We start from the raw sequence: 212,081 nt of genomic DNA, 5'->3' as shown, positions 1-212,081 counted from the left end.
TGAGCACCAAGAGATGTAGCCCCCAGTCCAGCATCGGGGGGATGAACTCTTTTTGGTTCTGTCGTTTAGACCTTGGTGATATGCGCGAGCTCAGTTGATCACCTCGTCTCCAAGGCCACCTACTAAAGGGGCAGGCAAACTGCAAGTAACACACCGATGGGAGTCATTTCCAGAGAACAATTACAAAATACTTTCATTCACAAGTAACGCGAAAGCAAGCAGGCTCTTGCACTTTCAATTCAACAGCCCAGTACTAATTGACTCCACTTTAGGTGATCTACATCCTGGATGATCAGGCCATCAAGACCTTACGACTATACTGGGAGCATCCCTCTATCACGCCGCTGAGGGGACCAGCTCGGGTTTTTTGTGCTTGATGGGTATCCGGTATTGCGCCTCAAAATATGGTGTTAAGGATCATGCACTTGACATCTTCTTATTCACTCATCCTGTCTGTCTTATATCGCCTATTCCCAGTTCGGTCTAACAGCTTGCTACATCGAGGCCTGCCTTGGAGAATGTGCATCTCTTCTCTCGACTAACAAGGTGATAGTCGGTCAGATTATCAGGCTGTGGGACACATGGGTCAACAACTCCTCACAGACGCATGACCTGTCCAGGAGAGTTGACGAAGGCGTGGCTCTGCCTAGGCTGTCACTACCAAGGAAAATAGATACTAGCCTGAGGACCGCAAGATATCGCGTTTCGTATGGCTGGCCGGCCAAATGAGCCGCATGGTCATAAGTATAAGAAGCTCGACTACCCCCCCTTTTCATCTTTGTCCTTCGTCTGTCGTCGCTGGAATGGATTCCTTGACAGCTGCTACAATAACACCTGAATGAACAGTCGCCCCCTCCGCCCACATAAATATATGAATACTTTCATTGGCACGATTCGACTTGAATACATCTTGGCTGTCTCGCTTCCCACGATTTGATCGCTCCAGTCGGAGGACAGACGAGTAATCCCGGCGAATGAGAGACACGGATAGGAGGCTGCATAGTTGACACCGACGCTATCCATACAACGACTATGCTGTGTAAGTTTCATAGAGTGTAGTACACTCGGCTGATAGGTCAGAGTCTTTCTACATCATTCTTCTATCATTTCTCATTTGACAATAGTAGTCCTAATCCGCTGCTGTACAACCTTCTGTTCATAGGTTCGTTTCTATCATCTTTACTTTCACCTATCGCCAACCCAACCTTGAGTATGGACTAACTCAAAAGTAGATTCCCGACGGATGATTACTAGGACCTAGCTTCACCGACTTGATTCCAAATTGCTCTTCAACTTACACTCGTTCTTCTACCAAACGACTTCGAGCAATGGCAAATATCTAAGGAAATCACGTGACACACATTATCTCAATGAACTGAGCCTGGAGCCTGCATATCGACAAGACCTCCGCATGCTTACCTACGCAATTATGCATGCCGATTCTCCCCTTTACTCACCCACCTCGCTCCAGTGCACAATCCGACGCCTTTTCTCATCCCTCTCAACGGGACTGCTGCCTACCGGCGGTTCGCCCCTCACCTCACATCGGAAATGGCCGACGTCCGACAGAGAGTTCTCCCTTGATTGCCCTAACTACCGGTTCTCACTCTCCTCTTGGCAGCATACGCACCACGCATGCGCACCTGTGAGAGTGAAGGCTGCATCCGATGCCTGGGTCGATGAGTTACAGCTACAACTGGAATGAGTGTATGACTCTATCTCAACATCGAGGCCAAATCGAAACCGGATTGAGTCGAGCGAGCCTAGGGGTCCATCTTGGGCGTACGTATGCGGCTCTGCTCCCTCTGGAAAATCAGCCTTCTTAAGTTTCAGGTAGGGGAGGTGGTTGCCTGATTATCGGTGAGGTATCAGGGCAACGTTTCCCCTTGCCCTTTGTGGAACACACATGCTCAGGGCAGTCCTTGAGTCTATTCCAGCCAACTAAGCCGTGCCTCCAAAGGTACCGACAAAAGCCGCAGAGCCGCAAAGCAGAGCCTCCTCCGAGAGCCGCAAGCTCGCTTCATTTTGGGGAGTTGGATGGCTTCCCACGTCGTATGCTGGCCCATGGCGTCCTTTTGCCGCCCTTCTGCGTACTTTCGGTGCAAGACACAAGGAGTCATATTCTCCTCTTCCCCTCACCACTGGTGGATATTTCCTTGAATAATGTCTGGGCTAATTTGTTCCAGATCACCCACCGGAGGTGTTCCTATCTGCCTGGACATACCGTAACATCGCATCGAACTGCCGCTCCAGATATCGAAACGCCTGTAGGGGACCTATTAGGGCAGACGTTACATACCAATGGCCGGCCTAGAGGCGTCTTCATAGGCAAGCGCAGTTGTGGTATTAGACGTCGCGTTATGGAGTGTGAACTCGTCACTGCGCCGACTTGCGCCGAGGCAAGCAGGATGCCTTCTGGAACAGCCACGATGGGCACCAGCTCGACGACAGGAGTCTCCACCGAGACGACTCATTCACGTTGGCCCTGTCTCCGTTGAAGGCTTCCCGTGAACAAATGTCTAGTGACTTTGGTACGGTGGCTTGAAACCTCGTTGGTCAACAATTCTGTCGCCTCGGCCAGGCTTTCTCGACACAGCCGTCGATTGTAATGTCAGTGAGACTCTGCGGACGATGCGCATCAAGGGATGTGGGATTTGGTATTGAGGTTTTGGAAGTATAAAGAGATGGATTCCTGAGAAATAAGTGTTTTCTGAATTCATATCATCACCGCCTTCAGCTTCCTTTCGAGCATCTACTAGATATACTCATCAGAGAATCTACTACTCTTCTGTCTGATCTATTCAAGACTCTACCATATCTACCCCTGATTTCCTCGCACGAATACTTTTAATCCATCACAATGCCCAAGCCATCAGCAAAGACTTACGTCTCGACCTGGACATGCGTAAGTCAATATCAAGCCGCTAACTTTGACTTCAACGCAATTATTAACATTTAACAGTGCCAGTGCGGTGACTCGGGAATGACCACGAGAATCGACGGCTGCCCTACATGCGGATACAGACGTTGCAGCCACTGCCCAGTTCAAACCACCAGAGTGCGATGAGCGTCTCCAACGATGCTTCATCGTTCTTCCACACAACGATGGCAGTTCCAAAAGTACCTATGGGCACAGGCAACGATTCCACGGTACTTTGACCCCCTGGTCAAGCACACTGCACGATGCGGGAAGCAGCAGGGATATTTCCCGGGGATGGTAAACCGTTCCGCCTACGCGGAGTTGTGTTTTAGGGTGGATGAAGTTTGGTTTGAAGTTTTCGATTCTATCCCACTGACTTAGATTTCCTTTGTCTTTCATTGGCTGGATCTACTGCTGTGTCCTTTTTAGTCTCTCTCTCACCTGACTCACAATGCAGGCATGGGACCTGCTAGGGGGCCTAGGCGGGATCGACCGTGTGATTGGGCTTTATTTCTTTTGTTTAGGATTCCGACTGGTTACGACGTACGGCTTCCTCACTCACTACTCTCTTTTCATTGGATGTTTCTCTATGTATTAGAGGGGGTCTAGGACGCAAGTCATTTGCTAGATAGACTAGAAGTCTCACGACATATCCTCCTCAATGGACTCATCTCTGTTTTCGTTTTTGCAACGTTACGCAGCCTCTTTGAAAGTCTAGAATCTTTCTTGGACCATGCAATACTGCGAATGAATGGAATTGAATGCCAAAAGGGCAGTGAACAACACCGATTGGAGTGTAAGTCGATCAAGTGTGGCGAAGCCCGGCTCCACAGAAACTTCATTACAGTCACAGGCCGCAGACAAGAACAACTCCCCTAAGCTTCATGGAATGAAAAAAAGCAGGATAACTTTAGCGCCTTTTTTCTTTTGGAAATTCGTAATTCGAGCACTGGATATGCTACATCTGTAGATAAGGCTAGACTATGACCCGATGTAAGCCAACGCGGTACCATTCTGAATTCCAGGTAACGTTTCTATTCAGCCACAGTCGGTCTCTTCCGAGTTTCACATGAGAATCTCACATGTCACTTAACTTGCCTACTATTAGCGAGCCGTATGGCTGTTGAAATTGTTAAACTATACGTTGGCGGAGTTGGCGGAATTCTCTCGGGACAATGACGAATAGCCTCATGTCATTTGTCCGAGAACATGAAAAGTCATTCACTCGAGGCATCCTCGAGAGGGAGCCAGAATGCCGCCTACCTATTCGTCGTGCCAATAGAACTCCAATGCCAAAAAAGACTTCCACCTCCCTTTGGATATTGTGATGTAAGTATGCATACCTCACCTCCTCCTAGTAGAACACCAATCCGAGCATGGTCCGGCCGATGAGCCACCACAACCCCCTCAAGGCCTCCCTCGAGGCAGTCTCGTAAAGCAGCCAATGTCCGGCAAGCTCTCGACTCCAACGACATGATTCGTGCCTCAGTTGGGGGAGCATGTGATGGGGCCTCGTCGAGGCCTGTCGTCACATCAACCTCACAGCAGGATTCGCGGAACCTTGGAAATCACATGAAAAGGCCTGCATGCGGCCCAGAATGCGGTTCAGGGAGACCCATGAAAGCCCTGTCATCATCATTGGCTACCACGGCTCCGGGGCTGTGAGTTTTACGAGCAAGCAATGGGCGTTGGATGAAAGGCGGGATGGGGATGTGTGTGTGTGTGTGAGAGAGAGAGAGAGAGAGAGAGCTGCGGCCGTGTCTCGGTAGTTGCTGCCTCGCTTTGTGCGCGGACGACTTAAGAGGGAAAGGGGTTGATGAGATCGAGTTAGGCTCTCTCATCAAAAATGCAAAAAAGTCCCTGGGTAGGGGTAAGATACCACGTTGGGGTATGGCGCCAGGGTGCCTCGTGGCGAACGTTGTGCCTCGCGCATACCTTGGGTCTCCTACCCCGCGGCCTCGGGAGGGGTCGTGGATGTGGTCCGCCATGCGGGCCATGATGCACAACATACACAGTGGACCAACCGCCCGTGGGATGAGAAATGCCTTTTCAACCGAAAACTCGGGAGAGGCTCCGTCGGAGGGGGCAGGGACGCCACATGGGAGGCCAAGAATAACCGTACACCCCCGTCACCGAGTGTAAAGAAGAAGAAGAAAAGAAGAAGGGCGGCAACACCTCCATTTACCGAACGGTTCTTTCTTTTTATGAGATCTTGAGGCCAAATGTGTCTTTGCGAGGAGTCGGTGCCCATTGTAATACGTCGATTAAAACACCGGAGGAAATGTGAGGAAAATACGTGAGGAAAAAAGAGGCGCGCGAGGCCCACCTTGGTAATGATTGGTATTGAGGAAGAGGAGAAGATGGAATTGTCACCGGAGAGGTGGCGCAAGAAGCCAAGCCTCAGAGGAAAAGGGTTGAGGAAGAGGAAAATCGAGGATTGCAACTTGCCCACCTGCGACTTATGACTCTTGATTCAAGGAAATGCAGACGAAGCTAGCTGCGCAACTGCGCACCTTTTGGCATTGAGGATGTGAGGATGTGAGGATGTAAGAATTTCCAAACGTTTGCCGAGGAAGAGGACGGAATCCAAGGACATAAAGAAGCTTGCTTCCACTCACTCGAGAGAAAGCTTGAAGTTATTCCCTCGATATCAACATCAGCTTTCAGAAACTTCATCAGGGACTGCCAATAGCACCGCTCCATCACTCTCAGACCTTCAATCACCCGCTTCTTTCAACCACACCAAACATCAACATCGACAATGGGCCACCACAAGAGTTCGGGCTCCAAGGGCCAAGGCGGCTCCCATCGAAAGTCCCACGGCAGCAGTTCTGGCGGCAAGAAGCAGTACATCGAGCGCGAGGTCTGGTACTGTGTAAGTAACATCATTATTCAAGCTCAATATTGAGTCATCCATGACATGCTTCGACTAACGAGCCTTTGCTTCTAGAGCTCCTGTGAATATGGTCCACACAACCCCAACATTGACGCATACTGTGCCAATGTCGGCTGTGGACACCAGCGCTGCCACTATTGCCCGACCAGGATAATCCACCAGCGTGTCGATCACTGAGTGGGTGTTATATGTCTTGGATAAGAGGATCTGCGTGGATGTCTTCTAGCTGTGGGAGACACCGGGCGTAAGGCATGGGGGAGACTGGGTATTGGCATACGGAATATTACTGGTACGACAGGGGCAACGCAATATCATGTACATAGACGCCTGAGAACTGAAGCGATCATATGCCATGATCAGCCTAGCAATGGGACTGCAACTGCAAATTGGACTTTGGAAATCGAAACTCTTCGTGCTTGTCGTAGTGTGACTTGTAATGGTACGCCAGAGTGGCCGCCTCCTCGTGTAGTAATTTGACGTCATCCTGAAAGAAACTCTTTGCGCAGCACTCTGCGGTCAACCGGGCGTTGCTGCCAGTATGATATGTCAAGATCCGCCTGATAGCATGCCCTCTGTAGCCAGTTAGTGACCGCTCGATGACACCTTGACTCGAGGCGCCTTCATCCGGTGAGATTGACTCGGTGGCAGGTACCGTACAACGTTGCAAGACCGACTTCGATAACAGCCGAGGTACGTTTCATGAGGTAAGAGAGTCCTCGGTCTGTAAGACAGGGCTGTTCCGGTCTGCATAGCATTGGCAAACAAGTGAACTTCGGTCAAGTTTTCCATACCGACGAGACCAAGGGGTGTGGCGGAGCACACTGTAATGTAATGTCTTGTAAGATGATTGAGAAACGGAAAACAGCCACTTTAACGCAATAAGGCAACTTGGAAGAGTCAAAAAAAAGAGAGACGGGCGTTCTTCGGGATGAGGCCAAGGCCAATTTGGAAAACGATTGGAGTGGGAAACGGGTTCATGAAAGTGTAGGTATACCGAGTTGACGGGGAGGGAGGCGAAGCCAAAAGACGCCCCAGCCCCAGAGAGCTCCATTGAAAGCTTTCTACACGAAAAAAAAAAAAAGCGTACAGACCACAAAGATGCTTGATACTCACCGAGGTTTGCGAACTAGCAATAGAAAATGCGCACTCGCGCAGATACCAGCCATGGGCAGTTCCAATTACACTTGCAAGTGTTGCCTCAACAGAATAGGTTATAAGCTCATCGAAGTCCCTTCATCTCGAAGACGAAAGAGAAGAAGTATCATCAACTCAGACGCAAACGCATACATCAGAACCAACCCCTTATACAAGCACCGCAACAGACAAAGGTCGAGGCAGCTTATACACTTGCTAAGCTTTTCCAACAACACTCATCATGCCTAAGCCCGCGCCCACCGTCAAGATCACCGTGTGGTATTGCGTGAGTTCAAAGACACCAAGCTCGTCATCACTTGATTCCGTCCTTCTTGCTAACCAACTTCTCTCTCCCCCAGCACAACTGCTCCTCTGGTCCGCTCAACTGCAAGATCGACGCTTATTGTCCCTACTGCCACCATCAGAGGTGCTCTGGGTGTGCGACACAGACAATCAGAACACCGGCCGGCCGATAAAGTGAGTCTGAGTCTCTCAATATGGCACTGGCCTTGGAGATGTTAAGCAGAGACTAACAAGTGATCTCGTAGACGAGAACTCTTTCTCGATGGCACTCGCCATGCCACGGACTGCCTGATATGGCAGGTCCCCACCCATGACTGGCGCCTTGGACAACACGTCCTTCAACTTCACCGCCACCAGTCGCAATAGCGACTACGATAGACAAGAACCTTCAAACAGCAGAAGGGAGAAAGGTGCCGCCACAAGGACCACAAGGACGGAGACCACAAGGGCGAAAACACACAAGACGGAGAAGGACAGGAAAGGAAAGAAAGGCAACCCGCTGGTCGGGCACAGCCACTCCATCGTTAACAACCACCCAATACGCAGCATCTTACACAAGAAACGACCCCTCCACAGCATCGAGACGATATAGAATTAGAAAGACTTAGCCTCAGGGCAGGCACAGCGAATGAATCAAGTTTTTTTTGGCTTTTTGTAACAAGTTGGAAATGTAAAGCAAACCACCGGTGAGAGTGAAAAAGAAAAAGTGGATGTCTATGGTGGCTAGTGCCTTTAGCGCTGGTTGCCTCATGCTTTCGTGTAGACAAGTCTCAACTTTGTGGTATGTCGTAGGAATTGTGAAGGTGAAGCTCAGGGATGATGATGTCCCCGGCCCCACTTGATTCGCTAGGCTCCCGGGGGAGGGGCTGGAAAGTACTGATTGCGCAGCGGCGCACATTCGTAAGTACGCAGGCGCGGATTTGAGCATCTGGACGTTAGTTTCGTGGTCGTCAAGCGCCGCCGCCTGTGGTTGCGAAAGGGAAAAGTCTGCCTATCCCGAAAGTAGGTAGTTGAGAAACACACGACAAGTGGAAAGGATGGTCATGGAGGGGTACCAAGGTAGTCAAGGAATGCGGCTCAAAAAATTGCAGAATGGTGGTGGGCTGAGCTTGGATGCTCAAAGTTCATTGGTATCCGTAATCCGTCCAACCGTTATTCTGATTGGGTCAGGAAGGCGCATGACACCAGAGAGTTGAGGCTCTTACTCTTCCTTTGCGGCCATCGATTCGCCATTTAGGAACAGAAATAACGGTAGAAATTGAAAGCCTTGGGTTTTATTGGTTTGTCCAAAAGAAAGGGAAGAATTACACCGGCCGGGTAAAGTCAGTGTTCGGCGAGCTCAAAGCGTGACGCGCTCTCACCGGCAATCAGGTATCCTCAATGCGGTCCCACTTTTACATGACAGACGGTATGATGCTCCACTTTTGCCCGTAATACCTAAACAGGTACCTAGCCACAAACCACCTTAGCCACACCACAAGTCTTTCGCTTCAGCTGTCGTCGCCGGTCGGAGCAAGAGCCGGTGGTTGCATCTTGCCGCCACACACCTGCTCCTGCCTGCGATGAGCACGCCCGTCTGCCAAGAGTGCAACCTTTTTGCAGGTCAAGTTTCTCGAGAACAAAGAAACACAGAACAAACAGCCATGCTTGGGAAACCGTGGCGGGCCGCCCGATTACCGCCCGACGAGGCAGAAAGGAATAAGAAACAAGACTTCACCTAAGACCAAGACGCCGAGGCTGTTTCCCCAGATGAATAGTCGCGAGTGAAGTGACTGGCGTTGTCGAGAAAAAAAGGAACATTTACGTAGGCAAGAAAAGTACAGAAGCCGCAACCGCGAAACCGGAGCACCACGACCACCAACTTCACCCCAACGTCTTTTTTTCTTTTCTTTCCAACACTATTCATTCGCTATTTGCTGTTAACGGCTACGCCGCATTCGCAAAGGTTGCATTTTCCCATCCAGTCACACCAATCTAGGCAGGCTTCTGGAATTGTTCGTGGCACAGGCCACAGGCCCGCCTATGACCTTGTCAAAGTCTCAGAGCCCAGAGGCGGTAGGCGGAAGGTGGGAAGAATTGGGTCCCGCCGCCCGGGAGTAAGTAAAAGGTCCATGCAGCATTAGCAACCCGGTACGTACTTTCCTCATTCCACCTCGGTGTGCCTACCTCATTGGCCATAAACACATTCTCACCGGCACCCAATCACCGCCTCACCTTCCCTTCACCTCCGTACCCGGATGAAATGCTCGCTCACTCTCTCACCACCCTCTGACCTCACCCAGCCAGCGCGTGCCGCCTAACATGCTAAGTAGGCTCGGTGAACGAATTCAACCTCACGCTAGTCACGAGAGATTCGAGAATAAACCATTGGTTGTCGTCAAAAGTCACACCTCGCGTCGTCATTAAACTTAGCGTCTTTTTAGGCACTCCAAACTCGAGACAAGACGGAAGAAAGTTATAACATGCCAGTTAAAAATAAAATATGCCTAGAACTGCTGCTGCTGACCACCGTCCGAGGGGGAGAAAAAGTAAAAAAGAAGATGATTAGACCCTCCCTGCAACTGGCAATGAAGTCCCCCAGTTCCGATAAAACGTATGCAGCCAGATTTCGCAGGGGAGAAGCGAGAATGCCCAACTCTCAGACAGAGACCAAAAGTCCGTCCCAAAAGCTTTGACGTCCTTGTCTCTCATCGCCTCTCCCCCTTTCGTCACTTCTTCGCTCGTCTCTCCCCTGTACCATGTCGTCCTTCCCTCGATTCCCATAATGTACAATGCCTTGCCTCCGTTTCGCCTGTTGAATGACCGAAAACACCTTGCCAACGCCAAACTCATCCGTGCCGCCCTCGTTTGTCGACGTCAAGATTCAATATGATGGATAGGCATCGTGAATGCCTCATGCAATGTGGCCCAGACTTCGCCACTGGCTCGCCTAATCTTGCCGGGCTGTGATCGTGGCCCCCGGGCTCACAAGCTCAGGGCTTACGAGACGGATCGTGGAACCGCGTGAGAGCTCTTCCAGTGCGTTGCGAGATGCCTTGCTAAGACTTCTGTGAAGCTTTTGGCCCTTGCTCTTCTCCGGGGTAAGTTCCTCCTCATTTTCTGCTCCCGCGGCCACAATCGTCATGCTCGGCGCACGGCTGCTGAGCTTCTTGGGCGAAACCTTTCCGTACGTCTTGAGCATTTTCCCGGAGCCCGATTTACGGACTGCGGTAGCTTTGCGCGCGGGGTTGGGAGCCGTATACTTCTTCGGTGTGGACTTCTTTGGAGTCGCCTTCTTCGCCATTGTCTTTGCCGGAGTCGCCTTTGTGCCCTTGGCCGTCTTCACCGGGGTGCTCGTCTTGCTAGTACCGCCAAGAATCGCCATGGCCGACACACGTCTCTTAACCGTGGCCGCACCCTTGGACGCAGCCTTGGTGAGCAGGCCGGTCGAAGACAATGATCGTCTCACTCCCTTGGCGGCCTTGATCTTGCGCTTCTTTGCGGAACCGCCATCTTCTTCGTCGCCAATCATCGTTTCGATCTTTCTCTTGCTCGCCTTGACAGCGCTCTTGACCACAGCCTTGATAGTCGACTTGGGAGGCTTGGGCTGTTTGACTTCCTGAGGCTTGGGCCCTAAGATCCCTCGACAGTTCGGTGCGCCGCAGAGACACTTTTGAACATTCTCGTCGCTGAACGGACTGAAGTTGTAGTCGTAGGTGAGTTCCTCGCCCGTCATAATAGGCTTATCCCCCGCGAACAACGCCATTCTAGGCTGGCCAGAGACGATCCACTTGATCATGCGGCAGTTGGGAGCACACGAGTGGTTGACGAAACGAGCGATGCTACCGGTCGTGGCGTCAATAATCATGTTCTGGTCGAAGCTCATAAGATAGTAGCACTGGTGTTGCGGTTAGCTTTGCTGTGCGTCAAAGTTGGCGAGGTCTTTACCTACCTTGTTATCCTTGTACTTGGTTTCCATGCGATTGTTGCATTCCTCGTCGGTGATGATCTCGCCGGTGTACTCCATGACAATCTGGTTCGGCTCGAAGCATCTGTTCGCGCGAATCCCGTAGCCACGGTCAGATGTCTTAATGACCTCGACACCAACGCGGTACTTGCCACCACCTGCCTTTCTCTCTTGAAGATCAGCAAAGGCGCGGTTCGTACAGTTCTCCCGGCCCACGTTGCAGTTCTTGTCGTCGCACTCATACAGCATGATTCGGTTCTGGCAGTCCTCGCTACATCCATCCTCGGGTTTGCAGACGCACTTGGACTGGTCGATGAAGTGCGGCGTCTTCTTCCAAAGGCTCAGAGAATCGCCAACGAAACGGTCTGTATCAAGGTCAGCGAGGGAAGTCAACTAACGGAGAGTGGAAATCTAACTCTTTGTCATCTTACGGAAATCGTCAGGCTTCGGCTGACCAGGCGGCAAAGGGTTGCAGATGTCAAAGGGGAGCTTGAAATCGCGACCGCTAAGCAGCAGGCGCAGTCCATTAAACATTGGCAACGGAAGGGCCTTGTTGGGGCGACCATAGTCCTTGAGCTCCGGTGTTTGCGCAAGCTTTCTCTGCTCAGGTATCGACAGACCCTTGGTCAAATCAGAAGGAGCCGATTGACCAGCATACAGTCCACGATCGAGGTATTTCTTGTGGCGCTTCGTCTTCTTGGAAGGGGCATCGGCAGCCTTCTCAGCCTTCTCCTCTACGTCCTCTTTCTTAGTCTCGAGCGGCTCAGATTTGGCCTTCTTGGCCGGTGGCGCGGGGATGTTGCCATTTTCGTCCAAGATCACGAGCTTTCCATTAGACCAGACCGTTCTGATGACAGGCTTCTCGTCAATGCCGGTGAACTCCTTGGTGTCTTGCAGACGGCGCAATTCGCGGGGAATCTTGGACATGTTCTTCTCAAAGGTTTTGCGACTCCGCTTGCCGAGATTGGAGACTTTGGTCGCAAGAGTCTCGACAGGGGTCCCGATAAGACGCGCCGTGTGACGAGTAATCCGCGACGTTGCTGCTTTTTCCGTGGTGATCTTCTTCGCACGCGGTGTTTTGAGAGCCCCAACAGACCATTGGAGGTCCAACGCGTCAATACCGTCACGGACAAGATTGCTAGCGACACGCGCCACCTCGTCCGTATTGGCTCCACCATCGACAAGCGTTTCGCCAGAAATGGTCCGGCGCCGGTCAGCAGCGACAATGTCACCCTTGGAGCGGCGGTGGCCGCGGTTCGCCGTGCCGCTGAGTTTTGAGAGGTTGTATACACCCTTTCCGGAGCAAGACCGACGTGGGCGCGCTGCGGGCTGGGGTTCCGAGGGCGTTTCGGGTGCAGGGTCGGGAGTCGGAATGGCATCCGCAGGGATTTCGATTTGAGCCTCGATTTCGGTCTCGATAATGGTTTCGGTTTCGAGAATGATGGGAATGTCGTCTAGTTTGGGGCCCTCTGAGGCCTGGCTAGCAACATCGGATATACTGGTGGGAGGCGTGGAGCTGGAAGACGCGATGTTGGACGAGGAATCAGTAGCAAGAGCGGACAGCAAGCCGCTATCGCTGTGTAGGAGAGACATATTGGGCGAAAATACCCAGTCTCGACGCGATTTTGAACTTTTGCGTCGTTTATGTCGTGTTTGGAGGTCGGTAGAGGGGAGATGCGACGCGTTCCAAAATAGAGTGTGCGTGTGTTGCGAGGTGGGAAGAAAGTTGGGGGGTGGGAGGTCCAGAGAAGTTCCAGACACGAAAAAGGCCAAGGAGAGGGATTAGACCGGGGTGTGTGCGGAAACTGTCTCCCCAGGCACGCAGAATTGGCTCGTTCGCTGCCTCTTAGCTCTCACCTTACCGGCCGGGCATTGAGTGGCAATAAGGTAAAGGTAGTTTCCGAGGGTATTTGGCAGACGAGGTACTCTTTGCCGTAGCAAACCAAAGCGCACTTCAGCCGAGTACCTTAGCAAGCGGAGGGAGTGTGAAAAGGGGGAAAGATGAGGGAATATGGGAACCCAAATAAAAATTGGTAAAGTCAAAAAGTTGTTCCCGAGTTCCGAAGTCTGTACTGACAATTGGTCGATTGTGGTTTGTTGGAAATTCCGTGATGGATTTTCGATATTGCTGTGAATAAGCGCGGTTCAATTCGTGGTAAGAGCGCGCGTGAGGAGTTGTAGCGCTGAAGGGTGAGTCGTGATAAGCCGGAGAGCGAGGAATGAGGTGGAGTGTTAGGTAGTGTGGCAAGGTAGGGTGAGATGGAGGGATGAGACAAAGACACGGAGTCTAAGGTAAGGTAGGGTACTTGCGGTAAGGAAGTAGGTGAAAGGAATTGGTGCGGATGGCGGGATGTGAAGGGTTGGCAAAGAAGGATGGCTTTGAGGGAGCTTCCGTCCCGTCAGGTTACCTATCCAGTGTCGTGTTGAGGACAGAGCGCGGGGAGTGGGGACGCGACTGAATTTGATTGATTTGATGGATGGATCAAGGTGGTTGACCGGTGGTTGTTGATTGATGGATTTGCTTGCTCTACCGGTCTGGCTGCCGCTGGCTGTTTTGCTGGACTTTGCGGCCTGCCTTGGCCACCAAACTCTGAGTGCTTAACGGATATGTCCGTTAGGTTTGGGCTCTGGCGATTCTTCTCTTCACCGTTTGCGGAGACAGAGAGCGATAGGATTGACTGAATTGCACGAAGTCAACCCAGGAAGGGTGTAAGAGAAATCGAACTCAGTAGTTCAGGCTTAGATGTTATGAGACGTCGGCTGAGAGCCAACGCACGCAAATGCTGGAAAAGGGAGGGCAAAAAAGATAGACGCGAGGAAGACAGGAGCAGGAGGCGAGAGAGGTGCTTCTGGATAAACGAGGGATGCTGAGGTGAGGAACGGGGCCTTGCTGACCTTTGTACCCCTTGTGAAAGAACCAGGGCGGGAAGGCTTGACTTGGTGTGTTGGCCCAGAATACGCCGCGCTTCTTCACTTCTGCTTTAGTTTGTGCGTCTCTTGTCTGACTTTGGTCGGTCTAGTCTTGCGTAGATTTGGCGACTTTCAATATCAGAGAGCGTGTGTGTGAGACATGCACGCAATGTACCGAGAATATGAGAAGTAAGAGCGATTTAGACGGAGAGGGGAAAATGACAGCGAGAGAGTAAGAACATGGAGATTCGGTCGTCTCTGGATGCGGATGGATGGACGTGACCTGGCCTCTCTTCGGGCCTCGTTCGTTTTGGGCTGGGGAACCTCTAAAGGTAAACAGAACCCTGCTCGGTCCGTGTCGTGTTGCGTGTGCGTACACGGGACTCTCTCTCTGTGTGTCCTCTCCTCTCCATCTATCCAGTCCTATTATCACTCTCATCTTCGCCTCTCCTCCACTTGTACATACACCCTGAACATTGGATCCTTCATCCTGCTGACTTACGCTCTAGTTAACTACACGGCCGGATAAGCCGAAACAACCAAAGTCTGCTCCATCATAATCTTCCAACCTCTAGCAACCAGTCCATCGAACTATGGCTTTGTAAAATTGAGGTTCCCAATGATCCTCGTGTCGTTGAAAATGCAAGGTTCAAGTGTCATCTGGTTGTGTTGCTTGTATCTTCTCGGACCACCTCCTGTGTTTTGCCTCAATCGCTGGCGCCACCGCCGTACTGCTGCGCTGAGCCTCGCCCCGATACAGGCATGATGGGCAACACCACACCTTACCTGCATCCTCCTCGTCTCGACCACTCGCCATATTGGGACTTCCAGGTGGATTCGACTGATTGGGGTCCGCAAGCAAACACTCCTAACATGGGCTTTGGCTCAGTCCATAGAGTGTTATCCGACTAACAAACAACAACAATGACTTGCCAAATCTACTGATGATTACCACTTATGATAACTTTCAAGAATGATGCTGCCAGTTTGCCTGATATACGATTAAGTTCGTCATCGTGAACTCCGAATCGCATGCTCAAATCGTGAGATAGGCAAGGTGGGATTCCCGGATCACGTCACAGTTGGGGACCACTCGGGAGTAGTCTGTTTCGGATCTACAACAAAACGACACCATTATGACAGTGTAGACAACCTTGGTGAGTTATTCTCAAGTGACTGTACGATTCTCAGCCACTGTTTCATGAGAGAATCTCTCAGGAAGGTTGGCTCTGTTGTTCATTCTCACGTCGAGGCTTTAAACATCCGCTGGATTTAATGCCCTCACGGAGCAGGTCATGAAAATCGGTATCACGCGTAGATAGCGAGAAAGCTAAACGAATAAAAACATGGTGAACTGAGCATTAAGAAAGTGTTTTGCTTGATTCGCGCTGGATTGGGAATTGGCCTGCCAGTGGTGTTGTTGTGTTCATCAACATCATGTTGGAAAACACACAATTTAGACAATCATCCCCGCGACGATGACCACACTCGCTGACGAAAGAAATCAATGAGATTGTTCGTTAGCTCCGTTGGACTGGGCTCCGTTAAACGACTGTTGTCAGGACGTTGTAGAATTCGTGAGATGGACTAAGATACTGTTTGTCACTTCAAAGACTATGCCCGAATTCAAATGTTCACCTTTGAGTACTCCGCACCTTTCGGGATGAAGTAGAAACAGTCGACTATTCATCTAGAAATACCCATCAAAAGTGCTTCCCGACGTGGGACGAGACCACATATCCGTGGTGTTCTGCGATTGAGTATCGCGGAAATACGTGAGTGGTTAACCTGCTTGCCACCTTGCTTGACAGCCGCTGCTTATCCCCCCGGGATGCGGGTCGAACAAGGCAGGTAGGTGGGCGCGCAAACCACCCGGCGGTACAATCACCACACTCTTCGAGGAGAGGTATCCATGCACTCGGCCGACAGGCTGCCAAACCTGCAAGGCCAAGAAGCAGAAGGGGCACGGGAATGCTGCGCGGTTTCACTCCGGATGGAGCTTTCCTTTCTTTGAGTCGGTCGGTCTTTGCACATTTCTCACATCCTCAAGATTCCGGCTGGTTTGAACCGTCGAATTTGATTTTATTCTTCTTCCTAACCTAGGTATTAAAGAGGAGACAGTCCCATCCTTTCCTGCTCGTCTCTCTGTTCTGATCCTTCTTTCCTTCCTGTCTTCGATCGAAAAAATTGAATTCGAATTGACAACGCCACAAACACACACTAGAAGGGTATTATGGCATGAACGCAAGGAGAAAACGCAATGGGCAAACCCAGGATTCTGCTCTGTCTCTATTGGGGACGGAGCGAAGAAACCCTGAATGCCAAGAGCCCGATGGATCTCTTGCGACAACATCATACTCATGTTCTCGCGAAAACCAACCGAGGTCCAGCCCACAGATTCAAGGCATTTACAAAAGGAAAAAAGCAACGAATAGAGAATCAAACCATGCAAGCCGTCAAGTTATCTTTTAGGCAGCAACAGTCTTGGCCTCCTCCTTGGCCTCGGTCTTGTCATTGATGCTCAAGTCGGCGACGGTGGGAACCTCAGTCTTCTCAGCCTCGGCGGCCGCAGGAGCAGCCTTGACGGGCTCAGAAGCGACGCCGGGCTCGCTGACAGCGACCGCGGGAGCGGGTGTCTCAGTGGCGACAGCCGCGGGAGCCTCGGCGGTAGGCTGGGTCTCAGTCGCAGCAGGCGCGGCAACGACGGGAACAGGAGTAGCATCAGCCGCGGGCTTCTCGACAGGGGCCTCAGCCTCTGCGAACTTGACGGTCTGGCCGGTGGTCTTGATGCCCTCAGCGTTTCCACCGTAGTCCTTGGGCAACGAGTCCTTGTAGGCCGGGAGCTCTCCGCCCAACTCGGAACCATAGCCGAGAGGGTGGAACTTGGCGATGGTCTTGGGAGCGAGGAAGACCTTCATCGCCTTGAAGACCCAGCCCATGAGCGCGGGGATGTTGACGAAGTACTTGTGGACGAGAAGCTCAGGGTAGGCCATGGCAAAGACTCTAATCGTCTCAGAGGAGGCGGCCTTGACGGCGGGGTCCATGCGGAGGAAGCTGACGTTGAGGTAGTCGTGAACCTGGATCATCTGGTAGGGGTCCTCGCCGCCATCAGGGATGGCGGTCTGGACCTTATCGAGGTTAAGCTTGCGGACGCTGAGCTCCATAAGGGCAGCGCGCCACTTGATGAACCTATTTAAATGTGTGTGTAAGTCGAATGCTATTTCATGTGATACAGTGAATCTTATTTTCTTGGGTTGTTACTCACTCATCGACGTTGCCAAAAGTGGCCTTCTTGTCCTTGACGGCTCCGTAGATGTTCCAGGTGATGATCATCTCCTTGCCCTGGGCGTCCTTGTGAGTGGTGACATAGCCGAGATCACCAAACTTCTTTGCATCGAAGGAGACCTCGTCAAGAAGCTTGCCGGGGTTAGTGTCACGACGCCAAATCAAAGCCTTCTGGAGCTGGTCAGCAGCCTTGGAGACATCGTCGTCGTTGGCGCGAAGGAACTTCTGGAGGACGACGGTGGTGGGAACGTGAGTGTCGTCGGAGAGCTGCACACCCCACATCTCGTTGTGCTTGGCCTCAGCCAAGATGGCGGGAAGCTTCTCAAAGAGCGAAGACAGGGGAGTCTGGGCCTTCTCAACGGGCTTCTCGGCAGCAGGAGCGGCGGCCTTCTCATCAGCCTTGTCCTCCGTCTTCTCAGCAGCAGCTGCAGCGGGCTGCTCAGTCTTCTGCTCCTGCTTGACCTCAGGGGTGGCAGCAGCAACGGCGGCGGGCGCGGGAGCGTCGACCGAAGTCGACTCTGTGGCAGGTGCAGCGGCGGCCGGCTGGGCCTCAGCAGCAACAGCAGGGGCAGGCGCCGCGACGGGCGTGTCGGTGGTCTGGGCAGACATGATGGGGATCAGAAAAATCCGTGAGTGAGATGAGTCTGAGAGTGAGAGTGAAAGTGAGAGGGTGTCAAGGAATGAGTGTGGGAAGTGAAGGGTGAAATTTCCGAGAGTGACAGCTCCTGGCTGGCGTCTTTTCGTTCGGAAAAATAAGATGATAAGAAAAAAAAGTTCAGGCCGGTTTTTTTTGCCCCAGCCCCTCTTGCTGCAAAGTCGCGTCAAGTTGCCTCAGGTGTGTGCGAGAGTGTGTGTAAGGTAAGGTAGCGTGCGTGTGTGCGCGTGTGTGGTATCTGTCCCGGTCTGTTGGGGTGACTATTATTTTTTGCCCTTTGGAAGTGAGCGTATTATTGAGTGAATAGGTAGGCAGGCAAGCCAGGCGGTAGGTATGATAGGCAGGTACGATGAAAGAGAGAGAGAGAGAGAGTATGGGAATCTGAAAGGGAGGGTTCGCAGGAATTGCAAATGGAAGGTACGAGGTACGCTCGGGTACTAAAAGTAATTGAGTCTGATAGGAGACGGAAAGTGGCAGCAGCAAACAGACCACACACACCACACGAAGCGGCAACGACAAGCTGTGGCAGCAACGGCAACGGGAAAGAGCAATGGAACCCAAAATGAACCTACGTACCTAAGGTAAGGAAGGTAGGTACCTTGGTCAGTCACCCAGTCCACCTCATGTTCCAAGGACCAAGGGTCACTCTCATCCTTACTCCCATGATCATCTAAGGTAGGTAGTACCTTCTCTTGGGTTATTTAGAAGTTCAGCCCATGTACCTACCTTACCTCATTCTAGGTAAAAGTAAGGTACGGATACCTGTCATGCTTCACGTCAGGCCGTTGCTATTCACCCACCTCGAGCGCTCCGTGCGTTGCTTCCGGGGAAACTCGAGGTATCAACCCATCCAGCCAGTGATGTTTTTTCTTGATGAGGATGATGCCGCCGCCACTGCCACTCACTAAGCTAAGTATTCATACACTCGCATCTCCAAAAACAATCTCAGCTGGGCTGGGCTTCAGTCCTGGCCTGTGCAGACGGGAGAGTGGAGTGGAGATGGACCCCCTTTTTCACAGGTGATTTGCGCCCTCTGTTTCGACGGAGCTTGGATGGGGTCACAGTCCTGACATGTAAACTCCTTGTCCAGAACTTCCTTGTCCCTAGTTGTTTCTTCCTTTTTTCAGTCTTGTCCCGTCCAACGAAAGCTTCGTGAACCCAGGAAGGCACTTGTTGTTGTTGGATTTAATGTTTAATACCGATTTTCCTCGTTGGAACTTGCAAATTGAGCAAGGACCACTGCCTTGACAAGCCATCCCTACTGTGCACCACGCCGCAAGTTTACACTACTCGAGTCACTCAACCTCATCAATGATCGATGGACCGATGTAACCTCAAAGTCTGTGGTGCTTCAATATGCTGTACTCCGTATGTATTGAGCAGGATGAGAATGATGCCTGGGCCACAAGACGGCGAGTTCAAGGCAGCACGATCGATGCGAAGGCTCTCCATCAACACGGATATCTCATTAAACCCTTTACTCCAAGGGCCCCCAATTACCTCCGATCTTCCAACCTCCGGTGCCAATGTGCCCCGCCATAATCAGCCGCCGCCGAATGCCGCTAAGCCAGTCGTCCGTCCGCGCCGTCGAAATGTTTCAGGGGCTTTTTTTTTTGTCCTTCTTGTCCCTGCCGCCGACCATTGAGTCGGGTTTTCCAAGTTAGTGCAAGCGTCGGGCCCCAAAACAATACTACAAATACCTACCTCCTCCGAGCCCGGTGATCTCCCAAACGACCCTCCGGTACCATCCAAACAACGAACCTTGAGGAGGGAAGGACGAAGGGGAAAATGGGAAAGGGCCCCGCTCCGTTGGCCCGTGCCTGAGGTAGGTAGGGGCTTTCCCGCCAACAAACCTGCCAGATGCGCACTGAGCGGTCCCGTCGCCCTATCGAACTCCCCTGGGTCAGGTTGCGCCTGCCGCGTGCAAGACTGATGGACCAGCTGCCGCACGATGCCGGGCGATGCCGCTCCAGGTCTAAGCGGTACCTGCAGCTCTTAGTGCACTCTTTCTCCACTCCCCCCTCGCGGCATTCTGAGTGGCCCATTAGTCCAAGAGTCACCGTGTCTGGGAAAGGCTTACTAAGGTAAGGCACTCCACTCGCCAACTTCAACCTCAACTGCACGAACGGTTCGTTTAGGTTTCCGTCACCCAGTCAGCCCTTTAACGCCATCACGCCGTCTACGCGCCACGCGAAACTCTACGCCAGCCTACCTGACGTTGTGCCCACAACGACGGTTTGACGGGAATGTTTCAATCCGTCAAGAACAAAGACAAACAAAAAAGGGGTGGCAACGGCCGGATACTAGAAGGTTGTAGAGAACTGCTCTAGAGGTCTTATTGATCGGGTATAGAGAATTTCAACCACTCGAACCCCTATCTCACTAAGGTAATCTCAGAAGCCCATCCTCCACCTGTGAAAGAAACCTAGAAACATCCATAGTTTCCAGATGTCAGCGTGCGACAAACCAAAGGACTCCATCCTGATTTTCCGAGCCCTCCATCCTGTCCTTGACTCGCCCAAACTCCCAAGGAAAGAATGCCAGAAAAACAAAAGGCATGATGCAAAACCATGAGGGGCAAAGGCTCATCCCTTCAAGCCAAATGCCGAGAATGTGAAAGTGCAGATAAGCAGAGCGAAAAGGGGAAATTCCGAAGCAGTGTGCCAACTTCCATTAGTCGAAGTCATCGCAGCACCCCATTCTTGTCTCGCCTTGTTTCCCAGGTCTGTTGTGACTCGACATTAGTGACCGATAGAAGGAGTTAGGGCGCGGCGGATGATCGCCTCGAGCGTCTGGTACTCGTGCATGGCAAGAGTTGCAAGAGTCATGTGGTCGAATTCAGGTCCAACACGAAGGTTCAGCTCGCGCCAGAAGAAGCCAAAGTAGCCATCAGTGGCCTCACCGATGGCGCACGTCTGGCACTTTTCCTGGAACGACTGCATCTCCAAGTAGCGAGTAGTCTCCCCGCGAATGACGGCAATATACCACTGCGGAAGATTACTGATTAGCCCCAAGCTCTTTTATTTTCACACCATCATTCCAATGGAAAGACAAGCGGAATAGGGATATGACTTACCTCGATGACATCCAAGGGGACGCCATTCTTGGGGACCAGGACGTAGAGGTGGCGCCAGCTCTCGGCAAAACGCGGCTGGCCAAAGGAACGCTGCTCCATCTCACTCATGTTGACAATGAAGGCAATATCGTCCTTCTGGGTAATCGAGAAGCCCTCGCAGCGCATCGCCGCGGCGACGACTCGCTTGCATAGACGATGAGTAAGGTTGACCTCGTCGCGCTTGTCGCGAATGTTGCCCACGAGGATGCGGAGGAGATCGCAGGTGGCCTTGTACATGGCATGACGCTGCTGAACAGTGACATGGCCCTTCATCTGCCAAGGGAACTTGGTCAGGGTGCTGATGAGACACTCGAACGGACGCTGCGGGCACTCCTTCGAGAAGGGAGACTGCAGAATAGTTAGCCACAGGCTCATGAGCACATTACGCTCTGGAGACCTACGCGGTGGGGAACCTCGACGTGCTTGACCAGCATGGTCATCTCTTCGTTGGACACGAAGCCCTTGAAGTTGTCCCAAGGCTCTTGGTCGTTGTCAGGGAGGACGTGGGGGTGAAGACCGGCCCAGAACACACCCCTGGCGTTGGGGAACAGGTCCTTCATGAGAGCAGCCTGGCTAGAAAGCTCAATCTCGACCGGACGCTGACCGATGCGAGTGACTCGACCACGGTCAAGGTTCTGATGATGCTTCTCAACGGCCTTGGAAGCATCCTCCAGGGTGTGGAACTCGACGTAAGCGTCAGTGGTCTTGCCAGTGACACGCTCCATGATGATGTGAACAGGTTCATCAGTGTCGTTGAGCATACGGGAGTTGCGGCCCAGGATTGCAATGATCTCGGAGCGGTTGGTAACGAAAGGAATCTGGCCAGGTGTTAGTGCCTATGACAACGATGAGTAGAATATTAGGTGAACAAACGTTGCCAATCTTGATGACGCCGCGAACCATGAAATGGGAAGCACGCGGAGGAGGCTCAACGAACGGAAAGTTCACTTGATGCATAGCCTCATTCGCGGTAGGTCGACCCGTGGGACCGCCCGTGAGGCGGTTCAGCTGCGTCGATCGTTGAGCGCGGATGTAGTCAGGAACAGCGTCGCCATAAGTCGCGACAGCTTCCTGGAGCTGATAGCCACCCTGGAAAGTATCCTGATAGGGGGCCTGGTGAGGAGCCTGATAGGGAACGATTGCCGCACTGTTGCCAGCAAGAGGCAGAGCCTGAGGAGGCTGCGGCAGGGACAATCCCACTGGCCGGGCAGGCACGTTCTGGACGTTGGCAGCATGTCCTCCGTTGGCCGAGTTGGGCTGATGAACTTGACTGGTGGTATCGTTCTCGATGGACGGCTCAGCGTCATCGCGAGGAAGATTGTCGAAGTACAAGGTATCGCCTGTTGCGGCAGGGAAAGGGATCTGACCAGTCGCGAGCAAGTGGGTAGTGTCGATTTGCGAGCCAAACATAGGCACAGACGACTGAGTAGTGCCAACTTGCAAAGCGGAAGACACGAAAGGATCCTGAGTATCCGAAGCAAGGGTATTGGCGCCGTTGTTTACCTCGATCAAGTTGAACTTGGGAGGCGCTCCAAGGTGATTCATGGTACGTGGAGCAAAGTTGCGCGGCTCCGTCATGAGACCACTGGTACAGACACCCTTAGCCTTGGGGGTATCGCTGCCGGAACTGACATCATCACCAGTCAGATCAATGACTTCCTTGCCGCCCTGGTTGTAGAGCAAGCTACCAATGTCCTGGCGGACAGGGGTCTGGATGCCCAAATTGCCCATGGAGGAGCTGCCGGTGAGCTGGCCGTGGTTCGCCTGGCTGGCCATCTTCGGGAGCGCAACGCGATAGTTGTTCTCGACTGGTCCGCCCAAGTAGGAAACTGCACCGTTCGAGCTAGATCCAAAGTTCTGAGCGGGAATCGATGAACGGCCCTGAATCTTGCCGTTGGCGCCAAGATACTGAGGAGTACCGTCAAGCTCAGCAATCTCGGGCTGATCAATCTGGGCGCGAGTGTTAGATCGAAATATGGCTGATAAGAGAGTTTTGAAATGTTGGATAGATATACCTTGCTAGTGGTCTGTTGGACCTGAGAGGAGTTGGGAACCCAAGGCGAGGAAGAAGGGTTGAGGCTAGAGCTGGCTAAGATGTAATGCTGGCCCTGCTGGTTGCGACCGAAAGGGTCATTGTCGAGGCGGGCACCACCAGGCTCACTGTCGTAGTCGCCATTCTCCATGGCAGTCTCTGTCTCAACAACAGTCTCCGGCACGGCGCGAGGCCTGAACGCAAACTGGAGCACGCTGTTACGCACTCGCCGCTGCTGCTGTCCCAACTTGCCCTTCATACCAGGTACCTGAGAGTAGACCATAATGTGCAAACACTTAGGCGTAGTCGTAGTCCTTGTTGAGAATAGGAAGAACAAGAAGGATGTTAATGAGGGATACTGGTGGCAGTAGATGCGATGAATGTGTGTGATGACAGTAAGTGCTCTAGAAGTACGCGATTAGTGATTGAGCAGCCGAGGTGTGAAACGTTGAGAAAAGAGGCGAGTGTGACCCGGGGATGAGAGACAAGGCGAGGGCGGTTGACTTGAGAGGCAGGAGCAGAGAACACCGAAAAAGGCGGGAGCACACAAGGTGAAGAAAGTGAGGTGGTGAATGAGAAGTAGTGAATGTAGAACGAGGTCTAGTAAATTTGATAAGCCGAGAGGAAATGGCGGCGGTAAAGCGAGTGAGTCTCTCTCATCAATTTCCAAACAGCGCAAGCGTTTTCGTCGAAGGAAGCCTTCGTCGCTTCTCTGGGATGAATCGATAACTCAGGAACAGACAAAAAAGAGCGGAAGAAATATCATCGCCAAAGAAGAAGTGCAATAAAGATTTGACAGATGACGGAATGTGCTGGATATACAGAGAAGGAAACAACTCACTCTTACTGCTGGAAGGCAGACTGGCCCAAAGAAGCAGTTGGAAACCACCGTACAGTGACTGATGGGAATCTGTTGATCGAAAGTCGTCAGAAAGAAAGATGTAGAAGAGTGAAAGGGATGAGGGTTAGGTGGTGAAGAAAAACAAACATAACCTCACTCTCGAGCAAAGCCTGAAGGGACGGAAGGAGGTAGGATGAAGGGGAGGTCGGACGATAAACAGCCAAACCAACGTGAAAAAAACACAATGTTGCCAGGTCGTTGCTTCCGAAATGAGAGCCGTGGCAAGAATCAAGCTGAGAGGGGGGGGGAAAAAACCAGAGCCTTACCAGAGGCCAAACGAGTATCGTGAGAGGCAGGTAGCCTAAGCAAGGCAGAGCTGAGAACTGAGGATTTCTTCAGCTGTATCGACAATGCGCGTAGGTCGATAAAATCGGCAGACCCTGTAGGCTGTGTAGAGTCTTGAGCACGAGATTGTACTTGAGACCCAGATTATTTGTTGTGATGGGGCGGAAGGGAATTGTTGATTGAGTGTGTGAGGTGGGTAGGAGGAGTGGAAAGAAAGGTGGATTGAGGGGGAGAGACTTGGGAGGAGAGAAGAAGGTGTGAAGGAAGAAGAGGCTTTTGAAATAGGGCATAGAGGACGCCGAGGCGGTAGCAGGATGAATAGGTGGTTGTGTATTCCATTGTAGCCTGGTGGGGTGGAGGTGAGTATTAGGTCGATGTTTGCATGATAAATCAGGACGACGACGATGGCGAGACTGGGTTGCCTGAGTGCGAATAACCCTTATTTTATAAGAATGGTATAAAGCGCTATACGGTTCTCCAGGGAAGAGGACGACTGATTCCGCCTTCCCTCAGCGACCAGCATAATCTCAATTACGCGACAGCAACAGCGATGAGCAGGGTGACGTCGTCGTTTTTGTGATGGCAAAAAATCACTCAGCAGTAACGGCCGAGATCGATTGCCGGCTGTTTCTCGCTCCAGAATGGGTTCGACTTCATTGTATCCGACAACGTGACACTACATCTCGCAATGCTTACATGGACGTTCCGACTTTCTTCGGCACTCTCATAGGGTAAGCAGAGCAAAAGAGTTACATTAGAACACGCGGCACTGACATGCTACACTTGATTGGGAGAGAGTTGTGTTCATAACGGTAATTGTTTATCAAAAGGGAGGCTCCATGTCGTCGTTCCCACTCGGCCCCGGATTTGCGGACCAGTATCAAGGTTGGAACCATAGTGGATCCCGGTATTCCGGGAGCGCTCGAGCCAACATCCAACTCCAACTCATGAATCAGGTCCATGGCTTCAACGTGGCGCGAAATTCTCGTTCCAGCTACACGAATCTGGCCGTGCAGACTTGAAGCTGCACTCCTGGCTTGTGAGAAGCTTGCTGTAGGGTATTTTAATCGAACTAAGGGAGGCATCAGTTGTGTCCGGTTGGCGCTGCAATGGCGAGTTTGACTTACGGGAGTCAGGAAAGATTCGGCGACGAATCTGGCTCTCGCATTCAACTGTATGCTGTTAGAAACTGTCACAGCAGAAGGATCAAGAGTGGGGAGACATACGAAGAGCTTCATTTCCGAGATCTCCTTATCAACCTCCTCCATGAATTGGATAATAAAGTCGACCAGCTTGTGCTTCAGCATCTCCTCGGTGTGGAAGTTCGTAATCAAGAATGAAATGTCGTATCCCTAATGCAATAGTAGGTCAGCGTCGTCCTTTGCATGACCAGTTGCAAGCCTCGTGGCATTGCAACCCCTGGTAGCTCCACCAAACACTTTCGTGATGCGTGTCCCGTACCTTGATTGGTTTCCTTCTCAATATGAAAAACGATTCGGCTCTCTGCGTCAGGAAACGAGTGAACTTGTGGACGAGGATGTGCTCGATCTCGTCGGCCTGCTTGATCTTGATAGATATCCGCACGGAATTGATACTCGGTTCGATCAAAACTCGCTCGTTCTCGTTTCGGGCAATCGTTAGGGGCGTCAGAAGGACTTCGGGCGATGTTTGAGCCTCGATCTCGGGGACATTGTGACGTTCGGCAGTTTGGGAAGCGAAGTTGGAGAGCGTCAGGGCGGACGTCAGACTGCTCCGAACGGCCTGGAGATAGGGTCGCAGTGATTGGGACTATGTGTGCAATTGTTAGCAAAGATACAGCTCTTCCAACCACAGAGTCCACTAACCATGATGGCGAAACGTAGCCGCGTCCAACCTTTGGTGATGTTGAGAGGTTGGAGTTGGATGTTGACCGCGGGGCTCGTGAGGTTGGCTCAGCCGGAAGCCTGACGTTTCGTAGTGGGGCTGGTAGCACCGCCGTACCTAGCTCCACATCATGCGTAGCTGTCACCGCACTTCGCTGATTCAGCCGGAAGCTGCCTCACGTGATCACAGAGCTCTTTCCTTAGTGGCGATCCCCCGCTTGTGCCCTTTACATGCATATTACGGTATATATACACTTCAGCATTCAGGAGACTGAATTATAACGGACTCGGGACTAGGCATACTTCATTTATGCTCATAGATAAGGTAGTATATGGAGATGGGTATCTATTCAGTCATTTAGTATTGAGGTGCAAATTGTTTTTTGCCATAGACTTATAGGTTTTCTTCCAGAATCCCCTCCCCCGAAGATGCTGGAAGACCGTCGAATGCATGCGGAAGTGATAGGGACAAGGGCATATTGCCATAAGCGAATCGGTAGCTGAAACGGACCCTGCAGGTACACCGCTTCCCCGCTATCTTGCCGTGTGGTCCTTTGTACTACCTTGCCTCCCTTACTGCCCGCCCACCTCAAGGTTCCATGCTTGGTAGGTACTGACGCAACCCACCTGGTGCCTCCAACAAACTTGTCCTTCAACAGCCCGTTTCGCAACGAGGTTTTACTCCCAACACACTGCAATAGCCAGCAACTCCAAAACTTTGCAGCAAGGCCGACCTGAATCACAAAAACAACGATGGCGTCAATACCCGGTAAGCAGCATCACTCAATCAATGCGTTGCTTGCTGTTGTCTGACTTGTCAAACAGTCACCGTTAGCCACCAAGGCACAAAGTACCAAGTCGAGATCGATACCTCGTCCAATGGCGAAACCTTCAAGTATCAACTCTACAGTCTTACTGGCGTTGAACCCGAGCGACAGAAGATTCTTGTCAAGGGCAAGCAAGTCAAGGACGACGATGACATGGCCAAGTTCGGCCTCAAGGCCGGTGCCACGCTGATGATGATGGGCAAGCCTTCCGGCGAAAACGCAGATCTCGCTCGACCCAAGGAAGCAGTCAAGTTTGTCGAGGACATGACCGAAGCCGAAGCAGCCCAGCAGGAAGGAGCCACTCCCGCAGGCCTCACCAATCTGGGCAACACCTGCTACCTTAACTCGACCCTCCAGACCCTCCGATCGATCCCCGAACTCCAGACGGCCTTGACCACGCACAAGTCGGGTAACGGTGGTGCCGGCAGCAGCTTTGGTCTCACCTCGACCGACATCGCTACTCAACTTACCGATCTCTACAAGAACATGTCGGAAACACAGGGTGCCATTCCCCCGCTGACTTTCCTGAGTACACTTCGCATGGTCTACCCCCAGTTCGCTGAGAAGTCCAAGACCGGAGCCGGATATGCTCAGCAGGATGCCGAGGAGGCCTGGTCTCAGATCATTTCCCAGTTGAAGCAGAAGCTCTCTGAGTCTGAGGGTTCTTCGTTTATCGACAGGTACATGGCGGGAGAGCTCCAGTCAACTCTCGAGGCCGATGAGCAGGCAGCTAGGGAAGGTGGAGAGGAGCCTGTCAAGTCAAGCGAATCTTTCCTCAAGCTCAACTGTCACATTGATGCCTCAATCAACCACCTTCGCGACGGTATCATGGCTGCTTTGACCGAGAAGTTGGAGAAGAAGTCTTCCGTTCTGGATAGAGACACGACTTACACGAAAAAGTCGCAAATTTCACGGCTTCCTAAGTATCTTACGGTCCACTTTGTGCGATTCTTCTGGAAGCGAGAGGTGCAGAAGAAGGCCAAGATCATGCGCAAGGTTACTTTCCCCCACGAACTTGACGTTGTTGAGTTCTGCACCGATGAGCTGAAGAAGGCTCTTATTCCTGTGCGCGACAAGGTTCGCGAGATTCGCAAGGACGAAGAGGATATTGAGCGGGCACGCAAGAGACGCAAGATCAACCCTGTCGATCGAGGCGATGTTGCCGGCGCGTCTGGAGGTCCCGAGGGCAAGACAGCTTTGGAGAAGGCCAACGACAAGAAGGCCGAGAGAGCTGGAAAGCCCGTGGCCAGTACTTCTGATGGCGACACAGAAATGACCGAGACCTTCAAGACCGACGCCGAGGTCGAAGCCGAGAAAGATGCGGCTCTCACTGCTGCCAAGAAGGAGCTCTACGCTCTGGTCAACCAGGACCTTGCCAAGGACGAAGGCGCCAACCAGTCCGGGATCTACGAGCTACGTGGCGTCGTCACTCACCAAGGAGCAAGTGCCGATAGCGGTCACTACACTGCCTATGTCAAGAAGACCGCCCCTGTCGACCCCCAGACCGGTAAGAAGGGCGAGGAGGACGGTAACTGGTGGTGGTTCAATGACGACAAGGTATCCGAGGTGACCCCAGACAAGATCGATGCCTTGGCGGGTGGTGGCGAGTCGCACTCTGCCCTCATCTGTCTCTACCGGGCCATCCCTCTTCCGACGATTGATAATGAAGGCAAGAGCGAGTAGGAAAATCCAGCTGCTCAAAGCTCTTGAAGGGCATCGACTTGGCGTTTTCGAGCGATAACGAGGTTATAGGAGGCATGCAAAACCAGCCGGTGACAAAGGGACAAATTACTTTAGGGCATAGATAGACGGATTGATGAATGTAATGGATACTGTTCATTACGCAAAGTGATGTTCGCTACAATTATTCCTTATTTTTGTGTACAACTTGCGAATGGCCTTTGATCGACCTGATTATACAAAATTACCCATGGAGCCCATCAAGGCCTTACGCGTGGGCTGGTCGCTTTTGCGCCGCCGCCGATCGTGGTCTTCTGCCTCGAACTACGCGGATCCATCTGAAGCAGCAGTCCTTATCCTGCTTGGATATGCCTACTGCTTGAGGCCGAACTCTTGTTGGCCATGGCAGAACATCGCCATATCAGGCTTTTTACGCCGTCCGTGGTCAGCTTTCTGGCTTCTTGGCCTCTCCCTCTTTTATCCTCTCATCTAGAAACTCGAGCTTTCTTTCCCACTTCCGGCGCTCTGTGACTAAGCGGCCACGCTGGCCCTGTAGGAGAGAAATTTGCTCATCGTACGGAGACTCCCAGAAGCTTTGTCGTTCCTGACGAGGAGAAAACTCGTCAGTTTTCATGATGCGGTTTTGCAAATCAGAAATGCTTCCTTACCTCTTTCCATTCCTTCTGTGTCTTCAAGCCTGCGCCATAGGTGGCGCCTGTGAAGATGATGGCAGCGCAGCCGGCGGCCGTAAGGCCAGCGCGAAATTTTGTGAAGCCGCTCATATTTCGCAAGTTTGTGCTTTTGATGCTTCCCACTCCTCTTTTACGTCGAGATTTTAGTTCCTTGTTGCTAGGTTTGCAAAGGCGCTTGCTTCACCAGTACTCCCTCCAGACTTCTCTCGATTTTTTACTCCTCTTATCATCCACGCCGTTGGACCGTCGGTTCAAGGTGGTCAATTCGTCGGTCGCGGAAGAGAACGGGTTCCAACGGGAGCGCGAAGATACTGATGAGAAGGATGAAGAGGAGGAATCGTTCGAAGAAGTTGTGGTCGTCGAATCGAGAGAATTAGCTCGCCTGTGGCCTTGGGGTCTCTCGAGCGGCGTTGATGGAGAATGCCGCCGTCGGGTCGTTGTCCCAAAGGGATCGTACTCGCAATCGCAACAAGGAGAACAGCAATCGGTTGTTGTCGTCGTTGTCGATGTCGGCGTTGACGGGTCGGTAGCGGGGGCGGCGGGCGCAGCAGAGTACGGCCAAGCAATGAGCTCCAACGCGTTCGCGTCGGTGGTATCGGTGTCGTTGTCGGTAGTCTCGGTGGCGGCAGTCCAGCCAGAAGTGGAAACGCCGTGGCGGAGGAGGCCCCGCTGCAGACGTTGGCGCCGAGGAAGAAGAGGAGACGAAGGGAGCCCCAGCGCTCTTAGTAATCGTCCTGTCAGAGCCGGGGTTGGCGTGACGTCGTCGCTTCGGGTCATTACTGATGTTGAGCGGATAATTCAATCAGGTTAAAGGAAAAAAAGACTCATAAGAGGCGAGTTCCTGCAATCCCTGAGATAGAGAGAGGAGTTGCCAAATAACCAAAAAAAGGCAATCAAACGAGGAAAGGGTGTGTGGGAGACATTGACCTTTTTGTCAGTTGCGCCATTACAAACCCCGAAGCGAGCAAGAAGAATTAAAGATAAGAGACTTTGAGTAAGAACCACCCAGGGCCCCCAACTGCCTTTTTTCTGCTGCCCAGGGCATCCTCAAACGGGCTTATTCATTCCCACTTCTACTGGTGCGTTGAAACAAACTTCGTGAGAGCATCTCTCTTTCTCCCTCCTCTTCTCCTCCCCCTTCACCATTCATCCCTACACCAGAGCAGCGTCTATCCTCCTTTCCTCGGGTCTTCTGACCTCACATTCGCCACGACCCTTATCAACTCCCCTGCCTCTTTCTCGCCTATTCTCTCCCCGTCAAGCAACGGAAAGTCGCCGCAACATTCACTTTCGAGCAAATGATCACGACTAGGTAGTTCTTGCCCGTGTGGGGTTCTGGTGCGACCCCCTGCTCGTTACAGCCCTTGCTGAAACCTTTCTCATGGCGCACTACTACTGAGGATCTCCCTCTCTGCTACAAGCCCAAATGCCTTCTCACATTTCCCCCATCCCCCATTCTGACCTATCCTGGACCGCATAAAACCAGACAGATGTCACAAAGCCGGATGACGACGGGGGAGATGGGACGCAACCTGCGGCAAGTGCACGCGAGAAGCGACAAAGTGCTACCGTTGCGATGGCCGATGCTGGGGCTAGGAGAAGATGCGATACAGGGGCCAGTAAGAGGGGGCAAAAGGCTTGTCTTCTCGCTTGTCATCGTTGGGGAGATCAGAAGAAACATCGGATACACGATACGGCAAAGATTTTGAAAAAAAAAAAAAAGAGACTCAGCACTGCCGCCCCCGCCTGGCCTTGGCTCGAGTTGGCAGATGTCGTTGGATCTTGGCCTCGACCGTGGATGGATTCATCGGCCAAAGTTGGCACTCACAGGAAACAAACCAACGATGAACTGTGTTATAAGTTATGGCAAGCGCCGTTACGGTTTACAGAGATCTCAAAAGGCTATGTGCAGAACTGAGATGGTACGCAAAGACGGGAAGAGCGGGACGGCTGGAAAGCCAAATTCGGCAAAAGCAGTAACGTCACGTCAAGCCCATCCGTCTCATCTTCCTCTCCTTTACCACCCACCATTCTTCATCAGGTTCCGGGCTCTCTTCATGCATTAAACGTCACAAGCACTCGTACAAACGTCAAGATCTCGCTGCTGTATGTGACAGGACCAAAAACTGACTCGGGGGCGTCCCTGCGCCGCCCTCCATTAGACCCCGAAGGACACTTAGACACCACCGGTGGAGATCGCATAACATTTCCCACCCACACCCAATTCGAGGTTACATCCGCTGTCAAATCGGCTTCCGCGAGACGGTCTTGTTGCACCCGCCGCCATGACGACTCCCCGTGCCTTTATCATCCGCCACGGCGAGACGGAGTGGTCTCTGAACGGCCGGCACACCGGCAGCACCGATATCCCGCTCACCGCCAACGGCGAGAAGCGTGTGCGCGCCACCGGCCGCGCTCTGGTTGGGAGTGACCGCCTCATTGTGCCCAAACGAATCTCTCACATGTGAGTTGCGTGTAATTGTTAAGCCATCTGAGGAGGATAATGAGGTCTTCCGCTGCAGGGGCCCAGACTTGCTCTCAAGCTCAAATTTGACGATCCAGGTCCATCAAGTGATGTCACCGGGCACTGATCATTAGTCTCAATCTTAATTCCCTTGGCCATGAGCTCCTGCTAAAGGCAAATCAGCTACGTCTCCCCTCGCAAACGTGCCCAGCGGACTTTTGAACTGCTGAACCTCGGCATCAAGGACAATCTCCCCTGGAAGGAACACGGAGAGATCGAGGGCAACGGCCCGCACTGCAACGCCTGCGTCGAGGTCACCGAAGACATTCGCGAATGGGACTACGGCGACTACGAGGGCATCACATCGCCGGAAATCCGCCGCATCCGCAAGGAGCAGGGTCTTTCTGAGAACTGGGACATTTGGCGCGATGGCTGCCCTGACGGCGAGTAAGTCTATTTCCCACTTCCCCGTGCTTTTCTCTCCTTCCGTGTCTGTCAAGGTCGCGCGTGCTGGTTTCCTAGGGCAGTGTCGTCGGCGATCTGGCCATCGATGCGGTCAGAACCGTTGATAAGGTGCTTGCTTCAAGGGAGAACGGGAATAGTCCATCGATCGACGTCATGTGAAGTCTCATAAATAACCAACGGGAATTTCCAACGCTGAGGAAAATCTTGCTAATACCCACACAGGAGCCCTCAAGACGTGACGGAACGTCTGGACCGCCTCATCAAAGACATCCGCGACAGGTGGCACAGCCCCGTCATCGGCGAAAAGGACGCGCCCAACGGAGATGTCCTCGTCGTTGCCCACGGCCACATTCTCCGCGCCTTTGCCATGCGCTGGGCCGGCAAGACGCTGCAGGACGGACCGGCGTTTCTTCTCGAGGCTGGGGGTGTCGGCACGTTGAGGTGAGTTTTTTCAATAAAAAAGAGTGTATCTATCCCCTATGTCGAGCGAGACAAGACTGACGTTGGGATACTACCGTAGTTACGAGCACCACAGCATCGAGGAACCTGCTATTCTGCTTGGAGGTGCTTTTGCTGTTGATATCATTGATAAGGAATAAGTAGGTACGGGCGTTTCGGTAGACTGGAGGCACGGTCTTTTCAAGTGTGTTCCGCTCGTCATCAACCAAAGAGGTCCAAGCCTGAGTTCAAAATTAAAATAAAAAAAATATTTGACATCTTGAGCTCATCGATATATCTAAGCCTTGGTCCCCCGCGCCAAGAACACCCGCCTCTTCATCCCCTGCTCCGAGCCATGGCCATGGTCATGTCCCTTTTCCTCTCCATGATCATGCCCCTCATGCCCCTCATGCCCGTGTCCATGATCGTGTCCATGGTCGTGTCCTCCATGCCCATGCCCATGCCCCCCAAAAACAACACCACTCCCGAGCTCCTCCATCCTGAAATCCCCACCAGCACCAGCCTGCTCAAAGATGGCTCTCATCCTCTCCTCCGAAAACCCGTGGTGCATAACGGTATGCGCAGCAGGCAACGCGTGATCCATCTTCTCGTGCGGCAGGAAATCGAGAATAATAAACACGCCGCCCGGTCTCAGCCTCTCCACCAGCCGGCGGGCCGAGAGCTCCGGGTCCTCAAAGTGGTGGAACCCGAGACCGACGCCGGCAACGTCAAAGTCGCGGAAGCGGCCGTCGTCGGAATTGAAAGCCGCGGGGGACGGATCGGACGGGTCCGTGAGGTTGCCTTGGTAGGCGTGCATTTCGTCGGTGGTGAGGCCCTAGAATTGGGGGGGAAGTGGTTGTCATGTCAGTCCATCGGGTCACAGCTGAACGTTTTTTTATCTTTCCCTTTCCTTGCCGCGTCTTTCCGCTCCTCTTTTTTGCCCTTTTTCGTCTTTTCTCTTCCAGTGTCGTCGTCTCCCATGTCTCATGTCTCATGTATTTTTGCGGCAACTTTGCGCAGGGGCTTCTGGTCACGCAATATCTTCCCCGTGCGCCGAGCCGCCCGCACAAACCCGAGCCCGCACAGGCTTGTTCGGTCTACGGCCGAGCACTCGGAGGAAGAAGAGAGGGGAAGGGGGATTTGGGGGAGGGTGGTAGAAGTGCGGGTGTGCTGGCTCGCCCGAGACGGCAACTCTGTCATCAAAAGATGGGATGAGATGAGATTCTTGTGAGATTCAGGGAGGGGTGGGTAGGGTGAGAGAGAGAGAGATCTAAGGCTGTCCAGAGGAGAGAGGAGGAAGAGGAGGGGGGTGGGGTCGGATCGAAAACCGCAGAAAGAGAGTGCGAGAGTTTTCCTGGCAAATGTCCACGTCATGTCATGGCGGGGATCGAAAAGGTCTGAAGGTCAGCAGGGCTGAGATGAGACCAACATGAGGTGTGTGTGTGAGGGTGAGAGAGTAGAGAGAAAGAGAGAAGAAAGTGACTCGAGGAGAGGACGGACCCGTCCGTCATTCATCATGGACGTGACGACGGAAACGCTCAGACGAGGGTTCTGACTTTCTTTCCCCTCCCTTACACACAGCCACGACAAGCCTTCTTCCTTTCCACTTCCCCAGAAGATTGTCTGTGCTCTCTTCTTTGCCGAAACGAGTCCGTGAGCAGGTATCCGTGTGAGGCGAACGATCCGGTCTTTTTTGCCTTGTCTTGCTTGCTTGCTTCTTGTCTGGAGTCGAGCCGAGTCTGGGAGCGGCTGGCCCCATGGTCTCGTCTTTTTTTTTTGCGTCTGGTGTCTGGTGTCTGATGTGCGTGTACACACACCTTTTCTTCGAAACTCTCCCTCCACCCTCACACCTCTCCCTCTTGTCACTTTCCACTTGGATGCCCGGTCTGTACGTCGCGTGTGGGCAGAACTATCTAGCCAAAAGGGAGGTGAAGAAAAAAGAGAAGAAGGTGTGTATGTAGAGAGCGACAACTGGGAGTCTGAATGGGGAAACCGAGCTACTTTGGACTCATCTCTCTCTCTCTCTCGCCTTGTTTTGACTGCCTCGAACACTCGAACTTGAACCAAACAAAATCAGCATCACCTTTCCAACGTACCTGGTTCTCGGCCCGGGCGTTGTAGGCCGCCACCATGTTTTCCGAAATGTCTATGCCGACGCAATGCGTCGTGAACTGCGCGAGAGCCTGTTGTTATTTTTGGTGTCAGTCGAATTTGTCCCAATTATAAGTTCTACAGCCCGAGTCTTCCGTTTCTACACTGTTGGAGTGGTGCTAGACCCATCACAGATGACAGGAGAAATAACGAGGAGGAATTGTTCGCGTACATGACGAGAATAAAACATGTTACACGAGCATGGTATACACGACGTCTGAAACAAGAGCAAACAAACTTGCGTGACGGACGGGAAAAGATCTCGTCCACTTCTCTCGAGTACAGTACCTGCTCGAGGGAGGTGATATGCTACTCGCAAACATGACAAATGTAACATACAATTCGTACATAATCATGTCTCCTTGAAAAAGATTTCAGGAAAGAAAAAAACGCAAAGGGGAAAAAGTAAACTCACCCTCGAAATCAAGCCCGTTCCACAAGCGTAATCAAGAAGTCTCACAGACCGACCCTTCGCCGCCGTCGGCTGTGCTGCGCTCTCGTTCTCACTGTCGTCGTCATCATCATCGTCGTCGTCAATGACCCAATCTGCGCCGATAAAGTCCTTGCGCTTGCGAATCTCCTTTTCGAGCTGCAGAATAGTCTTTTCGTACTTTGCGTCGTACTCGGCTGCCAGCTTACTACTCACGAGTCAGTTCGTGTAAGTCAATTCCATGGGCCTAGGCATGTTTTTATATTCGCTCAAAATGCGGAATGCAGTTCAAAAAGGGAGGATGGTACTTAGAATAGGGGGAAGAGGTCGAGGCCAGTACACCTGAAAGTGGTGATGAGACTCCATAGGTTGTGTTTGTCGTGTGACACATCTGCAGGAACCCGAGAACGCCTGAACGCGGATAAAATTGGATGTCACTCGACATCATCCTGTCATGGCGTTCCTCCTTCCTCATGAAGATAACATAGCAAAACGGTGTGGAAATATAAAATGTATGCATACTTGAAGTAAGCCTTGTTGGCGCTGGCAGTATCGTTCTCGGCCATGGTTTGTCGACGGGGATATATTCGGTGAATGGAACGTCGGCGGCAATTTGCCCGGAGGCAGATCTCGAGCTGGCGTCTCGGTGTGTAAGGTAAGCGTACCTGGTATATGTCCAGGGTTTTCGATATCCTTGGGGTTCCGGAAATTTCGTCTTCTTTTCGTTTGTCAACACCCCTCCTTTGAAGTTCTTCGTCTTTTGATTGGAGGAGAAAAGAGCAGAAAAGAAAAAAAATATGTCGTCTGCAAGTGCCTTACTCAGCTTTCACAAAAAGGAGTTGCAATAAATAGAGAGAAAGACCACTATGGCAAAGTTTCTTGATCTTTCAATATGTACCTTCGTTCACTGGATGATGCAACCACTCGACGTTGCTTTTATTCCTTTTCGCACGGAGAGTTTTCGGTCACTTCGTAGCTGTACTGGTAGGTCCAGGTCCGCGGAAATGATCCGGCCGGGAAGGGGTCCAGTGCTACTAGGTGGTACCTTAGGTTAAGAAACTCGGCGATGGGAGGAAAAAAAAAAAGTCTCCAGTCCACATAAAGGCGCCGGGAGGTTAGTCCCCGAATGGAATGATGAAGGGACCACACATGAAAAGAAGTACCGGAGGAGCGGGGAATGGGATAATTGTGGAGGCACCGCTGCGAGAGAATCTATTCGTACGCTGCTGTAATTACTGCGTACCTTACCTTACCTCAGGGCAGAGTAAAGGTATTCGTACCCGGCACGGGCGGGCAGCGAGGAAAGGTGAGGTGACGGCCTGAAATTCATGGCCTTAGGTAAGGCAACTCCCCTGTTTTCAACAGCTTAACAGCAGCCTCTGTATCACGTGACTAGATGCGTGTGAGACTGGGATGGCACGGGGTCGTGGAGAATTTCGGGGTAGGTTCAGCGTTGTGGATTCCTATCCCCCGTGCAGTTCTGGCAGGAATTCAGTCAATGGAAGTGCCTGAATCCAAGGCGGAGGGGGAAGGGGGGTCAGCGTGGTCAGGAAGAACGGCGAACTAATAGAGATCTGTCCCTGTTCCCCTTCCTCTTCCTTCCCACCCCCGACCCGGCCTTGCCTTGCCTTGCCTTGCCTTCCTAGCGAACTTGAACGGTACCTTACCTCGCACCGCGTCTGACAAAGAAGGTCGCGGCCGCCGCGCCCCAGGTCTCTCGGGGAACCGGAGGAGGGAGGGGGGGGTTGGTGGAACCTTGACAGTTGAAGTCCCCTACTCCGTACCTTTACGAATTCCTTACCTTGTGGAGGAGCAAGAAGGAGACCGTCATCCTGCACGTCTGCGGCTGCCTCGTTATTCCCCCCTTCCAAGGCTCCGTGGCTCCCAGGAGGGAGTCAGGAGCCAGCGCTCGCAGCCATGGCACGCCGCACATCCATTGGCATCCACCATGGATCATGGCCGAAACCCTGGGGCCGCCGCTTTTTGCGGCGCGCCTTTCGTAGCCCACCGAAGCGACCTCGGGCGGGATGCGAAGACGCACCCGGGGCCCAAAACAGGTTACAGCCGCGGGCCCGGCAAGGAAAAGAGAGGGGGGGATGGAATGAGATGCCCGTCCGAAATACCCACTGCAAGCGTGGCAGGTTGGACGGCAGGACCTGACTTGACTAGCATTTTCCTCTTCCGTCCTCCGTGAGTTCGTGGTGCGTGGGCACACACATGCACACTCACACCCCAACACCCATCGCTTCGCAACCCGAGCAGCGTAACCTGCCGCCGTCGAGTCATACAAAGAGGTACATGACCAGCACCGCAAGCAAGACAGAGAGAGACCAGAGTTGCCTTGACAAACCAGAACCGGCCGTAAGCATGCCTGACGAGGTATGTGTTCCCTTGCACCGACGAGTCGTCCATACCACAGTAGGCGCAGACGAACATGATACGGCAGCGCAGAATAAAAAATTTAAATAAAAATTGCATCCAGCCACCGAACAAGGGTTGAAAAAGCAAAGACAAACTCTGAATGAAGCTCGAGAGACAGATGCCGGGGGAGGACAACACGGGGCGTGACCGTGACGGGGTCGACTTGACGGTGTGTGTGTGTATGTGTGTGACCGACCGGGGCTGACGGGGGCCACCGCCGGGTGTTGGGAAACAGATAGGTGCCGTGGACAGGTTTTTCTGGTGGTAAAAAAACAAGCGGATCGACGCCGATCCTGCTGCAGGCCGCATCGGTCCGCAGCTTGTGACTGCAGCACCATGCGGGCGGTGACGGGCCCAAGCGGCCATGCAGCAGCACCAAAGGTCTCAAGGTCGCACGAATATCTTCGGAGGCCGTCTTAGTGGTTCGAGCCCACCCCCTTGGGTGCTACCTGTCATGCAGCTGGCCCGAAAGAGCGCGATTAGGAGCCTGGGAGCCCGTCATGAGTGTCCCAGTCGAAGAAGGGGTGGGCGACGTGGTCCATGGTATGTATGCCCGGCTGCCTGGGGGCTGGGCGCCGATGGGTGGTGACCAGAGCCTAGGTAGATGAGCCAAAAAGAACCAAAGTACTGTACATGATGCATCGCCAATGGACAGCTACCGCAGATGGGATGGTGCGAACTTTTCTTGTTGGTCTGCAACTCTGCTGCAAGGTATCGGCGGCCACGGACGCGAGCCGGGGGAAGAAATGTCGATTTCTTTTGGCGATGGGTGGTGAGCAAGCGGGGAGACGGCGGCGGACGAGGTAAGATGGTGGGTGAGGAGCTGGTCGCCCGTATGACTACCGGTAACCTACCTAGGCGGGGAGAAAATGGTAAATAAAAAACCAAACTGAAAAGGAAAGAAAGAAACAAAGAAGAAGCAACCCCTCACGGCTACTCCTACCATACACTACTGTCAGAAAGTCAGACCAGAGAAAGAAACCCTCGCGACCCCTCGTCAAGCGCTTGCTTTTTGCCGTTTCGGCTGCCTTGTTGAGATGGAATGCACACCTTGAAGAGTCAGAGTCAGGGTGGGTCCCCTACAGTAGAAAGAAGTCGCCCACGATGTGTGCATCCCGGAATCGTGCTCGGTATCCGTATGGGTTGTTGGTTGATACGTGCTCCCATCTGCTTCCCATAGTATCCGAGTTCATTTGTACTACCGGCCACCGCCGCTGCCGCCGCGTGGCTTGCGGCCACACAGCTGTCAGATCTGACAGGTCATCTCCGCCTCGTTTGTCGGCCAACAACAGTCACGGTATCGCATGACAGAATCGTCGCCTGGGCCCATGAGCTGCATCCCGTAACCGGGTGAGATCCCATCGAAAGTGAGGGTCAGTGAGAAGACCGAGTGAGAAATGAAGAATTCACTCTTCCTTCTCCGATCCGAAACTCGGCTGAACATCAACACATTGACGTGATGGCGAATGACAACGGTCGGGTCGAGTACGGGATGAACGGACCCGAGCCGCCCAGGACGGAGCATACTGCGTAGGTCAGTGCCAAAACCACAACAAGCAGGTCAGATATTCTGCTCACCGCTGCTTTGCCGCTCTTGTGCAGTGTGCCTTTCCAGCCCCGACCATCCATATGCCTGCTCCTCTGAGCCAGCCCATCCTCGTTGCCTTCCTCCGTGCTCAAAGGCCCCATACAGCTCTCCCCACCATCTCAAGTAGCTGGTGTGCCGCTCACTCAGCACGCTCATAGGCAGTGTAGTCCTCGGTGGGCAACGTGAACCTTGTGCAGTAGCGTGCTTGAGACGCTGCCACGTTCCTCGAATCAGTGCCCATCCATCAGCACGCAGTATGTTCAGTCCGCCGTTGGAGGGATTCAACTGCTCTCCGACATGGCTTCTTGCCGGCCAGTTTTTTCAACGAGACAGTATGATACAGAACCAGGAATAGGTCATGCTTCAGGAAAAGCTAGGGAAGTATTCATTCGTATCGTTGGTGGGCCGAAGCTGATTACAGCCCATTCGATACACTACACGTCCCGCGGACGGGCTGGTTAGCTTGCACGACCTTAGTGCGGCGCGTCCTGTACCTCAGCCATGGTGTGCCGCAGCGTACAATCGCCGCCGTTGGACGTGGAGCTGGCCCAGTCTGCTTTACTTACCTACCGAACGACGGTACAAGGGCTAGGGACGGACTACATGCGCGACGGGAAGTCTGTTGAGCAACCGTCAATCGTCCATCCGGCATGGATCCTAGCCTATGGTCTCGTCTTTGGGCTGCCTCGTCTCCTGGTCCTTGCTGCGGGTGTCTTACTCTCCACTGTCCGCCCGTCCAGCCTGCATGTGGCCGAGGTCCCGTGGGAGACAGTCGATGTGGCTGGACATCCAGAAGCAGCAGCTATGCATCTATCTGCATGGTGATGTTCATGGACGATGTAGCTCCTGGCATCCTGCCCGCCCACGTAGCCTGGCTCTGTGCCATCCATCAGTGGTAGCGTTGGCACGCCTGACGTGCTGCTATTCGAGTTACCAGCTCGGCTAACTGGGCGAGTAACCCTGGCGGCGCACTTAGGGGGAGCGCGTCCAGCGAGGGTTTTGGCCGTACGAAGCTTCCCATGATGGTGGGTTGGCGGCCGGTATCTTGCTGGCAACAGCCCTGTTCTAGCCCATTCCTTGACAACGCGTTTTAATCATGAAGCTTTCACCGCATTCTGCCGTCCAGCCCTCGTCCATGGTTTTACTCTCTTTCTTCGTCTGATATCCGCCGATCGGAGCTTCAGTCTATTGCTGTTTGCAATTTCCACCCCATGGGCTTGCCGCTTGACTCGACCGGGTCAAATCTCCCTGCTAATTCGATCTGGTCTGCTTTGCCAGGTTTGCCCGGCTGGCGGGCTGCGGCAGTGTCGCAGCATGTGCAGGACTATCTATACGCACTGTATAGACAAGTCACTTCTTCTCCCATTCTGGTCTCCTGGGCAAGAGCGAGAACTGTGCAGAGTCTTGGTGCTATTATTCCTTGTCGCCCATCCCCACTGGAAGTGATTAAGAACGGGCGGCTTGTCTCGGTAGAAGAGCTGATCGGATTGTTCCCCACGCGCCATCAAGATTCAGTCGGATGCTGAGGTAGGAGCAAATGACACGTCGTCGTCGCCGCGTCCACCGTAGGCGCTAGGCTGAGTGCCTGCTGGTGCAATATCATTTCGCCGCATAATGGGAATGTCTTTGATTAATCTCGGGGCGTACAGAGCATAGGGACAGAAATCCCTTGCTTGCAATACCACCCTTGGTCTCCCAAGTCGGTAGCTTGCCTTGCCACCGACCCCTCCGGTGAGGGCCCAAGACTCGGCATCCGCTGGAAGGAACGGAGAGAGGGAGGGGGTAAAAGGTGGTCAAAATGGCCCCCATCCATTATTGCACGGCTAGTCACCATTAATGTGTCCAAAAGTCAAGCCGAACAAGCTCGGGCAAGGACCGGGTACTCAAAAAAGCTGTCAAGGTCCAGGAGGTCAGTTGGACTAGGATGGAAAGTTTCCATGTGTTGTATCGAAGGAGGTCCGTGATGCTAGATCAAGAGGCGAGGCTCGATCGGCCAAGCGAGTGTGCCCAAGGTTTTCTTTTCGGACGGAATGAAGGGGTAGGCAAGGTCGTAGGTAAGGTGAAGAGAAAGGGGGGGGGTTGTGTAAGGTACGACGAGTTTTGAAATGCTCGAGGGTGCGCCGTAGGGGTTAGAGGTTCCACATGCAATGGGGTGGGAGGTGAAGTGAGTTGAGGTTTGCGTGGTTTAGTCCGGTCAAGGTCTTTGAAAAGGAGTGCGTGAATGGGAGGGTGGTTGTCGTGGCGGGCCGTGGAGAGCCTGAGCAAGGGAATCGAAGGTAAAAAATGGGGAACATCGCGGGAACGACGGCTGCATGCATACGCTTCCCATCACGTGATGTCCCTAAACTCAATGTCCCCCGATCTGTCCAATGGCCTTTGACAATCAGAGAACACCCCCAGCGCCACCAAAACATGATTGATTGCCTGTTGATAGCGGCCCAGTCGCCTGGATGCTACTCCTCGCCAGTCAAGTACCGGTACCAGAAGCCAGGTAGGTGCCTAGATAGACAGGGTAAGAGGGAAGAGAAAAAAAAAGAAAAGAAAAAAAAAGGGCGAACCCTGGGCTCAGAAACTCGCAAGGTCAGCCCATCGATTGATTGGTTGATTGCCTGGCTGGTCTGGTTGGTCTATCCGTTGGTCTGTTAACAAAGATTTGCCGTGCTGTTTTTGAGGCATCTTGGGTATCGTCAGGCTGCGACAATCACCCACCGGCCTTCGCCGGAGATGGCTTTGAACGTATGTAAATACAGTCCTTGCTCCGATATATATACCATCTCCTTTTGCCTAATATCTCCAGGTGATCCCGGCCTGGAAAAGGTATGGACCACCAACAACATCATGTCTTGTCAGCCCAACCAACCGCAAAGTCAAAACACCAGACCCGGGGAAAAGAGGTAGACTCATTCGGTAAGCGCGGACCAGCTGGCGGCAAGCGTGCATTTCGCTGACATGCAGGGCGTATTGGTTGTCTAATAGTGAACCAGGCCGTCGAGATGACCGGACCAGCAAGCTAGTAGCACGCCTCCCTTACCTGGTCTGGCACGAGCGTCGACGAAGTTGGGCTGATGGCTAACATGGGACCATCTCCTGCCACACTGTCGCTTTCATGCGAATCTCAGGGCGTGCGGTGCGGAGTGCGGAAGCTATCCTCGAGCGCTGCCATCATCTTCTCCGACACTGTGAGTTGGTCAATACGGCTCCACGAGGCCCGGCCCGCCTTTCAAAATGGTGCTTCTCGTCCCACTTGGGATGCCTCACCACGGCACAGACTGCTCTTACCACAACGAGCTATTCAAGAACTTTTCGGTTGAGATTTTTGATCAGTCTATCTTCAAAAGCGGCGAACTGCTTGTACTTTTTGCTTGCTGCCTGAGCCTAACCCCGCCAAGTGAGACCGAGCAAAGTCGCGGAAAGAGCGACAATAAGACCGTTCCTGGTAATGATCATAGATCCATGTACTTGTCGGGAGATGGACAAGCACAATCGAGCTTGGCGCTTGGATCAGCTCAAGGAGTCCGTGAAAGAATATGACGTTCAGATACGGTGTGGGAGAACTGCAAATACAAGTAAGCAAGATAGAACTGAAAACTTTTTCTTTTTTTAAAAAAAGCCTAGCGTTGGCCATATCTTATATGTTGAGGCTTGAATATAGATTGCGGGCTTGAGATAGATGAGCGGGATCGTACACTTCACGTGTGGATAAAGCTGTGTCCATGCCCTTTAACGTGGCTGGCGAAACCCGGTGCCGCGCCCTCGTCGCCGTGTAGCCTTGGGTTTCGCCGTCAAAGTCGACCACACTGGGGCCGCTGAACTAAGGACGGAATCAAACGTCATTCCCCGTCTTGTATGGAATATCTAAGCTCGCAGTATCAGGCGGATTGATTTGAGAGCATCGTGTTTAGCCGAAATCGAGGGACTCGGGCGCACCGGTGTGCAATGTACGCGCGGTTGATCGGTCTCTTGTTGAGCTCCAGATACTACGAATCTGCTCAATAGTGTTGATATTGGTTGCGTAATATGTGCGATGCCACAGTGCTGTGGTGCGATCCGTATGGTGAGCTGATGCGTTTCCTTGCGGATTCGCACTCTTGCGGCAAAATTGTGCAATAAAGCCACACTTCGAGCTTCCCTGCCCATTGCCGTGCCCGCTTCGACAAAAAGGTATGGCAATCAAACGAACTTGTCATGAAACGTCTGAAGTACAGCGAATATTTGCTACTGGCGAGGAAAGTCGGCAAAGTATTTGCTGTTAAAATCCCGCTTTCAATTGCTCCTCCGTCACGTTTTCGACTGTTTTGTGGCAACTTTAAGGTTCAAAGGCGTGAAAGGGGCTGATGAAGGTTGATGCGATACTGTACATAGAGTACAAGCAAGATACTGGTCAATTCGGAATCTGTGGATGCATCTGGACCAGCAATTTCATTCGTGACAGGAGAAGGTGTGGGAAGGTTGTCCCCAATGATGTTCGAGGAAGCTATACGTCTTGCCTAAGCAATGAGCGACGAGGAAATAAGCAACGGGAATTTCTAAGCCTTCTCGGAATATTTTGAGGCAGTGTCTAATGCAATGTCAATGTTGATTAAGCAACGGACTCATCGTCGTAGGCTGGCGATCGAACCGCCTGTGTTGGGATTCATACTACATGCGACGGCGTGGAGCCCCTGCTATCTCATTCAACGGTTAGTGTCGTAGGAGTCATCGGTCTATGCAGGCCGAAATCGCCGTGATGATGTTCCATGCTGGGAGCGTAAGTCAAGCGAAGGAGGCAAAAATCTCTTGGGATATTGGCTGTAAGCGGATTTCCAGACCGAACAGGCAAGCTGAGGATTGTACCATGCGTGTTGGTGAGATACCTGGTCCCGCGCCACACAGGAATGACATGACGCTGCAGCTGATATCGAACTGGGTTAGGAGCAGATGCAAGTGCATCCCAGCAGAGGACGTATTACTGCATCAAGCAGACCTCCCTTTGTGGTTCTGCAACCTGCCCAGAAGTGGTGCACAGACATGAAGGCGTTGGTCTCGCGGTGAGATAGATTGCCGTAGGGCCATCCGTATGGGCGAAGGTGATGGATATGCGGGATATGTACGACGAAACGGCAGAAACGGGAGTATCCTTTAGGGAGCGGGCGGCGCGGCGTTACATGGTCGGCAGCCCCCGGTCCTTGCGCAAGCCCCCGGTTCCCTTTGCCTTAGCGTGACTAGGGGTAGGGCCAAGTGAACCCCAATCTCGTCCGCTCGTTCGCTCGGTCACCAGTTCTCAGGATCCCCTCGCGGTACAGCATCGGAACCGTCCCTCAAGCCAGTGCAGCTTGTCATGAAGCGATTCGAAACCGGAGTGCTGGAGGCAGCGGATAGAAAGATCTGACGGGCGCGATTCATCAACGCTACTTGAACTAGAGTGCGTCGAGAGCTGCGCAAGACAAAGGGGGCGGGGCTGTCTCTGCCCGACCCATGAAGTCGGTACGAAGTATCTGTTTGTACCCGGTACGTGAGAAGTGTGGGTACCGGCAAGCCCCCAAGAGGAATCCATGAGCCCGGTGGAACTGGGGGGGTAGCCCCTCCCGCCAGAATGGACCGCTAAGAACGGAAAAAGAAAGTCTGACAGGCGATTGGGTCTGCCTTAGTCGTCCATGGCCCGACGACGGCGCTGTCAGCACAAGCCTCTGGGACTGGACCAAATCCATCCTGCTGCTGTTGTCGCCGGTGGGGGTGTGGGCGGGCGTCGCGTTATCGCTTTGTGTCTCTGGGGGCAGCCGACAGGGCGCACATCGGACAAGTTGATCAGTCAAGTGATCACCCGTAGGTGTGGGTGGGTAGCGGGAGAACAAAGGCAGGTTCTTCACCAATATTTGTCGAATTGACGCGGTGCGTCGCTTCCCTGAATCGGGTTTGGAAACCCAGTCGCACCATTTTCACGCCGCGTACTGATAAGAGGACGGTTTGCAGCAATGTTTGCACCGCTAGTAGTGCAGGTTGCGCGGCTGCTTCGAGTTCGCCATTATCGACCGTAATCAAACAATGCCCAGGGATTCAGACTCACTTGGTGAGAGGGAGAAGGGCGGCACGGGCGGGTGTTCTGTTTCGCACGCGCGCGCTGCAGGGTATGGTAAAACCCACCGAGGAGCAGTACTTGTCCACGTCTGATGATCGTAGATCTGTTGCTATCGGTACCTTGGTTGGTTAAGGACGTCCGGCCTAGTGCCCTGCTGGTCTCTGGCAGAGCCTTTGGTCGCGTGCAGATGGGATGAATAGGTAGGTAATTTAGCCGTCGGCGTGCGAGGAGAGTGGGCTGCAGGTTTGGTGCGCTGAATTGCATCGTGTCTGTCGCCCGTCATGCCAGAGTGAAGGCTTCCCAACATCAGACCGTATTTAGCGGGTCTACTAGCCGGTAGTTGGCGGACGGATAGTCGGCGTTCCATCAGCTCGGTTCGCGTCAAGAGAATGACGCCGGAGGCGATAGTTTGAACATTTGCGCCACAATCATAGCGGCGGAACGGGTGCAAGACATGACATTGGCCTGGCATGGCAGGGTAGGTAGGCGGGTGTGTTGAACGATTGGCGAATGGCGCGCAGGCCCTGTTTGGGTGTTGCCGCCGGTATGGAGCAGGAAGCCATTTCTGATGCGGCTGGTCTGCGGGCAGGCTGAGTGATGGGTCAGGACTCAGGACACAGGACTCGAGACTGGATGGTGAAAGAGGATTGGAAGAACGTGCGCCGATTTGCTCCCGCAGACCAGCGGAACTGAGTGCAGCTCGTGAGTCCACCCTGTCGCAGCGTGTTGGACCAAGGATGTCGACTTCGCATTCAAATAACTCGTCGATGGGTCACAGCCGAGCTCCAGATGGGGTAAATTGACAAGACCCAATCATCGGTGGTACCGGGGCTGCTTCGGTCGACCCAGAATTGGGGCATCGCGGCCGCGTGGTAGTTTTGCGTTTGTCGGAGGGGCAGAGGGGCGGAGTGAGGGAGAAATTGAGGGGCACGAAGAAGCGTCGTCCGGAGTATGGCCTTGAGGTTGATCGGAGTGAATGTGGAGGGGGATCGAAGGAATGGCGCAGCTGAGTGCCAAAGCGATGGTGCTAGTGTAGAGGGGAGAAGAATACCGATGCCCAACGATCCAGATGCCATGACGCAGGGCAGGACCTTGAGGTGGGAAAGGCAAGATTAAGGAAGGATTCCCTGGAAGGCTGGAACAACCGTTGAGACAGGGACTGGACATAACGGGCGGCGATGAGGATGGCCCGATGAGAGCCCTGGAGGGTGATGGAGAAGAAGCTGAGAAAGTTAAAGCGACGTGATCTAATGTGGAGGAGGGGAAGGGAAAGAAGGAGGAGCTGAAGAGGGGGGAGGATCTCACTCACCAAAAAGCGTGGATGGGGAAAAGAAGGAAGGAGGGAAGGGGACCCAGGAAACAGGGATCCCGAGGCAACGTTCACCACTACCCAATCGCCTATTCGCTGAGAAGACGGGACCAGCTCCGAAGAAGACGGGCAAAGAACCCCGATCGACGCGACGCTCCCGCCCTCACCCAGTCCTGTGGGAAGGTACCCTACCTGTCGCGCCTGCGCCTGGTATCTGGGCAGGTACCAACGGCCTTGCCTTGTTCTCCTACCTTCCATTTCCTTGGGTATTGTGCACCTCAATCGATGAACGGAAGGAGCTCACGATGCGGGAAAAGAGTCTCATGTCCGTGGTGATTGAAGCAATCGCTATTCAAATCGCTTGGAAGGCGAGGATGGCAGCAATGTCTCCGTACCCACGGGATGCATACTTCCATTACCTCTCACCTTGCCTTCCATTCACCGTCCCGGCCACGGAATACTCCGACTGGCTATGCGCCCGCGCCTGCTTGATTTGATGGTGATCCCCTTCAAGTTCCCAGGATGATCCAAACTTGAAGCCTGCGAGATTCCAAACGATAGTATCCGTAGGGACCTATCTCTTTCCCCTTTCTTGGATAAGGTAGGCGGGTAGGCAGGCACGTTGTGTACGGAGTATGCACCGACTCATCCGCTGTCGTCCTCCCATTCCCGAGATCTGGCAGTCAAGAGGAGGCCGCATTCATTCCCATTACAAGCAGGCGGACCATGCAAGGCACCTACCCAAGGACGAAGGTAAGCAGGAAGGCAACTCCTAGGTTCCTTCCAGTCGGTCGATCCCAGAGGAAGGCAAGCACCTAAGGTACCCAGGTCTTTCTTGTTCGACCTACCTTACCTTGGTTTGCCAAGGTACCTGCCCTACCTTACTTCTCTTCCGACTCAGTTTTTGCATACCTACCTTGCGAATGTGTTAAAGTAGGGAGAACTCATATCTCACATACATTTCCAATGCCAGCGCCTTTTCTTCCACTACGACGACGACGACGACGACGACGACGACGACGACAGCGATATGTGACCCCAGAAACTCATCTTACCCCATTACTGGATAGCTGTTACTTGCGCACTTGATTGGCAATGAGCAAATGTCTTGGACTTGGACAATTTCGCTCGCACACTGGGACAATGCCCCGCCCCGCCCTCTATTGTGGCTATAACATCGTCAAAACCTCACAAGTCAGCAGGGCCCGACAGACCAGGCTGATCCTTGCATTCCAAAGCCAAGTGCCAAAACCGTTGACGCGCTCTCGGCCGACATGGTGCATGGCTGACCACAAGCACATGGCATCGCTGTGGGAGTTCCCGCCCGTCCCATCTGCTTCACGTATCACCCCTTCAAGGCTTCAACCCCGCTGTGTATTATGCACCAGGTCACACCGTCACACACTTTACACACTTTAGCGTCGCATCGATTTCATCTGTTTAGACACATGGACAAACAGACAGGGTATCCCGACCGCCTTTGACTTCAACCTCACCAACCACACCAACTGTGACGGAACAGCAGGGGATCACCTGTGGGTTGGCTCGGATGTGATGGGACGGGACACTGGTGGACTCACTCGCTAGCCCCCAAACATCCAATGCCACTGTGCGCAACCACGAGGCACGGCGATATGCCCTTTGGGAACATCGAGCCCCAACTGTCTCGACTCTCAGTCTTCTTTATGGTCGTCCGCAATTGACATATTCACCTCTTCAATTCGTCTCGCGACTTGCCGCCGCCGAGCTTTACAGAACGGTCGAGCAGGACGAGAAGAAGGGCGGTGAGCGGACGTTTGTAGCAGCAACTCGGCTTGCAGGTACGCCAAACATGCCGTCCCCGTCCTGTCCAGACTCTGGACCTGCCCGTCAAAATAGCAGAGGTTTCAATCACTAGGACATTGCTTCGAGGTGAGGAGTGATACACAGGCCAGACTGCCATTTCTTGACGCTTTACAAAACCATGTGGTGAGCCGCGGCGGGATGATGCAAGTCGGCGCAAGCCAGGGCTATATGTGAAGGGGACGCCAGCGCTAATGCTTCATTTAGCCTGCTTGCTTCCTGGTAACGCACTTCATTGGCCCATATTCGACGTATTTCAAAGCCAACTGGAAATCTCGGGCGAGCAAGACAGTGAGCCCAGTTGGGGAGCTCAAAGCCGTTCCCGTGCCAGTGGCGCAAGTGTTTCCAGGAGCCCGTTATCCTGGGAGCCTTCGGGCCATTCCACGTCGGCCGCGCGGTTCCACCCACTCTACTCCTGCTCCACCAGGCCTTGGGGTAGGAGCAGCTTTCTATGTATGTCGCTGTCAGATTACCGCCGGTTCCCGTCCCAGTTCTGGGTCACCGACCAGCCACGAAGAGCGACTACAAGTGCGGGCAAAGCAGCCAGGGCAGACATAGCAGGGGGGCTGGCAGGCATCATGGGGGGACATGGCTCCATCCGCACGCGGCTTGGAAGCAACATGGGCCCAGACAAGAGGTCAAGACTCAGGAGAGGGTACCCGGGCGGCATCTTAGTGGTGCAGGAATGGGTGCCCTGGCCCATTACCCCCTGGGCTTACTGAGGAGCGAGCCTGCTGACCGGCCCATCATCGTCCATTGCCATGATATTCGCCGGAAGCTTGCAGACCAGTGGGCCATACGGGCATGATCAAACCAAAGAAACAGAGCCAGCCGAGAGCTGAAGACAAGGGCAACGACAAACGCACATCATTATGACAGCGTCAGCCAACGAGGACAGTCAACGAAGAGAGTTCAGCCAAGGACATGGTCTTGCTGCGAACATGATCTGCCGATTAAGCTGTCGAGTTGTACTGTTGAAGTTCGGCCAACAGCTCGCTGATTGTCGCCAACGGTGTGGAGGCATGGGATTTGTCTCTGCAGCAGTCGTCAGCAGTGACCAAGTTCTGACAGCCGACGACTGATACTGAGCTAAGAGAAAGAAATTCTCCCTTCTTGGGGAAACACAGTACGAAATTGAATACGACCTGCAATTACTCAGGTTGGCAAGTACGTCTACGCCGTTATACAGTGATCCTTGGACGAAGTGATCAATGGTGCACGCAAATTGGGGCCCACACCCCTTCGAGGATCTCACAGCAGTCGCAAATTGGCTATCTCGGACCAGGGCAAAAGACATGAAAGATTTGCAACATCGCTCGGTCGCTTGACTCTGGAAAATGACCAGATAGTATTCAATGGCGCAATATCTGTCTGAACCTTCCTCCGGGCATCATCGAAATCCAGCTATTCTTCTTTCAGCCTTGGCGTTTCTGGCCAGGAATTGCTTCTTCCACCTCAGTTCGGGCACCTCGCACTATTGAATCAGACACCACGCCGAGGCCTACCGAAGCTTGCCTTTTCCCCCAAGGTATTCATGAGCCAGGCAAAAGAGTATGATTACCAGCAACGCCCCTGACGAAGGGAACGGATCGAGTGCAACGGTTTCTGTTTGGCTCCTACAGCCGAACGCGGGCCATCGCGCGACCTGCCGAAAGATAAGGTAACCTTCAGCAATTAGCGGTCGATGTGACGATGCAGTCTGGCAGAGCGAGTCCAGTCCCCTCCTGTGTAAACTCGACTTTGCCACAACCCAACAACTTTTTGCTATAGGAATTTTGGGCGTCGAAGGACTATCCTAGCCAGCCTTATTGCACTTTATTAGAGCGCTCCTGGTTGGCTCAATTTCCAGTCATTCGTTGATAAAGGACTCGACGAAATACGCCGTCTGGTGTTTCTGAAACCCGATTACCGCAGATTTCCCGCCCAGGATACTGTGGAGTTGATGGTGCTGACCAGGGCATGATGGCTTGAGTGATTTTGGGGTTTTGGGGGCCTGGCATTTCATTCTGTTCACAGTTCACTTGTCACAGAGCACCAGCTACCATTCGTTTGGCAGAAGAAGCCCAGGATGCACACCACCTTACACATGGATTCCTCAGCGTCTCAGCCCACATGAGTGGACGGGGGTTCGTTCCGATCGAGACCCGTTGGTTGATCTACCTATTCCGTTGCTGCCCACAAACAAGCATGGAGCGGCGAGGCGCAGGGAGAAGATATCACAGGACCACGGAGCGCTGTGACGCAGGCTCACGCAGCTAGCAGCCAGACAGGGATTTGCTACTGGTGCTGCTGCTGCTATGTACGGATACTAAGGCTACTCAGTACGGATGCCTTACTCAACATTGCAGTCTCCTCTGTATACGTACCGATCACGATCAGCCACGGATGTGCAAGAACATTGTCGTTGTGGGCATCGCGTCTGCATATTCACGTCTCAATCGGTCCCTGACTCTCTACACAGTATCATCACCCCCAATACATTGTCGCGACCCGCGTCCTCCACGCCCATCCCACTGGAACCGGTCTTCCATCCTCAGCTGGGCCGTGCCTTTAGACGCGACTCAACGCGTTCGTGTGATCGTACCCGAAGTCGGGATTCCTAGTCGACTTCGCATCAAACTAGGTTCTCATCTTATTGCACAAAATGAGAGCTCCCCTAGGTTCCTCCCAGGTCTGCCGTGTGCCTTTGCCTCCGCACCGCCGCTATCATTCGTGCACTCTACTGCAACGGAGTTCACGGGCTTCGAGGCAACGAGACCCCGGCTACGGCACCCAGAAGCTCGCCTCCTGTCGGCGTTCAACGGCAAGATCCGCAACACGGAGAAACGCGGGAATCCCAAGGTTTGCCCGTCCGCGCGTGTGCTGCGGTTCTCCCGCGAATCCCGTGAGAGTTGGGCAGCTGTTCTGCTTTGTGACCGGACTGACTTAGCCTGCCATTTCCACTCGACCTAGTTACCTCAGCCTCTAAGTACGGCTACGTGATTCCTTAAGCTCGGCCCGGTCAAGCTTGCCGTCAGTCTAGCAGAGTGCGTTGCCACTACGGCTCAGTATTGAGCCCACGCTACGTATACAGACTCCTTTAACGCCCACTGCAAGAGCTGCTGCTGGCGACAAACAGCCTTGAGCCAGGTCGAGACTGTTGCGTCAGAGGTTTCTACTGCATGGGCGTACAGAGATCGAGCCTCACAAAGACTTAGACGTGGCGAAAGGGGCGTCCCGCTCTGAGACACCTCTTAGGAACATAAGACACCAGTATCTAATTTGCGTGGTAGGAACAGAGACCCTACAAAGGCAACAGATCGGATGCGTGGACTGGCATTCCAGCCCTCATGTCGTCTCCGCAGAACAACAATTTAGATTCAATGTCGCGCAGAAGATTTCGTCGCACCTTGTCATTTCGACTAAGACAGCCAACACAGCTCCGCACTGCATGTACTTCGCAGTAGGACAGTTTCTCGCCTTTGATGACATGAAACAGAGCATTTGCATTTCATCTGAAGCCAAGATGATTGTACGAATGAGGCACTCTCGGATGATGCTGACTCCCAGTTCCAAGCAGGGTAGGGGTGGCGGAGACACCGCAGGTGTCAGACAATGGCGCACACAGCAGCAGCCAGCAGCTTTACCAACTCGTGGCAGCTTCTTCGGCCAGGATCGGTATCTGAGGTGCTGCTGTATCCGTCCCTCGAGTAATAGTGGCTGGTCTTCAAGCAGCAAGCCAACATATCCGCGCGCGCACACACACACACACACATACACAGACACACACACTGCTCGCCTTGCCTGCGGCCAGATCTGCGACCGCCGCCCGGGCTGGTGGGTTCAGACACGGGATTAGACGCGGCCAGTCAAGCCAAGGCACACGTTTTCCCTGTTTGGTGCGGCACTCCACATCTTCCACCACTTTCTTCCACGTCGCCCGCCCACAGACAACACCGGCGAGGGCCGTACCTAAGATACCCTGTCCTGCCAGCCGCCAATAGGGCGGACCCAGAACTGGGGGCGCGAGCTACCGAGGGAGGGCTGTACGAGTCAACCTGGACCACAGTTGAGCCAAAGGAAGTAAGGGGCATACGAATGAACAAATGGAGTCACGATATTCGGAAATAGTCACCCAGGTGCTGTTCTTGAGGCAAAGAAATTCGAGACTATCACGGCCACTGCACTGTTTGTTCTGTCTACCTATTAGAGCCATCAAGGGCCACGGTCCCATGTTCGATATATGACGAAAGGCGATTCCATCCCTCAGCGTGCACCAACAGGGCTGCCCAGGCGAGGCACAGCCTGCTGTACTACTAGTAGCGACCTGGACAGGCAAAGGCGTTCAGCAACATAGATACAGCGGAACCCGCATTCGTGACATCCAGCGCCGGTTTGCCTTTGCATACGCCACGCCCGAATTCAACAGTACATGCTTGTACGCTCGAGTTTTCGAAATGGCTATTGCAAAATGTCTCCCCGTTTTGACCATCCTCTGATCATCTGCCCACCCATGACAGAAAGAACATACGGTCTAATTCGGACAACACCCGAAGTTTTAGGCCCCTTCGCTTTTTCGACGTCTAGGCGACGGATCATTATTTTAGAGTGAAGTGACAACAGACTCACGGCAGCGAGTTTTGATCATTAGAGCGGCCAATTCGACGAACCCTTCCCATCTTGTGCTAATTAATTTCCAGGCCAAGAAGACCTGGGCCTGCTGCTAGTACGAGCCGCCGCCCGCAGGTACGCAGCCGATTCTTTGTTCTATCCCTCTTCATACGTTTTTGCCGGAACCCCAGACTGCGGCCCTTCTTTGTCACGAGGTTATCCGAACCCAACGATCCGGCGCGAGCCGGAGCCATGCTAGGTATGACGAAGGAGGAAGAAGGGGGGCGGGGGGCGGAGCGCCATCCGTTGTTCTCTCGGGTGTCCAAGCCAAGTGACAGCATCGACAGAGGCGAGGGCCCGCAGTAACCGCCATGGCTCAGAGGTATTTCCCACCACCGGTGGGCAAACAAAGTGGCCATTAGTTTGGAGAGGCGAGGGACATGCATCCTGTGAGAGCTGCAAAGAGATTTCGTCTGAATCACACTCATCAGCAGTGGACGGGCTGAGAGTTTTGGCCTTCGCCGACTCGAACTGACAAGTTTTGCCATTGTGGCATTTCGATGGACGACACGCAATCACGGACTTGCAGCACCCCAGCCTTGTTTGTTTTTGCTTTATTTTCTCTTTGCATTTTCTCTCTGTCTCACCGTACCTTTCCGTTCAATCATGTCGTGCGCTCCTTTATCTCTCCCACCTTGCAACCATGATGGGTGGTTTTGGCTAGTCTCTGTTTTGGCTAGTCGGCTGGATGTTTCTTGAGATGTTATGACGGGCAGGGCAAAGTCGAAGAGGGCTATTTTGCTAATTTGGGGGCATGGCAGCACACATACCACAAAGGAGACAGGTGAAGACAGAAAAGTTCTCCATATCAGGAGCCGCCGAGAATCGATTACGCACTTGTCCCAGGACTCGCCTCGGTGTTTGCCATTGCACGGCTTTGGAGGGGTTTTTTTTTGTTGGCTTTGCACGGGCATTGGCGATCTGGGGTGACATGGGACATAACGCGCTGAAGTATGTGTTTAGGGCAGAGCACCCATCCCTTGGGACACTGCAGCCAGGTTCAGAAGGAACCAAGAAATTTCTTCTCGGGCCGTTTTGTTTGCCTCCCGCGTCGTAACGTGCCGTTCGTACGTCTGAGTGATAATTTCGCCCTCGGACGGGATAGATACTGAAACAGATACAGGTGAAGCGAGCAAAGAGCCTAGAGTAGAACAGAAGCCGAGTCTCGAAATCTTGGTCTGGTTGGCCAACGCCGAGGGGGGCACAGCTGGACTGGTCCAAGTCTAGATACCTAGCTGCACACTAGTGTCGAGTCAAGCCGGTGTTGTGTAGCTGACGTTACCTCGATGGGTTGGCTTGTTGTCGGCAGGCGAGAAGGGAGAGGGAAAAGGGCCTAATGCCCGGCCGTTTTCTTTCCACCCCGCCGGCGGTACCTGTCGTCTTGTCTTGTCTTGCACTTGGTATCTTGACTTTTTGACTTTGGGAGGAGGGGTGGTGGTGATGGTGGTAAGTAGCTGGCAGATCAGCTTCTGCCCTCCAGTTTTCGGGTCCTTGCGTTTTTCTTTTTCTTTTTTCCCCTTTCCTTCTCCTCCTCTCTCTTTTTGTCTACTAGCATTTCAATTTCTGCGAATAGATGGCATGGTGTGGGCTTTCCAAGGCGGTGGACGATGGCAGGGTATCATATCCGTACCTACACACTACGGCGTAGGTGGTGCTTCCAAGTTGATCATTCTACCGACAATACTACGGGCTGTCAGTACGTACCTGGCAACGGGGAGCTAAAGGCAGGCAGCTCCCCAGCTGGAGGAGGCGCCGGTGTTGGAACAAGACCGCGGCCCCTAGGTAGACGAAGGGGACCTAAGGGGAAGGGAGGGGATACTCCCGCCCACGATAAAGTCACCCATTGGGCGGTGCGACATGATCCGTCCGCTGTGCCATTCCCGCTCGGCTCCACTTTGCGCCATCCACACTCTGAATGTGTGGTGGGAGCAGGGGGTGCATGTACGGAAACTAGAAAGAACCTGGAGCTCACACACAGTACATACAGAGATCAAGAGACGGGTGAAAGGAGGGGGGGGCAGAGGGAGGGAGGGCGGAAGCAGAGCGATGATGAGAGAGAGAAAGAGAGACAGAGAGCGAGAGCCATGGGGGAGGGGCGTGTGTGTCTGTTTTGGTACCTACCTACACAGTAGGTGTTTGGTAGGAGGGGGTGACAGCAGATTCCTATCCCATTCCCATCTGGTGCAGCCTGCAGGTGTAGGTAGGAGGTACCTTACTGTGTAGAATGGTTCAGGTGCTGTAGGGTTGGCAAGGTAGGACCAGCAGCAAAAAAGGTAAGAAGTGAAAGGGCATCAGGAGAGGGAGGAGCAAGAGTAGAAGCAAGACGAGAACGTCGTCTTGGTCGTGGGGTTGGCCTTAATCGTTTCGTCGATTGCATATTCCTTCGTACCAATAGACAAGGTATAGTGACCATTTGTCGCGCGCTGTCGGTTTTGTTGCAGACGCTCACAATCTTTGATATGCCTTTTTTGCTGGCCAAGACAATTCTCTTCGCAGCCGTCTTCACCCTACCATGTTCAGGACTGCTACACCCGGTTACGGATACTGTCGTCATCGCCACCATCATCGGAAGTTCTCCAGACTTCATCTACCTTACCTCACTGCACCCCAAGTCGCGTTACCAACCCTTCCATCAACAGTAGATCCCATCATCCAACCACCTATCCGCACCCGCACCCGCACCGCACCCTGCCGTCTTCCAAGGTACCCGAGGTACTACACCCTGCGTGTTCTGAGCCCTGCCCGGGCAGCGTGCCTGTTGTCTGAGGGTGGTTGCTTCAGGATGATTCCTCTCTCTCCAGCTCTCGCCGTCACTCAGCCGTACCATTCCCCACCAATATCCCGTCCCATCTTCTACGGATACAGTGCGCCGCCTAATTCCAGACTTCCAGTAGAGGTCAACTCCCCAGGTTGAGTGGCCAGGGTTGCATCCAGGAGTATTGTCAAGGAACGGCTGCCCTTTTACCTCCATCTCGCATACAACCGCCCGTATTTATGGCACACCGCACTCTGGACCAAGACTTGAGAACAGGACAAAACAGGAGCACTGCAACTCAATCTCGAATAGACAATAAGCGACCGGCAACAAGGCTGCAACTTTGATGTGGCTCCTCGCGGCCAGTACCTCAAGGTGTTCGTGTCTCTTGGCCCGAGTACCTTACACAACTGGCCATCCAAGGTACCCAAGAGACCCGTTCGGGCCAGCAACATCAGTCAAGAAAGAAACCGAGTCGAGTGCCTGCAGCCGTCCTTTGACTATCGCCAGCCTCACTACCAAGCAACACCTTGGGGGGCAAGAGACTAAAGGCACTCAAGAAAATTATAACAAGAAAGAAGAAGAAAAAAAACACGCCGCCCCCCTTCCCAAGGGATTGGCCATCTGAGCGATGTTATCCAGGTTCGAAGCGCATGCCGTCCGGTTCCTTGCGCAGCGGCAACGGGGACTATCGAGGACGTTACGGTGCGGCACGCTTCCTTGCCTTACACTGCCTCTGCCTCTGCCTCACCACACTTCAGCATCCGCCAGGGCCGTCTAGCGCATCTGGCGTGTAGGCATTTGAAGTGCATAGGTGCGAGGTCTTTTCGTGCCTCGCTATGCTGCCTTCCATACTGAGCACTACCTTGATAGTAAGTGGTTGTGAGATGTGAGATGTGTGTGTGTGAGTAAGTAAGTATGTGAGAGGAAGCGCAAAAGCAAGTAAGAGTAAAGGTAGAGACGGAATGTGTGAGTGAGTAAGTGAGTGAGTGCGTGAGGTGAGCGAGAGAAAAAGAGACAGTGTGAGTTTGCTTGTTGCGTGAGTGACCGCATATCCGCCCTGCCGCTGTCTCTCACTCTGCTTCCGTTGCTACTGTTGTGGCCCTGCTGTTGGATGCCCTTCCGCCATCCTGTTCCCATGCTCTCTTCATCCATCCATCAGGTATTGTTCCTCCACCACACACACACACACCCCCTGGGCCAGGGAGGGTGGGAGAAGGGGAAGGGGAAGGAGGAAGGTGAGCCACACCCATCTCACTCGCGAAGGTGGAAAGATACGTATCTGGACAGAGAGGATACTCGAGGTTGGCACCCCATGTACAGAATACGCACAGTACGTACCGGCCCTACCTCTTGGTTCCCAACCCAGGGCCGTGTCTAGTGTCCACACTTCAGCGCACGCCTTTTTTGTTTTTCCCTGGCTTGACTCTCGAGACCTTGGGACATTGGGACCTTGTGTGGGATCCATGAGATCCTTGGGACATGGACATGGGTACCTGTACCGCGTCTTCCCTGGCACTTTCGTCCCAGAAAGTGGATGAGAGGGTACCATGCTGCGGTACCTCCCCTTCCCTTTCCCTTTTCCCCTCCCTTCCCTTCCCTTCCCTTCCCCTTCCCTTCCCTACCCTTACCCCCCGTACCGACCGCACCGCACCGCTCCATGCCCATCCATCCAAGTCCCAAGGTCCCAAGTTCCCAGAGTACGGATGCTGGTCCCATGGTCCATGGTCCAAGGTCCAAGGTAGCCTACACTACGCAGCAAGGTAGCTAGGTACGGAGTAAGCAGTACGGTAGGGACGGTACGGGGTACTCGTCAAAGGTACGGATACTTCTACCTCACGCAGTAGCGCCTCTTTCTTCTCTTGGTTTCTTACATCTTTGGCACAATCCCTCTCCTGCCACTCCACCGCCAACCTGGGCCTTACCTACCCTTTTTACATTACTTTACCCGCCTTGCGCCTGCTCTGCCTCGCCTGCCTTACCTCACCTTTCTCTCTTACCTCTCTTTCCCTTCACAAACCTTCCAACCTCGAGCTGTCTGCGCCCGTCGCTCCTTGTCCTTCTGACTTGGCTCTCTGCCCTTTACAACTTGCCGACCGACCGCGCACACAATCTTCATCCATCCTTCTTTCTCATCGGAACAGCATCGCAAAACCCCTCTCGCTTTTGGGTTCTTTGCCGTCGCAAGGAAGGAGAAACTGAACAGGGACAGGAAGAAAGAAGCCAGTTTAAAAAAAAAAAAAAAAAAAAAAAAGAGAAGGGAGAAAACAGGGACGGACCGCAACATCATTCTCGTCACCATCAACACCTTCATCCTAAGAAGCTCCCGTCTGCACACCCAACTGCTTGCTGCTATTGCTGTCCCTCACCGGCACAACACAAGTCGCCGACTCACCGGGATTATCTCCTACCAAGTAGTACCTGACTTACTCGGTTTGATGATTCCGACCTGACCTCACTTTCATTCCTCGACAACAGCGACACAACTCAAAGACGCATTCACCCACGTTTGCTCGGCTGTCATCATTGTGGAAGTCGGATCATTGCCAAATCCGCCACTTTTAAGATTAATCATTCCAGCCACGCGGTCCTCACATCCGTACCGCCCCGTTGTCGAATCTCACACTACTTGCCTTTTGCGCGCCGAGCTGCCGCTGCTACCTCTTGCGCCCGCGCTCTCCGACGGCTTATACGACACCCGCTATCTGTACTCAACTCCAAAATCCCCCCACCACCGCCACCATTCTGAGTGCGCTTGCGCTTCTCGAGTCAACCAACTTGGCTGGCCACGCCCTCTTCTGTCCGCCACAGCCCGCTTGGTCATGATTCTTGCCCTTCCCGTGCCTGGCCGGAATTTTTTGATAGCAGGGTTCGACGGATAGGCCAACCTTACGCGCAGGCCATTATCGCATTTCGCCCCAAGGGCCCCTTTCAACAACACCACCAACTCCAAACACCACTTCACGACAACCAACTGCTCGCCAACACGATAGCATCGCGCGGCGACGAGAGTGCAGGTTCAGTCGCGGCATCCGGGTGGACTCGCCGCAACCAGAGCATGGCAGAGGAGCAAGGACGAGGGCCGCCTTCTACACACCGAGAAGACGAAGGTCGTCACCAACTTCCCCCCGTGGGAGCACCCGAAGACCCAAGATACCACGACGACAGACACCACAGACCCAACATGGCTGCACCAGTAACACTTCCCTCCATTCAGGATCCCCACGGCGCCTACGGCCAACCAGCCTACCCGAGGTCCTACCCTGGTGATCCACGAGGTGACCCGCGCGCCGATCCGCGCGCCAGCAACTACAGCGCCTCCCCGAATTCCGTTAACGGCTACCCGCCACCGCAACCGGGTGGTCATCCGCCGCAACTGCCGCCGTTGCAACCCCCGGGAGACCCTAGATCTCCCACTTATCCTCCTCCGCCAGATGGAAGGGACGACTACTACAGAAATCGCCAGCCTCCACAGCAGTATGGTGACCCATACTACCAGGAGTATCACAATCGCCAAGGCCCGCCTCCTCCAGGTCGTTACGCCGACTACCCTCCTCCCGGCCCTGGTGGTCCACGATACGACTACCCACCAGGCGCACCGAGATATGACTACGGTCAAGGAGGCCCTCCCATGCAGCAAGCCGCCCCAAGACAACGGACCTCCATAGCTTGCAGATACTGCAGAAAAAGAAAGGTACATTCCCCCAAGAGTGATGCGACAAAGGAGCTCTTTGAGACTAACTAAGAATACTTCAGATTCGGTGCAGCGGCTACCAGAGTGCGCCTGGCGGCAAATGCGTAAACTGCAGCAGGATGAACCAGGAATGCATATTCCAGCCCGTGTCTTCGTCTAGCTCGACTGCATTTGTGCCCGTTTCGGCCATCCAGGGAGGTGTTCCACCGGGAACACCACTCTATGGTGCTTACGGGCAGCCTCTGCCCCCGGGTTCGCTGCCTCCGCCACCAGGCTCCCAGGGCTACCCCCCTCAACCTGGCAACGGCGGTTACTACCAACAACCACTCCCGTCCCCGACGGGCGGCTACTCGCCATACGATGCGCAGCGTGGAAGGCGGCGGCCGAGGGACGATGACGTTGACGAGCTCCGACCTCCGCCACCTGACCCAAACTCTGCTGACGATCCTCGACGTCGCTCACCAGCCTCGAGCTCGAATCACAGCAGCCCGGGAGGCTACATAGGCTATTCGCAGGGCGGTCACCCCGGATATGACCCCAGAGCGCCCCCGGCTAGACATAGTCCTGGACAGCCGGCGGCGGTACCTCATCCACAGACGGGAGACGAGCGAGCCGCGGCAGCGACCCAGCGACAAAGCAATTCCTCTACCCCAGCAGCATCCTCGAGCTCGGTCATGAGCCTGAATAACTTGGTGGACACGACTCCAAATGACATTGACAGGAACATGTTGGGAAGGCTGAACCGTCCACCGGCTAGGAAGTGAAGATGTGGGGCGCATGGAGGGGAGGAGAGCGTGATCTTTTGTGTTCTGGGGGAACCTAATTATTCCGCGGATATCGACCGCCTCAGTCCGACGCAAATAGGAATGGATCTGCTGGCCAGGTACTCTCTTCGCTTTGGAAATTTTCTCGACACGACAACCTCGGAGACTACGCTTTCACCTCGATCATTGCGAGCGATGCCGGCGAAAGCGGCAACGACGGCAAGGGATTTATGCGATTTAACTCGGGCTGCATACATTACAAAGTTCATGGAAAACGCATATCGGTCTTCGACAGGCATGGGCAGGCATGAGCTTCTGTAGCAAGCGAGTTTTCATGAAGGAAGGGGGAGTTGGCGGGAACGGCTTCCAGGATCAGCCAAGAAAAATTTCACGGTCAGCATCGTCTTGATTTTCGCTTTTCTGGTGTTTGCTGGGGGCTGGCTGAGGTTGGGAAATGGTGGGAGGTTTTTTGCTTGAGCATACCACGCACGCGAGTTTCCCGAGATCCGGGAAACTGGTCCTTGCATTCTTATTTGCTTTGTTCTACACCTTTTCTTTTCGTACACAGTCATTTCCCAAAGGAACGGAAAGGGTTAAGATTGGTCTGCCTCACGGCACACGTCTGTTTTTGATTATCTGTCCTGCCTTTTACTCATTTTTAGTACCCATTATTCGACACGCCACACATGCTGGAGTGTCGCATTCTTATGTCAAAACCGCTGCCTGCTTTATTTTATTATCTTATCTTTACTAGTACCCCAAACGTTGAGAGAGTATTACGAAGGCGAAATCGCGCAAGCGATGCAAAGGAACTGGGTGGCAAAGATATCACTCAATAACCTCATCATTTTTATCTACATGCCACTTGAATTGGGCGCTTCTTATTGTCTTCCCTCCCACCCCCTCGTCACGTTGTGTTTTCTTTTTCTTTTCTGCAGAAGTCAGAAGTCGGCAGCACTGCGAGGGCTACAAAAAAAATACCGAGGTTATTTTCTTCTACTTCATTCCAACGATTCTATCTACTCATGATTGTCATGTTCTCCATTCTCTCACATTAGCAAACCCCCCCGGTCAAGGTGTGGTGTGCGGTTTGGGAAGAAGGTAATGAAACAAAACACATTCTTAAAAAGCCAAGCGTAGCATTGTCACTATTGTTAATGGTGTTTCTTCTTCCCTTTCTTGCTTGTAAATGGTCTTATGAGTAAAAGAACAAAGCAAGGAGGAAAAAAAACAAGGTCTTGTGCCAAAGCTTCAACATTGTTCGGTGAATATCTTTGCCTGTTTGCTGTCGTTACTCGCTGTCTCCAAGTCCGTAATCCCGAGAACAACAAAAAAATGCGTCCCACCTCATCTGTATGTGACACGTCATATTGATCCGACGGTTAAAAGGGCGAAAAAGGATAAGGCAAGGGAAAGAAGCAACTACGGCAACTAACGTTTTGGGGGGCACGGACAGATCTTCCGCTTTAGCAGCGAAAGAGAGGGAGATTAGGAGTTCGAGACCAGTGGTTTTCCCGTCTTTAATATCAGAATAAAGCTTCTTCTGATATCGATAAACGTGCGTTCGCCCGCCGGATGGATGGGAGGGGAGAGGGGGATGGGGGAACCTTTTTTTCAGCACTGATGTTTTTTTTCTTTTTTCTCATTAGTGACGGGAACCCTCCTACCTAAAGCAGGGAGGGGAGAAGAAGGGTAAGGGGAAATGGAACGGGGAAAAGGGAAAGGTGACCGACCGCTTTGTTGCCGCCGCCGCCGCCGGTGCCGCCGCCCGAGTTTACCTCACCCAAGGTAAGGTACGCAGTACGTGCCTACTTTCTTCCCCTCCTTTCACTTCCAATGACCCCTCACTCGGACTCATCAGTACACGTGAGAAAGAAAAAAGAAGAAGAAGAAGAAGAATAGGAAAAGAAGTAAGGAAAACACATTGTTTGCTGTACGCATACCAAAAGAAAAAAGAGTTTTTGGGGGCCGGACCGCCGATGCTGTCCAACCCGGAACCTAAGCCTGCGTCCTTTCCTACAACCAAAGCCTCATTCTCTACCCTCTTGCCCCCTCCTCCTCCTCCCCAGAACCCAGGCACACGGAGAATAGCGGCATCAGCATGGGGAAGGGGGGAAATGGGAAGGCAAGGCAAGACAAACCACCCGGCAGCCGTTTCGGCCGCCGGTCCGCGGCCGCGCCTTTTTAGGCTCCTTTTTAATTACGGGAAGGGAGGTGAGGAAACCGAAAGGCAAGTTAAGTATTTAACAGTTTAAGGTAGGTTTCCACTTCATGGCACGCGGCGGCCGGCCGGCGGCGGCGGCAATGGCACGGCACGTAACGAACCGGGTTTTTGCGCGGTGGTGGTGGTTTTGGTTCAAAAAAGTGTAAAATTGGCGGCGGCGCTATTAGGGACTTTTTTTTTTCGGGTTCCGGGAAGGGTATTTGCCAGATGAGGCCCAGAGTAAGTGGTAGAACTGCCGGTGTGACTTGTGTGTGTGAGAGTATGAAATTGTTCTTCTTAGTCCGAGTTCTGATTACGGTAGGCGAGGTACCTTTGTCAATGGTTTGCCAGTCTTCCTTTCTTTTCTTTTCTTTTTTCTTTTTTCCCTGATCATCAAAGTACCTATTCTTTACGAGTAAAAAACTGTTTCCAAAAATCTTCAAGTTTGGTCTTGGCTCGTTCGTATGACAGCTTGGTATCATCCCTTCAAACTCAAGCGCCGGCAGAAATAGAGAAAAGAGTCAAACGTAACAAGCGGACAAGTGTCCAAAAAAAAAAAAAAAAAATGCGTTAGTTGACATGGTCCCAGTCCAGAAATAACAAGCAAACTAGAGACGCTTCGCTTCTTGTTTTCCATGGTTTCTGTTCTCTTTGTTCCTACTTTGCGCCTGCGGCTGGCGTCTTCGGTACTTGGAAAACGAACCAACACAAAGGAGGAAACCAACCGAACCAACCTGAACTGCCCCCTCGCCCCCCATCTGCGCCACTCCTTCCCCTCATGAACAAAGAAAGAAGAACAAAGGGGACTCTCGAGGGGTGAATCACGAGGGAAGAAAACATTTTTTTTCCAACAAGTACGGAATTCGAGGGGAGGAAACGAGAGCTTCAATACAACACCACAATAGAAACAAAGGAACTTGTTCCCAGATCTGCAATATTCAAATTTTACAACGGGGTCCACTAAACCTGAAAGGCGCGATTGCTCGATTCTCACATAGCTCTCTATCGATATGTCTCCCGTGTCTGGTCACTGGTGTATGGCTGGTTTTGTATGGCGTGTGCGGTGTGCTGCGGTGCGGGAGGAGGCGAAGAGGGGAGGAGGGGAGAGGGGCAGCCAGCCCAGGGGAGAGAAGGAAAACAGGCGCCGTTCGAGGCGAACCGGGTTCAAGCTAGGTACATTTTGGGGTCGAGGACGGGTGGACGAGAGGGAAACTTCGAGTTCCCTTTGACAGGCCCTCCTTGCCGCCAACTCGTTTGTCGAGAGGAAGACTTTCGGTGACCCTTGGCGCTAGCTCTCTCGTGCTGTCTCTCTCCGTATACCTCAGTTCTCTCCTCTTACTCGACGAGTGACCTGCACCTTTTTTTCGCGCGGCGGCGGGCCAAAAACGAACGAGAGAAAGAGAGAAGGGGAAGGGATGAGCCCATGAGTGGTGTCCGGGCTTCGGTTGGCCCCTCTCCGCAATCAACGCTCATGGGGACCTGGGATTGGGTTGATCCCGGTTACGCAAACCTGCGCGCGAGCGAGAGCCAAAGGGGGTGTGTATACACGCCTGTCCTTTTGGATAGGGCCAGGGGGGGGGGGGCAAAGGAGAAAGCCGTTCGCCAATATCTAGCACTGTGGTCCGAGGAACCGACCAGGTACACCCGAGTCACACACAATACCATACACACGCCATCCTTGACATAGCCATCAAACCACGACACCAAAAGAGGCCAGAATTGGGAGATGACTCGACGAGGTTGAAGGAATATGAAAAATCGCTCGTGACGACGAGACAAACAAAGCGCAAGCCGCGAGCGTGCATAACACACGTACACTCACGCGTCTACCTCGTTGCGCCGTCGCCGAGAAGGAACGGCACATAGGGCAGGATTCGATCCGGCCAAGAGAGCAGACGGCCGCTTACAGCGGTACCCATGGACTAGGCGTTGTCTGGGGTTTGTCTGGCAGCTAATTACTCACATGAAGTCTGTGCTTGATAGATGCAGGTCAGGCGAGGTCGGAGCGCAGCAATGAGATGTCAGACTCTGCGTCTTTGCGTCCGTTGGTAAGCGTGTAAGTGTGTCCGAGCCTTTGCAGCTTTTGCAGCCTCTTCCCAACGGCGAGCCCCAAGAGTACATGATGCCGGTTCTTTGCAGCAACGCTAGGGATTTTGGGCCGTCGGGCTTGCGCGACATTGGGCGGAGGAGGAGGAGGCGGAGAGTGTGCGCGGCGACCCAATGTACTAACGCAAGACAGGGAACATACTACCATTGCTGAGGTCCCTGATTGCCTCGTAGCCCGGCTAGGTGCCTTGGCTCAAGATCCAAGTTCCTTGCCGGGAGGCCAGTAGGCCGGTTGGCGGAGAAAGGAGTTGCCTGCCTGCCTTTCTAACAGTAGGCACCGGCCGTTGATGGGGCCGAGGGGTAGACGGGGCACGGTGAACAAGCCAGCTGAAGGGAGATAAGTCGCCAGCAACAGAGATGAGGTGGGCTCGTCGGTGTCATGTCCCTCCTTGTTGCGTGGAATTCATACACTTTCTGGCCAGCGACCCCTGCGGGACTAATTGTACCTCGCACTCTGACGTGCTGTGAAAAGAGAACATATTTAGCCTGGAGGATACGGAGTCTGCAGACACATAGTTGTATCGACATAAAGACACCCCTCGTAGCGAAGTATGTGATCTTCGTTTGCGCGTAGAAGAGGGGATGAATGGAGGGCTGGGGGCTGAGAAGTACAAGTGGACTATCGGCACGGCGTTGCAAAAGTATACCTTGGTTTAGAGGGATGAGGACTCGATTCTCAGAGGTCTAGGCTCTGTATAAGCGTTCATGGCGTTGGACCTGTGATGTGATGAATGCTAATTTTCAGCAGCCCACACACGTTGTCCTAGGCAGATTTCAACGGAAGAGAAGGGAGTGGCTTGCCGAGCGCTGTCAAGACAAAGGGGAAAAAACAAGCTAGAGAAGGCTTCGTAGTAGAGCGCCCGTCGGCCGACCACCAGGCTCCTGGGACACTCGGGAGGGGTGGCGGCGGTGACGATGGGCCAAGCGGGTTGCTAGCGAGGTTCAAAATGAGAAAGAGGCTAGAGTTGAGTTCGATCGAGACACACTATCCGACGGTACAGAGTGAGCTGGAGGAGATGGCCTGATTTGGCGACAGTCCAACACTAGTATTCATAGATCATGGTGTTCAGTGGCTCTGCTTGATCCGGAGAAAAGGGGGCTGATCTTGGCGATGTTGGGAGTGAAATAGACGGTGTGCAATGTCCAAGACGACAGGGACAGCAGAAAGAGAGGAGCGGAGAAGGTATGGAAGTAGTAGGATGCAGAGGCATTGGGAGTGGGATATTGCGGTGCGCACACCGACATGGAGGAGGGGCAGGGAGGGGGAACCGAAGGAAAAGCGGTGGATCTGATCGTTTTTCATTGACAAGTACCTATACATCACTCGAGGCAGAAGATACCAAACGACAAACAGCGGCAACGGTCCGGGACCACCGAAGAAGAGAAAGAGGGGGAAATGTCCCTATTCACAAACAGAGACGATAGGCGGGTCAGGGGGCGTGGACGCTGCGAGTTCGTCTGGCCTTGAGATGCTCGGATAGACCTTTGGGTTACATCCTGACGTGCAGCAATCTTGCAGGGCGACTGTCCATCCGGAAGCATCAAGGTACGTCCGTTCAAGCCCTGCCTCGATCGCCGAGTTGGAAAAGGTCGAGCTGCAGTATGCCCTGGCCGTAAACATAATGGTGTGTGATATAAACGGTAGTCAAAGTCCATCATTCCCATTTCTCTGGTTTGGTTTGAGGGCTTGTGTGAGGCGGTTCGGAAAATGTCACATGGTCTCAGAGTCATGCGGCCGTCAGCGCCTCCAGACATGGATGGGTTTTGCATATGCCGTTGACCGTATCCAGACTGATATCCCGGGACAAGCCGGCGATCTGACATGCGTCGCGCTGATCCAGGGACTGTGCGGCTTCGTACAGTCAAATCGGGCTTCTGACCTGGAACACGGTGAGGGTGTCGACTGTGGGAAAACCTGGGGAGCCCGAGACAGACGAGAGTAAGAATGGGAGGAAGAGGAGATACGAATGTGAAGGTGAGACGGTCTACCAAAAAAGATGACGGCAGGACAGGAACGTGGCAAGGGGGCGTGAGGGGAGGGTGCTCAGAACACGGCGTGCTGACCGAAAACGGCGACGCTTTTGCGTACCTGACTTTGACTGGTTTTCCAGCCCGTCCTTCCCGTGCTGCGCAAAGGTGAGATGTACATTAAGGCTTTCCTGAACCGGCTGAATGGCGTGTCGTTGTGGAAAGTACGAACGTTTGGGGCGCGCCGGGTCGAGGAAGCAGATGAACGGCCGTAGAGGAAGGCGGGAGAGCAAGGACTACCGAGGAATGGGAAAGCTGGTAATAGTCCAAGAGCTCTAAGGCAAGCGCAGGTTAATGTGCTGGCTGGGAACGGAAAGTCAAATGCGCTGAGCTCTCAGCACTGCTTCTTTCTATCATTTTATGCGACGAGAAACAAACCTTGGTGCTCGACTCGTGACGAGCAGTGTTCTCAAGCTTTAGTCCAGTGTGCAGACAATCCATCGTACGCTCTCGATTTCACCTAACCTATTCTGGTAGCAGAAAATTCATTATTCAATTACTACCTCTGTTGTTTTCGTCCTCTGGTATCGTCTGGAGTGGAGTGTGGTGTTGTTTTCAACTCGACCTATCCCTGACATCAACATGACGTTGGTATTCAAACGCGTCAAGGCCCCCTTTCAGGATGAGCTTCTGTCCTACACGAATCTTCGTCAGCGGAATTCGAGCAGAGGCCTTCGAATGTTGGTGGGCACCGACATACTTCAATGGTCAGTCGAACATTCCTTGAGTATGGTACAGCAAAGGCCCGACAAGAAGGTCCTACTTCTTCCCTTGATACCATCCCATCAGCCTAGCACTTCCATCAGATTACGAGTCTCCAAACAAGTTCCAAATAAACAACAGGTTTATAGAAAGACAACTGACGGCGCTGACAGTTGAGACATGTCTGATTTCGCTACACGCGTGTCTCTGCATCTATCCGTATCGACCGGGAAGCATACCCGCACGTATATACGAACTGAATCAAATCGACGCCTATTCAGCGCCGATGGGACGTTTGTGCAGCTGCAAACAGACAGAAAGAAGAGACAAGCAGCCACAATGTCTCGCCCTCTCCATCGATCTACCCCATCACCGTTAGCCCTGACCTGACCTTCTCCCTTGAATGCCTCTCGTCAGGTTGCCAGGGAACGTTTGCCGATCCCAATTGATCTCCAGTCGTTGTTTGTCATTCCTACCAAAACGTCGAACTTTTATTCACTGTCCGACAAAACCTCATTCTATCGTCGGACAAAAGCGAATCGAGAATATGACGAACAGTAGACGCATACCTCCACCGAACTTCTGCGCCTACAGCATCCCCGAGACCAAACATGGTGGTGGGTAGCTCTAGGAAGCCATCAGGGAACAATAACTTCAGCGCAAACATTCCAAAGAGAGACCTGCTAATTACCGCCAGGCTTTCAACCGTCTCAAGCCAGCTGAGGGAGCCGTAATACCCTGCTGACTAGGTCAGCCATCCGAGTCTTGCGAAACCTTCCTGCCGTTCCGCGACCCAACCTGCCGGGCCCTAACAATCCGAGGAATGACGCTTGTCCAACACATGTAGAACCCTTGGGGGACTATCGAGTTGTCATGGCCGCATACATTCCACGCTATCTGCGCCGTGTGTGGAGGAGCAAGAAGATTTGGGACGGCCCAGATCCGCGCTCAGCCAGCCCAGAACCATTTTTCCTGGCTTGCTAATCCAGTTACGGTCTTGGTCTTCAATCTTGATCTAAAAGGTGCCGGAACTTCAGAGAACAAGAAGGCACATCTGCGACCATAGAGGTAATCGGACTGAGGCTTTACCGTGGAAGAGCCTCGAGACTTCATTGTTCACCCCTCTACATCCGCTTTTTTCGTCGTACGTCTTAGGGTTAGGGTTGCTTGTACTGACGGCGAAAACAGAGTTCTCGGCCAGCAAAGCCTTCCACGAAATCGCACGGTGGAGAATATGCAGGCATGTTGTCCGCGGGGCCATTCAGGCTTGATTACACTCCAAAGGGCTAAGCTAGGGCGGCGCGGCTGGAACATGTCTTACAGGTCATCTTGGTGTGCCCCTGGCGGAAGCTAGTCAACCCCTCGACCAGATTCCCGGGAATCATGTCTCGTTCCTCTACGCAGACGGCCCAGTGGCAGATCACTCTATCGTTCAGGTGCAATCGCCTCACCCAGCTGCTCACCTTGAAGTGGCTGCTTTTGTGGAATTATCGGGTGGAAGGAGTCCTCGCACTCTTGTTAGCCAGCGGCCGGCTGGCTAATCAGAGGCCAGGGATTCTTCCCTATATAGGTAGGAGGAATATTACTACCTTTTACTTTAATACTAAACGGCCTCCTTTTCTATAATAATAAGTATAATTAATATAAGTAGAAGATATTGGCTTAGTACCCTAGCTGAAAAGCCCTTCGATTCGAATCACCTAGTGATATTATTCCAACAAAATGATGCCTGAGGGGAGCCTAAAGTGAGCTGGGCGACCAAGTGAATGAGTCAATATATTGATGTTATGGTAACCCAAGGTCTTGATGCACAAGAAACTCGTGTGAAAAACGGTTGTATTGTTGGAAGAAGAAAGAGGTCTACTGCGCGTTGACTGACTGAGGAGTATATTTGGGTCAAATCCCCGGCACCTCGGGGATCAAATTCCTCCGTAATCCCAGCGCTCCTCTATGCCTGGTCCAGCGGTCCTTGTGGCTAGTCCCTCCGTTTTCCCAGTCTCTGAGTGACCCGTCCATTGTGAACCCCTCTGATCGTCCCTAATATCCTTCGTTTGCTGCTTCGCCCTCTGTCTCCATAGCGGCCCCACTATCTCTGGGTGTCCTGGAACCCAGAATCGTAGCCGCCCTTGTCTCAGCTTCTGTGCCGGGCTTGGGTGGGTGTCCCCGTTCCGACTCCTGGTCGGGCGAGGGTTGGAGTTTCGTTTCTCGGGGGCCGACGTCTGGCTAGGCACTGGTAGCTCCAACGCCCCAGGAAAGACACAAGAACGAGGTTGTTGCGTTGATCTTCGAAAGCAGTTGTCGAGCCGGATGCGGACGAAAGCTGTTAAGTTGCATACATTAGCAGCGAGACAGATGCGGATGGGGGCGAGCTGGTGGACTGCTTAGCTTGTTGAACACGTGGCCAAGACTGATTGTATCTTGGCCACCAAGCCCCCTGCCCACTGATTGAGTTTAACCACATGGTACCCCGAAGGGTGTGTACGACCAGTGGCGACGCCCGTTGAGGCAAAAAGTTCCAAAAATTTCCGTCGGGTGCACAGGCCTGAGCTCACACCCAGGACCCTAGGACCATTACAGTCCCCAGATCTAAGGTGCTAAGTAGATGAACTCGATGACAGTGCGGACAGTATCCACAATGAAGTCGGTCAACCACCTCGCGACGAATACGACGACGACAATGGTTTCGGGGTGCCGAAGCTCCTCTACGCCAAAGGCTTGTCGGAGCAAGCGCTCGATCGCCATCCTTAGCGCGGGCACAAGCCCCCAAAGGAGAATGCAGTGGAAGAGTGGGGGGATGGCGGGGATGGTAAACATGCTGTTGGTACGATGGGGTGAGATGCTCTCGGTGAAGAAGAAAGGAAAAGAAGACGAAGTTCGATACTGACACTCGCGGTTTTATACAGGTCGAGGACTCGATGACGTCCCAAAGAAAGAGCATTTCGTAAGTAATAGCAGTTGACTAGTTCAGGTGTGGGAAGGACGGCCCTTCCCAAGCACAACATAACAGAGTTGAGGTGGAAGGAAAGCATGGTTTATTTATTGTAGTAGCCTGCGATCTTGAGAGCCCTGCTACTTCCTGCACACATCCGAGTTCGTTAGAGGAAGTTGGGGTGGGACACGTAGAGTCGAATCCAAGTCAGGAACCCACAAACCGCCCCTTCGTTAACGGGAAAGGCGCCAAAGTAGGTGAAGGGGGGCATTGATATGCAGTCGCCTATCAAGGAAGGTAGGTAGGCGACTTGGGCATGACTGCAAGGCCAGCTTGAAGAGCTCTTGCTAAAGCGAGTCGTGGCCTGTGACGCTTGTGGCAGCTCCCAACTGAAGGAGAAAGTCAGTTTCGGCAGCAAAGAGCTCAGCTGAGCCCGTGGGCCCTGGATCAGTTCTCACCTAATGTAATGACGAAGTGGCTACAGTGGATTTAGAGGCGCCATGGGCCACAGCTGAGAGTCGGCAGACTTGCGAGGTGACGCAAAAAGGCATCACTCGGTATATCAGGCGTCTTGGAGATCCCCATAAAGACCTTTACCAGGTGTCAGCGACCTTAAAGAGGTCTATCGTGTCGCCAAGAAGCCGGTGCGATATGGCGATTCTATAAGGAAAGTGTTAGTAATAAGGTAATTCAATAATAGACTTATTCAGAACTCACCACACACATCAGGATCCAGGTAAAAACGAATATTATTGGAGGTAAAAGTATAGCTTTTCGTAAAAAAGCATAAGGTGCCCCTGCCCCTGAAAGACTCGCAACACCGAGAAGTAAATATAACATAAGAGAAAAGCTGGCCACTTTAACGAAAAAGCAGCCTTCCACCCCTTGTAAGCGACAAGGCCCAGGTGAAAAGAAGCCAAGTTGAGGTGGGATATAGAAATATGTCGTTTGAATTGTGTAGCATCGCTCACCGATAGTACGAAAAAAAGGCTTATCATAGTCTTGAATAGGATTACTATCCAGGGCCCATCGATAGATATCGTACCCGGCGTCTGCTAGGATTGCGAAGGTCGCGCTGTTCATTTCTTCTTTTTCGAAAAAGGGTAGTAAGAAGACGGGCTGAGTGTGAGTGATGTGGATGTATTGGGGAAGTGTGTACGTTTGTCGGATTGAGCGCGCCTGAACGCACTTACTGCGGTTGCAGGCCAAAGTAAAATCCCCTGTCAAGTATCTGTGGCGCATTTAGTCAATTATCTAAGCAGAGATACTTCGACCTCAACACGCTGGGCTTCAGCCATTCAAGTTGCACGAATCCTTGGGCAAGTGGACCGTTGCCCGCAAATACACGGCCAGGGATTAAACTTACCCATACAACCACAGTACTGAGCACGCACGGATAAGTCGCACTCCGCTGGAGAAATATACCCTCCGAAGCACATCGCGTGACTATGGTGGCGCGCCCGTAAGGCTGAGGCGCCTCGCCTGTGGCAAGTGCCAAGCTCGCGACACTAGTAGTATCTACAGTGTAAGCCCTGTGAGTCAGTGTTCTGGAGATTATTAGTAGGCTGGCAATGGGCTGTGTGACCCCACATCCTGGGAAGACGGCCCAAATCCTAGGAACAGTAACCTGCCAGTGCCTGCTTCCCACCCTGAATCCTGGGACTAGTAAACTGCCAGTCAGCTGTGTGGCCCCACATCCTGGGAACTGTGAGCTCCCTAACGCCCTGGATCCTAGGATCAGTAAACTAGGCTCCGTTACTCCGTAGTCTTCCCTTTATCCTAGGATTAATAAGGTTATTGTTCCTGAATCCTAGGATTGGGGGCTATCAGTTCACCCTGCTCACCCTGCTCACCCTACATCGTTTAACCTAAGGGCAGCGGGTGATCTGGTCGCACCTGAACGACGGAGTGGCGTGCGCACTTTTCACTCTAAAAACCCCTCTAGATGTAAGACACGGAGACGATTTCAGCCAGCCCAGGAAACTTCCGGCCTTGGCTGATCTTGCAAAGGCACGCGGTGTCTCGCCGTACATGATTTCGGAAAGCGATAGCCATGTTTGACCATCAATCTGTCACGGGACCTGGTAGCTTCACACGGTGTGGATCCATGGCCTTGCAAGTCACAAGGCTTTCGAACGATCCCTATCCGATGACAATGCTTTCGGTACAGAACCTCGATCGAAGGATAACAGGCTCCCTAGAGAGAGGGAAGATATCGGAATTCAAGCAAGCGAGTGCTTGTTCTTGCGCAAGGAACTCTTCCGCGTTTCTGAGGTAACATCAGTGGAAGCGATAAAAGCATCCACTTTGGGGATATTTGGTGGCTTCTCTGCTAAATATCGTCAAACCACAATATTCCTCTCAGCCTTGGCCGGACAAATTTGCAGACATGCAACCGATATACCTGAAGGAGACTTGTTGGCATCCTATGCCTGGACTATCGAGCGTGATATTTTCGTTCATGATCAATTCGTCAACCTCTCGACTTCCAAACGCAAGTATGTCTTGCAGATGTTTGCCATCATGTTTCTACACGTTTCCACACTCATTTACGACTGCAAGTAGCATCCTCCAACCGGGGCCAAGATAAATACCCTCATACTAGTCGCAATTCTTTCCCCTCTCTACAAGAATCACGGCGCGCAAATCGGCTGCTCGATCTCAGCCTCTCAGGAGCCATGATGCAAAAGAACGAGCTAAAGCGCCGATAGTACCTGAGTAGCACTGTTCAGGAGAAAACTGTTACACGATTCGGGATTATATCTAGTATTATATCTAGTATTATATCCGTGGAACATGGCTTCGGACCCTTCGAGACATAAGTGTGTTTACATTTTCCTGGTTTCGGACTTCTGGTACAAAAGCTGGAGAACTGCGTGACTTTAGATCAGCCCCAAGGTGACTGACTATACATGAACTACTTCGATCGAACAGATGTACTACGGTTACAAGAACGTCCGCACAAGCTCGCCTAACCCTCGTTAAGATAGCTACATGCCTGCTAGCAAATTGTGTTTTACCCGCAATGCATTTGGCTTCATTACCACCTGAGCAGCCACCACAGGGTCCAAGAGCGAGAGTGAAATGTATAAGACATGTCTTTGAAACCCAGAGAATCTACTGCGAAATTAAAATATAATCATTTGTTTTTTCTGCCCACCTCTCCTCTTGTGCACCTCCACCCTCTCGGTGTGAGCAAGGTGTGAAGCAAGGTGAGGTCGTGATCTTATGTGTCTCACCGAGGTGAAGAAAGAGGGGGTGTCTGTGCTTCGGTGAGAGATAGAGTTCACCTGACAGGCTCAGTCGGTGTGATCTTACTGCGGAAATTGCGGGGAAAACGGAGCGGAACGGGGGAGGGCCGGGGTGGGGAGGACCTTCCCGACCCTCCCGCAAACCACCCCTGGCGCACCCGAAAGGAGCGTGTAATCTCGGGTTTGCCCGTGCTCGTATTTGGCCAAGAAACCGGGGTGGGGATGAGTGAACGAGCGTGATTGGAGATGTTTTTTCGACTCCTGGGTTCTGTCCCCAAAGTGTCAGATTCTGCATCATGAGAATGATGTGATTTCCATGTGCGTCTGGGTCTCTCATTTCCCAGGGTATCTTGAACCATTTCTGTACCGCTTTGGGGACCCTTCTTCAAGCGTCCAGACGGCTTGTCCGCTGTTCCAACGAGTACCCTCCCTTCAGACGAATCAAGATGGAAAACATCCGTCCAGACCGACAGGCGATGATGATGCCTCTCAGCATTTTCTCACCGAAGCCGGCCCTAATTTACCAATACCACTAGTGCAAATACTCCATGCTCCCATTCATAATCGCAAACAAAAACGTCCGTCAAGCCCTAACGGACGGATATCTCCTGTTCAACGACTCACCTCCGCCCCTCTCCGCTCTCGGCCAACGCGGGTTCACCCAGCTGCCCTGTGCTTCATCAGGGCCAAGTCGCGAACGATACCCGATTGGAGATGGATTACTATTCCTGGGCGGGGGAGAGGGGATGGAGGAGATGATGGGGGAAGGGGTCCTGACACGTCACGGGTGATGAACTCTATTGCCCGCTTGTGGTTCGGCTGAGCGGTGCGTTCTGCGTCTGCGTTCTGGATACCCGATCCAGGGCTTCAAGTAAGGTACGCACGCACGCCCGCTCCCCATTTTGGAGCCATGGCGATTACAGAAAACCCCTCCTGCAAGAGCTGCAGGAACGTGCATGCACTCGTGATGCGATGAGTGGGCTAATGGTGCATGGTCATGAACATCGTTGGTATCATTAAGATTAGAGTGCTGACGCCGCCAGTCTCCTCCATCTATATGCTAGTGCCTCCAGTAGTTTTTCTGCCTTCCTGCTGTAGTCTTTTTGTCCCTCCTGGTATCTCATGCGAACTTCTTTCTCTGTATGTCTTTTGCTCTCGTTCCTCGCAACACAAACGTGGTCCGTACCTTTCTCGGCCTTATTAGTCGTAATCGGTATCCATGTTCGGTGTCGGAGGATCGGGCGTTGGTGTTGCTGAGCGGCCTTCGATGCTCATTTCTTCTCGGTATGCCATTTGCCCGTTATCGGCTCTCTCTAGCACAAAACACCGCTCGGCGTACACGCCGTTTTCATTCTGACGACGCCAGGCGGCGCTGAAGCGACGGACCATGACCTTGCGCCACCCGCCTACATTAATCGTGATTTGCTTCCAGGGCACGTCGGGCGTCGCGAGCTGCTTCTCTCGTAGCAGAAACTGAAAAGTGCGTAAGGCCGCGTCGTAGTCGCGGTCCATTCCCGGGTGAACAACCTCGAGCGCGTGGAGAACGGTCTGGACGTGTAGTGTGATAGTCTGGAGACTGCGGAAGCTGCATAGAGCGCGGAGGAACTCGGTCGGGTCGCACATGGCCACATCCATATCCAACTCCAGCGTGTGCACGTGTGGCAGACCTTGCGCCAGAATAGCGATATCCTCGCCCCATAGTGTCGGGCACCGTCGGTCCTCCTCTCCAAAGCCCATGTGATCACGGAACTTGAGCACCTGGAGAGATTCGCCATGTCTCAAAATGCCGTCCAGCGGGAACAGACGGGTGTGGCATGTCACATTGAGGGTCTGCAAAGCCCGAATGTGATTAGCCACTAGTAAGTATAAGCCACCTGTTGCTTCTTCTCGTTTATCAACTAGGTGGGCGCTGAAGTCCTCGCAGTGTAGCTGTCGCAAACCCGCCAAGTCGGGGAAATCCACAGTCGACAGGAAGTTGAAGACGGGCACGTATTTCAGGTCGAGCGACTCGAGCTGAGAAAAGTCCCAATGGGCACGGGTATCCTCCTTCGAATGGTTCCAGTCGTAAGACTTGAGGGCCAAGTCTTTCAGCGGGGGCATGCGCTCTCCTTGGGCGAACTTGAAATTCGTCCCCTGCCCACGGTCTTCGTAATGAAATGTCTCCAGGCGGCGGGAGAGCAGGAGCAGCTGTTTTAGGGAATTCAATCGTGTCGTGAGCGGCGGGGCGGGGCTCGCAAGCTTGAGCGAGACAAGAAGGTCTGTGGGAATCGCTCGGACGTAGGTGTCTCGTAGTTGTCCCTCGAATTCTCGCAGGGGCAAGTCCTCGACGAACAGTTTTGTGCCGTTAAATCGTGTCTGCTGGGGGTTGAGCACGTCTGACGGAAGCCAGAGTCGTCCTGATCGGAACTCAGCATCGACATAGTGCCACCTGTGAGTAATGTTAGCAAACTACTTTCAAAAGCTGTAAAGACCACTATCAGCATACCGCACAGTCTTTAGCCTTTGGACCCTGTCCAGCACCCGCCGAATGCCGTCAGGGTCGAGATCGCTCCGTGTGACGACGTGATTGGTGTAGGACGACACATTGCGCAAGAGATTGGGATACCGCGATTCGGCGTCTGGTGCAACAATGCGCTCGTTGAGGCAAATCGTACGGTAGGTGACGGGGGTTGCGATAGCCTCAAAGCGCCTCGACAAGCACCGCGCAGCAGCGAGGGCGCGCTCGTCTATTTCTCGGAGCTGCAAAATCTTCGTAAGCAATTGCGGTTTCAGAGGATTGGCGTGGCCAGGCCAAGGAAGCTTTGGCAACCGCTCAAAAAAACCTACCTGCTCGAAAATGAGAGCCAGCAGCTCGGAGCTGAGGTCATTCAGAGACCATTTCTGTGGCGCTGCACGGAGGGAAGATGCGGTAGCCATTCGCCGACATGTGGCGCTTCCACATGTAGGAGCAGGAGAGAGTCAGGGAAGGGGAGAGGTGTCGAGGAAAGGTAATAGGTGAAGAGACCTCGCGGCTGGCACAGAGGGGGGAAGTAAGGGTCTTATCAACGGTTCCATCAAATTCGAAGGTGTTGTGCTGTTGAAGAGAGCTAGGATGGTCCGAAGTCATGATCCGCCAGTTGACAGACGGGGCTAATCTGTTTGCGGACAATGTCACGAGCGGGTACAGTTAGATGACCCAAGTAAGCCAGCAGCAGCTAGCTAGCCGTGTGGCGACTGCGGGACGGAAGCGACTAGAGGGACGCCGACAACGAGGAGCAGATGGCGTAGTGAAGATGAGGAGGTACCGGTGGAGGAGAATGGTCGGATCGAGGGCCGGGATGGGCTGTATGGGGATTCGATGGGGTCAACGGGGGCCCATCTACATTAACTCGCAGAAGCCGTCTGCAAGAAGAAGACAAGGTGAGGTGCAGAAGGATGCTTGCTTGGTACGTATGTACGCATGTGTATATGTATGTGTATGGGTATTCGTATGTGCGTGTATGGGGCTGATGTGTCGAGGTGTACGTACGGTACAATGGTACCTTGGATCGAAATAGTATGGGGGAAAGAAACCCACGAGAATGGAGTCGCAATATTGGCCCGACACGGACCGGTCAACTCAGATATGATGATGACAGCAGGGCAGGGCAAGGCAAGGGCAAAGTGAGACAAGACTAGTAGCCCCCGGACTAAAAAACAGATGGGGAATGGACAGGAAAGAACAAAAATAAGAACAAGAGACGCCCAGGCGATATGATTAAACAGGATAAGGCCAAGGGCACGGGAAGAAGAGCGGATGAAGGATGGGGAACTTGGAAGGACAGACCCTCTGTAGAAGGAAGGGTGGAGGGAAGAGACTTTTCAAGGCTAACATTCGACGCGCCAAAACTGGACAGGTCAGGTTTGGAAAGGAAAGCTGAGACAGGCCAGCCATTGTATCAACTACCATCCGTTACAGCTCCAGCTGACTGAGGAAAGCAGAGAGACAAGCTGGAAAGAGAATACTCGCGCGAGTACCTGGCACACACCTCACACCCACACTCACAGAGCTACCTCTTGGAGACACTTGAGTGTGTCAAGCCGCGAAGGCGAGGGTCAATTACTAGCAGGAGGGCAGCGAGGAGAAAGCAGGTAAGGATTGGATAGCCAGCCAGCCAGCCAGCCAGCCAGTCAGCCAGTCAGTCAGTCAGTCAGTCCTGAGGCACCGGGCAGAAAGAAGACTGAGTGGATAATACATAGTAGAACATGTTTCAATTCAGTTGATCCGCCCAGAGACGAGGGCCCCTTGTACCTTGGGTACAGACAAGTTGCAGGGTAGAGATATGAACAACATGACAATGGAGAAAGGGGCAGGTAACTTGTAAGGAAGGACTCGGAGGTGGCCGTGAAGGTCAGAGAAGGAGGAGACCGAGATGGGTCATGGGACCCGGGGGAGGAGGAGGGGCTTGAATGGTGGAATGGAGCTAGCAGAAACTCGAGAAGGTACGAGTTGCATGTCTTGTCTGAGGAAAAAGCTGTCACGGCCTTCGTTTGGTTTGTGAGAGAAAAGTTGAAGACAGGACAGGTGTAAGGAGCGAGGTACGAGGTGAGGTGAGAAGTGTGAGGAAAGGGACTTGGATGGGATGAGGAGAAAGAGGAGGTCAAGGGACGTTTCGCAAGAATGTCCGAAAAGGGAAACGCAGATTCAAGCAACATGGGAGGATCCCAGCAGGGTCTAGAAGAGGGCCCCCTGGTCAATGCGGGGGTTGAAGTAAACCGAAGATCGCTGCCGTCTAGATGCATGTGTCTTTATGTATGTGTGCATGTATGAAGTAAGTGCATATGCGGCGAGAAACGTGCCTGCCTCTTTACCTTGACCTCCTTCCTCACCTCGAATTCTGCAGTCATCCCACACCTTAGGTACATTGCGCCCTTTTTCGCCCGCCGTCGTGGTAGAAGATAAAGATACACAATGAGGTACTCGACATAGGTAATTGTGAACAAGAGCATACCTTACCTTACCGATAACCGTACGAGATAATATCCGTACTCAGCACCACCGGCGGGACCACACACGGGTCTTCCCACTCCACTCGCTCCTCTAACCCGAAAGGCACCGCTTCCCTGTCGCTGGGATTGTCGTCTCCTCCCGTCTCTCGTCAAGACAAGAAATCTTCCGCTTTTTCCCTCCGGATGGAACCACGATCCCAGATGCAGGAAAGTACCGCTCCCCCACCACTCTGGTTCCCAGCATAATGGAACCCGGTTTGCCGTTTGATCAACGCGGATCGAGCCAGACAGTACGGATACACTATGGACTATACTACAAGCACACAGTTAGACACCTTGAGCCTGGTTGACTCTCGCCCTCGTGCGGAAAATGAATCCCAACTTTTTTCTTCAGACAATGTTACGCTGCCGCGCCCAACCATCCCATCGTCATTTCCCACGGTCCCGGTGGATTGGCAAGCAATTTATCGTTCGGAGCACATGGATGATGAAGAAACACATCACGGCGAGCTGACCAGAACCTTCTCCAACTACTGGAACAAAATTTTCTCTCCTCCTTCACCCCCAACTATTTGGCTGTCACGGCTTCGGATGACGCGAGATGAGATCAGCTTGACAGTTGCCGAGAGACGCTACTACGTTACGGTTCCAGAGATGACGACCTGTCCCTGTCTTATTTTTAGGCAGGCCAGGAGACTTCCAACCGCGCATGCGACTCTCCTCCGGGGCCTGAGAGAAGTTCACATTTTGTCGAGATAAGCGGCCGTTGTCGGCGCTTCGCAGCCTTTCGCCGTTTTACTCGGATCCCACCGGCAAGGTTAGACTCGTTCTCGGCTCCTTGTACGGAAACCTCAACAACTGACTGGTATCGGCTCTCTGGGCATGAAAAGTCGATGGCATGTCATGCTAGCGAGCAGAGCTCGTTACTTACTCGAGTCGACCTCATCCAGACACTTGCTGCACCTGTCAACCAGCTCATAATCCAATCGCGAACCGCACCGGAACGGACGTGCAGCTGGGCGCGGGAGACAGACTTGGCGGCGAAGCAAACACTGCAGGGGCTCACCACAAGCTTCAATCTCAGGATCCAATCGGTAGCGAAAGACGACAATAAACAAAGCTGACTTTTAGGCTTAGAATGCCCATGTCAAGCCAACGGTCTCAACCCTCTTCAGACTTTCACATCAACAACTGGATGTGAACCCTTTGAACCGTGACGCTCAGATTCCCGCCGTCAAGCTAGGAGCCCCTGTTCGACAACCTCCGTGCACCCTGCGACTCTCGGCCCGCAAAGTCGTTTGGGATTGGGATGAGACTGGCTTGGATTGGATTGGAGACTGGTTGGAGAGTAGGGAACTTGGAGAACTTGGACTGAACGTCTCCCATGGCTCCACACAACTCTGACGAACCAACCGGGAGACCCATAAACCAGAGGGGACTCTGTAATCGGCAATATTCCATTATCCGGGCTGCTGGTCAGCAGATGGATGCGATTTGCTCGTCTGGTTTTCCATCCAGCTCCCTGTCCGCGTCCGTTGTCGAACAGGGGCCCCCGGATCTGCTGTGGTGCACTGAATCCGGCACGCTCAGATATTGTGCTTGCAATTTTCTTTTTCTTGTTCGATTTGGTTCCGGTTTGTTTCTCGCCTACTTGAGGGTCACCGCTTTGATTCTGCACCGTTGCTGCGCATTTGATGCGTCGATGCGGCGCGACTCCCTAGACAAAATACGCAACAAGAATGTCACCAGAAACCGGTATGGGTACGGATGGATATTTCGTAATCCACATCAGCCTCGAACATGGTCCGTTACGCGCGTACAGCGTGATGCAAATTGAGAGGCGAACAGGACGGGGCGTTTGAGTGTACGCAGTATGCGCCGTTCAACAGCAAACCATCGATATCCACGTCACAACAGGGCAGGTGTCAGAATATGCCGCGTCAAATACCTTATGCTAAGAAGGCATAGATAAAGGCGCCGTCTGGCTGCACTGCAGAGCATCGCTACGTGCCGCACTACTTATGTGCGAATAAATGTACATATGCATGCATACGTTGACGAGCGAACCGCATTGGGCTCGAGTCGCGACGTCGGTACCAAGAAAACGTTGACCGGCCGCATTCGACGTGCATGGCGGCAGCGGCTCCCATGTCGTTTAGGTGACTTAGTGCCGCCACCAGCCCAACCACACACCAACCCAGACCTGCCAAAAGGTGAGCAATTGCTTCCTGCATACCACTAGTGCAATTCCATGGTAACTTGGGAAGGAATACATGATCAGTCACTTACGCTTGCCATCTAGCCAACGAGCCGGTGAATCAATCACATTCGAAACTGGAATCTGTCGTCGCCTGCGCCTGTCATTGCATTCAAACAGTGAGACCATCGACTGCCTGCGACTGCCCTACCTGCACTGATCAGCAATGCCGTTCCGGCCCGCGGCTGGTCATATCATATTGTCTCGTAACATTGGTTTTCCATCCATCCATCCTTCGCGACCCGCCTCCAACAAGGAACCACAGACAGCCCGACCTTCATGTCTGTCGGTACCGGATGACATTGACAGTCAACATATCCACGTCCATCATTCCAGGAATACAAAAATTCAAACCCCCTTCTCTCGGCGGCAAATCATGGCTGGTGGCCTTAATTCCCGAACATAGTTGCGAACTCTAATTCCGGCCCGCCTACAACGATATCAAGTGGGCTTGTCAATGTCACCCACTTTCAGACTCCCCAGTCCGAGAGACTCGGTGCGATTCAACGTGTCGTTCTTCCAGAACAAACAGGACGCCATCCCTGGTCGACGCACATAGGCTAGAGCCCGTGGACGGTGGGCGACTACACTAGCTTAAGCTGGAGGAGCGGTCGATCTCTGTTCCATCAGCCGCATCGTCTGATCTCCGCCCAAAGATTCCAGAGATGCGAGTGGTCCGTCGAACCCTTGTACGGTTCCCTGCACAGCCCGCACTAGGTTTTTCCCACGTTGCATCCTGGCCTACCAGCCCTTGACGACTTTCTTCACCAATCCCCTCATTCACCAACCGCCTCTATGGAGACTTTGCTAGGTCTTTCCTCCTTGCTTTCACCACGTCTTTTGAATAAGCTAATACAGACGCGTCTAGTTATCAATATTTAGTTTCCTCAGGCAAACGTCTGTCCATCGAAACATCGAACCCGCTTTCCCGCAGACGCACATACCAGGCATGGTCATGATTGCCATGATGGACTTGATTCAGGACGACCACCCGCGGCGTCGTGATCGAATATGTAGGCTCCTCCTCTGAGTCCTGCGTGCCGCATCCTGTGTCTGGCTCCTGGCAGCCGCTGGTCCGAGCGGGGTGGAAAGGCGTTGAACTCCATCGGGCCAGCTCGTCGTCTGCCATGCCTTCTGGTGAACGTCGTCGCTGCTTCTCTTTGATAGGGCGTCGTTGAAACAAGGCTGGCGCGGAGGGTTCCGAGCACTTCCCCTCAGATGGTAGCACTACCAATGTTCAGACCAGGTCGACCTGGGATGGCCTAACGCTCTAAGGGAACGCGGTCGCCTTGAGGCGATGAAGCTATGGGACGTTAGGTAAGGAAAGGGGGCCTGCACTGACCTTACAAGAGCTTCATATGCCGAGACGGGTCATGTTTGCAGCACGTCCCATCGTCTCCAGGCGTTTCCCGCCTAACCTTGCCCTAAAACGCCGCCATTGGTTCTCAGGAAGGGAGCCGATTGCCGATACTTGGTCAGATCAGACAGTGCTTGCGGCTTGCAGGTGAGGGGGACGTGGCTTCAAGCGCTTCAAGCGTTGCGATTGGATTGGGAGGCACTCTTCCCAGCACTTGTGCCTGTCTGCAGTTCTGCTAGTGCGTTGCGGCTCGAGGGAAACGCCTTTCTGGGCGCACGCTAGCCAACGAGCACATTTGCAGGTGGCCTTGGTATTGGGGATGTGAGGGCACGAACGGCCGTAATCCCCATATTCGCCATCCACTTCATGCTTCGTTCTGAGAACAGGCTGCGTCGCCCAATCTTGGATGTGCCAGGCATTCCTCATGCAGCAGACCGACCTCGAACTGCTCGAGCCCGAGACAGCGAAGTAAGACGCTCAGCTCAGTGTGTTGCTGTGGCACAGTCAGGGCTTTCAAATCACTCAGTTTTTTTATTTTCAAATTGCGAGACTGTCATCTGATACGGCCTCTTCTTCGACTGACCGGGCGCCGCAGGAAGAGGGGATTTTGACAGTTCGCTCGTCAACGTTGCAGTCTGATAGACCATTCCGTCCAAAGGTTGTACCTTTGAAGGGTTGGCGAGAAAGTTATTCTGTCGTGTTCCATACCCGAGACAAGGGTACCAGTCACTCGTCGGTTGTTGCCGTCCAACCCGGGGCCAGCAGAGAGCTCCTAGGAATCAGAGCAGATTCTTTGTGTAGTTCCTCCCCTGCCCCTCCCTCTCCCCTCCTTGTCTCCTTGAAGGGAGACAAGCAGAATCCCAAATGTTACGCTGGCTTGCCCATCTCGCCCATGTGGTTGGCTGTGGCAGTAACTGTCAACAGAGATGCAAGATCTCGCGATATTTGGCATATAGACTATCCGATTCGCTCGATGCCTTTACTCCGGGCAACGCGCCGAGACAGCCGGATGCCACCGCCGACCAACCGCCGCTTGGGTTCCGAAGAAGGTGGTGTGTGTGTGTGTGTGTGTGTGTGTGTGTGTGCGTGCGTGCGTGGTGGTTGCAAGCCCTTCTTCCCCCGGCTTCTGAGGGCTGGCTGGCGATACGATTTGTCAAGCGGAAAGGCCAATATCCTCTACACGTGTCCCGTATCTTTAGGGACGCTACCTGCTCTGGTTGTCTGGTTGGCACGACCGCCCACCCCCGGGGGCGCGAGGGGCGAGAGCCGATAAATCCGGTCGAGTGTGTGTGTATGTGTGCCGGCCGGCCGTTAGCCAACGGAAGACAGGGCTTGGGGGTTTCCCTCCGAGACGGTTTGCTTCCTCCGTTTGGCAGGGTTGTATGGGGATTGCGAAAGCCAGTGCCTGCTGTTGATATCCTTAGTTTTTCGCTGGTCTTTTGGGATTTGGGAACGGCTAAAAGGGTCGTTATATTGCTTGGAGCTGCTTCTGCTAATCTAACTACTTAATCCTCTTGCTTGCCACATCTAGCACATACGACCATACCCATTGGAAAACTCGGGATCCCGTCCGCTCTCCCATAGATAAGCTAATGAGGGCCGGATTAGTAGTTGGGTCGGTGACGACCAGCGAATACCTGGTGTTGTATGTTTTGTTGACTTTTTGTGAAGCTGATTGGATTGACTATGGGCATCATCCATGCTCGTTACTCCCTCCTCTTCTTTCAAACGTGGCCGCGGCTGGGGCTTCTCACCTTTTTACGTCGTCTGGCTGCAAGTCTCAGGTTGACTTAAGACTAGATGAAAGCGTATTCCTGCATGGGCAGGTCCATTATCTGCCACGTCCCCTTCACCTTGTTCACCACTCTGTACAGTGTTGGGGCGGCGGACTCTGTGTTTGAGGCTATTCCCAGATTAACCGGTGCCAGATATAGAAGCTAGCCGCTCAGGTTCCTTCCCTTTGTTGCATGCCATGGGTTGCTCTTCATCGACAGCGGCGCTCTGCTCCCCAGAGCTCTCCGATATTGTCTTCTCCACCGGTTCAACCACCCAGCACATACTCCTACTTCTGATATCAGGACGAGACAGTACTTGCCAGTCCGAGTTGAAGACGGTAGCAACGAGGCATGGTCCATCCACGTCGAATATCGATACGAGATGCTGAGTTCGAGCTTGCTCTGCCTCTGCCGTGAAGAGTTCTCGTTTGAGAGCTTCCCCGAACCAAGCCAAACTAGACGGGACGATCCTGGTTTCGTGATCCTCAAGGGTATCGAAATTTCCTTCGAGGCCAGAACTGTAGAGTGTCGCCAGAATTTGTCGCTGTATTTGCCGTTGGATAATCTTGTCTGGAACATTGCCATCATTCTGCCGACTTGGTCCTTCCCCTGAACCGCGGCTCGGCCTGGGGTTCACTCCTGCTAGCGGGGCATTGAGAGCGCGGTTGTACCTGCCGACGGAGAGGACACCCTCCTGCATGACCCTGTCTACAATCCAGGCTTGGCAGTAGCCGCCGCCTCGATCCTTATCCAGCTGAAGCGTTTTGAAAGGGTCCTCCAGAACGTCTTCATGTGAAAAAAGCTGCTCACCCACCAAGTCTGGCATATCTGGTATGCGTCCATAGACGGCATCCGTGCGAATCGATTGCCAGATGCTGTTCGCGGCGCCTAGAGACTGAGTGGTACAGAGGCCGTGCAGGTATCGCAAGATGGCGAAGAAGATCTCCGCCACGATCTTCTGCATCTCGGGCTCCGCTTCTACACGGTAGGCGTCAAGGTATACTTTGACCTGAATCCCCCTCGCATCCAGGCCTTCCCAAACGCTCGAGTGGGCAGCAATGACACCATGGTGGAAGATTTCTAATTTTGCTTGGTCCCTGACGTAGTTCCTTGAGAAATGTTGGGTAATTTACCCGCCTAGCGAATTCATCCACGGATTCCTCCTTTTGGCGGTCCACGACGATGCACAAGCACTTCATCCTATGCCAGATCTCGGCGTATTGATATTTCAGAGGGCTGAGATCGAGAGTATCGTCAACTGTCCAGAGATATGCACATAGATGCAGTCCTTCGCTCTTACTCCCAAAACTATGTTTGTATACGGCCGGGTTGACGAGCTTGCCGTCTTGTACTGCGTAGCTACTGATCCCTTTGGAGTCCGTGTCAAATGGTGAGAGAAGGCTCCCTACGCGGCGGTCCATAGAAGGGTCTGGCTCTCCGTCTTCGTCGCCAGGGAAGTCATAGACCTCAGGCACCAGGAGGGACGTGTCTCCGTTCAGCAGCGTGATGGCCAAAATACCAAGTCGGAGCGAATCGCATTCCTTTGCTACTCTGTCAGGGTCTAAGCGAACCTCATAACTGCACATGTTTGCCAGGATAGTCAGACGGTCTTGAGCATCGCGACAGTGGCGACTCTTCAGCAGCGTCAGGGCCGTGGCAGCGTTCACCTTTTGACGGCCGCCGTAGACTTTGCCTCCGTACACGTGGATACCAACCACATGCTGGCGCACTGTGATCTTTGGATGAAGATACTCAGCGACGGAGAGAATCGGGATGGCATTCCTGCCGGTGCTCGTTCGAATCAGAACCTGCCCCATAACCTGGAAACGTTGTTCCAGCAGAGACTTGTAGGTTTCGACAAGGACCCTAAAGAGGTCTACAGGAATGCAGATGATCTTCGACTGCAGAGCTCGCCTCTCCGAGTCCAGAGGATGTCGCGGAATCGAATATTTCTTCTGATCGGCGCGGAGCTTGGATGTGTAGACAACATCGGGACCCCGTCTGAACACAAGAACCAAGCCGTCGCCGGCACGGACTGCTTCTTGAATAACCCACGCTCGCGTGTACCATTTGTCCGATTGGACCATGTGCAAAAAATCCAAAGCACATTGGAACAACTGTGGACGGAGGCTCAAATAACGCAGCTCTTCGGTTTCGTGATCTATCAAGAACTGAACCGCGCTCATCTCAGTCTTGCTGATCGTCGATTCGTGGAGGCCAGCTGTAACGATAGCCCTATTGTAGACAATGTCTAGAGCCTGTACCCCGAGCCGCTGATATGCCTTGTCTTCCTCTGAGCCATCTTCTTTCGGTTGCGGGAGGCATTCCTGGTCGATCCAAATCATGCGAAGGCCGACGGAATTAGCAAAGTCGACAGCACGGTCGAGAACATCGTCGAGTGCGCGAGCAGGGCGTGGCTTGCCGTTGAGATCTCGGACCTTTGACTCGGTGATAGGAGGAACTGTGTTTCCATCCTCGTCTTTGATTTCCTCAGGCCAGCAGTACGATACTACGACATAGTAGACACATACGTCGACGCTGCTTGGCCGTTCTGTGACGACATGCGGAAAATCGTCCGCTGGTTTGAAAAGGCGGAAGTTCCGCGTCTTTCTGTCGTGGGGGAACGTGGGTAGCTTCGAGCATATTCTGCATTCGAAGACGTCTTCATCGTCGTCTGCCTTGGCGACAGAGGGCCCGGATTCTGCTGCAATCGGTGCGTTGTCAGACTCGTCGTCACTCATCAATGACAGACGGATGGCCTCTTGAAGCTCTGGATCATCCATGTTGTCGTCTTCGGGGGCCTCTTTGCATGCTGCAGATAGTCCAGCAATCGTGTCCAGAGGCTTCGCCGCAATTATTTCGTCGCTGGATTCATCGTCACTCATCAAGGACAGGCGAATGGCTTCTTGAAGATCTAGATCGTCCATGTTGTCGTCTTCTGGAGGATGCTCAGATGCCACAGCTGCTGGCCCGGCTTCCGAGTCCGGTTGCTTCAGAGACGCGATGATTGCTTGCTTGAACATGGCATCCTCGTCGTCATCTGCAAGGGTTTGTGGTACGACGGATGAAGCATGATAGGAACTCGTCGGCGTGAGCTCAGGAGACCTCTCGAGAATCGCGGTGTTCTTATTGCTCTGGCCCGTCTTCGAGTCGCCCTCCTCCGCGTTGACGGTGTCATCATACAGCAGAAACTTGATATCCCGATAAGCCCACGTCTGTGCCTTGACGCGATGTACTTGGAACTTCCAAAGCCCTTGGACCTTTTCGAGGTCCTCGGGCCTGATAGCCGACATATTATGGCCCGTATCGTCTTGCATGTTGTCCGTTTGGAGATGTATTCGGGGGTAACCGTGCCTTCTGAATCTGCATTCGAATAGTGGCAGGTAGGCTCGGCTGATTGAGTAGAAAAATAGGGGGCTGAGAGCGGAATGCGCACCCGAGTAGACAAAAACACAATGCCTCTTGGATCAGTGGTAGAGGATAGCCTGTCATCACGACAGAGATTGGATACCTCTTGTAAGCTTGGCTGCCTCCCCAGAACGCCTCGCAGCCTGCTTCACAAAACTTCCCTGACGTATTTCTGCGGGCTGATATAGGATGCAGACTTGAAAATTGTCATCGATGATTGGAGTATACCTCGGAGTTTTGCGGCACGTCTAGTTGCCTCACGACTGCTTCGCCACGAAAGAAAGCTTCAGCGCCCAGTGAAAGTTGAGGGCAGTCCTTCGTTAAGTAAGGCAACGCCGCTCGACTGCAGTATAGCAGTCAGCGTTACATCAAGGCAGGTAGGCCATATATAGTGTAGGGAAATGTAGGTGGTGTGCCAATGCTGTCTGAATTGTGAGCAAAAAAGAGATGTGACATTCTGGAAGAGAGGAAACGAGAGAAAACGGGCGAGGTGTCGACCCCATGTATGGGACGACGTTGAAGACTACCTACTACTTAGTACGTAGCGAAACGTTTCTTTCTGATCCCACTTCCCCCTCTCTACAGCAGTAGAAGCAGTTCCTTCTGTACCCTTGCCTCGTCACTTCCTTCAGTTGATAGCGACGGCAAACGAGCATTGTCACTTCCCTGAGGATAAAAAGGTCTGATTTCATAGAGGTAAACTCGTAAGCCAGACGCCGTGCTTTGCTAATGCCTATAATCGACAACTTTCTTTCGCTCATCAAGAGCGCAAATTTCATCTGCCTTGCGTGAGATGAGAACCACCACAAGATACCCAATTTCTCCCTTTCGAGACTGTAAAGCAATATGCGCAGGGAAATCGTCCCTTTTGCTGATCAACAAAACAGGCCAGAATACATCATCCCCTTACAGAATCGTGCTTTCGCGCCAGCCGATTTAGTACCTGTATACCGGCTCCTTCTTCTTGGAACTCTTCGGGGTTGACTCGTAAAGATCATCGTCCGAATCCTCATGCAGTGTCTCTTGCCGGTTCCTGAGGTCTACAGTCTGAATCGGGTTGCCGCTGAGGGGCCCGGGCGTAGTGGCTTCGTCGGCTCCATGCATCGTGATTTTGCCAAGAGCGCTGTCTTGTCTTCCAAGGTAGCTTGGAGTGGGGTTGAAGCCTGGGTGGAATGGCTCATGAGCCAGGCGAGGCTCCTCACCCGGCAGTTCCACCGCACCACCGGATCCTCCGGGTCTGCTCGATGAAGAGTAGTGGTTCTCCGGTTGGGGGTCCCTGAATGGGTCCTCGGCCCCGTATTGCGGTTGGGCTTTCGGGGGCGGTCCCGGGGGTGGTGCGAAGGATTCTGATGCTTTCCCCTTTCCGCTTCCCTCGGATGGCCGTGTCGGCAGAGGAGGAGTCGAGCTCGAAGATGACGACTGGGCCTGCGCCTGCGCCCATTCTTGGGTCCGGCTTGCTTGCTGAGACTCGGCCGTCTGTGGGCTCACGGGGCTGGCATTATCTGACCTCGGGTCAATTCCGAGCTGCTTCCGAGCGCCCAGAACGGCTCTCTGATGCTGATTGAGCGCTGATTGAAGTTGCTCGTTCGTATCGATCAGGTGCTCCATAGTCTCATTGTCGGGAGACGGGTTTTCAGCAGTCATGTACAGTTGTATACTTCTCGAAGCACTTTGGCATCTGTCCGCGAACTCCTTGATCAGGTCATTGTTGATGACCTCCTGGGGAGGAGTGTTGACGACAACTTGGGAAAGTAACTTGGCAGATGTTCTCGCCTCTTCTAACCTGCTCGCAAGCTCAGCCGGGGTAGGCAAGCTTCGATTGGTGTGATTCCTCGCAAAGTAATTCTGCGAGTGGGGGTTGAATGGCGGCGCATTCATGGTTCGAGGATCGGGACCTGCCATGGACTGTCTGGGATTCTATCGAGATACGTTAGTTTGGTAAAGACGGAATCGACTGCTTTCGTAGGAGCCCTTACGCCATATTGCTTGTAGCTTCGTTCCTTTTCCTTCTTCCACATGGAGATCAACTCGCCCAAACCCTGGTCGTCAAACTTGGTAGCCTCAAAGGTGTCCAATGTCTCAGATAGCATCTGTCTGACACTGGGATCGTGCGTAGTACGGTATAACTCCTTGACGGTATCGGCGAACTTCTTGTCCATATTCCGCGTGAACGTGGGGCCAGGATTGTCGGTAAGGATGCGAATCAGCATGATAGCATTGTACTGCCACGAGGCTTTGGCGTGGTTGTCTTTGGCTAGGTATTTCCGAATGATGCGCGCGCATTCGGCGGCGGCGGCCGGAGAAGACTCAGCGGCATCGACAATGGGAGGGAGGTAGAGGACTTCATCGCCCTGGACATCGTATTAGCAGGAAGCTCTACGCGAGCACAAATTGTCGCGGCTAAGTATATACCTGAGCATTGGGGCCTCCAGATTCGCAGAATTGTTTCTGAACACTACGTCAGCTGTGATCGTTGGCGTAGGGAAGGCCGGATCTTGCATACCACGCTACGAGCAGCGGTAGCTTCGGGCGTCTCGTTCTGCGGGTCTGCTGGCGATGCCGACACTTGGCTGGATCCACTGAAGTCTTGCGGGGAGAGATATCAATCAGCACTTCCTTCGGGATCACTCTGAAGATGGTTAAGAGTATTGGGTTGTATGGCGGTTCCTACTCACTGTTCGTCGTTCGCTTCTTGAGCGTACTCATCATCCGATTCACACTAAGCCCCTTCATGGCCTTCATCTTTACGGTCGCGGAACTGGCGGGCGGAGGAGCAACTGAGTCGCGAGGAGATGGGAGACTTGCGTCGGAAGCACGGATCTAGGGGTCCTGCAACGGACACAGGGGAAAAACGTCCGAGTCGACGCGGAGTGGTCGGATGTTCAGGAGAGATGTTGATATAAACGTCGCAAGATATCGCAAAGTGGCCGTGAACGACTGAAGTCAATGGACGATGGGCGGATTGTCTGTGGGAAAGGGTTAAGGTTCGGTGAATGGAATGACAGCAATGCGGAGAGCTGTGCGCGTATATCTCGGGGGGCGTGGGTTGCAGGCAAGCGGCGGGAGTTTGGAAGAAATAGGTACGGATGCGCAGGGCCTAGTTGAGCTGCAGCCTGGAAGTGACGCTCGGAGGGGGAGGGTAAGGCAAGGTCGGACGGGCCAGACGAACTGGGGGTTATTTTAAATTTAAACCTCAGCCCGGCGTCCCGCTGGTCCACCGTCCACGGGGTCCTTTTAAGCGTGTGCTGTAATGGTGCGTAGTGCGGTATCTGGTCTGTTGGACCGTTGGAAAAGTTTTGGCGGGGTGATTGGAACGCCGCAAGTGTACAGCGTCTCGGCGTGTGAAAGGAGGGAGACGGCGGCGCCTGGCAAGGGTTCGGGTCGAGTGGGCTTGTCTGCGCCTCTCCGAGTGCGTGGTGCCAGGAGAGTGACTGACCGCGGTACGGAGTCGAGGTCACGTAGCGGCGGCGGTAGTCTTTGGCCTTGCGAATGCCGGACGTTGCCGGTGGCTTTGAATAACCTTGATACTCTGTTGGTAGCGCTTCTAGGAGGTCTATCTCGTGGAGGATGGCGCAAATGAGTGTGGCTGTTCGTCGGTTTGTCTTCGGGCCTGAGCAGATGCTTCGTTTGGTAAGAGGGGGAAAAGATCAAGGGGTCCTGTCGTTTCTTGGTGTTCGGTGTCAATGAGAAACGATGATGGGCGCGCAGGAAGACATCAGTGTTTCTAGCAAGTTGTTAGAGACCCTTGCAATCTCGTCGTTGTTGGTTGGAGCGAACCATGTCAGATCAGAATAAAGGTATGAACGCGAACGACGAGAGGAAACGAATGGCGGCGGAGAGGGTTTTCGGTTTGCGTTGGGCCGATGAAGGTATGCTCGTCGCACCTTTTGCTGCGGCGAGTTGTTCAGACCAGTTCAGACCAGGTACGGTGTCGCGGGCGTCGAGTCTGGAGCAGGCATGACGACGACTTGGATGGCAAAAAGTGATGCGCAAGAGGCCCAGAGGCCCCAGAGAAGACGGCAGTGCCTGGGGAGACCTTGCACCGATCCTTGGTACGTATCTCACAGCTCGGAGGTGGGGACCTCCAAACCACCAAACTTTGGTTTTGGGTCTTTCCTCCTCTGTATCCGTCCAGACGGGAGTAATCCTTCTCGTTGAATCCTATCCATCCGAGTCTTTCTCAAGTTGTTCGGACCTGACTTTACCCGAGACGACTTTTCAAGACTTGAAGCATTCTTAACGTAGCTGCCACATGTGCCCCAAATCCACACAACCCATCACGCTTTATTGGAATGTTTATTCAACCTCGTTCTTTTCGGTTTGGGTTCTACTTTATTTGGAGAGGACCACGTCAAAAATTGGGGGTTGCATTAACTAGAGACATCCCCCCATTTTGACGTATGCGGGCGGGTACAACGGTCCAGTCTACATTCATGCCATAATTCAGGGTCTTCCTCCCGCAGATGATCGGACGGCAAATCTGCTCCTTCAATAACACAGCAACTCGTATCAACATAAACACCAAGCTAGACAAACTATCTGTCTTGATCTTGTTATTGTTTATTGTGATTGCGAGAAAAACGACCGACCATAGTCGGCCTCTTCTTCGCCTTGCAGCCGATGGTAGCTACACAAACTTTCATCTGCCAAACCCCACGGCCCGGCAAGCCAAGTGTTGGTGTGCACAGTCGTCCCTGCACAGCCTCACTCATCCACGCAAGCAGCGACATCCTCAACACGTACGTGTATGGCCAAACAGCGCCACGGGACCTGCCACCTACATCGCGCGCGGTGCACACTACACACTTTTCCCTTCGGCCTCCCGTCGTCTTGTGGAGAACTCCCAAGACGCCAGACATAAGCGGCCGCGCAAATCAACCCCTCTTTGGCGTACACTTACAGATACCTGGCGGTGATATTGTACATCATCAGGTTGCCTCCCGCGCCAAATGTCGTTACCCTCTTTTTGAACTTCACGGCCTCGTGGACGGCTCCCGCGGCTAGCTTTCGGCGATAAGAAGCTATTGTATCCTGCAGCTTGCTGACAACGTTCTTCAATAAAGTACTCGCAACAATGCCTGGAATAGTTGTTATTGGCTGCCCGGTCACTGCGCGTACAAGATGGCGCGGTTTTCTACTAATGCTTGTCCTGCCTTGTGCCATCCTACACTTGCTTGATTAGATGCTCTGGGTCGTACCTGCTCCATCTACGACGAGTATTCTTCGCCGTCGTCTGACTCGCCGTCGGCCGACACTTCCTCCACGATCAGGTTTCCTGACCGCCCAATCTTCTGTCCCATCGTTTCCTCTTTGCTGGGCTCGTACACCACCCGCGGCATGACAGACGCAATACGGAACTGATACTCGTGCTCGTAGCCCTCTGGCTTGACAGCGGTCTTCTCTGACACTTCTTCCGATGCCGTCAACACATCGTAACACTCTACGAAAGCGTATAGCATTTCCATCGTGGTGTCGTTGCGGAATCGGCGCACAATCCTTCCAGCGCCAGACGACTCGGGCATCTTTAGCGCAATCCGTACAACATCCTTGTTGCTCGCTGGTGGCTCGTCTTCCATAGTTGTCGCCCGCCAGCGCTTCCACTTGTCGCCCAGCTCCTCGCGCCTTGCCGCAGCCTCGGCCTCCTCCTCGGCTTTGCGCGCAGCTTCTGCCGCGGCCTTCTCCGCCTCGCGCCGCTGTCGCGCTCTCTCCCTGTCCTTGGCCAACGATCGTTCGTAGGCAGTATCTTGCTCGGTCCGCAGGCTGCGAGCCACCTCTTGTGCTGTTCTCTCTGCTCGAACACCTGCTAGATCCGGTGCGTATTTGTTGATGGCGGTCTGGGCCTCTGAAAGGTACGCAGTAGCCGGCATCGGGCCAGCAAGTCGCTTGATGATGCTCATTCTAGTGCTTCCTTCCTTGGGCGTGAGGCAGACGATCGCTGAAAATGGGTACTTTGTGCAGTTGTATTCCTGGGCAACTTGGTACGCTTCCGAGTCCAGGATGTTACCGCCCCACAGAATGACATTGTTCGCCGGGTCGTTGATGAAGCTGACCACATCCGGGTTCAACAGAGTTTCCCTTGTGAATGATTCGGTATCGTCGTGTTCGGGTGACATGAGAACGACAAGTAAGAACTTGAGTTCCTTCTTGGCCAAGTCTTGTGCCTGGGCGATCCCGCCCTCGAACCAGGGTAGTTCAGTGCTTCCATACTCTTCCTCGAATTCGCGCTTGAAACGCGCAGCTGTGTCTCGGGGCATGAGCATCCGGCGCCCGTTGGTACTCCGCAGTCCATTTCCTGGCCCGCTTGTGATGGCCCGTGGCCGGATCTGTCGGGGAAGGAAACTGAGCAGGTAGAAGACGGTCCGGAAAACCTTGGATGCGATGCTGTAACCGATACTGAAGGGCGCCAGGAGTAATCCGATGAGGAATGGCGGACGGTGGACTGTATTCGGTTGCGGAACGATTCGCGGCGCGGGGTCGGGTCGATCTCTCCGCGGAGCCGGCGGACGAGCTGCAGAGGCAAGCAGACTCTCTTGAAGGTTCTCGTGCCGCGCTTCTGTCCGGGGGACGTCCTGTGCCATTGCCTCCGCAACAGGATCAGGGCCTTCGCCGTCGAAGAACTTGGCGATGGCAATCTGTACCCCGATCAGTCAGCAGAGTTCACAAGCTGGCCAGTACCGCGTTGCAAAAGTTTACCTGGACGTTCCATTGCGATCGCTGCAACAGCGGTATCGCATCCTTGAGCTCCTGATTTGTGACGCTTGTGTATTGCTGGAGGGACTCTTGCTGACTTGCAGACAGCTGTCCCAAATCTACGTCTCCGCTTTCCGCCATGCTGTCGTTTGGTGCTGTACACAAAGTCAAGATTGGCGTGTATGTCGAAGCGACGATGGATAAAGTCCAAAGGCAGCTTCAGTTGTCCATGGAATAGGTGATTGCGCAGGTTGACGTTGTGAAAGGAGTCAGGCCAAAGGCGGAATTGGGCTGGTGATAGCGAAGAGCAACGTGGCTAAGCAAGGTAGCGGAGAGGGACCCCTTCCGCGGTAGTTGCAGCAGCCTATCCACGTCGCGATACAATGCCAGAGGTCGAATGTCTTGCCCGTGAATTAAGGAAAACACTACACTTGGTTCCGTGGGGGAGATGCAGAGACAAGTTCAAGAATCAAAGGAGCGGCTTTGGGCTTTGATGCAGCTCGTTGACGAGAGGCTGGATGCGTTGGTAGCAAGTGACCGGGTGTCTGAGATGCTCCGCTAGTCGCAGTTAATTGTCGAGAGTGTCTTGCCTGGTGACGACACTTGTCCGTGGGCGGAGGTCGGGTGTTCTCGAGGGCTTGGCAAGGTACATGAGGTAAGGTACAGGAGGTACGGAGTACTGCTGGCGTCTGCGCGACGAATCGCGTTGGCGACGCCACAGAGAGTATGCTCTATCGCCTATCTGGACACATGGCAATTACATCCGCCCGATGAGGGGCGACGTGTCGGATAGGTGCATAGCTCCGCTGCGATGTTCTAGATGCCTGCAAATGGTGTTCGGACACCTACAGGATCTTCCCTAAGCTACAAATACTGTGAGGACGGGAAGTGCAGTAATCTTCAACATCATCAGCATATTCAATAGACACAAGTATTCCCCATAGATGTAAAATGGTAGATGGGACGTGAGTGAAAATACGGCTATTATTCCCACATTAAATATCGACATATATCCGGAAGTATTTCAGCATTCCTACAATGCATATGAGCTCATGAGCTAGTGACATCCACCTCGTTATGTACCAAGTGAAGGCCAGTCCAACCTTGATATTATTATCGCTCGGATATTGTGGAAATGACATACTTTCACGGCCAAATCCAACGCGATTATCCACCACGACTGTCGATTAGTATTGCTACTGTGTAGAGCATTGACTTTTAGCGATTTTCATGTCGCGTGTGTCATCGTCTCTCCCTCCCAGTGCTGCTGGACCCAACCTACGCAATAAGTTGGTTCGACTTGGTTGGTTTCATTACCGCCGACCGATCCTCCGCTCGCACCGCCAACTCCCGCTCCTGTGTAGGTTTGGGTATTTCCTGGCCGCGCGGTAGCAAATCTGACCTCTCTGCCTTCTTTACCCACATAAACCGCCTACCTTACCTCACTGGACTGTTCCGCCGCCCGTCGCACCGTTGTCGCTGGTCCCTGTTTTTCCCTCTGTCCTTCCTGGTCCCTCCCACCTTTCCTGCGCTGGGCTGCATATCCGTACGCATCCTTCCAAGTAAAGATACGGTGCGCGCATCGGTGCTTTACTTTCTACCTCGCCTTACCTAAGGTGCTATCTCAACTCGACCTTATTCCGACTTCATTCCGTCGCCTTGCATCATCCGCCAAATTGATCTGCTGTCAACCTCGACCCTCGCCTGGTGCACGGCATCGTGTCCATGATCGAGACACCTACCCCACCAAACGTGTTCGAGCCATGGCAAATGTCTGCAAGGATCAAGTGCGTCTGCCCAAAAATGTCCTCTCTCCCCCCCCAGTCCGGCTTCGCGCCAGGCCCCACGCGAGCTCCAGTCCTTCTTCTTTGCCCGCCTTTGTCTTCTCTCCACCCCGCTCAGACAGCCCAAGTCCTGAATCCCCCGTCCACACCCAGCGCGCGCGCGTCCAAACCATGAAAACGACCTCGACGACAACTCGATCATGGGCTTTGGATTTGGCTGACTCTGTGCAGACGTCGTAACGTCGACCAAGGGGGCGAAACTTTCTTCCACCGAAACTACTGATCATGGCCACCTCGCGATACCCCCAGTCCGACCTCCGTCGACAAGTTGGGTCGCCGAAACCCAAAATCCGAGGCGAGTCAACGCGCATGACGCCCTTCCGACCACGTTACCGTCACAGGATTGCTGACGCCTTGTCAATTGGCTTAGAAAACAAAGAAACCTTATGCCGAAACGTGATGATATACGGACACTGCCGATACGAGAACACCGGTTGCGCCTTCAACCACGACCAGAATCGATCCAACTCGGTCCAGAATAGTCCCGGAGGACAGAGTAACCAGTCTGATTTGTAGGTCACAGTCCACATCCGTTTCGCTATCGTGACCGACTTCCATGGCCCAACGACCCGTCCAAAATGCTCGAGAACTGCCAATATTCGACATCGAGACTTGACGCTCTTCTGCTGGGGGGAAAGGAGACGCCTCGGTTGTAGAGGCCTTGGCATGGGATCAGCGGCGCTGCTAAACTCCGGCGATACGTGTGTCAGGCGAGCCTTGTGGCGGACTAAATATCTCGTCAATGAGACATACGTCGCATAGAAAGAGGGGTTGGACCGTTAAATCGCAGTCCTAAATGAAGTCCCCCCGATCGGCTCGGGCCTACATCGCGATATGCAGCAAGATCTTGGTGGAACTCGGACTAGTCACCTTATGGTCGATGTGGACCAAGGCCGTGGTCGCAGAAATGTGAATGAGATTTGGACAGCGCCATGGAGGAGAAGGTGTAGACCACTAACGTGCAGAGCAAGCATTGACGATGATGGCAAACAATCAAACTTCACGACAAGCAACAATAGCAGAAAGCTAACAGTTGGGGTTTTATAGTGCGAGAAAGGCCCTCAATGTCGACTCGCCTTCATTCACACCCGCCGGTCTGCCCTCGGTGGCATCACCGAGTGCAAATACGATAGGGGGCTCAAAGAAATCGACATTTTCCTCTCAGGCTGCGAGTGCAGCCGTTTTTACTCCTAGAGGAGCAGGCTGTATGTTCTGAGCCACATTGTATCTCGGACTACCTCATCTAATTTCTTCACAGCTGCAACGCCAGCCGCCGCTCCAGATGGAGAAGCTGCGTCAACAGTATTTAACCCTGCTACATTTCGAGAATTCACCCCTTCAAACTTTGAGTTGAGTACTGGTGTATGTATGACTATGCATCACAAATTATTTGAGACTAACATCGAAGCAGATTACTGCCAATGGCTCAGCTTCCGAGACAGGGCTCTCATTTGACCCCTTTGCTATGCCCAATGTTGCCCAGACATTACCGGCCACACCCTTCAACCCTTATGCCGATGATCCTACCGGACTCGCTGGTTCAGGGGCCTACTTCCAACATCAAAATGCTTACACAGCCCCGCTTCAACCGGTGAGAGGACGCGAACCAGTTGTTTTCCATGCCAAAACTGATGTCTGGTAGCTTCAATACCATTTGTACGCGCCCGTTGGGCCGTATAGAGATGATTTAATGCCATTCCAAAGGCAAATTCACGACTTCTTCCTACCTGAGAAGTTGCGCGAGGAGATGCAACGCAAGTCCGAGGCCTTGCAGCAGGTCATGCCGAGTAAGCTACACAATGAACATCAGGTGCCACAGATGTCTAATGCTGCTACAGACTCGACACTACCTCCATTAGACAACTACTACTCCCTCGTTCCCCTTGACACCAGCCATCGGAAGAGTTCCAGCGTCTTTGGTTACACTACATGGGTGTACAAGGCTACATCCTCGAAGAACGGCAAAACATACTGCCTCAGACGGCTTGAGGGTATGCTCTACAGCAATGCCCTTCCTCAACATTACTAACGCAAAACAGGTTACCGACTAACCAACGAGCAAGCTATTCGCTCTGTCAAGGAGTGGCGAAGGCTCAACAACGGTAACGTTGTGGGCATCCACGATGCCTTCACCACTCGAGCATTTGGCGACAGTTCCCTATTCTTCGTACAAGACTACCATCCCCTCTCCAAAACACTCGCCGAACTTCACTTTTCTCAACCGGCTTCCACCCATGGAACTCGCTTCAGCGCAAAGAACCCCATAGCCGAAAGCGTCCTGTGGGGCTATATTTCCCAGATAGCCAATGCCTTGAAGGCTATCCACACATTGAATCTGGCTGCGAGATGCCTTGATATGAGCAAGGTCATTGTGACGGACAAGAATCGCATTCGGCTTAGTGCCTGCTCCATCTTGGATGTTGTTCAGTTCGACAATCGTCGCCCAATTCAGGAGCTGCAGCAAGAGGACTTGATTCAATTTGGGAAACTCATTCTATCACTGGCTACTAACACACCGCCGAACCAGCTCACGAACCTTAAAGGGTCAATGGAACAGATGAGCAGGGTTTACTCGAAAGAAATCACGGATACCGTCTTGTGGCTTCTGACTCCCTCTCAGGTTGGTGCCACGCCCAAAGGTATAGAAGAATTTGTCCAGGGCATCGCGGTCCATATGGTTGCCACGCTGGATGCCAGCTTGCAGGAAGCGGATGCTCTGAAGTCGGACCTGTTCCGCGAACTAGAAAACGGCCGCATAGTGCGCCTCATGGCCAAGCTTGGTGCCGTCAACGAACGGCAGGAATTCGACGGCGATAGGAACTGGTCAGAAAACGGCGAGCGATACATGCTCAAACTATTCCGGGACTACGTATTTCATCAGGTCGACGCGAACGGAAACCCTGTGGTGGACATGGGTCACATTATCCGATGCTTGAACAGGCTGGACGCCGGTAGCGACGACCGAATCTGTCTTACGAGTCGAGACGAGCAGACGAGCTTTGTCGTCAGCTATAAGGAGCTGAAGAAGCAGCTCGGGAATGCTTTCGGGGAGCTCCTCAAGGCAGGAAAACAGACGTCGAACCGAGGGTTCCAAGGCACCTCTCACTAGAACGGGGAGGGCTGGGATTGCCACGGTTACGACACGGATCGAGATCACGGTCATGAAAGGACGGGGAACGAGGCTTCGACGTATTTGGATTGCAATGCACAGGGCTGCGTTTCGAACGATGCGAGAAACCACTACGGAGTGTGATGACTGACCTCACGTTGGTTTTGAGACGTTGGACTACGGATGAACGAACGGCTGAAACGGCGCATAAGACGATGGGCGGACGCAATGTGTTCATCGCTTGCTTGCCTGGTTCGAACGTATAAGAGGAGCGTATAGGAGCCTTCGGGGCGGGTGGAATAGCGGGAGGAAGAGAGAAGGAATAGAAAAAGGGAGAGTGAGCGGTTTCGCTGACTGTGGAGGATTCAGTTGGATGGGAGAGTACGAACGCGGGCAAAGAACAGTAACGAAATAAATCTCTTTTTCATTCATGTCTTTTTCGTGCACCATAAGGTGTGGCAGGGGATCCGCAAAGCCCTCACTCATGCTGCTCTTCCCGCCGTCATGATACTTGCGCCATACCTCTTTTCCCAACGCCCCCCTTTCTTGGTTTTTCTATTCGGGGGATTTTTGATATGCCATCATCATATTCATGTCCTCCTGCTGATGTACGCATACAACACGCAAGAAACGTCAATGTCTCGCGTTCGCCATACATCCAGCAAAGTCGCGCATTGCCGTCCCTGCCCCTATCCTCATCTCGTAGAGCACATATCCTTACCCTGTTGATGAGTTCTCGGTCCTCTTACACACAGTACCTCAGGATATCAAGTCGAATTCACCCCCCCAGTGACTCCCGTGACTTCTTCCCCCCTCTTGGATTCATTCGTTCATTCCTCCTCGGGCTGCGCAAACGGGTTCGCTATGGGCTCGCTTCCGTCGACGGGGCTGACGAGGACGAGGAGAGTTCCGCGGGCGACGATGAGGCCTAGGGACCTGGTCGTTTCGTTTCCTTCTTCGTCTATTTTGTTCCACATTCTGGTTAGCCGCGATGCACATTGAGAGCTCCCTCCCTCCCTCCCTCCCCCTCTGGTTTGCACTTGGTTTATAAAAAAAACCCCCGAGGCTAAGCAAAGAGCAGACACACGTACCTCTCATGACTTCCTGGACCTCATCCAGCACCAGGTTCATCAGCGCATCGTATCCCTTCAACGTTCCGGTGACTGTAGTGATCCCCCTAATGTTAGCAATCGATAGAGGCATGATTCCCACACACAGCCCCTCCCTCCCCTTTCCGCAAGAATCATGGGAGAGAGGGGGTTGGCAGGGGGGGAAAGGAACAAAAAGAGGAACAAAACACACCTTCGCGCCCGCCGTTGAACTTGACAGTAATCTGCTTGTCCATATACTTTGACAAGTCGAGGATATTCTCCTTCTTGGGCCTCTCGCGGTCGCCGCCCGAACCCTGGCCACCGCCTCGATCACCACCACCACCGCCGCCGCCGCGACCTCCTCCCCTTCCACCGCGGTAGTTTCCTCCGCCTCCGCCTCGGCCGCCGCCTCTGTGTGAGCCTCTATCCGCCATTGCGCCGCCGAGTTGTATCGTGGTCGTGATCGTGGTCGTGGTCTTGGCGTTTGTAGGGGCGGTCGCTGTGGTCTTGCTTTGGAAGGGGGTCGCTATCAGGACCTGAGTTTCCAATTCGAAAATGTCCTCTCGATATTTCAGTTGGAAGTTCCGCTTTGTTCGACGAGGTTTCTGTCGCGGGGGGTGTGACGTCGTCGAGAGATTGTTGGTCGTCTTTTTTTCCTGGGCGGCTGGGATGTTTGGCCGAAAAGGCTAGGGTGAGGTTCCGGTGGGAAAATGAGCTTGAGCTTGGTCCGGGCTTCTTCCATGGTGGGGCGGTCCTTTCCCCTCCTCCCCGCCGTTCAGAGGCCCGGGCTCCGTGATTGGCGGGGCGCGGGCTTTTTTATTCGAACCTGGAGGACCGGACGGGAATATTTACGATCTCTCACCGAGTTTACCATACCAAGAGGGAACTCCAAGAACTTGCGAATAGCGACTGTATATCACGGAGAATGAAGTTTATGACCTCTTTACAGCTTTAGTGTTTCTACATGCAAGTATACAGTTCCGATAATTCAGAATGGTGCTCGCATGACAAAACGAGGCAGCCTTGCATGGCAGTCTGCGTGATGCGATTGCTTCAACATTGCGCATAGTCATTTTTATCTCGGATCATGGATAAATTTATCCAATTGTTCGGCGACTCGGGGCCTCTCGCCTTTGATCACGCGACGCAACTTTTTTTTACCATTCACCAACAGTTTTCCGGCGCCCAGCAAGTCCCCAAAGAAGGCAGCTTGTGCGGGTAGCTCATCTTGCTATGGCGCCGTCGCAAGACAATAGCAAGGATAATGCTGAATGTCAGTCATTTCAGCATCCGGATGAAAGAGACCTATCGAGTCCGAGTAATGACAAAGAATAAACATCGATCAGTCGATCAAGGCCGCATTGCCGCGTTACCGAGAGAATAAAGTTTCGGTAACGGGGAGGAAATACTGCTGCCTGTTCGCGTACTTGCACCGCAAAGAAAAAAAAAAAGTTCCAATAACCATAACCATAAACCAGTGAAGAAACAAGAAATCTAATTTCGGATTTTTGTTTCCTTCTGGGATCGGCGTAAAGAACGATGACTTTGCAGCAACGACGCGCAACGGTCGAGTCGAAACGTCTTGGCGATGATGAAGCCAGGGCGCGTCGTCGTTGAAATACGACTACGGGCTAGCTCGCCCCGTGTAAGTGACGACACACCATGATGTATAAACCGCGGTACTCTGTATACCAAGGCTCGAAGAACCGGTGAACTAGGCTATTGACTGAATTGGACGAAGCCGAGGGAGGAGATGGCATTATTGAACCAGGGTTGGGAGGTTGGGAAACGTACTATGTAGATGAGCGATATACTTCATACGGGCTCGACCGAGTGGTCTAAGTTCCTGTAAGAGAAGTAATCCTGGCGCGTGTTCCGTTGGTGATTTCCAAAATGTCTTGGCACTGCCCTCTGCGCCACCCCCGATGATATTGATGGGCACCGAGAGCACCCCCAAAAGAGCGGGAAACAAGTTACAACGCATCATTTACGCCGCTACATTAGATCTTTAGGTCAGGACCATAAAGTGGGAATCGGGGATCCCAGAGTTGGTTGGCGAATTCCCGAGGTTGTTGAAATTGCGCCCCTACTATTCCATTCGTCCTCCATCTCCGGACATTTGGCCGGCCTTCTCTTGCAGATTGGGGGGCCACGTACTGTGGTTACGAAGCCTTGTCCGCCCTTCTGACCACTCTGCGTCCCTGCAAAGTCCCTGTGATGTAGATGCAAGTTAAGCAATGCCAAAGTGAGAATATCTCGGAGTTAACGGGCTGCGAGGAATGTTTCCATATTGAGTCAACCGACTTGAGAGGAGTGTTGTATACTCACTCAGTGAAGTGTGTGTGACATTCAAGGTGTGCCCCCCCTCCCAATCTCCAAGGGCCAAAGGAAACCAAACCGATCTGCGAAAGCGAGCCAGCGAAGAGGGCCGCTGGCCAGTGGCAACTGCTGCTCGATTTTATTCCAAAACACTGACAGGCCCAAAAATAAGGTAGTTGTTTTGCCCATCAGTGTCGGAGCGAGTTACATCCCAGCTGGTCGTCCGTCCCTGGAATTTCTGCACGTGCGTCGCGTGGTAAGGAGGGGGCAGCGCGGTAAGTGGTTCATGCCACATGGGAGGGATGGGGGCTGCTAAGTCGGGAAACGTTTGGCTTGGTTTGGTTTTATAACGACTTGAAGTGATGTTTGAGGGTGAGGGAGGAGATCAACCATGCCATGTGCGATTAGACATAATTAGAAGCGTTGTGGGCAGATGAGACTGCGGTTGACGATGATCTCACTCATTGGCCTTTTAGAGTTGGTTTGCGCGGGCCCCCGAGTGCCGGCCGGCGAGAGATGCATATTCGCACCTAGTCCAGGACTCCAGAGGCATGCAAGGTAGGTAGGTCCTCTAGTACTCCGTACTTGAGCGGGGTGCGAAAGTCATGTTTCTGTGCTGCTGAGGGTCCGCTTGAGTCGCCCCCGAAACAAGACGGGGTTGGCTTGTTGGACAGGCATCCCGGGTGAGGATGAAGGGAGTTTATAGATTGGCGATACCTTGGGTCCCCGACCTCAAGTCTTGGTCAACGTCGGTACCTTTTTCCGTGGTGTACAGAGCGGCAAAGGCGTAAGTTTCTCGAGTTGGTAGTGTAGTGCGTTCCTCGCGTTCCGCTCCGTCCGAAAGGGATCAAAGCTTCCCAATCGTCGGGTCTCCGTGTTTCCTCTCTATCCCACCCACCGTCGTCCCTTGTCTGGATTTCTATTTAGCATTAGCATTTTCTTTCTAGAAAGGTTCCATCTAAGGATGGACTGTCTACACTACCCGTGCAGGTACTGCATACCGCGTACGGGTAGAGGGGGGACACCTGCGGTGCCATGGCCCCGGGCGCGCAAATTGGCCAGCGGGCGCGCGGGTTCCCTCTGTCTAGTTCGTCTTTGGTAACGTCGTACCTTGCTAAGGACTAAGAGGGCCTTGCTCCGCCTCTCCACCCCGTCCGCCGTCGAACTATGGCAGGCTTGTTACCTTAGGCGAGGTAGCGAGCGACTCGCTTGCCGTTTGTCTGTCAAGTGCTGTGCGTACGCCGTGGCCGTCACGTCGTGTGTATAAGTCGGGACACACCAGGGTAAGACGGCAATTCAGAAAGATGGGATGTTTTAACGAGACGTGCCGGTTCGCCGGGGGCGGGAAGTATTCTGTACTAGGCACGAGGTCAGGATCAGATCACAGATGCGATGCAACGGAAAAGAAAGGGGCGGTGGTCGTTGTTGTCGTCAGTGGTGCGGCGTACCTTTTCTTGTCTCGTTTCTATGTCTTGTTTCTTGTCGTTCTCGTTTCTGTTCCTTTTCTGTATTTGTAGGGTGTCTCTGTAAGGATTCACTGGTAGTCTTAGAGAAGTGAGAGGTACCTTCCTCTCGGTGACCCGGCAAGGTAGTTGGGCAGGTGAGGATCTACGGTGCGCTCCTCCCTCCGAGATTCCCACCGGGCAGCCCATTTTTTCCGACCGAGTCTCATGTTCAGCGCGGGCGGTGTCTCAAGCTTGTTAGTCGCCTGTCCATCCATCCATCCATCCATTCTTCCAAAATCCTTGGACAACTCACTGGGTCATTGAGCAATCACTCTAAGTCTCGAGTCTCTCACAGTAGCAGACTCGCAGTCTCATACAGATGGCCCCCCTTCTTCCCGCCCGCTACTCCTCTCCTCTCGAAACACACAAAGCTGACTGGCCGGTTGGCTCCTCCATTTCCCCAGTTTCCAGGCTGTGCACTGCATCAGGCTGGAGCCGGCTCTTCTGGACCCAAGAGCCATGGGCCTTGATTGAGAAAAGTGAAAAGCAGGCAGCTTGTTCCCCGCTCGTATTAATTGTATTCGGCGTTCAATATCCTGCATCGACCATCTCCCGGCATCAAGAAGCTCTTCTAACTCTATGTCGCGGGCCGAAGATAGGCACCTCGGTCTTAAAAGCCAGGTCCCCTTTTTTGCTTAAATTTTGCGAATCAAACCTTGCCGCTTTGCCGACCCCTTGGACGCATTATTGGCTTCTTAGCTTGATCGTTATTCTCCCCGAACCCGACACTCTCGGCTCCCAGAGCCGGACTGTTCAGCTTCCAAGCCTTCATAGGGCTGCCAGTCTTACATAAGAAAACCGACGACAAACGGGAAACGGCCTGCTTTTTTGTTCAATCTTACCTCATATTAGTCGCTCAATTGCTTTATACGACATCTCTGTGCCGGGTCCCAGCGCCACCCCCGTACACAGTTCGCCGTCATCCGTTTTGAAATTTCCCACTTTGCTCGTATAGGACAAGCTGCGTTTATCGACGGGTCAAGTACCAAGGAAGTCGAGAGGCAATTAGAGAACGGCGGGGAGGAGGAAAGAAGAAAAAATCGAAAAAAAGGCTCACCAAGAAAAAAACCCATCGCTGGGGACTCCCTATTACGCCGTCTTACATGGGCTAAAGTTCTGAGCCGCTGGGACTGTACAAGCACAGGCATACCGGATAGCTTCTGCTGCTTCTTCTCCTTCTTCTTCTTCTTCTTCAACGGACAGAGACGGACAGAGACAGACGGCCTGTCTCTGCGCACAGCCACGGGTCCAGTCCAGTCCAAACCAGCCCGGTGGTGTGGCCCCCACCAGAATTGCTTGGTTGTCGATTTTGTTGCTCTTTTGGGGCTTTTAGGTGGTGCTTTCGCGTGTTTGGGGGGCCGGGGCGGGCTGCGTTTCTGAGAGCTGGCATCGGCGCAACCCCAGTCCACACACGCATCATCACCACATTCCGCTGCCTTGGCTTGGCGTTTTTTTTTCCCACGTAACCTCAACTCACTCTATCTCACCTGCCTCAAGGTAACCACAGCCCTTATTACGGATGCATAGTTCGGATATCAGTCGGGTATCTCTCGATTGATGTATCGCCTGCCTACCTCATCTTGTCTTGCACCTTCATGCCACGCTAGGAGCTGCTGTAGCTTCCTGCCTACCTTGCCTTACCTTACTTCCCGGCAGCCGTTGGCTCTGCGCTGCTCTTCCCGCTCAAGTTCCACCAATCCTCCTCATCTCAATCTCACTTACACACGCCTCATGCCTCACGCCTCACGCCTCACACCTCACACCTCACACTTTACGCCCAAGAGGGGGACCCTGCCCTGCCCTGGCCCTTCCCTTCCTTGCAGCTCTCACTCATCCATCCACTCACTCACTTACTCTCTCTATCTTTACACAGTACTGAGTCCAATCCTTTTTAGACTCTCCGTACTTGGGGAAAACTGAGGTGTCCTCGGGTTCCGTCAGTCCAAGCTTTTTAGGCTCCCTCCCTTCCCGACGAACGAAAAAAAGAAGGACGCCGGGTCCCTCTCCCACCCCCGGCCCCATCCGTTTAGTGGAACTCCCTCCGCCCTTGCTGCACCGCACCGCACCTTTGCCTTCCATTGCGGTCTTGCACTGCATTTTCCCAGCCGTCTACCGTCTCACACACACCTTCCTTCCACACTTCCACACACCTCGCCTCGCGCTGGGCTACCGCTCACTTCCTTCACACTAGCATCCCATCCCGCCTCTCGCCCTCTCTCTCACTCTCACTCTCACTCTCACTCACTCACTCATTTACCTGGGTACTCACTCTCATACACACACATACTAGCCCGCCCGACTCATACGGGTGCCGCCCCCTCCCCTCCCCCGTCGCGAAAAAAGGGAACCCACTCTTCAAGACTCCCGTTCCGTCGTGTCTCTCCTAGGTCCTAAAGGCTCAACCCGGGTCTCACATCCAGAGGTACGGTACTCTTTTTCACTTTCTCTCTATTTCACTCACCTCACTTTCATACCGACACACGACATAACCAATTTGGGACTTTGCGGCTTTGCGGTGGGAACTCGGCACCTGCTTGCCCCTGTCATTGGGCAATTGGCCCGTAAACTCGCCTCTGCAGCTGCACCCGCCGTCCGCTCTTCTTTCCCTCTTCTCTCCTCTTCTCCCCGTCCCATCCTCCAAGCAGTCCGTCCCATCTCCATCACTCTCACCTACCTACCTACCTGCCTACCTTACCTACCAACCAACCAATCTTGCCTTGCTCTTCATGTCTCCTTATTCTCTCTCACACCCACGGCGCGAGCCCATACTTGCTTGAGTGGTCTCTCTCTCTCTCTCTTTCTCATCCCATCCACCTGTCCATTCGCCCTCTACCTGCTTGTGCTTGTAAGTACCTTCCCTACCTTACGTTACGTTAAGGTACCCAAGTTCCCTTGTCTCGCCTTACCTTACTTTGCCTCTCCCCTACCTCAAGGTACTTTACCTTACGCCTATTTTCTACAAGTACCTTACCTTAAGGTACTCCTCCTCCCGAGTTCCGCCCCAGTTCCCAGCCAGCCCCCCGTCCTGTGGCCCCTGACCACGTCCCCCTGTTTCCCCCGTACAAATCCTGAACGAAACCCCGATTCCAACCCTCCTCCTCTCCCCCCGTCTTTTCTTGGCTCTCCGGCCTCGTTCACTCCTCCCCCCCCTTCAATCAACAAAATCTCTCGTCTCTCTTTCGTTCGAAAGCTTGCTTGCTCCATCTCAAGCCCCTCCAACTCTCATCTGTTCTGTTACCTGAGGCATTCCTCCCTCACTTCACTGGGGCCTTGTCTACTGGGTTGCCACCGCCTCAAAAGGTGTTGCTTCGCCATGAACTAACCAACTCCTAGATTTCAGGATCCCTCTTATTACGCCCGGGGCCCTTTGGCCTCTTCACACACGCACACATACTTCACACCACTCCACATAAATCGCAACTCGTCTCACACACGCACCCGGCTTCTTGTTTTTACAATTAATCTTGCTCTAGAGGGAAAGAAACAAAGGGCCACAACGAGGAAGGGTGAAAACAGAGAAGAAGAAAAGACACCTTGCTCTCACGGGATCCTCCCGTCTGTTGCCTGCGGTGACAATCTCACCATGGCGCATGCCCAGGATTCCCAAGAGCCCCATAAACGGAAACGGGACGCAGACGACGGCGGCGCTCAGCCAGCTCACTCTGATCGCATTCCCCAGCCTCCTCCGCCTCAGTCAGGTATGTGTGGTGCGCCAGTGTGTGTGTGATCCAAGAGTCGAAGTCTCCAGCAAGAAAATCAAATCCAAAAAAAAGAGAGCAAGAGAGCAAGAGAGCAAGCATGTCGCGATGCGCTGAAGGAACATGAGCCGTCGATCTCATCCTTCAGCTGCATCTCGTCGTTGTCGCCGTCGCGCCCGGAGGCAATCGAGGTTAGACTCGCCATTGATCCCTCGCCCCGGCCTGCCTGCCAGCGCCGCCCGCACCTTGTTTTCTACCTCTTCATTGTTTCCCCAACTTCATCCATCCTGTCTCCATCTTCGTCTCTTCTCCAGCTCAGGCTTCCTCTCCATCTACATCGCGCTTGTTCCAAGCCCCTTGGCAATGCTTAATTGCCCTATGCCATGGAATCTTGCCCCATCGACCATACCCGCTTGCGCTGCATCTCATCTCGTCCCATGAACTAGTACTAATTGTCAACTCAAAAAGGCAATGCATCCATCATCAACTACCTATCCAAAGCCAGTACTGGCAGACTCCAGCTCATTCAGGGAGAGCCTGACACATTCTCAGATGTGCTTGGTCTATTAAATCAGTACGAAGGTACGCTTTTCCCCTTTGAACTTCTCTGTGTATATCATAAAATGTCATGCTCAACGGTCAACAATAGGAGTCCTCAATAGGCATGAGAGTCTCGCGGCAAACTTGGGCGCCAAGCTCACTGGCCCCCGTCTTCTGAAAGCTATGGAGGGAGCTTTTGAAGGTCCCATCATTACCAACCCACCGCCTCCATATGGCGCGGCACCCGTGAGCTGGCTGGATATTGTCACCTTTGCCAAGACAAATCCTGAGAAATTCGTTCTCACCACCGGACACGACGGCGAGCGCACCTGTCAGTTCTACCTGAACGGCATCCAGACCCAGATTCTTGAAGACGACTGGCGGCTCATTATCAACGGTGCTTTGGACAGGTTTTCTGTCGTGTCCACGGCTCCCCTGGAAGAGGATGAGACGGCCGAGGTCGCGACACTGGAAATTGTGGAGCAGCGACTACAGGTTCTCATCAAGAAGGCCGATGAGATCGCCAAAAGGGCACGACAGCTCAACTACCACTTGAGCGGCCGCAGAGCCGGAATCAACTCGCGCCATGGCGGGCAGCAAGGGAGCAGCTCGGCCTTCCAGTCCGTTAACCACTCCAGAGGCCACGTTGCCCACGGAGCTGGATACGACCTGCATGCCGACCTGCTCCAGCAGTTTCTGTCATCTTCCCAAGCCTACCCCCCTCGGGTGCCCTCCAGCGCCGGTCTCGAGCAGGCCCATTCGACGGGCCAACATACACCGCCCGCGACAAATCCTCATCCGCACTCACTACCCCTGCAGGGGCGTCCAGTTGTCGTGCATGCACCGCCGGTCATGCCACAGAGAGATCCGTCGTATGACCCGTCGTCGCCGCACCGGGCCATCATCACGGCAAGGATAGAAAAGTTGAACAAGGGAGACCAGATCTGGCCGCCGTGCGACCGCTGCCGTAGGCTCAAGTCGCCGTGCATCAAGCACTTGACGGCCTGCCAGGGGTGCACGAAGAAGCACGCCAAGTGCGGGTGGAAAACGATTACCGAAGAAGAGATTGTCTGGCTCAACCGCGAGGCCAGCAGCAGCGCCGACGAAGCGCCGCATGTGGAAGCGAGCCCGGCTCAACCGGCGCCGGTGAGAACTCTACGATATGACCCAACACAGGACGACGGCCGATCTCACGAGCCGCCGCCGCAGCCGCAGCCGCCTACGTCGTCTTCCGCCAATCTTATGCCGGGAGGCGGAGACGTATCTCGGCCGGATAGCAGAGGCCAGCCGGACCATCGCCAGCGGTCGCCGTTAGACCCTGGATCCCGAAGCAGGACGAGCAGCTTCATGGACGTGGAGCATGAACCACCCCCGCCGATGAACCACAAGCCCTGGATGCCGGAGCCACACCCGCACCGCGGGGAGCAGCAGCATCAAAATCAACTGCCTAGTCTAAAGAACGACCATATGCTGCTCAGCCACATGGCGTCGGCTGCGACCGCGGCAGCTGATGCGCGGGATGCTACCTCGACCCCCGCGAGCAGCATGGTAGGACGATGAGCTGGCTAGCAAACAACACCATTTGCGGCAGATGACTTAGTTTATCCATGGAACGGGCCACCCTAGCAACAACACCATACTCTTACTCAGAGGGATAGGAGGGGCAACAGGATTCGAAAAGAGCGTACCAAGTGTGTGTTTGTGTGTGCAATGTGTGTAGTGCGTATAGTGCGTATGTGCGAGTGCATTGCGAGGTGCGAACCAGGAAACAAAAGCAAAAAATCAGATAAATTCATAATGATATACAGTAGGCTCACTGCAGTGATGTGTCAAATTACTCGGTGATGACGTCTAGCTGGCTTGCACTTAGATTGGTTCGTAGTGGTACATGGATATATCTACACATTAGGTAAGCATTGTACCTCAAGCCTTTAGGTAAGTAAATAAGGTCCTAAGGTGAGGTAGCAGGGGACAGCTACTTTGACGAATGACAGCGACTGGAAAGCCACACGAAGCACGGGCCACACATGGAGGGTGGTGACAGCCGGCACGCCGGGTAAAGTGGATCGCACAGATTGAAATCTGAGCGTGGCGCGTCGTTTCTATCCGTATCTCAGCACGCTAAAGCAAATGGTGGACGGGGATAAGAAAAAAAAGTTGCCCAGCTCCTATCCTACCTTAGATTCCCGTCCCGTCATCCAAGACGAGCCGCTCCCTCACCTCCAACATTACCTCCCGCGACATGATTTCGACGTAACGGTCCCCCCTCGATATCAACAACCGCCACCACTCTCTTTCAACATCCCACTATCCGAAGTTCGCCACATGGAACATTGAATCCCTCTTACATCTTGTAATCGACTTTCGTCTTCTAGCCGAAGCTATCCTGCCAAAGCAGCTGGAATCACCTTATCCCCCCGAATCGCCACACGCTTTCTTCCTCCTCTCTACCGCCTGAATGGCTCACGCTCCCGCATCCGCCGAATTCATGTCTGCAACAGGCGACCGGCCGGCTGCGCGCCGCGCCCCGGATACAACTTCGTACCCGACGTCCCGCGAGACGGGTGATATCATCCCCGACACAAAACAGAACCCGGCCGTAGGGGGCGAGAAGGAATCACCATTTGCAAAGTCTTGGGTGCATTTCGTTGCTGGAGGGTACGTCTGAAACATACGCCTTCTTCTTTTCCCTCGTCTTTATGCTCCATCCATTCCCCTTTCGTTGGAAAAAAAAAAGGTTGAAAGGGGGAGCCTTGGACCAGGAAAGAAATTTTGCGAAAGGGGGGGCGCACAAGAGAAAGCTAACAAGACTTCTTCAACCCTTACAGAGTCGGAGGCATGACAGCCGCAACACTCACAGCGCCTCTCGACGTCCTCAAAACTCGCCTTCAATCCGACTTTTACCAAGCCCAGCTCCGCGCCTCCCACGCCGCCCGTGCCCAGGCTGTCGGCACCCTCTCCCCTTACCGCGCCGCCCTCTTCCACCTCCGCGAGACCTTCCAGATCCTGGGGTCCGTCTACAAGATTGAGGGCCCCCGCGCGCTCTTCAAGGGCCTCGGCCCAAACCTCATCGGCGTCATCCCTGCGAGGAGCATAAACTTTTATACCTACGGCAACGGCAAGCGCCTAATCGCAGAATACGTCAACGGCGGCGAGGAAGGGGCGGGCGTCCACCTCGCGGCGGGCGTACTAGCCGGCGTGACGACGAGCACGGCGACGAACCCCATCTGGCTCGTAAAGACCCGCCTGCAGCTCGACAAGAATGTGGCAGAGAAGAGCGGCGGCGTGCAGCAGAGGCAGTACCGCAACAGCTGGGACTGTATCAAGCAGGTGCTGCGGTCCGAGGGCGTCCGGGGCATGTACAAGGGCATGAGCGCGAGTTACCTGGGCGTGGCGGAGAGCACGCTGCAGTGGGTGCTGTACGAGAACCTCAAGAACAGGCTGGCGGCGCGCGAGGAGCGCATCGTCGCAAGCGGAAGGGAAAAAACGTTTTGGGACCGGACGGTGGATTGGATGGGGAATGCTGGTGCTGCTGGCGGCGCCAAGTTGGTTGCTGCCATTCTTGCTTACCCTCATGAGGTATGATTTACACACGCCCTATGATACTCTCTCTGATGTGCTCACTGACACTACCTACTAGGTCGCACGAACGAGACTACGACAGGCGCCCTTGGCCAACGGACAGCTCAAGTACACTGGCCTCTGGCAGTGCTTCCGCGTAGTCTGGATCGAGGAGGGCTTCATGGGCCTGTACGGCGGTCTCACGCCGCACCTTATGCGCACCGTTCCCAGCGCGGCCATCATGTTTGGCATGTACGAGGGTATACTGCGCCTCTTTGGCGCCTCCAGCAAGGCTAGCGGGAGCTTGTAAGAAGCCTCGCCATGTTCTACCGATGGGGTGTTTCCAACCAGCGACCACCACCCACTACCAAACGAGTTCTCGCTGAATGCCGGCGACGATTGAACTCCTCTTTGGATGTAGCAATCTATTGTACTATAATACACATAAACACACCAACCCTCACGACCAAAACGATCGACGCAAAAACCATCGCAGCTCTGGGAAACAAACGGAACGGATCAGGGGAAGGGCTTCTTGGCGATTCTCTTCTCAACTCCCCCTTCCTCTTTTGACAGCCGCTTGCAAAAAAGCTCCGGGGAGGCCCTTCATGTACGATATGAGGCGAAGCGACACGAAACTCAAGACTTTCTTGGCTCGAAAGGACGACCCCTTTTGACCCATAGGGGCGGAGGCAGCCCTTTCACGAGAAGCGTGATTTGAGCCACGCAGGATTAACCTCACTGTTTAACACTACACTTTTTGGGGGGCGGAGAACAAGGGGTAGCAGGGGCATAAAATGGCGTTTTTTAAGGGAATGAGGGAGAAAACTCTCCTGATTGTATAAAAAAGAGTAAAGACAAAAAACCCTTACACCTGCAACTAGAAAAGTAGGTCACCCCCCTCTTCCCTCTTGTTAGAAGAGGCATAATGGGGGTTTTATCTCCACTAGATGGCAGATGGTAGACATCTGTGTATCATAATGTAAAAACAAAAGAGCAATTTTCAACCTATGAAACATTCTAGTTACGATACGTGCTGTGCAGTGAGTTGGTTTTGTAGTATATGCAGTCGAGACATCGTCATAGACCATTGACTTGACTAGAAAGTTTCTATAGCGAGGAGGGGAGGGGGGATTCCACCTACCCTTTTCTTCCTTCGTAGCTCTTTGATCTAGGACTCCGAATTCGAACACCTTACCTAAATCTTGAAGCTCGGTAATTCGATGCTAGAGGGTTCACATTCCCCCCTTCCCCTTCCTAACTGAAGATGTCACCGCTAGGTAAGTACCCGAGAGCTCAACCGCTTTCCATCTTCTTCCCATCTTGGCAAATGTAATATCGGATTCCTCCCGCTCTCAGGTAACACTAGAAAAAAGGAAAACAGAGATATTCCCTTACGGAAAAAAAAAACCATGAAAACTTTTGGTCAAATTACGGATGCCCTTTTTTTCTGCGCAGAGAGAGATGGGATCCATCAGGAAACAGACTCCTGTACTACACCCCGGTCACGCATTGTATAACCAGTTACTAAGTATGGATTACTATATTCAACAGTCCATGATTCTCAAAAAGTTTTTCTTCATTTTTTTTGCTTGATAAACAAACGCCCCGCCAACCTCCCCCTCCTCCTTCTCCTCCTCCTCCTCTTCCCATATCGAGGAGATAAGCAACGCTAATGCTGTCCGCCTCAGCGGGATTTCGTGCTCGGCACAAAGAAAAAAAAGTAAAAAAGGGGGTGAAGAATTTCAAACTTGCAAAAGCGGAAAAGTTGAACGTCAACAGGCAGTAAACACTACGATGAGGAAGAAACTAGAAAAGAATAAAAAAGAAAGAAGAAAACCCGCACACCCAATGGCCGTAGACATTGAACCAACCCCCAATTTGCTTTTTATGCCACCCTTCAATTTTGTCCAAACCACACGCATCCCAGGATCCAGACACATCCTAAGTTCCAAACAGCCCCAGGCGTGAAAGGGATTCATTCATAAGAGATGGAGCTCTTTGCCGTCAGCCCTTCTTCGAGCTGCGTGTCGATGCGATGGTGCTTGGGCGGCCTCTTGCGCAGTTTATTCGGTGATCGCGAAATGGACGAGGAGAAGCTGACGCGGAGCTTCAGTCACCACGCGTTGCGGTCCCAGTTAGGGTCTATCCCAGAATCACGTCAGTTCATGCTTTCTATGCCTCGATATCGTTACAGTCCCCCCCTCCATAACAGCCAAGCACAACCATAGCACCAAGGATGGGGCATAAGAACGGAGACGGTAAAATAAAATAAAAATCACCCCCTCACCTTGAACAAAAGCGGCCAAGACCTTGCTGCCTGTCTGCAGAAGCGGGTGTCCGACGACGATGCGCAAGAACTTTTCGAGGCCCGCGCGGCGGCCCTCAATGACGTCGTCGCTGAAGCGGTTCGTGAATACCTTGCCGGGCAAGGGCGGGATGGTGACACGGGCGCTCTCGCGCTCGAGGATGTCGCGGAAGTACTCAAAGTCGGAGTAGCGGCGGCGCACGCTCGAGGCGCGGAGCTTGAACGCGGGGATGTTGGTGCGGCAGACAATCTCGTAGTCGGTGTACATGCTGCGGCCCATGCCGTGGGTTCTGGGGTTGCGGACCTGAGGGGGGGCGGAGGTTTGTCAGATTGTGAACTTGGTCCCTTGCTTGTGGGCGCATGCGACAATGGCCGGGTAGGCGGGCTGTTGAGAGGGGGAAAAGAGGGCATTGGAGAGGGATTATCGTGAAAGGCTAGAGAGAGGACGGAGGGCTGCCCTGCAGCTATAGAAAGCTTGCTGGACATTTCTCACCTCGATCTCGAGAAAGTTCTCCGGCGGGCCGTAGATTTCGTCAAAAGACTGTTGTCGGTTATCCGGCATTGCCTGCATGATGGGCCGGTGGAAGCGCGGCGAGGCCTGGCTGCCCGCCTGTGATCCGGTCGGGGAGGTGGGAGAAGTGGGCTCAGCGCTGGGAGCGCGAGCAGCGTTCTGGCTTCCGGAATCCGTTTTGGCGACTGGTCCTCGGCGGGAAGAGGGTAGTTGCGGTCGGCGAGGCGGGTGTATGTATCTCACGTTCTTTCGCGCGAGGGATGGGCGGGCGAGAAGGCGTGGAGTCTGTCGTCGAGGTAAGGTATGCGCAAGCGCGATATCGGGTTCGGTGGGAACGACTGTTCTCTTCTGTGCTGACTACTTTTCGAGACGCCCTGCTCCTTCTCTTTTGCTGTGGCGATTGTCTGCTACGAGCCGGCGAGACTTGTTTTGTGACTGGGGCCTTGGTTCCGAGGCGAGGCGATGTGAGGTGAAGTTTGGTTGTTCGTTGTGGGAAAAAATGTCGAGGTGAGAGGGAGGTGGGGGAATCAGATCGGGTGCGAAGTGCGGCCGATTACGACAAAAAAAGGGTGGCAGCAAGCAAGCAGTGCAGCGCGGTTTACCTTGGTCCTTGGGTGCCTGTCACCTTTCTGTAAGCTGGTGGAATTGCGGGGGAGCAACATGACGAACGCCAGTCCCGGCCGCTGCCGCAACAGACCGGCTTTGCTTGATTATTGGGAGGAGGAGGCTGAGCCGATGCGCCGTCTGAGGGTACGAGGTGGGGGGCACTTCCTCGTAACTGTGAGCGGTACGGAGTAGCGCTGCCCAATTGAGCAGGTGGGGTGCCTTGTGGATAACAAGTATCGGTCACTATTAAGGTAGTTATACACCACTTTCACTTAACAGGTCTTTGGTTTGTAGCAAGCAAGGGACGTAGAACTGGATTGTGGGTTCATTGGTCTTCTGCTTCTCTTTCGTCGCATTTTAAAAAGTACACAGGACTGCGTCAGTTCCAACCGAATCTCGAGCTGCTGTTGGAATCAAGGTTGAATTTGTGTTGCTAAGATAGAAATCTTTACCCCATTCAGCAGAACCCCAACTTTTTGGAACTACCTTTCTTTCTGCAGATCGCCCTAATTGTATCTTGGCCTCACGTGCCATATGCGTCCACTCCTTGATGCTAGCATACAAATACATTCATTGACCACCAGCAGATGCAGTGTTCATGTTGAGCCACTTCTGAGGCACGCTACTCACGTCTCGCGGCCAGTGGGCCTCGACCACTCTAGTCTCCCGGCGTCTGGATCACACTGCTCGGGGCAGCAGACGCCAGATACCGGTGGTAAATGGGTTGGATAATGCTGGGGCGCCATGAGTCCTCTGAAAACAAGCAACCAGTAAACGCCGAGTTCTCACCTCCAAGCCGATCCTCTATTCGTGTTTGTACACTGACTCCGCCACGTTCCCAAAGCCCGATTTTGACAGCTTCAGGTTCAGTTACCTCCTCCAGCCGAAGGAAGTGCACGCCGTCATTTCATGTCTGAAGTGCTTACGACCTCAGACGTAGGCGTCTGAGACAAGCATCTTGCCCGATCAATCCGGCCATCTTTGGCCCATACCCGCTTACTTCTTGTCCGCAAATCTTTGGTGAATAGCACGAATCTGCTCCTCGACATTCAGGTTGTGCAGATGGTTGATATGAGCCTGGCTCTTGCCCTCGGGGTTGCCATCGAAACTGTGAATCGTGGCCTTTTTGCGCCGAGCCGCCTCTTCTTCCGACAGGGGTTGGCCGGTGACGCCGTCAAAGACGTCGCTTCTCTGACTGGCAAGACGCTTCAGGTTGTTTGCGACATCCGCCGTGGACAAGTTGGTCGTCGAGTACCTAGCCTCTGCCTTTGCCTTTTGGTCTTTCCATTGAGGGTCCAGCAGTTCAACTACGGAAAATTGTTAGCGATATTCAACTTCCATTCTGGAAGGCAGGTGTCAAGCTTACTCCTCATATGATCCTGCAGCTCATCCATGGGGATTTGCTGCTTGCAATTCGGGCACAGAGCCATCTGGACACTCTGTTTGTTGGCCGCTCGTTGGAGTGCGCGGGGCACATAGTTCTCTTTGATCTTCATCGGAGCAGTTCCACCACGTGCTTCAGCGCGTGCTTGTTGTTCCCGTGCACGTGCCTCTGTCCTCTCCTGGATCCTCCGCTCTTCCTCCTCCTCTTCTGCCGATCGTCGCGGTGTGCCGTCTGAATATCCTTGGAAGCCTGCTGGTGCTTGCGCCTGGAATTGCTGCTGCTGCGGCGCATAGCCAGTGTGGACTGGTAATGTCTGGGAGGTCTGGGGGTAGGCATTGTACGAAGTTTCCTCATCGGGCATGGCCTCCTCAATGCGAAGATTGGTTAATGATGCCTTGTTTCTCTCTTCAAGGGAAGCGTATTGCAATTCGGAAAGGTTCGTCGGAGGCGGCAGGTTCGCGGACTCGTCGGCATCGGTGAAGACAATAGTCTCGACAACCACAAAGTCGTTCCAGTCGATCCGGGCAAATTCAAGCTTCTTCTTCTCGTCTTCCTCCTCTTTCTTCACCTTCTCAACTTCCTGGAACTTTGAGTACTCGGCACGTTGCTTCGCGCGGCTCAGAACATGGTACTTGTCGTCGATGTTTTGCTGAATATGGCTGATCCTCTCTTGCTCAATCTTGCCGCCTTCGCCACCCAAGCCGCTGGCTCTCAATAACGCTGTGTACTGGTCGACCTGATGTTGGAAAAAGTTATGGAACGTGTGGTTCGGAATGAGGAACTGAAACTGGGGGTTTCCTGCCTCGCGTTGGGCAAGCTGGGTCATGAACTGGCGACCGTTCTTGGCGACAAATAGGGCGGTCAATCGGATAACTTCGAGATCCTTCTGGTTGATGCGCGGCATACGGGCTGAGAACTGGAAATCGGGAGGCTTGGGCGGGCCTTGAGGCTTCTGCTCGACGGGTGCTGCTGCTTCGTTGGCGCGTCCTGCGGCGATGGCGGTACCGCGGCCGGCCTTGATCTCATCAAGGCGCCACTGATAGAATGCATGGTATGCGTCTGTGTTGTTGAGGAAACTGAATTTAGGATTGGAGCGCTCCTTTTCGCGAATTCTGTCCTCAAAGATGAGACCGTTTCGCGCGACGTAACCTGCCGTCTTTTCGAGAACATTGCGAATCTCGCGAGGCGGCAGAACAACACCGGTAGGAGGCTTGAGTTCGTCTAACACGGCGGCGGCGTCGCCGTTGGTCGCAGTCGAGGCCATATTGTGTGGGGAGAGGGCGCGCGCAGTTCGGAGTGATGTCGTCAGGATGCGGCGCGTACAGCTGGGTGGAAGTCGAAAGGAAGGCAAAGCTCACCAGCCGCGTTCGTTAACTTTTTTCGGAGGTTCCCAGGCAACCTTGACCCCGAACTGGCTGGCACATATCTTAGTCAGCAGATTTTTTTTGAAGGTAACAGACAGCGCACGGGCCATATCGGTTTCTACATGTATGTTCATCGCACTTGGCCATGTTGGGTCCTGTGAATAACCTCAGATGGAAGGTGGTTCTCCTTGACACCTACCTTACCTACATAGCGTACAATTCTATTCGATACTATCACCAAGGCCCATGGCGTGGCGTGGAATGTCCTCTTTTGAATTGCCCCGCTCCCATGGGCCACGAGTTCGAGTGTCGTGGAAAATCGCTAGTATCGTTACAAGTTACAACTGAGGAATAGTACGTAACAATCATCTAGTGATTTTCGTAGGTCCCCCGTGAGGGGGACTGAGCTTTTGCATCTTTCTTTCAATGATGGGTGATAGATGTCTTTTGGTCCGGACTCTTCTTATTGATGTGTAAGTCTGTTATTGGTCTTTGGAGCGACGACGAGCTTCTCTCACTTACACCACAATAGTGCAGTCGTCACCGGTTCCGAATTGCCGACTTTCAAGAGTTGAATGGTATTTTTTGCACGGACCAAACTCGATGGTCTTGAGTAGGTTCTGGGCCAACCACGGCTGCTGGTTCTAGGAATTGTCTCAAAGCGGGCGGAAAGTAAGGGATTGCGATCAGAGGCGGATGTCTAAGAACGAAGGGAGGCCGTTGAAGCTGCATTCCGATATCGCAAATTCCACCTGCCCACATACCTTGGCGAGGCATTGAACAGCCACTCAACGCGTGCCACTCGCTGCCCAGCCCTTGAAGTCTCGAGCAAGGTGGCTTTGGGACGCTACGAGGCTGACCAGGTGCTCACCAGAGGCAGAAGGGCAAGTTGACGGGCATGGTAATGTTCCCATTGTGTTCTCAAATGGGGGCCAAATTCGACGTAGGAACCTCCATATGCGATGCGTAGCACCACTACGATGGAAATAGACTGTGGAGCCATTTGGTGCAGTTGTGAAGGATAGGCCTAGGTGAAGTTGTGTGAGGTAGAGTTGCCTTACGTACGCCGTCTCTTTTTCAGCCGCATTGTGGTGTATCGGTGCACAGGCCAGCGTCCATCAATAGTGGGCATGTAGAGCATGGATGGGGTCCAACGCGCCAGTGCGCCTGCGCCTGGGCGGATGAGAAGCTGAACTCTGTCGATTGCCCTAGGGGATCCAGGCGTGTCGGGGTACTGAGGCCGGGCGCAGAGAGAACAATGGGCAGCCACAGCACGTCTCCCGCCATCTACATTTGGCGCTAGAGGAGCACGGGTACGCGGCCGGAGCTAAGATAACGCAGCTCCAAGGCAGGTACTCCAAGACATTGGACGGGCTAAAATTTATTTTATCTGTAAGGTACGTGTAGCTCACTTTTGAGGACACTTGTCCAACCACGACCATGTCTTCTTGTACATTGGATCGAGGACAAGATCAATAAAGTACCTATTGCGCTCTGACGGTTGTGCGGGAGGAACATCTCAATAATACCTTACTTTTGTAGGTATAAGTAGTTGGGGTCCGGGGCTATGCTACCACCTCACATGCTGGTTGACAATCACTCGGTACCACCGTGAAGCGCGTAAAGTGCTTCTTGCCTCAGACTGGCAAACAACCAAAGGGTAACCCCCGGCGCATCGGTGGGGTGTGAGGTGGTCCAAATATACGCGTCCACGAGCCCCCCCCCCCCCTTGCCCAAGCTTTTTAGGGATCATGTTCACTGTGGACTGGAGCAGCACCTCGGAGTATCTCGCGGACTACCTCGACCACGGATATGATTGTATATTTTCTGAAAGTGAGATAGTAGTGTAATGGAGGTAGTGAACGCCCGATCGAGAAGCGTCTGCACTGTATGTCTGCACGTCTACTCCGTACTGAGTGCCCGTACTCTCTACTGTCTAGGGGGGACGACCCGGCCATGGGGAATCGTGGGAAGGGGGGCGTGGATGGACTCAAGGGGAGGGGATCACTGGATGGAGCCAGGAAGGTCCCAGGCAGGCCCTAGCTTCAACCAATTGCTGGCTGTCAAACCACATGGGATGAGGCCACTTAAGCTACAACTCCGACCCTGACCCCCTTATCCTCCCTTCCAGCCTGGCCTCCTCCCCAGCTGTCATCAGCTTCCGCGGTCTAAACTTTCCGCCAGGCAGTGAACCCAGATTCTACCTTAACAGTTACTTCGTACGGATACCTGCCCCTGCTCCCTTTTTCTCCCATCTACCTTACTCCAACCGAGAAGAAAAAGCATCCTCCTTTTTTTTCTTCTTGTTCCATTGAGGGCATTCTTCTACTGAGCCCATCATTCACCTTTGCTAAATGACGGCCTTTTAATCCACCTCTTCCCTTCTCGACTTTCGTTGATCCCTTTTCCCACTTCTCTGCCGCTCGACCGACGCGAGAAAACCTCGCCCACCATTCTCACCTTCCTAGGTGCTGACGACCGCTCTCCGCCTTCATCGTCCACGTCGCCTGCTACCAAGTCGTAGCTGCCGTCGACGTTGAGTGGACGACATTTGCGCCCGCCCCGAATATCCCGACTGTCCCCCCGAATCGATTCTCCTTCTCTGCGAACATGGCTGCCACCAAGCCAGTCCGCTCTCCGAGCCCCAAGCTCGAGAAGCACGCCAACGGTGTCAACGGCATCAATGGCAACGGCAATGGCTATAGCAAACTCCCCGTCAAGCGCGAGTTGAGCTATAAGTCCGACGGTGTTGAGGACAACGATGTCTTCCTCCTGCCTGTTTCCGACTACCAGATCATGTTTGGCTTGACCATCCTCGCCGCCATTGTTCGCCTGTTCCGAATCTACCAACCCACCAGTGTCGTCTTTGACGAGGTCCAGTAAGCACACACATGACCCCTTGCCTCCCTTTCCACGCGCAGTGTCACTGACGCCCTCCCCCTACAGTTTTGGTGGCTTCGCTTCGAAATACATCAAGGGCAAATTCTTCATGGATGTCCACCCTCCTCTGGCCAAAATGCTCATCGCTCTCACCGGTTGGTTGGCTGGTTTCAACGGCGACTTCGACTTCAAGGACATTGGCAAGGATTACCTCGAGCCCGGCGTTCCCTACGTCGCCATGCGCATGTTCCCGGCCATCTGCGGTATCCTGCTCGCTCCCCTCATGTTTCTGACTCTCAAGACCACCGGGTGCCGCACCACTACGGCTCTGATGGGATCCAGTCTGATCATCTTCGGTAAGTGCAAAGTGTCTCACGCAGCTACGAATCAATAACCAACACCCCACACAGAAAACGGCCTTCTTACCCAAGCTCGTCTCATTCTCCTCGACTCCCCTCTCATGGTCGCAACCGCCTTCACCGCCCTCTCTTTCCAGTCCTTCACGAATCAGCATGAACAGGGACCCGAGAAAGCTTTCCAGTTGAGCTGGTGGTTCTGGCTCTTGATGACTGGCCTGGGTTTGGGTACCACTGTCAGCATCAAATGGGTCGGTCTGTTCACCATTGCCTGGGTTGGAAGCTTGACCCTCGTCCAGCTCTGGGTTCTCCTTGGAGACACCAAGAACGTTACGCCGCGCATCTGGGCCAAGCACTTCATGGCTCGCGCCTTCGCCCTCGTCATTATTCCTGTCGGCTTCTACATGGCCATGTTTGCCATCCACTTCCTCTGCCTGGTCAACCCTGGTGACGGCGACGGCTTCATGAGCTCCGAGTTCCAGTCTACCCTCAACTCCAAGGGTATGCAAGATGTGGCCGCCGACGTCGCTTTTGGTAGCCGTGTCAGCATCAGACACGCCAACACACAGGGCGGCTACCTGCACTCTCACCCCCTCATGTACCCCACCGGTAGCAAACAGCAGCAGATCACTCTCTATCCCCATAAGGACGAGAACAACCTTTGGCTCCTTGAGAACCAGACCCAGCCTCTTGGAATCAACGGCGAGCAGATCAACGGAACTCAGGCCTGGGACAACCTTCCCGAGCCTGTCTTTATCAAGGATGGTGATGTCGTTCGCCTTTACCACACTCCCACATTCCGTCGCCTTCATTCCCACGACGTCAGACCCCCTGTGACGGAGGCTGATTGGCAGAACGAGGTGTCCGCTTACGGCTACGAGGGCTTCGAGGGCGACGCCAACGACTTGTTCAAGATTGAGATTATCAAGAAGCAGTCCCTCAGCTCCGCCTCCAAGGAGCGTCTCCGCACTATCGAGACCAAGTTCAGATTGGTTCACATCATGACTGGCTGTGTACTCTTCTCGCACAAGGTGAAGCTCCCTGAGTGGGCCTCTGAGCAACAGGAGGTCACTTGCGCGAAGGGAGGTACCCTTCCCAACAGCTTGTGGTATGTCGAGTACAACGAGCACCCGCAACTCACCGGCGACAATGTCGAGAAGGTGAACTACCGTCACCCTGGCTTCTTTGGCAAGTTCTGGGAGCTTCAAAAGGTTATGTGGAAGACCAACGCCGGCTTGGTCGAGTCTCATGCCTGGGATTCTCGTCCCGACTCGTGGCCCTTCCTCAAGCGCGGTATCAACTTCTGGGGCAAGGATCACCGCCAAATCTACCTGATGGGCAACCCCATCGTGTGGTGGAGCTCTACTCTCGCTGTCGTTATCTACGTTCTCTTCAAGGGCATTGCGACTCTCCGCTGGCAGCGCAGCTGCAACGATTACTCCAACACCACGTTCAAGCGATTCGACTACGAGATCGGCACCGCGGTTCTGGGCTGGGCTTTCCACTACTTCCCATTCTACCTCATGGATCGTCAGCTGTTCCTGCACCACTACTTCCCCGCTCTCTACTTCGCAGTCATGGCATTCTGCTCCATCTTCGACTTCGCCACCGCTCGAGTCTCGCTCGCTGGTATCCGCAAGAACCCTGCCATCAACCGCGTCAGCGCCGTTGCCTTCTTGGCGCTCACGATCGTCGCTTTCGTGCTCTTCTCTCCTTTGGCTTATGGTAACGCCTGGACCAAGTCAGAGTGCAGCCGGCTCAAGATCGTTGGCACATGGGATTTCGACTGCAACAACTTCTTTGATGACGTAAGTAACACTACTGCTTTCATTCCGAGTCGAGGGGTGCCAGATAGAGGATTGTAAAAAGCCTGGGATGAGACAAATCTTGGCTCAGGCGGGATCGATGTTGAGAAACGGTTGATAGCCAAATGAAACGAGATTTGTCAAATCATCTTCGGTAGGGCGTGTGAATTAATGGAACGAGGCTAACATTACTTTCTGGCAATGCAGTACTCTCAATACACTGAGCTCCTCACTCGCACTTCCGCCGCTGTTGGAGCCACGCCGACACCTATCAAGTCTGAGGCTCCCGCCGCCCCTGTAGGCGGTCAAGTCGGCCAGATCCCCATTGGCGAGGCTCAGAAGGAGCAGGCTGAGCCGGCTGTCTCGGGAGCCCCCGGACAGAAGGTTCTGTCCCGCGAAGAGAAGGTTGAGTACCGGGACCAGGACGGCAACCTCCTCGATGAGGAGCAGGTCAAGGCGTTGGAGGGCAAGGTTGAGTTCAAGACGAAATACGAGACGCGGACACGCGTCGTCGACGCGAGTGGAAACGAGGTCCAGATGCCCGAGGGCGGCTGGCCCCAGGAGCAGAACGTCGCCCCTCCTCACCCTGACGTTCAGGGGGTCGATCAAGAGACCAAGTCCAAGGCCGATGACTCAGCCGCCGCCCCCAAGGTCGCCGAGAGCGTCCAGGGCCAGAGGGAGGCCGAGCAGAAGAAGGCCAAGCCCGCGAGTGATGGCGGCAAGGAGGCTACTGCTCAGGAAGAGCTCTGAACTTGAGAAAATGGGGAATAAAAAAAATCTGGGGCTGGATTGTAATGAACTGATGAAGGGGAGAGTTGATCAAGTCATCTTTGATTTCACAGATTTTCTCTTCCTGCGTCGAATTCGCCCGTTGTATACCAGCCGTGAATGGAGCGGACAAGGCGGGATGGTGGAACTGGGGGTGGCCACAAAGCGCCGAAGCTTTTTTTCATTTGTTAATGTAAGATTTCAAAAAAAGGAATGACATGTCTAATAAATGCCTGCTCCTAAGTGATTTGTGAACGAGACTCACAGGAACCACAACTCATCATCTCAATGTAGCCCAGTCAAAGTACCGTAGCCCATGCCTTTCGTGGAATGGGACCATGATGCGTCTTATTCAACGGCAGTTGTTGTAATTTCTATCACAGGAATGTATTCACAGTTTAAGTTGCAATGGAAATAGACAGGTATTGAAGGTTCATCCAATGCTCGAGGCATCATCATCTTTGGCATTAATCAGAAGGCATTACGATGCAGTAACCTTTTGTCTGTGATCCCCCATCCATTCTCCTTGTTCCTGTTGTTTGTCTAGCAACTTTGCCTGCTTGATCCAGCCTTCTTCTCCTGCTCCCATGACGGCAACTGTTTGCTTGTCCCCCCTTTTTTGGAATGGAACACAGTTTTTGCTCTCCAAAACGCCAATGCCCCTTCCTAAATGGATGCCCAAAACAACGATAAAAACAAAAAAAGAAATGGGTGACTGTTGCCACCTCTGTCCATCCTATGGTCACGTTTCCGTGAATCTGCTCTGCCCCTTCCTTGACTTCCCCCCATGTTGTTCTCCCATTTGGTCTTCATTATGAGCCCCGGCATTTCTGCTACGGTGGCGTAGGGTGTAATTAATACAGTATCGAAGATTAAATGTATGTGGTGCGTATCAGAAATCGGGAATCGAACGCCACGATCAGTCGCTCGTGATTATGCTGTGGCTTCGGCCTTTTCCTCGGTTGCCGCAACGATAATCTGCTGCTCCTCTTTGATGGGAATATTGATAGACAGTCGTTTCTCACCGTCCTTCTCTGCAACAGAGCCCTTCTCTGGCGAAGACGACAGTGTTGAGTTTCGATTACTCGGGCAAGGCGTCTCTGGTCTTGCTAATGACTCCTCGGCGTCCAGCTGACTGGCCGTCTCCTCGAGGGGAGTGGCAAAAGGAGTAGCATCATCATTGATGTTCTCCGAAGGTGTCACTGCCACCTCCGGTTCTGTGTCTCTAGACTCGCTCTCATGGCTAGTCCGAGGGCTCTTCTCCAGAGGTAGTGCATGATGATGACTGGCCGGGACGACGCCACCGCCGATTCGGGACCAGAACATTTGTTCCCGCAGACGGACACTTTCCTCCCAGGCAGCCTTCTCTGCATCTTCGTCCTCCGCTCGCCAGTGCCCGTCTTTTACGATACGCAAAAAGTTGAGGAAATCGCAGGTGGATCTCACACGACCTAGGCAATATTTGCAAAGAGGGTATCTCTGAGCTGATTCAGACTCGCTGGTTCGGAAGCGGTATGTTCGCAGGTGTTCTTCATCCTTCCGTGCGTCGCCACACAGGGAACAGGGGTAGAATTGCGGCTTGACGATTGACGCAAATGGCGCATTGGCAGGAATTGGCTCCACCACGATTGAGCCATCGCTCATGGCATTCAAAACGCTGCGACGCGCAAGCCAGGACAGGCCCGGGGCAATATCCAGTCGGAGTGTCGGCTCAACATCCTCTGCCAGGACACGCTTGAAAAACTTGGTTTCCTTGAGAGCCGGCGGGGGGTGGGCCCACGTTGGCTGAGGCCGTGCTCGAGACAGAAGCTGGGGTATTCGGAGTCTGCGGCGATGACGTCGCTGGAGTCCCAGTCGTGGATAGGGAAGCAGTTGATGCGTTGGAAGGGTGAGCGCTCGAGGTGCTGCCGCCCATGCCGAGACCCAACCCACTTAGACCATTATATGAGCCAGACGAAACACGGCTACCAGCGCGATTCCTGGACAGCTTTGTAAGGCTAAGAAAGTCCTCGTAAGCTCCCAGATCGGTCCTAAGCACGGGCTGGATGAGATGCGTCAAGCTGGTAGGGTACGTCGGAGAAGACGGATCTAAGAGAGGCGAAGCGACGAGGCCTTCTGAGCGATCATCGTCCTTCGTGGTATCGGGTTTACTAAAGCCTGGAGACGAAGGAGCTGTGCCAGTTGTAGCGTCATCTCGTTCGAGCATCATCTGCTCCATAACGTGCTTCAGATCTGCTAGTTGCTGTTGTTGAGAGGTCAGCAAGGCCTCCATATCGCCAAGCTGAGATCTCAGATTGTCGTTCTTTCGTTGAATGGCCTCTTGCTCGACCCTCGCCTCCTCTTTCGCAGTAATGACCATGTTGTTGGCCTCCTCGAATAGAGCGGTGGAAAGACTCTCCAACTCTTGTTCAATCCTCTTTTGTTCCTTCTCAGCATCCTCTCGGAGTTTCTTCTCTTGGTTCACACGGAGCATAATGGTCTTCTTTTCTTCTTCTGCGGTCTTGCGACGAATCCAAATATCGCCCGCAAGCATCTCTCTTTGAGATTCGTTCTGTTCTTCTAAATGCTTGATTTTCTCGCGTGCTCTTTCCAACTCTTGTCTTGTGGCGGATAATGTGTCGTCGAGGGTTGTCTGGTGGTTGATGGCGTTTATTAATTTGGCGCTCAGGGTTGCGACTTCGTCATTCAGCTCGGGGTGTTGAGCAGCATCGGTTTCGCTTGCGGGACTCATAGCCCTACTGCGTGGGTCAGGTAGTGTGCTCAGCTCGCCTTCATCGTCTGGAGGTGTCACTGTTGTCGTGGGTCGTATCGTTGGCGAAGATGCTACTGAGGAAGACATGATGGGCATGTCGACAACGGAAGGTGCTTGACTCGTGGTTTTCGTGGCTCGGGGACTTGGTGACGGAGATCGAGCTATTGAAGAGAGAGATCGAAAATGGCCAAAAGGTCTTCCACCAGGTTGAGGGCTGGTATGCTGTGCCCAGCCAGCGACGGCGATAAAGCTGTGCCACACAAGGTTAGTTACAGCCATTTGACGGCACTGGATGCAAAGTGCAAGCTGGTGCTGATTGTGACTCTGTCGAGCTGACGGAGCAGAGACAAGAGAAAGAACATGAGAGGCATGGCCTGGTTATTGAAGGATGAGAGACATACGAATCCATTCCCTCTGAATCTGTCAGCCCGCTTAGGACGAGAGACAGAAGCTACCAAGTATGTACTTGGGTAATTGGGGTTGTTGGATGGTGAGACAATGCGTTGGCAAGAGCTGGCACCACCTTAGATGAGATGGGTCTAACAGCAGGCGCGAGGCGTGAGGTATGACAAACAGCAAGCGACTGGCAGGCGGAATGCACGGTAGCAAATGCCGGTTGATTGATGCTAGCAATCAAACTGGGGCCGAAGTGTAAGGGCCGGAATGGGGCGTTGGGGCCTTTATATATCGCAAGAGACCATGGCGGTGCGAGCTACTGAAGTTGAAATGCGAATTCTCTTCCTGGGATATGTGCAAAGTTGGTGTGAGCGTGAGTATGTGTATGAGGATCGGTCGGGATTAGGCGTGGTCGTGAGGCAGTTCGTGATCGTGAGAGACTGGCGGATTAGGCGGATTAGGCGGGTCACTGTAGGTTGTAGTAGTAGGTAGGAAAGGTGAGGGGGTTGTTGGGATAGTCAGGAATAGGAAGGAAGAGGAGAAGAAGAGACGAGGTGGCAGGTCGAAGCCGAGCAGCGGAGCAGCCTTGGGCTTTGAGTGTTTTCGACGTGGTTGGCAGGAGCCGAATAAGCAGGCGGGAAGTAAGGTGGTAAGGTAGCAGTGGTGGCAGAGCAAAAGAGCCCAGGCGGCGGCGGCAAAGTGAAAAGAGCAGCAGCCAGCGAGAGAATAGGATGAGGGAAAGACTGGGGACCCGAGAGGCCATGACCAGTGACAGGGACCAGGACTGGAACTGAACTAGGCGGATGACATGGGTGGTATTGGACGGGTCGAGCGTAAGGTGCACGGCGTGGACGGTGGTGAGCGCGCGACAGGGACCAGATGTCGAACTTGCGCTTGCCAACTTCCATTGTGGGTGGCAGGTGCGGAGCGCAGACTTCACCCGGACGGGCAGGCAGGCAATGACCAGCGTCAGTCAGTCAGTCAGTCAGTCAGTCGGTCGGTCGGTCGGCCCTGCCACAAGACGGGAGACGGGCACAGCGGGCAAGAGAGAAAGAACCTCCAGCGCCTTCCCAGTGCCTCCTTGGGACTGGACCGGGCGGGGCGGGACCGGACTGGACAGGCGTGGGATCGTGGTCGTGGATGCATCGAATAGCAAGGAGGGTGTGGGTCTGCGCAAGAGCAGGGGTGGGGGCGGTGCAATCGCTGGGACTGGGACGGGCCCGAAAGGGTTCCAGGTTAAAGTACCTGCAGTCTTGATGCTCACTCACCTCATTCTCAGTCCCTCACCTCAGCTTTCATCACAGCGGCTATTCTCAGATGCGGTCATGTTGTTTTCTCATGTTGTTTTGACAAGTACATTATGCTCAAGGTTTGCAGTGTTTGCCTTGTCGTGCAGCCCAAACTGCATCTTGTCTCAAGCTCCGTCATTTAGGTGCCTTGATAGTATTGATCTTACTCAGCTCCGGATGTTCCCCTCACCAGCCATACACCACACTAATACTCGGTAGACATAAGCAAGTTGTGCACGAGCAGGGGTTAGGAGGTCGGCCATGAGGTAGCGGCCTGGTGGCAGGTGAGCTAGGTAGCCGAGTGTGACGACGTGACGACAACGAGACAGAAGCGATTGACATGATGGGCACGATTGAAAACCACTTCCACACTTCGTACAGCTGCACATGTCTCCCGTCCCATCCCATTCCATCTCATCGCGTGTTCATCACCGGGGCCGTCGGTCGGTCGGTCGGTCTTTCGGTACAGAAGACGCTAAGGCAAGACAGAAAGCTGCAAATGATCTTGCGGTGGGGAACTGGGGCCATCGGTTTGGTCGGGAGCACCTGGTCACAATGTTCAAGACAAGTTCACCCTTCAACTGTCATTGTGGACCTTGCTTTTTTTGGCCGTTGGTTAGTCTTGGACATCACACTCACGATTCTCGCATCTTTTTTGCACGTCTTGGACCAGGGGCCGGTCAGTTGCCAAAGTGGGCAGACAGACCTTGGCCGCTGGAGATGACGACCACCTTTTCAAAGTACTTCGTAGTAATTCGCTTTTGCCCCCTTTGCGCGCTTTCTCCCACGGGCCAAGCTCTCTCAGTCCCGTCACAGCCACAACTCAATTAAAAGAAACCACCCAGCTCCGTCATTACACCTCTAGTCCCTGATTTCCATCGGCGCTGCTGCCGACAGGCCCGCACGTCCACCACCCAAGGTACCGATGCGATGCGAGCTGAGCTGGATCACACACTCGTCACTGACTATTGGATTTACTGCACGGCATGCGACGATCAAAAAGCGATTTACGGCGCGGCCGCGCGCATGAATCGAAAGAAGAAGATTTCAAATGGCGTTGTGTGCGAGTGCGAGACTGGGCTTTTTTTTCTCTCTAAACCAAATAACCAGGGGAAAACAATTCCTTATTTGAGAAAACAGAATGGTGGTCTACCAATCAGCGAGTCGGTGGTAGTGAGTTATGGCAATGAGATGAAAACGTCTCAAGTTCCTCCCGCAAGTAATCCAATTTAATTCACCTCGGGATTACTTCAATTCGGCCAAATTCCTCAGCGCATTCCCCTTCGCTCCCTCTCTCGCTGCCTGCCTTATGCAAACGAAACGACGAGAGTGATGGAAACTTTGGTAGATACTTTCATTAGGTACCTTCCACCACTTGAGTTCGATGATTGTCGTACCTTAGCACGTGGTTATTCTTTCTCAAAGGTGCTCCGTACCTGCCTCACTTTTCCTTCCTCTTCGTTTTCCCGCTCTGCCGAGTGGCTGCAGCTTTTGGCAGCGGCGAAGGACAAGAAAGAGGAAGAAGGAGAGCACGGACGCCGGGCTGGTCTCGGCTGGGCAGGTATCTTCAAGTGGTCAAAGTTATGAACGCCTGTCGTTTACACGGCTGCTCTTTCCCGATATTTATGCATGGATTGTCCATCTTATGTGTCTTGGTCAGCCGTCAGAATCCCTTCCTCCCAGTAAGGTTCCCACGTTCCTTCCCATTTCGTTTCCGCGGACCGCAGAGACCCAGAGTTTCCAGAATCGCAAGAGCCAAGACTCAAGAAAAGGTGAACCTGATCCTCCCGCCGTCTCCCTGAGTCCCTCCTGGGTACCCATGGCCCAGGGCTCAACATTCTCAACTCCCTACCCTTTTGCATTTACCTGCCGCTCGCCTGCACATGCAAACGTTGGCCCCACCGAATTGAATCCTCGCTTTATTACTTCGGTACGCCGCACTAGGCACAGCCCGTTCAAACGGACCCCGAACCTGACGCGCACGCCTTGCTAGAAGTTGGAACACGACACGGGTCACCCCAGCCAACATCGTGTCCGTTGCTCTCAACTCATATTTTACGAATATCATCTATCCGTATCTTCATCCCTTACGAGACCCCCGTCTACTCTAAACACCCTCCAGAGCTGATTAGTCGCATTTTGGCACTATTTTCTTGTATCGGCTCGCCCCTAACTATACTAGGTAAGCATCCCTGATAACCAAGATCTATCGTTGAGCCTCCGAGGATACGGATACAGACTAAGGTACGTACGGTCTATGCAATCGATACGAGTATCGCACGATCAACATCTTCCCCATATTCCGTCTACATTTCCTACTCTCGCATATTCTGTCGCCTAAGAAATGCTGCAACATTGGCCCAGCTAGTTTCAGGTCAGGAACGATCAGCAAAGACCATTGCACATCCTGTCATCATCTAGTCCTATTCTTAGTTCTTCGCGGCTCCCCTTTGTCGATTTGGTCTTCCTACTTGGTATCTTCGGATCAAAGACGACGAGTCAACAAGAGCCACCCCTTGATCCAATTATTGACCGCATCAGGGGGTCGAATTGCATACACTTTCGCATATCTGTAGTTGCATTTGCATCGGCATGAGATGATGAGAGCCCCGGCAGCACCAAGCCCGGGCTCCTGGCATCTCAATCCCTCGGACCCAACTGCCACGGTGCCACTTCACCCTGTCACCCCGTGTCCACTTCAACCCTCAGAGTCTGAAGTCTGAAGCATGCTGAAAGGACTGCGGTGTGCTTCAGCTTCACAATGCCTGCGCCCATCTTCATGCTTGTGCAGCGGCATCTACCGAATGGCCTGGTCATTGTCCAACTCTACACAATCCAATCCGAGTGCTACCATCAACAGACGAAATGGTGTTCCATCCAAGCTTCCGGTACAGAGTACGGATACCCTTCACTAACACCACCGCGGCGGCAAAGCCATGTTCTGGACTATGCAGACCGGGGGGGGGGGGTCCGGCCCCAGGACCCTGGCAATGTTCAATTGTCAGCTGCACGCCGAAATCTCAATCGCTCCGTAAACTTGATTGCCGCCGCCCGTCGCCCTTCCAAACCCGGCGCATTGCTTTTGCGTCTGCACTGACGCGCCTGATCGCCTAATTACCACCATGCTTCCTGGCCAGTATGCCTCCTCGTTGAAAAGTTCATGGCAATTGACCTGGACCAAGTCGATATGACCGTTTGCGGCTCTACAAAGATACAATTTCTTTGAGCTTCATCGACAGCCCCAAAACCCGGCAGTTGAAGGTCGTTGCGGTCCAAAGGCTGGGCCCTCGCGCCTCTCCGCCTGGCTTGACCAACCTAACGCGTTTTGTCATCGCTCGCCTTGTCTATCGATTTCATCTCCGCCATCCGTTACACTCTATCCAGCCTCGTGGACTATCGTCTTCCTACCTTTATGACCTAGGACAAACAGCATCCCGGTCTGGGCTTGGCCAAGACTGTCGCGCCGCCCGCTATCTCAGCAATCGCTGTCACTCTCCTCCCGATTCAGCCCACCTTGGCTGATGGCGGTTGGCGGTTGGCGTCCGGAGCCTGCCTGGCCCTCCCTCGCCTCCGTGTCCGTGGGCTCTTCCGGGTCCCAGAACGCCCAGCGGCGCCTCTTCACGCCGTCGTTTGCTTCTTCAGCCCGTCTGCTTCCAAATTTACCTCGCGGCCCAATCCCCGCGAACCAAACGGCCAACGCCTCGTTCTTGACACCTGAACATCAGTGCTTTGCAACCCCTGTCTGTCCGTCCGTTCAGGTCAATCCTCTCTTCGTCCCATATCCCCCGGATCCCGAATGTGTGTTTCACACGGACACCTAGTTGGGCTGGCAGCCCCCGTCCCAGCTTATTTCAAGTTCTTCTGGTAGCATTGCTTACTCTTTACCCATGAGCTTTTCGATGCTGACGCGTCGGATCTGTCTTGCTACGTCGCAAGCAATATGCTCTCGTCTGATGAGCCTCACATCAAGAAACTACGACGCTGAAAGCTGAACCCCTGAACCTGATCGAACAAGCACTCGCCTCTCCTAAACCTCTCGACTTGGCATCTAATATTTTTTGAGATTCACATTTCTTTTTTTACTCTCGGAAGCTGCCTCGGGTTCTTGCATGTCTCGACCTTTCTGAACCTTTCTGACTGTGTCTCTCTCTTGCATAGATCCGCACCATCGGAAACCCACAGCGAATTCGTTTCGCCTTTGATTGAGCTGCAGTCGACGATACAACATAGCCTCAGCTTCAAGCGGGTACTGCATGGCGAATGACAAAGACGGAGAAGGGAGAAACGTCATCGGGCCGCAGGCTGTAAACATGCACGCACCGGCTTGGGCCGAGAACTGCAGAAGCTCGCCAACTCCCCGCACCTGAGACCCCTCTCACCCCCGAAGTTGGCTGCCGGGATGAGTCCGTGCTCCGGCCGCGACGACAAACAGACACGCATAACGTCGTCCCATGTCAAGCACCGGCCGCCGACATCCATCCGCATTTCCGATCTTCTTTCTTGAAACGTAAAACAGACTTTACGCCGAGAGAAGGGGGGTAATCAGGCGACCACATATAGCTCTCGCGACTCTTCGCGTCTCGTTCTGCACCTATCCGGATTGCGCTGCCAACCAGCGCCCTTCCCGCGGCCTTGCTCCTGCATCGCATGGTTGTTTCACTTGCAGGCTTCCTTCTTGAGTGTTTCCCTATGTCCCTTCATATAGGCGAAATATCCCGCGCGGCCAAGGACGTCTTGCTCCCCGACTAGGACCAAGCTTTGGAGCTTGCACCACTTACACAGCACAACAAGCAACTAACTATCAAGAGACGAGAACGCTGGGGTGCTTCCCCGAGGAACTTATGCAGTTCGCCGGGCATCGACATTATATGAAAACGTATGATTAACAGTGCTGTCCTGGTGTATCATTGTTTGGTGTTTTGGCGGCTGGCGAGTCTGTGAGGAAAGTTGTGGCCAGCATCAAACGCTGTTCAATTCGCAACCCGTCCTAGATACGGTCAATCTGTGCGGCCCGTCTTGGCGCTTGAGGTAGGATTATTAGCGGCCTTTCACCGGCGAGTGAATCTGGATATCGACAGGCGCGTTGAATTCGGCCGTGGCTAGTGATTTTCTATCTCGCTCTTCCTCGTCCCTCTGATACCAGGCACAGGGCCATTGTGGATCTTAGTAAATGTGATCCATGGCTTCAGCAAAAGTTCCGAGCCGTTGCCATCGCCTCAATGATCTGTTCTGCCATACAGCGAGGTTAGGTCACGATAATATTCGTTTCCTCGGCTGAGGAAACCAAGCCACACCTAGCCAAGTACGGAAGGTAAGGGAACCCATGCACAGGAGATCTCAACAGAGTTCGTCTCAACTGCTCAGTTCCCACTCGGCCCATTTTCTCCACATACCTCTCGCATTCTCCATCTCTGTCTCTCTTTCTTCAGGGTATTACTTGTTTGGGAAGGGGAAAGAAAGGTTCAAGGTGCTTACGAAGGACGCCTTTGAGCTGCGCCACGAGAGAGGGCTTCTTGCGAGGCTTTCTTTGTCTTTTTTTTTTTTTCCTTACTCGATGGCTGTGACTTGGCACGTTTGCGAAGCTTACATGTGTTATGTGGCAGTCTCGCGACCGCATTACGATCATGTCGAAATCCATTTTCGATCTTCGTGGAGTTTTGGCTGCTTGTGTAACCGTTTTACTCATTTCCTCCAAGACAGTCAGCATTAGGTTTAAGTAGTTGCCGTAATGCAAAGGGTCCAAGGGACCTATCTAACACACACGGAAAACATCCATGAGACTAAACCGACTGATTCTCCTCTACTTCTCTACCTCTCCAGGCTTAATGTTGCAAACCTTACTTTACGTACCGGATGGAAAAACATAATACGCGAGGAAACGTGTGAAGCAAGGTTTCGTTGCTTTGTCGCAGGGGTTCATCTCGGTGTGGATGAGGCTCCGAGGGAAACCTTGACTCGGCCGATACCGTTGTGCTGCGCGTGCGAGCTGGGGAGGTGCGAAACAGAGGGAGCTTGAGCATTTGTTGTTTTTTTCCCCCCTTGGTAGTCTTCGTCTTATCTTATTGAGCCGAGGTCCCTTCAGCTTTAGCATCCCATCCGATGGTTGGATTTTTTCCCATTTGCTATAACCTTGTTTGATCGATTTTGTAATTTGCTGGTTCAAAAGCGGCCAGTGGAGATTAGGCTTCCTGAATTCGGGAGGTCTGAAGGCCTCTTTCAGTCGGGGATCTGAGGTTCAGTTCAAGACGTCGCTGATGACTACTACGAGTGGTGTAGTTGTTGTTGATAGTACCAAAGTGGCCAAGGGAACGATTAGACAGCTACCTCGAGGATTAAGGATACTGAAGGTGAAGCTAGTCCCGATGATCTACTTGCTTTTTGATATTGGTGTGATTTTGTTCGTCGTAGGATGGTTACCTCTCGATGTCCTGAATCGGCGTCAGGCAGGATGCATGTTGCTGAAGTATGAATTGTGCCTCTCGTAGTACTCCGTCGGTTTATCCACTGCTTCATAAGCCATGTCTCTTTTGATGAATTGTGAGTGTACTTGTGGTCATAACCCTTCACCATGTCGTGTCTTTGGGATTGTTCAGTATTTCGTAGTCAAGCTGATACCACATTGTAGGAACGGCAACGCAGAGGAGAAACCCAGGACCGAACTCGATGATCTAATCTCGATCAGGGGAATTCGTCACCACAAAAAGAGCGAAAGAGATCCTTTCGTCATTTGCGGAACATGGTTTTTCAAATCAGTTTGATCCTCTTTCTGATTCAAGGTTCCCTGATACTACACATTAGTTAGCCAGCTGCACGAAGAAGAAACGGTGTGTCAAGTATCTACGATGAACAACCGCATAGCCACCAGGTCAGAAGCAAGTGTTGGGAAGAATAGCTCTAGCTCACTTAAGCTAAAATATCGATGGCATTATGATCCTAGTAGGTAGATAACAGTATAATCTAGGCGTCAGTCCTCGCCAAACCAAATATGTCATAGCCAAACATCACTGATAGCCATACGGAGATCTTGCCCACGCATCTCATCCTAATGATGCGGAACCCCTTCTGAATCGTAGGTCGGCCGCGTTGCGGCTGTGGTAGTGGCCGTGGCCATGCCGTCCGGTCTTCAAAGGCACATCCACCGCAGTTGACGCGGGCTTGGCGTCCGGGTCTGTCGCGCATGAACCCTTCCGGGGCCTTCCGTCGGCCGTGTATCAAAGTCCATCAACGGGCACAGTCTCCAGCGTCGTGACCACGGCTGGAATTACCACGCCTGCTCCAGCCGAAAGCCTTCACACTCCCCATGGGATCGATCTGGTCGCTGCTGGCGCCGCCCGTCCACATTCCTGCAGAGGTTATTCCAGACCTGACCCCGCGCCGCCGTTCTCAGACCCGGAACCCATCGAACCAGCTGTCCAACAACGGGTCATAACTTGAGTTGTTTTAACAAATGAGAAGATGAAGAACTTTGTTTTCCAGATGTCTCGCCTAACGAGCCTTGGCGGTGACTTCCTCGAGTGAACTCGGCCTCGCACGCACCCATGTTGGTGCCTAATATAAGTACGGAGGCCATCCCCTCCCCAGTGAAGAGGTGCTGGGTTGGTTCCCCTCTCGGCGGGAAGACATTTCCCCCCCCTCTCTCTCCCTCAAAATGGCAGAACCGTCGTACTCGAGAAAATGAGCTCGTCTCGGAGCTCACGTCGTACTATCAATTCCTGACGCAGCTCTTCCTACCGCCAGAGGTCGTCCAATTCCCTCCCGAGGGCGGCTGGGAGCACATCACACCCGAGTTTCGTCAAATCCTTTCTGCCTCGGCGAGAACGACACCGTGGCGGACCTAATGAAGCACATTCCCTACGTCAGCCGTACCAAGGAGGACCACTGGGACCAGCCGTGGATGGTCTACGAGGGGCGCCACCACTGTCGATTTCCACTGGTGACGTCGTCCTGAGCCTGCCCACAAAGTACGCCAACGAGTGGCTCTTTGAGCCTGAGGAGGGCAATATCTCGACCGCGCCCCTTCCGGCCCCATGTGTTTGTTTACGCGACCATCCCGTCCGGCCGCGACGGTCATTATATCCTCATCGACGAGGAGCGCGGCACAATCATCCTTGTGGATCCCCAGACTGGTCCGAAGCCGACCAAATTATCAGATCCTGTAAGTCCTCCCTACGACGCGACTTTCCCATCTCCCAATGCCTGAACACGCTCCTGACCTCGCGATATACAGAAAGCACCGGATGAAGAAGCTTGGCGCAGATTTCAGACCTACACGTTTCACGAGTTTTTCGCCATGGCCAAGGAAAAGTTCAAAAAGTTTGAGATGGTATGTGCAATCTCCATGATAAATGCTACTATTATCTTGATGCTCATAACAACACAGACTGCCATGATCAGAACACAAGTACACGATAATTACTTCCGCTATCTGCAGTGTCTTTTCTTACTCCGCCTGCAGCTTCTTTGTGATCTCGAGGAACACATCCTGCGTCTATATAATTACTACCACATAAGTGTAACGGCCTCTATTTATTTTGATTTCACTACGTCCCCGTACGAGAAGGCCTAGCCTGTCAGGTAATGATATGGTTGTTTGCCACGTCCGTGTAGATCCTGTCTTTTATTCAATTACGACCCATTCGCATTATCTCTTGCTCTTACAAAGCACTATACGTCCATCCGTGTACATTCCATTGGGTGTATCCCTCTCCCGCCCCACTCTATCTGACCCAGCTCGGCTGAGAAATCTCGACTCTTGAGAATGTATCTCACTTCGCTCTGTTACATTGATAAATATGATGGACTTGATAGAGATGGGAAAATAGGAACGAGATCACGCCTTGTTGATGTCAAAGTTTGAGATACGGACATTATCAATAGATTTGGTGTGATCCCTTAGAAGCCTTTGCGTCCCTTTGATAAAGATTCGCAAGATAGCTGTCTCACACAGTCACGAGGTTATTCGAAGATACTGATGAAGTTTCTTCGGGACCTCACAGAGTCTGTTTCTAATGCTATCGTCCATAAGTCTTGGGGTTGTCAACCTAAAGGCTTTGCTTTGCCCCTCCTTAAATCATGCCAAGGAATCTAGAGACAAAGTATTTGCTCACGAATATAAACGACCACGAACCGGGACTGAGACTGGTTCAGAAGAAAACGAGCAGTGCCCGACGGTAGACGAATCCACCACGCCCCATCGGAGAGTCTTCTCCCACGTCTTTCCCTCATCCGAGTCAGAGTGACAAGCAGCAGAGATGGCCGCGCTACAGCTGCCCGCCACGGGCATGGCTCCGAATCGCAAACGACGTCTCTCCGTGACAATGAGAAATCCCATCATCAAAATAATTACCACGAAAACGCACAAAACCCCGAGTGGAGACCATCCGCAGGCTGTCACACCGGCAAACGAGTTCCCCTCTATTAATCGTACCATAGATTTGCCATCAGCTGAAGGGACATATACCTCCAAGTTGACGAGAAAAAAACTCTGAGAAATGAGCCAGTGAAGTCCACCTGAGAATGTTACCAGAGGGAATGAATAGCGGTACGGCAGTTGAAGGAAGTAGGTGTCTCGCTGGGCTCTTCTGCGTGTAGACGAGACGCGAAGGCTCTTTGCCTTTTTTTCGTTGCCGAACCTGTCCCATTCAGTAATCAGGGATATGCTGGTGTATTGGGCATTAAGGTGAAGTAAATAAGTGAAAGAATGATTTGAGGCGTGTTGACAAGCAGAGTATTAGCAAGGATAGATCCTTGACTCATGTCACCCGTGTTCAGGATGGTCTTGGTCTGCATGGCGCCGAGGCCAAGCTTTATGATATCGCCGCCACCTGACATGTGATTCAGGCCTCCAACCAGCAAAATTGCACCGGCGATGATGAGTCCAAAGTACCTGGTAGCGTTGTCAGTGTGTTAATATAATGAAAGGAGGGAAACACAAGCATACAACAAGAAGCATAAAAGCCAAGCCCCTGGGCTAACCGCGACAGACTTCCATTGCGGTTTGAGATCATATTGTATTGGGCCTTTGGACCAATGTTGGGCAACAAAGTGGTCCTTGGACTTTAGGCACATATCTGCAGTCGACTCATCCTGATATTGAAGGAAAGAGGCCACTGCATCTCCGATGGTCATCAGAGGATCTTCTTCGCCCATCCCGAAGGCGACGAAGAGCATCAAGACGCCTTTGGCAAGGTTGAATGCCGTCACAGTCCAGCAGAGAGCGCTGCTGAAGAGGAGCTTGCAATGCTCTTCAGTCTTTTGGCTGTAACATTCCTTGACGCTTGATCCCAGAGGCTTCCAGCCTCCCGACGTGGTTCGTAATTCGAGCAGATAATCCTCGCATGTCGAGTTACCAGCGAGTATGCCGGCAACTCTTTCACCGGATTGGCCGCACATCCATAGATATGGGTATCCCGAAATATCAAAGATCTCGGCCGTACGATTTTCGTCCTTCTTATCATCAGATACAAGGAGTAAGTTTCCTCGCGAGGACTGGAAAGCGACTCGGTAGGTGTCGATGCATCGTGTTGCGTCCATTTCCTCGACGTTATCGCCAAGAAAACCTGAGTACATGCTCTTCCAGTCGGCGCTGTTGAGTGCGCCATCGGTCTTGTTCTTTGAAATGTACGCATTCGTATTCAAGACGCTGTAGTTGTTCACTGATGTCGAGCTGAAGATAACGGAGTTGTATCTGATTGTTGGTCAGTGAGGGCTCCAAGGGGGGAGAAACAGTAAAAAAGAAGATGGGGGAGCGTAATAGGCCTATTTACACCAGATGTAATGGAAGGGATGAAGCTGCAAGTAACACCCAAACAATCTTCTTCTTCCATGTGATGTTCCAAAAGTTTCGAACACTGGCGACCCCAACGTCGAGCCAGTGCTGTCTGGCGTGTGCATCGTCAATCTCTGGTCGGGTTGGTGCCATTAAGCACTGCATACAGTAATTACTACCCGCAAGAAGAATTATACCAAGGACGTTGATCAGAATATGAATTCCGGTATTTAGTGTTCGGATGGTTGAACAGTCCGTATCAAGAAGAATACCGACGCCATCACTTATCGTGTCACGTTTCTGGATGCTCGCCCATAGTGTGAATATAAAGTTGATGAGAAAGGTTGAGAAGGCTGCAATGGCGAAGTAAAATGCAGCTTGTCGCCATCGACTTTGGGAGAACTTGGATCTACCCATCGTGATGGCCGTCGGTGACGTTGATCGGAGGAATCGCAGAAGAGCATGTTGGAACAGAGGAGCATGAGCCAAGGCGGAATGGGAGATGAAAGGTATATGATAGGATTGCAGATACAGGGAAATTCTTTCTTCTTCGCAGCCTGATCTTTAATTAGCCCTACCAAGCGATCGAAGGCTGGTTCGGGATGCAGCATGCCTGCCCGGTTTCACCTCCGCGTAGGATTTGCTGACTGCAGCCGCAATAGTATGTATGCGCCTTCCACTCCACGAGGCAGCCTCTCAAACCAGAGAAACCTACCTAAGGTACCTTAGGTAGGATATCATTTCAAGCATAGAATAAACCGGTAGAGACTGCCGACAGATATGTCACTCAAGCATCCGTCACTTTCATTTCGCACCCAGGGAAAGACCAAAGACATTTTAGAGCGGGAAATCCATCGCAATCGGTATGCTTACTTTCCATCTACCGTATGTCTAGATTCTCCATGTCTTTTCAGTTGTGATATTTCCATGCCGTAAATGCGACCAACCGTGCACCCGTACACCAATATTTTTGTGATCCCTCATGATAAATACCCGGCCATCCTCAAATCTTATTTCATTTCCACCCGTTCGTTTCCTCTTCATCTCGAAGATGCTTACACGAAGCCCTTGAGCACAGCAGCCTCAGCGTTAAGGATGGACGAGCCAGCGGCGCCAATGACAGTGTTGTGGCTAAGCGCAACAAACTTGATATCAAAGATTCCGCTCTCATCCTCTCTAACACGGCCAACGCTGACAGTGTACCCCCTACCGAGGTCGCGATCGAGTCTCGGTTGCGGCCGGTCGGGCTCGTCGTGCACGAGGATAGGGCTCTCCGGCGCCGAAGGGCACCCCAGCTTCTGCGCCTCCGAGACGTACTCGCGCAGCGCCTTCTTGACCTCCTCGGCCGAGGGCGCGGGGCGGCGCGCAAACTTGAGCGAGACGCAGGCCGTGTGGCCGTCGAGAACAGGCACGCGGTTGCACGCCGCGCTGACCTTGAGCTGACTCTGGTCCTCAAAGGCGGTGAGATCCGAGGTGATGGTGCCGAGGATCTTTTGCGCCTCCGTCTCAAGCTTGTCCTCCTCGCCCGAGATGAAAGGGACGACGTTGTCAATCATGTCCATGGACGAGACGCCCGGGTAGCCGGCGCCCGAGACGGCCTGCATGGTGACAACGGAGACCTGGTCGACGGGGCCGAAGACGGCTTGCAGGGCCGCGAAAGGGATGACGAGGCCGATGACGGCGCAGTTTGAGTTGCAGACGAGGAAACCCTTTTCGAGGTTGTGCTGCTTGCGCTGGTGGGGGATCAGGTCGAGATGGGGGAGGTTGACGGTGGGGGACGACGAGGGGTACGAGGGGGTCGCGGCGGTAGTTCTTTGCGTTGGAGAAGACGGCGAGGTTGGCCTTGAGGAATTCCATCTCTGTTTTGCGGCAATGGTCAGTCCTTGTTTCTAGTTCTATGTGGGTGCAGTCCATTGCGGGCGTTGGGATAGCAGCACTTGGGGAAACTCACCAATCTGGCCGGCAACGTCAGAGTCAAGACCGCTGAACACAACGTCGCAGTCGCTGAACTCAGAGGCCTTGCACTCGCGGACGACGAGGTCGGCGACGGCGCCCATGGGCGAGGCTTGCTTCCACCTCACGGCATCGCGGTATTTCTTGCCAGCAGAGCGGGACGAGGCGCCGACAGCGACGAGCTTGAGGTATGGGTGCTGCGACAGAAGCAGGATGAAACGCTGGCCGACGGAGCCGGTGCAGCCGAGAACGCCTTGAGGTGGAATTTGAATTAGCTTTGGGTTGTTCGATACATCTTGAAAGGCGCCAAAGTTTGCAATCTCCTAACGTCGAGGTTTCCCGATGGCGGAAGGGCGGCGATGGCGGGGTGGAGGGGCTAAAACGTACCGCACTTCTTGACGGGGAATTCGCCCATTGTGAAAGATGAAGAGAGGGGTATCGAGGGTATCAACTGTCGAAATAGAGGAGGGATTGGACTGAATCAGCGAGAGCCACAGCTTGGAGATAAATAGAGAAAATGGACGGGTTGGCAATGTGAGTCAAGGGGAGAGTGGCATGTCGCCGGCGGCGCCCCGGCCCAATAATTTTTGGGGTGAGCGACCGACGTCGGTTGCACCCCGCCATGCCCCGCCATCGGAGCTTTGGCTGTCGGTGGACAAGACATTTCCCACTTCTACATATGGACAAACTTCAGTCCCCACACCCCACCACCTTAGCCAACGGGCCAACGATCGTCACCAAAGACCGGCCGGGATCTGACGAATCTTCAATTCAGCGTTCGGTGAATAAGACCCTGATCTAATTGGTTTCCCAACAGCTGTTATCATCGTGTGGCACCATTCCGGTCGTTCGATATGAGGCAATCCCCGGATCCCATCGGACTACTACGCTCTCTCGTGCCTGGTTTCTTTGTGCCGCCTGGAATTCGTTGAACCACTCTTGCATGGATTTAGAAGACGCCTTTTGCAGAAACAAGTCATGCGTTTATTGAATTTCTTACTCTAACACTGATACAATGAACCAACCAATGCTGCTTGAAAACATTCCCATGTGGTTCAGCCCCCAATGACACAGCACCCTAACAAGGTGCCGTCACCAAAAAAAAAAAAATCAGACAGATCAGATCACATCTGCGGCTGACACAGGCCGTCCAAGCATCGACAACTCAAGGCCTGGTTGTTCGGCCGCTTCTTCGTTGCTCTGTGGCGCGTATTCATCAGGACCTCGCATTCTTCTTGCAACTTTCAGAGTATTGAATTGATCCAGATCTGGAACGAAGCAAGCGGCGATCAGGAGGACAGCGGAGAATGGGATGAGGGCGAGGAAGGTCGATCGAAGTGAATAACTGTATCCGCTTTGAATTGCGTTGGTAATTGCAATCCTGGTAATTATGCTCAATGACGTGAATTCCGTCAAGTTGGTTTTTCCGTTCTTCGTTGCCTGCTCTTGGATGGTGGTGGCCAGTTGTTGCAGAATAGGAGCCGGCAGGATAGCGCTCAAGGCGACTGGAGTGACGGACTTGGTCAATTCCTCCTCCAGCTTTTTCCTCAACAACAAGGTTACCAATGTCCTTGCGAAGGCACAGCCCAAGCTACACATTGAGCCGAGGACTCCTGATGCGAGGCCGATATCTTGCGGTTCCCACACAAAGGTGACACCAGTGATGGCAACTGCAACAATGTGACCAAAAGCTGAGACCTATGTATCAGTATAAAACCTTCAGGTAACGCCTGGAAATCGCCGCAAGACTTACCAAAAGACGCAATTATTCCCACCAGAACGATTGGTCCTTGACGGCCATCGAACCATATAGTGCATAATGGAGCCATGAGAGCCAGGGCCACACCTGACGCTACCATGCACTGTTTTCTGAAGTGTTTACCACGTAGTGACGGAACAGCCGTCATGAATATGCCGAGGGTGGCACCAAAGGCCAGCAGTGAGACAGACCAAGCGATCGTGTGCGAGCCATTGTTGAAAACCTTCCCGATAATAAATGGCCAGAGGACACTGAGGGCGTAGAAAACCATTGAGGAGAAAGTCGCACAAACAACAAGACTTGCGAACTGGACATTCTTGAACATCTTTGGTGGCATGAGAGGCTGTTCAGTGGTGGAAAATGCTTCTGCGATACGTTAGAAACATATCAGGATGTTCGAATGCGGTCCACTCTCACCGTATAGTACGAACAAGACAAGCGCTGAGAAACCACCGACTAGGGTTCCAATGACCTCCTTGTCAACAGAAGGATACGAGGAGATTCCCAAACAGAACCCGAGTAGCAACAAGACGCAGCCAGAGATGTAAAGGAAGATGCCGACAAAGTCCAAGTGCTTGATCATCTCGAGCTTGGTCTTCCCAGCCATGTTGAGCTGCTTGAACGAAGGTGGGCGATAAAGTCCCAGATACAAGAGAAAGGAGACGAAAGCGAGAAAGGCTCCCGTATAATAGCCCCAACGCCATTGCACAGGACTGCCATCGTGTAAAACGGATGGGATTAAGGCAGAGCCCAAACCAACAACAAGGAATGGCAGCACAGAAGTTACGGCAACTGCTCTTGCTCTGGCCTTGTTCGGCACGAGCTCGGCCACAGCAACTCCAAGAGGTAGCTGGGCAGCAGCAGCCATTCCGTTGCAGATATTGGCGGCGATGAGCATCTCGGCGTTGATCGAAAAGGAGCCGAGGAGGCAGCCAACGACTCCAAGGAGAGAGGTTCCGACGATGATGTGCCTCCGTCCGTACAGGTCCGAAAGTCGACCGAGGAGGAGAAAGCCGATGGAGCTTCCCATGAACTACATGATTGGCGTCCAATGCACCTTATCCGTCTAGGTAGGTCTGTATTGAACAGCACACTATTGTTGGTCGTCAGTATGAGCCAAGGGGGGCCGTGTTGTGTTCATCATCCTAGCACGTACCTCGTGTTCCCGGGTGCTATCCAACTCAGAAAAGCAGCCGTGATGGCCAATGACTGGGCCTGGAGTTCATCAATCAGATTTGGTGAACGGCATGACTGTGGGTCGGATTTACTCACCAGCATCACCAGCAAGACCCTGCCACTTTCTGACGAGATGGTAGTGCCTAGAGCGTCTCTGTCCACATTCCGGACGGTCCCATCAATGTGTGTTACCTGGAGATGGCTTCCCATGTTTTCGAAATCCCAACAGTCGTCATTTCTGTCAGGTTCTTCTCGAGAAGCCTGCTGCGCTTCCGGGTTTCGGATCACCCTGACTACACCGTCGTCGGCCATATCTGTAAATTTTGTGTGAACCTGAGTGCTTGGTATTGGATAGTTCAAGATAGTTGCCAAGAAAAGAATAGCTGTGATGATGCCTTCGGGTGATGATGTGTTGGTGTGATGTAGTTCGGGAACAGAAAAGAGACGTGGGAGGGGCAGACATGCTCTTATGTCCTCGCCAACTGTCATCTTTCTTCCACCTACTACCTACTTCAGTGGAGGAAATTTCTACCTTCCAAACTGTCTAAAGTACCACAAAAGTCCATCACTCATCGGGCAGGTGTATTGAGCAAAGATCGCAAGGAAAGAATCGGATGGTGTCCGACCTTGCCCGATGAAGCTTTTGGGCATCTGGTAAGTGGCGTTCTAGAGCTGCCCGGGCCTCCAAGTACCTTCCAAGCCCCTGTGTCAACTAACATAGATTCTAGAATGGAAGGGTCGGCCACGTTATGCTCAGTCCTACTTCTATACATTACTGGATTAGGTCGGGCTGCTGAGAGACAAGAGAAGGTCAGTGGTTCCCTGAGGTAAGAACGGGAGACTCCAAGGGCCTTCCCGCTTCCAGAATCTCTCGTGTGCTATTCACCGGCAGATGTATCCGAGTGCCTTCTCCAAGGAGCATAGGCTTGATCTCAACCACCTTACACTCTCAGACCGCAATGAAAAACGGTCTTAATTGCTGATTTGCCTTTCCCCTTGGCAGTAGTGTTATGCTTGCAACGCGGGAAATCTGAGCTGCCTGAAGCAAGCGACGATGCAGATTCTCCGCGATGAATTCCACAATTATTAGGCATGGGCTCTATCGACTGGACTTGACTAGGTTACGGAGAATCGTTTGCGCATTTGATCCTCAAGCCGACTTTAAATTGATCGGTTCTCTAGCACGGTCGCCATAACAATCTTCCCCAGGGTGATAAAAATTGATCCATGAACTCCACAAGGAGCACACAGAGCTGAAGAAGCACACAGATCTGCAGAAGCTCTGAGCTGTAACATAAACAAAAGTAATCTATTCTGAGATGAGGTTGACTATCTATCAAGTCAGTGTCTAAGGGGCATGTCCCATAAACGAAGGGGCCAGAAGAAAAGAGAGAGGCGAGGCAATTTTGTGAGGGGCAGGAGAAGACGGATGGGCAAAGCCAAAACACAAAAGAAAAGAGAATGTTCAAGTCGACATCTGGAGAGAAAGTGTAGGAGGAAGAGGAATCAAGGTGCTCGGCACGGTATTTCCATCACCAGTATCTCGACAAAGAATATTGGCCTTCAGCTTGCACTGTCATGTATTTACAAAAGGCCATCAAGCTTGTGATATCACTGTCTTGCTGTCTCTTTCAGCTGTTACAACCACAAGGGAGTGAATAAAGCTCATCTTCGTCTTAAGGTAGAATAGTCAATGCCTGATCTCTCACTGGGGAAACTTGACCGTAATCTCTGGCCACATCAAGGTAAGGTAGCGCAGGTAAATCAGACGGAAGGCAGGAGCAACCATCATGCTGGTTCAGGCATCGCCTGAGGCAGGAGTCTCCAGCTTGTACGTGCCGTATTCGTCCTTGTATTCTGCCTACCGCCCAGATGTGCCTGGGTGAACAAAGTCTCCCCACTTGGAGCACACCAACTCCTTCTCAACTTGTTCTCACCCACATCAGACGAGAGCCGCCGTCCCAAAATCGCGATGAGGGCAGCCCATTTCATCGCTGCACAACAAACGATGAGTGGGCTGGTGAGAGCATCCCACATCAATTCTTTTGATCAGAATTTCAATAACTAACTTACTGAACAGCTCTCTCGATAATTTGCTTCAACACTACAACAATCTGCTTCCAAAACTTGTTCGAATAATTTGCTCGAAAATTTTGCTCGAATAACTCGCTCAAACAATACTGCAGGAGCAGGCAGGGCCCCTTGTTTACAAGGGTGCTCTCGCCCTCCTTGCAATCACCTGTCAGGTCATGACCTCATCTCACGAACGGCGGGAGCAAGCTGTCATCCACAAGGCTGCTCCTGCCCACCTTGCAACTATCGTGAGTGAGATCACAAACACCTCACAAAGGGGTGGGAGCAGACAAGCCTGTCACTCATGAGGCTTCTCTCTGCCCTACCCTTTGTGATGCAAGGCCATGATCTCACAGAGGGCAGGAACAGGTGGGAGCGCTCGTTCATGAGGCTGCTCTCGCCTCTTCTGAAGCTCTCGTGACCTTACATCACAAAGGGCGGGAACAGACGAGACTGCTCTCGCCTTTTTGCAACTATCGTGAGTGAGGTCATGACCTCACAGAAGGCGGGAGCAGGCGGGGCCCTCTGCCCATGAGGCTGCTCCCGCCCTTCCAGCAACTATTGTGAGAGGTGAGTGACCCACGATAGCCTCACTTCAAGCCCTAGCCTTGCCCTGAGGTTTGAATCTCAATCCCACGATCTCTCCATCCTCTGGATTCCTGTGCCTCTCGAAAAACAACCTACCCTCTGCTGGTTTACCTTCTTCACCCTCCACAACTCACCCATCAGCAATCAAAACATCTACACTTCTCTTCACACAACAATCCATACCCACAACCCTTCCCCATATCCATCTCAAGCTGCTACTGCTTTTTGCCTACATCGCTTTCTCAAATCCAATCTCATCATTCTCGAAGCTCCCAATCTTTGAAACCGTCGTTTGCGAAATTAACAACTTCAGCATACAAACTCGCGATGGCTTCGATGAAGACTCTCCTGGCTGACCCGGCTGACAGAGCCATGTTCATGGAGCGCCTTGAGCAGCTGGGCATCCAGCACGACCGCGAGCAGGCGCTCCGGGCTGCTGCGATGGCCTCGCAGAATGCCGGCCAGGCTGGCGACCGCAATGGTCGCAAGTCTCCCGGAAAGTCCTCCTCCTCCTCGGAGGATGTTGAGAGTGGCGGCGGCGTCCGCCTCACCAACGAGTACCTCTCGGGTAACCCGTACGGCTTGCTCGCGTCTCTCGAGACCGCCGAGAACTCGGCGCAGTTGAACACTTCCTCTCTGAGAGGCAGTCCTACGTAAGTGACATCTCTTTCGTGGCATTTTCTCATCCTCACTGACATTCAATAGTCGTTCTTCCCAGGATGCCGCCAAGGCGCTGCGTCCTACTTCGTCCGCCACAGCCGCTGTGTAAGTTTGGATATCCCATTACGTTCTGAACATAGTCTGACTTTATTTCACAGGGGCGGCAGCCGCTCCACCATCCCCGAGACCACCGCTGGCGACGTCTTCAACGAGACCGCGTCTGGCTCAGGCAAGGATCCCGTGGTCACGGCCTTGTCTTACACCATCGGTCAGAGCAACATTCAGAACTCGGAGGCTGGTGGCAATAGCATGTCTCAGCGCAACGAGTATGTCGGTGGCTCTCCCAGCAAGGGCATCTCTTCCTTCGTGCGCAACGTCGCCGATAACTCTCAGTTCGGCTTCCCTACTGGTTCTTGCATCTTCGTTGCCAAGTAAGTTCCAAGCTCCAGAGAATCTCACTAGTGCTCAACACTAACCTATTGTGCCAGCCTCCCCGAGTACAAGGATGACATCACTCTTGAGGCTGCTGTGATCAGTGAGTTCGACCGCTTCGGCGTTGTCTTCGTCAAGATTCGTCGCGATGGAAGCGGCATGCCCTACGCCTTCGTTCAGTTCAACGTAAGTAGTTTCCACATGGTCTTCACAGTCGACATCCTCACTAACGCATTCACAGACGAAGCAGGATGCCGAGGATGCCCGTGTTCAGGGTAGAGGAAGCTTGATTCTTGGTCGCCCGTGCCGCACCGAGACTGTTCGCGCCAACCGTGGGTTCATTCTCCCTACGTTCTCATTGCTCAAGCTGACTTTTAGACATAGGCACCTACATCATCTACCGCCATGATCGAGTTAACATGACGGTTGAGGAGGCCCAGGAGCTCTTGACTCCATTCGGCACGCTTGACAGAATCAACCTTTTGGACAGGGAGATTCAAGAGAAGCTCGGACTTCCGGTCACTGTTCGTGTCCAGTTCGCTGTTCACGATCCCTCTCAGCAGGTTCTTCGGGCTTTCCGCATGAACCACACATACAGGGTTGAGTCGTACGACTTCAAGAAGGCCATGCAGATCCGGGCTCGCATGCCTCATCGTCCTCCCATGGAGAACAACACTGCAGAGCGTGACGGTCGCTCCATCTTCATGGGTGATCTCCCTCTTGGCTTCACTGAAGACAAGATTCGCAACCTCATGGATCAAATTGGCGGTGTGGTCGCCGTCCACGCCCAGCAGTGCGCCTATGAGGGTGAGTCTCAACCAGGATATCCTATCCTTGTGTGAACGAAACTGACAGCTGCACAGACGGTCCCAAGCAGATTGCTTTCGTTGAGTTCACCAACGTCAGCTATGCCCGGTCTGCCATCGAGCGTTTCGTAAGTTTGACTTGGTTAAGGGGTGAAGAACCTTCAAGCTGACATGATCAATAGAATGACTCCCTCGTCGAGGATCACATCATCCGCGTTCAACAGCGTATGGATAGACGTCGTCGCTACGGCGGCTTCAACGGCGGCGGCAGCAGCCGCGCCTTTCAGAGCAACAGCTACCATGGCAGTGTCGCTTCTACTCCTGCTCGTGTTAGCCATCTTCAGCAGCGCTTAACTAGCCTGGCCATCGAGGCTGCTCCCCCCTCCGACGCTGCGCAGGGCACCCTTACCGTCATGCCCACTGGTTATCCTCTCAACCCCAGACATGGCCAGATGGTTAGCACGCAGTCTCTGCAGTTGCAGAGTGGCGAATGCATGCAGCAGAACACTCGGCAGAACATGCAGCAGAACATGCAGAGCATCCAGACTCAGACTCAGATGCACCCCCCCGATCAACAGCAACCAGGGCATGCAGATCCAGACTCAGCAGCCCTTGAACAACCAGATGGTTTCGCAGATGCAGATGCAGCCTGGTCCGATGCAGCAGGTTCAGCCCGCCATGCACTCTCCTATGCACATGCAGCCCATGAGCCAGCCCATGAGCCAGCAGATGAGCAACCAGATGGCTCAGCAGTCTCCCATGAGTGTGCAGCCCATGGTTCACAACATGAACCAGCAGATGATTCAGCAGGCTCCCATGAACACGCAGCCCATGGGTCAACAGATCAGCCAGCCCATGGCCCAGGGAATGCCCATGCAGCAGACCCAGGTCCAGTACCCCATGGCCCCTCCCCCTGTTCCTTCTCAGATTGGAACTCCCATGCACAACAACAACAATGGCATGCCGTACTACGCTCAGGGTGGCCCCGTCCAGACCCCCGTTCAGCAGTCGCCTGTTGGCTTCTGGGGCTACGGCCACGGCACTCCTCTCTGGACTCCGTTCACTCGCGATTTCGCGCCGCACTCTTCTCCGGCTCACCACCCTCAGATGCCCGTCACTGGTATGATGCAGTCCGAGCCTGTCATCACTGATGTCAACCGGGCCTTCGTCGCTGACGGTTCCGACCGTTCCAACTAGTCTCCTGACCTCTCTTGGTTCATTCCAAATCTTTCTTTCGAATCCTTCTTGGGTTTCAAATAGTGTGTTTACCCTTCTTCGAATCTTGTGTTTTACTACAAGATTTTCCTCTTCAACAAAAGTTTGGTGGTTTTTTTTCTTCAGATACGGTGGGAACTTGAAAGCATTGGAGGGGTTCAAATATGCCAGGACCTTGGTCTTGTACTCGAATGATCGGAACGGCTCGGTTATAGAGAACAGGAATTGGGGATCATAGATGAACTTGGGTTTTTTGTGCAGAAAGCACCGTTGTCTACTCGAGGTGTAAGGACACTCACTACCATTACGGATAGATTAGTCAGGAATGCACGCTTGAGTAGACCACTCCCACTTTGCATGTGTTCGTGACGTATCGAAGGTCATACTCTTCTTGAAGACATGAATTATATTGACTGCCTTGTCTGGAGACGGGCTTGGTGATGCTGGCGCGTGATCATGCTCCCTAAGTCTGCTGAAGGTTTACAGACAGAACGGAGGTTCTCAGGAAATCAGCCTGTGAAGGGTCCGAGGCCATTTTGAGTACAGCAGTATAATGAAACGACGGGAGCAGACCGAAAAAAACGAACATGTAACCCTGGACAATTTTGCACATTTTTCACGGCAAGACCTGGACTGTGATGGCTTCAAACCAATAGTTATTGTCGTAGGTAGGGGATGGGATTGACTCCAATGAGACGGAATGTCGTTGAAGGCGGAACGCGGTCTTTCTTTCCCCCGCATGGAAACTCGAGCTCGTTGTACCCATGTACCTTACATCGGTGCCGAAAGCTCCAAGACAAGCAGTCGGGGATATTAATCTGAGTAAAAGTTGAAGATCGTAACCGGAGAGCTAAACTTGCCAAATTTCCTGCCAAAAGGGGACACGCAGACAGGCACGGAGTTCGATTGCCAATCGTCAACCACAGACTCGACAGCACTACGGGCGCATTGCGCGAGCGAGCTTCGAATCCGAACAGCCGAAAAATCACCTAGAAAGCGAACTTGTCGGCAGCGCCGGCGAAACGACCGCAAAGATGCGCGCGACGCCCTCGCTGATGGCTAAGGGCATATTCTCTCGAACAATGGACGAATTTAAGCGTCGCGCGAGTATTGGTAGGTTCCGTCATACGTCAAGCCCTTCCCAGGATCGTACAGGTCAAGAAAGCTAACGCAACAAACACTGCGACAGTCGCAAAAGCCGAAGGCATCAAGGGCCCCTCGGGTCCCTACATCCTCCAAGACTTCCGCACACCAGGCTCGACCGACGACTGCAAACTCATGTCCGACCAAGAGATTGGCGGCTTCTCCCACAGCGCCCTCGACTGGGTCTCCTCCTCCTCCTCCGCGACAGCGACGACAACATCACCACAAAGCACACCGACGACTAGCGCAGGCCATGCCCGCTTTCACGGCACAATATCAACAGACCTCCCCAAAAACGATCCCAAAATCCAACGCACAGGCTTCGCGGCATGGCGGACACCAGACCAGAAGCCCACGCTTTTTGGCAAGGCCGTCTGGGATATTGACCCGTACTCCTACCTCGCGATGCGCGTCAAGTCGGACGGCCGGAGCTACTTTATCAACCTGCAGACGGACTCGGTGGTGCCGACGGACCTGCACCAGCACAGGCTGTTCGCCAAGCGGCCCGGGGAGTGGGAGACTGTGTTTGTCAAGTGGAACGAGTTCGTGAGGACGAATCACGGCTTCGTTATTGAGCCGCAGACGGAGATGCTAAGGTCAAAGGTCACGACGGTGGGCGTGGGGCTTACGGATCGGGTGCCGGGGCCGTTTGAGCTTTGCATTGAGAGGATTTGGGCGACGAATGATGTTGATGAGATTGATGGGGGTAGTGGGAGTGATATTTTGGCTGCGGATGAGGCGAGAGAGGCGCGGGAGAGTGAGTTGAGGAATCGGCAGGGGGAGAGTGTTCGTTGGAAGGAGACGTGAGAAAGTCGGAGAGTCTTTAAACGGTTGCCGACTTCGATATCAGGAGTGCCGGTCTTGGGATACATCACAAGCTCCTGAACAGAGCAGGTTCGCCAGAGAGTGCGTTCTGGCTTGAGAGAGAATTCGAGTTCAACAGCCGGCCCGGCTGGAGATCTCAGCCCATCATCAAATATTGTAGCAATATCTGTAAGATAACGTACAAATGTAATGCATCATGTGAAGCAGGTGTAATGCTTCGGTGAAAGAGATGACATCGTCCAACGTAGCACTCCAGAATAAATCCTACTCGGTGAATCGCTGGTGTCTTTTGAATATTTGCCATTCAATGATAATGAACCGCCTTCCTCTGAGAGAAATTACTACTTCGACGTATAACACTCGACGGCGATGTGTGTCGTGGAGGTAGTCGCGAGACACACGTTCTTGAGCTATTCAAGCATTGGTGGCCAATCATATTTCTCGCTGGCTTCTGTGGGGACGCCCAACATCACAGAAACCTCACTGACAACATCGAGACTAACAAACAGAAGAGCTCTAGCCGCCAAGATCTCGGACGTTGTTCTCGTGCTTCAAATTCACTTCTCGCCCGGCTGAAATCTTCTGGTTGATTTTTGGTTGCTACGGCACCTTTAGTTGACGCATGCGCGACGCGCTGTGCTGCATTTCACCTCGCCTAGCTCAAGTGACATGGTCAACCGCGACGCCGACGGGTTCACCGTTCACGCCATCCGATGAGCTTTCGGGCAAGTCAACTTTATTGGGACTAAATCTCTGACGAAGCTGCGTATCTTTCGGAAGCAGAGCCCATAATGGCTCGATACCTCACACCTGCCAAGATTGGCCTCCTCGCCCTCATCGAGCTGTACACGGACGAACATGTCCCCGCCACGGCAATCATCCCCGTGCTCTCTTTCATCACATCACATCTCCTCGATCCGGACCCTCAGTCCTTCACCAACACCGCCAGCAAGGACACGCGCTGGAGGAAAGCCGAGAGCACCGTCAGCCTCGTCATCGGCATCAAGGACTTTGAAAAGCTACTGAGCGCCCACTCCGTTGTCGTCGGCTTACCAGGGCGGAAGCTCTGGGACACGTTCCTCGCCAAGCTATGGGGAATCAACTCCCTCGACCTCCTCCACGACTTCTTCGCGCGCCAGTCGCAGTGCCTGGCCAAGACGAAAGAAGAGCTGCTGCGGGCGGCAGGCGGCGACGAGACCATTGCCGCGCAGCTGTTGCAGGAGCAGCAGCAGAAGTCCGGGATCACGCTGTCGAGGAACTCGCCGCTGGGTCAGTTTGTGCGGCGGTGCCAGCTCGAGTTCACGAGGCTGCTGTTCCACGACGCGACGCAGCTGTGGACGGACTTCGTGCAGTATCGGCAGCCTACGGCGGGGTACCTCCGAAAGAGGAACCCTTCCTTTGGCCGGCTCAGCTTCGACAATGTTCTCATGACAGGCGAGCAGTCGGAGTGGGACTTGGAGGGTGTTGCGGCGCTCACGTCTGTTGTCTACGGCGACATGGTAAGGAACGGTACACCTGCTGCTGTGCCGGTGAGCACAGACGACATTGAGCTCTTGCTGGAGTTCCAGATCGAGCAGATGCAGAGTAAGTGAATCTCTCCAGGTATTAAGGATCTGAAGCTGACGAGAGAAGAATTTGGCAACCGAATACCATTAGAATTGAGGAATCAGTTTCATGACCTCCTTGGGGACAGCTTTCTCGTGCCTAGCTTAAGGCATTATCTGAGGCAAGTCACTCCGACCATTGTTGGTGAATACTCTTCTAATGTTTTGTAGTTTTCTTGATGCCTGGAGATCAGGCGACTATCCTACAGCCTTCGATTTTCTCCATCAATACTTTGACTACACGATGCAGAATCGAGACAGATTGTTCTATCAATACGCCTTGATGAACCTAGCAGTTTTGCAAGCAGACTTTGGGTGCTACAGAGAAGCTGTCGCAGCCATGCTCGAAACAGTATCAACGGCCCGCGAGAACCGCGACATGACCTGTCTCAATTTTGCACTTAGCTGGCTCTTCCATTTCGGCAGAGCTCACCCGGACCTTGTCAGGGATCTGGAGGCAGACAGTCTACTCGGCACGGCCAAGGAAAGTCTTTCCTACCTGCGAGTCAAGGCGAAGGAGACGGGTATGTGGACGTTATGGGCGTCGGTGCTTCTCAGCGAGGCGAAGCTGGGACTGGCAAATGGTGAGAGCGTGGCGACATCGGTCGAACTCGTCGTCCGCAGCTCCCATCTCATCGTCGAGCGGAACATGAAGAACATGTTTGGCGCCCAGCTGTCCATTCTGATTGCCCTGTGGGATAGGTTGGGGTTGTCGCAGCTCTCAGCCATGGACTGTGAGATTTTCCTACGGTGTCACGCAAGACATTCCATATTCGACGACGAACTCAAGGTCACATCTCGCTTGGCGTCGCAGCTCGCGGCGAGAGGCAAGTTTGACGAGGCGTTGCAGAAACTAGAGGCCCTCGATGAGAATGCCTTACGATCGTGGAAACCGAGCCAATACTGGTACAAGTACCGGGGCATCATCAAGCTGAAGCGGGATCTGCACCACAACAACCTCGACGGCGCAGAGCAGCTGCTCTCACAGCTCTTGCAGTCCAAGAAGGACGACTTGGAACCGGATATGGCCTTTGTGGTCGACTTCCTCCACATCGACTGCCTCACGCGGCGGGGCGACCTGCAGGCGGCCTTCAACAAGGTCGAGGACATGCTGGCGGCGATTCGCGACGATAAGAGAGACATTTCGCTCCGCGTGAGGCTCATGCTGATCAAGGTCCACCTGTACGATAAGTGCGGGCGTCAGCAGCGGGGCTTCACCATCGCGATGCGCGCGGCGAGCATGGCGTGGAGGGCGCGGCTGGTCTCCTGCCTGTGGCAGGCTATCGGCGCCATTGCTAATATCCTGACGTCGTTGGGCGAGTTCGAGGCCTCGGTGCAGCTCCTCACGGCCGTCCTGCCGCGGAGCCTCGAGTGCGATTCTGCGGCACTGAGCGGGCAGTTGTACTCGTACCTTGCCGACGCCAACATGGGCATCGCGGGGATGATGGCGCCGCAGTCGGCCAAGAGGCGGGAGTACCTGACCCGGGCTACGGGTGCTATACAAAAGGCGTTTGATCATTATTCGAGTATCGAGGATATCACGAGGCAGTGTGAGATGATGGCCAAGAAAGCAACCATTATGAAGGTTGCGGGGGATAAGGTGTTGGCGGCGGATTATGCTGCTGCGTATGTGGCTCTACGCAAGGAGGCGGCAGCACTTGCGATATGAAACGTTAGCACCCCCCGCCATACCTGGAGAGGGATACGATGAGCGACAGGTTCACGTAGCACTAGGCATCAATACCTTCACGATGACACTTCCCGAAAGTTTTAAAAGGCCGCATCTCTCGATTGCTGTGACATAGGGAAAATGTACAGGATAGTCTACCCCCTCAGCAGGCGTGTCACACCCCGAGTCTATGGATCGCTCCTTCGTCTCCTGAATCAGCGATATCACGTTCACTTTAGACAGGCTTGATTTAAGCCTTGTCGGGGTTGTGGTAGTTGACGTTGTCGTTCCAGCTGTTTTGAGTGTTAGTCTCTCCCACAAATTCACGTCCATGTCCCGCTCCGTGCTTGAGATTGAGCGGGGGGGGGGAACCAGAGAAGAATGGTAAAAAAACGTACAAGATGGTCTTGTCACCGTTGCCCCATTGGTAGTTCTTGGTGCGGATGTTCTGGTAAGAGTACTCGACGCGCTCCTCCAGAGGGGGCATGTGGCTCCAGTGGTCCCAGTGCTCGTTCCAGAGGACGTAGGCGTTGGCGGCAGCGAGGCCGAGGGCGGGGATGCAAGCGCTGTGGAAAGTGAAGACCTTGGGGTTAGCATTTGCACTCTTGATATCAGTCTCCCATGTCTCCCCAGCAGTTCCCGAATCAAATCCCGCGCTCTTTTCCGGCTTCTTCGTGATACTCAATATAGCGGCATTGACTAAGATGGCCGGGCAGATATCTCGCGGGACCACAGATTTGGTACTTGAGGAGACTTCGACTGAGGATTGAAGAAGGGGCGGCGTGCATACTAGATGGAGATCTTGCGCCAGAGGCCTACTCAATATGTTAGCATCTCATGTTTTTCTCCCCCATGTTGTATCCATCCCGGTCCTCCCTTCGCCGCTCGAGGATCAATTGGGCCCAATTGGCTCGCCAGAACTCGAAACATTGAAGTATGTCGGACTCGTACAGGGCGGGAGAGGACGAACCGGTGGTTTCCGCGGCGTGGTGCTTGGCAGCCTCACGCTCCTTGATGAAGGCGTTCTCGGTGGTGCTGGCGAAGCGGCGCTGGACGGTGGAGCGGACGGCCGGGGCGCGGGCGGCGCGCGCGGCGGCGGAGAGGAGCTGACGCTGCATTGTTGTGTTTGGAAGATATCGGTGGAGGGGAGAGGTTTCGTTTCGGCCGGGTGGGCGTTGGTGGTGGGTGGATTTCGAGGTTTTGTGAAGTCGGAAGTCGGAGGATCAGGTCATTCTCTATCCAGAGCTCGGCTAGCGGGAACGTTCACGGCCTTGAAAGTGCCTGGATTGTAAGGCCCAAAGGTGGCCTTTGGGGATGACTAAATGATGTCAGGTCATTTGCGGAGAAAACAGGAGGGGAGGACCCGGGTTCGGTACGTACCTCAACCAACACCAGATGCTCGTCTCGGCTTACCTTCCTGACTTAGACTCAGGTGCCTGACTTCTACACGTTGAATGATAGAAAAAAAAAAAAGATTTGGTACAATAATTGTAGGAGATTCATTCACATTGGAAAATACAAGATTGAGACACAAGAATATGTTGCATCCATGAAGTTGCAGCGACTTGCAGGATGTCGCACTCAGTCACGTGTGCATAGACAATCACGGGACACCGCGCAGACCGTCGCGTTCACCATTTCAATGACGGCAGTTACGTCGCGTTAACCAGGACTTGACAGTTTAATTGAGGCATCCCAGCGTCGCTTCTCGTGCCTCTTGATCCTCAAAGAATCCCGATCGCAACCTTGATATCCCGGTCATTCATTCAGGCAATTAGGGGCGAAAGTAGCACTTGAACCTCTAGTTTTGATGCCGCAACCCAACCTTTGACATCTGCGGTATGGGCATGAAAGCGACGTAATTTCGGCGTTTGTGATTTCGAGTCTTTTTCAATCGTGATACCAGGAGCAGAACATTTACCGGTCAGAATGGGGTTACGTATAGTGACATGGAATGGTGAGTTGGTCCCCGCCATTTGACAGACACTCTCACTCACTCACGATTTCTGTACCACAGTCAACGGCATCAGGTATGTCAAATTCAACTGAGGATATCCATGTACTTCAACTGACACTATCTAGAAACCCATTTGGATATCAGCCATGGAGCATACAACGCACATTTCAGGTCTGTTACCCTCTTTACTCGCGGGTTCCCACTGTCCCTGACAAAAGCTTATAGGCAATGTTTGAAACCCTCGAGGCGGACATCGTAGTCATGCAGGAGACGAAAATACAGCGGAAAGACCTCAAAGATGACATGGTACTAGTGCCTGGCTGGGACGTGTTCTTCAGCCTCCCTAAATACAAAAAAGGTGAGCTCACAACGGTCATCGTCCCTCAGTATGTTTCTCACCTCTCGCCTTAGGATATTCCGGTGTCGCGATATACACCCGGAACGCAACATGCTGCCCCATCCGCGCCGAAGAAGGTATCACAGGCGTCCTCCCAGCCCCAAACTCATCTATCAGCTTCCGCGACCTACCGGAAGACCAGCAGATCGGCGGCTATCCGCGCGCAAGCCAGCTCTCCAGCGAAGTAGACGAGGCGACGCTCGACTGGAGGGTCGGTGCGTCATCCTCGAGTTCCCGGCCTTTGTGCTCATCGGAACCTACAGCCCCGCGACCCGCGACTCGTCTCGTGATGACTTTCGGCTGGGTTACCTCGGCGCCCTCGACGCGCGCGTGAGGAATCTTGTCGCGGCTGGGAAGCAGGTTATCTTAACAGGTGACCTCAACGTCATCCGTGAGGAGATGGACACTTGCAACCTTAGGGAGACGCTCCGCAAGGAGGGCATGACTGTCGAAGAGTGGATGCAGGGGCCAAGCCGGCGGTTCATCAACCAGCTTGTCGTCGGTGGCCAGGTCGTCGGTGAACGCGACGAAGGAAAGGAGTCGCCCGTCCTGCATGACTTGACGCGCATCTTCCACCCCACCAGGCAGAGCATGTTCACTTGCTGGGACACAAAGAGGAATACTCGCCCGGCGAACAACGGCAGCCGGATAGACTATATCCTATGTTCGTCGGGTATCAAGGACTGGTTCACGGACTCCAACATTCAGGAGGGGCTAATGGGATCTGACCACTGCCCCGTCTACGCAGTCATGAATGACGTCGTCACAACAGACGGCAAGGAAACATCCATCCTCGACGTGATGAACCCCAGCGGTATGTTCCACGACGGTAAGCGGCTCAGGGAATGGTCACAGAAGGACCTACTCCCCCTATCCGCAAAGCTCATCCCCGAATTCGACCGAAGACGCAACATCCGAGACATGTTCATGAAGAAGCCCGCCCCAAAGCCAGCACCAAGCCCAGGATCGACTCTCCTCGAGTTACACAGTCTTCCAACCGAAGACGACAGCGACTACCCCATGACGACTCAAGAGACGCGAGGCCCGGAAGCCTCGCAGGCAACGACGACGACCGAAGATGCGCCCGCCGCCTCACAGGCATCCATGCAGTCCAACGCCGCAAGGTTACCGCCCCCCAAGGCGACACCCTCCTCGTCACAAAGCACCAGCCCGCTCGTAAAACGACCAGCCGAATCGGCAGCATCTGCTAAACGAGCCCCCAAGAAGTCGAAAACCAACGAATCCGACGGTAAGGCCCAGAGCACCCTCATGGGCTTCTTCAAGCCCAAAAACCCGCCACAACCACCACCAACCCAGTCTTTACCCGCCGAAGCAGACGCAGCGAGGACCAACCAGCCACCATCACCATTTTCCAAGAACAAAGCCGCAAGTGGTGGTGCTGCTGCTGGCCCAATACGTTCTTTCTCGGGACTATCAGAAGCGGCGGGCACGGCAGAACAACCCGGTGGTGGCGGCGGCGAAGACCCCACGCCTCTTTCATCCGCCGCGAAGCCGTTCGAGACGACGGCCTCGGAAAAGGTCTTTGACCCCATCGAGGTCAAGGAGTCTTGGTCAAAGTTCAACCTGGGGAAGAGGGTCGTGCCAAAGTGCGAGCACGGGGAGCCCTGCATCAGCTTCCAGACCAAGAAGCCGGGCGTTAACTGCGGTAAGTCTAAACACCCAACTCCAACCCAACCACACCATACACTACACACACATACTACGTCTTCATCCCCTGTTTACGCTCGTTTATGCGTCCACCAAGGCTTCTGTCCTACCCTCCTCTCCCTTGCCCCCCGACATGTCCCGACCTTGCTTCCCCTACCCCATTCATAGCTGATGATCCACATAGGCAGGTCGTTTTTTATCTGCGCCCGTCCCTTGGGAAAATCTGGAGAAAAGGAAAAGGGGACAGAGTGGAGATGCGGTACTTTTATATGGAGCAGTGATTGGAAAAAGAGCCAGTCTCAGGCGTCGTAGTTTACACTTCCACCAAAAGACGATATAGAGCCACACAGAACTCAGCGAAGACATGTGACGAGTTGTACGCATTACTTTCGAAAAGAGACATCTAGGTACTTTGGTCGCGTAGGAGAAGAAGATTAAAGCAATGAGACATGAACATTATGATTCCATTAATGTTCTAGTAAATCTATCGAACAATCTATATCGCTATTATGGTGGCTCATCTTCGTATCATGGCAGAGATAGGCATCTGATTCTTCGGCAGCGACGTCGCGGATTGCTCTATCCTTTCGCGTCTTGCTCTTATTGCAGCAGCTCACTCTTTGCTTGAACTCCACCCAAAGCGCCGCCACCGCCCCCGCCCAATGATGCGGCCAGAATTCGCCCATCTTGTGAGTAGAGTAGGTGGAACCGCACGAAGCGGCTTCAAAGCCTTACACGAAGCCGAGCCTTTGCTGGTCTTCTTGGGACCATAGGTTAGCAGAAGAGGTCTCTTTGGCTCCAGCTGACCACCGTAAGGGTGGGTGCCGGGCACAGCATGTCTGCTTATTTCTGGCCCGAACATCAAGTGTTGATGTTGCTGGCTTCCTCGACGCGAGCTAGAATGTGGCTTTTCGGGAAGACGAGGCAAATTCGACCTAAGGAAGCAGAAGAGTGTGTTCCGCAACTTGTAGTCGCTAGGCCTCTTGTAAAGTCGTCGAGACTTAACATGGCAGTAACTTATGCAGCGATGCTATGATGGATCGCTTCTTGGTCCTACGATTCTTAGACTCCATATCAAGAACGAGGTGGCTGAGAGGGTTAGGTTGAAGTGCTTCTCCGGTTGCGACGACGCTTCTCGGAAGGCTTGCGTGGAGTGTACCGATAGTCAGGGTGCATCTTATTGTGGCGCTCCTTGTAGGCTTTAGCGAGAGCCTTGTATCTTTCGCGGACTTCATGAGACTCGTTGTTCCAAGCTTTGCCTAGGATCCCGGCTTTTCAAAGGTCAGCAAGATGGTGTAATGCTGTTGGACTTCAGTCACTCACAGATATCATTGTTCTGAAGCTGAGGGTTCATCTGCTTGATTTGGGCTTGGTAGTCGCTGCGGTAGAGGATGAAGGCGTTGGGGGGTCGTGTGATCTTGACTCTTCGTTCAGGAGCGTTGACGAACTGGGTGGTTGCACCGGGTGCTTCTTCGAGGAGTTGTGGTGGTGGTCGAGGAACGACGACAGCAATCCCGTTGACCGAGACGATCATGTGTGGGCCGGCAATGAACCTCTCACAAGGCCCGAGAACCCATCTATCGACGCTGGCATGCATGCCGTCCTTGACCCACATGACAGGTTGGCCCAACATACGCCTGTGATGAATGTTAGGGACCTTATGGAAGACCAGTATAAGACAAACACAGAGTAGAAATGGATGCGTACCCCATATGCAATGCCATGAAGAGCCGACCCTCCTCGCCAAAAGCAAAGTAATCTCTTGCAGAGACGGCAATGGTGGACTCGAATGTGTTGAGGCGAAGGTCCAAGATCTCTGTCACAATCTTAAGGATCTCGGGGTGCACTTGGGTAGGATCAATGTCACGAGCAACGATGTTGCCAGGGTTGAATGTCAACGCCATGCTGAATGTAAATGGCGGTGTAAGGTAGAATGCCGTATCAATAGGTTGTTAGGGGGTGTCTTGTGTCTTGTGTCTCTTGGGGATATTGAATAACAAATCAATTAAGGTTCTGATAAAGTGGTGACTTATTTCTGGGCTGTGATGGAAGAATCTTGATTTGAAGCTGGCTGTGCCGATGGTTATAAATAAGAGATCAGATCAAGCGGGACTCAACGTGGATGCGGATGGCAACGGAGGGTATCCGGGACTTGTTGCGGGAGAGATTTGAGGGAGACAACATGGTCCGCGCCAGGATGGATCTGGAGTAGTCCATGGGGGGTGGAAGGAAGTCCTAAATTGGGGAAGAAAGCGCCACCTTCCCCTCAAGAAGCGACGAAGTCACCTCCCGTCATAGAATTGGCCGAGGACGGTTGGTTGAGGTGTGGAGGGCCTAAAAACTTTTGTGGGACGATGTCTTGAGGAAGAGGAAGGAGGAGGTGAAGGCTGCAGGGGGGTGTACGTGGGTGTGGGTGTGATGGTTGCTTCCCACTCCAGGTCTGGCCAGACGCTACCTTAGACTTGACTGGGTTGTCATGCCTCTTAGGAAGGGGGGTGGGTGATAGCTCTGGGGGTGTGGGAATACTTAGGTACTTACCTTACCTCACCTCACCTTACCTTACTTTACTTACCTTCCTCACCAACGTGCCTGCCTTACCAAACTCATCTGTACCAACCTCGAAATTGGAGATGGGGACCTCCACGATCGGACCCCGGTTTGGGACACGGTATCTCTCACACTGTACACACTTGTGACCTTCGAGGCGCCCCTCTCTCTCTTCAAGCACCAAAGGTACCCAGAAGGCTCCCCTCTGGTACAACGGTACTTTGTCTGGATCACGGCCCGAAGATGCAGGTACCTCGACCTGGCTCAAGCAACAGAAGGCAGGCCTACCTTACCTCACCGCAAGCCCACGCAGCAAGCCTCCGGCTGTCATCTACCTTACCTTGTCAACGGCCGCCGACGGTCCCTTGGCGGATCTTTGTGCTCCTCCGTCCTCGGCACTGCCAGCTGCAGCCTCCCTTCGCTACCACTACCTTGGCTTACTTCACGGATGCCTGCGGCAGTCTCTGTTCGAGGATATCCCCTCTTCCTGGATACGCTTGTCCTGCTGCTGACTTACACCAGAGGTCAAGAACCATCGGTTTGTGTCCTCCCCGCATTGGAGAACCTCCAGCCGTGCGCGAGTACCATGATGCTGAAGCCGTCCCGAAACCGCATCCTGAAGAGTTGAAAAAAGTCTGGGGACTGTATCAATCGTATCAATGCTTGGGGCACGAGGGGATGAAGCGAGCAAGCCGAAGCCTTCTATCACACGTTACTTGGGCGTACGTGTTTGTACAATTCAGTTCGCCGACTCGGTGATCATTCTCTCAGCATCACGTCTACGTCTCAACTCGATTACTCGCTATCACGCTGACAACTGCCTTGTGTCCCTGTCGACTGCGCGCTTAGCGGGCTGTGCATACCAGTTGAAAGGAACCAACGACGCACACAACGTTTTCTCTCGCGTATAATTCCCTTCGACGGCGGATGCAACACCAACGGCCCGGTTGAGAATCACGCAGAAAGCATATGTGCGGCGGTCAGTGCAAGGAACATGCCTGGCTGGCTTCGACGCAAAACGGTTGCCCGCCAACTTGAGAATCCAGCATCCTGGAGAAGAGTATGACATCGCCCGTGCTCGACGACATGTACCTGCATCTCAATCAAGTCGTAAGCCAACGTATCACAGCCACAGACTTGCACAAGCTGTCCAAACTACTTTTACGAAGTTTTGACGACGAGATGGGACACTTGTCGGTGACGAGGCAACAGTTGACCTGCGGCCTCTTTTCGAGAATTTCTCGCCGCACCACATTGTGCAAGATTTGCTAGCTCAAGAAGGCCTAGGCGACTAGGCGAGGTGTAATTCCTTGGATTGGTGTGTTCCTGTCACGCTTGTCTCTAAGATACTCCAGTGTTTGGGCCAATCTTTCCCATAAAGTCTCCGCCAGGTGTTATCGCGAGCGCTGCATTTGGTCAAGGGTCATTTTTGGCTTATACAATCTTGTGCTGTCTCTTCTTTCTTCTCTCATCGCGCCCCCAAAAAGCTATTTTGACCTCATCTTCTTGCTAGATCCCTATTATCTTTTATTTTTTGTACTTTAGACTCCCCACCATCCCTACATGCACACTTACCGCCACTATCTGCTCACCACACTTACCGCTTCGCCTTCACCAACAATCGTGTGCCCATTCTTTCAAGGCACAATGTCTCACAACGAGGACTCATCACCGACGGAATCGCGTGTTGTTTTGAGGACCCAGGGTATGAACGAAGTCTTGCCGCGTCATGATCTCGACATGTTCACGTCTGCCGGAACGTACCCGCACGGGAGTTGGGAGCTCTCTGAGGTCGGCCAGCCTCACCAATTCCAGGCCGCTTACTGCGTGCGAGATGCTCAGGGGCAAAAAGTGCGCGCGCCAATGCCGCTGGTCAGCCTCTCTGCAGTCACAAACCAAGAAGAAATTTATCAGCACTGCACAGTCTATCATTATGATCCGAGTGAGTCGTGCGATCGGCGAAATGACTTTTCAAAAGCTGATCTTGAACAGCATGCCAGAGCCGACGTAACACAGATCACCATCAGACAGCTCTCACCATTGGCCAGCACCAACATCATCTCAACAATGCTCTGTTACAGGAGCAAAGCAATTATCAACCGACGGCATTGGATGTCCAGGTGATGGATCAACAGCACATCAATTTCGACGTTCAGGCCGATGAATTCTCTCGAGGTGGTACCGCCCTACTTTCTAGCCCGCCAGCATATTCATCAATAGCGGCACAGCGCGCAAGTCCCTTGGAAAAGAACGGGGGAATGACGCGGATTTCGACACATGGCTCAAACATTATCTGCTTTCCATCAGAAAACGGCACTGGTGAATATTCACGCCGGGGGGATTCGTTAGTTGTCAATGGATCTTTCCACAGTAACCCATACCACGAGGCGTTTCAGCATTCCGCGGCAGACAATGTCCAGGGCCTTGGGCTTTTCACTCCGCAGGATTCCCTCGACACAGGCGTCCATGGAGAAAGTTTCACCATGAGCGACTCTTTCACAACTATGACGCTTTCTCCTCAGGCATTGTCGCTCGACGAACAGGCATTCGACGAGCTTTTCCGCCAGAGGCACGATGCTAGCTATGACTTTGACGAGGCCAATGCAAGAGGCAACCCAAACGAGGTGGGAGATGCTCCAGCCACGGCCAAGAAGGAACGGTGAGTTTTACCTTGCTTGTTTTTTTTTTTCTTTTCGTTTTCGTTTGGGTTTAGGCATGGGGGGCATATTGAAGACAGCAAAGAAGGGAAGTTGGGGGCCATTTTCTGCAATGAGACTACTATGATGGAGTTCACGGCAGGTGGAAAAGGCAAACGAGCATTTCTTCATTCTTCTGAAACAGTAGGAGCCGACTCAAAGGAGCTAGCTACTGGTCTTCAGCGATGGGTTGACCGCCTTTCCAGTCGCAAGAGGACTACAATCTAGCTATGGAAAAGCGGTGGGGAGCAAAAGCAGGGACTAGGATCTGGTGATGACCATACACTTTGTTGCGTCATTTGCCATCATTTCACGTGGCTGGAACACTTGAGGATAGGCGTGTTGATCAAGAATCATACAAGAAGCAATTTGGGCAAAAGAATTTAGAGAGAGTATTCGCATACTTACCCTTCACGCGTCTGCCCCTGTCAGATTATGCGGAGAGGTCGATGACCACGCACGCCAATGGAGACAGCCGGAGCAAACTAGAGCCATGTGATGCTGGAAGAGGGCTGGAGGAGGGCTGTAGGAGGGCGCAAACAACAAAGGAACCTCGATGTTCCAACGGTGGTTTTCGTGTAGGCTATTATGATTGGTTACCGAGAGATGCAAGAAGGAGCAAACGTTGGTAAGTTGGCTGCATGATTGGGGGGTTAGACGAGGGTCGTCGAGATTAGCAACCGGGCTAAACCCTATTGGTTCAGCCTCAGCCAGGCTGTGGACATGGGTACCTTGTCACCACTTACTGCCCGTGCTGCCTTGCCCTGTACAAGGTCAAGGACGCACAGATCGTCCCATCTAGCACTCACCCACTCCGTCACTGCCACTGCCACTGCTGCGTTCCACCGGGCCCCATTTCTTTCCCCAAATCTCAATCTGCTGTCTCACCCTTCAGACATGCGGGAGAGCTATCGCAAAACATCACCACATCATCTCGGAACGAGGGTAAAAGAAGCAGAAGCAGAACAGATTCTCAAGAACGCTAGGGGAATTACCACTCACACCTGCCACGCCTCTCTCGTATTGCAATTCATATCGAGCCTGATATGGTGGGCACATCCCTCCCACTTCCAATGCAGGACAACCTGACCGCAAGAACAAAGCCACCAATGCCATACTTCGTAGCCGCTCCAGCAAACATCTCCCCGCATTGGTCGAGATCGACGCCTGGATCTAGCACTTTGATGGACCCGAGTTCCCTGCAACGCTAATGATGTTGAGACAGGGAGAAGGCTGCGCTGCGCTTCAAGTGAGCGCGCGCGCCCGCGAGAGAGAGAGAGAGAGAGAGCGTTGGTTGACTTGGGGGGGGCGTTTTGGTTAAGCCACCACCTCGGACTCAAGATTTGCGGGCGGTCCGCTCAGTCTGCATCAACGCAGTGCTGTCGTTCATCCCTGCCTTCGCTTCATGCAACGCATGCTGGCTCAAGAAGGTAAAGTTGGTTGCGTCCATGCTAGCCTCTTCCCTGCTCCCCTTCTTTCTCTCTCTTCCAAGCTTTGTCTTCACCGACGAGAGCAAAGAAATGGAAAGAGACATTGTCACTAGTCCAGCCTTCTCCATCGGCATCCAGACACTTTGTGGCATCTGTACGCATCCCCCACCTGCCCTGACTTGCGACATCCCGCAGTCTGCAGCCACAGCCCCGGCAACGGGGGGCAGTCGGAGTCATTGACGGGTTTACCCTCCCTCAGATTAACCGAAGCGTATGCTGTTTATTTTTAATTCCATCGCGGCAGGGCAAGCCACCGCACTCACCGACATCATCTGTCGAGTAAAACGAAGGCTCAGGCCGCAACTATCGGCTGATACTTCCAAGATATGCACACGGCTCATTCCGTTTCCTCCAACTTGCCTATATGCCCGATTCCGACACTGTGATCAGCAAACTGTTCGTCTTGAGAGCAAGAGACCGTCACCGCCTTGAACAGGCATGAAGACCCCAGGATCTGCGAGTATTGCTCGCCCTGGCCGCCGCCATGACGACCACTGACAACATACGCGAGAAACACCTGGGAAATACCCGCAGATAAGCAGGGAGGAAACAAGAACAGATTCGCCTGGACCCCAACAGGCAACATCCGACGGATCCCGCAAGACGTTTACGACCAACTAGCGGCACCTGGTTTCCGTCCGACGGATCATCCTCAGGGTCAGCGTTGACATTCCTACCGAAAGCCACATCGACGGCCCCCAACTGTCATGAACCCGGTACTTGACCCTATACTGCTTATCCTCGCCAAGGCAGGCGGCCGCCCTGGAGCTGTGACAGTCATGCGCTGCGTGACTGGAGCGTCCTCGGACCCCACTACCAGACCGGGATCCCGCCGTGGCTATGGTCCGATGTTGTCTCTACTTCCCTGCCCTAGTCAAATTTTCAACTTCGCAAGCGGGATCGAAGTTTTGAGTGCCTTCAGCTATTCCCTTCTACCTGGTTCGCGTCTTGGCTCGCAAGGGTTTCCGATACGAACGCAGTCGATGGTAGTGGTCCTCGGCCGTTTACCATCAACCACTAAGAAGAAGGAAGTAAAGGCCAGAGGAGCAGATCTGAAGCGGAAGTCTTGTTTGTTGCGGGAAGGAATCGACAAGATTACTTGCTGTACCGATTCTAACACTAAAGTAAGATGCTTGAAACAGAGCAATGGTCGAGACAGGGAATATTTGAAATCCCAGTCTGCGTTAGCCTGGTAGGGAAAGCAAGACGGGGGCATAGTCGCCGATCACTTTATTACAGGGCAGCAGTTAGTATCCCATGAGGAAGCGCAACGAGTTGACAGTTACAGGCAAGAGATTGGCGCTAGGCGCGCGTTCGATGAGGTGGCTGTACACAACCTAGTTGTTCTTAGCCGACATGGCGTACTGTGCCGCTCTCATGATACGAACGAGACTACGTTACGTGGGAAATTTATCGCGCGAAGATGCCGCCATACGTGCTGTACAGGCGCCTTCTGTGAGACAGGACGATTGGCAACATATACGGCCGCGCTTCGGAGGCTCTTGGTCGAAGAATGGATCATTTACGTGTGGTCGCACAACAATTTTGTCACAAAGATCGTGAATCCGTGACAGGCTGCGATCCGAGCCTTCCAGCAGCCATTCTCGACGTGGCTGCGAGCAACCCCTGGGCTGCCCCGCCCCAAGTCTTTTGGTCGCCGTTCATAAATCCAAGGATACGTCCTAATCGGATTGCTTGCAGGCTCACTTCATCACCTCCCCCCTGCCCTCTCCATCATCTGTTCTTCCTTGTTTGTGTGGATACCTCTCGTCCGGCTCGAGTTCGGGACCGAGCCTCCATCTCGTGGCCTTACGAGCAGGGCTAAGCGACTGGGATCAAAGGGAGCAAAGCAAGACGTTTCGGCCAGGGAGAAAACGACTCGACTATCATCAAACCATGCCAATAACGCAAGGCAAACGGTTTCTTTGGGACTAACATGGCGTCTCATTTAACCTTGGCGTCTCGGCAACATGGCACAATCTTGAGCCTGATGAAGGCGCCAAAGCTTGCGCTAACTCAACAAAAGAAGCCATTCTTCACCAGGAACCCGGTAGCCATCTCTTCCTAGTCGCCTTCAGCGGGTTTCCGCCAATGTGAAGGCTCTTTTGCCGAGTCTGCTTCCCTGGCGGCGAAGGGTGACCGATTTCGAACCGGTCGATAGCACGTACCGCCATCAATCAAAGAAGCCCTATCGGCCTTCATGAGGCCACAGTAGGGATGATGCTCGCCTTACAGTCGCTCCTTTTACGGAGAATTGTTATTGATTGTAAACACAGGGTCTTGCAGGCAAAGGAATCGAGCCAGAATACTCGCAATTCGCTGGCTAGGCGAGCTTTTGACGCTCAAACCTCTTTTGATGACTACCAAACTAGGTCATCCTAGGTTGCCCTATATTTTCGGACCCTGGGGTAATCTGTCGGACCAAGTCTAGGTGAACGTTTGATGAACCGGATAGGAAAATGCTTTGGTTCTCGATCGTTCTCATAGCGTCGGTGCAGTCGACCTGGAATCAGTCTCTTCTCCGCCTGGATCGTCCACAGAGATACATTGTAGAGGGGTCGAGAACGAGCGCAATCCTGTTTCCTGACTAGCGTCCGATGAGTATATAGCTACCTACTATCTTCTTTCTTCCGGAAGACACCATGAGAGGGCAGCAACGAGAGGAGTTGTTGTGTGGTTAGGTGGGCATCTTCCGACGGAAGAGGGGGAAGGAGGGGGAGTGTGCGTTCCTCACAAGCCATCGAAGCCAAGGGCCCCGCTGATGAAGTTGGAAGCCTCGACTTCGGACGGACAGCGGAGACCCCGGGAACCTTCGGGAGGTGGACTCGCACTTGAAGCCTGAAGGGGCCCGCGCCAGATCTCGGGGAGCTGGGCCCTTCTCCGAAGCAGCGGGAGGCTTATTGCCGGCGCGGGAAATCTAGTGTCTGAGTCAACGCGGGATCTCAGACGGCTTAGGCCTGAGTCAAGTGTCTGAGAGAGATTTGGGTAGAGCCCAGCACTACCACTACCTTACTTCCCGTCGTTGGGCTGGCTGGATGGCTCGCTTACACGGCTTCGGTGTGGAGAAATACCAAGGCCAAGCCGCGTGCCGCATCGACGCAAAACGTAAAGCTCGACCGCAGAAGACCGACTTGTTTCGTTGCGTCCCGTGGGGTTTCTTCTTCACTAATGAAGTTTTCAGACAGTGACAGCTGGAACGCTCGCGATTGGGTCTGGGTGGAATGATCTAGGGAGCGTGCTAGAGCTGCCCAGGCGGGTCGGACGGCTTTCACGGGTCTGTTGGATATACGCCCTTTCTTTGCGTAAAACATAGCACGAGACCCGCGTATCCGACTGTTGCAAAGTATTTGCGGTGATACCGATGAGAGTCTATGATTTTGATCTATTCGCCTAGATGTCAATGTTTCGAAGAGGGTAAGGAGTGTGAGATCTCGAATGCTGTCTCACGATGCGATTCTCAAGACCCAGGGAATGATGAATTGTAACAAATTACGAATAAGGAATTATGAACCCCCCGTGAATTGGGCCGCAATGAGTTGACATTTACTGCAGCTTAAGAGAACCATGGAGAGATCTATCTAGAGTCCCCAATCGTGGAGTAGCTTCTCCAACACTCCAAGTCCAACTAGTGAAACATAGCTTTACATTTCATACGATCATTTGAGAGAGAGAGAGAGAGAGAGAGATGAAGACAACATGACATCGTCATACCTCAATCTCTCCATAATCCTGACCGAGCCATCTTCCCGACAATCCCGCAAGACGCAAGAAAATGATTCCAAAAATGCCACAGTGCCAACCGAGAATTCCAGGGACCAATTTTATGAGTTTAGCTTGTGAAGTCTTGAGATCTTCATGAGAGGGGAGGTGGGGGAGGTACTTCAACCGTCGTCTTGAGATACTTGTTCATCCTTCACTCCTCACTCCCCTCTCATTCTTTCCAGAGGCTTTTCACGGGTTAGGCTTCAGAGGGGAGGGGTGGACTTTGTGTGAACGCCACAAGTATGAAAGTTGTGAGTATTTGAACACACACGATCTCAAACGATGCTCTATTCGTAGGTTAGCTCTGGCTTCATCACGTCTCCGAGAACCGGGTTGACCATCTTCACACGGGGTTGAGATGGTGTTCCTAAGGGTAGGGAGTCGATCGAGGGCGAGAGGGAATGGCTTCAAGCCACGCGCATCTCCCGGAATAAACCCGCTCCAGAATTTCCAGGTTTTCCAGATCCCCTTCTTTACAGAACCTAGCCAAGGCAAGGCCATGGTGGAGGAGGAAGTAGAAAAAAAGCCACTCAATCGGACGTGTTCCCTCTACCGGATTACCTAGTGGAAAAAGAGGGAGAGGGGGACACGAAGAAGGGGTGAAAGCATATGGGGGTGTCGTGGGTGTGTAAAAGAGGCGTCCAAAGATTACACATTTAGGCTTTTATTTTAGCCTTGGTCAACTTCCAACGGAGGGGCTTGAAAAAGGGCTGAAGGACTATGAGATGTGTCCTCCTCTCCTTCGTCCGTTTTCAGCCTCGCCTTGCCATGCGTGGTCCGCTACTAGCGACAACCGAACCACACACCACCGATTCCTATGCACCAGTGCAAGATAGATGGTCCGGAGCATGAACCCTGAATCCGTCGCAGGTCCGAGTACGCCATCATAGGGTGTGTGTGTGTGTGTGTGTGTGTGTGTGTGTGTGTGAAGAAATAAGTAGGGAATTCGGGGTGCAAGCCTCGCATAGCCATGTGAGGAAAGCCGAGCAAAAGCCACGCTTTACGTTCCCACGCACCTTTTGAACGGGAGACGAGATCTGGGAATAGATCCGGAGATAGATCCGGAGACCCGGAGACCGGGTGGAGGGGAAAGGGGGAGGTAACGAGGCTTGGATGTACCGTAGAGTTTCCTCACAATATCATCATATCTGCTTCTCGTCCCGTACTGGATAAGCGCTCACGGAGATTCAACAAAGTTTGCACGAGATATGTAGGTTCAACAAAAGAGTCTTATCAGATAAATGACCTATACTCCCATCACCTCACACGAGAGAGATCTTCGCCCCACTCCGGAATTATCGACCGGGAATGGGGAGATATAGATCCTCAATGAAGAAGCATGTTCGAATAATAAACAAACACCTCCCCTGCCCTCCTTTTGCGAGGAAGAAACGACCGAAGTACACTGAGGTATGATGATTCCAGACAGAACTGCGAGAAGAGGGCGACCCCGCAATCCACAAAAGATTCGCTCTCCTTCTCCCTCCCGTCGGAGTCCAACTCCGGGCCGTGGAATGTAAGAAACCGACTGCCGCTACTGTGGCTCACGTCATCGTCGTCGCAACCCCCTAGTCTTCCTGGTAAGAGATCTTGCGCATCTCTCCTAGCCTGTGTCTTGCGGCCGAGAGGGAGTTCTCCAACTGCAGAATCTCGACCTAAAAAGTGGTAGCGCCGCACGCGTCAGCATTTCTCTTTTCTCTTTCGGTCGCCAAGCAACGCACTAGCCGCAAATGACGAGGATGGCTGCGACGGAGTTGTCTCCGGCCACCACCATCCCACGGCAGTTGGCATAGTTCACGATGCGCGAATCAATTAAACGTACCTGTTGCTCCATTTCCCGGACCTTGAACTCGTGGGCTCCGAGCTTGGAGTAGTCGACCGCCTCGTCCTCCGCGTTACGGTCCTTGATCATGTTCTGCACCTGGCGCACCAGCGCCCTGCATGCAGCACCGACAGCCTTGCTGGCCTGCTCGAGGTTCTCTTGGCTCTTGGACATGAAGCCAGCTTTGACTCTGCTGGCGGCGACGAGCTGAGCTGTGGAGGCTGCCACGTCGTTGGATGCTACGATGAGCTGCTCGGGGCTGTTACGGTTTGACAAGACGCCGTCTGCGGTCTCGATCAGGGTGTTGGTGGAGGACGCCACGGCCTTGGCGGCTGAAATGAGGCCCTCGGTCCATCTGTTGTTCTTCTTGTAGAAGGCGGTTCTTGAGGACGAGCCGCGGCCTGCTTGGACAATCTCCTGCTGCGTCACCGTGGCGGCCTTGATCAGCTGCGCAATGGCATTGGTGATGGCCATGGCGGCATCGAGAATGCCGTCGTGGACCTTGAGCTCGTAGGTAGAGTACCCTTCGCGAGGCTTGTTCTTCAGCTTGGCGAGACGAGCAGCAGCGGCCGCAATAGCATCGGCCGCCTTGCTGAGTTCGGAATCGACAATGTCGCCCAAGTCGCCCTTGCCCGCGAGCTTACCGGTGTTGGGCGCGAACGTCTCGACGAGCTTGTTCAGCTTCTGAAGGTTCATCTGCACCTCGTTGTTGCTGTTGATGACAACGTCCGTCTTCTGGATGGGATCCATGCCCTCCAGGCGGAAGCTCTGAAGGCCGCGGAAGAACTTGACGGTAGAAGAAGCGGACTGCCGGGTGCCATTCATCAGAGCATCGCTCTTCTTCTCATCGGTTGCCAGACGGGTGATACCCTTAGCGTTGCTGCAGACATCCGCGAGAGCACCAGCAAAGACGTTGATGGCCTTGATAAGCTCGGCATGTGTCGCGTTGGGGCCGTCGGCGATGAAGTTATTGAATGCCGTGGCAAACTCCATGGCGCTGGACGATGCCTTCTCAATCTGCGAGAGCACGTAGGATGGCGATGCGTTCTGGTTTCCGGCCTGCATAGTTGAATCCAACTCGTACAGCGCATCATCTACTCTCTGCACACCGGATTGCAGCACAGAGTCGATGATATCGTTGATCTTGTCCAGGTTGGCCATGATCAAGGCATCAATCTGTCCGTCAATAACGGTGTCAGTATCGCCTTGGTTCAGCTTCAGCTCGTTAAGCTCGATAAGTGTCTGATCCATGCCGGCCTTGTAGACTTCCAGCTCCTCCTCCTTGTCGCGGAGAAGCTGCTCAAGGTCTGAGTCTCCATTCCTAATCTTGGCCTGGGCGTCGTCCAGAGCACGAGACTTGAGTCGCAGTGCCTCCTCGAGATCAGCCATCTCACGGTTGTACTTGGACAGCATTGTTGAGAGCTCGTTTCCTTTGCTTCTCTCAATGTTATCGGCACGATCCAGAGCCATGCGAAGCTCTCGCTTGAGCTTTTCGAGCTCATCCTTGTTGGCGCCCTGCAGGCGATCCTTGTCATGGAGTGCGCGGTCTCTCTCCCTAATCATATCAGCGAGCTCGAGGTTCTTCGTCTTGATCTCACGTTCAAGCTTCTCTCGCCGCTCGATAGCCTCTTGAGCCGAGGCAGCCTTGAGCTGCACAGATTTGAACTTTTGAAGCAGATCCAAGTGCTCGTGGCGAAGCTGGGAGTACAGCTTTGCGAGCGCTTCATACTTCGTCCGCCACGTGTTGACCTGCTCCTGTAGAGCTCTAATTTGCTCATCTTTGCTCGTGATTTGCTGGCCGTAATGCCCCTGGATCTGTGCCAGCTCATTCTCCAGACCCTTGACCCTCTGGTCGTATTGCTGGAGCATAAGCTGGTCACGCTCATACTGGGCTCTCGCGTTGAAGTTCTCCTGTTCCAACTCAGCAAGCCGACCCTGGGTCTGATACTGCATTTGCTGTTGCATCAGAGCCTCCTGCTCCCTGCGCTGCTGCTCCGCCAATTGCCGCTGTTGCTCCTCAAAGTCCCGTTGCGCTTGCTGCTGCGCCTGCTGCTGCATCAACATCTGCTGACGTTGTTGTTCCTCAAGGACTCTCTGCTGCTCTTCGTACTCTCGGTTCTGGCGCTCCAACTCGTTCTTCCAGAATTCGGAAATGTCATCTGGCTCCTGTGATTTCGGTTCAGGGGGTGGAGTGGGGCGTCTCTCAATTTCCTGCTTCGGGCGCGCCGGAAGTGCAGGTGCCTCGTCGTCTTCCGCCAGCAGGTTGGGAGGGTCTTGTGGCAGCTTTGGAATCGTGATCAAGCTGGTCAGATAGCGCAGGTTCGAGCATTCGTAGTAGAACTTGACGAGGCGGTAATGTTGAGCATCGTATCTTTCTCGTAGGGGCGAAAGCGCCTCTACGTCGCCGGTGGCTGTACCCGATTAGCGAAATGACCCTTGTCCGCCCAGGGGGAGGGGGCCCGATGCAACTTACTCGAGTGCATGGCGCGAAGCATGCTTGTGATAAACTTGTAAATACCGTAGCTCTCCTGCACGAGGGGCACGAGAGAGGAAATGCGACACTCGTTATTTCCAACGTGACGGAAGTGCGAGAAGATCAACTTCTGGAACTGCTCAATCTTATCTTGTAGCGTCATCAGGTCTGTGATTGTCTCGTAGCCCTCATTAGGATCGTTGATCGCCTTTAAGCTGAGGTACTCCTCGTATTCGAAGGTGCCGTTAAACTCGGGATGCTGCTGGTGGAAAGAAAGCTTCGCCAAGAGGTAGTAAACGTATTCCCGGATCAGAGGGCTGTATCCGCGCACTCCCTCTCCGCCCATACCGCGGTTCAAGCTGTCGATCCAACCTCTCTGCGCCATGGCCTCCCTCAGCGTGTTCGGATGTCCTTCTTGGAGGACTTTGTGGACCGTAATCAGAGCTTTGAAAGTCTGAACTTCGTCGGCAAGAATGGGTTGGCTACAACGCGGCGTCTTCTGTCAGCGATTGGTTGACCTCCCGACTTACAACGGTTTTCACTTACACCTTCATCCCGGCCCAGAAGGCCTGGGAAGACCGGTGGTCCCATGTGTAGACGATGCAGCTGCGCACATGTTTCCGCTTCGGCGCCGTCTCATCGGGGTTCGTGGCCTTCTTGATGTTGATCGCCAACTCCTGGTCGGTCCTTCACAGGGTGTCAGTGCACAGTCGCAAAGGCCAAGAGACAGCCTCGATTGGGCCACAAGGTCTCAATGTGATTGAATATTACGGACTTGGTATGCCTGGTATCGGGCACGGCAGCCATGATGGGCGATTTTTCCTGCGCGGGGTCGTTGATGGTGGTCGGAGGTGAAGGGCGCTTAATGGGGGTTTCGGATGGTTCGAGGAAATGACGTCTCCCGACGGCTTAAGGAGAGAGCTCCACGTGCACGCAATGCTGCCCAAGAGTCGCAGTAAAGCCCAGCGAATGATCTGGGGGAGAAGGATTCGCAGGAATTGGAGGGGGAAGAAGATATCGTGAGCGACTTCCGTGCCAAGTGGGAGAGGCGGGAAAGAGTCGTCAGCGTTGACCAAGCTCCCAAGATGTCTAAAGCAGCTCGAGTGTGGCTGGGTTCTGCAACATGCGCAAGCTCCGGGGATTGCGCCAAGCCGTCGTCGTTGCGATCCTCCACTTGGTTTAGGTTGGGCATGAAATCTGGAACAATGCTAATCCGGCGGACGCGGCGGTGTCAGTGTCACCCCTCCAGCGTCCCAGCGCAGGCGAAGCACCTGAAGCCATAGGCCGATGCCTGTCCGATCTGATCCAATGACGATAATGGTGGGGTTCATGCCACCAATTTGGGTCCAAACGGCCCCTGCGCTCTCAGTAGACGTTCGCTAGGTTCTAAAGAAAGATGGGATATTGCATGGCTCTCTCAGGTAATTCAACGACTTAGTTACCAGCAAATAACCTTGAGAGGATCTATTGATTTATGAGTGCGTTGCAACTGGTACACGGGCAAGGTCACTGGCTTAGTTTTGGTTCTGAACGTAGCCACAGGAGCGCATTTGCATGTATCAGATTTGAATTCACAAGCTCGTGTTAGTGGCTAGGACTGAGCCCGACAATACGAGCTGGTGCTTTTGACGGTTCTGGACGACGAGAATTGTTGTATGGTAGAGAGTGTGACTTCGACACATGACAGTTGCTTTTCACTCAACTGCTGTCGAACAGTTCTGCTGGCCATCAGCTCACGGGATACCCACAGCTCAGACTCACTGCGGAAGTTGGTCTCACATAAGCTTGTTGATATACCAGCTCCTACGATAGATCAGTTCATGGTTGCACTTGATAAATGATCATAGGTCGTGTTCTTCATTTGACTGAGGGTATCATGAGGGCCCGGCGGGCAGCAGGGCCAACTATTCGCCTGCCTTTCACAGGCATCTCGCATTGACCTTGTTTCCCACGAGCACACAACACCATACACCAGAACCTGTGCCAATGCCTCCGACCTGACAATGACAGGACCCGAGGCATCGCGGCAGGATCGCAAAAGGGCCAACGGGTCTCACAGGTAGCATTTCCTCGTGTAGGTGTGAACGATGAAGTGTCATTGGTCTTTTTTTTTTCCCATTCCCTATGGACGTTGCCGAAAACGTGATGCCATTCCATGCTAGAATTCTTCCGTTCCTCACGTAAACACCACATGCAAAAGAAGAACCCACAAACCACCCAAAAGACACTCTAAATCGTCGTCTCGTAGGGGAGAGGGGTGACCGTCTGGGGCTTGTTCTCCTTGAAGTCGACGGTACGGGCCTCACGGGGCATGAGAGGGAGGCGCTTGAGGGTGAGGGCCTTGCCCTCGGCCTGAGCCTTCTTCTTCAGGGCGGCGTTCTCCTTGACACGGCGGATGAAGTCGTCTCTCGAACGGGAGGGGGAGATGTGCTCGACGCGGATGTTGATGCGCTTCTCGATGTAGCGGTGCTTCACCTTCTTGTAGATGATGATACCGACGGCGGACTTGGTGACGTTGTAGATGACACCGGTCTTGCCGTGGTAGACCTTGTGAGGCATACTGTAATCCGTCATGTCAGCCCTCTGCTCCAGCATGCTTTACGCCCATTTTCGCAATTCCTCCCAACTAAGACCTCGAGTCTCCCAATTGTCGCAATTCGAATTCGAGGGCGGGTTGTTCGCTTACCCCTTCTGGACGGCACCGTTGGTCTTGATGTCGACGATATCTCCGACTCTGTACTGGCGAAGGTACGTGGAGAGCTTGATCATACCCTTCTCACGGAAGTTTCTGCTGAACGCATACTGCAAGCTAACCGTCAGCAATCCAGCCGCAATCTCGAGATAATTCGAAGCTGGGTAATACGTACGCGCGTTCCCGCGCGAAGACCCGCTGGGTGACCCATTTTGCCGGAGTGGTTGTCGTAGAGGGCGGAATTTGGTGATGGTGTTGTCGGGTCTTGAAAAAGATCACGAAGTTCCAGACACAACGGGCAAGGCAAAAAATCGGCGACGTGTGTGTGCTCTGCTGACTCAGTCCCGTAATTCTTTTTTCGTTGTGGAAAGGGCACTGCACGTGACCGTAGGCGAACTGGACCCGCAATTTGACAGGCGCTAGTCAGCCCTCGCTCCCCACAGCCATTTTTCGCATTGAGTGTTGCAAGTTTCACGAGAGGCTCTTCTTTTTTTCCTTTTCGTTTTCTTCGTCAACCACAATTCGAAGGATATCGACGAGTCGGCAAGATGGCGCCGTAAGTAGACTGAACCGCAGTCTCATCGCCAAATCAAATATGCTAATTCGATTGCGCGCAACAGCCTCACCTACTCCAAGACCTCCAAGGTCCCCAACCGTCCCTTCGAGGCCGCCCGTCTGTCAGTATTCTCCGGCCACTGAACAAGAGCTTGCTCTGTTTAAGTCGTGAATCACACCACTGACTTCGATACGATAATAGTGACTCCGAGCTTAAGCTCGTTGGCGAGTACGGTCTCCGCAACAAGCGTGAGGTCTGGCGTGTCCAGCTTACCCTCTCCAAGATTCGTCGTGCTGCCCGGTATGTGCCTTTGGCTGTCGCAAAATGGTCGCGTGGGGGGCATCCTTTGGGCTAACAACCACTATAGTCAGCTTTTGACCCTCGACGAGAAGGACCCCAAGCGTCTCTTCGAAGGCAATGCCCTCATTCGCCGTCTCGTGCGCGTCGGTGTCCTCGACGAGTCCCGCATGAAGCTCGATTACGTCCTGGCCCTGAAGGTCGAGGATTTCCTTGAGCGCCGCCTCCAGACTTGCGTCTACAAGCTCGGTCTCGCCAAGTCCATCCACCACGCCCGTGTCCTCATTCGCCAGCGTCACATCCGCGTCGGCAAGCAGATCGTCAACGTTCCCTCCTTCATCGTCCGTCTCGACTCCCAGAAGCACATCGACTTCGCTCTTACCTCGCCCTTCGGTGGTGGCCGCCCCGGCCGTGTCCGCAGAAAGAAGGCTGCTGCCGCCGAGTCCAAGGGTGACGGTGGTGACGACGAGGAGGATGACGAGTAAATGCATCGCCATTTATGCTAAGGATTGGTCAAAAAAACTCTGGGAATGGTTGGCACACCGAAAGCCAACCATTGGGATCATCGGGGTGTTTATAGTCACGGCGTTCGCCAGAGGCAAAATGGAATGATTGCATCAAATACGGATACCACGAATGAATGTTACACAAAAGTCTTCTTCTTGTTCAGTTCAGGGCACCTCGAGGCATCGTCTTGCATGCGAACGTTTGACAGGGAAATGGGTATCATGTTTGTCCAATGCAATGCTCATAAGCCATGCCTGAATACCTAGGTAGTCTAGACCAATTCATCCTTGCCCAGGAACTTGGCCATCGGGTCGTTCGCCGCTGTTCTTTTTCTCCTGTACTCCTCCATTTCTTCCTCCGTGACGCCGCCCATCATCTCCTCCGCTGTCCGCTTCGTCGCCGGCTTGTTCACCGGAGTGTCATCCGCCTTTGGGATCTCTGCTTGTTGCTCCATCTGCAGCGCCAATGAAGCACCAGTACGTTGCCGTTCAGAAGCTTCCCAAGCCAACTTGCCCTCCTCGCCCGTGCAGTAACTGTTCTTGACCACCGAGTGACAGCATTCGTAGCCCCATTGAAAATTTGACCACCAGCTGCCCCAGATAGAGGTGTGGTTGTGGATGTACACGTCCTCGGGGTACTTTGACTTGGCGATAACCTTGGGCGCGCCCTTGATGAGTCCGCTCTCGTCGTACTCGACATATTTCTCCGACTCCGTAATGACGTTCTTGAGCTCGTCGGGCATGGCGTATTGCGAGTTGTCGCCGTATAGCTCCTTGAGCTTCTTCTCTCGCTCCGCACGCTTCTTCTCAGCCTCTTCCTTCTCCTTCTTCCTGTAGAATTCTCCAGCCGTGGGGTTGGCCTGCAAATGTTTCGTCGTGTCACCACTCTTCTCCTGGGCCTCCCAGGCGTATCGCTGTGCTTGCTCGAACTCGCCGGCGTCGCCTGAGCCGCGCATGAAGCCTTCCTCTGCAAAAAGATTCGCAGCTTTGTCCACGGTTGCGCCGCCGTCCACGAGGGATCTCGTCTTCGGGTCGTACTTTGCGGATTCCAGGTCCAGGTTGACTAGGTACTTTGCCGTGTCCTCTCGTATTCTCAGCTGTCGCGTAGCTGTGCTTTGATGCTTGCTCATGTCATTTTCCTCTGCGTACTTATCGCCATCGTCCTGCTCCTCTTCCTCCGTCTCGCCCTTGGCAAGCGCCTGCTTCCTCAGCTTCTCCATCTCGTTGAACTCCTCGACGACGTTTCGATACTCCTTGGGGTCGTATCCGTTCCAGCGATCACGCTTGGCATCCCAGCCAAGCTTGACGTCCTGAACGACCTCGTCGGCCTGAATGTCCCTGCCGGTCCACTTTGCGCCTTTCGCCCTCGGCCGACTGAGGCAGTCTTTGGCTTTGTGCGTCATGGCGCCGCAGTTTTCGCATGCGCCTTTCCGGTATTTTGTAGCTGCCGGGCCGGCCTTGCGACCGCGATCGTACCATTGTGACTGCTCATTTTTCTTCTGAATACGCTGATGCTCAAGGTAGTCGGTCTGATCATCGCCTTCTTCGCCGGCATAAAAGGGACGTTTACTGATGAAAGAGGGAATGTAGATATTCTCCTCCTTTGCAGCGGCAGACGCCTTGGGATCGGTCTTTCTCGGCGGTGGTGGTGGCGGCATCTTGGCGGTTCGTGAGGGTATGAGAGGATTGGTGTCAGAGAAAGTTCGGGCGACGGCGCATTCACGTCGCGAATTTGGGTCTGGAAAAGCACAGGTGCTGCTGCGTCTTATGTAATCAACCGCTCTCACATCGCAAGAATGGCTAGGATGGCGTAGATTCAAGCATCAAATTGACCTTTTGCCCTTCTAAAGAAAGTCCATTTTCTCTTCACATTGGCTATTGCAATTAAACCAATATCAAAAGCTTCAAGTGCATCCTCCAGCAAGTTCATGGCTGAGTAATGGACGAATGGCGGCGACCTTATGATTGAAGGTGCTTAAGCCTCCGGGACGCTTCAGTGAGATATGCTGAAAAATGCCCCACAACCAAGGTACTTTGCCTTACCTAGTGGAAGATGGCCAGGCAGGACAGCGTACCGAAGTTGCACTAAGTCACGCGTGTTGCCACATGACTGCGCGGACCCTGGGCGTTCCCTTTTGGCCCAGCACGCGTCGGATCTTGCATCAACATGACCTTGTCGCGTCTTGAACTCGCTGCTTAGTGCCATTGAACCCGTCTGACCATGCACCAAGCCGGCCGCTTCCCTTCCTTATCATGATATTGTTCTCCATTCTACCATCTCATCCTCCATGAGTGTTTACAGCCTCCACCATGAACCTCTTCCGCGTTCGGTTGAACTGCATAGACCACTACCAGGCGACGCCGACGCATTACGATCCCCAATTACGGAATGATGTCGGCCCTGCGCAGGCGAAGAAAGGCCCCAAGGTTCCAGTTGTGAGGATTTTCGGTTCGACAGAAACGGGACAGAAAGTCTGCGCTCACATACACGGCGCTTTCCCATACGTCTACGTCGAGTATCGTGGCAGCTTAGAGCCCGAAGATGGTGAATAAGTCCTCTAACCATATAATGGGCCTTGCTAATTACTACAAGTGGGCGCGTACATCTATCGACTTCATCTCTCCATTGATCATGCCTTAGCTGTCAGTTACCGACGTGATCAATTCGGAGAAAATGCAAAGTTCGTCGCCCGCATCACCCTCGTCAAAGGGGTGCCATTCTATGGCTTCCACGTTGGATACCGCTTCTTTCTGAAGATCTACATGTTCAACCCCATCGTCATGACAAGATTATCCGACTTGCTCCAACAGGGAGTCATTCTCAAGCAAAAGTTCCAACCTTACGAAGCTCATCTCCAGTACTTACTACAGTTCATGACCGACTATAATCTGTACGGGTGTGGCTACTTGGATGTCTCTGATGTATACTTCAGAGGCCCGATCCCTTCGTTTGACCAAGAGGGGAACTCTCAACACATCTGGCATGACCGGACGATTCCTAAGACTCGAGTCCTCGACGACCTGACTCTGCCGAGGGTCAGCCACTGCTCCATTGAGGTAGACATTTGCGTTCAACACATTATTAACCGGCGAATGGTGAAGGAGCGCCGGCTCCATCACGACTTTGTTGAGCATGTTAAACCTCTCCCAGCAGATGTCAAGCTTGTTTACAGTATGGCTGGTCTATGGAAAGACGAGACGCGTCGCCGCAAAATGAAAATGCCCAATGCGGACCCAGGTAGCAGCCCTTTCCCGGCAGAAGTTTTGGTCTCAATGTCTGCGGATAAACGCGACTCGCAACCGCAAGGATGGATCCACGAGGAGGAGTACAAAGAAGAAGTCGCAAAACTCATCGAAACCGAAAAGGGGTTGGAGGACTCCGCGCCGCCAAGCTTCGAAACTTTTGTGGAGCATTCGCCGCTTGAGGCTGCCGTGAAGACCGCGCTTCAGTCAGTAGAAGATTTGTATCCCGCCAACCTGTTACCGGCTCTTGGACTGCCGTCAAACCATGCTCCGGCAAACAAGAACCCAGCCAGCAGCATCGAAGTTGACGAACAGGGTGTACTCGATCTCGGTGTTGACGATTATGACCCTTATCCAGCCGACTCTGACGAAGAAGCTCTCATTCAGATGGGCGAGCCGAAGGCGAGGCAGGATGATCAGATCAATGGCACTGGTATTGATGGAAGGCCATTAGTCACTAGTGGTACCGGATCCAAAAGAGAAACCGTCGCTGGCAATCTGACAGTCAAGAAGACCGTCAACGGGCTGGGATCTATATACGAAGGCGTATGTGTCAGTAGGTTGAAGACCGGCAACCCACCAATGGTACCGGTTTGGGACGATCTGCTCGATATGGCCGAAGAGGAAGGGCTTGTGTCCAAACTCAGCGACCCATCAAGCTTAGGTCACCGCCGTACGGAATCGGCCAAACGATCAATATCTCCGTATGCGACAGCGCCTTCTACCAAACGCCCGAGAACTGAACCTCCAGTCACTGCGGCGTCCAATGTAGTGGTACCCAAACCGTCACTCAAAGGCATCCTGAGTAACAGCACAGCTTCTGAGAAGCATCAAGTCACGATGTTGCCGCCAAACTCTCAAGACAAGCCTCGGTCATCTCAAAATACAGGCTCTAAATCTGCGGCCAATCAGCTGTTGGGTTTTCCAGTAGTCAAAAGCCAGGAGGACCCGGGAACGAAACTTCGATTGAGCCAGATGAATCAGCCCCGAGCCTCGCAACAAGCTGAAAAAGATTCTCAAAAACATGTTTCCTTCAGTTTAGCACCGGAGGAGACACGTACCAAGCCCAGTCCGGTCACTCCAGCAAAGAAGGTCCGAATCGCTACTCCTACAATTGATTCACCAGAGACCGAAGCAGGAACAGAAACAATTCTCCATCGGATACAGACAGCGATCGGATCCTTTTCCGCAAAGCGCCAGTGTGTGATCGGCTTCCTGCCTCCCGCTTCAAAGCTTGTCACGTCGACAATGAAGGACTTACAAATTCCTGATATGATTTACCAAGACGCCTACTATAGCGAAGAGAGGGATGTTCCGGCTCGTCCTAGGGAGTATGCCGGTCGGGAATTTCGGCTCGAGAGTAATACTCTACCGTATCTGGCAGAGTTTGATCCAACTGGAACATCTGCCGCCAGTGTGGGCGTCAAAACAGACACACCCATTGACAAGGCCAAGAACGACGTGCGTTATAACGCCCAAGCAAGTTTGTGTTCATACCGAAGCTGGGAGATAGCTCAACCGCCTCCAAGCGCAAAAGAAGTTCAAGATTGGTGGAACAAGAAACATCCCCTTCAGAAAGCGCAAAAGAGCGTTACTGCAAAGCTCACAGGCACCCCTCAAGCTACAAGGCGCGACCTCTCCCAGATTGACGGACCTACCCCGAAGAACAAGCATGGCTTCAAATACTCGCCCAAGAAAAAGTCGACCAGTGTTAAGCATGAAGCGCAATACATGAGCACTATGGCCCTCGAGGTTCACGTCAACACGAGGGGCAAATTTGTTCCTAATCCTGACGAGGATGAGGTCCAGTGCATATTCTGGTCTATCAAAGCAGATGGCACTGCCAGCAGTAGTCAGGAAGCTTCAGGGGAAATCATTGCTGGTGTCGTTGTCCTATCGCCAGACGGTTCCCTCGCTCAGAGGATGCGGCGCTATGTTTCTGCAGAGGTTATTGAGGAATCCTCCGAACTCGATGTCATGGTTCGCATGGTGCAAATTGTCAGAGACCACGACCCTGATATCCTTACAGGTTATGAGGTTCACGGCAGCTCATGGGGCTATCTCATCGAACGAGCCCGAGTAAAGTACGACTACGATCTGTGCGACGAGTTTTCACGTATGAAGAGTAACTCTCATGGCCGTATCGGAAAGGAGAATGATCGGTGGGGCTTTAACACAACGTCAACGATCCGCGTGACTGGCAGACATATGATCAACATTTGGCGAGCCATGAGGGGAGAATTGAACCTGCTTCAATATACGATGGAAAATGTCGTCTGGCACGTTCTGCACCGCCGCATACCTCACTACTCCTGGAGAACCCTGACACAATGGTACAATAGCAGTAGACAGAGGGACCTCGACAAACTGACGCGCTACTACCTGACACGAACGAGGATCGATATTCAGATATTGGAGTCAAACGAGCTCATCCCGAGAACAAGTGAACAGGCCAGACTGTTGGGAGTGGACTTCTTCTCGGTCTTTTCCCGCGGCTCTCAATTCAAGGTCGAGTCCATCATGTTCAGGATTGCGAAACCCGAGAACTTCATGCTGGTTTCCCCCAGTCGGAAGCAGGTTGGCGGCCAAAACGCCCTCGAATGTCTCCCGCTGGTAATGGAGCCCCAAAGCGACTTTTACAACAGTCCGCTGTTGGTGCTCGACTTTCAGAGCCTGTACCCCAGTGTCATGATTGCCTATAATCTGTGCTACTCGACATTCCTCGGTAGGATTGTCAATTGGCGGGGGATGAACAAGATGGGCTTCACCGAGTATCAGAGGCACAAGAGGCTGCTGGAGCTCCTAAAGGACCATATCAACATCACACCCAATGGAATGATGTACGTCCGACCCGAGATTCGGAAATCTCTCCTCGCAAAGATGCTTGGTGAGATTTTGGAGACCCGAGTCATGGTCAAGAGCGGGATGAAGCAAGATAAGGACGACAAAACGCTGCAGGCGCTGCTGAATAACAGGCAGCTGGCGCTGAAGCTTTTGGCTAACGTTACCTATGGATACACATCGGCATCTTTCTCCGGTCGAATGCCTTGCTCGGAGATTGCCGACAGTATAGTTCAGACAGGGCGCGAGACGCTTGAGCGAGCGATTGCGTTCATTCACTCCCAGGAGCAATGGGGAGCGGAGGTCGTCTACGGCGACACGGACAGTCTGTTCGTGTATCTCAAGGGCCGGACCAAGGATCAGGCATTCGACATTGGCAACGAAATTGCCAAAGCCATCACCGATATGAACCCCAGACCGATCAAGCTCAAGTTTGAAAAGGTATATCACCCGTGTGTTCTCCTGGCGAAGAAGCGCTACGTTGGTTACAAATACGAAAGCAAGGATCAGGTCAAGCCCGAGTTCGACGCCAAAGGCATTGAGACGGTGAGGCGCGATGGCACGCCGGCAGAGCAAAAGATCGAAGAGAAGGCCCTCAAGCTCCTCTTCGAGACGGCGAACCTGAGCGAGGTCAAGGCCTACTTCCAGAAGCAGTGCGAAAAGATTATGCGCGGGTCCGTCTCCGTACAGGACTTTTGCTACGCGAGGGAGGTGAAGCTCGGTACATACAGCGACAAGGGCCCGCCGCCACCGGGTGCGCTCATCAGCACCAAGAAGATGCTCGAAGACGCGCGCGCGGAGCCGCAGTACGGAGAACGGGTGCCGTACGTCGTTATCACGGGTGCTCCGGGGGCGCGACTGATCGACCGGTGCGTAGCGCCCGAAGATCTGCTCAACGACTCGCACTCGCAGCTGGATGCGGAGTACTACATTTCCAAGAACCTGATCCCGCCGCTGGAAAGGATCTTCAACCTGGTTGGCGCCAATGTCCGGCAGTGGTATGACGAGATGCCCAAAGTGCAGCGAATCCGGCGGGTAGACCAAACACTGGGAGCGGCTGGAGGGCTCGGCAGCAAGAAGACGCTAGAGTCGTACCTCAAATCGGCGTCGTGCATCTCATGTAATATCAAGATGCAGGTGGAGGGCGTGCTGTGCGGGAAGTGCCAGCAGGACGCGCCGAGTTCGCTATTCAACCTACAGACGCGACTCAAGGACGAGGAGAGAAAGTACATGGACGTGGTGAGGATTTGCCGGAGCTGCTCGGCGCTACCGGCGGCGGACGAGGTGCCGTGCGACAGCAAGGACTGTCCCGTGTTTTACTCGCGGGTCAAGCAGAGCGCGCGACTGAAGACGGAGAAGAGCGCGCTGGAGCCTGTCATTCGGGAGTTGGTTGCGAAGGCTGAGAGAGCCGCGTTGGAGTGGTGATTCTGTACAATTGTGAACGGATACAGGGTTTTTTTGTTACGGGGGTTACGGGTGTGGCTGTTGTCATTTTTGGTGTTTGGCTGGATAATACCATGGAGGCTGGATATCTTACACAGTAAAGTTGGTGTCGGTGATCGGTCTAAAGATGATGGGGCGGGTATAGCGCTACGGCCCTCTCGCAGATAGAATGATTATGATTGATAAGGAAGTTATGATGTCACGGCAAGGGCAGGCCACTGTTTTGAGTAAGGTGGGTGGATGGGATTGGACGGACACGGCTCCGTCCGATTCGGTGTACATAGAATGGAGTATCGGTATTCGTAGAGGCGACATGCAAGCACACACTTATCAGACGCATGTACGTAAGGTAGAGATGGCGGTTTCTTGACTGACTGATGACATCGTGAGGAGATGGAGAAAAGCGATCCAAGAGCCGAACTCTTTCAGTGCTACTTCGCACGAGCTACTGCTTAGTGACCTCACTGTTCGCCAGGGGTCCCCTCTCGATGTTTCTCGCGGGGTAAAAGGTTCCTAGGAAAGATGAGGTGCAGGGATGCTCATTACCGGCTCGACCGTACCTTAGATTGGGGCCAGAGCCACAGCCCACAGGGCATTTGGAGTCTTGGAGACTTGCCCGTAGATGGTAGGGAACAGCGGTCTGCGGGTCACTCGGAACCCTCAGCTTAGTGGTTACCGCTTCACTTTCCACCTCACTCCCCACATTCGGGCAATCTGGAAGGCACACCGTAAGGCCACTTCATACTTTCTCTTCAACAGCTTCTAGGTCGCCTTGGCTCTCGATCCGCCCTGAACCATCTCCTGTACTCCTGTCTTCCGTTAACATTTGGTCTGCTGAGTAGTGCTGCAACCCTCTCTCTCTCTCTCTCTCTCTCCGTCCCATCCATTCGCCTGTTGCTGCCAGCTTTCACAAGGGACGCCGCAAAGCTACCATTACCATCACATGACGGCGTCAGAGCGGCCTATTGGACATCCATCCCAAAGGTTCCCAGTGACCTGCATTTCTCTCTATTGTCTTACCTGATCCATTTTCTCGATCCAGAAACGCCCTGTGGCCAAGACCCAGATCCACGAAAGCTATCTTGTCCACTTTCTATTGTCCACCACACACAAAAAAAAAAGTTACCGAATAGTTGAGCCTCCAAACAGCACACCAAGCTTCCGTGTACTTGCCCATCCTGAAACAAAGAGCTTCCCTCTCTCCACAAACAACACCACCACCAACCGCCGTCACAAGCTCCCGATCCAATACGACCCTCCCCCGCCCGAACACTCTTCGTCTCGTAAACGACCTAAGCGCTGATGGTCCCGCCTATCTCTCCTCTCCCTCTGCTGTCCTTCCGTTAGCAGCACTGCTACAAGTGCCGCGCGAAGAGTGAGGAGTTCAGACAAAGTGCGAGAGGGAAACAATTCGGCAAAAGCTCTGGGAATCGCGCGATGGGGAGCTGGACCGGCTTCCTCATCACTTACCTCCTGGGAGGCCTGACCTTCCTGCCCTTGGTGATCCTCACCGTCTTCGCTCACGCCTACTTTACCCTCCCGTACCGACAGGATGCCGAAACGAATCGCGATTCAGTTGTTGACGCCGCTACCGCTGCCGGCGGTCCGGCCTCCATCGTCCAGCCCGGCGACGACCTCACCGCTCTCGAAGCCGTGAAGGCCGCGGCAAAGGACGATGCTACAGCGGCGGCCACGAAGCGCTCGGCGCAGGATAACGACGTCGCCGCAGGGTACTTTGCTGTGTGCAGAGAGTACACTCCTATGGGCATCAACGCGAAGCCCATCGAGAGGTCCACCCCGACTGGCTCGACCACCGTCGCCGCGCCGAGCCAGAGCGTCTATCAGACCATGTACAAGAGCATATTCGAGCGGAAACCGACGCCAGGACCCTTGGATAACAGAAACGGGCTGAGCCAGCGCCCCAAGAACGCTGGTAACGTGTTCTATGTCGTACTGAGGTTTGCGACCCCCCTTGCGACCCGTTTGCAACCGCTTGTCTACATCGGTGACTAACCTACCACAGACACGGGCATCTGATGCTTTTTGACGATGACGAACAACTCGAGGTCCGGCACGTAGTCTCCCTGTTGCACCACGACATTAGCATATACTCGGGAGGAGATGTCACACCAGAAGGCGAGCTTTACATCAAGAGGAATGCGCTGTGTTTGTCGAGGAGGTCAGATGGGCCCGAGGTCGGTCCGGACAGCCAGCTGTCCAAGCCCTTCTACCTCTTCTCAGAGAATTGTTCTGCCAAGGAGGACTTTTACTTTGCCATGCTCCGGAACCAGGAGCAAAACTTTGGCGCTGAGAGGAAGGCGCCCAGGCCGAAGCAGTTCGAGGTCAAGAACATAATTGCACTGGTCCAGAAGCTACACTCGTCCGAGGAGCACCTATCCACGAGGTGGTTGAATGCCATGATCGGTCGTGTGTTTCTTGGCATTTACAGGACGACGGACCTCGAGCACTTCATCCGTGAGAAGCTCACCAAAAAGATTGCCCGTGTCAAGCGGCCTTCGTTTCTCACCAACATTGCTATTCGCCGCATCGACACCGGCGAGTCTGCACCTATAATCACGAACCCGCGTCACAAAGATCTGAATGTTGAGGGAGAATGCGTGATGGAGGCCGATGTGCGGTATACGGGCAATTTCCGAATGGAGGTTGCCGCCACAGCCCGCATCGACTTGGGCGCACGCTTCAAAGTCCGCGAGGTCGATCTCGTTCTCGCAGTGGTCATCAAGAAGCTCGAGGGCCACATGCTATTCAAAATCAAGCCTCCGCCAAGTAACAGAATATGGTTGTCATTCCACAGCATGCCAAAGATTGAAATGACAATCGAGCCGATTGTTAGCGCGAGACAAATTACATACACTATTATTTTACGACAGATTGAGAACCGGATCAAAGAGGTTATCGCTGAGACTCTGGTACAGCCCTTCTGGGACGACATGCCCTTCTTCAACACGGAGCACAAGAAATGGCGGGGCGGAATCTGGGACGACGACGATGCGGTTGTCAGCTCACTTAGCACGGAGACCAACATGGCTGGAGAGGGCGATGTGGAGGGGGTCGATCACCTCGAAGAGACGGGCGATGTGCAAAGCGACATGAGACCGATCGAAAAGAGCCACAGTATGCCGATCGTTGAGAACACACCGCCGACGGGCCTGTTCGGCAGGAAGATACAGAATAAGGGGCCAAACAGTCCCTTGAATAGCTCCTCTACTAGTGTTGATGCCATGGGCTCACCTACCACCGCGACGCCGATACCTAAGCCGTTCAGGTCGCCATCGATATCGAGTCCAGCAAACCCCGTGGTCGGCACCGATGCTGCGCATGCAGATGTATTCAAGCCTTCTTCGTCACCACCAGATCATGCATCCAGCATGATGGCAGCGCTGTCTGCAAGGTCAACACCGGTGACGACGCCTTCTGAGACACCCGCCAGACCACCACCCGCCGCAAAGGCGCCGAGCCAGTCCTCCGCATCCTCGCGCGAAGCCACAGATAATGAGAACGAGACGGATCGTACGCCAATGGCCAAGGAACGCCGTGGCACAGCTTCTTCTTCGGAGTCGATGCGCCACAACGAATCGACTGACCCCAACTCACCGACCACATCTTCAAGAGCCTCCGTCAGAAGCGCTACGGGCTCCATCTCCAAGGGCCTTTTCCGGAGAGAGAACACGGGAAGTACGAACTCGACTGCATCGACAAACGGCGAGGGAAAGCGCACGACGCTCGCTGCCGTCGCCAACGCTGCGGTCACGGCGAGGCAGTGGGGATGGAATGCGATACAGAAGCACAAGGACGCCAAGAACGGCGCCTCGACGGAGCAGAATCCCCCGCTCGACCTCAACCAGCCGATGGGCAGGGGTCAGCCTCTGCCTCCACCTGGTACGCCGTTGCCTCCGCCTGTCAGAGGCTCCAAGGTGACGACAATTCCTGTGCCGAAGCGGAAACCTATTGCGCCGCCCAATCTCCCTGAACGCCCTCACTCGGCGGCGACGGCGGAGGGAAAGTCGGAGCGCAGACCCGTGCCGCCTCCGCCCCTGCCCTCGCGGCGTCATCTGGACACGAGCAAGAACGCGGACGGCGGTGGCGAAAGTTTGTTGGTTGTGGAAGCGCCGCTCGACTCAGAACCCTCAACGCCCATGGAGGAGAGTATGCCTCCGCCGGCGTATGTTCAGCCCTGGGCTGAGGACGTCTCTGACGGCGAAGGAGGTACGGGCACTGGGGTTGAGAGGACGAGGGGTCGAGATCGCGTTGTCGTTGACGAGAAGAAGGGACACGGAAACGAAGAGGATGAAGAGGAGAGCAAGAGCAGAACACCACCGCCGTTACCGCAGCGTAGGGAGACGAAGCTTGAGGACCCCATTGCGGCTAAGCCGGTGAATGTCTCTGGTGTCGACGAGAACGACGACGATTATTCCGCGTGGATGGATGAGCAGGATGAGGGTGTCGTCGGCGTAGACGGGAGGTCGAGCGTCGAGGTGAAGTAATGATTCTTGGCGGAGTGTTTGCGTTATTTCAAATGTCTAGCTGGAGTTGGGCATCAGGAGGGCATATGGCATTGGTTTTTTTTTTCGGAATGGGATGGGATAGGACGGGGGTTCAGGCAATCGGGTCAAGCGGATCATGGAGTTTGAAATATTTCTTCTTCCTAAGAGTGTAGGATACCAGACTCTGATCCGTATACATTGCGTACATACATATATACACATATACATATGTCTTGACTCTACTTTTAGTGTTTTTGGTGCTGAATGAAATTTGCATGGTTTTCTCACTTCGCATGTGATCCCTCGTGGTGGTTGGTTGGTTGGTGGTGTACTCAGGCCATTGAAGCAACCCTCACCCAGATTATTCACCTATACAGATCCCAGTTCAACCTGAACACGGACGACGAGACAGCACAACACCCGACTGACCCGTATACAACACGTTTAAGTAGCGGCCGAAGCGGGAGGCAGAGACGGAGATTGAACGTTTCCGCGCAAAACGATCAACACCCAAAACGTGCCAAATATTTGAAGATATTCCTCCCCTCGCCGTTGATCCTGGGTAACATTTCCTTCCTGAGAACGCGCCCAAACGGACTCAGACAGTTACTTCTCCGTCAAAAGTTTCACCCCCAACATGGCCGCACATCATTCCTCTCATACAGTCACTCACGACAGAGGGCAGGCAAGGGACAGCATCAAGTCAGGGCAAAAAAGAGGGCAATTCAAGTAACTACATCTACAATAGTGTCCCCAAAAACTCCTCCTAGGTTTCCCCGGGCTAGGCATTTTGCCTGGTTGACCCCTGAAAAAAAGGAGCTACTGAACATAAAAAAGACAGACTTTGACGTTCCCAAAGAAAACTAAAGCCGGAAGAAAAAGGTGTACATAGAAAAAGTTGGGTTGTTTTTTTTTGTGTGTGGTTTCCCATTTCGGGTGGCGTTTGCCTGCCGTGACCGATCCAACAAGAGAGACAAGAACACGAAGCAAGAGTGGACTCCATTACAGCTGGTAGTACAATACGCCAATGTTTCTGTTCTCTCTTCCCAAAGAGGGGACCCCATTCTTTAATTTCCTTCCCAAATTCGCCGGTGCCATGAAACAATTAAAACCATGACAAGGTTGCTCCCGGCAAAAAAACAGCGGAAAAACAGAGTCGGACAGGACAAAGCATAAATAGCAATTATCCGAGGGTATTCGGATTTTGGCTGGCAGCAGTCGAGCAATGGTGTTTTAATAATCGAGACAGGCCACGTGAGGCAGGACGCGTTTAATGAAATTTGGTCGTAGGACGCCAGGGTCCTGGATGCAGTCGTAAGCTAGCTTAGGTCGAAACCGGAAGGAGAATGGGGCCTGGGCTCTTGCGGGACGGCAGGGCATCCTAGGCAGAGACGACAAGGAGATGGTTGTCATAGACGTCGTGATCCGTTGCGTGGGAGCGAATTGATCATGAGTGGGTAGGGCGTTCCCACGGGGCGGGCCAGTTTCTTGGCGTAGCGAGTGGATTTGAAGAATGCTTCATTGGTTTATATTACGGTAGACTGCTCAACAGCCGCATGTAGAGAGATGTTCATGGGCCCCGTTGGCAGCGACTTTATGATCGCGCCCTTACGGTGCTCATGGGTGTGGCAGACGTTGATGGTCCAGATTGGGAGTGAGAGTGAGAGTGAGAATGGGCGCCGGAAGGCCGACCCCTCTTAGGGTGGTGGTGAAGAGTACCAACATCGTGCTTGCCTGGTCATTGTTAGCAACGTAAATTTATTTCAACACACATGTAAGGGCAACTCACCATCACAGCAGGCGCGCACATTCTCGAGCCGGTCGGCGTCCCGATCTTGTCTCTCAATAATCTCTCGGAGGTCTTCGGCGCTGTCGTGCACCTCGCTAGCCTCGTAGATGCTTGGGGTCGGAGCCGCAGCGGAGCGGCTCCTCAGACTCGAGAAGGTACCAAAGTAGCCACTAATTCTACCAGCCATGGTGGGTCTCTGAGCCTGAGCAATCGAGTGCTTGTTCGGGGTAAGCGTAGGCACGTTCATTGACATGTCAACTGCCGGAGACTGGTTGCGAGTTGTCCGTGAGTTGTATGATGACAGAGACGGAGGCGGCCTGGGACGGGCCGTGGAGTTGGTACGACGGCCGAACTGTGGGTTGAACTCGTCCACATCGGCCTGAGTGATGGCACCGGCCATCTCCTCGACATCGGACTGGCCCTCGTCGGTTGTGCGTAGCAGGAGATAAGACAAGGCGTTGAACCACGTCTCGTGGCGCTGGCCAGTCGTGCAGGTAAACTTGATAGTTCTGCCGGGAGAGATGACGATCAAACTCTTCCGGTGCAGGCCGGGTGGCATTGGGTTATCGTCGGTGACCACACGAACAGCCTCGATGGGCACACTCTTGCCGCGAAGCTCAGAACGACCGGCAGTGGCCGGGTCTCGGTCACTCCAGTACAGAGTGCGAGTATACGGGTGAACCCAGAAGTAGCGTCTGTGTCTGTTGTCGGACATTTCTCCCCTGCCGGCCTTGCGGGTGTACTTCCAGAGGTACTCGCCAATCATTGTCTGCGTGATGGCCTGGATCATGCGGGGATCGGTGTTAGGACCGAAGCCTGTTGCGGCAGCCAGCTCAGCCTGAGGGTTGAAACGGTGGTCAATCTCAGAGACAAACGACGACACTGAAGAGTGTCTGCTCATAGTAGACAACTTAGTCGGCGAGTGAACCTCAGCGGTGCCGTACGCTGAACCAGCGCGCGTGCCGCGAGCAACAGGCGTTGCCTTCATTGATGTCGAGATCGACAACGGGGACTGTGGTCTGGCGGCGCCGTTGGGAGTCTGTGGTCGCTGGTTTCTCATGGCAGAGGCAGGCCACAAGGGAGGGCCCATAACCGCACTATGCGACGATCCAGTTCTCGCAGCTTCAATGGCTTCCTTGTGGTTGGGCGGGAGAGGAGGTAGTGGTTGATTAGGCGCGAGGTTGCTGTTGGCACTTCCTGGCCTTCTGAATGCTGTATCCATCTTGTTCTCGGTGGAGAAACTGCTGAGGCTGTCGTGAGAAGGACGGCGAATGCGAACGGTGCCGGGAGTGCTCGGGGTGCCGAAGCTCGACAATGACTTGTCGGACGTGGCCTTGGTCTTTGCGAGGAGCATCTCATCAATCGCATCAGCGGTTAGGGAAGTCTGGGCGCCTGAATCCGACATGGGAACGATGACCTTGGGTGCAGGGCGGCCGGTGGCGTTAGTTGAAATCTCCTTGAACGGCCGCTGAGACTCGGGAGTCTCGGACAGACGTTCGTCGCTAGGCGATTGCCGAGTGTCGTCCTCCGCAATAATAAGGTTGTCGGAGGCCTTGTTCTTTCCCCGACCAAAGACGGAGCTCATCAAAGCATTCTTGGAGGGCGTTCTTGGCGCATCCTTCTCATCAAATGGCGAATCCATGTCGCGGGGAAGAATAAAAGCATCCCGCTTGGGGCTTCTAGGCGAGATGGGTTGCGTCTCAATTGACTCGATCGTGGAGAATCCGAAATTGGGCTTGGGCACCACGGTTTCTGGCGCAATGGCGGGCTCTACGTGCTGAGATAACACTGATGAGAAGTCCAAGACAGGCTGAGGAGCAGCGCGAGGCTCGACGTGCTCAGATGAGATGGTCGAGTACGCGAGGAGTGCCGGCGGAGGAGCTGGAACCTCGGGCTCTGCCTTGGGCTCAATGTTCTCCGATGAGATGGAGGAGAGTGTGAGGGCTGGAGGCAACGGTGGCAACACCGCCGGCTCTGCGATAGGCTCAATGTTTGCGAATGAGATCGAAGACATGGTAAGAGCTGGCGCAGGCTCGGCCTTGGGCTCGATGTTCTCGGAAGAAATCGAAGTGAGGCTGAGTACTGGGGCAGGCACAATCACCTCAGGCTCTGCCTTTGGCTCAATGTTCTCAGCTGCAATAGACGAAAACGAGAGCGCTGGTACCTCTGGAATGATGTCGGGCTCGGCCTTGGGCTCGACATCCTCGGCCACAATGGACGACAGGCTGAGAGCGGGAGGCAACACCTCGGGCTCTGCTTGAGGTTCCAGGTTGTGAGAGTACAGCGCTGAGAGGCTGAGGGTTGGCGCCGGTGAGACAACTTCAGGCTCTGCCTTGGGCTCGACATGCTCAGTGGCGATTGCTGAAAGACTGAGCGTGGGCACAACGACGGGGACTTCGGGCTCTTCTCGCGGCTCCACATTCTCGGACGCAATTGAGGAGAGAGTGAGGGTTGGCGCTGGTGCTGAGATTGGCACGGGGATGGGAGCAGGGATCGCCGCGAGAGATCTGGACGTCTCAGGCTCCTCCTTGGGCTCAATGTGCTCGGACAAGAGGGCCGACAAGGCAAGGTCTGGCACCGGGATCACAACCTCGGGCTCCGCGACGGGTTCGAGGTTGTGTGCGTGCAAAGCAGAGAGACTGAGAGCCGGGGGGGGAACCTCGGGCTCCGCTACTGGCTCCAAGTTGTGGGCGTGCAGCACCGACAGGCTAAGAGCAGGAGGAGGCGTCTCAGGCTCTGCAACAGGCTCAAGGTTATGAGCATGCAAGGCCGATAATGAGAGCGTCGGCGGGGGAGTCTCGGGCTCGGCCACGGGCTCAAGGTCATGGGCATGAAGAGCCGACAGACTCAGGACCGGAGGCGGCACCTCAGGTTCGGCCACTGGCTCGACCGCCTCTGAGAGATATGTCGAGATACTCAGGGTCGGAGGCAGGATAGGGGGTTCAGCCTTCGGCTCGACAATCTCCGAGACAAGCGGAGTGAAAGCCAAAACAGGAGCCGGAACCTCGGGCTCTGCAACGGGCTCAACGATTTCTGACACGAGAGATGTCATGGTCAGAGGAGCTGGAGCAGGAGGTGGCGTCACGGGCTCAACAACTGGCTCGATATCCTGAGTGTCAATAGATGACAGACTAAGCTCGGGAGGCGGCGGCAGAACAAAGTGCTGCGGGCTAGATGGCGGCATTGGGAATTGTGCCAGCTTAGCATTCATATCCCGATCGTACTGAGCCCCAGAGTCACTGTACGACAGCGTAGACAACGGTCTGGAGCGCACTCCGTCTGTGGCATCGTCTTGGGACAGGTGACGGGCGACCTGGCTGGCGGCCATCATAGACCCCAAGGACTCGGTCTTCTCGTCGTGAACAACACTGACAGGGGACAATGGAGGCGATTCAATCATGGGCTCTGTCATCATACCAGAGTCGACCATCAAGGGCCTTGAATCTGCGGCCGCTCTCTTAACAGGGTCTGTCATGCTACCGGTGTTGACCGAGTCGTGAGACAGAGTGGGAACTGCCGGGGTGGATGTCGAATCGGCGGTGGCGGATCTAGCACGGCTTGGTGTCTCTTCAATGCTCTCAGCATCACTGTTCTCAAGCTCGCCGAGCTCTGCGAACAAGCTCTGGCCCTCCGCGGGCTGTGGTGTTCCGGTGGCGCTGCCTGTAGCAGCACTAGCAGGGCTGCTCTGGAAGTTTGGCTCCTCGCTGACCTGCCTAGAACGGCGGTTCATCAATCCTCGTCCAAGTCTGACACGCATGCGCTGGTTGTTGTACTGCGACGTCGGCGTCCTGTACTCGATATACTCTTCATCTTCATCGGCTGAGGTTGACGCAGTGCTATCATACGAGTTTCGGCCTCCTCCCATTACAAGAGTCTGGGGACGCAGCTCACGGCCCTTGGACGGGCTTTCTGTTTCTGTCTCGGTGTCGTCGCCTCCAGAGAAGTCCTCCACGCCGGTCTGGAAATCCTCCGTCTCCGTGCCACGCTCATTGGCAGTTTCAAAGGCAGCGTCGCTAGTCTCGTTGGCAGTCTCGAAAGCGTCACTGACATCGGTGAATTGGGGTCTGTAGCTACTGCCGGGTCGGCTACCGGGTCTGCGAACGGTGGAGTTGGAGCGAATGGTGGGTGAAGTTCTCGGGCTACCAATTTCAGTAGCCTCTTCCCATTCGTTGTCGTCCTGGTAGACCTCGTTCCTGCTGCTACGGTGACCGCCGAGCAAGCCGCGGGACGGCTTCTTGAACTCTCGCGACTCAACCTTGCGGGTGCGGCGAGCAGGGGCGGGGGCGGCGTCAGTACGAAGCTTCTCCAACTCATCGCGCGTGTCCTGGAGGAGTCGCTTAAGCTCGAGCTTCTCGGTCTTCTCACGGTGAATGACAGTCTTTTGGCTCTGGATGGTTCGCTGGGCGTGCAACAGAGAGCTCTTGAGAGTCTCGGACTCGAGCATAGCGTGGCGAGGAGTACCCTTGATGGGCGAGGGCGGCGGTGAGTGCTCGGGGGTGAATCCGTCCGTCGCAGTCTCAAAGTCCTCGTCGCTAACGCCACGAACAAAGTCTCGATCGGACATGCGGCCGCGCTGGACTGAAATGGCCTTGGCGAGCTCCGTGTTCTGGCTCATTAAGTCGTCGACCTTTCTTCGCAAGGCGTTTCTCTCGGTTTCCGCCGTGGCTGCATTTCGCTTGGCGGTGGTCAAGTCGAGGTCCAGGTGCTTCACAGCTCGCTCATGCTCCTCGGCGAGCTTGGCAAGTGAGACCTTAGCATCATCAAGCTCCTTCTGCGCCGAGTTCTTCTCCACCTGGAGGACATTAAGGCTTTGCGTGAGCTTCTTCTCTCGATCCGCGCCGTCCTTTTGTGAGGCAATCAATTCGTGGATCTGAGTCTCGAGGTTCCAATTCTCGTCCTTGTACCGATTCTCGCTTTCGTCCAGAGTCTTAACACGTTGTTGAAAGTTCTCGTTTTCGATTTCAAGTTTGGACTTGTCGACCTTGATGTCGCGAAGCTCCTCATCCTTTTCGGATAGGAGTGATTGAAGGTTGCGGACCTGGGCAATCAAGGATGTGCTGATTTCGGCGGCAAACTCGATGTCGTGGATGCGATTGGCGGGCTGGTTTCTAACTTTGCGGTTTGGGACACTGAGCTTACTGGGCGATCCGGTGGCCTGAATCTCGAGCTTCTCAAATTTGGATGGACTGACGGAGCGCTGTTGCATGGTTAGCCGGAACAGACATGCGCCACTTGTATTCGGCGCAGACTTACTCTTCCTATTCTTCCGTCGGGGACGTAGGGTGAACCTCCAGCGGCTTCATTGCTGGGGACTCTCTGTTTGGGCAAGAAAGCCCTAGCAGTCTCTCGAGCCACATCGTTATACTCCTTTTCGATATCGGCGAGCTTGGCGCGCAACTCGGGAGCGAGTTCGCCTTCCGTCTCTTGCTCTTCCACTTCCTTCAATCGTTCTGCCAGTTCCTTGCGCTGGTGGACTAGTGCGGTTCCTAGCTTTCCGGCTTCGTCGAGACGTCGTTCGGTATCTGCAATGTGTGCTTGTAATGCGCGCTTCGCCTGGCCTGGCGATGAGCTGAAGGATTGGCTGTCGTAGGTTGAGTAGCGATTGTGGGCTGGGCCAGGAGGGGATACGAAAGGATCGTTCATATCCGCTTCAGCAGGCGGCAGATGGGGTTTATCGACGGCGAGTGAGGTAGCCATGTTGGGTGGGAACAATGGGGGATGCCGCCGTCAGATGCGTTGTGGCGACATCCAGTGCACGTATCCGTGGAGCAACGATGTTGTCGTCGTCTTGTCGGCCTTGATTGCTAATAGTGCGGTTGTAGACAGACGGTTGTGTTGTCGCAATTATCGGCCGAGTCAAGCAAGCTTAGGGAAATAGCCGGTACCGAACGGGGGATAGGGCGACCTGAGGTAATGAGCTGCAACACAAGCGCGGGGCGTGCAGAGCCGGCTGCCGTGTGCAGAAGGGAAGATGTCGTCACCCACGTGGGAGAGAAAACCCAAGAGGAAGAGAGGAATAAACGAGAGAAGGTAGAAAAGAGTTGGAAGCCGAGGAATTGAAGGCGCAAGTCGGGACTGGTCGCAAAGGGAAGTAGGTGGAAGAGAGTGGTGTTTACTGGGGTGCGTGATGTTTTTTGTTGACGTTGACGGGGGGCTTTGTTGTTTGTGTTCCCCCTCCCACAGCTGACCTGAGAAGGACAGAGGACAGCGATTGCGGTGCGATGGATTGTTGTGTTGTTGACTGGAATGCGGTCCCCAGTGGTTCCTTACGCGGGCGCAGGCGCTGGCGGGTTGTGTGATGGTCCTATGGAGCGATGATCAGGTCCTGCAGAAAAAATGCGCTACGCGACCAGTGAAAGCAAGGCAGTGCCTGTCTGCTTTGTTGTTTGGACTTGAGTATCTGCACGGGGGATGCAGCTAAGAGGATGGGACGGGGTGGTGGGATGAGCTAGGTGCGCCCGCACCTTTTCCTGTCCTTGTGGTTGCTCTTTTGTTTTTTGCGCCAGAACTTCAGGTCTGCGTTGTATCTTTTGGGGTCTACTTTTTTTTCTCTTCTTCTTCGTCCCTTTTTTTTGTTCTCTTCCCTTTCTCGACACACAGACACTTTTACGTACCTTTTTAGAAAGCCGCAGGATCCGATGGGCAGAAGAAACAACCAGACGATGGAAGGTTTAAGAACCTAAAGGCGGTTGGTGCTTTGGAGACGGGAACGAACGACCGGGGTTTGTTGGTGTGTGTTGTGTGACTGTGTGCTGTGCAAGAGCGGCCTGTGTCCGGGGAAAAGGACAGTGAGAAACAAAAAAACGGCGGTAAAGAATAAGACAATGGTATTATTAGGGGAAGGTCTACCGTTTCCCGTGAGTCTCGACGGGTAGAGGCGAAGGATGCCAGGGGAGAAAAAGCAAATGAGCTGGCGTGTTTGAAGAGCGCTGAGGTCTCAGTTGAGGATATTCTGCAGATGATTACGGGCCGGTAATACGAGGCAACCACGCGCGGCGGTGAACAGTGAGGTGACGAGATGGGACCGTTGGGGGTGTCCCTCTGACTCTCCTTAGGTAGCTAGATCTACCCACGGTAAGGTAAGGTAAAGTAAGGTAGCACCAGGTGGTATTGGCTGAAGCAGAGTCGCAAACCGATCGGTCGGGAAGATTGACGTATAGCGGAGCGCGGAGGTGGCGGCGGCGGCGGCGGCAGACGGAGGGAGGCGCGAAGAGAAGGAACAAAAACCAGGTAAGAAAGAACGAAACGGGTATTGGCCCGTAGAAAGATAGTGAGGGAATAAGGTCGGGTAGCTGCAGGTAAGATACCTGTTCGTTTTTTAGGGCGATTGTAGGGAGGGAAGGTGGGAGTAACTAGTAACAAAAGCTTGAATGAAAAAAAAAAAGGCAGTGTAAATTAGAACGGGAAAAAAAAAAAGGTGAAAAGAAAGATGGGATGTCCCCGAACCAGCACGGAAAGCAGGAGAAAGAGAGAGGTCCAAGTCACGATGATGAAGACGATAGACAATCGCGTCCTCGTCTTCATTCGGCAACAAGGTTCTTCTTTCCTGTGACGCTATTTGTTGCTGGTCTTGTGTCTTTTTCTCCTGGCGCGATGCTCCAAACTGAATGGGAGACTCGAGGTCGCGAAGGAACGACGAGGTCGGTTCCCGTCTGAGTAGAGTGACGCGACCGGATGGAAGCACAAGAAGGAGGGATGGAGGTGACGGTCGGCGGGTGTCGGCGTCGGCAAAGGAAAAGAGACAGACACACGACGGACGACGAGGAGGGGAAAGGGAGGAGAAGGAGGGATGGAGGGAGAGAACGTGGAAGGGGTTAGTAATTAATTTGGGAAAGGGCAAGGTCGCGAAAGAGAGAAGGAGGAAAGTGGAAAGAGGAAGGCACGAGGGGATCCTCTTTCACTTTCAAGTAAGGTATCCTCAAAATGTTCCTTCATACCTTCTTTACACAATCCACACTCCAACAACGTAATACAGTATACAGTACTGCGTTGGCCTTGAGAATATTCGTAACAAGGGCATTGTTATTCACAACTAGCTATGTAGTGTGCGCTTCTCCCCCCTTCACGCGTTACGGCGTGCGTGCACAACTACTGTGTATATGGATACAAGTGATTTTAGACCAGGTGGCCAGGAGTCCAGGACCCAGATAGAGTGTGGTTTAAACGAGAGTTGTGTTCCCCCCGTCTCCTGACTGGGAATAGCAACACACGAGACCCATCTCAACGACTATCCATTTTATTCCTGTTCCTGTTCCTGAGCCTGAGCCTGTGCCTGTCAATTCCACCCCTCATGCCTGTCCAGAACGCAGGGTGCTTGCTTGCCAGGTCTCGCTGTCTTTTGGGTTCCACCGTGGAGCTGCAGAATGCCTGCACCTATGACTGTGCAACTGCACAACTTCGGGTACCTGACAGTTTGCCTTGCGCCTACTCCATTCGTGCCATTTGCATCCGTTCAAGGACTGGCACGGTGGATAATGGCCTTGTTGTTGTACGAATAACGGGTGCTTATCGATAATGTGCTCTCAACCCTGGACGTGGCGTGCAAGCCTGCCATCAACTGACAGCAGCTCAACAACACATCATCACACTAGCAATGATTTAAGCCGCACCTTACTTTTATATGCTCTATCCATACCATTGATCTACCATACTACTATCTACCCGTCCTATGTAAATCCACCTTTGGCTGGGCCAACTACCCAGGCGGACGGCTGGTCATCTGTCCATCATCGTCATCATCATCGCCCAGCTCAGCTCTAGCTACTCATCTAAAAGCCCTCAATTTCGACATGCCTTAGCGAAGACCACTGGGGTCCATTCATCAAGACGCAGCAAAGCCACTGGGGCGGCATTTGCAGGGACGAGAAAATGGGGACATCAGCTCAAGATTGCGGGTAATGCACACAGCATGGGGGCTCTGCCACTCTACCTCGGAAACAAATGCAGGAGGTGAGTTTATTCAGTCAGCTACCTGGGATAGGCAGCTTCCTACCGCATGCAGAAGGTCAGCTTTACGGTCCAAAAACAGCTTGTCAGTTCAACATGCAGTTGTTTTGTTGTTTTGCCATGGCCTCATGCACCACCCAGGAGACGTCTCCATTCGATCGTCCAATGTCGTTGTCTTTCGCAGACAGAGACGCTCTGGGTGGCTGCCGCTGCTACAGCCGCAACCGCAGCCAATCCAGACGGCCCATTACAACAACATGGCAGCATTCTCTCACGCGCACAGCAGACAGCACAGAGGGTGAGACCGTGAGAGAGTTCACAAGAACAGCATTCATCCCGACCCCACCAAAGAATACTGCTCCCCAGCTAGTACGGATTCATGTGCTCATGCAAGCAATCAGTCGTGTCATATCGCAGAGCATGACACGGCATGGCATCGACATGGCATCGGCCGTCCATCGTCGCCCATCTATGGGCTCTTCCCCGCCAATCCATACCGCCATATCGCATCACTTCAAAACAATGCCTGTGAAGACGCGCCCAGATGTTTCCTTGGGGTACCTCCGTAAACTCGTTTTGGTCGCATAACTTTGGCCAATCTTAGCTCAAATCCACCATGAGCCAGCTCTAACCCAGCTGGGAAGCTCATCCCTGTAACCTTCTGTGCTAGTCCTTCCTCTTTCTGACCAATCGCTCCCTGGTCTTCCAGCCTCCCGATTTTCCTGACTGGCAGCTGGACTCGGCGCTGCCCCATAACGCTAAGCCGCAATTATCCAAGCACCTGATTGGTTTTGTACTTCTATGTGGGTCTTTGACTCAAGCCACGAAATTTGTCAGCCCTGTGGCTTGATCTGATCATTCTAGAAGGTATTCTTGAATCCGAGTGTTGATGATCGCCATCAGAGCTAAAGTTGACCAAGGGTAACCCCAAACTTCTCTCTCAACTACCGGCGTTGCCTAGCCTTAGCTGCGGATCATCAAAGACTTGCTGGGAAATCTATACCAACGAAATCAGAATCTCCCATCTATCTTCAGACATAGACGTACACCCGCCATCGAGACCAAGATCCATCAAACATGGCCGACAGCGCCCCAGCAACAGATGCGCCAGTCGCCATCTTCAAGCGGCGCGGCGCAAAGGGCAAAGCCAATATCCGCAAGAGACCCGCAACACCGCCGCCCGCGAACAGCGACTCCGACTCCGACTACTCATCCTCCGAAGACGAAGCAGGCCAGCGGGTCAAGAGGCGGAAGACAAAGGCTGGCGCCATCACGGCCTCATCCAAGGACACCGCCAAGTCGAAGCAGGACCTCTCCGCCACGGTCTTTACCGCCGATCGCAGTGTGCCCATATCAGACTCCAACGATGCCACGAAACAAAGCAACTGGTACGACGAGGACGGCAAGGACGCGCTTTCATCAAAGAACCTACTAGGCAGCTCGCGAGCTGTCGCAAAGACGTCCCAGGCCCCCGACGGAACATACAAGGGATTGGCGAACCAGACTTCATTCATCACGAAAAACCCAGACGCCCCAAACAAGACAGTAGGCCCCATCAAGGCGCCCACCAATATCAGGACCATCACAGTCACCGATTTCGCACCAGACGTTTGCAAAGACGTAAGTTGCCCAGCACGTTACCTCCTCAAAGCATAGATACTAACAATCTTTAGTACAAGCAAACCGGTTTCTGTGGCTTCGGCGATAACTGCAAGTACCTCCACGCCAGAGAAGACTATAAGCAAGGATGGCAGCTCGACAAGGAATGGGAGAACGTCACAAAGGGGAAGAAGAACATTGCGGGAACCGTCGTTGCCAGCGCGGACCGCACCAAGGCCGACGATGATGACGACGACGAGGAGGCCATGTTGGAGAACATCCCGTTCGCTTGTATCATCTGCAGGGAGCCTTATAAGGCGCCGATCATCACGAGGTGCGGTCACTACTTTTGCGAGCCTTGCGCGTTGAAGAGGTATAGGAAGGACCCCACATGCGCCGCGTGCGGGTCAGGGACGAATGGCGTCTTCAATGGAGCATCGAGGTTGAAGAAGTTGCTGGATAGGAAGAGAGAGCGCGCGGCGAAGAAGAGGCAGGAGGCCATAGAAGCAGGGGAGGAAGTTAGTAGTGAGGAGGAGGAATAGGATGCTAGGACTCAAAGATACCACAGCCCTGTCGCGGCTGAATACTATTCGTCTCTGGGCATGTTGTCCAAGGCAAGCTTTCATGACACTGACCCTGGTCCAAATCGCACAATCGACTTGCTGAAGTGAGAGCCGCCCTCGAAATGAGGATGACAAATGGCATATTAGATACTCCCTTATTCCCTGGCTTCCGACAGCTTTGTCAAGCTATTTCCTGTATCAAAAACTGAGGAACACAACTCCAATGTAGTCAAAGGAGCAACCCAATCAGGCACCCAGGCATGAGTTTCAGGCTACATCAGAATCGGCCTATGCTGCAGCAAAGCAGCTCCAACCAGCGCGATCCGTGCCCTTCCACCGGTCTCAATGGTGCAACTGTGTTGAGGAAGATGTTGTCTGTTGTAGCGGATTAGCACAGCACTTTACCTTACCTCAAGGTACCTTAGCTTCCAACGGCCGATAAGATAAGCAGATCCCTCAGCACCAGCGCAGGCAGGCGGCAACCCCGCCACCATCTTCCCTGTCCAATCGTGAGACAACCCCGCCATCCATGTGATCGCCCTGAACAGCTGCCACGAGCTTGACTCCCAGTCATCGACATCAGGCGGAACCACGACAAACTACATCATTCTGAGAGCCGGCGGAGGACTAGGCTGTCTTTCTTACCTCGCCAGCAACATCCTTCTCGTCAGCAAGATAGACGCCACTAAAGACAACCGCATCACCACAAAGCAAGTATACACTTAGAGACCATCGATACCTTCAACACAAGGCGTCACCGACTCGAGATACCGAAGCTTCCCTAAACGTCACAGACCGACGTTAACGATGAATCTTCTCTACTCGACCGTCAACACACTCCGCGACCGGTACACACCGGTATCGCACAAGTCCACCTTCCGCCAGACGGGTCAAATCACCCCCGAAGAGTTCGTCGCCGCGGGCGACTACCTCGTCTACAAGTTCCCGACCTGGTCCTGGGGCGACGCGGACGCCGACAGCCGCCGCGTCAGCTACCTGCCTCCCGGGAAGCAGTTCCTCGTCACGCGCAACGTCCCCTGCAACCGCCGCCTCGACGACGACTTCGCCGGCGATGCGGGCCACGAGGAGGCCGTCGTGGAGGGCGGCAAGAGGTCCGGGGCCGGCGACGATGATGAGGATGGCTGGCTTCGCACGGGCGGGCTGGCGAGCTCGCAGCCGCTTAAAGTGAAGGAGGTGCGGACGGTGGACGACTCGGGAAATGTGGGAGACCGGGAGGTTGTGGAGGATGACGATGAGATTCCGGATATGGAGGATGAAGACGACGACGAGGCCATCATCCGCGATGCAGGAGACAACGGAAAGAACAGGTAGGGATCACGTTGACTTTTCAGCTCGGGAAGATGTGGCTAACCTCTCACATTCACAGCGGTCGGCGTACATACACCCTCTACATCATGTACTCAACGTACTACCGCACACCCCGCCTCTACCTCTCGGGCTATTCGCCCAACGGCCAGCCGCTGCCGCCGCACGCCATGATGGACGACATTGTGGGCGACTACAAGGACAAGACGGTGACGCTCGAGGACTTCCCCTTCTTCGCCAACAACATCAAGATGGCGAGCGTGCACCCGTGCAAGCACGCATCCGTAATGAAGACGATGCTCGACCGCGCCGACGGGGCGCTGCGCATCCGGCGCGAGAAGCTGCGCGCCGGTAAGGCCGTCGGCGGGGACCAGGGCATGGAGGGGCTCGTTGATGAGCTGGGGAAGCTGGATGTCAAGGATGCTCAGGCCGCTGCCGATAAGGACGGCGAGTGGGAGGAGGTTGAGCAGAGCGAGGTTGACGAGCAGGAGGTTGCTATCCGGGTGGATCAGTATCTGGTTGTTTTCCTGAAGGTACATTTCTCGAGGCGTGAGAAGTCTTCAAGAGTGATGATGATGCTAACTTGTTGTAGTTCATGGCCAGCGTCACACCTGGTATCGAGCACGATTTCACAATGGGAGTATAAGTGGGCAGATTTTTCATCTGCTTCTCTCTCGGTTTTCCTCCTCCTTTTTTCTTATGGGAATGTCTTTGGCAACGGGTGTGTTGGGCGACGACAGGCTTTTTTTCCTATGTCATTGGATCACGGGGACTTAGATTACGGAACTTTGACAAACGGCGACTTTCGAGAATTCAGTAGACTACAAAGTCGAGACGGTATAAAATCCTCATTATCTCTAAACAAGTCAGGAAGTGGGGTTACCACTCTCGAGGTTTACCTTTTTGATGCATGAGGATCATGATGCGATGCGTGATGAGAAGCGTAACGATGCGCCTGGGCATTGTCGACGTGACAGGCGTTCTTTCGACCGACATCTCTATCGTTCACCCTGGTACGTAGCAGGTGAGAGTTCATGTTGGAAAGTAAGCCGGTGCTTCGTTAAGAGATTGGTATGATTTTGGAATATTCCTGTATAGATAGGATGGTACTTACCTGATGTGAGCTCTGAGCCTTAATGAGTGACAGGTGCCTCGTGTCATTGGCATAGGTCCCTTTAGCTGCTAGAGATGCGAGGTGGGGATTGTGTCAAACGACGTGGGACGTGGTAGGAGTCTGCGCTCTGGGTAAAGCTCACTTGCGACGATGAACTTGGCTTGAAAAGGAAGAGGCTCTATATGAAGAAGATATCCCCAGTATTCTCGCCGGATCGGTCTTCTACCTATGTTAGGCGCGAAAGGGAAATTTGAAGTTGTTTCGGGAAATGAAGATGCCGCCTTTAGCGAGTGTTAGGTCTACCCACGAACAACTTCTTCTACTTCCTGACCTTGCGGTGCCCCCTCGCGTTCTGTTCTACACTCCCGGACTTCGTGTGTTTGTGAGGCTGAGATAACGTCAAAGTTTTTGGCATGGCACCGGCATGGTATACTCTGAGGTGGTTGGCGACTCGGGAAATAAACATCAAGTAAGGAAGAAACGGAAGGAGTTACGAGGACACGGGAAGGCTCAAACCCCAAGCTTGTGACGATATACATTTTTCGATATATTCTCACGGAAGTAAAGTGATCAAACTCATATGCCTGATGGCCCCCAGTCTCTTTCTTCTGGGTTGCCACATCTTGAGCTGCCTTAATCACGTAGGAGATTAGCACTACATGAAGGACTCTTCCGTCACGAGATAGAGGGATAACTAGGCTTTGCTGGAAGGGTAGACTTGCCCGGGTAATTTAGTGCCTTTGTTCGCAATATCTCCCTTTGCAATACTTGTCCTAGGGTTGTAGGGAGTTACACATTCCTAAGCCGCACGAAGGCGAGAAATGGTATAAATACTGCTCTGCCCAGTCAACTTCTAGAGACAGCAGTATGGGTTGCTTCTGCCGATGACCCCGCAGGCATCGTCTATACCAGTGCCGGCTTTGCAGCCCGCAATGGCATGGGGCGTGAGTCGTCTATCTTAATACTGTTGCTTCCACATACGAGGAGTTGAGCGTCAAGGCTCTCTGCTCTCTCCCTCCGGCTTTGAGTGTTACTGCCAGGAGTATATGCCATAGGTATCAAACGACGGGGAGGAGCAGAATAGCCGCTTGAGGTTCTGATATTGCGAAACTGAGCGCAGCGGAGAGGCAAGTAGAGGAGGTTGCTAAGAGACGGCAACTAGATGTTTTTGGTAGCGCTCACCCGGTCTTCTTTAACTAAGTGCTGAGTAGTCGTATAACGAGATGATTAAGATGATCGAATACTAGAAGCTGGCGGTTATAGGAGAATATCACTTTATTCCTCTCCCGAGACAAGACTTAGAGATCCTCAGGTATTTAAAAGAAGTCTATAAAGTTTCTTATCATGTTCTTGTTATAGTGTAGCCTAGCTTCGTTCTTTTATGGAATTCGAAGTCGTACCGGAAAGTGTATTCAGGAGCCTACCGCATTTCTTAATAAATATATAATCTACCCTTATAAAACAAGAGCGCCGCGAAGGTCTTTACTACGGTATCTAGCTTTAAACATCACTTCCTAGAGTATTCGATAGGTATTAAACGCCTGAGAGGAGTGGTATAGCTTGCTGGCTTTTTGCCTTATAGTGTAACGTAAGAATCCAGGTCTGTGAGAGCAGAACTTGTGTGTTTAATTCTAAAAGTCAACAAGAAAACACCGTCTGTTCCATTCCCGTTGACAACATTGACGCCATTAAATGAGAGGATAGAGCCAGTCAAGTATCACGTTGTTCACGAGAAGTATCCTAGTGAGCTCCCGCGGCTGGTGTGTCTGCGAGACTCAAATACATACCTGACTGATAGATTTTCTCAGAGACTGCCTGGTACCGCTCCTTGCCCACAATCCGCTGCCCGGGCTGAGCTCAAGCGACCAAGAAGTTGAGGCTGGTGAAATCTTAGGTCTGGACTCTGGTTAGCGTCTACAACTGTAAAGTAACAACAGTTTCAATGCCAAGCTGCGTGACTCTGAGGGCTCATCTCGAGTATGATCCGATCTACGCCCCCCATAAACAGACAACTGTTTGATATCACAGGTTACCTGGAGGCCTTGGAAAAAGGAAGTACAACAGTACCAACGGGGAGCCAGCTGTGATTTGAACCCAGGAGTATCGAAGCTTCATGCACCAATCAACGCTTCACGTTTCTCAAACCTACTCAATCACCAGGCCCCAATGGCTGCTATCAGAATGGAAGGAGGCACTGAGTTTCTCACACTGAATGGCGATGATAGTGAATTGAGACAAATGTGAGTCTGGCTGATGAATGACCACAACGTCGAGGTTTATTCTCGATGTAGTCGAAGAAACTTCATCACTCGGACGGACCCTGCTGGTTCAAACTTGGATGAAGCAGAGAGAGAGACAAAGAAAGAAGAGGCTGAACGCGGATTTCATCTCGAAGTTCCTCGCAGCAGCCCGGACCCAAGTCTCCTGTTCAACCAACAGCTCATGATGGCTTGCGTCCATCTCACACATCAACGCTCTATATAACAAAAGAGCGATGCTCTGACAACGGCGCACCCAGACACGTGAAACAGAATACATCTTAACATCTTCGACCCGCTCGCGGAGTAAGAAGCTCTTCGTATTCAAGGGATATAATACACGTTATAGCTTGCTTACCTTCACAAGCAGCTCACTGTCCTTGAGTCCTAGAACTATGACACTTTTCACGCCATTGTATTTCTCCACAGTTTCATGAACCCTTTTGATAACCACCGCATGCCCGCAGGATACTGTCCTGGATCCAGTCAACGTGGGTGTCGACAATCACATCATATCCAAACAATACAGTGGACAACGCGGAAGCATACTATTGAAAGCAAACGCCATGATGCGTACGTACTTCGTCAGGCAAGACTCCGAAACTCCAAGCCTCACTGCTCACCTCCTCCTCCCATCAAGTTAAAGACTACAAAGGTCGACAAAGTAACATCCATCTCAACCCCTCTATAACAACTCATCAAGTATCAGGCAACCTCTTCCCGTAGCAATACAAACACGAATAAGATCCTTCCCTCATCCGTCAAGCAAGCTCATCTTCTCTTAGACTAGGGCAAGAAAACATTTATGCTCAGCAGGACAGTCTCATGCCGCAGTAATCATCCAGCCTCCTTTTCTTACCTTGTCACCTTGTCCCGCTTCCCTCCAAATCGCATGTTCAATGAAAACCCCAAATCGCAGAGTTCATCGCCCGCAGAACGCCACGTCCAACTCTCTGCTCCTCGCCTCAGGAGAGAAACCCGCAGCGATCCCAACCCAAGAACTCTCTCGACAACCTTGTCGTCTGGGAAGCAAGCACTCATGTTAATAGCCTGCCACGGGGGAAAAGTACAGCGTAAGGTAAGCTACGAGTGTATACATTCAACTTCGAGCATAGCAGTATTGCCAGTTGCAGTTACAAGTAGCAGCCAAAGATACAGCCAGAACCTCCAGCTACATATAAAGCTAAAGCTACACCTCCCAGACGATATCCGCAAACTTCCTCCTCCCGCCCCGAGATCACCGTGCGAGACAGACTCCCACCTGAACCCCCAAGAAACACAAAATGAACAGAAAGGCGCGAGGACATGTACGACCTGAAGCCATGCCCGGATGATAAACATACATATCCGTCCTTCTCCCGGCCCTCAATAAACACCCATAGCGAAAAGACGCTCCGGGAACCGGAGTGAAGTTCCCCGGGCTGCGCGTCCTCCCAGCCCCAACCGCGCACAGTCCGCGATCAGCCCGCTCGCCGCATGTTGAGCGCCGCTTTTCGCATTCAATTCCTCCGATCATTTTCCCTCTGACCACCTTGGACTTCCGTCCGAACCACGGGGGCACGGAGGGGAAAATCTGTTCCAAGGGACGTCCATGTAGATTCAGCAGATTAGGTAGCCCATGTTCGGATAACGTATGGGATTGCCGATCTCAAATTGATGTAGGACCTACCATGCTACCTCAACCAATATGCGAAAAACGTGCCAGCTACTTTAACCCATCGCGATGGGTAATCTTTTCGGCTGCCATGACTTTGAGTCTACCAAAGGCTACTGTCAGTTCATAACAAAAAACGGACTTGCACGTATCCTTACGCAATTGAGTGTGCGTAGGAGAAAGCAAATTGAAACTTTAAAAAACGTTCGGCTTGGCATACTTAGCACCACCACGACGAAGAATCGCTCTGTCAAGCAATGGGAATCGCCGAACGAGCCAAGCCAAACCCCAAAAATGATGGAGTGCCCAGCTGCAGGCATATATCAACAAAAGCCCGTCTCCCAGTCGGGCTTCCCCTCAGCTGGGCACGCCAGGGACAGGCTCGCCGGACCATGAATGGTCAATGGTGGCATTTTTGGCAGAACGCCAAGCGTCGCCCATCAAGGACTGAGCTGCTTCCTTCTCTCTAGGCATTCGATCATCGTCGGAGGGGGCCAGACTGCCCACTAGGGATGCAGACGTCGCCGACTCGGGTTTGGGGTTTGGAGAACCCTTCTAGAAGATCTGGGCCCAGGGCGATCACCCTCTTCGCCACATAAGAGGAGAGATAAGCTCTCGCGCTCTCTCTCGTTCGGCATGGCACAAAAAGTCTGATCATGTCGGAAACTGCAGGTCAATTCCCCACCTGGCGATGGCAACCTCCATGCAGATGGAAAATTCTGACGATAACGAAATCATCAAATGGCTAGGCATTGGCCCATAGACGCAAATATCCAATATATGCCACGTCCATGTCCGTGTGCCCGAAGCTCAACGACCGAGTATTGAGCCGCAGAGCTTTGCGACGGCCGGATGGTGTGCAGGATGTAGAGACTGGACTGACCATCAGTGCCAAAGTATTTGGTACGAGTGCAGCGAAGGGCGTGACTGCAAGGATGATTGGCAAGCCGCCATTAAATAAGACCGTCATCTTCACCATCCTCCATAATGGTACATACCAGCCATGAGGGATTTTTCGAGATGCCGCATGTACGGAGAGCGTGAGAATGGCCTGTTCCCTCCCACCCATCCGGGATAGAGTTCCTGGGGGTGTGATTGCCTCCGGGACAAAGGAGCATCGTATCGACGTATCGTGGCCGTAAGCCACTTGTACCCCGCGAACCCCAGATTAATACCATCTTCCCGCCCATGTCGGGGCATCTCGTTGACCAAAGTTGTCTTCGGAGAAGTAGACGCCTGCACGACGCGGCTGCCCGTCTGCCGTGGAACGAGGGCGCTGGACAGGACATGCTTACAGACGCGTTTGATGGTCTGCAGCTCGGAAAGCTGCGGTGAATCGAAATGCTACTTCAGGTTCAGAAACAGAAGGCAGTCGCATGAGCTTCCCCGGGATCAAGCTGGGGAAGCTCCAATAGGTCGTTTGCATCTCCAGCTTGAGGATGCAGCAAGCATTCAAGCGAGATTTCCAGCCCCTTTTACCAGCAGCAGCAGCAACTGTCGACTCACGCTACATTGCTGGCACCGGCGCATCGCAGCGCATCGTAGCGCCTAGCTAGCCCTGTCAAGCATGCCGCCAAAGACCCGAGAGGTAATTGCACTCAGTGAAGTGAGGGGCTGCTGTAGACGGGGATTAGAGTGAAGTGAAGGGAAGGGCGGCGGACGAGCTCCAGAGCTCTCGGGGGCCTTTAGCTCACCGCCACTTGGCTTGGCGGGAACCCGTCGTCGAGGGCTCGAGCGGGTGGAGGGGCAACGGGGCCAAGTTCGGGGGAGAGACTCAGAGATGGAGACTTGTGACGATGTTGGTGGTGGTGGATTGCCAAAGGAGGAGCTTCGATTGGAGGAAAAGCCCGTTTTGACATGCCTTGCCGTACGGTGAATCCCGTCCGAAACGGATCCCATGGCGTGGCTTGGCTAGTAAGCCAGCCACGTCCCCAGCTGTCAGAAATCCTCTAAGGTACTCAACCCATTCCAATCCAGCATCGACAACGCTTCTCTGCCTCAACTAACAGACTGTGATAATATGGCAGTTCTCAAGATGAGACTCCACCCCCACATCTTGGGTTGTGAATCGGTATCTGTATCCGTACAATGAGCAGTCGAATAGGGCTAAGTTCGAAAGGCACAGCCCTTCATTCAGGCCACCGATCGTTGGGAGTCGAGAATCGATAATCCCATTAATAACCCGGCAGATCTCCTTGGCTGTCCATTTCGAGATGAGGCGTGAACATCTTTTGCTGGTTTTGACATGCCAAAAAACTGTCGACAGACTCCCCCTGGCAGCCTGGCTTAAGGTGCAGTGCTAGGTAATCCGTAGAAGAACTGCAAGATGCGCCCTGAGCCAGCGCGAGACATGGAATAAGCCACGGAGAAGACGCGTCTTCTCTTCCATCGGCCAAGTCTAGACCTGCTGCTCATTGTTCTAGGTGGTATTTCAACGCGACAACCGCCTCGTATGTATGTAGATCCGTGTCCAATCCACTGGGAGCTCCTGAGGAATATCATTTTTTGAGTTTCAGCGACGCCATCCCAACAACTTTCCATCCCCAGGGATGGGGGCAAGTTGGGGGTAAAAGCGGCAGTTGCGAGACTTCTAGTTCAGCCAAGCCAACGATGTGTAGCAGGGTCAAACAAGCCACTAGAAACATCGAGGCTCGAGCAAGACGCCGTTTGTCTTGGTATCTGTCCAAATACCTGACCGACGAAGACGTACTCGATGAATGAATGGACGGAATACAGCCCTCCAATATAGTGAGGTCCGTTCCTCCTGGTTCTGCCCTGGCCGTCAAACATCTCTCGACGTCTAAGTCGCCCGATTTTGCCTCTTTGAGACTTGTGCCTACTGGCGGCTCAAGCATCGCCGGCTAAGAAGCGCATATCAGCCTATGGGGCCGACTGTCGGACTGTCGGTCACTGACACAAGATTCCGGGTCTCATTTCGGAGCATCTCGGTCGCCAAGTCGTCCGCGAGGATCATAACGCGAGGTCTCTCGGGTTGGTACGGTCGACTGACAAGATCCATGATCCGTCCGTCCTCCCC

General features: G+C 53.3%; 39 protein-coding genes across 39 annotated transcripts; 17 read left to right on the top strand and 22 right to left on the bottom strand.

Annotated features, from left to right (window-relative positions):
• Positions 1–5,681: 5,681 nt before the first annotated feature.
• On the top strand, positions 5,682–5,993 carry N0V96_005672 (uncharacterized protein; the record flags this gene model as incomplete). The annotated part of the gene is made up of 2 exons (XM_065757467.1): positions 5,682–5,795; positions 5,871–5,993. The coding sequence occupies 2 exons, from the start codon at positions 5,682–5,684 to the stop codon at positions 5,991–5,993; spliced, it is 237 nt and encodes a 78-aa protein (XP_065613810.1).
• Positions 5,994–10,182: 4,189 nt separating this feature from the next.
• On the bottom strand, positions 10,183–12,792 carry N0V96_005671 (uncharacterized protein; the record flags this gene model as incomplete). The annotated part of the gene is made up of 3 exons (XM_053198681.2): positions 10,183–11,130; positions 11,185–11,564; positions 11,616–12,792. 3 exons carry the CDS (start codon positions 12,790–12,792, stop codon positions 10,183–10,185), a joined length of 2,505 nt encoding a protein of 834 aa, XP_053043899.2.
• A 3,785-nt stretch (positions 12,793–16,577) lies between these two features.
• sfh5 (Phosphatidylinositol transfer protein sfh5) lies at positions 16,578–18,003 on the bottom strand (the record flags this gene model as incomplete). Its single annotated transcript, XM_053198682.2, has 2 exons — positions 16,578–17,298; positions 17,375–18,003. The coding sequence occupies 2 exons, from the start codon at positions 18,001–18,003 to the stop codon at positions 16,578–16,580; spliced, it is 1,350 nt and encodes a 449-aa protein (XP_053043900.2).
• Positions 18,004–20,790: 2,787 nt separating this feature from the next.
• On the bottom strand, positions 20,791–23,479 carry N0V96_005669 (uncharacterized protein; the record flags this gene model as incomplete). The annotated part of the gene is made up of 5 exons (XM_065757466.1): positions 20,791–21,036; positions 21,126–21,512; positions 21,566–22,000; positions 22,038–23,114; positions 23,180–23,479. 5 exons carry the CDS (start codon positions 23,477–23,479, stop codon positions 20,791–20,793), a joined length of 2,445 nt encoding a protein of 814 aa, XP_065613809.1.
• Positions 23,480–25,445: 1,966 nt separating this feature from the next.
• On the bottom strand, positions 25,446–26,229 carry ARC19 (Arp complex subunit; the record flags this gene model as incomplete). The annotated part of the gene is made up of 5 exons (XM_053198684.1): positions 25,446–25,454; positions 25,510–25,554; positions 25,609–25,734; positions 25,844–26,170; positions 26,227–26,229. The coding sequence occupies 5 exons, from the start codon at positions 26,227–26,229 to the stop codon at positions 25,446–25,448; spliced, it is 510 nt and encodes a 169-aa protein (XP_053043902.1).
• A 768-nt stretch (positions 26,230–26,997) lies between these two features.
• UBP6 (deubiquitinating enzyme) lies at positions 26,998–28,754 on the top strand (the record flags this gene model as incomplete). The annotated part of the gene is made up of 2 exons (XM_053198685.2): positions 26,998–27,013; positions 27,070–28,754. 2 exons carry the CDS (start codon positions 26,998–27,000, stop codon positions 28,752–28,754), a joined length of 1,701 nt encoding a protein of 566 aa, XP_053043903.1.
• Positions 28,755–29,196: 442 nt separating this feature from the next.
• On the bottom strand, positions 29,197–29,533 carry N0V96_005666 (uncharacterized protein; the record flags this gene model as incomplete). The annotated part of the gene is made up of 2 exons (XM_065757465.1): positions 29,197–29,355; positions 29,420–29,533. 2 exons carry the CDS (start codon positions 29,531–29,533, stop codon positions 29,197–29,199), a joined length of 273 nt encoding a protein of 90 aa, XP_065613808.1.
• A 2,195-nt stretch (positions 29,534–31,728) lies between these two features.
• Positions 31,729–32,971, top strand: SHB17 (Sedoheptulose 1,7-bisphosphatase; the record flags this gene model as incomplete). The annotated part of the gene is made up of 4 exons (XM_053198686.2): positions 31,729–31,907; positions 32,091–32,354; positions 32,595–32,813; positions 32,893–32,971. 4 exons carry the CDS (start codon positions 31,729–31,731, stop codon positions 32,969–32,971), a joined length of 741 nt encoding a protein of 246 aa, XP_053043904.2.
• Positions 32,972–33,108: 137 nt separating this feature from the next.
• N0V96_005664 (uncharacterized protein) lies at positions 33,109–35,957 on the bottom strand (the record flags this gene model as incomplete). The annotated part of the gene is made up of 4 exons (XM_065757464.1): positions 33,109–33,645; positions 34,907–34,993; positions 35,377–35,599; positions 35,914–35,957. 4 exons carry the CDS (start codon positions 35,955–35,957, stop codon positions 33,109–33,111), a joined length of 891 nt encoding a protein of 296 aa, XP_065613807.1.
• Positions 35,958–59,195: 23,238 nt separating this feature from the next.
• Positions 59,196–60,469, top strand: N0V96_005663 (uncharacterized protein; the record flags this gene model as incomplete). Its single annotated transcript, XM_053199328.2, has 2 exons — positions 59,196–59,705; positions 59,768–60,469. 2 exons carry the CDS (start codon positions 59,196–59,198, stop codon positions 60,467–60,469), a joined length of 1,212 nt encoding a protein of 403 aa, XP_053043234.2.
• A 14,419-nt stretch (positions 60,470–74,888) lies between these two features.
• N0V96_005662 (uncharacterized protein) lies at positions 74,889–76,604 on the bottom strand (the record flags this gene model as incomplete). The annotated part of the gene is made up of 3 exons (XM_053199327.2): positions 74,889–76,116; positions 76,174–76,427; positions 76,515–76,604. The coding sequence occupies 3 exons, from the start codon at positions 76,602–76,604 to the stop codon at positions 74,889–74,891; spliced, it is 1,572 nt and encodes a 523-aa protein (XP_053043233.1).
• Positions 76,605–84,184: 7,580 nt separating this feature from the next.
• On the bottom strand, positions 84,185–87,362 carry N0V96_005661 (uncharacterized protein; the record flags this gene model as incomplete). Its single annotated transcript, XM_065757463.1, has 2 exons — positions 84,185–85,125; positions 85,148–87,362. The coding sequence occupies 2 exons, from the start codon at positions 87,360–87,362 to the stop codon at positions 84,185–84,187; spliced, it is 3,156 nt and encodes a 1,051-aa protein (XP_065613806.1).
• A 1,027-nt stretch (positions 87,363–88,389) lies between these two features.
• N0V96_005660 (uncharacterized protein) lies at positions 88,390–90,195 on the bottom strand (the record flags this gene model as incomplete). The annotated part of the gene is made up of 5 exons (XM_065757462.1): positions 88,390–89,370; positions 89,430–89,804; positions 89,866–89,901; positions 89,957–90,039; positions 90,129–90,195. 5 exons carry the CDS (start codon positions 90,193–90,195, stop codon positions 88,390–88,392), a joined length of 1,542 nt encoding a protein of 513 aa, XP_065613805.1.
• Positions 90,196–92,660: 2,465 nt separating this feature from the next.
• On the bottom strand, positions 92,661–94,284 carry ucp10 (UBX domain-containing protein 10; the record flags this gene model as incomplete). The annotated part of the gene is made up of 2 exons (XM_053199324.1): positions 92,661–94,085; positions 94,147–94,284. The coding sequence occupies 2 exons, from the start codon at positions 94,282–94,284 to the stop codon at positions 92,661–92,663; spliced, it is 1,563 nt and encodes a 520-aa protein (XP_053043230.1).
• A 2,985-nt stretch (positions 94,285–97,269) lies between these two features.
• On the top strand, positions 97,270–99,096 carry PAN3 (PAB-dependent poly(A)-specific ribonuclease subunit 3; the record flags this gene model as incomplete). The annotated part of the gene is made up of 4 exons (XM_065757461.1): positions 97,270–97,289; positions 97,692–97,774; positions 97,826–97,978; positions 98,027–99,096. The coding sequence occupies 4 exons, from the start codon at positions 97,270–97,272 to the stop codon at positions 99,094–99,096; spliced, it is 1,326 nt and encodes a 441-aa protein (XP_065613804.1).
• Positions 99,097–99,926: 830 nt separating this feature from the next.
• On the bottom strand, positions 99,927–100,621 carry lsm7 (U6 snRNP-associated protein Lsm7; the record flags this gene model as incomplete). Its single annotated transcript, XM_053199322.1, has 3 exons — positions 99,927–100,024; positions 100,188–100,259; positions 100,399–100,621. 3 exons carry the CDS (start codon positions 100,619–100,621, stop codon positions 99,927–99,929), a joined length of 393 nt encoding a protein of 130 aa, XP_053043228.1.
• Positions 100,622–107,594: 6,973 nt separating this feature from the next.
• N0V96_005656 (uncharacterized protein) lies at positions 107,595–109,809 on the top strand (the record flags this gene model as incomplete). Its single annotated transcript, XM_053199321.1, has 3 exons — positions 107,595–107,709; positions 108,178–108,291; positions 108,359–109,809. 3 exons carry the CDS (start codon positions 107,595–107,597, stop codon positions 109,807–109,809), a joined length of 1,680 nt encoding a protein of 559 aa, XP_053043227.1.
• Positions 109,810–110,707: 898 nt separating this feature from the next.
• RIM2 (Pyrimidine nucleotide transporter, mitochondrial) lies at positions 110,708–112,120 on the top strand (the record flags this gene model as incomplete). Its single annotated transcript, XM_053199320.1, has 3 exons — positions 110,708–110,907; positions 111,078–111,828; positions 111,890–112,120. The coding sequence occupies 3 exons, from the start codon at positions 110,708–110,710 to the stop codon at positions 112,118–112,120; spliced, it is 1,182 nt and encodes a 393-aa protein (XP_053043226.1).
• Positions 112,121–113,926: 1,806 nt separating this feature from the next.
• SNX3 (Sorting nexin-3) lies at positions 113,927–114,689 on the bottom strand (the record flags this gene model as incomplete). Its single annotated transcript, XM_053195528.1, has 3 exons — positions 113,927–113,955; positions 114,101–114,422; positions 114,612–114,689. The coding sequence occupies 3 exons, from the start codon at positions 114,687–114,689 to the stop codon at positions 113,927–113,929; spliced, it is 429 nt and encodes a 142-aa protein (XP_053046867.1).
• Positions 114,690–116,231: 1,542 nt separating this feature from the next.
• PRP21 (SF3a splicing factor complex subunit) lies at positions 116,232–117,883 on the bottom strand (the record flags this gene model as incomplete). The annotated part of the gene is made up of 2 exons (XM_053195529.1): positions 116,232–116,542; positions 116,602–117,883. 2 exons carry the CDS (start codon positions 117,881–117,883, stop codon positions 116,232–116,234), a joined length of 1,593 nt encoding a protein of 530 aa, XP_053046868.1.
• A 2,710-nt stretch (positions 117,884–120,593) lies between these two features.
• On the top strand, positions 120,594–123,774 carry PMT1 (Dolichyl-phosphate-mannose--protein mannosyltransferase 1; the record flags this gene model as incomplete). The annotated part of the gene is made up of 4 exons (XM_053195530.2): positions 120,594–120,862; positions 120,930–121,219; positions 121,274–123,027; positions 123,232–123,774. 4 exons carry the CDS (start codon positions 120,594–120,596, stop codon positions 123,772–123,774), a joined length of 2,856 nt encoding a protein of 951 aa, XP_053046869.1.
• Positions 123,775–124,725: 951 nt separating this feature from the next.
• On the bottom strand, positions 124,726–126,631 carry SEC2 (rab guanine nucleotide exchange factor S2; the record flags this gene model as incomplete). The annotated part of the gene is made up of 2 exons (XM_065757460.1): positions 124,726–125,535; positions 125,573–126,631. 2 exons carry the CDS (start codon positions 126,629–126,631, stop codon positions 124,726–124,728), a joined length of 1,869 nt encoding a protein of 622 aa, XP_065613803.1.
• Positions 126,632–137,877: 11,246 nt separating this feature from the next.
• N0V96_005650 (uncharacterized protein) lies at positions 137,878–139,162 on the bottom strand (the record flags this gene model as incomplete). The annotated part of the gene is made up of 3 exons (XM_065757459.1): positions 137,878–138,115; positions 138,215–138,840; positions 139,034–139,162. The coding sequence occupies 3 exons, from the start codon at positions 139,160–139,162 to the stop codon at positions 137,878–137,880; spliced, it is 993 nt and encodes a 330-aa protein (XP_065613802.1).
• An 890-nt stretch (positions 139,163–140,052) lies between these two features.
• Positions 140,053–141,365, bottom strand: HOM2 (aspartate-semialdehyde dehydrogenase; the record flags this gene model as incomplete). Its single annotated transcript, XM_065757458.1, has 3 exons — positions 140,053–140,879; positions 140,949–141,203; positions 141,338–141,365. The coding sequence occupies 3 exons, from the start codon at positions 141,363–141,365 to the stop codon at positions 140,053–140,055; spliced, it is 1,110 nt and encodes a 369-aa protein (XP_065613801.1).
• A 5,508-nt stretch (positions 141,366–146,873) lies between these two features.
• On the top strand, positions 146,874–149,641 carry N0V96_005648 (uncharacterized protein; the record flags this gene model as incomplete). Its single annotated transcript, XM_065757457.1, has 9 exons — positions 146,874–147,199; positions 147,252–147,311; positions 147,365–147,637; positions 147,695–147,824; positions 147,880–147,904; positions 148,023–148,445; positions 148,502–148,572; positions 148,627–148,927; positions 148,983–149,641. 9 exons carry the CDS (start codon positions 146,874–146,876, stop codon positions 149,639–149,641), a joined length of 2,268 nt encoding a protein of 755 aa, XP_065613800.1.
• A 1,052-nt stretch (positions 149,642–150,693) lies between these two features.
• On the top strand, positions 150,694–151,609 carry N0V96_005647 (uncharacterized protein; the record flags this gene model as incomplete). The annotated part of the gene is made up of 2 exons (XM_065757456.1): positions 150,694–150,772; positions 150,858–151,609. 2 exons carry the CDS (start codon positions 150,694–150,696, stop codon positions 151,607–151,609), a joined length of 831 nt encoding a protein of 276 aa, XP_065613799.1.
• Positions 151,610–151,996: 387 nt separating this feature from the next.
• apc5 lies at positions 151,997–154,900 on the top strand (the record flags this gene model as incomplete). The annotated part of the gene is made up of 4 exons (XM_053195536.2): positions 151,997–152,000; positions 152,390–153,211; positions 153,260–153,353; positions 153,403–154,900. 4 exons carry the CDS (start codon positions 151,997–151,999, stop codon positions 154,898–154,900), a joined length of 2,418 nt encoding a protein of 805 aa, XP_053046875.2.
• Positions 154,901–155,150: 250 nt separating this feature from the next.
• On the bottom strand, positions 155,151–156,018 carry N0V96_005645 (uncharacterized protein; the record flags this gene model as incomplete). Its single annotated transcript, XM_053195538.1, has 4 exons — positions 155,151–155,193; positions 155,299–155,643; positions 155,691–155,715; positions 155,871–156,018. 4 exons carry the CDS (start codon positions 156,016–156,018, stop codon positions 155,151–155,153), a joined length of 561 nt encoding a protein of 186 aa, XP_053046877.1.
• An 811-nt stretch (positions 156,019–156,829) lies between these two features.
• On the top strand, positions 156,830–159,360 carry APN2 (Class II abasic (AP) endonuclease; the record flags this gene model as incomplete). Its single annotated transcript, XM_065757455.1, has 6 exons — positions 156,830–156,857; positions 156,918–156,930; positions 156,983–157,028; positions 157,083–157,243; positions 157,341–158,920; positions 159,347–159,360. The coding sequence occupies 6 exons, from the start codon at positions 156,830–156,832 to the stop codon at positions 159,358–159,360; spliced, it is 1,842 nt and encodes a 613-aa protein (XP_065613798.1).
• Positions 159,361–160,237: 877 nt separating this feature from the next.
• On the bottom strand, positions 160,238–160,826 carry N0V96_005643 (uncharacterized protein; the record flags this gene model as incomplete). The annotated part of the gene is made up of 2 exons (XM_053195540.2): positions 160,238–160,559; positions 160,630–160,826. The coding sequence occupies 2 exons, from the start codon at positions 160,824–160,826 to the stop codon at positions 160,238–160,240; spliced, it is 519 nt and encodes a 172-aa protein (XP_053046879.2).
• Positions 160,827–170,985: 10,159 nt separating this feature from the next.
• On the bottom strand, positions 170,986–174,519 carry SLA2 (sla2 Src-like adaptor 2; the record flags this gene model as incomplete). The annotated part of the gene is made up of 5 exons (XM_053195542.1): positions 170,986–171,072; positions 171,240–173,650; positions 173,713–174,194; positions 174,259–174,399; positions 174,488–174,519. The coding sequence occupies 5 exons, from the start codon at positions 174,517–174,519 to the stop codon at positions 170,986–170,988; spliced, it is 3,153 nt and encodes a 1,050-aa protein (XP_053046881.1).
• A 1,422-nt stretch (positions 174,520–175,941) lies between these two features.
• On the bottom strand, positions 175,942–176,615 carry RPL21A (60S ribosomal protein eL21; the record flags this gene model as incomplete). Its single annotated transcript, XM_053195543.1, has 3 exons — positions 175,942–176,272; positions 176,399–176,514; positions 176,580–176,615. 3 exons carry the CDS (start codon positions 176,613–176,615, stop codon positions 175,942–175,944), a joined length of 483 nt encoding a protein of 160 aa, XP_053046882.1.
• A 337-nt stretch (positions 176,616–176,952) lies between these two features.
• RPS9B (40S ribosomal protein uS4) lies at positions 176,953–177,742 on the top strand (the record flags this gene model as incomplete). Its single annotated transcript, XM_053195544.1, has 4 exons — positions 176,953–176,960; positions 177,025–177,081; positions 177,162–177,260; positions 177,328–177,742. 4 exons carry the CDS (start codon positions 176,953–176,955, stop codon positions 177,740–177,742), a joined length of 579 nt encoding a protein of 192 aa, XP_053046883.1.
• A 293-nt stretch (positions 177,743–178,035) lies between these two features.
• SLU7 (mRNA splicing protein) lies at positions 178,036–179,421 on the bottom strand (the record flags this gene model as incomplete). The annotated part of the gene is made up of 1 exon (XM_053195545.1): positions 178,036–179,421. The coding sequence occupies one exon, from the start codon at positions 179,419–179,421 to the stop codon at positions 178,036–178,038; it is 1,386 nt and encodes a 461-aa protein (XP_053046884.1).
• A 652-nt stretch (positions 179,422–180,073) lies between these two features.
• Positions 180,074–185,272, top strand: REV3 (DNA polymerase zeta; the record flags this gene model as incomplete). Its single annotated transcript, XM_065757454.1, has 2 exons — positions 180,074–180,308; positions 180,357–185,272. The coding sequence occupies 2 exons, from the start codon at positions 180,074–180,076 to the stop codon at positions 185,270–185,272; spliced, it is 5,151 nt and encodes a 1,716-aa protein (XP_065613797.1).
• Positions 185,273–186,727: 1,455 nt separating this feature from the next.
• Positions 186,728–189,795, top strand: N0V96_005637 (uncharacterized protein; the record flags this gene model as incomplete). Its single annotated transcript, XM_053195547.1, has 2 exons — positions 186,728–187,248; positions 187,314–189,795. 2 exons carry the CDS (start codon positions 186,728–186,730, stop codon positions 189,793–189,795), a joined length of 3,003 nt encoding a protein of 1,000 aa, XP_053046886.1.
• Positions 189,796–191,558: 1,763 nt separating this feature from the next.
• N0V96_005636 (uncharacterized protein) lies at positions 191,559–197,281 on the bottom strand (the record flags this gene model as incomplete). The annotated part of the gene is made up of 2 exons (XM_053195548.2): positions 191,559–196,781; positions 196,838–197,281. 2 exons carry the CDS (start codon positions 197,279–197,281, stop codon positions 191,559–191,561), a joined length of 5,667 nt encoding a protein of 1,888 aa, XP_053046887.1.
• Positions 197,282–201,607: 4,326 nt separating this feature from the next.
• On the top strand, positions 201,608–202,671 carry ATG3_2 (E2-like enzyme; the record flags this gene model as incomplete). Its single annotated transcript, XM_053195549.1, has 2 exons — positions 201,608–202,150; positions 202,204–202,671. 2 exons carry the CDS (start codon positions 201,608–201,610, stop codon positions 202,669–202,671), a joined length of 1,011 nt encoding a protein of 336 aa, XP_053046888.1.
• An 828-nt stretch (positions 202,672–203,499) lies between these two features.
• ATG3_1 (E2-like enzyme) lies at positions 203,500–204,664 on the top strand (the record flags this gene model as incomplete). Its single annotated transcript, XM_053195550.1, has 3 exons — positions 203,500–204,020; positions 204,080–204,551; positions 204,611–204,664. The coding sequence occupies 3 exons, from the start codon at positions 203,500–203,502 to the stop codon at positions 204,662–204,664; spliced, it is 1,047 nt and encodes a 348-aa protein (XP_053046889.1).
• Between the last annotated feature and the right edge of the window lie 7,417 nt (positions 204,665–212,081).

Source organism: Colletotrichum fioriniae (assembly GCF_027942845.1).
Source record: "Colletotrichum fioriniae strain IMI 355084 chromosome Unknown scaffold_6, whole genome shotgun sequence".
Classification (NCBI taxonomy): Eukaryota; Fungi; Ascomycota; class Sordariomycetes; order Glomerellales; family Glomerellaceae; genus Colletotrichum; species Colletotrichum fioriniae.
This window is presented reverse-complemented; position numbering and strand designations above follow the sequence as displayed.